The sequence below is a fragment of the Rhineura floridana genome, chromosome 1 (assembly GCF_030035675.1).
Source record: "Rhineura floridana isolate rRhiFlo1 chromosome 1, rRhiFlo1.hap2, whole genome shotgun sequence".
In the NCBI taxonomy this organism is placed as follows: Eukaryota; Metazoa; Chordata; class Lepidosauria; order Squamata; family Rhineuridae; genus Rhineura; species Rhineura floridana.
In genome coordinates this window covers 50,981,403-51,193,522 of record NC_084480.1, presented here as the reverse complement: position 1 = coordinate 51,193,522, position 212,120 = coordinate 50,981,403, and the positions used below count along the sequence as shown (strand labels likewise).

The window sequence follows — 212,120 nt, the reverse complement described above, 5'->3', positions numbered from 1 at the left end:
AATACCGAGAGATGGCAGGGAGAAAGAGAGATAGAAATAAACAGCAATGTTTATGAGAAGGCAAGCTTTCTTTTGCATGCATGAGTTATTAGAAAATGGTGCTCTGCAGTGCAGACAAAGGAAGCAGTAATTTATTTCAGTGGCACTCAGCCCCTTCAAACACAGTAGCACCTTAGATTGTCTTACTAACTGATTTACTTGGAATCAATCACCACAGTGCAAGAATTACACCACATTAAGGCTGTGAGCACACTAGTCACCTACAGGAGGGGGAACAGGTTGATCTGCCGATCTCTTTGCAAAATCTCTTTGAAGCTATTTTAAAAAAACACAAACTAATCCCACCAGGTTTTACAGTAAAAGGGGGCATGGTTTGACTAGCATCATGTGCACCCCATTTTCAAAAAAGAATGTGGAGATACATTGGAACCAGCACTACAGTAAGTATGTTTCTACCCTAAGTCAGATAGAATGTTTAGTTGTGGAGATTCTGCAGGCTGAAGGAAAGCACATCTGGGATTACTCTGAACAATTCAGGAAATTGCTTGCTTAATTCAGCAGCTGGGGCAACTCCCTTTAGTAAACCCTGCTGTAATTTGCAGATCTCCAGGCTTTCTCTGGTCCTGCTGTCCTGGTGGTTACAAGCACCACTCTTGTTTGCTCAGCTGATTACTAATGTATAAGCCTACTCATCCATATACAAAGGGTATGCCTGTCTAATCTTGACCCTTAGGAAAAGCCCAGGTTGGCAAGTCACCTTGAGGACATGATGCTTCTTTATATACAATAATTGATTTTGCTAACTTGGCAATCCTATTCAGCAGGCTAGAATGCAGAATAGGAGACAAGAGTCTACTTATTTATACAATTTATATACCACTTAATCACAATTGTCTCTAAGCAGTGTACATCAAGCTCAACAAATACAGTAAAGATAAAATCAGTTAAAAACTAACTATAAAATCAGAAATGTCTTAAAATGCCTGCTGGAATTTTAAAAAGTCTTCAGTAGGCAGTGGAGGTTCAACAGGTAGGGGGGCCCATCTGATATCAGCTAGAACAGAGTTCCACAAAATTGGAATATTGGATCCATGGCTCCTGGCAGATCCAAGCCATGAGGGACCACTAACAGTGACCCCTGAAGGCTGCAGTTATTGGGCATGGAATGAGCGGTTTCTAAGATATCTTAGAACCAAGTCATTAAGCCCCTTGGAAATCAATACAATAACCTTGAACTTGACTCAGTAGCCCATGGGCAGCCAGCACAGGCTTTTAAGCACTGGAGTTATGTGCTAGTGATAGTCTGTCTCCATTAACAAGGGCAGAAAGTAATCAACGGAGAGTCTAAGTGGATGCTGAATACATGAAATCATCTTCACAAACACAACAGACCTGGATGACAAGAGAAGAGGAAACAGGCAATCACATGAAGTATCCTTAAGTAGAGGGATGTTTCTCAAGCTAGGTTGAGGCCCTTTTTTTTCTACAGGCACAGATTTTTGTAGCTATCCTATTGCCTACTGGTGAACATGCACACAAGTAACTTTCAAGTCTTTGCTGCAGTAACCTCTAATCTAACTCGCATATTTCAAGACTGATTCAGATATTTCAACAAGCAAGGAAGGCAGAAGATGGAACTGTAATAAGTAATGCAGGGACTCTAGGATATCACATATGGGCAAGACGTGTCAACTTTGCCAAACATGTCAGCTTTACATACACAGAGATTTTCCCATGAGGACACATTCCAACAAGTGATTTTGCAAGTGGCAAAAGATGTGCGGTGAGGCTGATTAGGCATGAACAAAATATCATAACCATGCCTACTGTGTGGCAGTGAGGGCGGCAAAGAAGGCCCACTTCTCTGCCACCATTGTATCCTCAAGCAGCTGTCGCAAATACCCCCTTCTTAGGGAAGGTGATTGAGAGAGTTGTAGCACAGCAACTGCAAGTACTCTTGGATGAAACAGATTATCTTGACCCATTCCAGTCTGGGTTCAGGCCTGGTTGTGGGACTGAATTGGCCTTAGTCGCCCTGATGGATTACCTTTTTTGGGAGAAGGACAGGAGGAGTGCGACCCTGTTATTCTTACTTGATCTCTTGGTGGCTTTTGATACCATTGACCATGGTATCCTGGGCCAACTTGGTGAGATGGGTATCAGAGGTACTGTTTTATAGTGGTTCTGATCCTAACTCCAGGGTTATTTTCAGATAATAGCATTGGGTGATTGTATTTCGGCGTCCTGACAGTTTATTTATTTATTGTACTTACATACCACCCCATAATCGAAGCTCTCTGGGAAGTTTACAGTAACTACAGTGCTGTGGGATGCCACAGGGTACCATCTTGTCCACCATGCTGTTTGACATCTATATGAAGCCCATGGGAGTTGTCATCAGGAGATTTGGGGCATGGTGTCAGCAGTACGCTGATGATACCCAGCTCTATTTCTTTATAACATCTGAATCAGGAGAGGCCATGCGAGCCCTGGACCGGTGCCTGGACTCCGTGGTAGGCTGGTTGAGGGCCAACAAACTGACTCCCAATCCTAGCAAGATGAAGACACTGTGGGTTGGTGGTTCCTGAGTTGCCTGCTTTGGATGGGGTTGTACTCCCTCTGAAAGAACAGGTCTGTAGTCTGGGGGTGCTCCTTTGTTGTTAGAGACCCAAGTGACCTTCGTGGCTAGGAGTGCTTTTCACCGGTTTCGGATGAATCATAAAATAGTAGAGTTGGAAGGGGCCTACAAGGCCATCGAGTCCAACCCCCTGCTCATTACAGGAATCCAAATCAAAGCATTCCCGACAGATGGCTGTCCAGCTGCCTCTTGAATGCCTCCAGTGTCAGAGAGCCTACTACCTCTCTAGCTAATTGGTTCCATTGTCGTATGGCTCTAACAGTTAGGAAGTTTTTCCTGATGTCCAGTCGAAATCTGGCTTCCTGCAACTTGAGCCCATTATTCCGTGTCCTGCACTCTGGGATGATCGAGAAGAGATCCCGGCCCTCCTCTATGTGACAACCTTTCATGCACTTGAAGAGTGCTATCATATCTCCCCTAAGTCTTCTCTTCTCCAGGCTAAACATGCCCAGTTCTTTCAGTCTCTTCTCATAGGGCTTGGTTTCCAGTCCCCTGATCATCTTTGTTGCCCTCCTCTGAACCCATTCCAGTTTGTCTACATCCTTCTTGAAGTGCGGAGACCAGAACTGGATGCAGTATTCAAGATGAGGCCTAACAAGTGCTGAATAGAGGGGAACTAGTACTTCATGCGATTTGGAAACTATACTTCTGTTAATGCAGCCTAATATAGCATTTGCCTTTTTTGCAGCCACATCACACTGTTGGCTCATATTCAGCTTGTGATCAACGACAATTCCAAGATCCTTCTCACATGTCATACTGCTGAGCCAAGTATCCCCCATCTTATAACTGTGCATTTGGTTTCTTTTTCCTAAGTGTGGAACTTTGCATTTATCCCTGTTGAATTTCCTTCTGTTGTTTTCAGCCCAAAGCTCCAGCCTATCAAGGTCCCTTTGAATTTTCTTTCTGTCTATCCCCTCCCAACTTTGTATCATCTGCAAACGTGATAAGCATGCTTTGTACCTCCTCATCCAAGTCGTTAATAAAAATTTAAAGAGCACTGGGCCCAGGACTGAGCCCTGTGGTACCCCACTCGTTACTTCCACCCAGTTTGAGAAGGAACCATTGATAAGCACTCTTTGAGTATGATTCTGGAGCCAACTGTGGATCCATCTGATAGTTGTTTCATCCATCCAGCCCACATTTAGCTAGCTTGCTGATCAGAATATCATGGGGCACTTTGTCAAAAGCTTTGCTGAAGTCGAGATATATTATGTCCACAGCATTTCCACAGTCTGCAAGGGAGGTTACCCGATGGTAAGATAGCTGTGGCCATTTCTGGACAGGGATAGCCTGACCACTGTTGTCCATGCACTGGTAACCTCCAGATTGGATTACTGTAATGTGCTCTATGTGGGGCTACCCTTGAGGTTGGTCTGGATGCTGCAGCTGGTGCAAAATGTGGCAGCCAGTCTGCTCACTTGAGCAGGTTATTGGCAACATGTCACACTGCTACAGAAAGAATGGCACTGACTACTTATTAGCTACCAAGCTAAGTTCAAGGTTCTACTTTTGGTTTATAAAGCCCTATACAGCTTGGGACCAGGATACCGGAAAGACCATCTTATCCCTTATATACCCAGTTGATCACTGTACTCTGCAGATGGGGGCCTCCTGCAGATACCATCTTCTCAGGAGGTCCGTTCCACACAACATAGGAAACGGACCTTTAGCGTAGTGGCACCTACCCTTTGGAATTTCCTCCCCTTAAATATTAGACAGGCACCATCTGTGTTATCTTTTCAGCACCTACTGAAAACCTTCCTCTTTCAACAAGCCTTTTAAGTAGTGACCTTATCCCAGTCTGCATCTGCGTTGGAATTGCTTTTTAATATATTTGTAAACCTTTTTAAATTGTTTTTAAAGCTTTTTTAAAAATATTTTTAAAGATGTTTTGTTTTAATAGGTTTTTAATAGTTGTGTTTTAACATATTTTGAAGTCTGTTTTTATGATGTTTTAAAGTGTTTTTAGTGCTTTTATTTGCCTCCCTGGGCCCTACTGAGAGACAGGGTGGAATATAAATCAAATAAATAAATTCGCACCCCAATCAGCATTCTGAGATAGTTACCCTCCTACGAGAGGACTGCATCATATATCCTCTCTTCCCTTCAGTATTCAGGAAGGTGTCAGCTGAGATCCCCATGTTCTAATCTAGCCTGTGAATTGTAATGGCTGGGCGAGTGGTCCAAACCAGAATATGATGGCCAGATTTTTCTTGACAAAAAGCTTAATTAGTATTATTTAATTATTTCCTGTATTTTCATCCCACTGTCCAGACAAATGTCTCTCAAAGCAGCTCACATCAATTAAAAGAGAGAGAATCCATGCTATCTTCAGGCTTACAAATTAAGAAGGTAAAGACACACAAGGTGGGGGGAGCTGCCTTCAACAACCTTCTGACTGGTAGGTGCACCTTTCTTCACACCATCTTCACACCTGTTGGAGAGAACGTCAGCACCTGTTTAACTTCTGCCTGCCATGCAGCTGTTAAAGAACCTCTGGGAGGGGGGAAAGATGGCAGCAATTTTGTACATATGGACGCGGGAGTGAGCTCCACTGAATTCCGTGAGGCTTGCTTTTGAGTAAAAGTAGGCGTTGTCTGCATGTCACAAACCAGACTCGATGTGTCTGTAGTAGACTCTGTCTCTGCCTCCTGCCTCGGGGAGGGAGAGCGCGCGCTCCTCCCGCCTCCGGGGGCTCCCTGCCTTCTGGGACGGTAGCAAGCCCACCTTGCTTGCAGTTGGCAGGTTCCGCGCCCGCGCAGGCAGACAACAAGCAGGGAAGCAACAGAGCGCCCTTCCCGGGAGGGAAACCAGCGCAGAGGTAGCGCGTCCTTGGAGCCCGAGCTCAGCGCGTGGGTGGCTAACCCGAGAGGCGGGAGAAGCAGCCTTAGTGCTGCTGATAGTCGCCTTCTCAACTGAGAAGGGACGCTGCCTGCTTGCCTGCCTGACAACTAACCGGAGAGACGTTTCTTCTCCCTCACACCCCGTGGTTCACAAGCAGCAGCAGCAGCAGCCGCCACTGCGGGTCTACAGTTGAATTCCTGCGCAGGGAGTTCCGCGCTGGAAAAGGCAGCTCTCCGCCAGGCGTCCCTCAGCTGCTGGCTCCTCAAGCAGGTAAAGGGGGCGCAGGAGGATTTCGAGCGTGGTTGGTGGGCGAGCCCTGGGATGCCGAGCCGCTTTTTTCCCTACCCAACGGTAGAACAACTATTTGTTATTCCACGCGGCGGTGCCTTGGCGTGGTGTCGCCTCTAGGCTTTTGCTAGTGCGGCAGGCGACTCCTTCGGCGGCGTTTGCTCTGCCAGAACTAAACAGCGACGTTGCCCTGGGCGAAAATTTCCCGCCACCAGCCCGCCAGTTTGAAACCACTCCGATGCGGGAGAGGCTTGCCCGAGGCGCCCTTCGACTCACTTCACCACGAGGCAGCTCAGCTCTCCACGATAGTGACCCCTTTCTTGAGGGCGTGCAAAAGGGGCAGGCGAGAGAGAGTATCGAGTGTAACCCGCCATATCTTTGCATGTAAACTGGGGCTGCTAGCCTATGGGCTCACTTATTTAAAAGCAAGTCCCATTGAATTCAGTGGAGCTGACTCCCGAGGAGGCATATGAACTGGAATAGGATCGCTGATTTGCAAAAAGTATGTAGTCCAACACCGTTTCTTTATTAGCGGTATTCGGATGCCCAGTTCCGTTTTTGCAATCATGCACTTAAGAAGTATTGAAAATCATAATTTGGCGACTGTGGTCACACTGACATATAGAAGAACGTATAAATTGTAGGATTAACCCAATTAAGCTAACAGTTAAATTTAACTAAATTGAATTTACCTTTTGCTCCTTTTGGGATGCAGTGGTGAAATGGAGGCAATGTTGTGTGGCACTGCCCAAGGTTGACTCTTTTGACTGGTTGAGTAAAGCTAATTGGGTGGAGTGCAGAATTGTTTCTCTGAGAAAGGGAAACACTAAAAACCAATTTAAAGTGGTTGAGGATTTTTGAATCTAACAGACTAACCTAAGATTTTACTTTTGTGGTTGCCCTGAGCACACAGCATGATAGTGATCTATATTTGTTGAGAAGTAAGCCCCAGGAAGGCTGCAATATTATGCACACTCACCTGGGAGTAAACCCCACTTAAAATAGGAGGGTTTACTTCCAAGTGTTTATGCACAGGATTGGGCTGCATGTTTGATGGGATTTACTCCCTAGTATATGTACCTTGGAGCACACTGGAGACAGTTTCTATTAACCTAGGTTTTGCAGAAATAAATCTTACTGGTGTCAATTTGACTTACTTGCAGATGTGTGTGCATAGCATTAAAGCCTCAGAAAGGAGTAAGGATGCATCCTGCACACCAGTCTACCACCTCACTGAAGTAAATAGACCAGGCACTTGCACACTTTCACTGATGTTTTCCAGATTAAAAACAGCATTTGGCAAAACAACAACACAAGGGACAGTGTGCTAATCAGCGACTTCTTCCAGTGCTTTTGTATTTAAGTGAATCCTGTTTCTCCCTAATTCCAGACCCCCATGCATGTTCCAAAGTGCAGTTGCTGTTCCTGCACTTGTGCTCATCCTTATTCATTTCAATACAAGAGGCAGCTTCACTCATAGAAATAAGTTAATGTGTTAAGGTTGCTTGCTACATTGAAGTTAATGAGGAAGCCCTGACCTATAGAAAAGCTCCATATTCATATTACAGCTCGCTCCAGTTGCTGTAGGATAGCTATGCATTCCTCATGATGCATGAGAATGGATTTTACTTCCATGAAGTACTATTTTTGCCCTTCTGTTTTAAATTTTACATTAAAATATAGAATTCCACAGTTCTAAGTCCTTGCTGTGAATGCTTCTAATTAAGCACCTTTTACTTCTTCTTTGATAATTCCTATCCTGGAGACTTTAAACGTGCATGAAGTTGGATTTTGCAACTACAAAGATTGACAAAAAGGAGAAACTCTGCAGTCCTCCTAAACTTGCAGGGGTTGACAAGGATATAGGAGAAGAAAGGGGCTTGGATTACCAAGGGCACAGTAGCCCTGGTTACACTAAGCTGTTAACAGTGTTCTCTTGTCAGGATGTTTGTTCATCCATTTTTATCCTTTTTAATCAAGAAATCTTGTCCCTTTTCAAGCAGATATTTTTTCAGTATAACATTGTACCTGCATAGATACCGTGCCTTGCAAAAGTAATCAGACCCCTGACCAATGCTCTCATATTACTGAATTACAAATGCTACATTGTAATTTCATTGTGTATGATATTTTATTTTGAAACACTGAAACGCAAAATCAATTATTGTAAGATGACATTGGTTTTATGTTGGGAGATGTTTGTAAGAAACAAAAAATTGAAACATGTTGCTTGGATAAGTATTCAACCCCCACACATTAATATTTGGTAGAGCCACCTTTCACTGCAATAATAGCTTTAAGTCATTTGGGGTAGGTATGTACCAACTTTGCACAATGTGTTGGAGGGATTTTGGCCAGTTCTTCTTGGCAGATTCACGCCAGGTCTTTCGGGTTGGTTGGACGTCGCTTGTGGACCTCAATTTTCAAAGAGCACCACAGATTGTCAATGGGATTGAGATCAGGACTTTGGGCCACTGGAGGACTCCTAAGCTTTAGTTTTTTAGTGGATTGAAGCAGGTTCTCTTGCAGTATTTCCCTGTATTTTGTTCCATCCACATTCTTCCTTCGATTTTAAAAAGATGCCCAGTCTCTGCTGATGAGAAGCATGCCCACAGCATGATGCTGCCACCACCATACTTCACTGTAGGAATGGTATATCTTGAGGCATGGGCAGTGTTAGGTTTGCGCCACACATAGTGCTTTGAGTTTTGGCCAAAAAGCTCTATTTGGTCTCATCTGACCTCAAAACCTTTTCCCACATTGCAGCTGGGGCACTGTCATGCTTCCTAGTAAACTGCAGACATGCTTTCAGATGGTACTTTTTGAGTAACGGCTTCTTTCTTGCCACCCTCCCATACAGGCCAGTGTTATGCAGAGCTCTTGATATGGTTGACTGGTGCATCATTACTCCACTCCCAGCCACTGAACTCTGTGGCTCCTTCAAAGTGATTGTTGGCCTCTCTCACAAGTCTTATTGATCCAACTATGCTCACTGGGATATCCAAACACTTGGATATTATTTTGTACCCTTTTCCTAATCTATGCATTTGTATTACATTATCTCTCCCTTCTGTAGAATGCTCTTTGGTCTTCATTTTCCTTCAGATCCACAGCCTAACCAACGATCCTTCAACGGTGGGATTTTATCCTGACAATGTGAAAGCAACTTTAATGGTTCACAGTTGCAGGCCAATGGTAAGGTAAATGTGTCCTCGATAGGGCAGTTTCTTTCCTCTGTGTAAACTGGGAGCTTCCACAGCACCGGGGTTGAATACTTATGCAAACAACATATTTCAGTTTTTTATGTTTCTTACAAACATTTCCCAACATAAAACCAATGTCGCCTTACAATAATTGTTTTTGAGTTTCAGTGTTTCAAAATAAAATATCATACAGAATTAAATTAAAATGTACTGTTTGTATTTCAGTAATATGAGAGCATTGGTCAGGGGTCTGATTATTTTTGCAAGGCACTGTATTTGCAGAACAAATAGTGTAAGCCAAATGCATAGTATTAGAACTTTCAGATTACAGCTCAGAAATCATTCTCTTCAACATTGGGATGCAGAGCTTTAAATGCTGTTGGACTCCAGCTACTGTCAGCACCAGCCAGCATGACCAGTGGTCAGCAATAATGGAAGTTTTAGCGCAACAATATCTAGAAGGCCACAGTTTCCCCATCCCTGCTCTAGCTGCCTTATAGCCAGCTATAGCTGTGGTTTTCCTTGGCTGGGGGTAAATGCCAGGAAAAAGCTGTTGCCTTTATGCCTTATCTTCCTAGAACCATCTGTCTGATAGAAACAGGATGGTAGACTAGATGAACTCTCGGTCTGATCCAGAAAGATACTGATTTATTATTTGTAGCTTCTATGCACCTCATCTTGCTACGATCTTTGCCTACACTCCATTCTGCTTAGTGAAAGCAATACTCTTGTTCCATAATAATCCAGCGGCAACGGATGTGTGGCAGAACCAAATTCAGAAGATGAAGCCACAGCTACATTTTTCTTTGTAGCTGTGGATCTATTAAGGACACAGAAGGTCTTGCCAGAATGGAAGCTGGAAACTCTAAATCAGTGGTGGGGGATCCTCTGGCCTGCAGGCCAAATTAGGTATAGTACAGGCCCCAATTTGGCCTGTGAGGATGTTCTCCACAAACCACAGCAACCTGCCCCACACCTGATGTTATATGTGATATCAAATGTGGAGCAGATATGGACACAGCTACAAAGGAACAATCAGGAGCTTAAACAATCAAGAGATTATTCTTTGCAAGCAGAACACCCTGTCAGTGGCAATCAGCTGATGAGCACTGACAGAGAGCCCCCTGAAGCTAGGAATGTGCCTTCAAATGGCTTGCTGTAATCACCAGTCAGCTGCTCAGCAGTTACAGGATGCCACTTTGAAGTCCATTTGCAGAGATCAGTGTGGATTCAAACTGCTTTATACAGAGAATTTTTCCTTTGCAAACATAGAGGAAAAATACTCTGTTGCAGGAAATAGTTACAGTATGTACCTTTGAAGGCATGCTCCCAGTGCAAATCAGCTGATTGGTACTGATAGCATGCCTTCAAAGGAGTTTGCTGATTTTGATGGGGAATAATATTTTTGATGAAAGTTACACACAATATATATGGGGTGGGCGGGCTTTGGCCATCCAGATGTTATAAAACTACAGCTCCCATCATTCCTGGCCATTGGCCATGCTTGATGGCGTTGATGGGAAATGTAATTCAGCAACATCTGAAGGGTCCACCCCTGATACACAGACATGCAGTTTTTTTTAATACCCAGAATCTGTTTCTGTAAGGATATTCCTATTTATGTGGTATCAGAATGCCAAAGTGAAAAGGAGAAAAGAAGCCAGATGATTATATTACTAGGTGCTGTGGTAAAAACCTGTTAACATATCTTGTAGGAATAAACACCTGGAGACCTCTGAGCCAAATCTGCTCTACTGTCCCCATGAGGGATGACATCTGGTTTCTAGTTACCAACCGAGAGGTGTGTGGTGGTGGTGGTATATCTGTCACAGTAGAACCTGCTGTCCATCACCCCCATTCCCTACTGAAGTGGTCCTCCAGCAAGCAAGTTGCAGACTGGAAACATACTGGAAACCTTGCATACTCTCTATGCTCTTTTATTCTTCCATGCCTCCTTAAATGTTAGTTTTGAGAAAATTCATGAGACTTGTGGAAACAATTATCAGATAAGAAAGCAAACTCTGAGTATGCCTAAGACCAAAGTGGAAACATAATATGTTAAGCTTAATATCATGTTCAGTAAAGTGGATGAAGTTCTCTCTGGCTTTGTAAAATAATGATGATAAAGAACTTCATGGATTCCAGTGTGTTGAAATGTAAAGTTATTACCATAGTAGTGGTGTGATTGCTGAGAGGATCTTTAAGGAAAAATATGGGCACTCCCAAACCATTTCCCATTTCGTAAGTAGTTCTCTGACAAACAATGCTAATGTGTGTGTTCTTATTTATTTATTTATTTATTTTGGGAGTTGCAGTAGAAAGCGTCAAGCAGGGAAAGGGTTAAGCAACCTCCTCCCATTTCTCCACTCTGAATAACCCCATCCCAAAGCTGCTTTTTCATGTACATGAACTGCATAGTTCAGCCTTCAGTATTAGGTCAAAATGAGGAATACAAGGCAATATGGTGTTCACCTAAAGACACTGTTATGTGCAAACTGATGTATATGTCTATCTATTGAAAATATAGAAGGTGCTGTTTAATAGAGGTTTCCATTTTTCATCTTCCTCTTAGTAAATGAAATATATGTTAAATTCTTAATTATCTTTTCCTGTTTAATTTCTCTCCAAAATTAGGCAACATTTCCAACAGCTGTAATCTTTAGCTCAAAATCAGAGAAGATGGAAGAAGTCATAGAGCTTTCACCTGATGGAAACTCTCTGATAAAAGCTGTCTATCACAGCAGACTTCGCCTCACAAGACTGTTGTTGGAAGGCGGGGCCTATATTAATGAAAGCAATGACTGTGGTGAAACCCCTTTAATGGTTGCTTGTAAGACAAAACATGTGGACCATCAGAGTGTTAGCAAAGTGAAAATGGTGAAATACCTTCTGGAGAATAAGGCAGACCCAAACATACAGGATAAAACTGGGAAGACTGCCTTGATGCATGCATGCTTGCAGAAGGCTGGCCCTGAAGTGGTTTCTTTACTGCTTAAAAGTGGAGCAGACATAAGTCTGCAAGACCATTCTGGTAATTCAGTTCTTGTTTACTCAGTGAATTCAGATGATAAGGAAACCCTCAAAATTCTTCTAGATGCTTGCAAAGCAAAAGGGAAAGAAGTCATAATTATTACAAAAGACAGATCTCCATCAGGAAGACAACGAACAAAGCAGTACTTAAATGTGCCCCCGCCTGACACTGATGAATCTCAGTCTGCAAGTTCTTGCACTTCTCCATCAGATGTGGAAATTAAAACATCTCCCTCTCCACATTCAAATTCAAAGGAGACAGAAAAGGGTCTCTTTAACTTTAAAGAGCCTAATCCTGGAAGAAAGGAAGATGCCCCTGAACCACATTCTCCTTCAAGAAAATCCAGCTTGACACACACAGGACCTCAAACGCAGCACTTATATTCTGAACCTTGGATGAAGCCCTCCTCTTCACTTTTTGATCAGAATCAAATCTCCCCTTTACAAGAAGAGCTTCAGGATATAACTCCAGAGGAAGAATTGTGTCTTAAAATCAATAGCCTAGCCCTATCCAAGAGATTTATCACTAGGCACCACAGCATTGATATAAAGGACACTCTTAATTTCTTGAAAAACTTTGAGCAAACTGCCTCAAGAAAAATGTCATGTGATGAAATAAATTCTCATTCATTCTTTGGTGAGACAAACAACAATCGGAATGAAGCTCCTACAGATCAGAGTGAAATTTCTGCAGAACAGAATCCAGATTCAGCCCAAATGACCTTTGTTTCTACACTGAAAAGCATTGTCCAAAGGAGAAACTTGGGAGCAAATCACTACAGTTCTGATTCGCAGTTAACAACTAGCTTAGGCCCTCTCACAGAAGACAGCAAATATTTTCTAGGGAAGAAAAAGCTTCTCTCCCCATCGCCATCATTGTCATCAAGTTCCAGAGAACTGATAGAAAGCATGCCTCCCAATTTCTTGAGTAGGAGAAATCATGCCATTTTAGAGAGGCGAGGTTCAGATCATACTGCCCTGGCTAGACCTGGTTTTCTTCCCCCTTTAAATGTGAACCCTCATCCCCCAGTCCCCGATATCTGTAAGATTAATACAATGGTTTCTTGTGGACAAAAAACCCTAATCCCAACAGCACCCATTTACCCTAAGGACTTCAAAAGTAAGACACTCTTGACAAGGAGACAATCATTACAAACTGAGCAGATCAAACAGCTGGTGAATTTTTAGGTATTACTGGGAAACAATTGCATACAACATGTACAATCTAACAATTACTATTTTGAAATGTGAGAGTTGACTGCACAAGGATCTTAGTAACAATAGTACAGCAGTATCTTTTTTCCAATTCTTTATTGAGCATTGGCCTTGAGAGTCACCCGGGAAAAAAAAGTTCTGGTTAGTTGCAGATGAAGTATGCTGCAAAATATGACTATCTTCATCATAGAGTCTGTAATAAAAATGAGAAAATATGCATATGATTCTTCATTGTCTGCACAGAGAATACAAACCAGATTTTTCTGATGACAGTTCAGTACTAGGCCCAGGTTGCAATCCAATACAGACTTACCTGGGAGTAAGTCCCAATGAACCCAAGGAGCTTACTTCTGAGTAGACATGTATCGGATTGCAGCCCCAATCTCTTATAACAAGTTTACTGGTGTCTTATGTCCAGTGTGTTATTATTTTTGAACAGTTATTACAGAACTAAATTCTATAGTGTGCAATAGAGAATTGGACTATACAGTGGGAACAACCAGGTACATAGTGGCAATGTGTTTAAGCCCATTGGTTTCAGTAGGCTCAGTCATGCCTAATTCTGTGCTTGTTTATGGCTAGTGTCTTCGGTGTAACTTTTCTTTAAGGGTTACAAGCATCTAAAGAGAGGTGAATGAACTGAGGAAAAAATTATATAGCTTTAGCAACAACTGGGGGGAAAGGCAGGGGACTTAGGAACAATAGAAAATACAACATTTTATTAAAGAGTTGTAATTACATCCAGCTGATAACAGATGGAAGAGCTGGCTTAAAATCCAACAGACCTTTTCAATGTCACAAAATGAATGTTCTCCTACTTAGTTTTTTGGAAGCTTTTGATATTTGTCTATTTTGAATATTTATTTAATACATTTAAAAAACACAACCATGGAAGTGATGAAAATAGACCAGGGCCATTTTGCTGCATTAAACAGGTTTCAAGTTTTTTTGCTTTTGTTTTTTAATGTTGTAAGCTCTTTCTTTTCCTCTGGACACATTCTTGAATAGATAAAGATCTGATGGCTTGTGGGGATCTTTTATTTTAAATACTTCAACATAGTCTTATGGTAAAAAATCACCATGAGGGGAAAAGAGGGGAGGAAGAAAGCTCTAGGTGCATAAAACAATTTATTAGGCTCAATGTGTTTCAATTAAAATGTTTGTTGGGGCACTGTAATCAGAAACAGTGTTCTCAAAGTGTTTTTGAGAACACAGAGAATTTTTGTTTTACAGTATCCCAACACAGATTGTAATCAAAGCATATTGTGCTTGTTACACTTATCATTTTGGGCACTTACAGGTCTCCCCTCCTCTTGGTCCTGTATTTGTTCATTCCTTCAACTTCTCCCTTAAAGCCTCACAATGAAACATACAGGCATTGGGGGCGGAAGAGAGAAAAGAAACAAGGGCATGAGACAGAGAGGAAAATAAGCCCCCCCCCCCGCTACTGTCCTCTACCTGCTCTGAATTAGCTAGTTGTTTTTCAACAATGACACCTATTTGTATGGAGGTAATTTTCATGTGACTTTGCTACAACTGTATGTGTGTAAAAATGGCATAATTGGGTGTTATCATGGAGTGCCTGACTTAGAATTTCTGTGAAGTGTATGGTGGAAGGGACTATGCACTCTGGGATTATGAAAAGGCAGCTGCCACCAAAATGTCAGCTAGGGTAGAGACAGGCCAGAAGGTAAGAGGAAAAAAGGTGAGTGAGCATCTGTATTGCTAGGATTGTGAGAGAGATTCCTCCCATGATCCATGAACTGGGGGAGAGAGGGGTAGAAATTGCTAGCCAAAATTGCTAGTAGTTATTATAATTAAAGTGAGATATATGTATAATAAACTCACTTTTTTCTTCTCTCCATTTTGACTGCAGTTACCCATGCCCCACTCCAGTTCTAGTTGTGTGTAGCGTCTGGTGCCTCTAAATGGGAATGTTGTTCTGTCACCCCCTTGGGTTTGCCCGGGGGAGTAGAGATGTTGTTTTATAATGAGGTCAGATAAGCAATAAAGTTTGACACCAGCTGTGCTAAGTAATGTGGCTTTATGCAGCAAATAGAATTTTCTTCAGTATTACAGATGAGATCCTTCATTGCATAAGATACTTTACCAATCTCAGCTATGAAGGAAGCCTCCTTCCCCATATTACAGGGAAGGGAGCTTTCTGTGAGTCAGTTCAGCAGGCCTCCTTAGCCTCCACATAGTCTGTACCATTGATGGTTGATGTCTACTGTCTCTGTGTTTTGTCTGTGTGCCTGTCTCTCTCTATAGGCAGAGAAATGACTGTAATCCACATCCGGTACTGTAAATGGCCACTAGGTGGCACTGCCACATCAAAGAATACAAGGATTACCAAATTGTGATCCATTGATCACCAAGAAACTTCATTCAGGTGGTCTGCAACATGTCCACATTTAAATGTTCATATTGATTTTTAATTGTATTTTTATTGTATCACAATTTGAATTCTGTGGAATGCAAATTGTAATACAATGAAATACAATGTACGAAATAAAAAATCAATAAAATTATAATTAAAATAATGTAGCATGTAACACAATGCATTACAATTGCTATAACAAGAAGAAAAATAAGTGGTCTGTTAAGACCATCAGCAATTTTCAAGTCTGTGGGGTGAAAAGGTTGGAAACCACTGCTTTAGTTGTTTGCTACATATTCTTATGATCTCATCCTGTGTAGACATAACATAGCTGACAAGGCATCTGCTATTGTATACTGTTCCTCAGCTGATCTACTTCAAAGGAGGCACAGACAGATGATTCATCTCCTGCTACTCTCGCACCTAATGATCTAATAGGGAAGTAATGTTTTATCTCCTCTGAGAGAGGTCACAGCCTGTTCTAAGCCAACTCACACCTCTACACAGAAATAACAAGTCTCTGCTTACAATCAGATTCAGGCCCCATCCAGGCTCAGATAGGGCATTTAAAGGGAGAACTGCTGGATTTCACTTACGCTCCAGATAACAATTCTTTGACAATACAGATGTGCATTAAAAGACAAACCCAGCCACTTCAGTGAGACCAGGATAAGCATTATGACAGGAACGGAGATGTTCTTGCAAAAACACATTTGCATCTGCATTGTCTACGCATGCTGAAGGTTGCATCTTCATGTAGCATAGACCTTGCGGGATTGGGACAGATGCTTATTATGTTTGTTCCACATCTTTTAAGCCCTACAGATATTTGATATGAAAAACAGCTTTGTTGTTTACTTGTGTTTTAATGGAGTGGGAAAGAGTGCTGATGTTGTAAATGTCACCATTAACGTTTTGTACTGGAACAGTTCCTGTGAAGAAACATCAGGTTTCTGTACTTGCTAATAACTCACATTATGTTGTTCCTTAAAAATGTTTTGAGACATTAATCTTTCTATTTCAGATCTAATCCTAACAGTTAAAAACACACAAATGTTCTTGACTGAAGGTCTTGAGCTATTAACAAACTTCAGTCCTATGTGGCTAGTAATACTTTGGTTGACTTGCTTATACAAAGATAGTAGACTAGAGCAATAATAAAGAAGACAGCTATTTTATAATGGTTAATAGGCACTTATACAACCTTTTTACATTACTCTTCACAACCAAATTTCTCCTCAGAATCCAGGTTCTCATTTAACCTCTTCTTTAGTTACTGTTTCCTCCAGCTCCAGTATTGGGGGAAAGAATACCTAAAAGATCACCTCATCCTCTACATACCCAACCAATCACTGTGTTCTGCAGGAGATGGTGTCCTGCAGATACCATTTAGGTCTATTCTGCACAATATCGGAATTGGGTCTTTAGTATGGTGGCACCTACGGTTAATTAATCTTCAGGAGAGGTTCAGACATGTCTCTTTTCTCATAACTGCACTTTTATAAAGAATAATGTGATCTGTGGAGGGAGGCCCTAAATGTGTCCCTACCCCCTGTTCACCATAGAATCCATAGCAAAAAAAAAATCCCCAGTTTTATTGAACAAAAGTAGAGTATACAGAAACTTACCCTTCACAGCCAAGGAGTTTGAAGGGTCAGCAGAGTTTCATCTGTTACTTCACAGGCAAAGATCTATGGTCCTCATAACTTCTTGAGACAAAAAGGTACTGAACTTCACTGTGAGTGCTGCAGCTATGTGCCCAGCTCTTGGTGTTTCTCAAACACCTCAGCCCCACGTTTCTCCTCAAGGAGAATTAGCCAGACTGCACCAGGCTCTCCAGGTCACCACTCAGGGATAACCAAGCCTGGGAGTGAGGCCCCTTTAGGTCAAGGAAACTAGTTGGTGGGCGGTGCTCCTATATTTCCAGCAAATAGAGGGAAACCCAGCACCTCACAGGTTGGTAGCAGTTCCCTTTCACCAGGTATCTCTTAATATGGACCCTCAGGCCACTTCCTTCTGTAGATTTGCTCCTTAACGTGTGGCATCCTGCCACTGAGACTTTGCCATTGCCATTTGTGAAGGTTCCTCACACACATGCCATTCACCATTAAATATAGCTGATTTTTCTATTTATGGTTTTGTCTATTAAAATGAATGTGCTAATTCTTATATGATTGACTGTCAGCAGAGTGTAGAATAACAGAGGCTTTAAAATACCAGATAGTGTTGCTGAGTTAAATTTATAAATGATAGGACCTCATTTTAGTCATTTTTGTAGTGAGTTTTATAATTTTTTTATTATTGGAACATGTATCTGATATTGTATAAATATATCTGATACATCTGATACTGAAAATATATCTGATATAATATTTTGAGCAGTGTCCCACTTATTGTACTAATGAATGACACGGGTGTAGTCCAGGGTCCTGGGGGTCTTAGACCTCTTATTTTGGGGGGAGCCAGGTCCCAGCAGGGTTCCTATGTCTCCAGTGTCCTAGAAGCCAATCAGCATGAAAGAGTGTGTTAGCCACTGAGAAGAGTCCCAATGAGTGTTAATGGTAAGCAAGCTTTTATTTATTCCTATTTCAAAAAGCCAAGACACAGAGAAAGAGAATTCTGTAACTGCAGAAGAAGAGACAGTGAATCCTGATGATAGCATACCATCTACATCATCAAGCAGTTTGGTAGTAGCAGGAGATAAATGTGTAGAGGCTGAATTCAGTAATTCAAGGAATATCTCTTGACAGTGGGAAAGGGCAGATGGTGACAGTGACAGAGAAACAGAAACCAGTATTCAAGCCTGGCCAGATTATTCTATAATTTTAGAAGGTTGTATAATCTTAGAAGGGGATGTGGCTGTGAGGGCTCATGGTTGTGATTATCATGAAGGGCTCTGAACTTCTGAATTTGCCACTACACTACTGCTGGCAATGACCTTTGGCTAAGCAAAAAAGATCTGAAGTTAGACCATCAAATAATCTACTGGTACCACCCAAGTGGGAGACAGTAAGAATTCTGTAAACTTCTTAAGAATTTGTGCGGTAAATTTCAGAAGGAAGTAGCAGATATTTTGTACATCCAGTCAGATACAGTATTGCAAATTCTAAATAGAGCCTTTACTGCACTAATTAAAATGTTAATTGTTTTTTAAAAAAAATTTAAAAAAATATTCTATTTGTAACTACTGTTTTCTGCTTTGCTACTCTGGGTTCATTTGGGAGAAAGGGAGGGATAGAAATTTAATTTTAATAATATCAACAACACAATATGTCCTCAGCAATGATAAAAGCAGCATGTGTGGTGGGGTGGAGCTGCATAGCTGCCCTCCTGATACCAGCATTGCTGATGCTTACGTGGATGAGGTGTGATGGTGGCAAGGTCACAATGGTCTGGCTGCACCAGTGGGAGTGCCAGATTGCTAGCGCAACTGCATGACCCAAAGCATAATAAGAGCTGAGTTTAGCTAAGATGTCTAGTTACTGTTTGCACTTTATTAAGTAATAGGCTTGATTTCCTAACACTGCTTACTGTGTATTCCTTATTTCAAAACAGCTCTATAGCAGGTATCACATTCAATTTTTAAAACAGAATCAAGTATATGAAAATAGTTGAGTCCAGACATATTATGAAATGACAAAGGTAAGTCATAAGCTTTAAAGAATATTCTTTGGAAACTCTACTGATATTGGAAAACGATGCCCGCATCCATTAATTTCGGATAGCCTGACTGTTCTTTGATCCATTCATCTTTGCTCATTGACATATGTGCCTACAAAGAATCCATTCCCATTACATACTCTGCATGGCAGTCACAGATTTGAGTCAATCTGTCTTGACTTCCAGCTGTGGGTGCCCTGTGCTGAGCCAGTCCTGTGAATGCTCATTCAGAACTCCATATAGTTCAACTGTTTCCATGCTGCTGCTTGAGAAGCTACTCACAGCATAGGAGCGTGCATAAAACAACAACCCAAATCTCATTGATTTCTGCATGTGCCGTCAGTTTTCACAAGAGCACTCTTCTGCATAGCACCCATGGTTTGAAAGTAAGTTATAGATGAAAGCAATCGCTACTATGAGCAGAGAGAATAATGAGAATGGTATGAAAAAGCTGATGTAATTTCTGAAGTTTAGTAAAAAAATTTCTAAAGGGTTGTGCCACCAAACTTGGTATCCCAGCCAAATAAAAACATTTTGTCTTGAAGGAAAACTCAAGGCTGGCTCTCAATCCTTCTTAAAAATTAGCAACTTAATGTTTACATTCAACTGGTACGCACAATAGTAATTCAAAACTATTTGGAATGAATGTGGTCATTGAGAAGTACTGTATATTTTATTTATTTATATTTCTACACACACACACATATATATGGTAAGCATCACAAAAGGGAGAACTTCAGCGACCCATGGGGGGGGAAGGGGGCAGCTTTGGTGCCAGTAGGTGGGGTTGGAAAGTGAAGTTATTTACTTGAAATCATTTTCTGCTGCACCTACTTGGTTTGAGAGAATACAAAGCCCAGAGTACAAAATTTCAGAGAAACAGGATTCTGGGAGAACAATTCATTGTTCAAGAAGTCAACCTTCGAGGTGGGGGGGGGGAGAGAGAGAATGGTACCTAACAAAATTTGACAGTGTAATTATATTTTTCACAACTGTGGTAGATCTCTCCAGAAAATATTTTTGTTTGGAAGGTAATTTTATAGCTAGTGCAGTTATTCTTAAACAATCACTGCATTTTTATTTTGTTTTTCTCACTAATGTAATATCTACCTAATGTAAATAAATGTTTTCATGTCATACCTGTTGTCTTCCCTGAGGGTTGCTTCCATGTTAAGTCCTCAGTATGCACAGTTAGGTTGATATGGCAGCCCTACCCCAGACATCCACGTTTAGTGGACTGTTGCAAAGCTGAGTCTCTGTCCCATTACCTGTGAACAACTGTAGGACATGGATTCATTTTATAATGCTCTGCTAAATGTATGCACATCAGAGAGAAACCCTCTCTCCCCTTCATGCATAGGCCATGTATATGGAGTATATGAACAGCCTTTTGATTTCTTTATAATGTAGAATATTTATATAACTATCTCTGAAATTACTTCCTTGCACAGACTGAAAAGCTGCTCATGCTCTGATTTATTAGTATGTAATCTATTTTATAAATTCAAAGTTGTGTACAGTATCTTTTAAATTATTTGATGTTGTCATGAGATAAATCTGTAATGCCACATGTATGTGCTTCCCCTTTCAGTATAATAAATGTCCATGACATAGTGATGCAGAACCATATATTTTACTTTAAGTGGATTCAGTCTCCCCAAAGCTATAGGCCAGGATCAGAAAATCTATTTGAATACTTCCATGTAGAGATGCTTTGGACTTGCATTTTTTCCAATAAACTGCAGGAGAGGTGCAAAAGTGCTTTGTGAAAAAGTACCTTTATGCAGCCTTAGCACGTGCAGCAACAACTACACATTGCTTTGTTTACCTTTGCCTCTCTTTTCTCTGTTTCCTCAAATTTTAATTTGTAAGCTCCTTGGCTCAGGGACCTGTTCACTTGTACGTTGCAAAGTATCATGCACACTGAAGGGGCTGTATAAACTAATTAATATGATATAATGGGGGCTTGCCCTTCAACAGAAACAAACAAAATTTCACTGGGCCTTGGACTTACCAAAATAGTTCTTGGGATTCAGGCAACTCTGTCTGTGGAGATCCATTGGTTTACACCAATGTAGGTTTAAAAAACCTGATTGAAGCAAGAGCTGTTTTTAAGCTGGAGGTTTAAATTGCTTTTGAATCTGTCTTTGAGCTATTAATGGCTGATGGTTAATGTGAAAGAGAAAGTGAATGAAAAGAATTTGTAATTCAAATTAGTATTCTATCCTGCGTAGGTTTTACATTTGCATACAGAGTCATACATTGCCTTAAAAATCCCAGACATAATGTAGAAATAAATGCATTTTCAAACAGCCATATTTAAGAGAAAATCTTCTGCTTAGTTTTTTTACTATATCCAGTCTGTTCCCTGCATGCTATACAAACAGATGCAAATACAGGCAGCTCGGTGTAATCTAAGGGTTTGACATTTCAGGTTATAAGAAAGAGGATTAATGGAATAATGAGTTTTCAAATATCAAAAACAGGGAAACCTATTTCCCATTTCAAACATTTCTTTGCCTGGCCTGCCAATTTCTCTAGTACAGCTTGGCCTTTTGCTGATCTTGATACTTTGGATTTCTTTCTGGATTTTAAAAGCACTTTTCCATAAAGATAAAGCTTTCTGTCACACTCTTCCTCTCTAAATTCTAGCTGATGCTCTGGATTACAACTTTTTATGAGACTATATTCAGAGACACAGGTTACATTTTAGTTTATAGTTAGAGGGTTGCAGCAAAAACAATTTTCAGCTTTGCAAATATAAAAATTGCCTAGTTTCTCCTTATTCTTGTTTTTCACCTACCAAAGACCTTCTGTGTTTTGCCTACAGGTGTAAAGAGACCTAAGCAACAGCTGGGCATTTTATTTATTTAAAACATTTATAAACTGGTTAATATTTTAAACATCATCCCTAAGATTGGGGTGAGGGAGCTATCAACCATTGTATGTTAATTCCCAGCAAACTTTGGAACAACTTGAAACTTTCATAGCACCTAATTTGACTGCTTACATCCTCCCACATTCAGGGCTGTCCCAAGGGGGTAGGGGCCCATGACAAATCATGGACTGCTGCCCTGGGCTCCTGCTGGGAGGAAAGCCAAGATATAAATAAATAAATCACACTGTGTGGGGAGGGGACCCCATTGCCTCCCCACCACCACCACCACCTCTGCCTTCCCTCCTCTGTATGACAATAGTGGTGGCAATGGCCCTCTTCCTCCCCCTAGCATTTCTTTTGTTTCTCCCCTTTTTTTCCTCCCTGGCTTACATTTTTCTTTTGTTGCTGGTTTAGTAGCAGCACCTCTTCCATTCCTGTCTTGCTCTAGCAAGGGAGGAGGTGGAGAACTTTGCAGGGCTGGGTAGAAGGCAGCAGGGTGAGTTGGGCAGCAAGACAGAGGGGCAAACTCTTCTTTGAGGTGCTGGGATGGTTGCCCCTTGGATCAGCCCCTAACTGCCCTGCCCATATTCCATCTTGAGACTGTGACTAGATGGAGACTCCATGGCTCCACCATCAACCAGTTTTCCACACCCTACTTTGTCTACCATAGCCTGAAAAGGAGTTCTGGATATTTTGAAAGCTGACATGCTATTTTGTGACATCTTGGTTGGTCTAATAACAGTACTGACAAAATATGAATTTTGAACGTTTACTGTGGTACCTTAAATTTTCATGAATTAACAACCACCCCATCAAATGAAACTGATCACATGGACTCTAATCCATAAAAGCCTATGCCACATAATACATGTATTAGTCTTTAAAGTGCCACCTAACTCTATTATTTTACTTACTAAAAGTCTTATGTATTATTATTTATTATTTATTTTATTCAGCTTATGTAGGAATCTTTGCTCACATGTGTTAGCTTTCCAAATAAAAACCAAACTATCCGAATCAAACTCCCCCAAGTTATTTTGCTTGAACTGTTCATAAAGGTATTGCATTGAGAAAATTTGTCTGTTTACAGAAATAAGTAGCTGTCTTTTAACAATATAAGAAAAAAATATGTATGCGACATGCTGGTAATTTCAAAAACAGTTTTATTATGGTGGAGGAAAGAGATTATGCAACATCAAATCATTTTAGAACCATTACTGTTTCCTTTATGTATTCTCTAATACACACAAACACTGGTAATATGAAACAGATAACATGCATCCAAAAGGCTAACATTCTTCAGTTTCCAAACACAACAGCACAGTGTTGTATGGCAGTTCTAAAAGATAACATACAGGTTTTATGAAAGGGACATAAATAAATGTACTCTTAACAAAAGACTGTGATTACAAATGATGAGTAATGAAGAATAAGTTTAATGTCCAGGTAAGGAAAAATGACATTTTGCTTCAGTAAATGTATCAAAAAAAGCTTGGGACCTTAATGTTGAAGGCTAAAAGGAAATACAGGATTAAGAATTATGCACGAAATGGCATTTGCTTTCAATGAAGCATTAATTTAAAGCAGAATCAAACTAAAACTGGTTAGCGTTGATGCTGGTTAAAGTAGAGACTTAGGGCGCATTCCAAATGCTGTTTACGCCAGGCTGAGTGCAGTTGGATATGGTGGATCTCCAGCTGAACTGGCTGGGTCCTGGCTATGTCAGCATAAATCCCTCATCCTGGCTCCGCCAAAGATCCCCTGAAGAAGCCCAGGCTGGGATAAGGAGACCTGGTGGAAGCCTGTGAAAGGCCCGAAAAAGGGGTGTTCTGGGAGGAGGGGCCGAAGGGGAGATTACTCTACATCGTGGTCCCATTTGGCTCCCTCCCATGGCCCTCCGTCCTGGCAGCTGGGAAAAGGAGGGGCAGGAGGAAACATGTATTTTGTTTCCTTCTGCTTTGCCCTGCCTCCCCTCCTAGAGGCTCCTGAAGGTGTTTTGGATGTGGCATCCCCTTCTGCCAGCTCCATTCCCACCAGCCTCCAACAGGACGGACTGTTGTGCCCATGTTGCTGTTTTTACAATGGAGCTATGATTTTATTTTGTTTCCTTTTATATAACTACACTGTATCTTGCATCTTGTACAGTATTGTAAGCCCGCCTGTGCTCCAATCTGGACGAAGGGCAGGGTATAAAAACTCTGAAATAAATACCTAACTTCTTTGTGTTATCTTGCTGATTATTTTTATATATACCACTTGATTGTATATACCACTTTATTGTAAATAGAACCTCTAAGTAGTTTTCAAAAAAAAAATACTATAATGTTTATGAATTGTTACAAGTATGCAGGAGACTGAGCATGCCAGCTCTAAACTTGAATGTGGATGGACTTTATTGCATTGACCCTGTCAGGGTAATTTTAAAAATGTTTACCAACTCAGATTAAAAAGTGTGGTTTTTTTCTGAGTTAGAACTTCTGTTTTTGCTTTTACCTTTTCCTTTTGGGTAGACTACTGCCCAATCACAATTACATTAAAATCTTGGATACCTGAATAGTCTGAGCGGCAGCAATCACTTCACTACCAGAGAAAACCAAAATAAAAGGCTTCAAAATGAACCAAGAAATTCCTTCTCTAGACAGTGGGTATGTCGCTCTGGCCTTCTCTTTAGGTCTGCTTTCTTAAATGCCTGTCATTGCTGTAACTTCATTCATTGGCTAAAAACACTGAAGCAGGCTAATTTCACACAAGATAAATGAGCAAAATAGTGCCTGCATATTTTGTCTTGTATCTCAGTTTCTACAAGGAATAGAGATTTGCTTATTTAAAATGAAAGCTGGGAATCTGAGGATTATACCTCAACTGGGAGCAGGGAACTGCCCCTTTGTAGACAGCCATCAGTGCAAACAATGGCCAGCAAAGTAAAGAAGAAAAAAATATTTTTAAGAACAAAAGATGCAGTAAAAGACCGGAAAATAACTTCCCACATGTGCTTTACAATCCCACATGTGCTTTACAAGTTGAAAGACAAGCTACCTTGTTTATTGTGGTATGAGCTTTCACAGGCAAGGTGTGTACTGACAACCACCTCAGGTGATTTCATGCATCTGATGAAACAGGCCTGTAATATAGTAGCTCTTCCTGATCCATCTCTTTTTATATACTTATTTAACAAAATTTACATACTGCTTCAAGACCTCTACGTGATTTACACTAGACAGTCTAAAATATTTAAAAAACAAACAAACAAACATTAAAAACAAATTACATGAGAACTTTTAAAATATAAAATAATATCAGTAATTTTAAACACTTATACTAAAATCATGTATAAAAATTACATGCCTGGGTAGGCTTGCTGGAACAAAAAAGTTTTTAGCAGGTGCCAAAGACCATACAGTAAAGACACCTACTGCACCTACTAATGTGAATGGGCAGGGGATTCCAATGAGTAGGTATTGCCACAATAAATGATTGATTTCTTGCAAGTGTCTAATGAACATTATGCGGCACTTGTAAATACACACTAGGTAAGTATTACACAATCAAGAATACCTGCCGTAGGTCCTTCCGGTGTGTTTCTATAGCTGAGGGACTAAGGCCAACATGGCTATACCACAGAACTCCACTTTAAGCAAGGGATCAGGTATAGACCCTGAATGTTAACTAGGGCATGGACATAAAAATAGCAATGAGTGGACTTCTAGTATATGACGCTGTATGTGCCCATGGGATAGCAGCACTAGTGTGTCTAGAATATTAACTTTCTTATATAGATTAAGCCAAGTATGGGGACCTGTGGCTCTCCAAATGTTTTATTGGACTCCAATTCCCATCAACCCTAGCCAGCATAGCCAAGGGTCAGGGGTGATGGAAGCTGGAGTCAAAAAACATCTGGAGTGTCACAGGCCCTCCACCACTGCATTAGCAGAAGAATTCCAAGAGCTCCCAACCTGCAGAAGCAGATGTGGGGAAGGGGAGCTGCCAAGGGAAGGAGAACACAGAAAAGTCCTGTTTCATGAACATCAACTCTGTTCAGTTCATAGAAGGAAAAGGTGGCATTCAAGCTACTGTGTTTTCCACAGGCCATTATATGATGTTAAAAAGCATAATTAACAGTAGTGTTTTCTTTAAGCCACAATTTGCATTCCTATGGCCTTTCTGAATTCAGACTTTTGTGGTTCTAAGATATCGTAAAAAACTCTAGTTTTATCAAAACTGTCTCTGATGAAGAGTAGGTCTTCTACAGAATATTCATCATGTTTTCCTGTCCAAATGGTCAGAGTGTAACTGGAATAAATCAAAAAAACTTATTTGTTTCATTTTACAAAAGTCTACACACAGCTTAAACAAAATTAATATTAAAATTTAATATTGGCACAATCCATTATTCAAATGTTCACATGGTAAAAGTGGCTCCACTAACTAAAAACTGATCTGTGGTAAGTAATTTAATGTAATCTACTTTTTTCCAGAAGAGTAACCATGGTAGTGTCTTGCAGGAAAAACAACAGACAGTCTTGTGGCACCTTAAAGACTAACACATTTAGTATGGCAAAAGCTTTTGTGGACTTCAGTCCACTTCATGAGATGCATGAAGTATTATCCGGAGTCATATTATTTTATGATAGTTACATTATCTGTGGTGAGAACTCACACTCAATACATACAACATGAGAAGTCTGTTTAGGACAATGGCTGGATTCAGATTATCTTTTCTTGTTTCATATATCGTGGTTCACGGTTAACGAAACCAGGAATGAGCATCAGGGTCAAGCATTCCTCCCTCCCTGTGCACCTCCCTCCCCTAGCACACTAACTACAGAGCATAATTTTTGGCTTGCATTAAGCCAGAGTTCCCTTTTACATCCAAACCAGGGGACCCTAAATGTCAGAATAATAAACCAGAGATTATAAGAATATAGGAAGTTGCCTTACATGGTCAGACCACTGTTCCATCTATCTCAGTACTGTCAACACTTGTGCACACAAGCTAATTTATTTTGTTTGATTATTAGCATCATTAATAGCAACGTAGGAAGCTGCTCATATAGAATAACAACATTGGTCTATGTAGCTCAGTATTGTCTACACTCACCATCTAGCAGTGACTCCAGGGTTTCAAATAGGGGTAATTCTCAGCCCTAACAGGAGATCCTGGGCACTGAATCTGGGATCTTCTGCATGCACAGCAGATACTCTGCCACTGAGCTATGGCCCTTCCCCATAGCACTTAAATGCTGAACTGTACACTTAATACATTGATTTTAATATGCAAGAGTTGTTAACCATCTTTAATGCTAAATATTTTGTGTGTAGAGACTTTCCATTCAGTTCCATGAGGAAGAAATGCTCAGTGTACACAATGGACAATGAGCATACAAAGCATTTCCTCATCACAAAATTAGGAAGCCACTGTGCATTTGGAACAAGAGGCCCTAAACCCTGATACATGAAAATAAGCAAGATATTACATTGTTGCTGCATTCTGTACACTAGTGGATAATGTAGCAGCCCCTCTGAAAGAACACTAACATGATTATTGCAAAACCTTTTTAGTATGATTTGTGTATGTGCATGTCACCTAGAGACAATCTTTAATAGATGTCTCATAAAGCGAAATAAAATAAAATAAAATGATTTAGTGTTATTTCACAGAAATGAAAATTGTTTTAAATAACTGAAAGGCTACTTTACTAACATAAATACCTAATTAGTGTTACTTATACCTGTTTGATTGCTGTAATAACCACAGAAGTTCAGATATTGACTGGCGCACCAAAGCAGCCCTAACAGGGAATGTTATTGGCTGCATAAGATCTCTACATATGGCTGCCATCTCTTGCACCATCTCTAAGCTATAGCCTACAAAAAGAATAAAAACAGTATGGTATTCAAGAACTCATTCTACGATTTCAGTGAAGTATAGATTTTTAAATGTTACGATCACAAAATATTAACTTGTCAAAAAAAAATTTTTTCCTGGAACTAGGCACCAAGGGAAGAGACAATGAGCACCGAGCCATGAAAATGAATCAAAAATCTTTGACCCATCAAACTCACATTTCTGTTAGCTTCAAAGCATACACAAAGTTTTTCTCTGCAGTTTGGACACCTAAAACAACTTTTCTTTTAATCAGCTGGGAAAACAAATTTCATAACGTGCTATACGTGCAGTCCCGACGAAGAGAAAAAGTTCTGGTTCATGGCTTACGGTGAGCAGGCAGCATGTTTGTGCATGCTGTCCAACTGATCCCACTTAACTGCTCCTCAGCAGAAACAAGCGTGGGATTTAATTAATTAATTAATTAATTAGTATACTTATGTACCATTTTTTAGGTTGCTCGCCTCACAAAGTGGTATACAATCTATAATTTAAAAAAAACAAATATAACAATAACAAACATGGTTAAACAATAAACCTGATGAGATTAGATTAGGTTAGATTAGACAGATAGATAAGGATCTACCCTATTCTTCTGACTGTAAACTGTTTTAACTGATTTTAATATTGTGTTTTTACATTGTTGTAACCTGTCCTGGGAGCTTACAGTGAAGAATGGGTAAGAAATCTTACAGAATAAACAACAACAACAATAAACTTGCTCTAGACAACAGCCCCCATTATCTGGCATTCCAACTTTAATTCCAAAAACCATTCTAAAAAAAATGTTATTTGTTTCTCCTTAACAAACTGCAATCAACAAGCCAAGAACAAACTTTGGCTTCAAAATAATGGTTTGTTCAGGAGACAGAAACCACAATCCCAAGTACAGGTATAATGAGATGCCAATGCTTCAGGGCTTGTGCTCCTACTCGTTCCAGGGAGGAGCGAAGCAGGAGCAATTAGGCAGCATGCACAAGCTTGTTCACAGTAAGCCATTAACCACATGGTTTCTTGTTATGTGTGAACTGGATGGTGCTTTTCAAGATAAATATTCAAGATCAGTTCACAACCATTTCAGTGTAGGTAAGGGGGAAAAGACAATGAAATACATTTTTGTGAGGTAACCCACTGTATGAATCTCTCATTTGCCTCAGGCAGGTGTCAGAACAATAGCTCAGTCTAGACCAGCCTTTCCCAACCTTTGGGTCCCCAGATATTGCTGGACTACCATTCCCATCAGCCCCAGCCAACATGGCCAATGTTCAGGAATTATGGGAACAGTCCAGCAACATCTGGGAACTCAAAGGCTGGGAAAGGCTGATCTAGACCAAGCAGGGAAATGGTGAATCTTGATGGTTGTCTGAGACACAATGAAACATTCATAGAATGGGCCACCCTATCTGCCAAAACTAGGGGCTTCATCTTAAGAAGTCAATTCTAAGTTCCTTTCATTTCAGTTACGGGGGCAGCTCTGTATGTTCATTCTTTTGTACACACAAAGCAGCTTTCTTCATCTAAATTAATAAGGAGACAGCATCAGACTAAATACAAGGAAACACCAATTAAATTTAAAAAGGAAACTATGTGAATTATAACAGCCAGACATAATTTCCTAGAATGCATATATTATTAGGTTTCAACAAGCCTTTTAAGTAGAGACCTTACTCCAGTCTGCATCTGTGTTGGGCCTATTTTTAAAGATGTTTTTAGTGTTTTATTGCCTGTTTGCCACCCTAGGCTCCTTCTGAGAGGAAGGGTGGGATATAAATTAATTTTAATATTAATAAATAATAATAATGGTAATGATAATAATAATAAGCAAATTGCATGGTACTGTATCTTGCACAGTACTAAGTGGACGAATTTGAGTAAAGCATTGTCAGTGGCAGCATTCAAATATTTATTGATCATTCTTACCTTTATTACATTTAAGATTAATCCACCCAGTTGTCCATCCCAACGACAAGGTTACATCTGGAAAAAATGATGTCACAGTGTCTAGAAACCCCTTTGCATTTACTATACAGTTAGTTCCATTTGGTCCAGGAAGAATGTCTGCATTAATCCATACAGGCTGCCTCAGCTTTATGTCTCCAAGAATCTTCACTGAATGATTAATAGCTGCTAGGCTGTAAGGACAGAACAACAGTATTTAAGTAATCCATAGGAATTACATGGGCTCCTGCTGGGAGGAAGGGCAGGATATAAATAAATAAATAAACAAACAAACAAATAAATAGGAAAACATGTAAAAACATGTAAAATACATTTTACGTTACCTATCCATACATGCAAGGATTGATCCAGATAACAGTACCTTCTAAAGATCCTTACACCATGAATTTCCAGCTCAGCAAATTAACCGTGATAATGCAGACTGTAAAGTAATACATACTTAAGTATCCCAAAAATGTTAAATAAAATGCCATTAAATATAATAGGAAATGCAATCAGACATTAAACAGCAACTAATCCTGAGGCTGCAGATCAAAGTGTGATAGGGCAGCTAGCTACTACAGAAAAAAAAAGCAATATTATGGGAAAAATAAAAATTTACCCTAACCAAAATATTTGCTTGTGCTGTATGTATCCTATCCTTAAAACCTGGAGATAGTAACTAATTAATACTTTGGTGTTGACTATTTCTAATAACACAAATTTTATTTCCCTGCTCATTAGGATAATGTATCATAATTTTCAATACTGTTACAATACTATGAATACAGGACTGTAGAATAGTACTTAAAGTACAATTCTATGCATGTTTACTGGGAAGTAAGCCCCACTAAACTCAGTGGAGCTTACTCTCTAGTAAGTATGTGTGCATTTAGGATCTTACATATATTAAAATGTGAAATCTATATACACTTTTCCCAAATACCTTTTAAAATCAAGCTTGATGCCCTTGCTAGTGTTTTTAATTTCATTCAGCCATTCCTTTAGTGTATTATCACTACTTGTTTCAGGTGGGTGAGCCATGATGGGTTCACCACTTCCCTCTCGTTCACAGAGAAAGACATCTGCCTCTATCATATGAGCTGTACCTGTTCATTTACAAAAACAAGAAGAGAAAAAGAAAAACAGCAGTGTTATATTTTTAAAATTATATGGATAAATGTTATTGTCATCTATCATTTACGTATCATATAACAGCCAGTTTAATCCCCTGGAAGAAGATCACTAGATGCAGACCTTGGAAACAGAGATTCATATCTCTGCTCACATAACTCTTCAGGGAGGTATGGGGAGATTACTGCAAATTAATGCTCTCTTCTAAAAATAGGACTATTGCATTTACTTAGATAAACTTGTCAGCTTTAAATTTAATATATATACATACATGTATATATAAATACATGTATGTATGCATATCCTAATCACAGTATTTGAGCAGGGTTGTTTACTGGAATGGAAATATCTAAATTAAAACTTTAAGGTTTATAATATTTGCTTTTAAAAGCATCAAACAGTTAATTTGTGAGTGGGCAGTAAACTGAAAGGAACACTAATTGCATTATTCTTTTTGTTTAGCCTTTCACAGAAGCTATTTAATTTGTCATCTGTTTGTGCTTCTTAAGGCAAACAATTTAGCAATCCTAAGCAATCAGAAGTAAGGTAAGTAGGATGGCAACCTTAGCTGCTATAAGGTGCTACATATATTCCTGTTCATGCAGGAGATGGCTGCATATGAGGAGTATCTCCCTTGCATAGTATGTATGCATACCCTGCATATGAGGACTGTTTACCCTGGATAGGACCTCTGCCTCATTTTGGGCAGTTCCTCTCTTCCTCAGCAGTCTACAACATTCCCATCCAATATTGTTCAGAATGGGTCTCTGGCCCTCTGGAGAGGCTTTTTGGGGGCACAGGGAACTGCAGGGGGAGATGGAATAGGAAAATGTATTTCCACAAATTTCCTCCTGTCCACTTATCTAATTCTGTTCATAGTCCTTGTTTGTGAGAGGCCTGTGAGAATACATAACAGATTCATCATTGGACTATTCTGCTTTCTAGTGAAGTCAAATTTTGTCTTATTTTAAAAGAGAGCACCTGACTGAATGAATAGAAAAAATATATTAATCTAAAGACAAGGAAAATGCTGGTTGTTAATATTTTACTAGTGAATTCATAATCCTAGGGGTATCATCACCAGGTTTCAGAGGGCCCCAAGCAATGTGCCCCTATGGGCACCCCATGTCTGTCTGCCGCCCACAATTAACAGGCAGTGTTGGGAGATGATGCCTAGCAAAAGAGAAGGAGGCACCATTAGGCACGTAGGCCTCTTTGAAATCAATGTGAAAACTTAGTCATAACTAATTTAAGTGTCCCATGATTTCACTGGGAACTTAATGCAACTAACTTAGTCTGGATCTAACCCAATGTAAACATTAATAACTTATGTGCAGTGCAATCCTTATCCAATATATGTCTACTTAGAAGTAAATCCCATTGTGCTCTGTGAGTTTATTCTCAGATAATTAGGAATAGGATTGTAGTCTTTACCTCCAACACTGTTTGTCAAGATCCTGGCCACTATGGTGTCCTACATTAGATACATGTAGCTAGCTCCTTAGTCAAACTCTATGAAATAATTGTGTAAGTATGTACTTTGCACTTTTTCCCCACTGGCCAAGACTCTTTGTTATGTACCACATCAGCATCTCTTCACTCTTTGTTCCTATCTCTAATGCTTAGAACCTGTAACCTAGGGGTGGGAAACCTGTGGCCCTCCAGGTATCGGACAATCTTCCATCAGCCTCAGTCAACATGGCCAATGGAACAATGAGATCTGTTGTTTAACAACATCTGGAGTGACACAGGTTTTCCACCCCTGCTGCTGCCTATTGAGACTGGGGATTCAAATATCATTTCCCCCCAACTCCGGGCTCTTCTCCACAGTTTAGGACAGATTCGGATTAGGATATAACTATGCTTGAAGAAGCATGGCATGGTGTTGCCTGCTTTTCATTTGGGAAAATGCTTAAAGGGTGAGTTATATAATAAATTGTAGCTGCAATAGAATGCCTTTGGGAAATGTTGCATAAAGCACATGGTACACATATTTTTCATATTTTGTCTCTAAGCATAAGGGCTAGAAATGCATTTTTTGAAGTGGCATAGCTGCCAGGCAACTGAGTAGGTCTATGATTTGATGATTACAAAAAAAAAAATTCTAACTAACCATATAAAATGCTTCCATGTTATATTGTGAAACTAAAATTAAAACTTTTATCATACTCTCTGTTAACAGTTAGTCCATTTTCAAATATATTTTCCAGCAGATACTTACTCTGTATTGCCTCTGTCATTTGTAACTTATTATTTGCTCTATGATACCAGATGATTTCAGCTCCATCTCTTGTTTTAATCTGCTTAGCATTCAGAAAATAATCCAATATATTTTCACTCCAAGACCCTATGTTGAAAACATTAGAGTGAATAAATACTGATGCAAGAGAGCTTGCGATATTATTAAACCATTTCTCTACGTTCATTAAACCATTTTTCTACATGTGAGAGACTAGGAGATACTAATGTCATAATATAAAATAGAAGGAATATCTAGCAATAATGTAGGAATAAAAGATGCTGTTATTGGCAATATAGTACATACAATTTCCAAGTGGAATTTCTGTGGGGGAAAGGCTACAGCTCAGTGATTACTCTGCCTGGAGCCTCTTACTCATATTTTGGACTACTTATAATTCTAGTATTCTAAAACAAACACCTTCATTTTGGAAAAAGATGCTGAATGATAAAAAAAATCTAATCCACTAAGTGACAGGCTTTGCTTTTAGAGGAAGACCTGGGAACTAATCAATGAAGATTCAATGCATTAAGAATTTCCTTTCTGGAACAAAATTGCTCTTCAGCCATACATGCTCTTCAGTTTTATATAATCAAAAAGTCACAACAGTATAACCAACGCAGTCCTCAGAACAAGCCACTAACTTAAGAGATGGCAACAGGTTCATTTCTGAAGATACTTCATTCCTTTCTTTGTGTGTGTTTCAATTAACCATCCAACATTAGGTCTTGCATGTAAGACTGAGGTAACTGCTTCTATGATTAGAAAAATAGCATGTTCTGATTTATTGCCCCCGAATAATCCGAACAGCTCCTTCAGCATTCGAGAGAGTCCCCACTACAGAAGCTTCACCAACACCATCCATACTCAGGTGACCTATTCATGAAGGATAAAAGCATAAAGAAATGTTTCCACCAGTACACCTGCTTTGCTCATCATTCTAGCAGAAGTGTCTCAGAAGCAGCCAGGCACGTGCATGGAAAAAGGAAAGCAAGCGCAATGCATTCTGCCTTGGGGGGGGAGGGTAATCTTTAAAATCATTTTGGAGTCTGTTTCAGTTTTTTCAAATCTGTTGCCCTCTAAATGTTGTTGGACTACTGATCCCACCATCCTTTACCATTGGCTATGTTTGCTGAAGTTAATGGGAATTGGTGTTCAAAACTTCAGAAGGGCAACAAGCTGGGGAAGGCTACTCTGGTGGCTCCATGTCAGTGAGGCAGTGGAATTCACTCCAGAATTTAGTCTGAACTTTCAAGGAGCTGTCATTGAAAGCTTGGGCTAAAACCTGAAGCAGATTCCACTGCCTCACTGGTATGGAGCCACCAGTCGGCACTATGTATTCATTCCTACCAGTGTTTATCCTCCTCTAGCATGCACACCTTAACATGATGAGGGGGTTTGAGAGTGACGAAGAAGCTAAGAGCAATGCCATCAGGAGTCTAGACCAAGAGGCTAGACTCCTAGCAGGGGCACCCAAGGCGGAATGGTCAAAGCTGAGACATCAGACTAAGATGCATCCAGACTCAAAGGAAAGCAATGGTAAACCACCTCTGAATACTACAAAAACCCTATGAACAGAGTGTCAAAAATGCAACACGAGATAGTGCTGGAAGATGAGACCCCCAGGTCAGATGGCACTCAGAGAGCTACTGGGGAAGAACAAAGGACAAGTATGAGTAGCGCTGTGACTAATGACACCACTGGGTCAAAGCCAAAACAAAGCCCAAAGGCTGATGTGCACAGATGCGAAAGAAGAGTCTGGAGTTGTACAGCATACACAATAGGAACATGGAATGTGAGAAGCATGAACCAGGAAAGTTAGAAATTGTCAAGCAAGAAATGGAACGCATCAACATTACAATACTTTGCGTGCGTGAATTAAAATGGACGGGAATGGGACATTTTCAATCAGGCAACTACAAAATATTTGATGCAGGAAATAAGAAATTAAGAAGAAATGGAGTTGCTTTAATAGTGAGTAGTGACATAGCAAAAGTAATTAGGAGCTATAACACAAGGTCTGAGCAAGTGATATCAGAGATTTAATGGGAAACCTATTAACATAACCATCATCCAAGTCTATGCTCCAATGGCAAACGCAGACGAAGAGGAATTGGAAAGATTTTACACAGAAGTACAGGAAGAAATTGATCACACACCAAAACAAGATGTGCTGATAATCATGGGGGACTGGAATGCAAATGTAGGGAACAGAGAAGAACTAGGAGTTGTGGGAAAATGGGGCTTAGGAGACAGAAATGAAGCAGGAGAAAGACTTATTGAATTCTGTGAAGCCAACAATTTGTTTCTTGCAAACACATTTGTTGAGCAACCAAAAAGACGACTATCCACATGGACATCACCAAATGGTCAATATAGGAATCAAATTGATTATATAATTGGTAGCAAAAGCTGGAGAAGTTCCATACTTTCAGCGAAAACAAGACCAGGAGCAGACGGTGGTACAGATCATGAACTGGTAATATCAAAAATCAGAGTAAAGCTAAAGAAGAAGAACAAAGCAATCATAACGCCAAAATACAACTTAAATAACATCCTAGAAGAATATAAAGATCAAATAAGGAACAGATTTGAGGCTTTAAACTTAGTTGACAGAGAACCCGAAGAACTATGGATTGGTTAAAAGAGGGAAGGAAAGCAAAAGCAAAATGAGATAGAAACACAGTCAGAACCTTAAATGCAACTATACAGCGACTAGTACGTAGGGACAAAGAGAACTATTACAATAGTTATTGTATAGAAATAAAAGAGGACAACAAAAAGAGTAGAACAAGAGCCCTGTTCCAAAAGATTAGAGAAATGAAAGGGAAATTTAAACCAAGAGTAGGGATGTTGAATAATCAACAGGGGAGCACACTGACTGACCGAGATAAAATAAAAGGAAGATGGAAGCAATACACTGAAGAACTCTATAAAAGGCAGCAAGGATGACAGATTCATTCATGGAGGAACCGTATGATAAAGAACCAGAAATTATAGAATGTGAGGTGAAAGCTGCTCTTAAAATACTAGAAGAAATAAATCAGTAACAGATGGCATACCAGTAGAGTTGCTATAAGCTACTGAGGCTGAATCTGTCCAAATTTTGACAAAAATTTGTCAACAAATATGGAAAACAAAACAATGGCTCACTGGAAGCCAAACTGGAAATGTTCAATATACATCCCAATTCCAAAGAAAGGGGATCCCAGGGAACTATTGCCTTAACATCCCATGCAAGTAAAGTAATGCTCAAGTTTCTACAACAAAGGCTTTTACCATATATGGAGTGAGAAATGCCAGATATCCAAGCTGGATTTTAAAAGGAGAGAGGTACCAGAGATCATATTGCAAACTTACGTTGGATAATGGAACGGAGCAAGGAATTTTAGAAAGAAATCCCCCTGTGCTTTATAGATTACAGCAAAGGCTTTGACTGCGCAGATCATGAAAAATTATGGAATGCTTTAAAAGAAATGGGGGTGCCACAGCATCTGATTGTCCTGATGCGCAACCTATACCCTGGACAAGAGCCTACCATAAGGACAGAATATGGAGAAACCGATTGGTTCCCAATTGGAAAGGATGTGAGACAGGGGTGTATTTTATCACCTTATTTGTTTAGTCTATACGCAGAACATATACAGAAAGCGGGATTGGACCAAGATGAAGGAGGTGTGAAAACTGGAGGGAGACATACCAATAATTTAAGATATGCAGAAGATGCCATACTACTAGCAGAAACCAGAAATGATGTGAAACGAACACTGATGAAAGTTAAAGAGGAAAGCACAAAAGCAGGACTACAGCTGAACGTCAAGAAGACTAAAGTAATGACAACAGAAGATTTATGTAACTTTAAAGTTGACAATGAAGACATTGAACTTGTCAAGGATTATCAATACCTTAGCATAGTCATTAACCAAAATGAGACAATAGTCAAGAAATCAGAAGAAGGCTAGGACTGGGAAGGGCAGCTATGAGAGAACTAGAAAAGGTCCTCAAATGCAAAGATGTATCACTGAACACTAAAGTCAGGATCATTCAGACCATGGCATTCCTGATCTCTATGTATGGATGTGAAAGTTGGACAGTGAAAAAAGCTGGTAAGAGAAAAACCAACTCCTTTGAAACGTTTTGGAGCTTTGAGCATACCACGGACTGCAAAAAAGACAAATAATTGGGTGTTAGAACAAATTAAACCAAAATTATAACTAGAAGCTAAAATGATGAAACTGAGGCTATCATACTTTACATACATAATGAGACGACATGCTTCACTAGAAAAGACAATAATGCTAGGAAAAACAGAAGGTAGTAGAAAAAGAGGAAGAACAAACGAGATGGATTGATTCCATATAGAAGCCACAGACCTGAACTTACAAGATCTGAACAGGTTGGTTTATTACAGATACTATTGGGAGATCCCTGATTCATACGGTGGCCATAAATTGTGGTCGACTTGAAGGCATGTAACAACATCGTTTATATTTCAAAATCAGTGGGGAACAGTTTCCTTCTCCCAACAGCCTTTAATATATATATATATATATATATATATATATATATATATATATATTGTTATTAACAAAGCAGAGGTTTATATTGTATTACCAAAACGTTTCGCCTTCCGCCTTGATCAGCTGCTAACATACAAATGCTGTCACCGAGGTGGCAATATTATATATATATATATATATATACACACACACACACACACACACACACACACACACCCCTAGCACAGGCACAAGGCGTAACCAATAGAATCTCCTTTTTTAAAAAAAAACTAGAATCCCAAGATACATCAACTGGAACCAAGAGCAAAGGATATAGAGGCTTACAAGTAAAGAATTCTGAGCCCATGAATTTGTTTTAAGCACATGAACTGAACTGAGCACACAGTCGTTCCGCACAAAAAACCCACTCCTAGTTAACTTGCAAACCTCCGGCCCCCCCCTCAGTGCTACAATGGGGGAGAGTGGAACCGAGAGTTTGTTGCATTGTTAAACAACTAGGAGTCAGAGAGCGCCCGCCGGTCAACTGAGCAAGTCCAACTACGCCGGCTGCACCCCCAGGGGGCCCCAGGACGGTCCAATGGAGGACTTGGGTCTCTCCCTCTTTGCTCCAGCCACGCTCCGCGAAGGGCGGAGCTCAGTCCTTACCTGGCTCGACCCCTTCCATGTCCAGCAGAACGGCAAAATTGCTCAAGATGTTCCAGGCCTCGAGTGCCCTGGTAGCCTTGGATTTGAGTAGGCGCCTAATCTGCTGCACAGCAGCAACAACATATCCTTCCGCCGAGCGGCCAGGAGAGAGAGCCCTGCCGAGAAGACGACGCTGAAGCTGGTTCCTGGTTCCTAGTTCCCAGTTCCTTATTTGCTTGAAAGGTCAAAACACTAAAAAGAAGAAAAGTTGACAGCTACAGCAACTTTAAGACAAAATTAATGTGTCTGGACCCCAAAATATATGTTGGGGTACCCCATATGATATATCGCTGTGTTTGGGGGACTCTCCCCGTCAAGAATAACAATACAATTATTCAATCAAATCATCAGGCTTCTGAAATTGTCATAAATGCATAATGATGTCATAAAATCATAACAAAATAAGTAACTGAGTGTGCCCACCCCAAAATCTGCTCTAGGCCAGGACAAATCATACACCTGAGGAAAGGGGAGGGTGTCCTCTACAAGATGCCAGTGTGTCCCACCTGGCCCAGAGCATCTGCTGGGTGTATGTCATGGATAAAGGCATCTATGCATAATCAAAATGGACAAAAAAATGCAGAAAAAATATGTAATGGGGTGCTTACCCCACAATCTGCTTTGGGCCAGGACAAATCATGCACCCCAGGAAAAGAGAGGGTGTACTCTATGAGATGCCAGTGCTTCCCACCTGGCCCAGAGCTTCTGCTGGGCAGAGGGCACAAATAATGGCATCTATCTACGCACAACCAAAACAGACCAAAATATGCAGAAAAAAAATAACTGGGGTGCCCACTCCAAAATCTGCACTGGGTCAGGACAATTCATACATCCCAGGAAGGGGGAGTGTCCTCTACAAGATGCCAGTACTTCCCCCCTGGCCCATAGTTTCTGCTCGGTGCAGGGTACTCATAAGGGCATCTATGCAGAACTAAAATAATGAAGAGTAGAGAAAATATGTAATTTGGGGTCACCACTCCAAAATCTGCTGTGGGCCATTAAACATCATTCACCTGAGAAAAGGGGAGAGTGTCCTCAATGAGATGCCACTCCATGCTACCTGGCATGGATTTTCTGGTGGAAACATTAAATGGATATATGCATCTATGCACAAGAAGCAATGTAGAACGTATATAAGGAACTGCAGGTTCCCACCCCAAGACTTGATTTGGGAACTACAAGTCATACATCCATGCATGCAGGAGAGAGTTCCCACCCAGTTCAGAGCTTCTTTGTATGTATGGTACTGACAAGGGCATATATGTATTAGAAAAATAGCGAATCTGTAGAGGAAAGCAAAAAAGAAACTGGGGTGCCCATCTTAAAAGATGATTTAGGGCACCACAAATAATATTCCATGCATCTGGAAGAGTGTGTTCTATGATATGCCATCCATGCATGCTTTAGAGTGTCATCTATGAAATTACATCTTCTTCAGTAAGTGTTTCTTGACCCTGCCACGAGTTCTTCTGTCACCAACATCAATGGCTAAAAATAATAATAATAAAGCTACAAAAGGGTAACAGGGAAGACCAATACAGAAATAAAACATTAAAAAATTCCACATAGGTCATAAGCACTGGCCGCAAGCACTGGCGTATCGTAGGGGACACCCTATCATTTTCTGGGGTGTTTTGTCTTGGCCCAGATAAGATTTTGCAGTGAACACCCCCAGATACTTTTTTCCCCTTCCCTTTTTGTATTTTTTGGTTGTGCATAGATGCCCTTATGCATGCCCTGCACCCAACAGACTCTCTGGGCCAGGTGGGATACAGTAGCATCTTATAGAAGACATCCTCCCCTTTCTTGGGGTGTATGATTTGTCCTGGCCCAGAGCACATTTTGGGGTGGGGACCTTCAGTTACTTCTTTTGTCTATACATTTTGGTCTATTTTGGTTGTTCATAGATGTGCTTATCCATGCCCTGCACCCAGCAGAAGCTCTGGGCCAGGCAGAAAGCAGTGGAATCTTATAGAAGATACCCTCCACTTTCCTGGGGTGTATGATTTATCCTGGCCCAGAACATATTATGGGGTGGGTACCCCCAGTTACTTGTTTATGCATGATTTTATCTATTTTGCTTGTGCATAGATGCACTTATTTATGCCCTGCACCCAGCAGAAGCTCTGGGCCAGGAAGCACTGGCATCTCATGGAGGACACCCTCCCCTTCATGAGGTGTGTGATTTGTCCTGGTCCAGAGCAGATTTTGTGGTGCACAGCCCAGGTTATTTTGTTACACATTTTGTCTATTTTGATTGTGCATAGATGCCATTATTTGTGCCCTGTGCCCAGCAGAAGCTCAGGACCAAGCAGGATGCACTGACATCTCAGAGAACACCCTCCCCTTTCCTGGGGTGTATGATTTGTCCTGGCCCACAACAAATTGTGGGGTGGGCTCCTCGTTACTTATTTTTCTGCATCTTTTTGTCTATTTTGGTTCTGCATAGATGCCCTCATCCGTGCCCTGCGCCCAGAAGCAGCTCTGGGCCAGGTGGGATGCACTGGCATCTTGTAGGACACCTTCCCCTTTCCTGGGGTGTATTTGTCCTGGCCCAGAACAGATTGTGGGGTGGGCACCCCCAGTTACCTACATTTTTTTCTCCATGCTTTTTTCCATTTTGGTTTTATGTACATGCTCTTAGCATGCCCTGCACCCAATAGAAGCTCTGGGCCAGACAGGAGGCAGTGGCATCTTGTAGAGGACACCCTCCCCTTTCCTTGGGTGTATTTGTCCTGGTTCAGAGCAGACTTTGGGGTGGGCACCCTCAGTTATTTGTTTATGATTTTATGACATCATTATGCATTTATGACCATTTCAGAAGCCTGATGATTTTGATTGAATAACTGTATTGTTATTCTTGACGGGGAGAGTCCTCTGATCACAGCAATATATCATATGGGGTATCCCAACATATATTTTGGGGTTCAGAGACATGTTAACTTCGTCTTGAAGTTGCTGTAGCTTTCAACTTTTCTTTTTTAGTGCTTTGAACTTTCAAGCAAATAAGGAACTGGGAACTTGGAACCAAGTTCAGCATCATGCCGAGGAGAGTGTGTTATGCCCCATAAGTGGCCAGCACATATTAGCTGGTGCAACAAAATAGCCTTCTACAGAAAGAGAAAAGTAGTTTGGAGCTGTGACCTGTTGCTGACAGAATCTCAGCTTTGTCCTGGAAAAAACCACCCAGCTCAGCCATGAAGCTCAAGGCAGAGGTCTGTGAGTCTGGCTGTTAGTACACTGACAGATGGTTCTTACTGAGCGTGCCCACTGCTATAATAGACTTCAATGTTAAATTTCTTAAATTAATTAAAAATCAGCCATGCATTTTTTAAAAACTTTTAAACTGCAGAAGAGGGTCAGAGTATGGAGCAAGGTCACTAACAGGATTACAGGTACTCTGTGAACATGGCTGGTTTTTAATTAATTTCAACAAATCATAATTATGAGACCACTGACAGAAAAAAAGTCCAATAAGGTCTAGATTTTTTCCCTCTTGTTCTACTGTTTGAACTCTCAATTCACTCTGACTGTTTTGTGTATTGCCATGAAAACTTAGAGGGTTGTTAAGCAAGCATTTCTGAGTTCAGGACTATTAAGTTTTTTTAAGGTTTATTTTGAAATGAGCTTATGGGAAGCAGCAGAATGGCATAGGGGGTATTTTCAATTTAACATTGCAGAATGCAAAAAATCCATTCTGGCTATAGTATATGGCCACTCTTGCGGCTGTATAATAAGCAAACACTGGCTGTTTGCACTGCCATTTCCACTGAAATTCTCCAGCATCCTTAGTAACAATAGCTACCCCTAAAGCTTCAGGACTAGAGATACACATAGTTCTCCAATTATAAATACTGTACTGTTTGAAGCCATATTTTGAATCTTAACAGTATTGAATATCCCATTCAGTTTAAATGAGATACTAGAGAGCTGAACTTTTTATGTGAAGCATCAGCAGCGACCGTGAGGGGAAACATGATTTGAGTTGCATCACATACTCCCTGGACCTAAGTTCAAACGATGGCATCTCTAATGAAAAAAATGTAGGTAACAGGGCTGGAAAAGATATTGGAGAGTGAGCAAGAGATAGTTCAATAGTTAGGAAAACACCTCTCAATCCCTACACGTATCACTGAAAGGAGTGTAGTGAGAACAAAGGTTTAAACAGATAATGAACCGTATCGGCCAGCCAAGCCCAATAGAAAACGCTGTGAGAAATATTTGAAAACGGAAAAGGCAACATCGAGTTGACTAGTGCACTCTCAGCCAAGCAGAAGAAGGTGTAGGGAAAACAATACGTGGGGAGGTAAGCAAGAGTACAGCCAGGAATAGACAAGGACCTTAAAGCATAACTAAAGGATCTGCAACTGATGTGGGCTATGACTACAAATGAAGGTATATCACAGCAAGAAGAGACAAATTTGGCAAAGAATTAAAAAAATTACTGGAAAGAGATTTCAAGGAAAAAAACCATCTAGTGGCTGGTTACAGTAGTCAAAGAGGATATGGACAGACACGCCAGCAGGAAATGTTTAAAGAAAGAGGCAGCACGCTACTCCAGGGATTCCCAAACTGTGGTCCGCGATCTTCATTGAGGTGGTCTGCAGCATGTTTGTAAAGAACAGTTACAATTTGAATTTTATGGAATTCAAACTGTAATACAGTAAAAAATAAAAGCAGTAATAAAAATGCAATTTAAAAAATCATGCAGCATAGCACAGCACATTATAATTTCTACAACATGCAGAAAAATCATTAAGTGATCTGGCAAGACCTTCTGTAATTTTCAAATGGTCTGTGGGGAATAAAGTATGTAAACCACTGGATTAGACGATTGCTTAAACTTAAAAAGAAGGAAAATTACACCATCAGCCAGCAATGATACCAACGGGAAATGGGAAAAGATTCTTTCCAGTACTATGGCAGTAAGGATAGCCTATATGCTACCGACCATTAATTACTAAGTAATAATACTCTAGTGATTTGTAAACGGATCATGTTTAACATTAAAGTTAAATCTATGTCACAACACTTCTATTTTCCTTTGTTAAAGCCAATACCATGCAAATTATAATATCATTAAATATACCTGTTTATTACACAATTTAATTTGAATTAGCATGATTTTTTGTTTAAATCCTACTAATTTTTAAAGTTTTTTTGCCCCTTTGTGTGGATGGATACTATAACAAGTAGCAGTACTTAATTGTACTGAAGTGTTACAACATGCATTTTAAAATCACTTCTGTGTTTTATTCTGGAAAGACTGTATAGATAAATCTTAATGACTAGAGATACCTTCAGTTTCCTTCTCAGTTGATAGTTCATTCTATAGTTGCAATGCAAGTATGATTTTGCCAAGTTCCCAAAAACTACTTTGTGCAAATCCAAGGACTTGGCATTCTCAGTGGTATTTTTTACTTGTTTTTTTTTCAGTCCCCACAATATGAGAAACACAAACACAAAACTGGTTAGGCACAGAGAACTAGTTGTGACATTCAAGGGAACCCAGCCTTTATTTACTTACTGTGCGTACAAGAACACTGAAAATCAGGTTTCTTATAGCAGATTTAGCAAGTTGTATATTTAGTATATGGCCTTTAACACTATGAAATAAGCCCACCCACAATTTTAGTGGCCAGAATGTACCATAGTCAATTAGCTTGATGTGTTCACTTTTTTTTAAAGAAAAGCAAATGTCTTCATGATTACTTTTGGGGAACTTTAAAATGGATTGAGAACCAATAAAATGTAACTTAAATAACTAACTGAAACAAAGGCACCTTTAAGAGTCTATCAAGGCTTCTTAAATGTTATTCTGTCATTTGTTAAGCACTTGTCAGCTTCATTTATAAAGATTTTAATAATGTTTGTACATTTTATAAAGCCTAATAATATTTATAATATTGTTCTAGAACAAGCGTCTATACTGCTGCTTGTTATCTATAAACTGTAAGGATCAATTTCCAAGAGAACATAAAGCTATTATGACAAAATGGGTTAAATTGCTTTTACACAATATAATGCTGTACAAGCCATTGTTACATATCATGGGTCAATATTTGAAACACTCAGCATTCTTTGCTGCAGCTGTCTTCCGCTGTTCACCGATATCCAAACCTAGATATAATGTTATGATGAACGTCACTGTAAATTTTAGCTGGTCCACAGAATTTTAATTCTTAATACAAAGGAGTTCAATGATAATGGTTCAATGGCCAGCAGTTTCTCAAAGTCTCTTAAAATCCTGTGCCACCATAACATAAGATGGCCAATGTTGCAGTTATAATCTGTATTTTGATACAACAAATACACCCCAGTACATGTCAAAAAGGCATCTAGATATAATTAAAATGTGATAAATTCAGTCTAGTATTTTAATCAAACATAAGACACACAGGCACACACAATTTACTTCTGTGCATAACAAACAAGAACATTATGCAGGCATTATCAAACCTTGTTTAGGGTTCTCAGGTAGCAGTGTCAATCATCCTCATACATCAATGCTCATTTCCTGGAAATATCCTGGTATAAAAATAAGTACTGTATAAAGAGTCTCCAGTATGTTACAGCAAATTATTCATGAAAATTCACACTTAATACATTGTTCTCCCTGGAAATAAACAGGGATACCAAGAGGTCTCAAAAATCAGAGAATGAAACACAGACAGGCTTCATTGCCTGATTTGTTGCTACGGGATGACTACTTTAAGGGTCATCTAGCTTCTTACTCATTCTTTGAAAATCCAAGAAACTGTACATCTGAGCACAGAAGGAAAAAGATTAGATATTAAATATAAAGAGTATTCATCTTTATGTTCAATAAATCCATTATAAACATATAACAAAGTCAGCCATTCAAAAATGTCAGGAGCTGTCAAATTTTTGCAAAAGTGCATCATTATACACTTCAAAAAACATACCAATTATAAAAAAAAACCCAGAGTTTTATAAAATTATCACAGCTGGAAGAACCATGCCCCATTTCTCTCATGCAGGTAATATTGATTTGTACAATATTAGTTCCAGACATGTTCAGTACTCTAGTAATTAACAGTTTTTCATACTCGAACCCCAATTGTTAAACTGTTCTGTTCCACTTATGCTTATATCTTTAAAAACAAAACTAGTTAAGAATAGCTCAATCAGACTTGCATCTAACTGCAACCACCACCTAAAACATTTGAAAAAGACAAATGGGTATCCCTCAGTATTTTACACACACACTAGTTTTAATCCTTCCTCATCCTTATAGTGGGCTGTATTAAGTGTAAACTTTCAGAACATTAGAAAACCATTACATTTTTAAACTTAGCTTTCATGTTCAGATCAAGGAGGAACATGTTCATGTTTTTAAAAGGTAAAATGCTCTTAAAGATGTGTTATCAAATCATTGGCTTTTTAAAAAATAAAACCTGAATATTTCATCCATAGTGTATTGGTATTGGTCAGTGCTAGCAATTCAGTCCACTACAACATAACATGCCAGTTATAGTAAGAGAGATTCGGTAATGAAAAATATTAATTCCATTTCCAATGGTAGATTTGTAGCATTTGATGTCCCACCATGAATCACTGGAATCAAAGCACTATCCAGATCGTTTAGGTAATGCTGGGGAAGAAGTTTGCCTCCAGATCCTGCCTGGTATTCCACCTAAAATGGAAGAGAAAATGTGTTCAATTTACATGTATATCCTATTCTAAAATCTTTAGACACTTTACAATTATAATTTGGCATTAAAAAAAATAAGAACGAAGGTCTCAACCTGTCCCAAATTCCACCAAGTTCCACAAAATGCCCTTTGATGGAACTATTTACCCACAGAACAGATGTAGCTGTGATTGAGTTTGTACTTTCCCACAGCAACCCAATAGATCAGGACAGACTCTCTTCCCCCTCACTGACTGTTCTTACTGAGAGGAGCCCAAATTGCTGGTCCTCTGATGGATAGAATGAAATGATCTCCAATGCAGTTTGCACTGATGCCCACTAACCCCTCTTTACTACCCCCTTTGTCATAATGCAATAAGGTTGGCTACCTTTCCCCCCCTTGAAAAATAGGTTGGAAGACTGATGGTCTGTTCTTTTTATTTTATTTATTTATTTATTTATTTTATTTAATTTATATACCGCCCTAAGCCAAAAAGGCTCTCTGGGCGGTGTACATAAAAGATAAAACAAGCAAGATATATAGATACAGTAAATATAACAGAATCAAAAATCAAAACAACAAGCAACAAAAACCAAGCAACATCAAAATATAACAATAATAAGATACTATTTAAAATACACTATAAAAACAATTATTAAAATACATTTTAAAATGCCTGGGAGAATAAAAAGGTTTTCACCTGGCGCCGAAAAGATAGCAGCGTCGGCGCCAGGCGTACCTCATCGGGGAGACTATTCCACAATTCGGGGGCCACCACCGAGAAGGCCCTGGTTCTGGTCACTACCCTCTGAGCTTCTCGATGGGATGGGACTCGGAGGAGGGCCTTAGATGTCGAGCGCAGTGTACGGGTAGGTTCGTATTGGGAGAGTCGTTCCACCAGGTATTGCGGTCCCATGCCGTGTAGGGCTTTATAGGTCAAAACCAGCACTTTGAATTTAGCCCGGAAACAAATAGGAAGCCAGTGCAGACGGGCCAGAACAGGTGTTATATGAGCGGACCTTCTGGTCCACGTCAGTAGTCTGGCCGCTGCATTCTGGACTAGCTGTAGTTTCCGAACTATCTTCAAGGGCAGCCCAACGTAGAGCGCATTGCAGTAGTCCAACCTAGAAGTTACCAGAGCGTGAACAACTGAGGCGAGGTCATCACTGTCCAGATAGGGACATAGCTGGGCTACCAGTCGAAGGTGGTAAAAAGCGTTCCGTGCCACCGAGGCCACCTGGGCCTCGAGAGACAAGGAAGGATCGAAAAGAACTCCCAAGCTACGAACCTGTTCCTTCAAGGGGAGTGTGACCCCATCAAGAACAGGATGAACATCCTCCATCTGGGCAGTGAAGGCACTCACCAACAGCGTCTCGGTCTTGTCTGGATTGAGCTTCAGTTTGTTAGCCCCCATCCAGTCCATTATCGCGGTCAGGCAACGGTTTAGCACGTTAACAGCCTCACCTGAAGAGGATGAAAAGGAGAAATAGAGTTGCGTGTCATCAGCATACTGATGACAACGCACCCCAAAACTCCTGATGACTGCACCCAGCGGCTGCATGTAGATGTTGAAAAGCATGGGGGACAGTACCGATCCCTGCGGGACTCCACAATGGAGAGTCCAGGGTGTCGAGCAGTGTTCCCCAAGCACTACCTTCTGGTGACGACCCACCAAGTAGGAGTGGAGCCACTGCCAAGCAGTACCCCCGACTCCCAACTCCGTGAGTCTCCCCAGAAGGATACCATGGTCCATGGTATCAAAAGCAGCTGAGAGATCAAGGAGAATCAACAGAGTCACACTCCCCCTGTCCCTCTCCCGACAAAGGTCGTCATACAGACCAAGGCTGTTTCGGTGCCAAAACCGGGCCTAAAACCGGATTGAAATGGATCAAGATAATCAGTGTCATCCAAGAGCCCCTGGAGCTGGCCGGCAACCACCCGTTCCAGAACCTTGCCCAGGAACGGAACATTCGCCACAGGTCTATAGTTGTTCAAGTTATCTGGGTCCAAGGAGGGTTTCTTCAGGAGCGGTCTCACCACCGCCTCTTTTAGGCAGTCAGGGACCACTCCCTCTCTTAAAGAGGCATTTATTACCTCCTTGGCCCAGCCAGCGGTTCCGGTCCTGCCAGCTTTCACCAGCCAAGAGGGGCAAGGATCTAGAACAGACGTGGTCGCCCACACCAGTCCAAGGATCTTGTCAACATCCTCGAGCTGCACCGACTGAAACTCATCCAATAAATGAGGACAAGACCGTGTTCTGGATGCTTCATTAGGACCAACTGCTATAATATTGGAGTCTAAGTCCCGACGACTTCCACTTTTCCACTTCCTCTTTCAGCCCTGCACTTTTCAAGATTCAGATTGGCCGTTGAACAGAAAGCAGAGTGACCAAGAAGGAAGGAGGGAAAGAAAGGGGAGTGAGCTGGGAGAGAAGATGGGGCATCACAGGAGTCCAAGGGGAGGAGGAGATAAGCAACCAGAAGGGGTGGTGTTCACAGCACACTCTCAAAAGCCTAGAATCCCAAAGGGCTGGCGATCCCTGTCGTAGCTATTTGTGATATATGACAGAATGCTAGCTGGAAAGAAGAGGATGTAAGCTCCCTGTAGGTAAAAGTACCTAGATCAGTGACCTAGATCAGGCTTTTTCACCCACTAATGGAAGTTCATCATCTCTATGATGAGTTGGCAAGTGCTGTAGCAGAGCAAGAATCACAAGTGCTGTTGTACAGCAATAGATTGTGTTTTAAATCTCATCCAGATCAATGTTGGTTAGATAACTGATATGAATTGATATGAACACATTTTTATACCACTTTTCCAAAGCAGTGAAACAAGATACACAATCTCCAAACGTTTATATTAACCTCACATATATGAATATATAGGTGCATATTTTTAAAAGTTACCCTATCATTATCCATGGAGACTCTCAGGCCTATCTTGTTCATTCCATTACTTTTCAGAGTCTTGAGATGTTGGCGAAGGGCAGTACAAGAAGCCAATGCAATTTCTTTAGCAAATTGATGAGCATGACTGTATGACTCACTGGCCTTTAAGAGATAGAACACCTGAAATGTAATTAAAGAACAGTTAGCTGTAAGTAGACTTCTCCCCCTAAAATCAAGACAACTACTGTAGCAGCATAACATTTCTAAAGCAATGTTCAATGTTAGGCTTGTTGGATCAATGGTATTCACTAGAATTTGCCAAGGAACAAGATAGATGCAGGAAATATTTAAAAACACACTTACAAGTATGATTAAGTACACAACCATTAGAGAAGAAAAGGGTATTCAAAACGCAGGTTAACACTCTGAAAGATGCAGAGACAATGGTCTTTCCCAACTGTTCGTTGGCTACAACCCAGTAGTGTGAGTGAAAGCTAAGTCCTAGAAACAGGACATTTTCTGTGATAGCAGACCCATCAAAATTAATTAACCCAAGTTAGTCATGACCATTAATTTCAATGGGTAGGACCTAGTTGGATGCAACCCATTGCACTTTCCACCAACCCCCTAATTCCTAGACCATGCCTACCATTCCCTAACACAGATATTAATGTTATTAGCACAGATTACCCAACAGCGTAGCATGCACAGCCAGTCCAAGCAATTTGCTACTAAAATCAGGAAGTATTTAGCGGAAAGGGTATATATAAAAGAATTCAAAGCCTGAACTTTAAGTCTGTTACTTTAAGTGACTCTTATCCTATGAAGTAGGATGGAGATGGAGTTCCTGGAGTTGCCCAATTTCCTTCTTTAATATCCCAGATCCCACCTCTGCTCACATCTTAAGTGCTCATCATTTAGAATAAAAAAGTTTTAAAAAAGAGTAAATGTATAAATTATCCCATCATATAATAAAAGCTGTTGGAAGGATTGTCTGTTCTTTCTTTCAAATAGTATTGTCATTTATTGATTTACCACAATAAAGAAGAACATTATAAGTAACAGCTGCTCTTTCTTTATCAGCACCATGTATTCTATCATGGCACTGTTGTAGAACCTGCCTGGGTATCCACTCTCACATGAGAGCAGAGATTGCTCCAAAACAACCTCCAAATGCTCAGAGATGCAAGCCTGGGGATCTCTTGCCTATGTTCTTACAGAGCTATGTGAAAAGGAAAATATACTGCCTATTTTCAGTGAAAATACTAGTAGCTGAAATGTTTTTCAACTTCTAGATCTCACAGTCAAGTAATGCCTGGTGCTTTCCTGAGCAACTATAGAGTACATATGAAGCTCATGTATTAGTAGGCAAATTGACCACTATTGCAATAAAGTGTATTCTGTATAGAATATGAACTGTAAATTAATTGGACTAAACACAAAGAAGACAATGTTTCATAAATATATTAAGAGCTTGAGACAGTTATGGGAATTGGGGAATGAAGAATTGAGAAATCTTGTATCTCCTTCACACAAAGTTGCCTTTTCAATGTTTCAAAAGCATCATTTAATTTTACAGAAAATACAACATTTACTTACTTCTGTACACTTTACAAGTTTATTGTCCATTTCAAAATATTCTTCTTGAACTATTTTTTCACTCTGAACTCCTTCCATTGATTTCCCATCTATTGGGCTTGTAACTCTATGAAGCAAGGTTAATATTACATTAATTGCGCTAATCAGGCTCTACTGGTTTCCTCTCTTGCACGCTGTCCAAAATGTTTATTTGGGCCAACTTCTTCTAATAGAGATTGAGTTGGTATGTCACATTATACAGAATTTTATATACTACTGTCCATCACACTGGATTTGAGATCAGATGGGCCAAAAATCTGATGAAAGACCAGTCATTGATGAAAGAAGCAGTCACTTAGGTGCCACAAAAATCGTGCAAGAGCAAAGAGAAATGTTGATCTTTTTTCATTGAACAGCTGAATGTCATACCACAAGCTTGTTTTGAAAGCCCTTCAGTTTTAAAAATAGTTTACCATGCAGCATGGAGTAGGAAAGGCTACTTCCAAGAAAAAACACACAATACACACCTCAGTTTGGGGGGCCTAAGAATTGGGGCCAGTAGCAGATGTAAGGGAAATTCAGCAGATGGCTACAATTGAGAGTGGTCTTTTATGATAGCACCCTGGATGTGGAATGCCCTTCCCCAGAGAGGACTGCCTTGATCCTACTTTGTATTACTTTTGTTGACAGGCAAAGGCGTCTTTTTAAAAGTTCTTTCAGACTTGTAAAATTTTTATGTAGGTCACAAAGAGAACTTTTGTTATGGGACAACACAGAAATGTAGTTAATAGTAAACTAGTGAAAAACCTAAATACTGAATACACCTTGTTCAAACTGAGCTCCAGGACAGCTCCTCTCATATGCAACTTGTGACCGGTTACGTGTGCATGATCTATGGCTGTTGCAGGGGTACTATGTCACCATCCAGATTTCCTACACAATGATTTTGCTAAACATTGTTGCACTGTGTAGCTTAAAGCCATTCTATGTATTTCTCCTTTACATCCTTATGTATGTTTACATCTGCATAAAAAACCAGAATAGATAGCAAAAATAAATATCCATATCAAAATTCAGAAAATATTTTAAAATGCTGATAGTGCTGCTCTGAGTTACTGACCAATCTACACATCTTTAGATTAATTAAAAAAATAAGAACAAGCTCAAAATATAAGTTGGCAAAAATTCTGTAAATATGATGACTATGCAAATAGTCTTCAAGATTACACCTTTTACCAAAAAACTGATGACATTTTGCAGAAAATGTTTGACACACATTTAGACTTTTATAAAAAAAGAAAGCATACCTCACATTTGTTTTTTCTTCATTTTCTACCCAACAAATATCTACATATTCTCTCAGATCTCCGGAATCCACTTTGCCACATGTAATTCTAAAGTCCTTTTTCTGCCTTAAAGCTAGACGTAAACCATCCATAGTCTCTGGAGTTATTTGAACCATTATTCCATCTATAAAGAAAAACAGTTACCTTAACAAACACAAAACTAAGTTATAGATATTTTATTACGATAGTGAGGGCTCAATCCTATATTTGAGATCCATCAGCTGCAGGGTATAGAATTCAGCAGAAGCCCCACTTTGATGGCAGAACACCAGATGCACTGCCACAATGACTTATACACCGCCCAATGATTTATACACTGGCAGAACATGCACCAGCAGAGCTGTTCTGCTGGCGAAGACACCCCTGTGGAAAAACTGAAGACAGAGCAAGAGTTGCAAGTGGCACAGGAGACAAGCACACTTCAGCTGCATCCTTATACCACTACAAGGAGACTGGATGGTCACCACTAGGCTTCTGGCATTGGCAGGGGGATAGATAGATGACCTTTGGAATGCCTAGCAACTCCAAGATTCTAATCTGCTGTCATACCCTCACTGCATCCCTGAACCAGCATGACACCTGACACAAATAATTTCCCCCTCCTTCATTGACTTCAAAGGGAGGGGGAAATGCAAAAGTTAGCTACTCCTGTGTGTTCAACTACCTTGCCAAAGTCACCTTGACAGAGAGTAGGGTATGGCGTAGGTCAACATACCATCACCAGTATATAAACCGTACACAGAGAGACCAACATCCAGATGATAGGGTGTGCAGCATCACACTCTCTGGCTCTTTGTCATGCACACTAAACTCACAAAGAGCAACTTTAGTGAGATATACTATGGAGCAAGGGCACTTTTGAAAAAACGGCTTGGTCCACAACACTCATGGGAACCTGAGCACATTGCTAATACCTATCTGTTCTAAGGGCTTCCTCTCCTTCACCTCTAACATGACTGAACAGACACATTATGGGACATGATTGGGAGGGGCAGGCAGGTAAGGAGTGACAGATGCTCTCCCTTCACCCTGATGCTCAAATTATTGTCCCTTGCTTTCCAACCCTGTGCCTTATGTGGAGATCCACTGGGGACTGCTACTATCAGTGCACCAACAACTGTTCTTGTTATGCGCCCTGGTCTCTCCCTTTGGCTGCTTGGCAAAAAGAGCCTTCTCCTCCCTGGATGAGTTTTGAACACTTGTCCAGGAAGCTCAGGTGCCCAGCCCAGAGAGTAATGTGCATGTTGTATGGTGTGGGAACTCCTTCGTATGTTGCTCTCCACAACAGTGGTTGTGAGGAGTGTATTCAGATTTCTACTGTTAAGGATGCTTTGAATCTTGATGTTAAGAAGGTTGCTGCTGGCTGTCCCACTGGGGCTGATGGTGTGGGGATGCTTTGGCATAGTCTTTCATATTGTGTGTGTGGTAAGGGCATGAGCCCAATATCATGACTTCATTGGCCCTCTGTGTATGGGTGGCATGTGGGCATCATCACTGTCACAATCCCCTTGCTCTGTAAGGATGCAAGTAAGCCCTCAAAAGCAAGGGAAGAAAAAGGAGCAGACATGTATTGGACTATGCTGTTAGCTATTTAACAAATTCAGAACCATAAATCTATGTCATGTCTGGGCTGAATCCACCAAGCAAAGCTCTTGCACGAATTTCCATTTATTTCAGTGGTACTTGTGCAGATGAACAACTTAAAAGATTATACCCTAAACTAACCTCTACTGAAGAATATTTCAAAAATAAAGTGGAGAAAAAGGATTCATCACTTTAAACTATCATGACTATAATACCATAAAGTAGGCATGAAATGCCACAACACAGCTAAAATATAAGAAACTGGTAAGACGTATTCAAAAAGTGTACATACAATCATCTGAATAAGCGACGAGGGGGTAAACACAGAAAAGGAGTACTTAACACTATGAGTACATATCCTTAATCTTCAGACAAGCAGGTATTTATTCATATCAATGTTACTAGCATTTCAACTAACTCTTTAGTGCTAGAGAGATGATTATCCATACCTTCAACAATACTAGATTTAGCAAGGAATCCGGAAGATGTTTTTAGGGCTCCATTGAACACAACAAAGCTTGCACCTGTAACTGAGTAAACATCATATACTTCAATTGCTTATACAAACTTAACATGTTTTAAACATGATTTCAGGAGGTATGTACATTCTGTGGTGTTCTAAAAATGCACACAACTTCTGTAGTTATTAAAAAAGCATACTAGGCTTGGAACATTCAAACACTAAGTAGGAAAGTGCCACTTATTGGCACCATCTTCCATGATAATCTACACTGGGGGGGGACCTAAAGTTGTTGCATTTCCACTCCCATCAGTCACAGACAGCATGACCAAATTCCAGGGACTGTGGAAGTTGCAGTCCAGCAATATCTGGAGACTCATGTGTCCCCCATTCCTCATCGGGACATTTTCTAGTGTAAAATAAGAAAGGGCATTTTTTAAGATGGTGGATATAAATAAATGGTCCCACATCCCAAACTAAAAAAATGTGACCATACGTTATAACGAACAAATACTGTATAAGACACCTACTTTTTCTAGGGTGTCCAGTAGCACTATTTGCTTGTGTCTGATAGGCTCCATCATCATTTTGTACACAAACTAAATGAGAATCTGCTTCAGGACTAAAACTGGCTCCAATGCTGATGACATGTTCATTAGAAGTATTCATGACTTTCATCACCTGCAATTATAGAAGTGTCACTAAATTTTTTTTATAAAATTGTTGCTGCTTCTTTTAACTCTACATGCATAAATCTGCAATTCTATACACACAATGGATCTTATTTCTTAGTAAATATGCACAGGATCAGGCTGGAAGACAGATTCTAAAATGTTACTCACCTGTACTTAATCCCTCCAATTCTGCATCTCTCTCAAATCAAGCTTTTTCTCAGCACACTACAGCTCCTTCAGAAGATCAACGCTGTCACTTGAATACCTTGTATAGTGTCCTACACACAAGCCCTCTTTCCCACAAGAGCATATTGTAGGCTCATAAAACCTGGAGAGATATTTCTTAGGACCCAGTGTATATTACCTATTAGGATTTTCTCCAATATCATAGGGCCTAGAAACTTTTCCTCCTCCCAAACAAAAACTCATATTTTCACATATTAAGATTTTAACTTTGCAAGACAAAACATTATATGCTTGATATATTTATTACATTTTTATCCTGCCCTTTCTCTAAGAAGCTATAGCAAGATATGATTCTTCCCCACAACTACCCTGTGAGGTAGTTAGATTTAATTATGACCTCAAGGTCACTCAGTAACCTTCACTGCTGTGTGGAGATTTGAACATGGGCCTGTTCACTCAAAATCCAACATGACAGCATACTGGTACTAATACAGTCTATATACAAAGAGCCAATCTTCTGCACTTATGTTTTGCATGCGAAGACAAAAAAAAGATCAATACAAGGGCTATGAACAATTAAAGGAAGAAAGTTTCTAACATAGCCTCTGCTGATGTAACCCTTCACCACTGGAATGTAGGATTTTCTGCTCCTCTCATTTCAAAACCAAAATCCCCCACAGTTGTTTAAGTATGTCTGCATCAATGCACCAACACCAACTAGTATGTACAGTTACCTAAACAACTGTGTAACAAGTGCAAATACTAGACTATGTCTGCATCCTAGTTAGTATTAACCTAGGTAGATCACTAGCATCACTGCTGTGAGAAAATTAACCATGTTTACAGCTGGTAGCAAGAGCACAGGGGAATTTGCACAAGTGGTTAAGGGGTGGGGAAAACAACATGATGCAGCAGATCACTCCTTTACCCCATAATAATTCTATGATTATTATAGTTGTTAAATGTTATGATTACAGTCACTTGTTTCTTATAATCATAACTCTTATTTTCCTCACTAAAGCCTTCTTTATTATCACTTCCTGGACTTATTTTAATACTGAGGGGGGGTTAATTCTAGTTGAGGAGCCTGTTTTTCATCCCTTTCATCCCTCAAGGATTACATCTACACCAGACCTCGCTACAAATTGTACTTACCTCATTGTATCTCCTTAGAGGTATTTTAATGCAGCTTCTACCCACTTCCATGTGAATAAATAAGTTATCAATTGTATGCAATGTATACTGATAATTCCTAAGATCCTGCAGTGCAATAAAAATTGATTAATCAGATGTCTCATTACTATTCTCTGTAGTATAAAAAGGAATCACTCAAAATCCAACACCAAGTTATCTGTAGGAAACTTCAGACATTACTCAAAGAATATATGAAAATTAAGCTATTATCTTATTTGAACCACATATTACAAAATATCAACCATCCACAAAGTAATTTGAACCAATTTAAGAAAACTAAGAAAGGTACTATCTTCTAATTATGGTCAAAGAAAGAAGATTTATTTTAAATCTTTGGATTTATTTCGTGGAGTTGAACTAAATCTTGAATTTAAATTGTTTAAGCCCCTGAACACACCAACTTCCTTAGTGTACCATTAGTGTTAACAATTTAGTTGTTAACTAAGAGAGCAATTCAACACGGAAGAGGCTGGTGGGAGTGGAGCTGGTGGAAGGGAAGGTGGCCGAAGGGGCCACCATATCCTACCTCCATTCAGGAGTCCTGAGGAGGGGAGCATGCTGGCTGTGCTATGCTGGCAAAGCTTGGTGGGAGGAAAAGAAATGTATGTTTTCTTCTGGCATAGAGTGGGAAAGCAGAGAGGCACCACAAATGCACCCCAAACAACGAGAGGGGAACCCTCAAAGTGCTGAGCCAGCAACCAGCCAAAATGAAAATAATAATTGTTTGTTGCAGACCAACACATTTTGGGTAATGAAAGACTCTTTATCAAGGGCAATCTGTGAAAATACATATGAACAATAGTAAAATCAATTATAAAATGTGCTTAAGAATATAAACTACAATACAACGCTTATAAGCTTGTCTGTTAAGAATAAGCAATGCCATAAGCTGCTAGAGGCTGACTCAAACAAAATCAATAAGGAAAAGAGACAACTGAAGTGAAACATAATACAAAATAAAACTTCACAGAATTGTACATACACCTCAAATTGGGAAATTTCTTACAGAGCTTCTCTGATTTGAAAAAGCCTGAACTTGGAAAAAGAACAGAGAAGAATATAAAGGTGAATGTCTTACGTACATCACACACTGTTATCTAGTCAATTAAACAAAATTTATAGGAGTAGCTGGCTCTTATAGGACAGAAGAGAAGCATAAAAACTTCACATGTTCCTGAAAATAAACATGCACCCAAGATTTAACAAGAATTATTGTTTGAATTCTTAAAAACAGCTAACTCTTAGAGGGAGGAAAATAAACAATAACCAAACAAGTGGATGTAACCAAACACTGACGACAGAAGAGTTAAAAATTCCTAAAGGTGTATGATGGTAATCTCAATAGAAATTAATGTTACATGAAAGTTAAGGAGGTTGCCATGGGTGGCCCCTGAGGTTGCGAATCTTTACATGGATGATTCTGAACATATATATACATATATACATACAGCTCTAAGAATCCGTATGTTTCACAGATTCTGGTGTGGGGGCGCTACATTGACGATATCTTTTTGATTTGGAGAGTCAGAAGCTTTACTAAATCATTTTTTCACATGGATCAATTCCTGTAACAGTCATATACAATTTTTGATTCAATCTGATAGAACATCCATTAACTTTTTAGATGTTGTCGTTTTTAAACATAATTGCCTGGGCACATGTCTATATAAAAAACCTACTGACAGGAATTCCTATCTCAGATTCGACAGTCATCACCCATGGTACGTTAGACACAATCTACCATACGGCCAATTTCTATGGATCAAATGCAACTGCACCTCAGCTACAGATTTTCATCATGAGGCGTCCATTTTGTCCACACAATTGTGTAAAAGAGGTTATCCCCCAGCAGTGCTGGATAAGGCAAGAGAAGGGCTGCCAAGAAAAATAGAGCAGATTTACTGATCCCCAAATCTCGGTCTGTGGGGGATAGATTGGTGTGTTGCTTACTATATGACCAAGTTAATAGCAACGTGAGCAAGAGCATTAGGAAATATTGGCACTTGTTGATCTGAGGGAGGTTTGGATTCTATTAGGCTGATATTTGGACAGAATATATAAAACTGGAAACATAAGAGTGACACTATATGAAACCATACGCTTGTTAAACATTCCTAAAGTAATCTTGTTATTTCCTAGTGTTATCAAATAAATACTTTTATTGGTTTACCAAAAGCCTGATCCTTGGCTGGGGATATACAGACCAGAAGGGAGGGCAGGGTAATTACCAAGGCTGAAGGGAAACTGTATCTAATGGTGGCAGCGGTGAAGGAAGAAAGTGTAACATCGTCAAGTATCCAGAGCAACCCAGGATTGTAGGCTTTATAGACAAAGATACAGGGGGGGTTGTGGACAGCAAGGCCACCCAGACACAAAGTAACAAGCCATAGGGAGACTAAGGTGAAGTCTCTAGCAGTATTGTTTACAGGGAGTGGCTGGTGCTGCTGCCTAGCAGTGGGATCTTGAGAGATCTGTGCTAGAGCGGAGTGAGAAAAAATAAAAACGATGATCCTGACTGGTGGTGTCCTGAGGTGGTGCCTAGAGAAAGGCGGTAGCCACAAGCAGGTGGGAACCTGACAGGTGGAGCCAAAGGTGGGATTGTCACAAGTGTCCCTGCAAAAAAATTTACATTGGCCAAACCAGGAGACCCCTCAAAAAACTTATTGGAGAGCACCTTAGTAACACTCGCAATAACAGAGTGGGATCTCCACTGGTGATCCATTTTCAGACCCAAAGACATGCTCCCAATGACTTGGTCTTTGGGGCCATAGAATATGTGCAGTGTACTAATTAAAATGTTCTGTTAAAAAGAGGACTTTGTTGGATCCTCCAGTTGAGGAGTGTATCCCCCACAGGTCTCAATGAAGATTTATTAGGAATAACTCCCCTATTGTAGACAATTGTCAGATAGATAACAGTTTGGTGTGCCATTTGTATATATGTGCTTCACTTTTACATGACATTATTCTTTATGAAGACCAGTATCATATATCGTTAAGAACTTGAAAATTCTTCTGCCTTCACTGTGTGGTCACACTTGAGTATGTGGGTTGCTATTGATCCTCCTTCCTTTGTCAGCTGTTTTCAAGAATTCTGTTAGCTTTTTACACTGATAGCAGTGTGTTATTTGCACAAGGTATTTTTCTTCCTTTTTTATTTTTCTTATCCTCTTTCTGCTTTCAGGTTCCTAAAAAAGCCCTGTGAGAATTAAATAAATAAATAAAACTTTGGGGGAGGGGGGTTCTGTTTTAATTCATTTATTATGTTAGTTGTGAAGCTTTCATGTTTTTAATTATAAGATAGACACCAGCTTTATATGCCACCCATATGGATGTTTGCATTTTATGAGTCAGCCTCCTGCAGATTATGGCATTGTTTATTCTTAATAGACAAGCTTATAAATGTTGTATTGTAGTTTATATTCTTAAACACGTTTTATAATTGATTTTAATGTTGTTCATATGTATTTTCACAGACTGTCCTTAATAAAGGGCCTTTTGTTACTCAAAACTCATTGGGCTGCAATAAACAATTATTATTTTCATTTTGGCTGGTTGCTGGCTTGGGGGTTCCCCTCTCCTTGTCTGCAGTTTCTTCTGGCATAGCATCTACTGGGACTTGGAGTTGCAGGACACAGCCAAACTGTATTGGGATCAGGATGCGGTGTTAAGTCACCCTCCATTCAATTCTGCCCCTGAAACGCCTCTTTTTCAAGTCTTGCATCAGCCTCAGCTGTGCCAGCCAAACCTCGGCTGTTCCTGGCTGATGGCAGAGTTCCCCAGTTGTGCTGCAGCTGTGACCAGGTGAGGAATACCTGCTGGCACAACCTGGCTGGCTGACACCTTCTCTCCTCCACCGCAAGGATTCATATCCTGATTCCTCTTGGTCTGGCATAACTACCAAGAGAATTGCACCCTTATCCTACTAATGGTTGTGTTATTTTTTATTAATGCAATTGATACATTATAATGCAATGTTTACACTTTTTACTGTGGTTCCGATCCTACCTGTATCGTCAGAACCAGACAGTAGCATTGGGGGAATGTCTCTTGCCCCCCCGGCCCTTCTGTTATGGGATGCTATAGGACACTATATTATCCCTGATGCCATTTAACATCTATATCAGGTGTGAGAAACCTTTGGCACTCCAGATGTTGCTGAACTATATCTCCTACATGAAACCAAGCATGAAATCCCATTTTCTAGCAGCCTTCACAGGGTACCAGTTCTTGGTTCAACTGATCAACAATGCTATACACTGACATTAGTTTACTGATCCATGGCAAACTTGTCAAAGGAACTAATAGGAATTATTGTTCCAAATAAATACTTTTCAAGTTCCTAAGCTCACTAAGAAATACATATCACATGAACAGCATGGTTATATATGAACTACGAGACATTTCTGCATAAATATTTGAGGCAGAGTTTCTGTATTCAACATGACATTAAATTCATTATTTGAAGCTCAAATGAAGAGTATTATAATAAATAAGAATCTGGACACAGTTTTATAGCAGATCACCCACACAGCTTTAGTTTATATCACATGATTAATTTAGTTTGTCCACTTGATTAATATGGTACATAATTGTCTTTAAATTAAATGAAAGTTTTCCACAGGCAGCCTGCCATCAGATTGGGTAGTACTGCCATCTAGCGTCCGAAGGCAAGAATGCACTAGAGTTAAAACCTGGGGCTCGAGCCCCTCCCACTCCAGTCTTCATTCTTGCCTCCGTCCGAGGCAGATCTGAATTTAGACAGAGCATAGCTAAGTCTTATTTCCATTCTGTTACTCTTCTTATCTTTTTACCTCTTGATTTCTTTGGGGTTCTTCCCTGAGGCTTCACCAGCAGCGGCTGCTGCTTTTACATTTAGCAGGGACTCCGCGGCTGCGATCCTCCCCCCCCTTTTTTCTTTGCCATTTGTTACTCAGCTTTCAGAACTTCCTCCAGCAGCGGCTGCTGCTCTTTCCCATTTAGCGGGGGCTCCGCGGCTGCGGTCCCCCCCTCCCCCTTTTTGCCGTTTATTACTCAGCCTTCTCAGCCTCCTCCAGCAGCGGCTGCTGCTCTCTCGTGTTTGCGGGGGCTCCGCGGCTGTTAGGCTCCAACAGCAGCGGTTGCTGTTTTTTCGTTTAGAGGGGGCTCCGTGGCTGCGGTCTCCCCCCTCCTTATTTCAGTCTATATTTTAGCCTCTACATAGGGAAGCTTGCGGCTGCGGCTCCCTCGTAGACACCCCGCCCTTTCTGAAGCCTCTTGTAGCGCTCCCGTTTTTCCCGCCAACCCCGATATCGCGGCCACCATTGTTATTTATTTCTGTCCTTAGGGAAGCTTGTGGCTGCGGCTCCCTCGGCGGCCGCCGTTGCAATTTCTTCTATTTTTTTACAGAAGCCCCTCAGCCCTGCTGTTCATTCAACCCGGCTTGGGCTCAATTACGCTTACTGATATCGCCCCTCTTGCCTGTTTTTTAGCACCCTCCGGTGGCATATCCTCCCAGCTGACTCCCGGCCATTTTCAAACCCTGCTAGAGTCTTAGTGAGAGGCTCCGTTATCGCGGCCGCCATTTTGTTCGGTTTTTGCCGCCTTTTTTCTTTTCTAATCACTTGGGACTTGTGTGCTCTCCTGTTAACAAACATATACTCACCTATTCAGTATTCCCCTCAGACACAGCAAGTAGCCCTGTTGTGGGACTTGTGTAGTCTCCGGTTATCAAATTTATATTCACTTAATCAGTATTCCCTTCAGATACATCAGGTAGCCCTGTTATACCACACCTTCCTCTTCGTGTGTGTGTATATTTGTAGGTGCACCTCCAGTAGCCCTGTTATACCACACTTGCCCCATTGTGTGTGCGTATATTTGTAGGTACATCTCCAGTAGCCCTGTTATACCACACCTTCCCCAGTGTGTGTGTGTATATTTGTAGGTGCACATCCAATTGACTAGTCTGTGCACCTTGGTGGTACCGCACCTTCCCCATTGAGTGCGTGTATCTAACCTTGGCCACACTGCGATTTTTAAATAAAGCTTACCTCTCTGGCAGTGTCACTAGTGGTCTCGCACCTTCCCCATTGTGTGCGTGTACTTAGCTCAAGGCCAAGTTGGCAGTGTAACTGGCGGTCTCGCACCTTCCCCATTGTGTGCGTGTACTTAGCTTGGCGCCAACCTTACCCGAGTTGTTACCTTTCTCGTACTGGGCGTACTCACTCCTGTCATACTGTTTCTAGTCTGTCCTATACTATTTCTACCTTGGCTCTGTTACCGCTCCTTCCCCATTGTGGGCGTAATTCAGAGATTGTCATGGCGGATTTGAACCCTGAGGTGACAATATTCCCTGAAGCAGGCCGTCCATCCCCACGCCAGCCAGCTAAACATAAACACGCCAAGGCAAAAGCAAAGACTAAACACCTGTCTGGTCACGGAGCGCCCAAGAGAGCATGCTACGTATCATCACTCCCAGAGAAACCTCGCCATGCAGCCGTTCCTGCACTTTTCCAGTCTCCTCCTGAGTCTTCAGAGGAAGAGTTTGAAGGATTCCCCTGTCAAGCTCCTCAAACTCCGCATGGGCAGCCTCAAATTCCTCTTCAGGAACAGGCACTACCTTCTTCCATTCCCCCAGGGATACAGTTGACCCCTGACTTCCTGCAACAACTACGAGAGCGGCTGGGGTGCCTATCCCATCCCCAGCCTACTCTACATTTGTCTTCTCAGCCCGGAACCTCACGACAGCCCAGCTCTGCGAGACAACCCGGTGACAATACTGATGCTCCACTACCCTCTCCTAACCCATATGAGGTGGTCAGGGGTAGATTGGACGTAGAACAATCTCAGTCTGATGACTACATGAACGTTTTTCAGACTGACCTGGATGAATGGAGTGGGGAATCTGACCAGGAGGAAGAGATCTCCTATCGCCTGTTTGACCCGGCGGATTTCTCTCGTCTGTCACGTAGAGTCTTGGACGCTCTTGGCATTCAACCAGAACTTATTCAACCGGTTGTCCCTCCTGTCAAGAGTGCCAGAGTTCTCAAGTCCCCCAGATCAGTGCAGCACTTCATTCCCGTGCCAGACCCCATTAAAAAACTGACCAGAGAAGAATGGGCCCGTCCCCTTCGTCCACGTCGTTCCTCCTCCTTAGCCAACAAGCTCTATACCCTGGACCCAGAATCCATGTCCTTTCTGAACATCCCAGGGGTGGACCAACCTATTTCCAATCTTGTATCCCGTTCTCTCCTTCCAAAGGAAGGCGAATCACTGTTCAAGGACCCCTATGAGAGGAGGCTTGACTTTGTCTTCCGTAAGATCCATGAGGCCTCCGCTCATTCCATCCGGGCCTCTTCTACTGCCTCTATCTTCTCACGGGCTTCCATGATGTGGTTAGAGGATATCCTTGACGAACCCAACCCGGATCCCGCCAAACTAAGGAAAGGTATCCTCAAGATACACAAGGCTGCTGCCTTTGTGGCCGACGCCACATTAGACGCTTCCCATCACGGTGCACGCGCCCTTGCAGCCGAAATTGTAGCTCGTCGTACTCTATGGCTCCAACATTGGGACGCCAACTCGACTGCCAGAACCAACTTATCCTTAGCTCCATACTCGGGAAATATGATCTTCGGCGAGGACGCTCTCAAAGCAGTCCTTGTCGACCCCAAGGACAATCGTAAACCTGCACTAGCTACGGCCAAAAGAGACGACCGCAGACCCGGACGACGGTTTACCCCTTACCGTTCCTTCCAACCCTTTCGGAGAGGACGACCCGGTGGACGAGGACAGGACACCAGGCCTACAAATTTCCGTCCCTTCAAGGCACCCTGGTCCAGACAACGATCACAATACAGGGGCCAATACCAGAGCAGGCAGGCATATGGCAGAGGAAACCGTCAACGCAGGCAGTTCTGACTCCATCCCCATTGGAGGCAGACTCTCCTTCTTCTCCAGCATCTGGCTAAACTAGACAAACATCTCCTGGGTCAGACTTCTCTTCACCCAGGGCTACAATATAGAATTTTGGCGGACACCACCGGACAAATTTTGCATCTCCCCCGTCTCCAGGGCACGCAAAAAGATCATGCAGGACGCACTACGACATCTACTAGAGATAGCCGCTATAGAGCCTGTTCCCCCATCCGAACGGCTACAAGGCGTGTACTCCGTCCTCTTTACGGTTCCCAAGCGAGATTCCTCATGGAGGGCGGTCTTAGACCTCAAGGGCCTCAACTACTTCGTCAAATACCGCCACTTCAAGATGGAATCTCTGGCGTCTATTGTAGAGGCTCTACAACAAGGGGACTTTATCGCATCCATCGACCTGAAGGACGCTTACTTACACATCCCAATTTGCCCGGGTCACAGACGGTTCCTGAGATTTGCACTAGGCCACCTCCATTTTCAATACCGGGCCCTTCCATTTGGCCTCTCCTCGGCCCCCCGAGTCTTCACCAAAGTGATGGCCACCATGCTGGCGTATCTCCGCCTCCAGGGGGTCCATATTTATGCTTATCTCGATGACCTCCTCCTCCGAGCAGGCTCCCGGGACTTGGCCAACAGGCAGATCCAGTTCACCCTAGAGGCACTACACTCTCACGGCTGGCTGATCAATGCCGAAAAGAGTCATCTACAACCAACTCAGCGCCTCCAGCACTTAGAGGCAATACTGGACACATCCCTAGCCATGTCCTTTCTGTCCCCAGACCGTATTGCTTCCATCACAGCCATGGCAAACTTACTTCTACATCGCCCCACAGCAGATGTCATGTTTCTGGCCCAGTTTCTCGGAGCAATGATCTCCACCATCCACATCGTTCCGTGGGCCCGACATCATTCCAGACCTTTACAATGGGCTCTCCTACCCTTTCAAGCGGACATCTCCAAGTCCAACCATCGCGTAATTCCTCTGGGCCAATCTCTGACGCAATCATTCCGCTGGTGGGTATCCACAACTTCCCTTACCAAGGGGACACCGTTCCGGGACCCAACCAGAGTCCTAATCACCACGGATGCTAGTCTGTCCGGCTGGGGAGCCCATTGCAACTCCACCTTTGTCCAAGGCGTGTGGTCAACCCAGGAACTAAGTTACAACATCAACTGGCTGGAGCTCAGGGCTGCTCATCTCGCTCTAAGACACTTCCAGCCACTATTCGCTCTACAACACGTCCTAATTCGCACGGACAATGTTTGCGTGAAATCTCACATCAACAGACAAGGAGGCACAAGGTCCAGGGCTCTACAGGAGGAAGCGACACGACTCTTCGACTGGGCCGAGTCCCACCTCCTGTCATTACGAGCAGAACACCTCAGCGGCACGCTAAACGTTACGGCCGACTGGCTCAGCTGGCAAACGATCCATCCGGGAGAATGGAAACTTCATCCAGCTGTGTTCACCCTCCTTCAGCGGCGGTTCGGCCCCCTCTCACTGGATCTCTTCACCTCCAGCCAAAACTGCCAACTGCCTCGTTACTTCTCAAGGTACCTAGAGACAATGGCGGAAGCAGTGGATGCGCTGACGACACCATGGCCACACGGGCTCCTGTATGCCTTCCCGCCTATATCACTCCTAGGCAGGACATTGACAAAACTCCGACTCGAACGGACACGGATTTTACTCATAGCACCCTACTGGCCTCGCAGACCCTGGTTTTCGGACCTCCTCTCGATGTCAATGGCGGCTCCCTGGACTCTTCCAATCAGGCCGGACCTTCTCTCCCAAGGACATCCGGACCCGAACTGGCTGAGACTGACAGCCTGGCTTTTGAGCGGACACAGTTGATCTCTGCTGGTCTGTCTCAAGGGGTCATAAACACTATTTTAGCATCTCGGCATCCGTCAACTACTCGAATCTATCAGAGTACTTGGCGTACTTTTTCCAGCTGGTGCACTTCTAAAGGTTTTTCAGCACCCCAAGCCACTGTACAGCACATTCTACAGTTCCTACACAGAGGCATGACATTGGGACTCAGACCGAACACCCTGCGTAGACAGGCCTCCACCATCTCCTCAATTCTGTCTGTTTCTTCATCGGCAGCACCCCTAGGCACTCACCCGCTCCTCAAACGCTTCTTAAGAGGAGCTACCCACCTCTCTCCAGCGGTACGTCACCACTTTCCATCCTGGAACCTCTCCAAAGTTTTGCAGGCATTACAGCGACCTCCATTTGAGCCTCTTGCCTCAGTGCCTCTAAGACTGTTGTCTTTTAAAGTCCTTTTCCTCGTGGCTATCACTTCAGCGAGGCAGATTTCGGAGTTACAGGCCGTGTCATCGGCCCGTCATCTCTGCGTATTCCATAAGGACTCTGTAGTCCTGAGGCTGGATCCATCGTTCTGTCCTAAGGTCAACTCAGTCTTCCACAGTAGCCAGGACATTGTACTTCCATCCTTTTGTCCAAAGCCGGTCCATCCCCTCGAAAAGGCCTGGCATTCGCTGGATGTTAGGAGAGCGCTCAAAGTTTACCTCTCTCGCACCCAGGATATTAGACAGACAGACGCATTATTTGTATCCTTTCATCCGAGATCTTTGGGAAAAAAGGTGTCCAAATCCACTTTGTCCTGTTGGCTTCGAGCCTGTATTTCTATTGCATATCAGTCACTTAATTTGCCAGTGCCGTCTAACATCACGGCCCATTCGACCAGGTCTGCTGCCACTACGGCGGCTTTCCTAACTAATGCTCCTCTTACAGACATATGCAGAGCGGCGGTATGGGCTACCCCTAACTCCTTTGTGAAGCATTATAAGATTGATCGCTATGCTTCAGCTGACGCCTCTTTCGGGAGACGTGTCCTGCAACACGTTATTTCTGATTTGTAACTTCCTAGGAATCCCTCCCTATTAGGGGGCTACGTTGGTACATCCCAATCTGATGGCAGGCTACCTGTGGAAAATGGTCCCTTGGACCCACCTGAAGGGTGATTTTCACAGGTACGCCTGCCATCACATCACTCCCTTGTGGGGGATTTCTGGGGAAATTCGTTCAGTATTTCGTATATAGTTCAATCTATGTGCTTCGTGCTCTGTCTGATTTTCTTTAGTTAAAACCTGTTCTTATGTTGCAAGTTCTATGATATTTGCTATGTATATTTTCTTTGCTGCTGGGGCTTTTGCCCTTTGGTTACTTTCAGATTACCACTTCGGACTCGTCATCATGAAGACTGGAGTGGGAGGGGCTCGAGCCCCAGGTTTTAACTCTAGTGCATTCTTGCCTTCGGACGCTAGATGGCAGTACTACCCAATCTGATGGCAGGCGTACCTGTGAAAATCACCCTTCAGGTGGGTCCAAGGGACCATTCTCACACAAAGAAACAGATATCTACTGGAGATACTTCCTGAGCCTAACTTCAATTTTCTCTTAGTCACCTTACTGATACTGAAAGAATCACCTGAAAGAGGAATTTGGTTCTCTGAAGGTACATTCCCTCTGGCCACTATGTAAATCTACTCAATTCAGCTTTTTACTGAGTTTTTTTATTTATTAAACTGCCAAAAAATAATCTCCAGCTTAGTTAATATAAAAATTTGCCCTTGTTTATTTTACTGCTGCTTTTTGTCACAAGAAACCTCTTTTGCTTAAAGGATGAAGACAGATCTAGAGAAGCAGATCTAGAAAAGCAGATCTAGAGAACACTGGAGGCATTCAAGAGGCAGCTGGACAGCCATCTGTCGGGAATGCTTTGATTTGGATTCCTGCATTAAGCGGGGGGTTGGACTCGATGGCCTTATAGGCCCCTTCCAACTCTACTATTCTATGATTCTAAGTGCTGGATTTTACATTTTCAGAAATGGGAAATCCATCGTGTCTTCCTTCATCCCAGCATCCTAGGCGTATCCTGAAACCTGTATAGCCTAACAGTCTAGGTGTACTTAATCTGTTAAGTCTGCTATCTCCTCCTACACTCTGTTTTAAGACCAAGACAAATGAAGACTTTATGGCTTTAACAGCAGCAGCTCTGCCAACCCCACTGCTTTACTTAATATCCAGCCTGATGAAGAGTTATGGAAAATTTGAATTGGCTCAGTATTTTGCAATATATTCATTGGTCTAATAAAGGTATCGCCCTAGCAAGGATTTAGAAATCATACTGATAGTAAGGCAATATCAAAGTGTTTAATACAGAGATCTTGATTTCTTTTCTGATGTTGCCATTGTAGTATCAGCAATTGGGCAAGAATGAAATCCAAGCAAAGCACATACTTACAACAAGTAAATTCATGACGGTGTGTCCTATCTCTCCAAACAGAGGCTTTCTATGTCTGATACTTGTCAAAGGAGTTGGGTACACTAGCAAAAGAAAAAGAAAAAAAACAGGCAAAGCAGGCTAATTTCTTAGTAACCAATCACTTTAGAAGTTGAAACATTATGATTTTTCGAACTAGTATACCGACTGGGATACAAAGCACTGCAATAGTTATCCAACACACTAATGGTGGCTTTCTGTGTTTTGTTCTCAAACAGCAGCCTCCAATACCATACAGCGAACTACTTTGAAAACAAGGGTACTTTCAAAACAAGTTTGGAATATAACATGGAGGTGTGCTATCTGGGAAAGTTTGCAACATGGATGAAGATGGGCGCAGATCTTCTTGATTGGGAAATCAGCAGAAGTCCCACATTGCATATATGAACAAGATAAGTATACTATTTAAAAACAAATAAATAATTTGTATATGAAGTCTACAGCTACAACTTCCAATTGTACAGGAGGTCCAGTAGCCTCTATAGAAGATCTTAGGCTGAATTAGCCAAAGAAATATCCAAAGAGAAAGTAAAGACCATAAGAGAGGGCAGCAGATGCAGGTTACTTGCTCCTATTATCACCAAACTAGACCAAATGTCACCAGAAGAAGGCAAGCAGCAATTCATAAGCAATGAAGGCCATGTATGCTCTTTTAATGAAGATGGAAGCACATTCTAAATTCAGAAATGCATTGTGGATTTGAATGTTGTCTATATCTGCAGTACACTTTGGAATTATCACTCTCCAGTACTATAGACTTGTCTTACACACAAGTTTTCATAACACATTTTCAGTGAAAGGAATAGCTTGACTTAAAAAGCATTTCACCCAAAGAGAAAATATTTCACAGAAGTTTTCTTTAGTGTTTCCCAACATTTCTAATTTTTTTTCCAATGGAAAAAAGTCCTTGTTTTTTCCTTTTCCCCCCTGGGCCTTTACATCTCTACTCACAGAATCATGAAATGTGCTGCTGAAAACACCCATTGCAAGATAAAAGAAACTGAAATTTGTGACCAAACTGAGAAGAAAGGCAAGAGACTTCATATCAATATACAATGAATCAGATTAACACAGATCTGACTGTTTGAAATAATTTGTGATTAAAACTCACCCCCATATTCTGCTCCTAATCTCAACATTAAACGAATTGGAAACACCTTTGCCCATGGTACCTCCTGTTTCTGAATAAGAATGCCACATAGAAAAGAATTTTTTGGTAATATGAGATCATCCAGTTTCTGAAATGTTGGTGTAACAAACAGGAATCCACCAATCTCTTTGCTTCCAAGAAAGCCTTCAGTGAACGTAAAGTTTTCCAAATTTCCTATGAATTTTCCTGGTTAAAAGAATACATCTTGTCAATATCATAATTAAAAACACACTCCTGATACATACAGCTGTGGACATAAACCTAACCTCTATAGCAAAATAAGATATCAATTTGCTATTATAAGAATCATATGCTGGATCCAGAGGAGCATTATTGTAGTTGGACTGCGCAATGACTTTCCTGCTCTCCTCTCACCTATAGCACCTATGACCCCCCACACACACACAAACACCACTCTTGAGAGTTGGGGGACCATTCAAAAAAGTGGGCAGTAGATGCCATGGAAAGGGAGAATTAATGGAAATAGAGAGGGGAGAAGAGAATTCCCTTAAAATGAGATCAGTAATTAACTAATTAACTGCTTAGAAGTTTTCTACAATCAAGTGGTACATAAATTTTGTTAAATAAAGTAAGAGTGGATATACTTCCCTGAAACAATGCTTGCCTATCATTACTGAGCAACCCAGCAAAGAGTGTTGGGTCAGTTCTAGACACAGGATGACAATTAGGCCCATCAATGCCCCTCACAATCTCAATGTATCCCCTGATGACTGAATGCCCCAGTAGCCAGTTTCAGGTCAAGTAAATTAATCTCAAAAAGGATTCTGTCTAACTAGATAGTTTGAAAACTGCTGCTCTTGTCCCTTCTTTCTCTGATAACACTGCAATACAAACTTCATTATGCATCTGACATTTTTGCACATTTGGGGATAGAAGTTCCTATCACAGTGAAGATAATGTTCAGCTCCTCCTATATCTACAGTCAATTAAATGCAATTGTTGTTTCTTTGAATTTATTTATTTATATACCACTTATATTTAAATAAAACTCTAAGCAGTGTACAAGTCCAAACATCTTAAAGCAACAACTACAAAAAACAATAAAATACAGTTAACTGAACAAAACATCTTCTTTAGTATCTACGTAATATAAACATGGCATATGTAAGTACAAGAAATACAAGGAAAAAACCATAATATACATAATAGACTAAATAGAATATTCCTATGTTTCAAGGAAAAACAAACATGTTAAAACACTACGCTCATAATCAAAGACCCTCCTCTGAGTTCCTACTTATAGGGAAGCTCGGGGGGTGGCAACGTGGAAAAAGGCTTTTTCTGTGGTGGCCCCCGAACTGTAGAACGATCTCCCAGAGGAGATACGCCTGGCGCCAACGTTACTATCTTTCCGGCACCAGGTTAAAACTTTTCTCTTCACCCAGGCTTTTTAACATGTTTGTATGTGCTGATATTGTTTTAATTTTTTAACATTTTAAACTTTTAATGTTACACTTTTAATGTTTAAACTTTTAATGTTACACGTTTATTGTATTTTTTATGTTTCTTGTCTTGTGAACCGCCCAGAGAGCTTCGGCTATGGGGCGGTCTATAAGTTTAATGAAATAAATAAATAAATAAATAAATAAAACAAGCTTATTTTAAAACATAATATATTAAACAAATCAGATTTCTTAATCACAGTATAATAAAAAACACAACAATTAAAACAGCCGGCCCCCATTATATCAGAATTTTGTCTTACTACTGTTGGGAAAAAAAAATCAATTTACTCAAACACACCCTTACAAAATCAGCACATTCATATTTAAACATATCAAACCAACACACTCACACTTACCTCAAATCACACTCTATAAGCACTCACATAATTCAACCACACATCCTAAAAACAGCATACTCACATGTACATCCATGACAACGACTCATATCTACATACAGCCAAATAATGCACACACATATTCTAAGTACAACATTCATACCAAACTCTCATACCAAACATTCTCATACCGAATATTCCCCCTTGTCTCTCACTCAAGGAGGCAGAAACTATGCCCACCAGGCTCTCACCCTGGGGGTATAGAAATGGCTTTTTCCAACATAGTAGACATATTAGACCCATCATCAACCAGGGTCAAAATTCTAATTGAAAAATGCATTGTAACAGGTAGAGATAAAACTGCTCATGGAATGGGGAAGCTGAACAGGTACATCCAATGACTTCCAGATTTTAATGGCTGGATGTCCGTGTAGGATCAATAGTAACATGTAGCATTTAAATGGTACTTCCAATTATTCAAACATCTCACATGCCTTATCTTGTTCTATTAATGTTAATTAAGATTTATGCTGAAACGGAAGTATTTCATGAAGTTTTACATGCACTGCTTTAGAAGACAGCAAAGCTTCATACCTTTCACAGCATCCTTATATACGTTAATAAATAATTTGAAGATTTCTTCAGGAACATCATCTTCATTTGGCAAACAAGGTAGTATTACTATAATTTCTGCTTGCCCCAAGCCATGCAGTCCATTGGTTGAGAAGTACCAGCATCTTTCTGAACAATCTTAATGACAAAATATTAAGCAATAGGACTATACTTTTCTTGTTAAGTGCAGAATGTTCAAAAATGTAAATATACTTTTGCACAGCAACTAAAACATAAGCCTTAGGAAGTCTGGGTTATACTCATTGTTAGGGTAGGCTATAATTAATTATAACTAAAAACATTTGCTTTTGACAACATTTGACATTCTGTACTCCTAAGAATCTTACTTTTCCATTCAGCTTAATGGAGAGTTTGAAAGGGATGTAATCCTACATCAGCCAATATTTGTTTAATTCAAGATATCACCTTACTTATTTTTTATTCCTACCAATAATGCCCAGGACACTTCAGAATTACACAAAGGATAACCCCTGTGCAAGTGTTATTCATTTCAGGACAATAAAATATGCCCAAAGTCCACGTCCAATTGAAAACAGAATGAAGTTTACTCATAAATAGGTATTATAAGCTTAAAAGGCAAGGGTAAAGTGGGGAAAACCTTCAAGTAAAACTAAAGATTTAAACCTAAAGATTGATTTATATTTCATAGTAGCAAACACAGGACAAAATGTTTACATGATGTTTTCTTTGTATACTACTACTTACAAGATAACATCTGGACATTCACAAGAAGATTTGCATTGAGGATGAACGTTAGTGGATTAGGTTCTTCAAGTAGCAAGGTGACTTGCTTATGAGAAGGATGTTCTTCCACTAAGGATTCTAAAGAAAATTATTAGAGCAACAGAAAATATTATTTGCACACAATACTAAGGCAAGCCATGACTTAGTGAAAACAGACAAACATGCAGATTTCCAGAGACACTGCAGGATCTTTGGTTCTTCCCAGTCAATCTGCTGCTGCACTGTGATAAGCCATGGTTCAATTTAGCCTGGACTTGCCATTTTGCTCTCTCTAGATAAACAACAAGCTGCAAACCAAGATCTGTCCTATGTCTACAGCTTGTAGTTTGTCTGAAGAGTGCTAAACCAGAAGTCAAGTTTCTAATGACATGCTAAGCCAAACCATGGCTTAGCGCAGCAGCAGAACAATTGGAGAGGAGCAAAGTAGCTACAATCTCCAATCCAGGAGCCTGCACTTTGCTCGGGCTTGTTAATCTATGGTCTGGCTTAGTGTTATGTGCCAAAAAGGACAATATTATGCCTTTACATATTAATTACAATATTATACACTTACATAAGTGTTACACTTAATGAGAAGACATGATTCACTAGAAAAGACATAAGAACATAAGAAGAGCCTGCTGGATCAGGCCAGTGGCCCATCTAGTCCAGCATCCTGTTCTCACAGCGGCCAACCAGGTGCCTGGGGGAAGCCCGCAAGCAGGACCCGAGTGCAAGAACACTCTCCCCTCCTGAGGCTTCCGGCAACTGGTTTTCAGAAGCATGCTGCCTCTGACTAGGGTGGCAGAGCACAGCCATCATGGCTAGTAGCCATTGATAGCCCTGTCCTCCATGAATTTGTCTAATCTTCCTTTAAAGCCGTCCAAGCTGGTGGCCATTACTGCATCTTGTGGGAGCAAATTCCATAGTTTAACTATGCGCTGAGTAAAGAAGTACTTCCTTTTGTCTGTCCTGAATCTTCCAATATTCAGCTTCTTTGAATGTCCACGAGTTCTAGTATTACGAGAGAGGGAGAAGAACTTTTCTCTATCCACTTTCTCAATGCCATGCATAATTTTATACACTTCTATCATGTCTCCTCTGACCCGCCTTTTCTCTAAACTAAAAAGCCCCAAATGCTGCAACCTTTCCTCGTAAGGGAGTCGCTCCATCCCCTTGATCATTCTGGTTGCCCTCTTCTGAACCTTTTCCAACTCTAGAATATCCTTTTTGAGATGAGGCGACCAGAACTGTACACAGTATTCCAAATGCGGCCGCACCATAGATTTATACAACGGCATGATGATATCGGCTGTTTTATTTTCAATACCTTTCCTAATTATTGCTAGCATGGAATCTGCCCATTTCACAGCTGCCGCACACTGGGTCGACATTTTCATCGTGCTGTCCACTACAACCCCGAGGTCTCTCTCCTGGTCGGTCACCGCCAGTTCAGACCCCATGAGCGTATATGTGAAATTCAGATTTTTTGCTCCAATATGCATAATTTTACACTTGTTTATATTGAATTGCATTTGCCATTTTTCCGCCCATTCACTCAGTTTGGAGAGGTCTTTTTGGAGCTCTTCGCAATCCCTTTTTGTTTTAACAACCCTGAACAATTTAGTGTCGTCAGCAAACTTGGCCACCTCACTGCTCACTCCTAATTCTAGGTCATTAATGAACAAGTTGAAAAGTACAGGTCCCAATACCGATCCTTGAGGGACTCCACTTTCTACAGCCCTCCATTGGGAGAACTGTCCGTTGATTCCTACTCTCTGCTTTCTGCTTCTTAACCAATTCCTTATCCACAAGAGGACCTCTCCTCTTATTCCATGACTGCTAAGCTTCCTCAGAAGCCTTTGGTGAGGTACCTTGTCAAACGCTTTTTGAAAGTCTAAGTACACTATGTCCACTGGATCACCTCTATCTATATGCTTGTTGACACTCTCAAAGAATTCTAATAGGTTACTGAGACAGGACTTTCCCTTGCAGACTCTGGCTCTGCTTCAGCAAGGCTTGTTCTTCTATGTGCTTAGTTAATCTAGCTTTAATAATAATTTCTACCAGTTTTCCAGGGACAGAAGTTAAGCTAACTGGCCTGTAATTTCCGGGATCCCCTCTGGATCCCTTTTTGAAGATTGGCGTTACATTTGCCACTTTCCAGTCCTCAGGCACGGAGGAGGACCCGAGGGACAAGTTACATATTTTAGTTAGCAGATCAGCAATTTCACCTTTGAGTTCTTTGAGAACTCTCGGGTGGATGCCATCTGGGCCCGGTGATTTGTCAGTTTTTATATTGTCCATTAAGCCTAGAACTTCCTCTCTCGTTACCACTATTTGTCTTAGTTCCTCAGAATCCCTTCCTGCAAATGTTAGTTCAGGTTCAGGGATCTGCCCTATATCTTCCACTGTGAAGACAGATGCAAAGAATTCATTTAGCTTCTCTGCAATCTCCTGATCGTTCTTTAGTACACCTTTGACTCCCTTATCATCCAAGGGTCCAATTGTCTCCCTAGATGGTCTCCTGCTTTGAATGTATTTATAGAATTTTTTGTTGTTGGTTTTTATGTTCTTAGCAATGTGCTCCTCAAATTCTTTTTTAGCATCCCTTATTGTCTTCTTGCATTTCTTTTGCCAGAGTTTGTGTTCTTTTTTATTTTCTTCATTCGGACAAGACTTCCATTTTTTGAAGGAAGACTTTTTGCCTCTAAGAGCTTCCTTGACTTTGCTCGTTAACCATGCTGGCATCTTCTTGGCCCTGGTGGTACCTTTTCTGATCTGCGGTATGCACTCCAGTTGAGCTTCTAATATAGTGTTTTTAAACAACTTCCAAGCATTTTCGAGTGATGTGACCCTCTGGACTTTGTTTTTCAGCTTTCTTTTTACCAATCCCCTCATTTTTGTGAAGTTTCCTCTTTTGAAGTCAAATGTGACCGTGTTGGATTTTCTTGGCAATTGGCCAGTTACATGTATGTTTAATTTAATAGCACTGTGGTCACTGCTCCCAATCGGTTCAACAACACTTACATCTCGCACCAGGGAATATGCTGGGAAATATGGGAATAATGCTGGGAAAAACAGAAGAGAGTAGAAAAAAAGGAAGGCCAAACAAGAGATGGATTGATTCCATAAAGGAAGCCACAGACCTGAACTTACAAGATCTGAACAGGGTGGTTTATGACAGATGCTATTGGAGGTCACTAATTCATAGGGTCGTAATCGACTTGAAAGCACATAACAACCACATTTTAATTGATTATATTAATATAGTACGATTCCCAATATCATTATATGCTTCTGAACTGTAAAATCTATGTAATTTAACACATTATATGGAGAGACATTCCCATTTGTTTTTAAGATACTTTGTTTTTAATATGTTTTTGGTGCTTTATCATTTGTTTGTCACCCCAGGCTCTCTTTGGAAGGAAGGGCAGGATATAAATTTAATAACAATTTTTAGAAAAAAATACACATTCCTAAAAACAAAAAAAAACCCTATCTTGACAGAAAAAACTTACCTTCTCCTTTTTCTCCTCTTGCAAGCAAAAGAGGGGGCAATCCATTATCCTCAGGAATAAGGCTGATCTCCTTGCTAACACAGTTTTCAATACCACACAGCATCGTGTAATCTAACGGACTAACAAGGACATCATCAGTTGCATTAGTTGTGACTGGAACAGGATGCTTTGCTGATTCAGTACTAGTAGGGAATTCAGCTATAGCAGTAATCAGACAGTCAGAATTATATGACAACTCAGTGGGCAACATGTCTTCTTCTGGAACAAAAGAAGCAGGAGAACACAAGATCTCAGTTCGTCCAGCAACATGCATTTCATCCTTTGGTTTGATATCACTTGCACAGACAGTGTCATTTGCTGGACTTTCAACCTATGGGGAAAAGTTCTTCGATTAGATCCGACAGTCAAGCAGGTTCAACACTGTGAAACCTATATAAGCATTTCAAATAGAAAAACAAGAACAGGCAGCTTCCAGTACTGTTTATAGGCATATGGCAATGAATGAGTTATTTTTCTCCAAATGCAACAACAACAATATACCAGCTATCTTGCCTGGAAGGGGTTCTTCAATGCACTTCGTTTTTAACAATCCTTTCCCCTACAGCATGATGAAGTGCAGTAGTTCCCCACAGACCACTTGAGAATTGCTGATGGTCTTGTCAGACCACTTAATGATTTTTCTGCGTGTTTTAGCAATTATAATGGACTTTGCTATTTTTAATGGTATTTGACTGCTTCTTTTATTTCCTATATTGTATTTATTGTATTATAATTTGCATTCCATAGAATTCAAACTGTAATAAAATAAAATGCAATATAAGAAATAAAAGTACAATTAAAAATCAATATGAATATTTAATATGGACATGCCACAGGCCACCAGAAAAAAGCTTGGGGACAACTGGTGGTCCACGGACCAGAGTTTGAGAACCTCTATTGTAGTGGGTAGTGTTTTAGATTTGGATCAGGGAAATTCTGGTTCAAATCCCTACTCAGCCATGAAGCTCACTAAGAAGGCTTCAAAGGGTTGTCGCAAGAATAAAAAAGGTAGGAGGAATACCACCCTCAAATTCTTGGGGTAAGGGAGGGATACATTTATTTATTTAAAAGTTGTTCTAAACAACTTAATATTTAAAAGTTTCTAAGCAGTACATAAAAATACTATATAAACACAATAAAACAGTATCCTGAAACAGAGAAACAACATAAGCACAAGTAAAACAGTATTATAAACCAGAAATTCAGTAATAACAGGGTCCAATCTTATGGGTGAGGGGATAGGTCTTTAAAACTGATGGGTGATGCTACATGTATGGCAGAGGGAAGGGCATTCCATCATGTAGGGGCAACAGTGGAAAATACCTCTTTTAGGGTCACTGCCTTGTGATATTTTGTAGGGCATGGTGTTATGAGTAAAATTTTCCCAGATGATCTAAATGATCTTACAGATTTATTCAGGGGCAGGTGGTCTTCAAGATAACCTGGTCCCGAGTTATTCGGGGCATTATCTGTTTATTAACAAGACTGTGAACATAGCCGATTGGCAGCCAGAGCAGTTCCCTTAGCACAGATGTATTATCCATGACCTCCATTTATACGGGCAGCACAACCCTCTATCCTCCAATCTATGTAAGTGCCGCATAACCACACCCAAGTAGATCAGATGTACTCTGTACAATGCTAAATTTAATGCAAACAAGAGTTAAAGAGTCAAGGCAAAAACTGGGGAACAGAAAGAGTGAAGGAGAGTAATCACTGCCGTGATTTCTCTGGTTTTTTGTCCCAAGATCAATGCAAGGGGCAACACTTTGTGCCAACACTGGTTTTTATCATATAATGGGGTTTCAAGAAATTCATGGTCAAATATTGATGTGTGTTATATTTAAATAGATATATACAGGTCAGATACAAACATGTAAACAGAATGTGGTTTGGAGTTATCATGTATATACATTGCAGGATGAATGCAACTGTCATGTTTCAAGGTATTTATGTTAGTTGTTTATGTTTACAGTTCCTGAAGGAGTCGTCTTTGTATTCTGAAATACACTGAGGTACATTAAAGATTTCTTTTACCAGTGAGCACTGGAGTTTCCCCTTCTGCCTGATTTTATAATGAATGTCCTGGTATAGTTTTCCTGTCAGCTATGAACTAGCAGGCTGTAGGGTGGTATGCAGGCTCTAGCAATGGATTTAGACAAGATCTGAGCAATGCATTTATTCAATTAAAAACTAACAAAGGAACATAATACAGTATCAACTACTTTTTATTTTCAAGAACATATAGTTACAATTTCTAGAAAGTTGGGGCTTACAGGATTTGGTTCCTGTGGAGATCTTCTGACTCCAGATGACAATTTGGTTGTGTCTGCAACTTCCCCATTGGGCAAAATACCATCTGCAAACCAAACTCTTTTCTGTTCTTTAGGGCACGGCCCTAGAGAATAGAATAAATCAGTAAGTATTCATTATTTAATTTTTCTAACACAAAATCACAATATTTCCAAAAGTGGCCCCCATCAGGGTTCTCCCCCACCCTCAACAGTGGTCCATTTATACTTCTTTTGATAGTTCACAGCTCTAAAGAATAAAAAGATAACGAATAGTCTTTTATATCTCAATACAAATATATCAAGACCCAAGATTGCTGCAATTAGTAAATTTAACTACCGATAAGCACAACCTATACGCTATTTAAAGATGTACATGGGTGTGAAAATAAAAGGGCTTGCTCTCTTCATTTTTTCCAGCTTAAATCACAAGGCAAAATTTGAAGACTTTTTCTTAAAGATGTGTGATAATCCAACAAGGGGCTTTTTGACATTTTTACCTCAATACAAAATATCTCCCTTCTGCAAATTCACTATTTATAGGTTAAAACACAATATGGATAAACAGAAGTAGTTGTGTCACTCGTTATCTGCAATGTCAACCATGCCACCACTCAATAAATACTTATAACATGTATAACCACATCACTGACATCACTCCAAACTGCAAGTAAGAAATCCTATTCTCCACACTCTGCCCCTTGACCCCAAACATATCATGGTTTGAATGCTGAGAAAATAAAATACTCACCAAACCAAAGACACTTCCTCAATGTTCAGTGTCAGTATCTCACATAACAAGTTAACATCATCTCCAAGTTTGTCATACTATACTGTCATTGTCTAGAGACACCCTAAGAGTAAATTTAGTTATTTAGCTTACCATCACCATTTGGCTGCTTAAAAACAGAGTAAGGTATACTAGTTGTCTGGGCTTCCTGCAAAGGTGAAACAGTCGAATATTCAGAGATACCAGAATTAGGCACAAGACCAGTAGGACTCATCATCCTTTCAAATGCCTGTGCTAAAAAATAAAAGTGTTTAACTGTCATAACTGTAGGATATATCTCCTAGCCTCCCACCCCACCCCACCCCCTCCCACCCCCACACGGGACTTATTGAACAGTTCTCAACGCGAGTTTAGGATCACATCCAGTTTCACATTAACAAAGACCACAACATTTAATGGAAATGCAGCCAGTAGCCCTAAGCAGATATTACCTCACCACACACAGGATTTTATCTGTATCGCACTACACTGCTTGATGCTCATATCTTGGACTTAAATATTTACATAGGAACCTACATGTGCACAGCCCAACATGTTAAGCTGCACAGATCATGCCAATAAGACCTGATTTTGTGGCATATAGATCACATGAATAAGGCCCATGCAGACTGCGCAATACACTAGCAACCTGCTACAGAAAGCAAAGTCATAGCAAAGTCAAAGGCAGCAAAATATCAGGCAGGTGTAGCACAATCATGAATCTAGAGCTTGAGGTTGGGTGGGAAACTCTGCATAGAATTATCCTCTCTCTGACAATGAGAAGCCACGCAAACAGAAGAGGGAACGAGTATCACCATCTGGTCCTTCTTGGGAAATGGCCTAGGGTATCTGATTGGCCAACAAACCAGACAGATATGTTGCCTCTTGTGTTACGAGAGACCTTATCAGCAACATAGTAATCACTCTTAAAAATCATGTCTTAAAAATGTTATGTTTCTAAGTATAGTGTATGGAAGCAGATCCTGTTAACTCTACCCTAGAAGTGTTCAGATCTATTACAAATGTTTCAGACCATGATTTATAATAGAAATATTGTTTATGTTGAGAAGACCGTGGCAACTTTCAGATATTATTCTGGTCACCTTTTCTGTTTCGTCTAAGTCTTTCAAACCATTTTTTACCTTTATTAATGGATTCATAGCAGCTTATACAGACTCTTGCTTCTTTATCCAGATACTGAAGTTTGCATTTCCGATTGCAACAGGAAGCACAAAAAACCTAGATTAGAACAGCAGCTAAATTAATATCTACAGTATCTAGTACAGAGTTAAAACTATATATTACTAATTAGACAAGACACAAACAGGTGGAAGAATTAAAACTATATGGAAAACCTTAATTTGCAGTACTTTCCCAAGTACATTTCTGCAACAAAGTTCACAAGAAATTGTGCAGCATAACACTGACATCTAGCGGAGAGATGTAAAAACAATAAACAAACCTTACATTTGTGTAGAATCTATTTACATCCAACTCACAATTACTGTTAATAAAAAAAAATTGGGAGAGGCGGGTGAAAAACATAGGAGTAAGAAACAAAAACTAAAGCTTAAATTATCATTTAAATGGGGGAGAGTAGAACTGGGCATGGAGAGTGCAAAGGCATGTGAGAGCAATTCTGACATGCATGCTGACCCCAGTGTGAACTGCCTTACTCTGATCTCTGAACCATTCTGAATCACTGTAGCTCACCAAAGCAGAGTGGTAGACTATGACCAAGTTACCTGGGCTCAACTCCCAACTCAGCCATAAAGTGAGCCAGCCATTATTTCCATTTAACCACGGAGGTCTTGCTGTAAAGACATAGTGGAATAGCTCGATATTTGCCAACCTGAGCACCCCCCGGGGGGAGGGAGGAGAAGGGAAGTAGCGCACAATTTTTTTTAAAAGCCAGGCTTATTTTGATCCAGAACTTGCCTGGATTCAACTTCTAAATATCTTCTGAAAACTAATGAACAGCCTTGAGCAAGTTCAGAGTGCATAATAATTACCACAAAACCTTCATACATCTGTAGTTTCAGTAGAAGATAGGATATCTAAATCTGAGGAAGTCTACCAATAGATCTGGACAACATTCATTCTGAAAGCTCTGCTCCATTTTTATCCAACTTGCCTTTTGAGAAATCCTCCTTTTAACACAGCCCAATTTTTACTATTACTTGCCTGCCTTTTCAAAAGGCAGGCTCAGAATAAATGGGGATTAATAAAAACTAATTATCCTCTCATGGGAGGTAGAGGGTTTCTGGTAGCGAGTGATTTGATCATTAGGAACATAGCTGGGTCTGTGATGGGCATGCAGACCCCAGCGTAAATTGCCTGCCTGTTACAAAGTTTATGATGCCACCTGCTATCTAGATAGCCTGGTATATTGTGCTAGGAAGGAGTCGGTGGTCATGGTGCATACTGGCACCAAGAACATGGGGAAATGTAGTCAGAAGGTCCTGGAAGCAAAATGTAGGTTTCTAGGTAGGATGTTGAAAGCCAAAACGTTCAAGGTACTTTTCACTGAAATGCTATCAGTTCAACATGCAGGGCCAGCTAGACAGGCACAACTGTGTAGTCTCAATATATGGATGAGATAGCAGTATTAGGAGAGGTGGATGGATTTGTTAGGCACTGGGGGAACATTCTGGGACAAGCAGAACCTAGATGGACTCCACTTGAACCAGGATGGAACCAGACTGCTGGTACTTAAAAAAGGTGGCACAGCAGCTCTTAAACTGATTATGGGGCAAAGGTGATAGGAACTTTGGAGGGTCTGGTTTGGAACATTCTCCCGATGAAGATGAAAGAAATTATGATCATTTAAATGGGGGAGGTTAGAACTAGGCATGGAGAGTGCAGGGGCATGTGAGAGCAATACTGAAGGGCCAAAGCACCATGGACACTGTGGGCATAACAGAAACCTGACGGAATGGAAAGAACCAGTGGGAAACTTATGTATGGATACAAACTCTATAGGAAGATATGGAAGGGCATACTGGAGATGGTGTCACACTGTATGTCAAAGAGGACAAGAAGCTAGAAATCCTAGAAGGGACAGACTCCTCCACACAATCATTGTGGGTAGCAGTCCCAGACCACTGGTGGGCCACTGTGAGAACAGAGTGCTAAATTAGACGGTCCTCTGACTTGATCCAGCAGTGCTCTTCTTGTTTACTTACCAGTCTATGGTCTCCCTTCCCACTTAGTTTTTCCATATATGACAGGCCAGGCTGTACTTAGAAAAGGTAGCCTTTTCTCTCTCGAACACAGGCTGAATGTTCAAGATTCTATGGGGTGGCAGGTATCTAGACATTTGCATTCTGCTTTCATAGTCATTTTCCTCTTTTATTTGCAACTTGAAGACTGTATGCAAAGCTTTATAATTATCTAGAATAAAGATTAAGTCATCCTTTCCTTGAAGACCCTCTGTGGCGCAGAGTGGTAAGCGGCGGTAACACAGCTGAAGCTCTGCTCACGGCCAGAGTTCGATTCCAACGGAAGGAGGTAAAAGGGGTCGAGGTCCACTCAGCCTTCCATCCATCCATACCCGGCATATGCTGGGGGGGGGGTAAAGAAAGGCTGGGGAAGGAACTGGCAATCCCACCCCATATATACGGTCTGCCTAGTAAACGTCGCAAGATGTCACCCTAAGAGTCGGAAACGACTCGCACTACAAGTGCGGGGACACCTTTACCTTTTTTCCCTTCTAGAATCAACAAACTTTGGTCAATTACCAGGACCTGAAGCCTGTTCCATTGCATTTTCAGTTAGTAAAACTTCAGATTGATAACACTTGATTTTGCTTATTTACACCCTGACTAAAACCAATATCTTTTGTGGGGGAGATAGGTTGTTAATAAAACAAAGTTTACCTTAAAAATTGGGAGGGGTAATCCTCCTTCCCGACTACTATGATGGGAAGACATACGGACTAGCAAATACATTAAAAATTGGTTTATATTACTTACTTTCCCACAAGCACGGCAGTGGTGTCTTCTTTTTGTAAATGTGAACTTGGCTTGACAATTCATGCAGATTGGTGCTTCTGAATCAGGAACCCAGGATGGCTGCTTGTCCCCTGGGGCTACAGCTTGCTCCACTACTTTAGCAGGTTCTGATATCACAGGCAAGACACTATCTTTGCCTTCCAAGCAGCTTTGTGTATCAGCATTATTATTTCTGAAACTTGAATCAGAACAGATTTTAGCATCCGAGAGAGAGGTCTTTGGGGTTGTGGAGTTTATCACTTGGGATTCACTCTCAACTGTATTTGGACTACTAAGCTCAGAACAAATTTTGGACTTTGATGGAACGTTCAGAAACTGTTTTGGCCTTGCACCTCCACTATGCAGCATCTGCTGGCTGCTTGTAAAGTCGGAAATTTCACTTGCAGTTTCACTTATGAGATCTGAAATTCCTTGTTGAACCTGTAGTGTTCCTTTTTCCACTAGAATCCCCAATCTAGGTTCAGAAGTGGTAACTATAAAATTGTTATCAAGAGAAGCTTCAGTCTTCTTAAATTCCATTTCTGCTTGTGAACTATCACTTCTGAAGTTCAGTTTGTTAGTATCTATTAAGTTGTCATGAATCACATCAGATTCCAACAGTCCATCACCAGTATCTTCTTCCAGAGGCCTTGAATGGTTCACTTCAGAACAATGCTCAGTTAAGAAGGCATCAAGTTCAGCATCACTTACTAGCATATCACTTCCAATAATGTCTTCTTCTATAGCTAGGTCAACTGAAGCTCTATCACCAATGTCAGTAGGCTGAACATCACTGCATGTTTCATTATTTGCAACCAAAGAAGAATGAGAAGTAGTAGCAGAATCTTGGTATTGGAAAAGTTCACATTTACTTGTAATGTTGTCAAAACCCACCTTCTCACTATCTGTAAATAAAGGTTTTCCTAGCCCACACTGGCTGGTATTGTTTAGATTTCCATCTTGTTCAGAAGCTTCTATTATTTCAAACAATTCCTCTTGAAGGCCATTGTTATGCTTTTCTGTGTGCACAGTTATATCACTAATGACATCTGCTGCTTCACTTTGAGCATTTTTTCCATTTGAGGCATCAGAAGAAACTAGTGACCCACATATAGAAACAGCAAGTGGAAGACAGGACAATGAAGTCTGTACATCTTCAGAGACCTCTGGTGTTGAAACTATACTTAAAGTTGCATTGGTATTCTGTTCTGGACTACAGACATTTTCCTCAGTGCTGGGTGTTTTATCTAATTCCAGCATATTATCAGTTTGAAGTGAGGAGACACATAAACTCTCTTCTTTAGGCAATATTAAGCTGGCATTATTCAACCTATACGTCTTTGGCAAGATAGAGGCTTCATATTCAGTCTTGTCTTCTTTTGAAATAGCTTGCCTGCCACTTTCTCCATGTATCATTTCACCTTTTGCACTATTTTCATCTACTAATAACTCACAAGGCAGTTTTTCATACATTTGCTCATCTTTGGAACTGTGTACAGCTAAAGTTACTTGGGTTATTAAAGCAGGTATCCTATCAAGCCCTATAATTTGTTCTATCTGGTTGAATACTTCATTGTTATTCAACGTTTCTGTCTTTTCTTGATCCCCACCAGAGTCTCCTATGTTTACTTCTGAAAAGCTGTCTGTCTTTAGTGCCAGCTGACTCTGTTTTTCTGCTGCATTATATTCCTTATTATACAGTGTTGTATCTTCATCAATTTGCTGCTGTGTGCCAGAATGAGCACTATAATCAACAGATGAATTACAAGCAGTGGCTGATACCAATGCTAAATCAAAACCAATAAGAGAATTTGTACTGCACTGGAAGTCACCTGGCTGCAACTTTTGAATGCACTCTGAATTACTTTTTACATGGCTCAAATTACCTGTGTCACTGATAAGATCACAGACAGGAATACTACATCGCCCAGAGCAAAAAGACTGATTTTTATCTGAAGAACCACCATCCACCATAGACAGAAGATCTAACCCAGTGACATTTTTCTCATTCTGTTCAGAGTTCAGTGGTTCAAAGTTTGCTACATTTGTAGTCTGAGTAGACAATGAGAGGTCAGTTGATGTAGTACAACTACTAATATTTTCTTGCACATCTGGTTCCAATAATTTAGGCTGCTCGTAATCTAATTCTGAAGAAAGTAAGTGTGATTTGGAATCAGGAGGATTTACAATTTTGTTATTTTCAAGTTCATCTAAAATAAAAATAAAATTGGTTAGAACTTCATTATGCTACCAATCACACACACTCACTCTGATGTTTTCAATAACAAACATTAAATAAAAGGCTAATTTTTGCCCACATTGTTTCCGCTTTTCCTTTGTCTCCCTCTGCCTCCCCATTGTCTATTTTAGATTGTAACCTCCTTGGGAGCAGAAACATGGCAATGTGGTGTATGCAGCTCTGTAAAGCACCATGTACATTAATGTGTACAATACATTATAATCCACTTTTAAGCATGCTGATCTCACACACTAATGGAAGCACAAAGAATAAACTAACCTGCATTCTGCTCAAATTCATCAAGTAGCTTGTCCAAATCTGAGACTGCTGCTTTAAAATAACTCTCCATTCTAAGGCTGGATCTGCAAAGAGTTTTCTCCTCTTGCACCTATGCAGAATACACTGAATTAAGCAGGGGCAGGTACATCATGATCTACTGGTAGATCTTCAGCAATTTGAAATAGAGCATAAGAAGTTTCTGACTCCCAATTCTTTAAAATAGCAACAGTAAAAAAGGGGTTGTTTGTTTTTAGTTTTTGTATTACATAGGTTCTGTTCAATGTAGTTTACTTGATTTTTGTTCTTACTGTCCATATTCATTTACTGTCCATTATAAGGTTTAACCCCATTTTATGTATTGTTTAACAAATGTAGTTATAACATTCATTGGCATGAAAGCCATTATATATATACGCACACACGTTGATTATACAATACAGTTCATTTAAGTCTATTACCCTTGACTTTGTTTCATGTTGTTTTATTGGTTAAAGACAATTTTCCATATTTTAGTTTTTGTCCTCCCCAGCCTGAAGAACCTTACCAGGAGGTTCCCTGCAATAATTCTTAAGGGTTGAGCGCACTCACATAGGTGCAAGGAATCCTTCAAATAACCTAGTTCCAAGCCATTTAGTACCTTAAAGTGACAGGAGGGGACATTTATTTGGCTCCATAGGCCGGATCTTTATCAAGATTGTCCTCGCAGGCCAAATTTGCCAGGTAGGCTGTCTCGCCCACCTGTCAAAATCACTTGTGCAGGGTTCCCAAGTGCCCAATAACCAGCTGCCTGATGAATACTTGGGAACTGCAGCACAAAGGGTGTTGCTTAGCCCTATGCTCAGCACTTTGGGGAAACACCAAGCATAGAGTGTGCAAGTGCTTTTTTCTCCCCTCCCCCAGGGTGGTGGCTGAAAGAAGCTTGCATTTTACAGACTCTCTTTGGCTTCATGAACCTGTTCACAGATGGAAACAGGCGCATGCAGCCAAAGCAACAGGATTTACCCCCGCTTGTCAGCTGAGTGCTGGGAAAATACACCCCCAGTCAATGAAGTGCCCTCCCACCCATCACAAGTGACATTATATGATTGACAGGCGGATGCAATTTAGGGAAAATGACCTCGTGGGTCAAATTGGACTCCCTGGTGGGCTACAACTAGCCTGTGGTCTGGTGGTTACCCACCCCTGCCTTGAAGGTAACAACCAGCATTTTAAATTTGGGCCTGGAAGCACACTTGTGGCCAGTGCAGCTGGCAAAGGATCAATATTATATACTCAGATTGCTTGACTCCCAAAAGCAACTGCGCAGCTACAATCTGACCACTTGAAGCTTCTGAACAGTATTCAAGGGTAGACCAACATACAGCACATTACAGTAGTCTAGCCTGGATGTAATCTGAATAATGAATGACCACAATACAAGTAAAACTGGGCAGCTAGAATGGATAAAATGAAAGTCCAATCTAAAATTAAAGTTAATTAGCTTTTCAGGTATTCTTTAAAACGCACATATTTATGCACACAGGTCTTCAGACATATTAAAATAAATATGTTAATGTTTTCCCCTTTACAATCTAAATAACAGGAAACTAGCATATGCTATTCAGTTGTCATATCTTAGAATATTTACAAGTATTCCACTAAAAAGAATTTCCAAGTAAAGCTTTGAATTGATTTGAATTTAACATTTAAAGCACACTAAGAATGCTCCATCAAGCGTTTCAGTTCAACAATTTTGGCTATTGGAAAAACTTTTAAATGTATTTATTTAGCATCAACATTGACAAATATAAAATAGCATAAATATGAAATGCTATAGTTCAGGGTCCCATACTTGAAGTTACAAAGTATCTGCAACTTACTTGAATTATTCTTGGGGGACAAAAATAGTCTTGGCTTGGCAGACACTGTCACCAGGGCGTGTCTATGAAGCTGGTCAGTAAAAAGTGATAGCTGATGTCACAAGATCCTCCCTACCACCCCCATCAAATATAGAAGGTCCTTCCCTTTTCACTAATAGAATGATATCATAGCACCATCTGGGGACAAATTACCTCAATAAACACTTTTTATATTGGACTTAAACTGAGATAGTTTCAAGAAAGGGAAATTACAGTTTAAAGCCCCTCATCATAATTAGTCTGTATCTCCAACCCAGAAAAGTCTGATAAGATAGCTAAATAAGACATGAACAGTAATAAAATACAGGTTGTATAAACAAATTGTGCACAAACACTGTCAATTTCACTCAAAAATCATGTGACAAACCATGACTTGCAAACCAAAGTACTTGGTGAACACTTTAAAATTGTTCCTAAGAAAGCTAACCTTAAAGTGACCTAGGATAAAACTGTCAGGTACACAGCACATAAAGATGATTAGAATTCTAAATATTTCTATCTTGTTTGTTTTTAATCTCAAATAAACTGTTCTTGAAGTCTTCTTCAGGTCAAGACCAGGGGGGAAATGTATCAAATTAATGGCAGCTTGTATGAACTTCACTGAAAAAAGTCGTATCATTTTTGTATTGGACAAAGCGTTCCTAACTCCTAGGTGCAGAGACAGAACCCAGGTGGCTTATTTGCATGTGCGTAAGGAGGGACCCTGCATACAGAAAAGCACAGATTTTGGTGCAATAAGCCCACCCTCGCTATGGTGTCGTCATATCAGCTTCACTTCTCACATGATTATCTTTCTTCACATGTAGGAGGAAAAAAAGAAAACAGGCATCATCACAGCAAAGAGCAGTGCGCTCACTGGTATTTTAACCTTGCGCCAGATCGCGCTGCACAACCTTTCAAATCACAGACCTCCGGTGCCCGATTGTTTACTACAAAGATCAACGGCTTGGCTGCAAACAATAAAAACAGGCGCGGACAAAACTTCTGAAGATTTATAATGCACTGGATTATTCCAGCCAAGACCGGGGGAAGCGGTCGGAGGCCGGGAGAGAGAATGTTTAGATTTCCAATCCCTCACCCCTCCCCCCGGCGCCAGATGGAGCTTAGGAAGCTGGAGCCTAAAATTCTTGAGGAAGAACAAAGCTTCTTCAAGAGATTAAAGGGGGGGGAGGGAAACCAACTCGCTCGTCCCGGGAAGTATAGGACACCCCGGGGTGCTTATCCTTCCTTGATAGGCAGCAGAGCAACCAACCCCTTTCTGTCCACCGTTTCAGCAGCCGCCCAACCTTTTCTCCTCAAAGTGACAGATTCACATTTGCCCCAGGGCGACCCCTGGGAATGAGGAAATGGGAGGGGAGGGATCAGAGGATGGGGAGAACACTGACTCTCGGAGCGGAGGATTCTGGAAGAAGAAGCAGGAGCCTCTCTGTCTTGCTCGCTTGCACCGGAATCCAAATTGTGGCTTCTTTTCTCTTTCTGTCTCTTTACCATAGAATATCAGAGGCAGAGAGGAAGGGCGTACAGCAATTATACATCTACCCCCCCCCATATTCGAGGGGTAAAAATTAGGCACAGGACCTTCCTTTAAGGCCAACAACTAGAGCAGCCACGCCCCCTACCTACCCACCCCACAGCAGGAAGCAAGACATATTCGGCAACAGTACCTCACCGCCCCCCCGGTTAGCTCACCTCATGAGCGCCGGCTCCGGCTCCAACTAGCTGAACCCGAACGAAAACGGTCGCAGCACTTTCGTGCAGACTTTTGTCTTTTTCAAGAAGGGGGGTGAGGGGTCGTCTCTTTCTTCTTCTTCAGGTCTCCATACGCATGCGCACAGTGGCTCTCTCTCTTTCTCCGCCTTCTCTCAAACCCAAAGGAGACTTCTGCTTCCAATCTCCGCGATGGACCCATGTGCGCTTGCGCAGTTACTATGCTGTTTTGTTCCACTTCCACCTCCTATTCGGACGTACGGTTAATTCAGAGGGTTGGGTGATTCCCAAGAAGGTTGCGTAAAAACTTCGAATTGCATTTTGGTTTTCTGATTACGGTAGCCACTTGCATCTTCTCTTTTTTTAGCGATACGTGTCACCAATTTTTTTTTAACAAAACAGTATAGGACGCTGGTTTGCATGAAATTTGAATATGCTAACTTATATGTATAGATGCACATTTAGAAAGCACTACTATAATTTAATTAGCAGTACAGTACATCTCACCATAGTGGAGGAAGGCTGTGACTAGGTGACTCGTCAGCGTGCTCACCCTGGAGCTAACAGCGGAGGGGCAACTTACTTTCCTTTCTTAAGATTCTCGATCTTTAAAACTGACTTGGGTATCCCGCAATCAAACAACAAGCTATAACAACAACAGGAGATATAAGAAGGTGTGGCTTGTTTTTGGATTTTGTTTCTTTTGTTCTTGCTGCTTTGGAAGGTTCTATGAATGCTCGAAATATACGAAGCTATTTAAGGAGGAAAGTGCCTCTGAGCATGTGCAGAGTATACTTAGTTCCCCATTGAAAAGCCACCGGTACCCATGCAAATCAGAGTACAGCTTTTAGGACAAAGTACATGACACCTTATTGGTAGCTGAGCTACATACACAAATATTTTATTTCATAAATTTATTAGCTGTCATTCAAAATACAATATTTTCCCATGCTGTCTTGCAGCATTTAGAGCAACATAATAACAGGCTTAATAACAGCAGTGAAAATATTTCATATCAACATTTCACAGCCAACCCTACCTGTACAAGACTGGTGTCTTGGGCAAGAGCTTCTGTGGCAGACCCAAAATGGTGGTAATCCACTGAAGTGCGTTTAGCATCTATAGATTTTGCTATATGATGAAGACACACCTTTTTACCCTGGCCTTTGACAATTAAGGTACTTTGGTTTTTGGGATCCACCTCTTTTCTAGATTTATACTGTTCTTAAGATTGGTAGTGCACCCCCAGGCACTCACAAATGTGCCCCTCAGGCACCCCACTCACAGCCCCCCTTGCAATTCCATCCAGTGCCTTTAGGCATTGGTGCACACCAGCTGCCATGGGCCCGCTAACGCTCCTCGCCAGTTCCTGTGCTGCGTTGGTGCTAGGAGTGGAAAGATCTGTCTGTTTTGGTTCTCTCCGTTTCCCATTTTTCCATTTTTCTCTACATTTCTGCAGCAATCTGCAATTTTTTTATAAAAAATCCTCATGGAAATTCTCCAGCGTTTTAGTGAGAATTTCTCCAAATAAACATATTTTTGTGTTTTGACAAAGGCCCACCTTTTTGCAAGCAATTCCTCATCATACCATGCCTTTTTGCATGTTGTTTTCACTCATGTATTCATTTTTATGCACACTTTCCCCTAATATATGCATTTTTGTAAATATTGTTTAGTTGGTGAACTGCATCCCAAAATTCTAATAAATGCGGATTTTGAAGGATGGCCATGTTTCAGTTCTCATGTTGTTTCAGAAATTGCAAATTTGATAAATTCTGCTTGAAATGCAAACTGAATCGAAATTCTCACCCATCCCTAGTTGGTGCCGACACTTCCCACTGCTGCCCTGCATCACCATTGCACAGCTCCGTGCAGCTCATAGGCCATCTCCCCACCTAGGACATTTACCTGTGCCTGGCCTAGGCTGCTACTGCTGCCACCATGGCCACTTGCCCCCCTCGCCACTTGCCTGCTCGCTCCACACCCACCCACTTGCTTTGCTTACCCTCCCACCCCATAGCCACCCACTTGCCTCGCTCACCTCATACCTGGCTGCCCCACATGCCCAGTCACCCGCCCCCCCCACCAGCCATCCTTGCTTCCCTCATGCACTCCCCTCACTTGCCATCCTGCCTCCACACCCTGCCCCCATGTAACCCAGCATAACAGCTTAGGAAAATGACAGACAGACAGACAGACAGACAGACAGACAGACAGACAGACAGACAGACAGACAGACAGACAGATAGATAGATAGATAGATAGATAGATAGATAGATAGATAGATAGATAGATAGATAGATAGATAGATAGATAGATAGATAGATAGATAGATAGATAGATAGATAAAAAACATGTTAGGAATATAGGGGCTGCCTTGTACTGAGTTAGACCATTGGTCAGTATTGTCTATTCTGACTGCTCAACAGAGGTGCTTTAAAGAAATGCTGGCTGTCATATTCTATGTTGCCTTTCAAAACACCTGCAGAATCCTGGCATCCCCACACCCCTAACTCCAAAGGTTTTACTGTTGTGTATTATTTTATTGTGAGCAACCCTGAGTGCCCTACTGTAGGGTAGAAGGGCAGGATATAAATATTTAAAATAAATAAATAATCTACTAAACTCACCCAGTTTAGGAATCTCTCAAGTGTCTCTGACCTGCCTCTTCAAAACTTTCAAATTTGTGGAGAGTAAGGCTATCAATGGCCATTAGTTATGATGGTTAGGTTTTACTTCCACTGTTGGAGGCAGTGTGTCTCTATAATACCAAGTGCTAAGAATCACAAGTGAGGAGAATGGTTGTCGCACTCATGTCCTGCTTGTGGGCTTCCCATGGGCATCTGGTTGGCCACTGTGAGGATGCTGGACTAGATGGGCTTTTGGCCTGATACAGCAGGTTCTTCTAATGTTTGGTGCTGCAAAACATGGGACTCATTTCTAATTAAATAAGTTGTATTAGGCACAAACCCCAGCAAATGTTACATCTTCAGTATACCAAAATATTACATAATATTTAGGCAAATTCTCATCTAGCAGGTGTAATTCATTAAAGTTCAGCTTTGTTTGCAGTTCTAAGTCTGAAACTTTAACAAAAGCGTTGAAATGAGGCATGCCTAATTGCTAAACCACTGATCCCCAATAGCTGATTTCCTTTACAGATCTTAAACATTCAGACGTGTTATCATCTAATAATTAGACAGAATTGTGTCAAAGCTTGTGAACATATTTACATGCTTTTAATGATTTTGGTAAAATATCACCAGAATGAGGAAACCTACTGTTTGCACCCTACACTCGCGTGTAACAGAGAACTTAATTTTATTTTTAAGATACACACTGCAGTACTTCAAGGTCAGTGCTGCCAGCAGACATTTACCTTGATGTTTTGAATTTGACATAGAACCTTACACCTTCAGTTTAAGTTACAAATTTATTGATCTATATATGGATCAGGGCTTAATTTGAGAAGATGCTCAGCGCTGGGAATTGTTTTAAGTATCAGGCTTTACCTTGTACACATTTGGGGAATATCTGATATGTATTTAATTGTGCTAGTATTATGCATCTATGCAACATTGTCTTAGTTTTGTGGAGTTTTAGATATCTTAATTATTGTTGTAAATGATGGTATTTTTGTTTTTGGAGGAAGAACAATATACACATAGGGTTGGATCCAACTAATTTATACTCAGAGTAGACTCATTGAAATTAATAAATCTAAGTTAGTAATTAACTTCACTGGATCTAATCTGAGTAGGACTAGTATTGTATACAACCTAATAAATATGTTAGTCATTTCGATTTTTATAACTGGGTCTTCTCTAAGTAGGAATAACATTGGAGACAACCCTTAATAAACAAATAACTAGTAATAGAGAAAAGTACCTGTGAACTTACACTTCACTGAACAACTCTTTTCCACCAAAAAAACCCCCGAGGGGATGACATGATATTGGTACAGCTCAGAGTGCATCCTCCAATCAGATGTGAAATTCTCTCTCTCTCTCTCTCTCTCTCTCTCTCTCTCTCTCTCTCTCTCTCTCTCTCTCTCTCTCTCTTTCTTTCTTTCTTTCAAGCTGACATGGATGTAATTTTTTGGTTTAGGTACAGGTTTGTTGAAATGGCTTTAGAAAGACCATCTTTCTCAAAAACCACAAGAGCAGGGAATAAAATTGTTATTTTTAGAATTGCTTAAAATGGTAACGTTCTTGCCCCTTCATAATTTGAAGCAGTTCTAAGAATGACACATATTAACATATTCCAGAAGTGTAGCCGTGTAAGGCTTTTGTGGAAAAGAATAACAAAGTGTCTTAAAGTCTAGCAAATGTATTATAGCATAAGGTTTTGTGGACCACAGTCCACTTTGGTTTGGCTGAAAACTTGCCAGGACAGAAAAAGTTCATTTGAAAATAAACAAGAGGAATTACTTTCTGACTCTGTTTGCTTATAGTAGCCACCTTTGCTTGTAGTGCTGCCACTGCTATAGCTATGGTTAGACAAGTTTCAGCAGCAGACTAAGGAGGAAGTGTGGGATATAAATTAAATAAATAATAATAAATTATTTTCACCATATTTCTACATTAACTGTGGGTATTGGCTATAATAATCTGTATAAGAAATAAAGTCCTGCCATATTGCTAAGAATTGATCTTGTGTGGTTTGTCCATTAGGTGCCCTCAGCGTGTGTGATATTTTCTACAGCAGGTCTAGTTGCCAGAGCTTCTTCGACTTCTTAGACCATATTATGATTTGTTTGTTGGACAGCTATATGGTAATGACTATTCAACCTACATTTGTCAATTTGCTTGCAGGGTGTTTACAAATCTTCCCTTTGGTATACTCCACGGTTGCGAACTCTGAGGCGGGAGGTGAAATGGCTAGAGCACCGGTGGCAGAAATCTCGCTCTGATGATGATCACCAGTCAGAGCGGCTGCGGCAGCCTACCATGTGGCGATAAGGGGCTGCCTGTATTGTGTCCTCAGAGTGCTGTCCCAGGAGGCTGTTCCAAGTGGTCTGAAGCCTGGTCAGTCCAGTTGCTTCGGAACCGATGGGACATTCTAAGACCTCCTGTGATGAGTTTGCAAAGCACCTTGCAGATAAAATCGATCTTCTAAAGAGTGCAATTCCGCACACTATGGATACAGTGAGTGAGCCAGAGTCAGCCAGTGATTCTCCGGTGGTGTGGGATCGATTCCAGCTTCTTCCTTCTGATGAAGTGGACAAGGTGCTTTCAACCTTAAGGCCAACCACCTGCTTACTTGACCCTTGCCCATCGTGGCTCATTATGAGTTGCAAGGACAGACTGGGCAAGGGGATCAAGGCGGTGGTAAATGCGTCCTTGGAAGAGGGCATAATGCCATCAGCCCTCAAGGAGGCAATAATAAAACCAATTTTAAATAAGCCCTCCTTGGATCTCCAGGATTTGAACAACTTTCGCTCAATCTCAAACCTACCATTCTTGGGCAAGGCGGTTGAGCGGGTGGTGGCGAAGCAGTTGCAAGCGCATTTGGAGGAAGCGGATTATCTGGATCCATTTCAGTTGGGCTTCAGGCCTGGACATGGGACTGAAACAGCCTTGGTCGCCTTGGTGGATGATATGAGGAGAGCATGCACCTTCCTCGCAGAGCTTGGAAAAGTTACTTTTTTAAACTACAACTCCCATCAGCCCCAGCCAGCATGGCCACTGGATTGGGCTGATGGGAGTTGTAGTTCAAAAAAGTAACATTTCCAAGCTCTGCTTCCTTGTCCTGGATCTCTCAGCAGCTTTTGATACCATTGACCATGGTATTCTTCTGGATCGCCTGGAGAGGTTAGGCATAGGGGGCACTGTACTGCAGTGGTTCCATTCCTTCCTCTCTGGTAGGCACCAAAGAGTAGCATTGGGGGATGAGGTTTCGGACCCTTGGCCTCTCACTTGTGGGGTGCCACAGGGCTCCATCCTCTCCCCGATGCTATTTAACATCTATATAAAGCCGCTGGCACACAGCTCTATCTCTCATTCAAATCTTCACCAAGGTTGGCTGTAGAAACCCTATCCAAGTGCCTGGAGTCGGTGAGTGGCTGGATGGGAAGGAATAAGCTGAAGCTGAACCCTGACAAAACCGAAGTACTGTTTGTGGGAGACAAGGGAAGGTTAGGGGATTTGGACCTGGTGCTCAATGGGGTACAATTGCCTGAGAGACCCGGTCTGCAGCTTGGGGGTCATTCTTGACTCCCAACTGTCCATGGAAGCTCAGGTTTCAGCTGTGAACCAGGCAGCACTGTATCAACCCCATCTGATACAGAGGCTGTGCCCCTACATTCCCAATCATCTGCTCCCATCCAGGGCCGGTTCTAAAGGGTGGCCAGGTTGGGAACTGGCCCAAGGGCCCCAGAGCTACAGGAGCCCCTGAGGGGCCCTCCGCTCCCCTTCTGCGATCCACGCGCCCCCATGCCCCCACTTACCTGTCAGCCAGCTTTTTAGCATTACCCTTAATGAAGATGGCGGCCGCAGCTTCCCTAAGGTACTGAAGCCGCTGCTGCCATCTTAGTTGATGGCAGAGATGTGCGCACGTAGCACGCATGTGTGCCATCAACAAAGATGGCGGCGGAGGCTTCATTCCCCTTAGGGAAACTGCAGCCGCCATCTTCATTAAGGGCAATGGTAAAGACTAGACAGGTAGGGGGGCTGTGTGGGGGTGCACGGGAGGGCACGCACGTGCACACACCCACCCACCCACTGGGGGGCCAGGGCAAGCTGATGCCCAAGGGCCGCCGCGTGCCTGGAGCTGGACCTGCTCCCGTTGGTGGTACATGCCCTGGTCTCCTCTCGCCTAGACTACTGTAATGCATTCTATGTGGGGCTACCCTTGAAAACAGTCCGGAAGCTGCAACTGGTACAGAACGCGGCAGCACGCCTGATTAAAGGCAGCCGCCAGTGCGATCACATCACTCCAGTGCTAAAAGAGTTGCACTGGTTTCCAGTTGCTTGCTGGGCCCAATTCAAGGTGTTGGTTTTGACCTTTAAATCCCTACACGGTTTCGGCCCAGTCTATCTGAAGGAGCACCTCCAGCATCATCAGCTATGCCACCCAACAAGATCAGCCTCAAAAGACCTTCTCTCCATCCCATCAGTCAAAACAGCCAGACTAGTGAGGACTAGGGAAAGGGCTTTTTAAATTGTGGCCCCCACTCTGCGGAACTCCCTCCCAAATGATCTCCGCCATGCCCCTTCTATGATGAGCTTCTGCTGGACCTTGAAGACCTGGCTCTTCAGGCAGGCTTTTGGGGTGGGCTAGATTTTATTATAATTGTTTTCAGATTTTTAATGTCTAATGTATTTGTATGTCTATTTTATACATCACCCAGAGTGGTTGGATAACCAGCCAGATGGGTGACTAATAAATTCAATAAATAATAATAATAAATAATTTAATTGTTCATTCATCCCACACCTTGCAATGCATTTCCTTGTCACTTTCCAAACTGCGAAAAGTTCAGTTTTTTTTAGATTTGTTGCACTAGAACAACAGAGCACTTTAATCCACTTTAATCACACAAACTTAAAGTTCCAGTATTTATTTTTATTTAATTATATTTTATTTATACCCTGCCCTTCCTTCCAGCAGGAGCCCTGTATGTACGTCCTGCAAAATACTCATAATCTGGCGACACTCTGTGCCACTCCAGACTTGTATGGTTGAATGATCCTCCTTAGGAAAAAAAAGTCCCTATATTCAGAAACGTAGGCAGAAGGCCCACAGCCTGAAGTGATATGATTGAGGAACAGGTTGCTCCTCTTTGTGAAAAAATGGTCCTTTGTTACATCACAGCATTCAGCAGATGGGACCTGAATGGGAGAGTGCCACGGTTTGCTTTTCAATATACTGCAGAGAACATATGCACTGCAGCCACCTGCTTTTCTTGAGACATCCTCTGCTAAGAATTTTCACACTCACCAGCCTTGAGAAGGGTATTATTCTGGTCTTTTTGTACTCTCTCCTTGTGCATGTAAATGTGGAGCAAAGAAAACAGGACATTTTGTTTAGTTTACAGTAGATGGCTGCTACTGAAGAGCCTTCCCATGGTTTATTTTGTCACACTTACAGTGACAAATTGAAACTGATCCTCAGGTGTAAACTCTACAGATGCTCTTGTTACATCTAAATATGCTGCTAGTCCAGATTAATATGCCAGCAAGACCACATTTTTTTTAGATTCCAAGGACACAAATTCAGAGATGACTTCTTTGCATGTATGTATACAAGAGACCATGTATTAGCTTTTACAGTGAAAATTAGCTTGAAAAATCTAATTAGTACAACAATAAAAAACTGTAAGTTTATCCAGTTGGAAGTGTTAAATGTGTTTCCTAAAACAACCTCAGTTAGATAATCAATGTACCCAATACTTGCTCCACCACAATTTATTCACCTTTAAAGCCCTTAAATTAAGGTCAGTCTAATAAAGTCTCTATCATTCAAAAATGTCACTTTCCCCTGGCCCTGCATACCTTATCTTGCCCCAATAGAGTGTATGTCAGACAGACACAAGAGTTTCCATAGCTGGAGTCACCAGATTTTTCCCTCTTCCCTCAGGTGGCCCTAGTCTGGTGTTACTCTGGAATGCTACTGGTGCTTAGCTCACCCCACTCAGACTCTCTGCAACTAGGAGCCTTTATCTCCAAAAAGCCACCCATTTAATTGATTGGCTGACTCATAATTGCACCTGCTGCTTTTCCTGAACATCATACAAATGGTAATAGAGTTACCTTACCATATGGGTTTGGTCGTTTATACAGTATCAGTGGCTCTAAAGGGTAAAGTCACAGTTGTACACAGTGTCCCATGCATTGGTAACCTCTAAATTGGATTATTGCAATGTGCTATATATGGGGATGTCCTTAAGATCAGTTCAGAAGCTGCAGGTGGTGCAAAATATGGCAGCTAGACCAGCCCACTCACTGAGGTTAGAGTGATTATCATCATTACTATTATTTAAATTTATTACCTGCCCTTCACCCTGAGGTCTCAGGGTGGGTTACAACAGTTTAAAACCCATCATTAAAAACAATTAAAATCAACTTAAATCACAGAATCACAAAAAATAGGATGGATCCTAAAACTATACATCTTAGGTGTCCAAGGCCAGGATAAAGAGATGCATCTTCAGTATTTGCTGAAAACTCTATAGCGAAGGTGTGTCTCAGGGGCTGCCACAGAGAATGCCCTCTCCCAGGAACCCCCTCCCCAAGCTTCTGAGGGTGGTAGAACTACCAAGAAGACCCCCTCTGCTGATCTCAACACCCAAGAGGGTCTGTAGGGCAGGTGGCAAAGCATACAGCAGCAGGCCTGATCTTACCAGGAATGTATCCAGGTGTACTGAATGCAGTAGTGGATAAGGGCCAGTAAACTGAGTTTGCATCCTGGGAAGATAAAGGCATTGTGGATAGGTGTTCCTATGTTCAGAAGATAGGCCAGTTGCTTGTTCTGGACAGGGTTATGCTTCCTCTGAAGGAGCAGGCACGTAGCTTGACAGTACTCCTGGGCACATCTTTGTCATTAGAGGCCCAAATGACCTCTCTGGCTACGCGTGCCTTTCACTAGCTTTGGCTGGTATGCCAGGTAGGGCTATATCTAGATCAGGATAGCCTGGCCACTGTAGTCCATGCATTGGTGATCTCAAGACTGAATTACTGCAGTGTGCTGTATGTGGGGCTGCCCTTGCGCTTGATATCCAGCTAGTGCAGAATGCAGCAGCTAGACTGCTGATGAGGGCAATGGGTAGATGGCTGACAGCATGTGACACCTCTGCTAAAACATCTGCACTAGCTGCCCATATGGTTCAAGGTCTTTGTGTTAATATACAAAGCCCTAAACAATTTTGGTCCAGGATACCTTAAGGACCATCTGAGCCCTTATACCCCAGCTCAATCACTCAGATCATTTGAAGGAACACTGTTGTCTCCCACATATCAGAAGCCAGGCATATAGTGCCACCACTCCCCTGCTGTGGAATACTCTTCCAGCAGACATTTGGCTGGCAGTCTCCCTTTTGACTTTCAAGGATCTCTTTTTTTATATGACAGACCTATTCAGTGGTTTAAATGTTTAAGATGAGCCAATAATTTTCTTGAGCATTCTGTATTTATGTATTATTTATTAAATTATACCCCGCCCTTCCTCCCAGCAGGAGCCCATTATTGTTTTAATTGTATTTTAAATTTTGTTGTATACCACCCTGATATTTTGTATGAGGGACGGTTTATAAATATTTTTATAAATAAAAATTAATTAATTATAACATTTCAGCATCAGTTTTCAAACATTACAGTTGAAAAATCCTGCTCTTATAACTGGGTCATATCAAAGGATTTATTAAGACAGCACAATTTAAATGCTTTTTTTAAAAAAAGTAGAGAATAAGTGAATTAAACCAACTATGATTTTTTTTAAAATAAACCCTTAATTCTATAATGACTGTGACCCAAAACCCCACAATTACTCTATCCCCAAGACAGCTGTAGATGTGTTCTTGAATAGCAGCCCCACAGGTTATATGGCAAACATCTGGACTATGCCCAAGGTAGCTTTCAGGATAAGAGTGGTACAAATGTAAACCCTCATCCACAGATAAGGCTGACAGGGAGAATTCAATGCCCAAGAAGAAAGGGGCTTGGGGATGGAGTGTGCAGTCATGCAGCTCATTTCCAATCAAAAGATAGGCCATGTTAATCTGCATCAAATCTTATCTCATTATATTGGATACATATAGCAGTTCTTTTTTAATTTGTTATTTGAAGGACGTCTAGATAAAGCAATCAGAGATCATAATCCAGAGCCTGAAATAACCACCAGTTCACACTGTGATCCTACAAAATATTTACAGGCCCCAACAATTTAAAAGAGTCCACTTAGAGGTAATGAATATATGATTAGAGTACAAGTCTCATTATATAAATTTGTAGGGCATATTAATGCTGTTAAAATAGTGCAAGAACTGGAAATTGTGTGGATAAATATTTTTAATCTCTCTGCAGCTGAAGATGAATTACTGCATGTTAAGAACCATCTGTCAAAGAAGCTTGACTGTAATGGGGAACACTTAGTATGACACATTGTTAAGTTATAAATGCTATTACTTAATTCTTAAAATAGCAGGGAATCTATTAACTATGGTCAACATAGAAAAAGCTAATATAGGATTGTATCCGACTAAGTCATACATCAGAATAGACCCAAGGAAATTAATGGACTAAAGGTCTACTAATTTCAATGGGTCTACAGAAGTATGACTTAACTGCATACAACCCATTAACTCTTATCCCGGAGCAATTATTCCCACAGCATAAAAGCTTTTTCATTTGATTGCAAAATAGGGCTTTAAAAATGCATCTGCCCCGAACTCTCTCACAAAATAAAGTACACAGGGATTACAAGCAAACCATTTACAAATATCTAAGTATATAAAATACTTATGTAAATGGTGAAATATGCCTAAAATAATTTTAATGAAAAGATTTCCTGAATTATGATAATAGAATGATAGTCCAATCCAGGGGTTCCACTGGCACACAAAAACTCCCACATGCTGACTGCAGTGGAGAAGCCCATCACACAAGAACTCCATGCATTCAGTGAAATACGTGAAGCTTAAATGTTAAGGAAATGCTAAGGAGGTGTGTTGCCTCTGTCATTTTTTCCTCCAGGCTCTACATTCTATTCTTTCCTTTAGACCGATCAGTATTTTCAGTTTCTATCAACTGTGTTTTCTATTTTATGCACATAATTTTCTTCAGATGTAGGGGAACATGAAATTTTAGATGTACAGTTCAGCATTCTGCTGGGAGATGTGTTGGAAACAGAGCAGGAGCAATCTTGAACACTACATGTTTGGCAAAGTGAACATATAGGAATAGCCAACTTTTGGGGTTCTGAATCATTTCTGTACTGATTGCTCCTAACAGCAAGCTCTTCTTCTGAAAATTCATTTTCTTTATTGTGCTGCAAACTATCTTCTCTTTCTTCCAATGCACGAGCAAGCATATAACTTACTTTCCTCTGATGAGCCAAAGCTTCCTCCTTATCATTTAACTGTATAAAATTAAGAAACAAAAAATAAGCAATGTGTAGACATTTTTGTTCAGAGATAAAGAAACACCATTAGTAAGTTCTTTGTGACTCCATATAAAAGCTACCAACCAAGTCTGTTAGCATCCTAATGATTTCCTGTGGATTATCCAATTCTTCTGCTTTCTTGCTGTCCATGCCAGAAGAAAGCATGCCCATCAACTTTTGCCCCAAGCTTTTTCTATTCCCTTGAAATGTGAAAACACCTAAGGGGGAAAGGGATATACACATTTAAGCCCTGGTCTTTGGGACTTTCTAAACAGCCACCAAAGTAACACAATTTAAATATTCAAATAAAATTAAGCATAAAACAAACATACCACGAGAAAATTAAGGCTGTTACTGTAGCTTATGGCAAATGAAAATACAAATCTGTACAATCTGTAATATATAAGTACATTTGATTTTGGTGATAATTGCTACATTTAATATCCAGAATTATAACAGAACCGAATCAGAACAGAAAAAAATTAAGTAAAACTGTAGAACCTTTTGCTTTATTTTTTCTGTTCTGATTTGGTAATCAAAAGAGTGGTGCGCTAATGATGAAGACCAAAATGTTCTGATCTTCAGAGAAAATGTTTTGAATCCTAATTTTAAAATACTTATTTATACTCTATTATTATGCCCCAGTATCCTGTCTTTGCAATAGCCAGCATCAGAAAGGCAAAAATAAAGGAATGGGAAGAGAAGAAATGTATACAGGACCTTGAAAAGCTACTGTAAACTGGGAGTTAATTACATAAACTAAAAAAACTGATATTACTATTATTTTAACAACTCACTTACTGGTGAATTAATCCTCCCCCATCATTCCAAATGCTCATTTTGTAAGCAGATTGCAATCATAGCCTTACACATTTATCTTATTGACGGATGCCACATGCAAATTATACTTGTGTATGAAAAATGCTTCCTACTCTGCTCTTAGCTTTATTTTAGTGGACGTAATCCAGCATATAGTTTTTTCCCCCATTTTGGAGAGAAATTCCATAATTTTTCACAGTACTCTCCCTGTACAGACCTGTTTAAGTTAGATTCAGAAGGTTTCCAATAACATATCTTCAACTTTGGCTATGATGTTTGAACAAGACCATTGCGTTTTGAAATGATGTATAAAAGTTCTATCCATGTTGTTGTTATCTGTGATGGCTCATCGGCATGTTACTCCTCATGACATGTGCAATAAACAAGCAATTAACATGCATGAACCTGCCTTAAGTGCTGTTGGTAGGGACCATGTCACTACTCTGTTTGCATGCAGCACAATAAGCACAGATAAATTTTTAGTAGTAGTAGTAGTAGTGCTACTATAAAATTCAGGTCATCAAGGGTATGATGTCAAACAACTGGTTTCATTCAAAACAATCCTGTAAATCTGGGTTATTTCCAACACCACTGAGAATCACGTAGCATGGAAAAAATTACCATCCTCTTTTATGCTTTTCCAGTTTAATAGTTTAGTTTCTTTTCTGCGGATCTTATTCATCTGTGCAAGTCTCAGAGCCTGGTCCTTCCTCCGCATCAGCTGCTGTTCAAATGCAATTCTGAAGGCATCTGCCATTATATATGCTTCTTCTTTACTCTTCTTCAGAAGTTCAAACTGTGTTGTTTTTAAATTAAGAGAAGGTTTAATTAGTGTTAAAATAAAGAGAGAGAGGGAGAGGATGAAATCTACATTCTGGTTTGGTTTTGTTTTTAGAAGTTCAGTTACAGTAAATTGATACAGCTTCTCCATCTCAGGCAGAGATACACACACACGCAGTCACCAGGTGACCAGAAAATTTAATTCTAACAACCAGCAGGGAATAGTATATTTTGCCACAAGAGTGACAACTTTTAAAAAAAGCTACTGGCAACACAGGGAGACAAATTCTTTGTTTACAATGGAATTGGTCTTGCACTAGGACACAGAATCAATAGTAAGGGGTAACAAGAGTGGCTACAAACATAAATTCACTAATAGGCAAAAACCCCTCGCAGTTTAAGAACGTACCTATAGCCAACAGATATTTCTATCAAACTTTAAAAAGCAGGGAAATTGGGCAGCTATAGTGAATGCATCAGGGGAGCAGGAGATCCGACTTCCTCTCTGAGATATTGTACTGCCCTACAAATTTGGCAAAATGCAAACACCATTCGGGTTGTTATTTCACAGTCGAATCCACTTTCTGTGTAGCTTGGAAGAATTTGGTAACATGTGCCTCTGAGCATATGGTGAGTGGTGGCAACACCTGCAATCAGCTCAAATAACAGAAATATGAGGAAGAGGAGGGGAAAAGGGAAGGAGCGGATTGGAGGGGATGAAGGGGGAGGGCAGGTTTGATCATTTGCATGCTTATAGAGTTCAATGGTATTTACTCCCGTGCAATCATGCTTAAGATAGGTAAAACTGGGGAGGGGGAAGGAGAGGAGGGGATTGGAAGGGAATGGGGATGGGTTTTGTTTTGAAATGAGCTTATGGGAAGCATCAGAATGGCATGGGGGGCTATTTCCAATTTAACATTGCGGAATGTGAAAAATCCATGCTGGCTATAGTATACAGCCACTCTTGTGGCTGTATAATGTCAGCTACCACCCCTTCCTGGGCAGTAGGCACAGAAAGGGAAAGAGAGAGAGACTTTTTCCCTCCGCAGAACAGTAACCAAGAAAGCAGAGACTCACTGACTACTAGAAACAGTGATAGCCTGTCAAACCCAGACAAAGTGTTTGGATCCTTACCCCAAGTCTGCCCTCGGTTGCTGAAGTAATTAATTATCTTAGTAAACTAGTTGTATGAATGGATTTCAGCATTTACGCTAAAGAGAAGATGCACAAAAAAGAGGGAGATTTGTCCACAAGATAATGGTAACTAAATTACATGGGCTTGGGTCCAGAGGAGCTTCTTCCATCAGAGCAAGAGCCCTGGGATCCATCCAAGCCTATGTTTTCATAGGCTACCCTTGTCTAAAATGTAAAAGTTTAAAATATACATGGGCTTATTATTTATCTTCTTCTACTAATAGAAGTTTTAGATATCAGTCAGCATAAAAAAGGAAAATGAATTGATATATCAGCTGCCAAACCATTGTTTTATAAAACTTGCAACATTTTAAAATGTTTTATTATATGGCAGGTGCTTTCCACAAATTTTCATTAAAAAAGGCACAACAATGCTGCTTTCTATCCAAGCATAAATACCTCTTGTTTTAGCTGAAGCTGTTGTTTTCGGGTTGCCACTGACATCTTTGCACAGGAGCATGGCTCCCCCTCAGGACCATTGCAAGTGCAGGCTCCAAGTACTGCCAGCTTCAAATTCAAATGTGCACCATTACTATTTTTCAATACATAGAATCAGAGTGGACTGATACATCTTCACACAAGTTATGTCACTGGCTTGGATCCAGAGCAGCTTTTCGGAAATGCTGGAAGGGACTGCCATCCATAGAAGCTCCCACTCATGGAAGATGGAAGTGATTTTCCCCAGTTCCCCCTTCTCCCTCATGAGCCATCTCCTACTCTGTTCCAGAGTGTCCTCCAAGTCTTGGGGCAGATTGTCAGGGAGTGCACGGGGAATCAGGGAAAAAATTATGTCCATGCTACCCCCAACAACATTCCATTACTTCTCCAATCCATCTCACAGTAAGTAAATCTCCCTAAAAGTGCCTGCAGAACCTTTTCTCCAACTAGAACTTGAGGGAAATGGAAACAAGAGCATTTCATTTTATTTATTTATTTGAATTTAACCATATAGTCCTACGGTGACCATATAGTCGTAGGTGAAGTACATACATAAAATAATACAGACCAAAAATATAACAGAATAAATAATTAAAACTACAGTTAAAACTAAAATTAAACAATAGTACAGCTGTGTCAGAATTTTTGTTTAAGACGTTGCTTTAACCTCTCCCAAAGGCCTGGGCAAAAAGGTGCATCTTCACCTGCTGACAAAAAGCATATAGTGGTGCAAGATGCACCTTGGAGCAGAGGGCATTCCACAGGCAGGGGCCACCACAGAGAAGGCCCTCCTACATCCCACTGGCCCCAAACCTCACTGGGCAGTGGTATTGTGAGTAAGCTCCCCAACTTGTCGATCTCAATAGCTTAATCCAGGAGGATGCATTCCTTCAGATATTTAGAACCAATGCAGTTCAGAGCTTCATATGTCAACATAAGCACCTCTAATTAGATTTGGAAGCAAACTGGCAACCAGTGAAGATCCTTTAGGACTAGTGTAATAGTTGCCCAGCCAATGGTGCCCACAGCACCTGGCAGCTGCATTCTGTACCATCTTCAAGGGCAGCTCCATGTACAGCACATTACACCTCAACACCACCATAAGAAATTGATTAATTGTTCTTATTTTCCATATAAAGCCTTTAGCCAAATCACTAGGTCTAAATACTTTATTGTTTAGTCATAGCAACCTATCTACATCACTACATAAGTTCCATATAGTTTCCTTCTAATCAGTTAAGGATGGAGATAGAAGGTTTTTGTTACTTTTTCATGCCTACTCATCCCTAATCTTCCAGAGTTATAATTAAGATTAGAATTTTTCAGGCTGATTTTGTTGCTGCTGTACAAGTTCACTAAAAGAATGGTTTCCGCCAGAAATGGTAGATTTTTAATTTATTAATATATTAATTAATGACCCCCTTCAAATATTTTTCTTCAGACTTGATTTTGATATTGCTGCCTAATGCCCTTATGTATTTGAATCCCAAGAAATTCTTGAAACTTAGATTGGTAGCTCTCAACTCCTCAGTGGTGGCAACAGACTAGGAACTTGCTATATAACTCCAAAGCTTCAGTGCACTATTATTTATATACCATCTTTTGGCCAAAGCACTTAAACTTAGCTGTTAAAAAAAAGATGTAAAAAGAGTTTCTTAAAATTAATTATAAAAGTGTATCCATTCTCTCTCAGCCAATACGTATATGGCCACCACTCACTGGATAGATTGTGACTATGAAGCTTGTGCCACAATACATCAGTGAGTCTTTAAAAGACTGTGCAGGTTTTTTAACACTTGCTTTTAATATAACTGTTCTATTAAAGTATCAGCAAAAGACCCAAATAAGGCAATGTTAAAATACGTACTTCAAGTCCAGTAATCTCTGTAAGACCAGTCTTACTAAGAGACATGTTTTCCTGAACAATCTTCTGCTGCTTTACATCAAGCATTGCAAGAATCTCCAAGTGCTGTTGTTCCAAAACTATAAAATTCAATATGGGGGTAGGGGAATAGTTTGTGAAACTTCAAATCAGACTCTCTTGCTTCAAATCCTCAGTGATGTAATTTTCAAATTTAAATGGGTTTGATTCCTCATGTACTGGGTTGTGTGCTTAATTACTGAGCTCAAATTTGCCTATAAATTACAATCTCTGCCTTGGACACTTTTCTATTCTCAGATTTTGTGGAACTGGTTGTGAATACACATTAAGGAGAAAAGGGCACTTTACATATGGTCCACAGCACTATTCTTCTTTATCATGGACTGAACTCTGTCATTTGAAAAAGGTTCAGGATAAGCTATTCCTGAAATTAAGAGTCAATGAGTGTTGCAAGAGGCAATATTTGAAACCCATACACTACACCACTTGACCACTACACCATCACTGGCTTTCGGAGTGTCAGACTAGGACTGGGGGGACTCAGATTCAAATCCTTTCTCAGCTACGAAACTCAGTAGCTGATTTTCAGCCAGACACTGTCTGTCAGTCTAAGCTACCTAACAGAGGTGTTTAAAGACAAAGTGTGTGTGTGAGGAGGGGAGGGGAACCATGTATGCTGCCATCAATTTCTTGGAGGAAAGGCAAGATAGAAATGTAATAAATAAATGATGCCCCCCCAGAACCCTCCCCTGTGTGTACACTTAGGGCCTAAATCACAATCCCACTTCCTAACCAGTCTTGTTATGCTTTACTGGGAATGGGAGCTGTGACCTTCCAGCACTCTGATAAATACGTGAACAAGCACAACCTGTCTGCATTATCACATTTACCTAACAATATTTTATTTCAGATATGATTAAAGTATCATTATCGTTTGTTTGTTTCTTATTACATTTCTTACCCATCCTTCTCCTAAACGTCACATGGTGGGTTACAACAATTTAAAATACCTCTTTAAAAACAATTTAAAACAACTTACAATAAAATAATAGGGTAGATCCTAAAAATAAAGAACTTAGGTGTCAAAGGCCAGGGTAAAGAGCTTCGTCTTCAGCATTCGCTGAAAACTGTACGGTGAAGTTGCCAGACGCACCTCTGTGGGGAGGGAGTTCCACAACTTAGGGGCTGCCACAGAGAATGCCCTCTCTGGGTCTACCCACCCCCTGAACTTCTGAGGGTGGCAGAGGGCCCCCATTATCAGTCAACACCCAAGAGGGTCTGTAGGGAAAGAGGCGGTCTTTCAGATATTTGGGGCCTAAGTCACTGAGAGCTTTAAACCCTAATGTGAGCGCCTCAAATGGGGCCTGGAAAAAAACTGGCAATCAGTGCTGCTATTTTAAAACAGGGGTTATGCTATTAAACATTGTCATCTTCAAGAGCAGCCCACACACAGCATATTGCAATAGTCCAGTCTGGAAATTTTCAGAGCATGGAATACAGTGGCCAAATCATCTCTTTCCAAAAGGGGTTGTAGCTGGTGAACCAGTCAGAGCTGAAAATCGGCACTCCTAGCCACCAAGGCCACTTGAGCCTTCAGTGACAATATTGAAAGGAGAGTACTCAGAGCTACAGATCTGCTCCTTCCAGGGGAGTGCAGCCCCATCCAAAACAGACTCCGAGACTCAAGAACACATAATACCTCTGGCTTTTCAGGATTCAACTTCACAGCTAGAGGCTTTTTATGAGTACAGAGTGATGTTAATCTTGTTGCTAACTGTGTCAGTGAAACATACAAAATTCTATATCCCACTGTGTTTAATGGGGCTTACTCCCAGGTATGAATGCACCCAATTTCAACCTTAGGCTTGTTAACACTATATGAAGTTCAAATTCTATCAGTCTGAAATCACATTTTAAGACTTAAGAAAGTATGCCTTCTACTCCATTTCATTATATTCAAAATAGCATGGCCTCCTTACCTACTAAGCAATGGCACATGTGGTATATCTGGACCTCTGTTCTGATTAAGAATTTGAGCCAAAAATAACCAATATATTTTGCTATCTAGTAGTGCAATCCTAACCGTATTTATTCAGAAGCAAGCCCTAATGAATTGAATGGGGCTTACTCCAGGTAAATGGGGTTAGGATTGCAGCCCAAATTATTTGGGGAACTTTACAGTGCTAAGTTTTGACAACTTACATTTCTGAAAGTGTATATGTTTAAACTTACTGTTGGAGTACCTTGATTATTTTTTGTGAGTTACAATGCAATGACTTTTGGCTACAAACAATAAAAATCTGACTAATATATTTTGCGTCATAAACTGAACATAGTACACTTCCCAAAAAGTATTAGTGTTTGCTCTTTTGCATATAAGTAATACTTTTTTTAAAAAAAGATAAAGATCTGAAAAAGTAGAGCTTACTTACATTCATTTTCAGACTTCAGTGTTTTAACATGATCAGTTTTCAATTTTAGTGTTTCTTTAAGTGCAGCATTTTCACAATATATTCTGTTGACAACAGCAACAAGTGACATGTGTTGAATACCTTAAGGATATGCCTTCAATATAATGTAAAACTGAGGCATTACTTCAGAAAATATATATACCTGTCATATTTTTCTGCCCAAGACTCCTCTATATTTTTAAATTTCTCCTGATTAATTTTGATTTCCCACTGCAGAACATTTATTTCCTATAAACAGTAAAATGTTAATATTAGAAGATAGCAGGACAATATTTCACATTCTAAACATTGTACTTTTAGTGTAGTAAGCTGGATCTAATTCCCTCCTTTGCATCCCATGACTACATTGCTCAGATTTATTCTCCAGGATCATATAATCTTGTTTTAGCTTGGCAAGAAGTAGGTAGTGCACAACTAGCAGTATTCAGAATGTTTTTACTGCAACCAATCAACTGGTCAAAAAGGCAAGGTGCAAGACAGCTTGCATGTTCTGCTGGCCAGTAATAATGCTCAAACACCTCTGACTGTGCACTCACTGCTCCTCTGACCACTTTTCCTGAGGCAATCTAGTACTGCAGTCCAAGACACCTACCTAAATTACCAACAAATGAAAAGTTATACTATTCAATTAAGTTTGTCTAAAAAGTTTGAGTTAGTAACTTCAAATAACTACTGATGGAAGGCAAAATGTCTAAGCAGAAAACTATCTTTGTTTCTATCGAAGTATTCTTTCTATTCACACATTCACACAATCAGTCTACTGCATTAATTTGGAAATCAACTTGCTAGTTTTCCCTACTGTGGAGAAAAAATTGAAAACCTGTGGACACAGTGTCCATTACCAGCTCGAACCAGAGAAGAACATAAAGTCTGTGCTCTGAAATCTCCCAAGTTGTTAGAATTGGGTAAAGAAAGCAACATGGGAAATTAGTATCCACCCTTAAGAAACCAAAGTATTAAGAATCAGACACTGATTTTATCAGCTCTTAGGGAAGCTGACACAAACACACAAGGTTATCAAAAATACATGTTGAGGGTCCTAAAATGTTTTTGTTAACTAAGGACTAAACAAAGAAATTGCAAGTGGAAATTAAGTATAAATGGGCATAGTTAGATAATGAATGAGCTGTTGATTAATAGATGGAATTTGCTTTATTGTCCTGTATATGCAAGCATTCTCCAAAGAAAAAGCTCTTAACACTTATTCTCTGGCTTAGGGAATTACCCCCATCTATGTTTTCTCATAAGTCTTCTAGCAAGCTAATATATCTGTTGTATGTAAATAAAAGACAAATCAACAAAAATGTGCAGCACAACCTTATGCATGTTTGCTCAGCAGTAAATTACAGTGTTCAGTGGTTCTTACTGAATAGTAAGTGTATTGAGGATTGCAGCCTTAGGCATGCTTAAGTCCATTGAAATCAATGGCTATAAAAATGCCTAATTTTACTGGATTGTGGTTTAGGGCTGGAATCCCATGCAGCACACCCCAATTTTTTTCTCCCTCTTGACAGAAATAATAAGGTATATTCTTACCTTTTCTAAAGCTCTCTTCTGTTGCTCTGTTTTCTCAAATACTGCTTTAGTATGACTAGTGGCTTTATCCAGCACCGCCTGAGAAATATATTAAACAAAAGTTGAAATATTATGTCTCACAGATCATATAAAAATTAAAACATATGTTTGATTAAGGAAGGTGCTACATTATATACTTTATGCAAATTTAGTTATGAGATAAAAAAAATTAAAAAATTACCATGCTCTGCAGAATTTTTAATGCTTGCTCTTTGGCTTCAAGTTGTCTTTGACAGGCTTCCATTTCAACTTTTAAAAATTCTATTTCCTAGGGATAAAGCAATTCAAGTTAAGTAAATAAAAACATTGGGCAGCATACAAAGAGCCCCTTACATGAGTGAAAGGTACTTCTGCCTGTGCAAGAGGAGGGATCTCCAATTTTCCCAGTTTCTCCATCAAGCTACAGCTCCCTTCCGATACTATATCCCAAACTGTTCGGGAGGGTTCCTGAACCTCAGCAGGGGCTCTTGGGTGAACAGTGACAAAGATGTATAGCAGAAAGGAAGGGGCAGAAAGAACATACGAAGAGCCTGCTGGATCAGGCCAGTGGCCCATCTAATCCAGCACCCTGTTCTCACAGTGGCTGACCAGATTCCCAAAGGAAGCTTGCAGGACCCAAGTGCAAGGGCACTTGTATCATGTCACCTCTTATTCACCTTTTCTATAAACTAAAAAGCTCCAGATGCTGTAATCTTTCCTCATATGGGAGTCGCTCCGCCCTTTGATCATTTTGGTTGCCCTTTTCTGAACATTTCCCAACTCTTTTGAGGTGAGGTGGCCAGAATTGTACACAGGATTCCAAATGCAGCCACACCATAGTTTTATATAATGGCACTGGATATCAGCAGATTTATTTTCAATACCTTTCCTAATGATCCCTAGCATGGAATCTGCCTTTCTTCACAGCTGCCGCACACTGGGTCGACATCTTTATCTTTTTTTTTTAACATTAATTTTTATTCAAATTTTCAAAAACAAAACAAAACAAAAACAAAAAGAAAAAGAACAAATTAATAACTAATACAATAAAAACTATTGACTTCCGATTTATCGTAGATCAGCTATAAGTCTATAATATATAACAAACCTGTCTCTTAATAGATTATAAAATCACCTTCCTCCAGTGGTTATCTTAATTGGTATCACATTAACATCATATCATTTTATTCTTTCCACAAAAAGTCAAAGTGAAGCTTCCAAACCTTGAGATATATATCCATCAATTTTTCTCCAAATAGGCATGTCAATTGATCCATCTCTTCAAGTCTACTAAGTCCAGTAATTTCAATAGTTCTTCCATTATCCGTGTTGGTTCCATCTTCCATCTTCCATCTTTGCACACCCAATAATCTTGCTGTCATAGTCATATAATAAGAGTCTGATAGGAATTTCCTTCATCACAAATATTTCCTTGCCATCAATTCTGAACATATCACTGAAATATTGTTGCAAAGCCACATCTCTGTTCCTCTTTTTTACAGAATGCACTAGCACATCTCTTGAAAGTTTTTCCATTGTCACAAATCTGGAATTAATTCTGTAAACTTTCTCCATTTCAAATTCCATCAAATCCTTCCAGTCCTGGAATTTTTTCGAACCGATGATATCTTTATCTCCAATCTCTTCACCAATTCCTTCAGGGACAGAGCTGGGTTCCAAACAGTAATATTTGTCTCCAGGATCCATCACAGCCATAAAATCCAAATCTTTTTCCAAGTCCATATTTGATAAATCTATTCCAATCTCCAGGGCTTGAACCTTCCCTTTAATTTTTCTTTCATCTCCTTTTATTTGTCTAATTATATCTTTGGTCCCATCTTCCTCCTTTCTCGTAGAATCCTCTATTTCTATCAGCTCCTGTCTCATTCTGCCAAATTCAATTTTCATTTCTTGTCTGCTCTGTCTCATCTCTTGTTTCATTAGCTTAATCTCATTCATTATTTTCTGAAACATATTTCCAATATAGCCACTATTCCCAAGCAAAGAACAGTTTATTTCTTTTTCCAGTCACAAAGGAGTTAATCTTCCAAACCTGATGACATCAGTCCTCTAGACAGCACAAACTGCCTTATCTCTTATGTGTCCAAAAATGCAAAACAAATTTAGTTCACAGCATCCAAATAATTAGTGGCATAAAGAATCAGCAGATTCGTTAAAAAGAAGTAGACCAGAAAAAATAGTCCCAGACATATAATATTCAAATATCAAATAAATCAAATTATCTCTCTTCAAATCAGATGCCCCTCATCCATTTGTATCTTTATAATGCTCAATTCTATATCAGCTTTTTGCAATAAAAACAAAGATAGGGTTTTTTTTATTTTCTTCCTCCTAGTCCCGAGTGTAAAAGAGAAAGTTATAACTCACCCAGGAATTCTTGTTGCTGATTCTTTTGACAAATCTCTTTTGGTGTAACGATTTAAGCTAGATAATAATAGACAGTGGGATGCTTGCCTGTTAGCACGTTTTTCTTTGAAGAAAAAAAAAGTCTCGCTTAATCAGTTAGAGCTTGCATGTAATCCCCTGGCTCCGTCCGACGCTTGCTGGCAAGACCTTCGTTCATAGACGTTCCTAATGAATTCCAGCCCCCAACAAACACCACGGAACTTCTGTGGGTAATCTCTAAGTTTCTCCCTTGCCTGGGAGAAAAATTTCCCAGTCAAAAAACTCTTCTCACTGGTTTTAAAACTGAAAAAGCTTCCTCTGAGACGAGAGCTCGTCTAGAGGCAAGCACAGGCGGAGCGATCCTCCTGGGAAGTCCGGTCGACATCTTTATCAAACTATCCACTGTGACAGCAAGGTCTCATTCCCGGTCAGTCACTACCAGTTCAGACCCCATGAGTGTATATGTGAAATTAAGATTTTTTGCTCCAATATGAATAACTTCACACTTGTTTACATTGAATTGTATTTGCCACTTTACCGCCCATTCACTCAGTTTGGAGTAGTCCTTTTGCAATCCCTTTTTGTTTTAACAACCTTGAACAATTTAGTATCATCAGCAAACTTGGCCACCTCACTGCCAACCCCTAACTCTAGATGATTTATGAACAAGTTAAAAAGCACAGGTCCCAATACCAATCCTTGGCAGACTCCAATTTTTACATCCCTCCATTGGGAGAACTGTCCATTTATTCCTACTCTCTGCTTCCTGCTACTTAACCAACACCTGATCCACAAGAGGACCTCGCTTTTTATTCTATAACTGCTAAGCTTACTCAGAATGGTCAAAGTACAGTCAATGTGTACAGTTAGCTTAGCTCATAGCTCACCTGGTCCATCGGAGGGGCTACTGTCTGATGTGCAGCCAAGAAGAGTAGCTCCAAGCCTCATCTGAGGGGCTAACGAGCTTACCTGGTCCTTATCAAAGGGGCTAATGAGCTGGCATTGTCAGGGAATGGTCTGATGTGCTGCCAGGAGAGTAGCTCTAAGAGGTCAAGATGATCTGCTTGTTAGTAGTCCTAATTAGTTCAATGCCTTCTCACTCTGAACTTATGCAAATAAGAATCAATCAAGTGCTATGATGCTTCAGATCAAATGCTGTGATGCTTCAAAGATAGTAGCCATGAGTTGTTATCATTGTAGGTATTTGCAAATAGAATCGCTTTTGATGCCTGTCTTGATATAGGACAATTAATCATGTATTATGCTAAGAAGCAATGGTTTGATGTAAGATAGCAATTAATCATTTATCCATCATCATTGTGCCTTGCCAATAAGTTTGCTATATAAGTCACTGCTGATGCCCAGTGAGGCGTTCAGACTGCTCAATGCTGTGTGCAAGACCTTGCAGTCTGTTCTACTTATTGGGTACATGTGTACACTAAAGTTACTCAATAAATCTCCTTGTAAGCAAACCTAGAATCTGTCTTATCATTTCCTTGGTATCTCTCAAACCTGAAAGCCTGCGGCCGGGGCAATACAATTCTTATTGACACTTGCAAAGAACTCTGCTAGGTTAGTGAGGCAGAACTTACCCTTGCAGAAACCATGCTGGCTCTGCTTCAGCAAGGCTTGCTCTTCTGGATAACATGCCCGGTTATTTTATCTTTAACAATACTTTCTGCCGGGACAGACATTAGTCTAACCAGCCCGCAATTTCTGGAATCCCCCCTGGAACTCTTTTTAAAGATTGGTGTTACATTGGGCACTTTCTAGTCCTCAGGTATGGAGGTGGATCTGAGGATAAGTTATATATTTTTGTTAGAATATCAGCAATTTCACATTTGAGTTCTTTGAGAACTCTTGGGTGGATGCCATCCAGACCTAGAAATTTGTTACTTTATATTTTGTTTATTAAGCCTAGAACTTAATCTCTCGTCATCACTATTTGCTCCAGTTCCTCAGACTCCCTTCCTGGAAAAGTTATTTCAGGCACAGGGATCTGCCCTATATTCTCCACTGTGAAGACAGATGCAATGAATTCATTTAGCAATCTCTTTATCGTGCTTTAGCACACCTTTGACTCCCTTGACATCCAAGGGTCCAACCACATGCCTAGAGGGTCTCCTGCTTTGAATGTATTTAAAGAATTTTTGTTGTTGGCTTTTATGTTTTTAGCAATGTGCTCCTCAAATTCTTTTCTAGCATCCCTTATTGTTTTCTTGCATTTCTTTTACCAGAGTTTGTGTCCCTTTTTATTCTAATCATTTGTACAAGACTTCTATTTTTTAAAGGAAATCTTCTTGCCTCTAATAGCTTCTTTCAGTCTGTTCATTAACCACACTGGCATCCTATTGCTCCTGGTGGTACCTTTCCTGTTCTATGGTATGAACTTTACTTGAGCTTCTAATATTGTGTTATTAAACAACTCCCAAGTGTTTTGGAGTGATTTGACCCTCTTGACTCTCCGTTACATTGTACAAACAGTCTTTGTAGACTGCCAAGTATGCAGAATCAGGAGCTCTTCCACCCTCTCTCAGGAAAGATTCCAAATGAAGTTTTATCAAGACAGGCACTTACCTCTTCAGCTTCTTGAAGGTGCTGCCTTAATTCTTCATTTGATGCCTCAGAGTTAGACTCTGTGTGAATTCATAATAGAAAAAGTGTCCTGATTTAAAACTAATAAGATAACACCCTTATTTAAATTCTAAGTGCTTATTTAAATGTTAAAAGAAAACTTAAAACTAACACAGTGGTTGCTTCACAAAACTATGATTATTTCCCCTCCCTCTGCAATTTTATTTAAATGTAAATGTACTGCCTTCAAGTCAATTCCGACGTATGGAGACCCTATGAATAGGGTTTTCACGAGGCTGAGAGGCACTGACTGGCCCAAGGTCACCCAGTGAGCTTCATGGCTATGTGGGGATTTGAACCCTGGTCTCCCAGGTTGTAGTCGAACACCTTAACCACTACACCATACTGTAGAAAGTATTTAATGCACTCCTTATTAATATCATTTTCAACAAATAGTGACTGATAGTTGGAAAGAGGAAAAAAATCATATTAGGCCTCTCCCAATGATGGAAGAAAATCAAGATGCAAAAGACAGAACAAAATGTAAAGTGAAAGCAACACCAGTTTATTAATGGCTAGCCACATGATTTTTTGTCTCCATGGCAGATACGGGTGCTGGGAACTATTTCAAGAAATATATAAAGAAAACAAAAACTTGGACACATGCACTCTCATGGATGGAGATTCCATGAAAAAAAAAAGTAAAGTGGCAGGTGGAACACTCACCAAATGGCACAGTAAAGAAGTGGTATAGCATAGAGCACTTGGCCTCTTTTTGAAAAGGGAACAGTAAGAACAAATTTCAAAATAACTGACTGCAACACTTGCATAATCATAGTCCACACAGAACTCTAGTTTGCAGTGAAAGCAATAGTTATCTCGAAGAAGGAAACAATACTTTCCCAGCAACATCCAATTATTGTGAGAGTATTTGAAAAATGTGATATCCCACAAAATGGAAACACTGGTTTCGGAAAAGGTGTTTTGATCTTGCAAAAGAGTCTCTATATTTCCTGACCAATAATCCAGTTATCTGGAAAGACCCAACAACTTTCACTCACATTGAAATCCAAGTAACACTTTTGTACACTGTGGCTTTAGAGATCTATGAGACTACATTAATCTCCTGCATGGTTGGAGATTGTGAGCTAGGCCACGCTATTCAAAGTCTAGCACTCTAATGGCTGAGTGAACAAAGAAATGCTTAGTATACTGACTGATGCACCAGTCCCCCGTGTACAACTTTTAAAGCCATAAATACTGCCTCCTGTGAATTTGTGTGCAAATGTGTGCATTTGTCTGTATTGACTAATGCAAGGTCTAATATTTGAAAGCCAATTATTATAGCCTCAGTTTAAGCCAGCATGCTTTCCCCCCCCCCAAGATATACACAACTGGATCAACACTATCCACAAGGCATATATCTTGCATTTGTTATTTTTGCTTTGAACCCTGACATGTGAAACGTTCAGTGTAACTGAAACTTGCAACCAACATTTTAGTTGGTTTAGTAACTGTATCATCTGCTGCTCTGTATTTGTTGTTCTGTGGGACTGACATTGCTACAAAGACTCCTGATCCTGGAGAGGTTTATGAATGAAGTCTCTTGATAGCAACACTTCCCCATTGTATGAATGCAAAATACGAAATGGTCCAAACTTTTACATCAAACTAAAACCTTACCAGAGCTATTTTGTCGACTGCAGCTACGAAACCCATTAATTCCATTTTTTTTGACCAACTTGTCATTCAAGCAGTTACACCTTGAGCAACGACAGATTGCTGCATCGTAGTCTTCTCCTTTGTTCGACAACATAAACAGACTGAAGCTTTTTCTCGCTGACCCTCTTCTAGGCATACCTGGGTGCACACTGAAGCTTTCTGGTTCATACATATCACTATGTCGTCTGAGTCCATTTCCCAGATCTCCATATGCCATGTCATCATCTTCACCTTCCAAGGTCTCCCTCCGTTTGTTCTGCAATGAGACTGCTTCACTCATTGGCAACACAATAGCTTCTTATTTCAAGTGGAATGTACTTTTTTAAAACACAAACACTTCAGGTAAAGTTGTGCTGGAAAATAAATTTATAAAAATTTAGAGTTAGAATAAAACTAAAAACGCCTCAATTCTGCAGCAATTCATATTTTCATATTAATAAGATTTTCCTGAATAACCCATGCTTCTTGTCCACAAAATAATGTAAATATGTGAAGCATTTTCCTGCAAATTAGCCACTTCTTTTGTTTCCACTGAATACAAAATGGAAAGTTATTGCAAAATAAGATTCCAACAACTTGAAAGCATATCAGTATAATCTTGTTCCTTGCTGGCTGAAACACAAACACACCCAGCCACTTTGTTTACTTTAAAATGTAGTAAAAAGAAAGCATTGTTTAACTTATAATTCAACAATTGCAGAAATCACATCAGGATCCATGTGGAATCTAGTTTGTGTATGAGTCATACATATTACCCTATGTTATTGCTTTCCTAGTTCTCTTTAATAGAATCCAGTAACTTATGATGTCCTCACAAAGGAACTCTGAATACTTATGGATGGTTGCTTAGCAAATAACATTATGAGGAAACATTTATTTCTCTTCATTCAAAATTTATTCTTATGCTGTTTTTACACATGGACATTTGAACTTTACTAAATCATTTAGGATTTATTGATTTTTAAGGAGAATGGAATTTCTGTTTACTTAACCTTTAGAGACTATGTTAGGTAGCAACAGGAAGAGCTTGTCTTCCCCACATCTATGTGAATATTGCTATATGAACCAAGTCATGAGTAACATTGTGTATGCATCTATGCTCTAGTTATTGCCCAAATCTCTGTGCTTCAAGTCATGATATCCTATGCAGCTTTAGACACACCTAACTGTATAGAATTGGGCTGCTATGGAAAGAGACTGGTTGGTTAGCAAGCAGTTACACATATATCAACAAAAAAGCTTTACCCACTGCTCATTTCTCATTAGAATAACATTCTGTTAGTTTTATATTTGCAACAACAAGCATTTTATATTTGTAATTTGCACAAGGATCAAAATCTTTGTATTTATTTACATATGTAGTTGGTAGGGGGATGGCTGTAGCTCAGCAGTAGAGCACCTACTGGACATGCAGAAAATCCCCCAGGTTCCATCTGCTGCATTTCCAGATACGGCTGGGAGAGATCCTTGTCTGAAATCCTGCAGTACTTCTGCTAGTCAGTGCAGACATTATTGAGCTAGATGGACCAACAGTCCGAATCATAATGCAACTTCCTATGTTCTAACATTTCATGGTGGATCCAAGATTGCAGAACATCCCATATTGCTGCATAATTAAGCAAGGATTTTATATTTATATCATACACCGTTATACAATTCTTCATATTTATTTACATTAGTACCTGGCAAAAACCTGCCCTAACATTTCATGGTGGGTCCAAGATTGTAAAACATCCCTCATTGCTGGGTAATTGTATAATGGATACCCTTGCAGACATTATTTTAGGGCTTCAAAGAATAAATGTTTGCAAGCCCTTCATAATTTCACAAACACCAAGGAATTTATCACCTACATATAGTAACACCTCAAGCAGGGTTCTCTCCAGTTTTTTAAAAGCTGCATGCCCAACAAAAAATTCAACAAGGGCAGCTTTGTTCATCACTGCCATCTCCATACTGGTCAAACCCACAGCCAGTTTAATGTCTCCCTATACCACTAACATTAAAGGAACAGGAACTCTGCCAATGTTAAATAAATAAAGCTCCCCCCTACACTTTGAAGGAAGTGTTAATGTTGTAATTGTAATTTGGAATTTCATTATGTATTATTTTATCACTGAAGTTATGCTGTACTGCTTAGAAGCCCATTTTGGCATACAAGCGGTACATAAATCAACTAACTATAACAATAACAGCAGCATGACCAATCCCAAAGCACATCAGAGAGGGTACTTGAGTATGTAGCGCTTCCCAAAACTTGAATCTTTCCTATAGCCGCTGCCTAAAAGCAGAAAGAAAACACTTTCACGAGCGCCCCAGACGGGCCTCCCTGACTTCCTTCAACTCCGCATTTACAGTTCGGTTAGCTCAGAATCCAGACTCCGTAGAACTCGGTCCCTTTTCGTCGCCCTTCCTAAGCGTCCCCCTCCCAAGGAGCCCGGCCCTCCAGAGCGCCCCATGTCCGCTCACAAGCCAAGCCCACCACAGAAGAGATAACTTCCACCTGCCTGGCGCGACTACCACCGCTTCTTCCTTTCCCTATGCAGCTCTCGTTTGCTTAGCTTAGCTGTCCTTCCCGGTCCGTCGCTTTCTCCCTCCGTCCCTCCCTCCGGGGCAGGGCTTCACCTTGCTGCCAGTGTGCCTACCCCAAGTCCGCCTTTCCCGCAGCGAGAGGAAGAACCTGCTCTCTGAGTCAGCCTTCCCTCCGGGAGAGACTAGACTAGAGTCACACAAGGTACACAAGGCCGGCCAGCTATTTCGTTTCCCCTGCTAGTCCTGGCCTTGCTGCGTTTACAGTATAGCATTTACAGCTTGCTACCTAAGTGTTTACCTATTATTACATTTCTATCCAATCTTTCTTCTAAGGAGGTGGTTCTCCGCCTCCGCTTTTTATCCTCACAACAATCCTGTGAGGTGGGTTACGCTGAGAGACAGTGACAAGAGAGCTCAAGATCACCCAGTGAGTTTCATGGCTGATTAGGGACTTAAACCTGGTCTCCCAGATCTTAGTCCAACACTCTAAACGCTGATGCTGTTACAAATCTGTTAGGTGCCACAAGCCTCTTTCTTGTTGCTATTGATGCAAGTGCACAGGAAGAAATAAGAAGCTGCCTTGTAGCAAGTGAGATCATTTAGTCCATTGACTACTGTCAGGCAATGGCTTCAGGGTTGCAGTCAAGAGTCTTTCCCAGATCTGTTTACTTACCTGGACCTCAAGATCTTCAGAGGCTCTTCTCCAGCTGACTTTGCTGAACAGGGGAGGGGGCCTTTTCACTGGTGGTACCCTTGTGGAATGCCCCCTCCCCCAAATCTTGTTTGGTGCCTACGCTCTAGTCCAGAGGTAGCCAATATGATGCCCTGCAGTTTTTTGGATTACAGCTCCCATCGTCCTTCACAGGCAATGCTGGCTGAGGCTGATGGAAGACACCACGCTGGCTACCCTTGCTCCAGTATTTTTGCCATTACGTGATAAACATTTAAATCTTAAAACCTTTATAGATGTGCTATTTTTGGAGTTTTAAGATCTGTTAAATTTTTAGTGGTGCTTTTATGCATTTAAAAGTTATGCTGTTGATTTTGTATGTAATCAGTTTTACTGTTGTTTTATCATAGAACCTTTGCAATCATTCAGCACATAAATATAATTTTAAAAACCTCAGTGAGACTTACTTCTGAGTAAACATACACAAGAACCAGTGGCATGTAATGGTTAGTGTTGGACTAGAACCCAGTGTTCTATGGTTCACATCCACACTCAGGCAGGAAGCTCACTGGAAGACCTTGAACCACTCTAACCTACCTCACAGGGTTGTTTTAATAATAAAATGGAGAGGGGAAGAATTAGGTATGTCACCTTGAGTTCTTTGGAGGAAAGGTGGGACGTACATATAACAACAACAATGAATATAAGATTGCATTGCACATTGGCTGTGTCTTGAACAGTGAGACTTCCGACTAAACATGTAAAAGGCACATACAGTGCAATTCCATGCAAATTAATGCAGGATTTTATGTGGGACACTATCTAAATTCAGGCAATTAATGCAAATATGACATTACATGAAGCTATCTTACACCATCAGAGCACTGGTCCATCTAGATCAGTTTTGGCAACAGCTCTTCATGGTTTTAAAGAGAGATCTCTCTCATTCCCACCACTCCAGATCCTTATTTGAGATTAAACCTCTGGCCTTAAACATACAAAGTATGTGCTCTACCACTGCATGAACTGTCTTCCACATCCAGGTGTACCTTCTGCATGTCAAAATCCTCTTTTCTGCTATAGGCTTAACTTTAACAAATAGTTGATAGAATCATAGAGTTGGAAGGGATCCTATAAGGCCATCTAGTTCAATGCAGGAATCCAAATTGAAGCATACCCAATATTGTTATTATTACATTTATTATGGGCCTTCAGCAGCAAATCCCAGGGTGAGATACAAATTTAGCTGCACTACTAGTCTGATGTTAAATATAGGTCTTAATTGTTCATAAATATAAACAAGATTTACGGAATGCAGCAAGGGCTACTACAAAGCTTGATAAGCAACATTATATTATATTATATTAAAAAGTACATCACATTAAAAACAAATAGTTTACAATGTATCGTAGAAGGCACTTCAATAGTCCTCAGTTTCATCATTTTAGCTTCTAGTGACAGTTCTGGTTTAAACACCCAATTATTTGTCTTTTTTGCAGTCCATGTTATGTGTAAAGCTCTCCTCCAACACCACATTTCAAATGAGTTTATTTTTCTCTTATCTGCTTTTTTCACTGTCCAACTTTCACATCCATACATAGAGATTGGGAATACCATGGTCTGAGTGATCCTGACTTTAGTGTTCAGTGATACATCTTTGCATTTGAGTACCTTTTCTAGTTCTGTCATAGCTGGCCTCCCCAGTCCTAGCCTTCTTCTGATTTCTTGACTATTGTCTCAATTTTGGTTAATGACTGTGCCAAAGTATTGATAATCCTTGAGAAGTTCAGTGCCCTCATTGTCAACATTATAGTTACATAACTCTTCTGTTGTCATTGCTTTAGTCTTTTTGACATTCAGCTGTAGAACTGCTTTTGTGCTTTCCTCTTTAACTTTCATCAACATTCGTTTCAAATCATTACTGGTTTCTGCTAGTAGTATGGTATCGCCTGCATATCTTAAATTATTGATATTGATATGGTAAAATCAAGCGCCTCAAGAGCATGATTCCATTCGCCGTGGATACAGGTAGTGGGCCAGGGTCGGCCAGTTGCATTCCAGTCCAGTGGGATCGGTTTCAGCCTCTTCCCTCTGAAGAAGTGGACAAGGTGCTCCGTACTGTGAAGCCAACCACCTGTCTGTTTGATCCTTGCACTTCGTGGCTCATTATGAGTTGCAAAGAGAGACTGAGCAAAGGGATCAAGGCAGTGGTAAATGCATCCTTGACAGAGGGTGCAATGCCATCAGCCCTCAAGGAGGCGGTGATAAAGCCCATCTTAAAAAAACCCTCCTTGGATCCCCAAGAGCTGAATAACTTCTGCCCAGTTTCAAATCTACCATTCTTGGGCAAGGTGATTGAGCGAGTGGTGGCCAAACAGTTACAGACACACTTGGAGGAAACGGATTATTTAGATCCATTCCAATCTGGTTTTAGGACTGGGCATGGAACTGAAACAGCCTTGGTCGCTCTGGTGGATGATATGAGGAGGGCGTTGGATAGGGGAGAATATACCTTCCTCGTCCTCCTAGATCTCTCAGCGGCTTTCGATATCGTTGACCACGGTATCCTTTTGGATCGCCTAGAGGGATTGGGAATAGGGGGCACTGTTTTACAGTGGTTCCATTCCTATCTGTCAGATAGGCACCAACGGGTAGCTTTGGGATATGAGGTTTCAGACCCTTGGCCTCTTGATTGTGGGGTGCCACAGGGCTCTATCCTCTCTCCCATGCTGTTTAACATCTATGTGAAACCGCTGGGGGCCATCATCAGGAGTTTTGGGCTGAAGTGTCACCAATATGCGGATGACACTCAGCTCTATCTCTCATTTAAGTCCTCACCAGAGTTGGCTGTGGATACCATGTCCAAGTGCCTGGAATCCATAAGTGGATGGATGGGAGAGAACAGGCTGAAGCTGAATCCCGACAAGACCGAGGTGTTGCTTGTGGGAGACAGAGGAAGGTTGGGTATTACGGACCTGATGCTTAATGGGGTGAGATTACCCCTGAAGGACCAGGTCCACAGCCTCGGGGTCATTTTTGACTCCAGGCTGTCCATGGAGGCTCAGGTCTCGGTGGTGAGTCGGACAGCTTGGTATCAATTACATCTGATACGGAGGCTGCGACCTTACCTTCCTGTTCATCTGCTCCCACAGGTGATACATGCCCTGGTCTCCTCTCGCTTAGACTACTGTAATGCGCTCTACATGGGGTTACCCCTGAAAACGGTCCGGAAGTTACAGCTGGTACAGAATGCGGCGGCGCACTTGATTAAGCACAGCCGTCGCCGTGATCATATCACGCCAGTGTTAATAGATCTCCACTGGTTACCAGTTGTCTACCGGGCCCAATTCAAGGTGTTGGTGTTGACCTTTAAAATCCTATACGGTTTCGGCCCAGTTTATCTGAAGGAGCGCCTCCAGAATCACCAATTATGCCGCCTGACAAGATCAGCCTCTCAAGACCTTCTCTCGGTCCCACCGGTTAGAACAGCTAGGCTGGTGCGGACCAGAGAGAGGGCATTTTCGATTGTGGCCCCCACCCTCTGGAATTCCCTTCCACTGGATCTCCGACATGCTCCCTCCCTGATGGGTTTTCGCCAAGCCTTAAAAACCTGGCTATTCAGGCGGGCCTATGGGATTGGGGAGGATTAATTTTTTATGAGGTTTTAACTGGAAATTGGTTTTAAATTGATTTGATTGTGTTTTGCTTGTATATTATATTGTATATCATGTACTGCTTTTTATTATTGTAAGTCGCCTAGAGTGTCCAGTAATCTGGACAGATAGGTGACCAACAAATAAAATTTATTATTATTATCCCTCCAATTTTCACATCTCCTTCATCTTGGTCCAATCCCACTTTCCATATGATGTGTTCTGCATATAGATTAAACAAATAGGGTGATAAAACATGCCAGTCTCATATCCCTTCCGATTGGGAACCAATCAGTTTCTCCATATTCTGTCCTTACAGTAGCCTCTTGTCCAGAGTATAGGTTGCATATCAGGGCAATCAAATGTGTGGCACCCCCATTTCTTTTAAAGCATTCCATAGTTTTTCATGATCTACACAGTCAAAGACTTTGCTGTAATCTATAAAGCACAGGGTAATTTCCTTCTGAAATTCATTGATCCATTCCATTATCCAACGTAAGTTTGCAATATGATCTCTGGTGCCTCTTCCCTTTCTAAATTCCGCTTGGACATCTGGCATTTCTCGCTCCATATATGGTAAGAGCCTTTGTTGTAGAATCTTGAGCATTACTTTACTTGCATGGGATATTAAGGCAATAGTTTGATAATTACTGCATTCCCTGGGATCTCCTTTCTGTGGAATTGGAATGTATATTGAATGCTTCCAGTCTGTGGGCCATTGCTGAGTTTTCCATATTTATTGACAAATTTTTGTCAAACTTTGGACAGGTTCAGTCTCAGTAGCTTGTAGCAACTGTATTGGTATGCCATCTGTTCCTGGTGATTTATTTCTTCCAAGTATTTTAAGAGCAGTTTTCACCTCACATTCTAAAATTTCTGGTTCTTCATCATACGGTTCCTCCATTAATGAATCTGTCATCCTTGCATCTCTTTTATAGAGTTATTCAGTGTATTGCTTCCATCTTCCTTTTATTTCATATCAGTCAGTCAGTGTGTTCCCCGTTGATTATTTAACATCCCTACCCTTAGTTTAAATTTCCCTTTAATTTCTCTAATCTTTTGGAATAGGGCTCTTGTTCTACCTTTTTTGTTGTCCTCTTCTATTTCTATACAATAACTATTGTAATAGTTCTTTGTCCCTACGTTCTAGTTGCTGTATTGTTGCATTTAGGGTTGTGACCGTGTTTCTATCTCCTTTTGCATTTGCTTTCCTTCTCTCTTTAACCATTTAAAGAGTTTCTTCAGACATCCATTGAAGTCTTTCTCTCTTTTTAACTAGAGGTATTATCTTTTTCCTCCTTTAGGATCCACACCTTAATGTGGTGAGGGGGTTTGAGAGTGCTGAAGAAGCTGAGAGCAATGCCGTCAGGAGTCTAGACCAAGAGGCTAGATTCCTAGCAGGGACACCCAAGGCGGAATGGTCAAAGCTGAGACATCAGACTAAGATGCATCCAAACTCAGAGGAAGGCAATGGTAAACCACCTTTGAATACCCCTTACCACGAAAACCCTATGAACAGAGTATCCAAAATATGCTCTTGGAGGTCACTGATTCATAGGGTTGCCATAAGTCGTAATCAACTTGAAGGCACATGACAACAAATTGTCTTTTTGCATTCTTCCCTGATAATGTCTCTGAGTTCATTCCATAGTTCTTCTGGTTCTCTGTCAACTAAGTTTAAAGCTTCAAATCTGTTCCTTATGTGATCTTTATATTCTTCTGGGGTGTTAATTACATTGTATTTTGGCATTATGATTGCTCTGTTATTCTTTAGCTTTACTCTGATTTTTGATATGACCAGTTCATTATCTGTACCACAGTCTGCTCCTGGTCTTGTTTTCGCAGAAAGTATGGAACTTCTCCATCTTCTGCTACCATTTATATAATCAATTTATTATTTGATTTATATCCCGCCCAACAGAATTTGATTCCTATATTGACCATTTGGTGATGTCCACGTGGGCAGTGGTCTTTTCGGTTGCTCAACAAATTAGCTTCACAGAATTTAGTAAGTCTTTCTCCTGCTTCATTTCTGTCTCCTAAGCCCCATTTCCCCACAATTCCTAGTTCTTCTGTTCCCTACTTTTGCATTCCAGTCCTGTACCAGTACTATTAAAAAACTCCTCTTTGAAGAACCTACAAAATAACAGCCTCATTTCCACATAAATCAACATTATCTTAAAGTAGTTCAGCTGGAAAAATGTTATGTTCCCATATATTTTCATATAGGATGACTTACAAAAAACTCTTAATGCTGTTTGCAAAAATTAAGTTTCCTTTTTAAAAGCCTTAAAAAAAGAATAATGTTTAAGAGGTTTGGAACAAATGCTCCACAGATATGGCAATACCCAACGGTGTCAGCCTTTTGTGCCACTGCTCCTTCCTTTCCCTGCCGCCCATGCCCCCCAACTCTGCTCTGGAGAATTCTCCCGAGAAGATTTTGCTAGCATGCAGAGGGAGGAGAGGAAGAGAAAGTCCTGTCATGTCTGTTGGCATGACACTGGATATCAGTCAGAAGAAGTATCAGTGGTTGTACCATACATACTGGATGACTGTGTAAGGTAGAAGTTTATTTTTCGTGTACTGGGAGGCTCCTTTTTAAGAACATTTTAAAATCTTTATTCTAAATTTCAGGAAGGAATAAAGTCAATGCTTTATGTCTGCTGGAAAATTACCCCAAAAACATTAGGGCATGATAAAAGAAAAATGCATTTCCTATTACAATAATAATCAATAGACAAACAAGTTACAACTTTTACAATTGACACTGTATTCAAGGACCAGGCCCCTGCAACCAAATATTCTAGATAAAAAGAAAATACATCAATCAGCATATTTACAATCAAGCTTATTAATTGCTTTATACATGACCAATTTCCCACCCATCTTTCACTTGGTACTGCATACTCTGCACATGCATTGTGATATTCAGCAGATAAAACATATGCCTGTTTTTGTTGCACGTTATGGGAAACTGCTATCAAACCAGGTTTCCTGTTATGTGAAACTGTCCTGTCCTGTTCATTATATTATTTATTTATTATTAAATTTATTAGTCGCCCATCTGGCTGGTTGTCCAGCCACTCTGGGCGACGTACAAAATAAAACGTACAAATACATTAAACCTTAAAAATCTGAAGCAATAATAGTAAAACCTAGCCCACCCCAAAAGCCTGCCTAAAGAGCCAGGTTTTCAAGGCTCGGTGGAAACTCATCATAGAAAGGGCATGGCGGAGATCATTTGGGAGGGAGTTCCACAGGGTGGGGGCCACAGTTGAAAAAGCCCTCTTCCTAGTCCTCACCAGTCTGGCTGTTTTAACTGGTGGAATGGAGAAAAGGTCTTTTGAGGCTGATCTTGTTGTGACAGTCATATGAATCAGCAATAAGATGACCTGTGTAAGTACACCAACCTAACTGATTCAAGTTGCACTGTGCATAGCCAATATATTAGCACTCACAACAAGAGAGCTATATTCCAGTAGCACTGCAAATAATTTCAGAGGAAGCTTAGATTCAAAAGTATGATAACATTTACTATGATATTTTTCTTAATGTTATTTGCTATTTAATTTCATTTTTGTACAATGTATTACTTTATTGATGTATTGCCTTGTTGATGTATTTTTATATGTGTGTTTACTTTTTCTGTAAGCCGCCTTGAGTGCTGTTTGGCCAAAAGGCGGGGTATAAATAAACATTAACATAACATTTGAGTGAGATCAGGGCAGGAGGGTAGAAAGACGTGGTACAATTAATGGAGTCAGGCAACTTTTGAATCATAGAATAACAGCACTTACTGCTAAAATCCTGCAAAGTGCCACCAACATTCAGTACTGGAGGGAAGTATTCACCAGACTTTGGTGAATGCTCCCTCAACTGAGCAAAAACTGCTTTCAAAATATTTCAGCCACAATACAAACTTGGCTGGAGGAAATCTTCCTTATTTAGAAAAGAAAAAAAAGATGCAAATCTGTTGTCAGATTGCATGTCAATAATCACCTGGAATATTATCACAAAGTCCCATGGTCCCACTTTTTTTTTAAATGGTTCATAGAACAGTTCAGAGCATTACTAAAAGAAGTTATACAGTGACTGAGATGCTGGCAGCCAAAAGAGTCAATGCACTTATGTTTATTATTCACCTTTTCAAATATACCTTCAAAGTCAGTATTAGATACCCAATTAGAATTTCAGGTTTTTTATAGTGTCTTAATCTATAATTTATGTCCACTTTCTGCAGTGAGTCCAGCTGGGTAACATAAATCTGATGAACCGCAATAGTCTTTGGTTTTATTTTCCCAGAAAAGTAACTGTTACTGTTTCCTCAGTGACTAAAACAGCAAGTGTAGCTTACTATACAAGAATCAGTCAGTCAATGCTATTGAAAAAGTTATTTTTATGACTGACTGGTCTTTTAATGTTATGTATTCAAATGTTAGTTGTTGTCTTTCATCCACTGTTCAATCCACTGTATAATCTGATCTAAATTCTGCTCCATGTCTTCTGGAGTGTTGCTGGGCAGCTGATGAACAATTTCTTCCTTATAGGATGACATGGCTTCTTCATAAATAGTTTGAAAAATTTCACACTGAATGTTGTCTTGAAGCTTTTTTCCTTTGTATCCCCTAAGCAAAAATAAAGAAGAGACAAAAACACTTGAGATAATTTGGAAGTATATGCTAGGCTAAAAACAAAACCCTAGACTCTATACCAAAAAGATTTTTTTTCTTAAGCTGAATCTGGTACTACACTTAGGGCTCATCCAGATGACTGCAAAATATGTGACACACCCACTATGTGTGTTCATTATTTTTCGGTCGTCCAAATGACATCTCGCACCGTTACACATTTTCGTGGGTTAAATCCGCTCCTTGCAATACCGGCAAAAATGCAATTTGCTGTTTAAAATTGGGAATCATCCGCTGTGTCTTCAGGAGTTAGGATGCAATACCGCGGACTTTACAGCTGATGGGCGGTTCTTGGGCGTTTCCCCTTGCCCCTTCCCCTCATTCCAGCCAATCACGTATCTGCACTTTTGCGCATGTGTGAGAATAAGCCTGGGAAAACTGAACCAATCATTGCAATGGTGGGGTGTTGGGCGGGGGGGTCTGCAACTACTGCGCAGATGCATTTTATTTTTTGCCAGCCTGCAAACTGGGCGGCCGCTCTGGGTGAGATCTGCAATGCACAGCAAGTGAGAAAGGGGTGGTGGTCGGTTTCAGCCTGCCTCCGAAAGCTTTGTCAATTTCATTCTACTTGCTGGGGTTTTTGCTTCAAATCAGAAAAGCATACATTTGTTTAAGTGTAATATTGCAAACACAAACAAGAAAAGGGCTGCTGGTTGGTTTCACACCTGCTCCAGAAAGCTTTGTCAATTTCATTCTCCATGGGAAGGAAAGGGAGGAGGGTGTGTGTGACACCTTTCTTGCTTTTTTGGAGAAACAAGTGCAATTGCCAGCGTGTGTATCTCCTTAAATATCAATAAAGGCAGAAAAGCATACATTCATTTAAGCATAATACCGCAAATACGAACAAGGCAGGTGTGAAACCGACCAGCAGCCTTTCCTTCCGAGGCGAGAACTCCTTTACAGCCATATTGTGGTTCGTTGCAAAGGGGGAGAGGAGCATACGTAATTTTTTTGCTGACCAATTGGTTGATGGGGGAGGTTTTAGAGGCAGAGCTTGAAAAAAGCGAAAAGAATGTAGGGGTCTTACCGCTGCGGGTGCGGGTGCAAAAAAGCGTTTTTTTAATTGGGAAAGAGCGTACTAATAGGCAAAGTGAGGACTATCAGATGACAAACCGAATATGGAAACTGTGGATTATCCCACTCCATTTGGATAAGCCCTTATTTTGTGGAACTGATTTACCTGCTTTCCAATCTGTTATACAAGATTGAGTTTTCAGTTCGAAGCACAAACACTATATTAAACCAACGCTCAGGAAAGAAGTCACAGCTGTGATAATCAACTATTACACCACCATGACTCATCTTATCTTCCAGTTCATCAATTACCTAAAAAGGAATTCAGACAAAGGAATCTTAAAAACGGATTCTTGGCAACAAAAATAAAATCAACAACTGTGCTACATTTTTCATGTACGCTCACCCTGTCTTCATCTAAAACTGGGCATTCATATTCCTCATCAAAGCCTTCATATAGTTGCCCTATACAATGAGGAAGAAATGGAAATAATATAAAAGAATAATTGCATTGGTTTGATATCAACACCTTGTTTAGATGGCTCCCTTTCAAAAACCTTAATGCAGCCCATTTTTATCAGAAATGTCCCATTAAATCCAATAGGGCTTCCTCAACCAAAACAAAGGGTAGAACGCATCTTAGACATAACATGAAGTTAGAAGTATTCATGAAACTCCAAAGCAGTTATTATAAACAAGCATGGCTAATAACAGAACTTTCTTCTTTTTAAAATAATAACCATAAATGTAAACTATACTTACTTACCTGTCTATCTCTTAAATACAAAAAATCACATTAACTTTAAAATGTTAGGTTTTGTAAAACAAAAACTCACCTTCTTTGGCCAAATCACCCACATTAATGTAAGTAAAATCTATTCTTGCAGCAATCTCATTGCCTAGGGTAGTTTTCCCAACACCAGGCGTACCTACAAAGAGACATATAACAAAACATTAACGAACAGTAGTAACTTACAATATATAATGAACTTCTTGACAAAGTTGATAGATAGGGCCAAACGACATGCCTAGTTCATGCCTAGGAGTTGTCAGCTGAAGATTACCATTTAAAAATCCTTAAAAGGTATAACTGCTTTAACTCTCATGGCCCTGTATGCATGAATCTATATGAGACAACAACTGCTACCTTGGCTTGATCTATATATACAGGTAGCAAAAATATTGTATAATGGGCTGCACCTCTTCCTACTGCCAATGTGTGTCATATTTTGAATGCTCATCCACATTACAAAAACCTCTAGAAATAGGAAATCAGCACATAGGGCAAGGGTACAGTTTCCACCTACAGGGTGTATAAAACAAATATGGATCAGCATTCAAAACTCCAATTCTTCAAATGGTACAATCCATTCTATGACTTGTTTCGTTGCATGCATACACTAGGCCTCATGTCTGAAGTACAAATAGAAGGATGAAAGTGACATTAATTGGGACATGCAATCATGTGAAGCAAATGAAGCTACCTTGTACCGAGTCTACCTAGCGCGCTGCTTTCTAGGATTTCAGTCAGGAGTCTTTCCCAGCCTATTTTACTAGATACCTTCAACCGAAGATACCAGAAATTGGATCTGGGACATATGTTTGTAAAACACTGCTGTCTCAAATGAATTAAAGCCCTTCTCAAAGCCTCTTATGTACTTATTTACATCCTTATCGGAATCTCTCGCTTTATCCCTGCTCTGAAAATATTCACTCCCTCTTTTTTTCTCTGAAATACAAACGCGACCTTTTACTGTTACCCGTGAACAAAATGTTGGGTCTCTTCATGTTCTCTTAACCTCCTGTTCAAGTGCCTTGAAAGTTGTCACAAAGACATGTGCGAGTTCTTCGCGAGGACCTTTACCGTGCCTGCTCAAGTCGGCGCGTACTAATAACGTCACTACTTTGCTGCTTTCTTCCGCCCGCGTCCTGGTACATAGTTAGGTGGACGCTGGTGAGGTGAGAATCACGTAGAGCTTAATTTTAACAAAAGTTACTCTGTCAGATTTTGTCGATCGGTGAGGGCCGGGTGTAGAAGGTGATTGGTTAGCATTTCGTCATCAGCTAAGCGCCAACGTCTATGGGAGGCCCCCCAGCCTGAATGGAGGTGGCGTAAGTCTCAGTGGGGAGGGAAGGTAACCTCCCGCTGGAATACAGGGCTGTGACAGGTCTCTAATGACGGAGAAGTGTGAGTAGTAGCCTGGCTGGGCTGAAGTGGGTAGGAGGTGTCAGCGCATCACATTCGGACACAGCCGTGCTATAAGTCGCTCTTGCAGAGTTTCCTCTTTACCACACAAGCATAACTTACGAGCAGTACAATCCTAAGCATGTTTGTTCAGAAGTAAGTCCCATTTGGCTCAGTCGGTATATCTTCCTTCAAAGGGTACTATGAATTTATTTATGTATAATATATAATAGCGAATAATAACTAATAACCGCTCATGCAGGATTGCAGCCAAAGTCTCCTTTCATCTTGTGAATTCGCCCAACCCCACCTTCCGTATAGGGTTCGACACTAACCGTTAGCGCATCCGGCATTCTTGCAGTTCCTACTTCATAGAGCGAGGGAAATAGAATGCTAAAAGGACTAGCACTTTCGCCAATGGCATAAAGAACCTCCTTCCTTCACTCCCACCTTCCCTTTTGTCCTGTTACGGGTATTTATTTTTAAAGACATCAAATGGCACTGTGCTTATATTTTTGGCCACTCGGTAAACCTGCGTATGCTCTTTATATTGTGCAATCTATGGGGATGGTATGACAACTTCTGAAGTTTCTATTTTTGTACAACACTTGTAACATTTTTCTCTTACTATTTCCCTTAATAATCATTTCTCCCTTCTCAGAGAGACTGCCTATAACTCTAGCATAGAGCAATATATACCTATTACATTTGTAACTGAATACAGGTAAATTCTGAAGTTTTTCCTCACTGCATAGATGAAACTTATAGTTGCCTGTATTCACTGTGGCCTTAATTAGGAGTATGAACATGTAAGATTATGGCTGTGATTAGCTACTGAAATCTACTTCTCACTGATTACTAGTGTTACTCTGTTTAAAGATGATTTCGAGAATAAGTTTTATAATTATGCTGCCAATGCGTTTCTGTGTTTTTATCCACAGCCATGAGTTCATAGTTGGTCAGAACAGTCCAAATCCACTTTGCAGCAGTCTGGGTGGGTGGAACTGGATTGATTGGAAGAATCCTCCTGCCCAACCTTTACTGACCACTTCCTACAGAGTTATACCAGTATGACTTCCCTCTTCAGTCCACTGGGTGGGTGGGAGTGCCGCCAGTAGGATCCATGCCAGTGTGGCAACCAACAAAAAGTCCCAAAATAGGGCATTCCAAGAATAGGGAGGTGCTAAGCCAGCCTGGGATGTAGCAACAGTCCTGCTGCTCCATTAAGCTCAGATAAGCAGCAACCATGGTTAGGATTGCACCCTTACTTAGACAAACAGCATGTTTGGGGACAAATAGCAGCTGAAGTATATTTGTTTTTTGCAAGAAACTGGTGTGGGGTCCGTTTTTCTTCAAAATAATGTAGACAGTTTAAGAATGAATAACACAATGTGTAGTTTGACCCTCAATAACACTTAGGAGTTCATATACAGTACAACATGAAGCTTGGTTAACCTAGCCATTAAATTTGCTTAGCAGTTGCACCTAAACAGCACTTAGACATGAGGGGTTTTTTAATCTTTGTGAAAAATTACATATGCAGGCACCATTAAGATGAATTCTCTTAAAGCACCATTATGCCAACAGCATGCACTCTTTCTAGCCTTAACGAGCCACTAGGTACTGCTAGAAGGGAAAATACTAGAGTTGTGCATATAGCCACCACAGGGCTGTTTTGTTAGAGGGCAGCACTAAGAAAGTCACAGGTGTCGAAAAAATGAAATGGACTGCCCTCAAGTCGATTCCAACTTATGGGCGACCCTACGAATAGGGTTTTCATGGTAAGTGGTATTCAGAGGGGGTTTACCATTGCCTTCCTCTGAGGCTGAGAGGAAGTGACTGGCCCAAGGTCACCCAGTGAGCTTCATGGCTGTGTGAGGATTCAAACCCTGGTCTCCCAGGTCATAGTCCGACACCTTAACCATTACACCACACTGGCTCTCTGTCACAGGTGTTAACACTCTCTTTTTATGGCCATGCAGAGCAGACTTGTTAAGGCTAGAGGAGAGAGAATATGAGCCGTTGCACTTCAGAGAAGGGAAAAGACAAGTAGAGCAAAGAATGAACAGCTACCCCCTCAGTAATTATTTGCAAGGCTGCTCTACTTGGATCTAAATGTTTTAAAATTCTAATTACGCAGAGTTTGTTCATATAAATGTGTTCTACTTTTTTAGGTCATTTAAATTAAGCAGCTACCAGTCACATGCTTCGGATGGAAATTACAAAGGTTGATGATGTCAAAAAAATATTCAAAAAGAAAGATAGCTCCAGCTAAAGTGGGTGATTACAAGTTTAAAATATTAAAATACTTTGGACTGTATTATTATTCCATGTGCAGTTTTTACACCCATGCAGAGGATTGTTCCCTTTATTATATCTCTCGAGACCAGTTTGGAAATCGCACTTAAATGTTCCAGATGATTACTGGAAATAAATATTGATGATCATAGCATGGTTAAATTCTAAACAAATACCTAAAACTGAAAGTGGTATTGAATGAATTTATTCTAAACACTTATAACTGGATGTATTTATACTGTTAAGTACATGCATGCAATACATATTATTTTGATAGTTTAATGTTGATTCTAAACTCCTTTGTATTAAAGTTTCTGCATTTTCAGTTTGATAAAAGTAATGTAAAAGTTAAAAGGGACAATTCAATTCGTATGGGGGTAGCAGGGGTACTATTAACAACTAGGGCTACTCCACTGTAAAATACTAGTTGGATTAAGAATTAACAATTACTACCCTGCAGTAACCTTTGTATACTTACATTTTGTCAGGTGACCGATTGGGTAGAGCCATCTTTTAGTGATTTCTGTAAGGATACAAATCTATCATCTGACATTCATCATAAGAAGCCACCAACAGATACCAACCACTGTCAGAAGAGAAAAGGGCATTTATCTCTGATAGAAAGTTGCAAAAGTGGAAGAAAAAAAAGAAAGCCACCTTCTATAGATGAGCAAAATAAACTTTCCAAACAAAATCACAGCCAAAATGAACCTTGGGTGGATAAATACAAACCCAAATCTCAGGTAAAGTTTTGTTTAGAATTCTGTTAAACCCAATAACAAATAGCTATCTCCAAAAGTAAAAGCAGTGGAACAGTTCCACAGATACTCAGATAATGGAACATAGATAATAGAAAAGTGTGAGGTATATATTCTGATTCTAAGTGCATTTGAAAATTTGTTCATATGATTTTTTTAAAAATTGCATTGCGAGTTTTTTTGGAATTAACTTGCACTAGCCATCATTTTGCACTTATTGACCACTTCCAGATGATCATATCTCAGTTTAATAAACTGAGATATGAGCAAGCCTTCTGTTCATGCATGAAGCCCCTTTATTCTTCCCTTCTCACGAGCATGCAAACAAAACAGTCAGTCTTCCATTAACTGTAGTTTCAAGTTTTGTCTGAACTGGGAAACTGCTTAACAGCTTTGGAACAAGGGGGTTTGAAGTTGGCTTAATATTCTGGTTTATTCTGAATCTGTTAAGCATAGTTTCCCAGCTTGGATGAAACAGGAAATTATAGTTCATGAAAGATTTTCTGATTATTTTGTTCTTGATCTGAAGGGGCTACACATGCAGCCAAAAGCCTCATTTGTATCTCAGCTTACTAAATCGAAATATGATTGTCCAAACTTGTCAATTAAATTAAATCCAATTATTCTCATCGGTTTTCATAACTTTACTTGCAATATAATGGTTTCAGCAACTCAGATTTACAGTGGGATACAAAGGACTCGCTTATTATATTTTCATTCTTAAATATGTGTGCACATGTACACATAGTAATTTCTAGAAATATTCAGGACATGTTGGATGTCTTCTGAATGCCTGGAAAATTAATCCAGATTGAGTCCCTTTGCTGCTGGTATAAGGCAATAATGTAGTCATTGTATACAAGGTCATTGAGATAAAGATCTTGTTGCAGCTTTCAGGCTGCATATGCCCCTTATTGTAGCTTGTTTAGTAGAGTGTAGCTGGACTCTACTGTGTGTGATGTAAACTACACCTAGTGGCTTGGAGATGGACACCAGATAATTGAATCCCTGATGATCTGGAGTCCAGTCTAAAATGGATCCAAGTGCCAGCCTACTTACAGAAAATACATGAAAATATTATTATAATTATTTATTTATTTATACCCCGCCTTATGGCCAAAAGGCCCTCAAGGCAGCTTACAAGAAAAACACAGATACAGGAATACATCCATAAAACAATACAATTTACAAAATTAAATAACAAATAATATTATTTAAAAACAGTGATTACAAAACTTCCAATGAAAATACAATGTGGTGTAGGCTCCTGGAATGGCAGAAACATTTCAGGCTACCCCCAACAAAGCTGTGGGTTGGTTCTCTCTCTTTCCTTCTATACTTGCAAGTCTGACACCTTCAATTGAACTTCTAATCAGCTTCTCTGATGGCAAAATACGAGTAAGCTTTCCCCAGCACTACTCGGGCCTGCAGAAGCAGGGTGGGTCATGGCCTGGATGTCGTTCCCCATCTCGCCGCCGTAGTTGTAAATGATGGCGGCGGCCCCCCGCTTGGTGGCCGCGTTAATCTTCTTGGAGAAGGTGCAGCTGCTGCCTCGCTGGATGAGGATGAGCCACGGCATACTGGGATGGTGGCGGCAGCCATGATGATGAAGTTGGTGAGGGGGTTGCAGGTGTTGATGGCCTCGAGCCCCTCCGGCAGCACCAGCACGCTGGCCTCCCGCTGCAGGGGCGGGTCATGCCCATAGACGCCATTCTCGCCAGCACTCCAGCTGCTCTGGTTGCTGCCGGGCATCCTGTTCCAACTGAAGGCGGTAGCGGCTCCATGGTCTTTTCGGCGGTGCCAGCTCCCGCAGCTTGAGTCCGGGTGCCTGCCAGCAGCATGTCAAGGGAGCTGGTGAGGATGAAGCTGCGGCTGGGGGAAGAGGCTTTGTTCTTCCAGTTGTCGTTGGACTAACTCCAATAATCCCGATTTTTATTTTGCTTACCGTTATATGTAATTTGTTACAGGCACCAAGAGCATATGTTGAAACAATATGTCATTTGTAGGATTTAATGTTACAATCTGCTATAAAAATATTTAACTTATATGTTTTCAATTCTTTTCCTACTAGAATGAGCTTGCTATACACAAGAAGAAAATTGAAGAAGTTGAAGCATGGTTAAAAGCACACACATTTCAAAGACAGTCCAAACAGGTAGCATTTATTTATCTAGTAATTTTACCTCCCTCCTAGTAATTTTACCTTCCTTCAATAATATTTTGAAGGCTTTGAATAACTTAGGGTGCAATCCAACTGATTGGAGGCTGGCTGAGTGAGCCAATGGAAGGGCCCCCACATCCAACCTCCATTCAGGAGCTGCTGGAAAGGGAGGATCTGGATGCACCAGCAGGGCTCAGTGGAAGGAAACAAAATGCATATTCCGCCACCCCTTTTCCCAACAAATTGGCCGCTGAGACAGAAGACCGCAGGACTGAGCCAAATGGGCTCAGGATGTGGTGTAAGTTCTCCTCCCCTTTGTTCCATCTCTGACACCCAGACCAGAACATCCCTTTTTTAGGACTTCTGCTGGCTCCACTCACTCTGTTCTCAGCTGAGCCAGCTGGACCCTGGATGCTCCTGGCTGGGGGTGGAGTTCCTTGGCTGCACCGGGGGGGGGGACCTTCTGCCAGCAGAGCCTGGCAGCACTGACACCCTTCCTCCTCCACAGCTCTGCCACATCCTGAAGCCCCTCAGCTTGGTGTAACTACCAGGATGATTGTGCCCTTAAACTCCTACTTGTTAAGGTGTAACGGATTTTACTTTGATAACTAGTTCTTCACCAGAAATGAGGTGAAGAGATAATAAAATCCTGCATGATAATTTAATTTTACAGCAGTATTTGTTAAAGTACTCAGTGCAGTGATCTGTTTGTGAGATTTAGTGCAGTAATTGTGTAGAAATTCATAGAACAAAATTAATTTCTTTGGAAAATAACACTATTCACTTGAAAATAAAGTGAATATAAACTGCTCCTGGACTGACATTAGGAAAATGCACCATTTGGTGGCTTTTTGCTTTTTCTGAACTGCTGGATGTGTATGTCAGTATTTGTGTTTTTTTTATTTGGGGATAGGAAGCTGCCTTATGCCTAGTCAGATCATTGGTATACCTAGCTCAGTATTGTCTTATCGGCAGGGGCTCTCCAGAGTTTCAGGCAGGGGCCTGCTGTGTGCAAAGCAAATGCTCTCCCACTGAGCTATGGCTCCTTTTGGGGGGAGCGAATTACAAAGGGTTGTATTCAGCTAAGGCCTACACAGAGTAGAACCATTGAAATTAATGAATCTAAGTTAGTCATGTCTAGTAACTTCAATGGTTCTACTCTTAGTAGGACTAGTATTTATTTATTTGTTTATTTGTTTGTTTGTTTGTTGTATTTATATACCGCCCCATAGCCGAAGCTCTCTGGGTGGTTTACAGTAACTAAAAACATTAAAACAAATATACAAATTTAAAACACATCTTTTAAAAACAATTTAAAACACAATTTAAAAATTTAAAACAATTTTAAAACACATGCTAAAATGACTGGGAGAAGAGGAAAGTCTTGACCTGGCACCGAAAATATAAGAGTGTTGGCGCCAGGCAACCTCATCAGGCAAATCATTCCATAATTTGGGAGCCACCACTGAGAAGGCCCTCTCCCTTGTTGCCAGACTCCAGCTTCCCTCCGAGTAGGCACCCGCAGGAGGGCCTTTGATGTGGAGCATAGTGTACGGGTGGGTTCGTATCGGGAGAGGCGTTCCATCAGGTATTGTGGTCCCAAGCCATGTAAGGCTTTATAGGTTAAAACCAGCACCTTGAATCGAGCTCGGAAACATACAGGCAGCCCATGCAAGTGGGCCAGAATCGGTTTTATATGTTCTGGTCCCTGTTACCAATCTGGCCACTGCATTTTGCACAAGCTGCAGTTTCCGAACCATCTTTAGAGGCAGCCCCACGTAGAGTGCATTGCAGTAATCTAACTTGGAGGTTACTAGAGCATGGACAACTGAAGTGAGGTTCTCCCTGTCCAAATAGGGGCGCAGCTGGGCCACCAACTGAAGTTGATAGAAGGCACTTCATGCCACCGAGGCTACCTGAGCCTCAAGTGACAGAGATGGTTCTAGGAGAACCCCCAAGCTACGAACCTGCTCCTTCAGGGGAAGTGCAACCCCATCCAGGACAGGTTGCACATCCACCATCTGGTCAGAAGAACCACCCACTAGCAGCATCTCAGTCTTGTCTGGATTGAGCCTCAGTTTATTAGCCCTCATCCAGTCCATTGTCGCAGCCAGGCACTGGTTCATTGACAGCCTCACCTGAAGAAGATGAAAAGGAGAAATAGAGCTGCGTGTCATTAGCATACTGATGGCAACGCACTCCAAAGATCTGGATGACTGCACCCAGCGGTTTCATGTAGATGTTGAACAGCATGGGGGACAGAGCTGACTCCTGTGGAACCCCATACTGGAGAGTCCAGGGTGCCGAGCAATGTTCCCCAAGCACCACCTTCTGGAGCCGACCCGCCAAGTAGGAGCGGAACCACCGCCATGCAGTCCCTACCACTCCCTACTCAGCCAGTCTTCCCAGAAGGATACCATGGTTGATGGTATCGAAAGGTGCTGGGAGATCAAGAAGAATCAACAGAGTCACACTCCCCCTGTCTCTCTCCCGACAAAGGTCATTGTACAGGGCGACCAAGGCTGTTTCCATGCCAAAACCAGGCCTGAAACCCTACTGAAATGGATCTAGATAATCGGTCTCATCCAAGAGTGTCTGGAGCTGGCCCGCAACCACTTGTTCAAGGACCTTACCCAGGAATGTATTGAAAACCACACAAAATTCTGCATGCACATAATTTTTTTCCATATTATGTTGCTGCATTATGACTGGAGCAATGCTATTCTAGTATGTCAGCAGAAGGTTGGATTAAAAGATGTCATTCTGCATTAGGAAGGTGACATCTGCAGTTTTATACTTTGAGCTAGAGCATTGCATAAGAAAAGTGAAACAAAATCCACATATATGCTTCCTGTTGGACAAGAATTTGCAGAACAGCATTACTAGCAAGTTCCCTCCCACTCAGTTTTTTTGCGGGGGAGACAGATGCAACCCACGTTTTGTTTTTTCCATCCTAATTCAAATAAAAACTTACAGTAATAATGGAATTTGTGAAGTATTTTGTTTTGGTAGAATTTTACAGCTGCTTCATTTTCTAATTCTTTCCAAAAGATTTGATTATCTAATGAACAATTCTACCTGTGTTTAACTGTAGCGAAACACTGAGTTGTTGGGATTGCTATTAAATAATAATACCCAGAGGTCTTGTAATTATAATTGCTGGTCTTGGACCGTAATAAAGATTTTACTTACTGCTATTAAATAACAGAAGCTTTGTTAACAGAAAGTATGAAAATAGGATTGGGGAAATTAACTCTTTCTATCTAAAGTCTATTACATTTTTATCCTGTTCTTTCCTTCAAATATGGCAAGCTTGTTTATGATACAATGTCTTGTTGTAGGGAGGCTCTATTGTATTATTAACTGGTCCTCCAGGATGTGGAAAGTCTGCAACTGTGGAAATATTAGCCAAGGATCTTGGCATTCAAGTGCAAGAATGGATAAATCCTATATTATTAGACTTCAAGAAAGATGATGTCAAAGATGCTTTGAGCCATGGTAAACATTTATTTGAAGGCTTTGAGTCAAGTAGTTAGAATATATTTGGTAGGTTTGTGTAGTTATAATATCACAATCTGAAGCTCATCAAATGGTACAAAGCTTCATAGGAATTAATGACCCTCACTTCTACTTAATAGCTTGCTATTTGGATGTGCTAAATGGGTTGCAAATGCTTATAGGGACTCCACCACCAGACCCCCCTTTTCATCCCATGGTTTCAAAACTTTTAAAGTTTCAGAAGTGGTATGTTGTGCAGTAAAGGGAGGGGGCAGTGGGGCTGCTATTTTTCAGTAAACTGGTTCTTAAGCTTGAAATACAAGCCTTTTTTACTGGATTTTGACAACTGAAGGAAAGCTGAATGGGACTTCTGTGTTAAGTCAGATCTAATCTTTCAAAGAAGTTGCAAGTTGTACTCTATAATGGTCACTTCTTGCCTACTGATTGAAAAAATACAGAGTGTGAAGCTCATGTCCGGAATGTCTTCCTTCAAAGATGAGCCGTATTTGTGCAGCCCATCCAATTTCTATAATCTACATATTTGGTGGGTTTTAGTCTGTGCTGTTTGAGAGCAGACAGCAAATTTATTTTTATTTATTTATTTTATTTAATTTATATACCGCCCTAAGCCAGAAAGGCTCTCTGGGCGGTGTACATAAAAGATAAAACAAGCAAGATATATAAATACAAATAGCATGATTTGCTCTAAAGCCCCAATATTAAAGGAGGTGGGTCCTAGGATACTGAATCCTCATGTTTGTATTATATTTATTTATAAGGCTGAAAATTAACTCTCCTGTTTAGAGTCCAATTTTCAGATACTTCCTTATCAGACACAGACAGCTCTTTTTCAAGAGTTTCTATTGAGAGCAAATAAATATGCCAGGCTTCAGATGGTTGGAGAATCCATGGAAACTGACCAAAGGCTTATTCTTGTGGAAGTAAGTAGAACATATAATAATAATAATAAAATAATAATAAAATTTTATTTGTTAGTCGCCTATCTGTCCGACTTAACGGACACTCTAGGCGACTTACAGGAATACATTAAAATACACTGTGCAATCAAAAACAAAATAATCAATTATTCTAAAACATCAATTTATACATCATAAAACTAATCCCTCCCGAGAATCCCATAGACCTGCCTGAATAGCCAGGTCTTTAAGGCTCGGCGAAAACCAGTCAGGGAGGAGGCATGTCGGAGATCAAAAGGGAGAGAATTCCAGAGGGTGGGGGCCACAACCGAGAATGCCCTCTCTCTGGTCCGCACCAGCCTAGCTGTTTTGGCTGGTGGGACTGAGAGGAGGTCCTGTGTGGCTGATCTTGTCAGGCGGCATAATTGGTGATGCTGGAGGCATTCCTTCAGATAAACTGGGTCGGAACCGTATAGGGTTTTAAAGGTCAGCACCAACACCTTGAATTGGGCCCGGTAGACAACTGGTAACCAGTGTAGATCTACTAACACCGGGGTAATATGATCCCAGCAGCGGCTATGCTTAATCAAGCGTGCCGCCGCATTTTGTACCAGCTGCAATTTCCGGACCGTTTTCAAGGGTAACCCCACGTAGAGCGCATTACAGTAGTCTAAGCGAGAGGAAACCAGGGCATGTATCACTCGTGGGAGCAGGTGCACAGGAAGGTAGGGTCGCAGCCTCTGTATCAGATGTAATTGATACCAAGCTGCCTGGCTCACTGCTGAAATCTGAGCCTCCATGGACTGCTGGGAGTCAAGAATGACCCCGAGGCTGCGGACCTGGTCCTTCAGGGGCAATCTTACCCCATTAAGCACCAAGTCTATATCTCCCAACCTTCTCCTGTCACCCACGAGCAACACCTCGGTCTTATCAGGGTTTAGCCTCAGCCTGTTCTCGCCCATCCATCCACTTACGGACTCCAGAACAAGTTGAATACATAAGTCAAGCATGTTTGCTAACTAATTCAAGTTAAATTCTTCTGTGTTTCCTTAATTTTTAAAATCTGTTTTTTAAATGATACTGTTTTATCTAAACCACATTTTCACATATTTGCATATTATATATAAATCTTATAAATATTATTTATAAATATTTATATACATCTTATAAATAAATATTATAAATAAATATTTATATAAATGTTATAAATATTTATATAAATATTATAAATAAATATTTATACAAATATTTATATACATATTATAAATAAATATTATTTATAAATATTTATATAAATATTATAAATAAATAAGATGGTGGAAGTCACCATAAATAAGTCTGAGGATTGATTCACAGGATGATTATTTGAAAAATAGCCTACAGTGAGCCCAGTAGGAACACAGAAATCCCTGAGTTTATCTAAAGTAGCCCTTTGGATCCAAAATTGTTTTATGGTATTATAAATGTAAATTAAAATAACTACATGACTGTACTTGTACTGTACTTGTATTGTAAGTGCTACACGAGTGCTAAAATAACAGTATTGTGAAGAGTTAATATTAGTTAAAGAGGTTATTGACAGTATTGTTTATGACTGAAGACTTATTAGGAAATTTTCTTGACCACCTCTTTGTTATACATTTTCCCAGTTTGAGCCTTATTGGTCCAATGATAATGAAAAACTTAGAGTAACAATATTGTTTTCTCAATAGGATATGCCAAACCATTTTTACCATGACCCTAGCAGTTTACATGAAATTTTGAGGTGAGTATAAAGCTTTGATCAACAACTGATTTTGCAAAATGGCCACTTTGAGAAATGGGGTAAGGAATAGGACACGGCTTCTATCCCTACCCCAGAATGGTCTGCTATAACATTTCATAAACACAAATGGCATCCTCAACATCATCCTTTTTCCTCTGATTTTTTTTTGGGCGGGAGGGAGTGTAGAAGCACCTTGGGGTGGGGTGGGCAGTCTGGAGCCAGAGGCTACCAGTTGGTAATTGATTGTATAAACCCTACTGATTGGTGGCCAGAATTAACACTGACCTTTAACTTCACTTTCTCTTCTCATTTTGCATTGTAGGAGGTTTGTGCGGACAGGCAGATGCCCTCTTTTGTTTATAATATCAGATTGCTTCAGTGGAGCCAGCAACCAAAGGTCTCTATTTCCAAAGGAGATTCATGAAGAGCTATGTATAGCTAATATTAGGTAAAGAGATCATTAACTACCTTGGTCATGTGTGAGAATTTATTATGAAACTTATCTTGACCATCTTTCTCATTCATTTTTTCAGTTTTAACCCTGTGGCTCCAACAATAATGATGAAAGTTCTGAATCGAATAACTGCAGCAGAGATCAATATGGTAGGTCACATTAAAGCAGCATAGCAATGTGGTCATATTGTAAGAGTTAGTGGGAAGTATAAATTCAGGGAGAGAGCTGTTTATTCTGATCCTTCAAAAAAAATAGCTGAAACTTTTAAAAAGTGGGTTTGGTTTGAGAGATAGTGGCTGAGCGGTTGGACTTGCAAATCCCTGCTTAGTCACAAAGACTACCAAGTAGCTGCTCTAATGTCACCGTCTTTCAGACTTCCCTAACGCACGATTGTTGTAAGAATAAAGTAGGGGGAAACCATATGCCGTGCTCATTTGAGGAAGGGCTGGTTAAAAATAAAAAAATAAAGACTCCGATCTAGAAATGTGTGGATAAAAGAGCTTCCACATATATAGCTGTTGTAATTTATTTCGCCATCAGAGTTGCTGTTGTGTTCAGTAGCGGATGTGCATGGGCTTATGCTAGGTAAATAGGTGACTTACAAATGTAAATAATAATATGCAGCATTGTTGAGTATGAAAGCCTTTGTGAATGTGTTCTGTGTGAACTTGGACCAATGGTACACTGATGGAGAGAGCAGAGAGATGAAAACTAGAGGAAGTTAATTTCTTAGGCCACTTGCATTTATGCCTAAGGTTAATAAAATCATATGAAACTTATAGCCAATGTAGTTGTAAATGTTGACTTACAAACTAGCAGCAGTCTTAAACCAGTTGAACCAACTAAAGACTTCACAGACACTTTTGCTTTTCTTTGCAGAGTGGAGAAAAAAATGGTTTCCCTGACAAAGCCTCATTAGAATTGATTTGCAAAGGATGTTCGGGTGATATTAGGAGTGCCATAAATAGCCTTCAGTTTTCTTCTTTAAAAGGCAAGTATTGAACTTCTTCAGCTTATAGAAGTCTGTGTTTCTGAATATCATTTTTATTTTAACATTGTTGAGGTAGCCTTGCAGAAATTCTTAATTAGTGTGAGTCTGGAATTAAATGTCTTTGTTGTTAAATGGAGCTTATGCACTGTATTGTGCTGACCCAAAGATGAGCAGGTGCAGCACAGTGCTGCATGCCCACTGCAGCTCTCAGAGAGCACTCTTTCCGCTTGTTAATCAGATCCTCAATATTGTCGTGGTGAACAATGCTGGTCCGCACTTCGACTCTTCAACAGGACATCAGGGTTGTCAGAAAGGATAATACTAAAAAAAATTAACATTAATTAAAATTAATTTTGAACTTTTTAAATTGCAAGATCTTTATTCCATCAAAACTAGCTTACTAGCAGGCAACTAACAACTATAAAATCCAGTATAAAATACTGCAAATACATAACAAAGCATCGATCTTGTGAACAGGGTATCTAGATTTATTTTTAAAACTCTAAGCAAAAGAAGGAAAATAATACACAGATATTCAGGCTTGAGTCAGTTATTCTCTGCATATATTCATATTTAATATTATTCTAAATATTCACTAACTTCTAAGTAGTTTGCATTTTTGGCCTGAAGATTAATATGTATTTCCCCATATTATTGAAATGCAATAAATAAGTAATTAAAGAGTTCATGTTCTTTGTAGATGGATCATCTTTGACTTAATAAGCATGCCATTTTTTTCTGTTCTATCAAGAATTCTGGAGCTTATGTTTTACATTCTACTGCTTTGCTCTTTTGTTGCTTTTTAATTACCAGAATACTCATCAGAGAACAATTTGTGGTCACAGAAAAAGGGGAATTCCACATTAAAATGTGACACATTGTCTAAAGTAAAGAAGAAAAAGAAATCTGGTAACCCTTTAGAAAACCAGGAGCTACAACCTATTGGTGGCAAAGATGCTTCCATCTTTCTCTTCCATGCTTTGGGAAAAATACTTTACTGCAAAAGTAAGAAAACCTTAACCTTTTATTCTTAATTCTTGTGTTTGAGGAAGAAATTCTTATATTATTGACCAATTTCTACACTTGCCTGCAGCTGATTCATTTACTTCTTTGACTATTTTAAGACAATATAAAGAATAAAATAGCTACTGTTTTTCCTACCTAGAACTGTCACTTTAGCATGTTAAATGTGGATTGAATACAGAGGGCATCACACAATTACCAGAAGCAGGGCCCTGTCCCATATATCTATGCATTGACATGAACTCATATTTATTTATTTATATCTCACCCTTCCTCCCAAAAGGAGCCCAGGGTGGCAAACAAAAACACTAAAAGCAGTCTAAAACATCTTAAAAACAAAAGGCTGTAAAACATATTAAAACGAAGCATCTTAATTTAAGAAAACAACACAACTTTTAAAACATCTTAAAAAGCAATTCCAACACAGAACAGACTGGGATAAGGCCTCTACTTAAAAGCCTTGTTGAGAGGAAGGTGTTCAGAAGACACCGAAAAGATAATAGAGATGGTGCCTATCTAGTATTTAAGGGGGGGAGATTCCAAAGTGTCGGTGCTGCAACACTAAAGGTCCTCTTAGCAGCAAACAAGCCTACACGTGAGCAGCTGCTCATGTGCAGACTTCCACACAATCAAGACTTGCCTGCCATCAGGAGCTGTGATCACATGGAAGTCTACATGGGATGCAAGCCATGTGAACCAATACTAGCCAAGTCTGAGTTGTAAACAATTTGCTTGTCTCTGGTCAATTACCTGTCCCCATATTCCAAGAATCCATGCTTTATTGTTCAATACACACTTATATGTAGCTGTAGTATTTATCAATTCTTTTTATAGGAGAACCAGCAACAGAATTGGACTTTTTTCAGTTACCTCTTCATTTATCTGAATATGAACGAAATGCCTTGCTCATTCAACCTGAGGTAAAGATATTTAGTATTTGTTATTAATTTAGTGAAAGTGTATTGCTCATTATCCTATGCAAGTGCTGGATGTTATTAGGGTTTGGTATATACTGCAGTGGGGTGCAGAAATAGTCCGGTAAGACTGTTGGTTGAAAGAATAATAAAACTTAAGGTTTTTTTACCCCAGGGAAATAAAGTCATTCTCACTACAGATATACACTACAGATATTGTAGAACCATGAGGCGTGCACTCACAAACACTGCCTCTGACTAGTAAGGAAGAGGGGGGAAGGAAGGAAAGCCTGATTTAAAAACATACAACAAAGAGTTACTAAAGAAAGAATCAGTGAGGGAAGAATAGGTTGCCTTTCTGTCCATCACCTCCCACTGGTTCAGATAAAATAGTGATATACTTAATATATTGTAATGTTAATATATTTTCCTCTGATGCGTAACATTAATTCTGTGTATTCTCCTTTATTAGGATGTCGTAGAAAAATCACACATGCCTGGGGACTTGTTTAATTTATACCTTCATCAAAACTATGTAGATTTTTTCTCCGATATAGATGATCTTGTGAGAGCCAGTGAATATTTAAGTATTGCTGACTTCTTTTGCAGTAACTGGGATGTAAGTTTTTAAAATGATGATAAATTAAAGTATAAAAACATAGAATGATGAAAGCTTTAAAGTAAATGTCAGAGGGGGTAAACAAACATTTGAACCAAAGTGAATAGATAGGTTCAGCATTCCCCAGTGGGTGTGCTGAATGTGTAGCTCTATATTTTATATATTATCAGTTCCATGTATGCCAATGTGTATTACATCACTTTAACGTTCATGTTCTGCCTCACCAAACCAATTGGTCCGAAGAAAAAGCATCCCTTGAGCCATTCTAGAGCTAATCTATCTATGGTCTGATTCCATGTTCATTTTTGGCATGCTAAAAGCTGTCAATGTGACAGATAATTCTTATGGATGACATCCAGTAGGACTTCCTCTCCTCATCCCTGCAAGGTCCCATGCACCTGCAAAATCTACTCGGGAGGGTTGGAGGGCCCTCTGGAGTCAATCTTAAAGTTGTGAGGGGCTACAGGAAGGAGGAAACCTGTTGCACAAGTGAAGGCCTATTACACCATCAGATGGACATTGGATGTCATTCTGAGTTTGCTCCCATGTGTTTACATTAGGCCAGAGCTTGAAGCAACAGATTACATGACAGGGAATGGTAAATTCCAGCTGTCACAAGAGGGGGTGGGTATTCCATATGAAACTGATGAGTTAAAATCATCTAATGATTTTACTAAATCCAGAAGAATATGGTGATTTTAAATATTTATCTCAAAGAAATGTTCAGTTGCAAATAGATCAAAACTTGATAGTTCAACAAATATCAACACTCTTGTAGCAAACTTGCATCCTTTCATCTTGATCTTGTTTTTAAATTTCATATGCAGTGCTACATATCTAATTTTATCATCTCCTATAGGCACGAGCTACACTCCGGGAATATAGTGCATCTGTGGCCACTAGAGGAGTAATGCACTCAAACAGAGCCAGAGCCTCTGCTCAAAGTAAAGGAATGGGCTTTCGACCCCTTCATAAACCTCAGTGGTTCCTAATTAATAAAAAGGTAATTATTTTTAGAAAACATTATTTGTCTTCAGGTATGATTTACATTCATTGTAAATAATAATCTAAATTAGAAGCCAGTAAATAAAAAGTCAAATAATTGGGTGTTAGAACAAATTAAACCAGAAGCTGAATGTTGGAAGATTCAGGACAGACAAAAGGAAGTACTTCTTTACTCAGCGCATAGTTAAACTATGGAATTTGCTCCCACAAGATGCAGTAATGGCCACCAGCTTGGACGGCTTTAAAAGAAGATTAGACAAATTCATGGAGGACAGGGCTATCAATGGCTACTAGCCATGATGGCTGTGCTCTGCCACCCTAGTCAGAGGCAGCATGCTTCTGAAAACCAGTTGCCGGAAGCCTCAGGAGGGGAGAGTGTTCTTGCACTCGGGTCCTGCTTGCGGGCTTCCCCCAGGCACCTGGTTGGCCACTGTGAGAACAGGATGCTGGACTAGATGGGCCACTGGCCTGATCCAGCAGGCTCTTCTTATGTTCTTATGTTCTTAACTATCACCAGAAGCTAAAATAATGAAACTGAGGTTATCATACTTTGGACACATAATGAGAAGACATGATTCACTAGAAAAGACAATAATGCTGGGGAAAACAGAAGGGAGTAGAAAAAGAGGAAGATTAAACAAGAGTTGGATTGATTCCATAAAGGAAGCCACAGACCTGAATTTACAGATTCTGAACAGGGTGGTTTATAACAAATGCTGTTGGAGGTCACTGATTCATAGGGTCGCCATAAGTCATAATCAACTTGAAGGCACATAACACACACAATGCTATAATATTGCGTTAGCTCACGTTTGTAATAAATATGTTCATTACAAGATTAGAGAGTTATTAGTAAGATTTAGATTTCCATTAAAGGATTGTATTGTCCCATCTAGCCAAGGAAAATATTCTAGATGAGTCATCCCTACAGTGTAATCTAGGACCAGTTTGACTGCACAAACACCGCAATATTTATAGACTACCATGAAATACATTCTAACATTCTCTCACATGGCAAGGAATCACGAAATGTACCTCTTGGATTGTATGGTGTTAACAGCATTAGAGAAATTGGATTTAGACCAACATTGGAGCCATCCATTTATGTGATATCCAGAAAATTAAAGTAGGAACATTAAATTGGAAAGAAATAAATTCAAGATTTAAACTCTTGAAACTGTCTAGGGACATATCACAGCACATCTCAGTAGATATTTTATAGAGCAATTCAACAAGATGGTGTTGCAAGCTTGTTTTAATGTCAATTTTCTAAGGCATGGAAGGTCTGGCAAAATAAACCCTAATTTATTTAATTATATAATAGCAGAGAAACAGAAGAGAGATTCTGTGGTTTAACTGTGGATAATACTTTTTATTATTAGACTTGTTTATTTCTTATTATAGTATCAAGAAAACTGCATTGTTGCAAAATCCCTCTTTTCAAGTTTCTGCTTACCACCACTGTGCCTTCAGACCCAGCTATTACCTTATCTTGCCATGCTGACAAATCCAATGAGAAACCAAGGTATTTTTTAAAGATTGTTTACAGAAAATGTATTGGAAGTTGTTAGCCAAAATCTAATCATATCCAGGCAGTTAAAACACTACACACTGAAATTAGTACTAGTTATTTACTCTTAAATTTGGTTTTAACACAGAGTGTGAGATTTCGATTAAGCTCTGAAATACCAGTTCTCTAATACTTGGTGTCAGCATACCTGCTCCTCATGCTTTGCACTGTAGCTGCGAAGATGTCATGATGTCATGTTTTATTTTCATTGTGCTGCCTATAGCTTGTTGGCATGCTCTGGCCAAAGAGGTTATAGAGATACTCATTTTTAGGAGTGAGGGGAATTGCTAACATTGTAAAAACATCCCAATCCTGCTACAACAGCATGCCAGCTGTTGTAGTAGAGCTTTAGAACAGAGAAGCACTTGCTCTGGAAAATATATAGTACTACACTGTAAATCTCTATATATTCAGAAGTAAGTGCCACTGATTTCAATGGCACATACTCCCAGATTGTGTGTTTGCAGATTTGCAGCCTAAAACAAATCCCTTTTAAAAACAAGTTTACAATGTAATTGCGACTGTTTCATAAGTGACTTGAAGAAGCAATATATAGCAAGCAATATATAGCATGTTGTGAGTAACTATGTTACTCAGGAAAGCTAATCAGCAATGCCTTTGGGTTTTTTAACTGTAACCGCTGTGGTGTACTAATTACAGCAGGAGTGGGGAATCTGTGTCCCTCCAGATGTCGTTGGACTAAAATTCCCATCAACCCCACCCAGCATGGCCAATGGTCAGGTTCCCTATTCCTGAAATAAAGCTTGGCTTTAACATCCTCACTCAGCCCCAAAGCTTACTACATGACCTTAAATAAACCACTTATCTCCGTAAGCTTGCCTCGCCTTTCAGAGCTCCTTGGGACAAAAGGCAGCACATAACTATAATAAATCGCTCTAACCAAAAATGTTATCATTTAAACAGGTGATAATGAAGCAAGGGAGGTTGCCAGTGAAAGGAAGACTTTTCTGCCCCTTTTCCATGTGCATGCCCACTTCCTTACAGGGGTGAGGGTTGAACAGAGAATGATGTTTGGATGCTGACCATAGTAACAAAATCTATGCAACTATACAACTTAAGTATCAATAATTCCTTAGACTACAATCCTATAACAACTTTCCTAGGAGTAAGCCCAGTTTACTTCTTAGGAGGCATTGTACTGTAAATCCTATTTTATAACTTTGCAAGAAAAAAATAGAAGTACTGAATTGTTAGAGGAAGTTATACAACTAATATTATGAATGAATGAAACTTTATTGTTTAAAGCTGTAGGCCACCACAGTATAAATACAACAGTCATTTTGACATATTCAACAGACGAATATACAAAAGAAAACAGAAAAATAATACTCCCCTTCAGCATAAATTGTATTATGAAGAATGATGGTCCTAGACACTGTGTAAAAAAAGTTAATGCTTTTATGATTTATGGTCACTAACATAGTTGTTGCACTATTATTATTATTTTTAAAAGCATACATGTGTAACATTCTCAAGCACAGGCAAAATTAGGAAGAGGGAAAGCACTGCAAAACATAGTCCTAATTTAAAATAGGTATAAGCATGTATTCTGGATACACAAATTCAAGTTCAAACACCACGTTAAGGAATAATTCATGTATGTACTTTCTCAGCTCAGATTACTTTCATTCAGGATGTTGGAAGGCTTCCTTTGAAGAAAGACTTTGGAAGGTAAACCCCTGCTACAATTCTGTTGCAAAACTGCATCTGTTTGATCTACATATCAGTATATACTTTCACAGAGCACTTCGATACAGCATTGTTCCACTTTCTATCTTACAAGACATTTATATCCTACCTTCATGGAACCCAAGGCCTGTGGTTGCCAGGCAGTCTCCCATCCACACCCTGACCAGACCAAGACTTACTTGGTGGCCTCGTGTCCATATCATATCTTGGGCTAAATCAGGAGGGGAGGGGAATATTCTACATACATAAGGAATCACAAAGGAAGCATAAAATCTCATTTTAGATTTTCATTTACATTTATACACTGACAAATTTGGCCTATAAGACTGAAGACGGCTATCAACAGCATTTAAATGCAAATATAAAATATTGTATTATGTCGAAGTACAATTCAGCATAAAATATTTTAATTCTTCATTTAGTCTCCTATCATAGGGTTTGTCAAAGTTTGACATTGTGTCTGTCCTTGTGCCCCCAATTTTCCACCTAGAGATGTCAGAAGTGTCTAGCTCTACACTGTGTTGTAAATGTTTTTTCTCTCCTTGCTACTCAACTCAAACTGGGTCTACAACTGGGGATTTTCAGTCACTCTCCTCTTTTTCAGTAGTTCTGATGGGGTCTTAGTCTGTGGTGAAAGTAGACAGGAGCAAACTGGTACAGCAAATAATATAATCCACTTTCAGCATCCACATTTTGGAAATCTGAGCTATGACTTTGTTGAGGCATATTAAAAATTAGGCATACAAAGTTTTCTTCTCATAGTGATCTATATTCACATAGAAAGGACCTACCTGCTGCCCACTTAGAAAATGCAGCTTTATTCGCTTTTCAGAAGTCAATAAGATAAAAGGGGAGAGACATTAGTGCTCATTTGGAATTCCGTTTTATTTCTTCAACATTCTGTCCTAATGATCATTCTTCCCTCTGAGTAAAATACGTAACTTTTCTCTAGTTTCTGGAGCCCTAGTAACATGAGTTGTTTGAGCAATGCAGTGCAATAACCAATAGGATGCTAAATTTTCACTGTTCTGCACCATAGGAGCTGTCCTATGGTGTTCCACAGGGTTCCACCTTGTTCCCATGCTATTAACATCTATATGAAGCTGCTGGGAGCTGTCATCAGGACATTTGGAGTGAGGTGTCATCAGTATGCAGATGACACCTAACTCTATGTCTCTGTTCCGTTTGAATCGGGAGAGGCAGTTGAGGTGCTAGACTTGATGTTTGGAGGCAGTGATGGGCCGGATGTGGGCCAGTAAATTTAGGTTTAATCCTGAAAAGACAGAGGTGTTGTATCCAAAGTCCTTATGTCCGGGAGGTGGGGAGATGGCCTGTTCTGGATGGGGTTGCATTCCCCTTGAAGGAGCAGGTCTGCAGCTTTGGGGTACTTCTGGATTCAACATTGTCACTGGAATCTCAGGTGACCCCAGTGGCTAGGAGTGTCTTTTTCCAGCTCCAGCTGGTTTGCCAGCTTCAGCCTCTTTTGGACAGAGATGAATTGGCTACAGTATTCCATGCTCTGTTAATTTCCAGAATTGATCATTGCAATGTGCTCTACGTGGGGCTGCCCTTGAAGATGACTTGGAAACTTCAACTGGGTCTGGGCCCAATTCAGGGTGCTCACTCTAGTGTTTAAAGCCCTAAATGTCGTAGGTCCCAAATATCTGAAAGACCACCTCCTTCCCTGCAGACCTTCTTGGGTGTTGAGATCAGCAGAGGGGGCCTTATGCTGGTTCTACCACCCTTGGAAGCTGAGGGATGGTGGCCCAGGAGAGGGCATTCTCTGTGGTGGCCCCTAAGTTGTGGAACTCCCTCCCCATCAAGGTATGCCTGGCAATTTCATTGTACAGTTTTAGGCGAATGCTGAAGACAGCTCTGTATCCTGGCCTTTGTATATTTGTAGAGCCTACCCTATTTTGTGATTTTAGGTTGTTTTTAGTTGTTTTTAATGCTGTATTTTAAAATTGTTCTAACCTTTGGGTGAAGGGCAGGTTAATAACAATAATGATAATAATAGTGGTAAGAGTAATAATTAGAACAAGAAATTGAAATACCTGAATTGCACGACTGTTCCTCTCCTCAATTTTGTGTGTGAGAGATGACATAATGCTTCTGACCTTTTATTACTGTTTCACAGATTGAAGCTTGAAACTCTTACTGATAAAGACTCAGCAATACAAGTCCTGGACAGCGATGATGAAGGGGATTTGACTGAGATACAATCCGCGGATGTGCTTATCCAAGTGGAGAAAACCAAAATCAGTGGGAAGAATGAAGCAGATGAATGCCCTCTTCCTTCCAGTCAGTCTAGTGGAAATGAACTGCCAGCCAGTCAACCTCAGCCTATTGCAGCACAAGCAATCATGGAGGAAAATGAGCTAAATATAGAGGAATATGATAGCGACTGAAATTTGTAAAATAGCAACCCCAAAGCAGTGATAGTGCTTAACATCATAATTTTAGTTGTAATATTTTAAATGAATTCTTACCCAACTGTACTGCGAATGCTACTGAAAACCTTACCTTGTTTCTTCAGGTTATTATTACCTTGTCATGAGTTCACACAACTTCTTTTCCAGAGTAACAAATACTATAGACAATATTTGGGTGCTGGGTCTCCCCAATTCTACTTGACTACACTGCAAAGCTTCAACTACATACACCTTAGTTCAAGATTTTGTCCCCTGTCCAAAATGTGGTATGGACGTCAATAATACGAGAAGAATTTATTCAGATTTTTTTGGCCTCTTTTTAATGGTACAGGTATTTGGAGAAAATGTCAGTGGTTTCTGTAGCATTTCATATATGTAATCCTCCTCGACAGTCATAGAAAAATTGTATAAAGAGTTTATGTGCTGGTTTGTGTACTATTTAAGTTATAAATAAAACTCTGAATGCCTTACTTGTTAATAAAGTAGTAATCTGTGATTTTAGATGTTTATAAAACAAAGGCCTGTATGGTGTATTTTGGATAAATTAGTCTTTTGCTCACATATTTCAAGTACGTATAAAAAGTGCAGCTGGCATGAAATATCATAAGGCATCTCCCCACCCTCACCACAGGGCGTTTTTTTCTTTACCCACATATATCATTTAAAAGAAAAGAACTTTTTGTTTTGTTTCTATTACGTTTAGTCTCCTGCAAAGTCAGTCAATCGATCAATCCATTAAGGGGTTTAAGATTATTTAGTTGAGTAGCCACGTGCCTTCAACCTCGCCAAGAAAAGAGGGGGGGGATGCCAAAGACTGGGGGAGAGCCGGAACTCTGGCGGAGAGTCGTCTCCCAGAAACGGAAGCAACCAACCTTTCCGTCGGCGGGGGCGGCATAACAGGAGTGTCGTTCTATCTGGAGCGGCCGAGGTAAGCAGGTAGTCTGCGCCTTGTTTGGGAGGACTGAATGCGTGACTCGTGGGAGGGGACGTTTGCCTGCGACCGAGCCGCTGAGGAAAAGAAACCTCGCCGGGAAAGACAGACGGAAGAGGGACTCTCGCCATTCCCGGGATATTTTTGCCTGTCGCTTCCCGTGAAGCGAGCTTCCAAGTTGCTCCCGGGGCGGGAAAGCGTCGTCTTGAAAAGCAGAGTGGGTGAAGTTGGGCTGCGTGAGAAAGAAAAGCGCCTTTTGGTTCCACTCGGTGCTTGTGGGAGGACAGCGGGCGAAAGGTGTGGTGGTGAATGTGGCGGCAGGGCAGGATCTGCGGTGTTGGTTGTGGCTCGTAAAGAAGCAAACGTCTGGGATTTCCCAGCGCTTTCCTCCTGAATCTGCTTACTTAGAAATAAGTCCCATTGAAATCGGAGAGAATTGCTCCCAGGTAAGTGTGTGTAGGATTGCAGCCCTAGAAGCACAGTTGCAAGAAATGTCTGTGAGAAACGTCGGGCATAATTTTCCTTGACGGTACGCAGCAAAGTGTCTACCAAAGCTGGGCCTTTTGGTGTTTGTAGAATACAAGGGAAAGGGGTGGGGGGATGGTGTAACTAGCTATCTGGCAATTGTTCACTTGGTTGCCTTAACACGACTAGCCCTTACGTGCGTGATTGCTGTTTTCTATGCGTATATTACTTATGATCTTCTGTATAAAGATGGAACTACCAGTACAGTTAAAGTTGTGAACCTTTCTGTAAGATATGTTCTCTCCTCTGAAAGCCTTAACTTTTAATCCTGCATTCTAGCATTCTTTGCTTAGTCAAAGGTCCTCTCTTGTTATTGATTCACATGTTCAGGAGTTAAGCCTTGGTAAATCCAATCTTAAATCGAAAGCAATCAAAACTGATTGAGTTTGGGGTGTTTAATGGAATGAGAATGTGTAGGAATAAATATTATCTGTTTCTTTAAAATATTTTTAAAGGGGTTTTTTTCAGACTCAAGGCAGGAATTCAGTTTGTTTTTCCTTCTGTCAAGTACATGTGAAGCATTTTTGTTCTGCTATTTTTCAAAGAACAAACCAGGAAAGGAATAGCAATCTTTCAACTTACATTTTATTTTGATTTCTGAAACAGGGGAAAGGCCCACAAATGTCTTCAAGGAATGCATCATCAGAGCGCCGACCAGGGCAGCATGGTCGATCAGTCCATTATGATGAAGTGAATGTTGATTCCCTTTCTCAAGAGGATGCTGAAAGGGATTTTCAAGATGCTGGACAGATAGTTAATACAGATCCCTTACCACCACCACCTCTTCCACTGCAACCACCCTTTGGCCCTGAATTTTATCCCAGTGACAGTGAGGAACAAGCTGGAGTCTCTGATCTTAAGCCAGTGAGAAAATTCATTCCAGACTCATGGAAAAACTTCTTCAAAGGGAAAAGAGATGACCCTGAATGGATTAAGCCAGTAACTACAATTTCTGGTGGAGTTGAATGTTCTCCACCATCATCTCCAACACTTACTCCAGTGAGGCCAAACAATACTTCAGCTCCAAGCTCTTATCAGGATCCTTATGGAGGATCAGGGGGAACCTACAATTCACGCAAAGAAGTTGAAGCTATGCTTCCATCAGATCCCTATGGGTCCTTGGGAAGGCATACTCAAACAGTTCAAACTTACAGTGAGAAAGTAGAAGCCTTTAATCTGAGATACTCTTATATGAAATCTTGGGCAGGGCTGCTCAGGATACTGGGAGTTGTTGAACTGCTGTTGGGTGCAGCTGTGTTTGCCTGTGTCACAGCTTATATTCACAAGGACAATGAATGGTACAACAGGTATGGCTACTTGCAGCCATACGGTTATGGGGCAAGCAGCATGTATGGTGGTTATTCTTACAATGGGCCTAAAACCCCCTTTGTTCTTGTTGTAGCAGCACTTGTTTGGATAGTGACTATTATACTTCTAGCACTTGGCATGTCCATGTATTACAGGACTATTCTTCTAGATTCCCACTGGTGGCCTTTAACTGAATTTGGAATCAATGTTGCTTTGTTTATTTTGTATATGTCAGCTGCTATAGTCTATGTAAATGATGCTAACAAAGGAGGACTTTGCTACTACTCAGTGTTTAATACGCCAATGAATGCATCATTTTGCCGTATAGAAGGGGGACAAACAGCTGGAATTATCTTCTTGTTTGTAACAATGATAATATATCTTATTGGTGCAATAGTTTGCTTAAAACTATGGAGGCATGAAAGTGCACGGAAATATAGAGAATTTATGGAACAAGAGGTAAGTTCTGGAGAACTCACAGTTATTTCTGTCGAAGAGTTAGTTTTGTAAATTCTTTATTGTCATTCATTCACTGGCCCAGTTCAGACATACAAATCTCAATTTATTAAGCCAAGATGTCCTCAGACCACTGCTTGTGTCTTCCATGCCACCCCATCCTTCCTTGGTTCTGCAACCAATTCATCACTTTCTGGGTTAAATACCCAAAGTTTCCCATTATAACCAGGAAACTTGGTTACCAAGATTGGAACAAACTTAGATTTCAAATCACAATTTAAAGTTGGTTTAAGACCCCAGTTTGTTCTAATCTTGATAACCGTAGGACATAATAAGAAACCATGGTTCATTAATCCAGGAAGAGTTGAATTATGACATGCCAAAAAAGGAGGGGCAGACACAGGCATGTGCAGAATTTAATTTAATAAACTATGTACAGTATGTATGAACCAGCCCGCTATGTTTCCTTACATGTTGTGTCTCCTCACTGTTGCAAGTGCTTCTTTAACAGTCACATCACTAAAATAAGGACCTGATCTAAGGCCTTTGGAGTTGAATAGGTTATCTTAATAGTGTATGCAGCTTTTTGCATATAGCTCTGAAGTGAAAAAATATATGCAAGCATGATTTTTTCTTCAGTTAGAAAGTTTCCTCTTAACACAGTTGAAACTCAAATTATTTATACTATTTTGAGGTTCCATATATGTGACCACATAATACCAGAAACTTAGCCTTCAGATATGGTCTTCGTACAATGCAAGTACAAACTGCTTGTATAGATGAACAACCAATGAGCCATCATATGAGCCACCTTTTAGTACGTCCCAGCTTAACTTCTTTCTTTTAGTAGTTACCTAAGTTGTAAGATCCTCTTACAACAGGCAACAACTTGACTGTGCTGACTTGCTACATGAAAATTCAGGGCCTGTTTTAACCCATTAGAATTTCTGTGTAGGAAATGTTTAATGTTTGTAATGGCACTTATTTTAAATGTTGATGTTACTAACCCATAGTTACATGAACAAAAATCTGGTGAACTTTCTTTAATAGACTTTAGTAAGATCCAGATTCTTTCACATTAGGCCAAAATGAAAATGGTTCAGTAAAGCCAGACAATGTACAAAATGGTTTTATCAGATATTTTTATAACACCCTGTGTTTAGCAAGTGGGAGAGATCCATCCTGTGCTCTAGTTGCATGAGAATTTTGGAGGTTTCTATTACAAAATACCATGGGTATATGATTGTGCTAGAATTATTGTACCCGTTGTGGTCAAGCTGCCTTTGGGGTGCCTTACGGATGAATCCTTTTACATGTGTCCCTTCTCCCAGTTTTGTCTCAGATGAGCTTTCTGCAACATTGTTTTGGCAGATGCCAACAATTGTAAGTTGCTGTTCCAGCAGCACAGACTTGCATTGCTGTATCAGCATGACATCTGGATCAGTTTGATAAGATGCAAGCTGTATACTATATTGGTCAGCAGATGTGGCTTGCTATCTGAAATACTCCTAAATAGTATAGATACTTACATAATGCTGCAGTAATGGAACAACAAATGTGTAGTTTCTCTAATATGTGTAATAAAAATGCTACACTTCTTTAAAAATGAAAGCTGATATTTCCAGGTTTCTGAAGGATGTTTAATTCTCCTTACAGTACAAAACTGTATGCTTGTATTAGATGATTGCAAAATAGCATACACACATTTCTCATTTATGAATACTAATAATGAATTTATTATTGCCTTGTTTAAAAATACTGCATTTTGAGGCTTTTACTTGCACGCTTAATGTTGATATTTTTTCTTTTTATTAGATGAAGACTCAATCTTTTGCACCAAAAAGGATGGTAAGAACAACATTATTTTTAAAACTATATTGAAATATTGAGTACTTGCAGGGCCTGGGCTACCTTAGTTTACAAAAAAAAGGGAGAAGATGGAAAAAAGCCAGATACAGGCTCTTTTGGATGAAACTGATTTTCTAGATCCATTTCAATAGAGATTCAGACCCTGTTTTGGCACAGAAATTGCCTTGGTTGCCTTGTATGATGACCTTTGTCAGAAGTAAGACGGGGAGTGTGTCCCTATTAATCCTTCATCTCTCAGCGGCTTTTGATACCATCAACCATGGAGCGGCTGCCTGCGTTGGGGGTGGATTGCACTGCTCTGTGGTGGTTCAACTGCTACTTGGATGGTCACTCTAAGAGGGTGATGCTTGGGGGGGTTATTGTTCAGCTCCGTGGAACCTCCAGCATGGGGTTCCACAGGGTTCAATTTTGTCTCCCATGCTATTTAACATCCACACGAAACCACTGAAGGGGGTCATCCAGAGATTTGGAGTAAGTTGTCAGCAATATGCTAACAACATACAACTCTATCTCTCCTTTACATCTCTAGGTGTGGCAGTAGATTTGCTAGACCGATGTCTCAGTAATGGACTGGATGAGAGACAATAAACTGAAGCTGAATGCAAACAAGACTGAGGCGTTGTTAGTGGGTGCTTCCTTAGCCTGGATGGAGGGGTTGTGGCCTGCTCTTCATGGGGTTACACTTCCTCTGAAGGAGCAGGTACATAGCTTGGGAGTACTTCTGTACCCACTACTGTTGCTTAAGATTCAGGTAGCCTCAGTATCAAGGAGTGACTTTTAACAGCTTCAGCTGGTGGCCCAGGTATGACCCTATCTGGATAGGGATAGCCTAAGTCTGGTAACCTCTAAGTTAGATTACTGCAATGCATTATATGTGGGGCTGCCTTTGAAGATAGTTTGGAAGCTGTAGCTGGTGCAGAATTCAGCAGCCAGACTGCTCACCGGGATAAGACGGTTTGAGCATATAACACCAATTCTGGTGCAACTGCACTGGCTACCAATTAGTTTCCGGTCTCAATTCAAAGTGTTAGTTTTGTCCTATAAAGCCTTATATGGCTGCAGGCCCCAATACCTCAAGGACTGCTTTTCCCTGTGTGTATTAACCAAGCCCCTGCACTCGGCATCAGAGGCCCTTCTTCCAGTGCCCCCTCTGAAGGAGGTGTGGGGAATGGCACCACGAGAATGGGCCTTTTCGGCGGTCCTGTTTGTGGAATGCTCTCCCCAGAGAGGTATGCCTGGTGCCAGAATTATCCATCTTTAGGCACCAGGCAAAAACATTTCTCTCAGACATTTGATTCTTAACTTTGGAAGGCTTTTTGAGGGCTTCTGTTGTGTAGTCTTCCTAAGAAGAGTTGCTCCACTACCTTATGTGCTGTTTTTGTTTTTAACTTTGTATATATTTTTAATCTTTTACTTAATTTTTTTATTTTAATATTTTATTAACTGTAAGTTGCTTTGAGTGCCATATGTGTGTAGAAAAGCAACTAACATATTTAATAAACAAAAATAAAGTTAGAATTTTAAGGTTGCTTCTGTAGGTACTGACAACTGAGGCCAACGGAGAGGCATCTACATACTATCGTAACTCTCCCCCATCAGGGTGGGTGATAGGAGCATACTCTTATTTCTCCATGCTAAATTAGTATTGTTTAAAGTGAATCCACTGACTATTACTGATTGTTATATCCATTTTACATAGTATGAAGATGAAGAAAACAGTCCCAAAGTAGCAACCAACTCAAAGAAATTGAAGTCTGTGGAACTGGAACCTGAACTACTCAATGGCCATATACCTGCAGGACATATTCCTAAGCCTATAGTGATGCCAGACTACTTAGCGTAAGTGTCTCTACAGCCTTCCTTTTAAAGCTCTCCCTCGGAGTGATAAATCCCAGTGACCATATTCAGATGATAGTGTCTTGATTTAATGTAATTAATGAGTTGAGATCTGAGCCTTTTGCTCTTCCTTTCACAGCATTAGTAAACAAACCAGTAAGTCTTCAGTTAATCATAATTTCCCATTTCATCCAAACCAGGGAATTATGGCTACTTGTTTCGGAACAAGCCAAGCCACTATGGTTGAAGTTGGTGTAACAACCTTGCTTGTTCTGAAGCTAGTAACCATAGTTTTCCAGTTTGAATGGAACTACGATTAGAGACTTTTTGGTTTAATCATGGCTTGAATGAAGGGGCTTCATGCATGGTAAAAAAAGGTTTGTCCCTGTATTTTCTTACAACTGACTTTTTACCAGCTAACTGTATTTCTTTCTTCAAGCTATATCAGTGCAATGATGTCTTTCATTGCAGTAGTTCCATTAGTTGGCCAGTGAATTTGGTTCTTACTTATGGTAGTTAATTTTGAATGAATAGTTTTAGCAGGCAAATTCAATATAATTTATCAAGTTCTGTTTTGTATTTCCAATTTCTAGAGGTTTTTCTGTATAAGCTATAAAGCATCTCAAATTATATCATGCCAAGGAGACTTCCTATGTGGATTTTTTCTTAATAAAAAATCATTCTCTTTAATTACCTGATAGCAAGTATGTGCTAAAAAACAAACATAATACAGGAATACCCCGCTATACGGACCTTCACTTTACGGACACTCACGAGTACAGACATATTTACAGTAGCACCATTCCTGTTTACGTACGCTGGCTTCGCAAAAACGGACACTTAATGGCATGACGCCACCGACCGATCAGTTTCCAACTACAAACCTTTTCTTAAAATAAGGCCCACTGTGTTTATTTTAGTTATAAATGCGTTATTTACATCAGTTATGCCCGTATATGACGATTGCAGTGCAGTATATGCATCGATAAGTGAAAAAAAGGTAGTGCTTCACTTTAAGTACATTTTCAGTTTACGTACTTGCTCTGGACCCATTGTGTATGTTAATGCGTGGTATTCCTGTATTGAAATATTACCAAGCATCATTTAGCCAAAACCTTTATTCTAAGGCAGAGTCCTGTATGTATTCGGTTACTATCCAGGTTATAACCAATGAAATTGCTGGGAAAACAGTCCAGGTGATTTGACTAAATAAGCCAAGTTGTGCTCTACAGATGGTGGAAAAATAATCTTAAGATTTGTGTTTTACAACTTGAGTAGCAATTTTTCATGTAGTAATACACTTTTTGATTCACTAGAAAAGACAATACTGCTGGGGAAAACAGAAGGGAGTAGAAAAAGAGGAAGACCAAACAAGAGATGCACCTGAACTAACAAGATTGGTTAATAACAGATGCTGATTCATAGGGTCGCCATAAGTCGTAATCAATTTGAAGGCATATAACAACAACAAAATACACTTTTACAAGTTATTTTTGAAAATCCATAACGCATACATTTGTAACTTACTCAGACAGTTGATACTGGAGCATTGATTATAATTTCTTACAGAAAATACCCAGCAATTCGGACAAATGAGGAAAGAGACCGCTATAAAGCTGTGTTTAATGATCAGTTTTCTGAATATAAAGAGCTCTCTGCTGAGGTTCAGGCAGTCTTAAAGAAGTTTGATGAGCTAGATGCGCTGATGAGGAAACTACCGCAACATCCTGGAAACACTCTTGTAAGTACCTAATTTAGAATGAATTTAAAACATGTATTTATAAGCAGTTTTGGTTAGAGACACATGGGAGCCTAGACAATGGGGGCATCACTATTCTTTACATTTTGGAAGCCAGAGACATGCTTGTTGCTGCAGACTATTGTTGCTTAGGGGAGTGGCAGAAAACGGCTTGGTAGTTTACTAGCATTTGCCTAGCACTGAAATAGTTAAAGCTAGTATTCACCACATGTTCCGTTTTCTTTTTCCCTTATCTTCAAAAATAAATGTTGAAGGGAAATAGCAACATTTGGGATTGGTATGGCCTGGTTGTAATAGGACTCTGCTGCTGTTCAGTCCCTGCGAGCTTCAGCCTAGCAACCAGATGGCCTCTCTGGGATGATACTCCAAACTTGTACTACTATCGCATTAAAAAATGTTAGAACAGAAGGAAATTAATAAGGAAAAGAATCATTGTAGAACTTGCCATACACATGAGTTTTTGAAAATGCTAGACTTTCTTTTCTTATAGGAACATGACAGAATTGCAAATGTTTTGCAACAGTATAGAAAGAAGAAGACGGTGAGTTACATTATGTATTTACTGCTTGTTAATGTGTATGATGTTTTACAGAGCAGTAACAAAAAGATTCCTGCCTTCAGTTCATTACAGTCTAAACTTTAACACAAGGAAAGCAAAGGGCAGAGATAGGGAATAAAAATGAAGGAGAGGTTAAACAGGAAGAACATGTGCCCATTTGTGTTTTTATTATGTATGATTTTACTGTGAGCCACCCTGAATGCCCTATTTTAGGGTAGAAGGGCAGGATACTACTACTAATAGTTACACATGCCTCAGCTTAGCTTGGGTAGGGGATGAGGACTTTTAATCAAAGTCTTCACAGAAAAGGTGGGTTTTGAGAGGGGATTTGAAGGATAGGAGTTGGAAAGAGAGGTGATGTTACACCATTGTTCTAGCAGGAAGTTCTAGTGATAAAGGTTGCAAGGGAGAAGTGGTGGATTTCCATTCAAATACTAGTTTTTATTCATAATGTCATAAGTAAATAGAAGAATACAGATGCAGTCCAGAAGTATAGAGCATATTGAGTCCCTAGACATATCAGTTATGTCTGACCGTGTTGTGAATATGCAGCGAATAGTATCTGTCTCCAATGTATTATACAGTTTAGAGGTAAGCAACCAATTTACATTCCACAGAAATCATGTGAGGTTCATATGGGGAAAAATCCACAATTGTTCTGCGTCCATTCACTTTTTTCTTTTGTAATCAATATTACTCAGTGTCATCTGGAGTTGGAACCTAATGTCACACTGCAGTCCACAGATTTTGATGGCGTTCTAGTTATGAAAAAGAAGTGTTAATTTGCATTTGGTTCCATTTTTATAGCACTACAGGAGATATGTTTTGACCTTTTTAAAGGATATTTTTTTGCATGTGTGTTTTTCCCATGAGTGCAATTTTAAGTTAAAGCATTACAGTAGGGCCCCGCTTGTTGGCATTCCGCTAATACGGCAGTGCCAGCGGGGCGATCAGCTGTAGTGCGGGGAGCTTGCGTGCTACAGCTGGAGCTCCCCGTGCTCCAGCTGATTGCGTGCTCCAGCTGATCAGCTGGAGTATGTGATCAGCTGCAGCGTGGGGAGCTTGCACGCTCCAGCTGATTGCATGCTCCAGCTGACAGGGATCAGCTGTAGTGTGGGGAGCTCCCCGCGCTCCAGCTGATCAGCTGTAGTGCAGGGAGCTCGCAGGCTCCAGCTGATTGCTGTCAGCTGGAGCCTGGCAGCTGGAGCTCCCCGCGCTCCAGCTGATTGTGCAATTAGCTGGAGTGCGGGAAGCTCCTGCGCTACAGCTGAGTAGGGCCCCACTTTCCAGCGGTTTTCGCTTTTCAGTTGGGGCCTGGAACGGAACCTGCCGTATGAGTGGGACCCTACTGTATACCACTGTTATGTGCACAATCTTTAAAGTGTGTAACAAATAATCCATAGCTAAATGGTGAAAATAAATCATATAGCTATAACTATTTATAAGACAAATATGTATTTCTAGGGCAAGGGCCTACCTAGATTTTACTTTTCATTGTGGTATTGAAAATTATTTAAATAACAGTTTCATGTATTTATTTGGATTTATGACTTACCCAATCCCCAGTGTTCAGTTTGGATGACAAAATGCCAAAGAAACCCAGGAAAACAAAATAACACATCATCAAATCTGTTGGAATTACCCTTTGTGACTAGGCCCACCCAATTCTAAAGTGCTCCACAATAATATTTAATCACTATTTCTTTTCTTTTTATTTCAGGATCCCACATTTCTTGAGAAAAAAGAACGTTGTGAATACTTAAAGAACAAACTTTCTCACATAAAACAAAGAATACAAGAATATGACAAAGTTATGAATTGGAATGCTTAGGGTGACTCCAACTTTATCTGCAAGGTTTTTGTTCAGTGCTTTTTATATTTATTTATTGCCATTACTGTATAAACATTCTGCTGTGAAATGAATTCTCAAATCCTTGTTAGCTACTATTTAAATCTTGTACATTTTTGAAAAACTTTTACATACTAAGCTGGCTTGTGTATAATGCTAAACCATTGTGAGAAACCTTTGGTCCTCTAGATGTTGCTAAACTACAACTTCCATCAGCCCCAGCCAGCATAGTCAGTGGTCAGGACTGATAGGAGTTGTAGTCCAGTAACATCTGGAGAGGCCAAAGGTTCAACATCCCTGTTTACTGCTACATGCACGAGCTGGAACAAGCTCAAAGCTTTGGGACTGTGTGCTCATCTCCTTGTCTCATGCAGCTGTGATAAATACTTCACTAGGACATTGAGTTTCGAGATAATCATAGAATAGTAGAGTTGTAAAGGATATATGAAGCCATTGAGTCCAACCCCCTATTCAGTACAGGAATACAGCTTAAAGCATACCTGACAGGTGGCTGTCCAGCTGTCTCTTGAATGCTCCCAGTGTTGGAGAGCCCACTACCTCCCTAGGCAATTGGTTCCATTGTTGTACTGCTCTAACAGGACATTTTTCCTGATGTTCAGCTGAAACCTGGTTTCCTGTAACTTGAGCCCATTATTCCATGTCCTGCACTCTAGTATGATGAAGCAGAGATCCTAGCCCTCTATATGACAACCTTTCAAGTACTTAAAGAGTGTTATCATATCTCCCCTCAGTCTTCTCTTCTCAAGGCTAAACATGCCCAGTTTTTTCAGTCTCTCCTCATGGGGCTTTGTTTCCAGTCCCCTGATCATCCTTGTTGCTTTCCTCTGAACCTGTTCTAGTTTGTCTGCATCTTTCTTAAAGTGTGGTGTCCAGAACTGGACACAGTAGTCAAGATGAGGCCTAACCAGTGTCAAATAAAGGGGAACCAATATTCAAACGATTTGGAAACTTTGCTTCTGTTAATGCAGCCTAACATAGCATTTGCCTTTTGCAGTCACATCACACCGTTGGTTGACATTCAGCTTATGATCAACAACAATCCCAAGATCCTTCTCGCGTATAGTATTGCTGAGTCAAGTATCCCACATCTTATAACTATGCATTTGGTTTCTTTTTCCCAGGTGTAGAACTTTGAAATTTAACAGGAATAAGTGCATTCCGTTGTTTTCAGACCGATGTTCCAGCCTGTCAAGATCACTTTGAGTTTTGTTTCTGTCCTCAGGGTATTAGTAATCTTGGCATGTCCTTCAGAACCAGAAGACTGTAGTTTAAAATGAACTCAGACCAGTTTCAAAACAAGTCAATTTCAAACCATTTAGAAGCTGGCTTTTTTAACCAGGATTTTAAAGCACAATTTCTGATTTGTATTAGCAGCAAGCCAGGATTAATTGAAACTGAAAGTAAATGCTAGCAAATTCCCAAGGCTTTTCTTGGGCTTCTTCTTGTTTGTACCCTTATTGCTAAATCATGGTTTAGCATTATGTTTGAACCAGGGCACTATCTTGAACATAATTTAAGGTTTTTTAGCTGTTTTCACTTCATTTATGTAATTTTATGATCCTGATATTTGATCATATATAGACACAATCTAATTTGTTTGTTCTTTTGCTGCTGGAGTTTTTTAAAAATTCTATTCTTTTGAATATTGATTTCTTGTAAATGTGAATGTGCTGTGTCTCCAAGTATGATTATCATAATTGGGTTCATGTAATAGCTCTTCCATTTCAGTCTGGTGTCAGGCCTGGTTACGGGACAGAAACAGCTTTGGTCGCCTTGGTGGATGACCTTCGCAGAGAGCTGGACAGGGGGAGTGTGTCCCTGTTAGTTCTACTGGACCTCTCAGTGGCTTTTGATACCGTTGACCATGGTATCCTTCTGGACCGCCTTGCTAGGATGGGACTTGGGGGCACCGTGTTACGATGGCTCCATTCCTTTCTGGAGGGACGAACTCAGAAGGTGGTGCTGGGGGACTCCTGTTCGACTCCTTGGCCGTTGACCTATGGGGTCCCTCAAGGTTGTTTTGTCCCCCATTTATTTAACATCTATCTGAAACCACTGGGAGAGGTTGTCCGGGGGTTTGGGGTTCGGTGCCATCAGTATGCGGATGACACCCAACTCTGTTTCTCCTTTCCACCTAAAGCCAAGGAAGCTGTCCTGGTCCTGAACCAGTGCCTGGCATCAGTGATGGACTGGATGAGGACGAACAAATTGAAACGAAATCCAGACAAGACAGAGGTGCTCCTGGTCAGTTGAAGGGCAGATCAGGGAATAGGGATTCAGCCTGTGTTGGATGGGGTTACACTCCCCCTGAAGACACAGGTTCGGACATTGGGTGTGCTCCTGGACTCAGCTCTGAACTTGGAGGCCCAGGTCTCGGCCGTGACCAGGAGTGCCTTTGCCCAGTTAAGACTAGTGCGCCAGCTGAGCCCGTTCCTGGAAATGCCTGATTTGACTATGGTGATGCATGCCTTAGTTACATCCTGTTTAGACTACTGTAACATGCTCTACGTGGGGCTGCCTTTGAAGACTGTTCGGAAACTTAAACTGGTACAAAGAGCTGCAGCCAGAGTATTAACAGGGGCTGGTAACAGGGACCATACAACTCCCTTGTTACAACAGCTCCACTGGCTGCCAGTTTGTTTCTGGTCACAATTCAGAGTGCTGGTTTTGACCTTTAAAGCCCTATATGGCCCAGGTCCAGGCTATTTGTCAGACCGTATCTCCCTATACGAGCCTGCCCGGGCCCTGAGATCTTCAGGAGAGGCCCTTTTCTCAGTCCCAACACCCTCACAAGTGCGGTTGGTGGGGATGCAAGATAGGGCCTTCTTGGTGGCTGCTCCCAAGTTCTGGAACTCGCTTCCTAGGGAGGCACGAATGGCCCCCTCCTTGCCATCCTTCCGTTGGCAAGTAAAGACTTTTTTATTCCGACAGGCTTTTGGGATAGAATGTGTTTAGGATTGGGCTTTACAAGGCTTGGTTTATTGTTTTATATTATTATTTGTATTATTTTAAATTGTTTTTAGATTTTTAAGTGCCTTTTACGGTTTTAAGGTTGTGCATAGTTTAATTGTATTTTAATTGTATGTTTTTCTATGTTTTTAACTACATGTAGTTCTATTTGTAAGCCGCCCTGAATTCCAGTTTGGAAAAAGGGCGGGGTAAAAATAAAGTTTCAATTCAAGTTTCAATAAAAGTATCAGCCCAGGCACTCCTCCAGAGATACACACAAATGTTGATGCACTCCCTGCTTGCTGGTGCATGTACTTGATAGTCATATCATGGGTGTTTGTGGGGTGGGGGCAACCAGGGCATTCCCCTTCCCCCAGAGTTCTAAATATAATGGTGGGTGGAGTGGGTTGCCAGTCACCTGTAGTAACAATTCATTGACCTTGCTCCCCTTCCCCCAAAATATTTTTGCGTACACTCTTGATAACTATCCATGCCTAACTGCCAAACACATTATCAGCATATTATGTTGGTACGGTTGATTGCCTCTTTGAAAAAATGGAGAGTCAGTTCTTACCACCACCCAAACCAGGTGAGCAATGCTATATGGTTTCCAGTGAAGTGTTAGAAACTCTGTGTTCAGCACCAAGTGCTAAATAAAGAGATTTCCACTCTTTGGAACCTCATGCTGAGTACTAATTTGCATGAAGGGATTTGGGAATGGAAACATGCTGTGGCCCATACATCTCCTTGCCTTGTTTCAAGCTTGAGTAAGTGCCCCTCCTTGCCCAGCTTTTTTTGTTATTGTTCTGACCCCTGTATCAGTTTCACAAACCAGTAAATATTTTTTTTCCTATATAAAAGTTCTATTTTTTAAATATCTTGTTCATCAACTTTCTGTAACTCTGCATATTCAGATTAATATCTGAATACTTGAAAAAATTCAGGCAGGCAGTCAAGGTCCTAGGTCTTGTACCTACCAACTTCTACCTAGCAGTGAAATGATCAAGGTGTATTAGTGAAGGTGTTGACAGATCAAGCTACATCTAATTGTGCTACATCCTTCAAAAATGTCTGAATGATGCAAATGTAATGTTTAAATTTAGAAAATACTGTTCCTCTCTTGCTTGGCATCATTTGTTAGGGACAACTCTCAAGTTCTCTCAGTCTAGCAAAGAAACAGATTTTATGGTAATGACTGCACTTCTGGATCTGATTCAGAATATATAAAAGGAGGAAGCTGAAGAAAGGGATCAGTATATTGCCTAAAAACCAAAGGTGTTAAAGTAAATAATGTTATTTGAAAAAGCACTCCAATTTCACGTCATGCCTAACATGTTTTGAGTGTAGCATAATCTTTGTCAGACAGTAGCCACTTCGTGTTCCTTATGTTTTGAAATGAAGTGACTACTGTCTGATGAAAAGTAGGTTTATAATCAGATGAGCTAGGTGTGACATGAAATTGGAGTAACACTGCCAATAAAGCTATTTTTATTAGCACCTTTGAGGTTCATTTCTTGTTTTTGTTGTTGTTTTAATTGGTGCTGACTTCCTTTTCCTGCTGACATATATCATCACCGAATGTTTACCACTGAACTGCTGACAGCACTAATAATCTCAGGTGGGAAAGGGGGTTAATTTAAATCTTTTATTGTCTACTGAGTTACTTACTGTCCACTGTTAACAGCAGATCCATGTGCTGCAGAATGTTTCAGTGCATGGACTGCTGTTTCTGGAGAAGGGTGACTATTTTTAAACAGAAACTACCTGTTCCCACCAGAACAGGAGGGAGGAATCCTATTTGTGAACTGTATGTGTCTGTCCACATTGCGCCTTATGATAAACATTAGCATTTATACTCTATCTTGTCCTGATCTTTAAAGAAACTTTCTAGCTTTTTACAATCAACTTTTTATCTTTTGTACTGATTTTAAAAAATATTTTTCTAATAAAGTGAGATGCACTGGAACAGTTACTTTTTCTTTGTTAAAAAATGACCTTGTTAAATCATACGCGCCTTTATTCTGAAATGATTTTACATTTCATAAAATGAGTCTGTAAAGAAACAAATGATAATACATATTTCAGAGCTTGTGTTGGTGTTAGCAAATCTTTTGATAGAGACCATTTTTTTAAATTGAAGCTTTTATTGTTCACTTTTCAATTTTTTAAAATAGATCACAGCCTCCAGCATTTAGAGCCATGGTGTCACTTGTATCACATTATACTTATTTTGGCATATTATGCTTACTTTATAGAATTGAAGGTATCAAAAATAAAGAAATAATAAATAATAAATAAAATAAAATTTTATTTGTTAGTCGCCCATCTGTCTGACTTAACAGACACTCTGGGCGACTTACACAATATAAAATACAATTTAAAACATATTCATACAACAGTCACCATATTAAACAACAATACATCTAAACCACCCGTTAGTAATACAACATAGTAGCCTAACCCACCCCAGAAATCCCGTAGGCCTGCCTGAATAACAAGGTCTTTAAGGCTCGACGAAAAGCCAGCAGGGAGGAGGCATGTCGAAGGTCAAAAGGAAGCAAGTTCCAGAGGGTGGGGGCCATGACCGAGAAGGCCCTCTCTCTGGTCCGCACCAGCCTAGCTGTTTTCACCGGTGGGACCGAGAGAAGGTCTTGTGAGGCCGATCTTGTTTGGTGGCATATTTGGTGATACTGGAGGCGTTCCTTCAGATAAACTGGGCCAAAACCATTTAGGGTTTTAAAGGTTAATACCAACACCTTGAATTGGGCCCGGTATACAACTGGCAACCAGTGTAGCTCCATCAACACTGGGGTGACATGATCCCGGCGACGGCTTTGCTTTATTAAGCGTGCTGCCGCATTCTGTACCAGCTGCAATTTCCGGACCGTCTTCAAGGGTAACCCCACATAGAGCACATTACAGTAGTCTAATCGAGAGGAATTCACTCATGGAAGCAGATGTATAGGAAGGTAGGGTCGCAGCCTCTGTACCAGATGAAGTTGGTACCAGGCTGCCCGACTTACTGCAGATACCTGGGGCTCAATGGACAGTTGAGAGTCCAAAATGACCCCCAGGCTGCGGACCTGGTCCTTTAGGGGCAATCTCACCCCATTAAACACCAGGTCAAAGTTTCCCAACCTTCCCTTATCCCCCACCAATAACACCTCGGTCTTGTCGGGGTTCAGCCTCAGCCTGTTCTCTCCCATCCATCCACTTACGGACTCCAGGCAATTGGACAAGGTTTCCACAGCCAACTCTGGTGAGGATTTAAACGAGAGATAGAGCTGCGTGTCATCCGCATACTGGTGACACTGCAGCCCAAAACTCCTGATGATAGCTCCCAGCGGTTTCATATAAATGTTGAATAGCATGGGGGCGAGGATAGAGCCCTGTGGCACACCACAATTAAGGGGCCAAGGGTCTGAAACCTCATCCCCCAACGCTACTCGTTGATATCTGTTGGAGAGATAGGAACGGAACCACCGTAAAACAGTGCCTCCCATTCCCAATCCCTCCAAGCGATTTAACAGGATACCGTGGTCAACGGTATCGAAAGCCGCTGAGAGATCCAGGAGGACGAGGAAAGTATGTTCTCCCCTATCCAACGCCCTCCTCATATCATCCACCAGAGTGACCAAGGCTGTTTCAGTTCCGTGTCCAGTCCTGAAGCCCGATTGGAATGGATCTAAATAATCTGCTTCCTCCAAGTGTGTCTGTAACTGTTCAGCCACCACACGCTCAATCACCTTGCCCAAGAATGGTAAATTGGAGACTGGGCGAAAGTTGTTTAAATCTTGGGGGTCCTTTAGGGGCAATTTAGGGGAAAGTATGTTCTCCCCTATCCAACGCCCTCCTCATATCATCCACCAGAGCGACCAAGGCTGTTTCAGTTCCGTGTCCAGTCCTGAAGCCCGATTGGAAAGGATCTAAATAATCTGCTTCCTCCAAGTGTGTCTGTAACTGTTTAGCCACCACACGCTCAATCACCTTGCCCAAGAATGGTAAATTGGAGACTGGGCGAAAGTTGTTTAAATCTTGGGGGTCCAAGGAGGGCTTTTTCAAAATAGGTCTTATCACTCCCTCCTTGAGGGCTAATGGCATTGCACCCTCCTCCAAGGATGCATTTGCCATTGCCCTGATCCCTTTGCCTAGTCTCTCTTTACAGCTTACAATGAGCCATGAAGGGCAAGGATCAAGCAAGCAAGTGGTTGGTTTCACAGTAGAGAGCACCTTGTCCACGTCATCAGAGAGAAGAAGCTGAAACCGATCCCAGCAGACCAGATTGCAACTGGCCGCCTCTGGACCACTACTTGTAACCACGACGTACGGAATCTTGCCCTTTAGGCGCTCGACTTTATTGGCAAAGTGTTTTACAAATGTGTCACAGGAGGCTTTTGAATGTTCCATAGGTTCCTGCGCAACTGGACTGACCAGGCTTCGGACCACTTGGAACAACCTCCTGGGACAGCACTCTGCCGACGCAATAGAGGCAGCAAAAAAATGCCTCTTTGCTGCCTTTGTTGCCCGCTGGTAGGCCGCTATTGCCGCTCTAACCAGTGTTCGATCGCCTTCAGCGCGCGACTTCCGCCATCGGCGTTCTAGTCGTCTCACCTCCTGTCTCAGACCGCGTAACCGTGGTGTGTACCAGGGTGCAGTCTGAGTTCTGTTCAGGGGAAGAGGACGTTTCGGTGCCACCCGGTCTATTGCCCTAGTGATCTCCTCATTCCACTCCATCACCAGGGTTTCGACTGGGTGTCCTTCAGTAAGCTCCAAATCACCCAGCGCATTCAGGAATCCTTTGGGCTCCATCAGGCATCTGGGGCGGACCATCCTAGTAGGTCCTTGTCCCCTGCGGAGGGTATGCGGCAGTGAGAGATCCATATTCACCAGGTAGTGATCTGACCATGACACAGGACTAGAAAAAACATTCCCCATTTTCAGATCACTTCCCTTCTCTCCCGAGACAAACACAAGGTCAATAGTATGGCCGGCTACATGGGTGGGACCTATATTACTTAGGTGCAGTTCCCATGAAGTCATGGTCTCAATGAAATCCCGAGGGGCTCCAGTGAGAGCGGCCTCAGCATGCACGTTGAAATCCCCCAAAACCAATAGATTTGGGGTAAACAACCGCACAGCCGAGACCACCTCAAGCACCTCGGTCAGGGAGTCTGCTGTGCAGCGGGGTGGGCGGTACACAAGCAGAATTCCTAATTGTCACGTTGTGTGAACAATTGTCATGTTGTGTGCTAAATATAACAGTTAAAAATTTCTATTATTTTTTGACAATTAAGTATGCATATAATTAATTCCTGCAGTGATATGCCAGTAAGATTGGATATGATTTCTGGTAAATAATTACAGCAAAATTCATTAGTCTGAAATTTTATTTATTTATATCCCACCCTTCCTCCCAGCAGGAGCCTAGGGTGGTGAATGAAATAAGTAGTTGCAAATAGAGACTGTCAAATTGGGTGAGGGGTAGTGTCCATCTCTTCTTCCAGTTTCTCTAGCCAGCTACGTTGGTGGCTCATAAAGATTTCTACCTATAGCCCTTTCCCAGTGGTTTTTTTTTGGACATAAGTCAACAAAAATAATTAAAATTTGATGTAAATAATTTTCTAAGCCAGCAGTATTGGACTGAGTCTCCTCTGGTGTTTTTGTTTGTTTGTTGTTTTGACCCATTGTGGTGGGCCCAGTGTCCTACTTCACTCTTCCCATCTAGCATTGAGAGCAACAAACCACGATCTCTTGCTTAGCCTTGCATCCAAAGTGGAGCTTATGGCTTGTTTTGCTGAAACCACAAATGGAGTAAGCTAAGAACAAACCTTTGTTTAACACTATAGTTTGTTTGGATAGTAACAAACCACAATTCCCAGTTTGATTGTAATGTGTAGCAAGGGATTGTAGTTTATTGTTAAAGATGTGAAGGCCTGAGGGGAAAAAAACCAGAAAAATGTGGGGGGAAATGGTTTTATTTATTTATTCATTTAGTAAATTTATATCCCACCCTTCTACCCAGAAGGAGCTCAGGGCGGCAAACAAAATGCTAAAAACACTCTAAAACATCTTAAAAACAACTTTAAAATCTATTAAAACAAAACATCTTTATAAACATATTAAAACAATGCTTTTAAAAGCATTAAAAAAAAGCTTTTTGCACAAAATTGGGAGGAAATCATGAAAAAAAACCCAGTATTTTATTTATAAGATTTCTTACCCACCCTTCACTACAAGATCCCAGGGTGGTTGTGGCAATAGAATATGCAATTATAACAACAGATTAAACCATTACAATTATAAAACAATTCCACGTCGAACAGAATAGTATATAGATTCAGAAAAGGAGACGGGTCCCACAAAACATGTTCCTTAGCTAAAAAATAAGGCTCCCAGAGTGACTCTCAACAATAAGACGGACGGACCCCTCCCTCAGGCTTACAATCTGAGACATGACACAAAAGGAAAGGAATTGAGAGGGAAGAGGGGGGAAAGAAAACTTGGGACACTAGTTCTTAGTTACAGAGTTTCTTACAGGGGTGAAACAAGCTCCTTGCAGCTGCTCCTTCTGTGGGTAATAGATGGGGCCAGTTAGTCTCCCCTTTGCCATGATGTTCTTCCTGGAGGGTGGAGGGAGCAGCTTCCCAATAGCCGTTGATCTCCTGACTGATGGCAGAGGCCAGAGTGTCTTGCCCTTCACAAATACATAAAGTATGAAAAACATTTTCAGCAAGAATTGACACATTCAGAAATGATAACCTCTTTCTGAGACACGTGAATTAGTCTTAATTGCCTTGTGTAACTCAGCAACCTCAGTTCATTTTGGAGGAATAAATAAATCACAATGTAGACTTGTTCAGGTTCAGCAATACACTATGACCTCTTTTGAAAAGTGAACATTAACTTTGCCAGTTTTATGAAGAATAGAAAACAGCTTGCATGTGTGCTATACATTTTTAAATCCATTTTAGAATTGTTGCAGCTGAACTGAAGTGTTAACATTGTCTGCTTTATTCCATTATCTAGAAACAGGTTTAACAATGCACCTTCAGAGCCACAGCAGTATCAAATTGTTTCACAGTAAATGCTTGCATGGAAAGATGGCAAATTCTGGAAATATAATCATGAAAGTAAAGGGACCACATGGTGACTATGCCCTGTACTGATGATATCTTTAAGAGTGAGAACTAGAAAAGCTTCTCAAATGCAAAGATGTGTCACTGAACACTAAAGTCAGGATCAGACCATGGTATTCCCGATCTCTATGTATGGATGTGAAAGTTGAACAGTGAAAAAAGCAGATAAGAGAAAAATCAACTCATTTGAAATGTGGTGTTGGAGGAGAGTGTTGCACGTACCATGGACTGCAAAAAAAGATAAATAATTGGGTGTTAGAACAAATTAAACCAGAACTATCACTAGAAGCTAAAATGATGAAATGGAGGTTATCATACTTCGGACACATAATGAGAAGACAGGATTCACTAGAAAAGACAATAACGCTGGGAAAAACAGAAAGGAGTAGAAAAAGAGGAAGACCAAATGAGATGGATTGATTCCATAAAGGAAGCCACAGACCTGAACTTACAAGATTTGAACAGGGTGGTTCATAACAGATGCTATTGGAGGTCGCTGATTCATAGGGTCACCATAAGTTGTGATTGATGAAGGCATATAACAACAAATTAAGAAAGTAATTTATAATATCTGGTAGATTCTACAATGTAATTATAGTTTTTGGACATCTAGAAAAGGCTTCTTGAACATTTAAAATCAGTAGTTTTTCTGTCTGCAATAGAATAGTTATAGCTAAACAGAGCGTAAAAGATGCCCATTATTTTGAAAGTAATGTGTTGCATAAAATGTATGGAAAGAAGAACTAAAGATTTCTGGAAAAAATGGCTCAGGCTTGTTCTTTTTTACTTTGGCAGTAAATAAAGAGCAAGTTAAACACTTACGGCAGAATTAGCATAGTGTGTAATCTTATATTTTGAAAAACAAGAATACTTGTGGTCTAATGTTCTCAGTCATGAAGATGAAACAGTACCTACAGATAATAGTCAGGTTCTATAGGTATCTGAAACTACCTTTGTACTCCCATGGGAGAATTGGACTAGTGTTGAAGAGAAGCAGCTGCCCTGCATGCCACATGGTAAAGTGCTTTTGAACCTGATAAAAACAGTTTGTGATATGGAATGGCAGGTTCTGCTTAGTCAAAGAGAAAACAGTAAAAAATTCCATGGAGCATGTGAAACCATTTGTTGTTATATGCCTTTAGTTTCTGGATTCTGGCCAATATTTTTATTAACTAGAATTGTTCTTTGAGAGCTTTTTTTTGGGGGGGGGGAATATTAGTCTGTTAGCTGATGATGCACTCTTATTTTAATATGTAAGTTGCCTTGGAGGAATTTGTATTCAGAAAGGTGATATATACAGGGCCAGATTTACATACAAGCTAAACAAGCTACAGCTTAGGGCCTCACATTACGAGCAGCCTTGTGTTAGAAAGAAAAAAAAGGTTTACAACATTGCCACTGGGAAACCATAAACATCATACAAAATGAAGATAATTTTTGGTACATACTGAATATCGTTGTGGCTCGCTTGCCGACAACAGTAAACAGTATAGAAGTTGTACACATGCAGCCTTTTGGATTCTTGCAGAAAACAGCCCACGTGTTGGTGGTGGCGTTGACTGTGCTAACCCTGTAAGTAATGCACATACTTGTTGAAGAGGGAAGGGCCTCACTCATATTATAGCTTAGGGCCACAACAAGTTTAAATCCAGCCCTGGGTATATAAATGCTTTTAAATATTGGTATATAAATGCTTTTAAATATTTGGGCAATGGCTTCATGATGTTAATTGTGTATTGTGCAAGGAAGTATTTAATGTGTTACCTTTTATTAGTATGACATAAGCAGTATCTGTTTATCAGATTGAACCTATGCTCTGCTGATTTGAAAGGAAAGAAGCTACAGGTATTTAGAACTGCTTGTATTCTAACAAACTCTGCTAAATTAAGCATGACTGTACATTCTTAATTCCACTCCATGTTACATGTACTTGAGGTTTTTATCCTGGGGGCATATTTAACATCTGTCGGAACTTAATCTCTGTGTTAACTCGCTTTTCAAAGTAATTATTTCAAAGAAGGGCACTTGGGAAAATATATGATTCAAAGCATTATGCAAGAAAGAGAAAAGGAAAGCCGAAGGAAAAGATACTTAAATAGAATGATGCAACTCTCATCATAGCTAATTTATCCACGCATAATCAGGATTTGTCATCCTCTTTTAATTTCTTGTTTTTGAGGATATGAATTATTGGATGAATGACAGAGTCCCTTAATTGCAAAATGTGCACAAGTATGTATGTATTTGTGTATGAAGTGTGCTCATTCCTAATAATATCTAGGAAATTCGTTAAACTCTGTTTTAGCACGTGCTCAGGGTAGAACAAAAGACAAAGAATTCCAAGTAGAGCTATGTTTTATTCAATATATCTCTACCAAACTCTTCCATTGAGAAGACAGCATGCTGGTACAGTTTTAGTCAAAAGTAGATGAATGTGTTGATTTCCCATTCTGTAAGAGAAAATAACTAAATAACCCATCATCCAAGTAAATTAATTTATCTTGCTATAATATCAGTCAGAGTATTTCTCAAGTTGAACATATACAATTATCTAAACTGTAGAATCATATTCGGCTGCATTTAGTTATAACACCAAACCATGGTTTAGGGCTATGTGAATTACACATGCTTCCTCCTGAACTCATGTGCCCCCTCTCTCCTCTTTTCAACCTTGCGGGGTTTTGTTGTTGTTGTTTTGCTTTTAATTAACTATGGCTTCTAAACTTGGAACTGTGGATAGCTTAAACACAAGTCAACTCCACACCATCGCTTGTTGAAACTAATCTGGTTTTTGGCATTTGCAGTGTGGGATTAAGTCCTGGGACAGCCTTTCCCAACTAGTGGGCCACCAGATGTTGTTGGACCACAATTCCCATCTTTCCTGACCATTGGCAATGCTGGCTGAGGCTGATGGGAGTTGTGGTTGAACAACACCTGGTGGCCCACTAGTTGGGAAAGGCTGGGAGCTCCCTCTCTTTTAGCCTCTGACTAGAAAAATTAGGAGGAAACTCTCTTTTTCCAGTGTTTCCAATGGAAAATTTGAAGGAATGCAGGGGGGGGGGGAAATCTCATAAATATATTTGTTAAATGAATGAATTTTTTTTAAGTGAAGATTTTACTCACTCAAAATATGCAGTTTAAAGATTTTTATATGAAAAAAATCTTCAGCATTAGAGAATTAGAATTCCTATATATATTGTATACTTAATGCACCAATTCAAGATGCATTTCTGCACTTAAATGTGAACGGCAGCTTGCTGCCTTCTGGTGACCTTTGAGATACTAGAAGCAAGATCTCTAAGCCTATTTTAGAGATACTAGAAGCAAGGATCCTGCATCTGATGTTCTTTTGACCTGGCTGCTCCCTTGAGGTTGACTTTTTCTCTCTTCAGAACAACTAACATCCTTTGCTCATCTAGCTGGGAATAACTACTAAACAGAATGGGTCTTGCTTCTGAGTATGCTTGCAGAGGAGTGCTCTGTAATTTTCATAAGTGTGCAAAATGATATGATTTTATATGCTAATTAAGTTATACAGGAGAGGGGTTGGGGGAAATCAACACAAGGCAGCAGCAGAAACTAGTGTCTTCATTTCATGCATAATCTGCAGTTCCACCCTAGTGGCACTGATGAGTAGACGTTAGTGAGCAACAGGCACCACACCAGAGACAGCTTTGGGAATGGGTCCTTTTAAAGATGAAATAAATTTGTAAAGTGTGTTTTAAAAGGCAAGTTAGGACAAGAAGCTAGAGTGAAGAAACGCTTAAAGAAGATGTGTGACTAACTTGTTCATCACACATTTGGCATAACATTCCAAGCAGCAATGATTGGCACCCTAGCAGTGAGATGTATGGGTTCCAGATATGCCTATCTGGCTCATATCTCAACACAGGGAGAGTCACCATTGCAGATCTTGTACTGGAACTGCACAAGTCAGTTTCCCATTTCTAAACCAACTGCAGAACAGAGCTTGTGACTGTCATTTTAAAAGGTGTTTTTAAATTTGTATATTTGTTTTTAATGTTTTTAATTGTTGTAAACCACCCAGAGAGCTTCGGCTATGGGGCGGTATACAAATGTAATAAATAATAATCATAAATATACATATGCATTTTAAAACAGCAAAATAAGTTTAGGTTTCATATGAGAGTAAGAGCTGCATCCAGCACTGCACGAGAGGGCATTCTGTCTGTGCAACAGGACTTCCTCTCCTCATGCACCTTCAAACTCTGCTTTGGAGAATCTCCCAACTCTCTGGAGCAGATTTTGAGATTATGAGGAGGCTGCACAGGAGTTCCAGTGTGCAAGCAAGTGGAATGGCAGTGTTTGATACACCCATAGTATTGTATATATTTAAATTTCCCCCAAAATACCCTTTCCCCAAAACCAGGAAAAAAAATATTTCCCATAGCTTTTCTGGAAATTTTACATCTCCATCTCTGACAAGAGTTGTTGTTTTTTCTGAACATGTTGCCCCTTTCTACCTGGTGGGGCTCTGACTCCCATTTCAGTGAACCCCTAGTGCCTGCTGGTATTAACATGTGCCTCTGGCTACTCTTGCTGTATGTCCTCCTTTTGGTTGCTTGGCAAAAAATCTTCCCTTCAATGGGTGAATTTTAAAGTCTTGTCAAAGGAGGCTGGGGCGGAAGAGAATTGTAGTCTAAAATATTGGGATGGCTCTACAGTCTTGACTATATAAGGCAGCTCCTTATATTCCTCTGTACATCTTCCAACTGCCTCTGAATCTCATTGTGTCTATATTTCTCTGATTCTCATGACTTCACCAGAAATTTGACATTCTAAACATTTTAGCATGTTGGGTTTGAGGCTGTATGGCAAGCCCACACCCACCACTAGTATTTGAGTGTATCTCAATGTGAAAAATAACAGTTTTTTAAAAAGGTGTTTGACAACACGTACTGAAGTGGCTGACTCCTTTGGATTTCTTTTCACCTTTGGAACTTCAGGGATATAAAAACCTCTCAAACTCTAAAGTTCTCTAAATGCATAACATCCTGTCTGAAGCTGAGATAGGAACACTTTAAATAACTGATAACTTATCTCATGGAATCACTGGATAACAATTATATACAACCATTTTCTCTCCCTATACTTTGACTCATTTAATCACACTCCCAGTTAGAATTCTCTTTTGTCAGGTTCATTTTACGGAAGGTCCATATAGAGCCATTAACAAAGACACTGGTTTGACCACTTCAGCAGTTCCTTCAACTACAGACTCTCATCTTACAGATATAAAACCACAGGCTTGGAGAGAACTCAAAAGATATCATACATATCAGCCCCCCAATCCTGTAACGGTACATAGATGGCAAACAGAAGTTCTAGGCTTTTCTCAAATGATGGTGTTTATCTAGCAATGGGTAAAAGGGATTCAACGGAAAGCAACGATAATCTCATTCTCTATTCTTGTGCATGGCTGGTGCCAGGTGGAACCAAAAAAGATTCCTGTGTTGAGTATGTGGTTGGGCTAGATGACCTCTAAGGTCGCTCTTAACTCTCAAAATTTAAGTCTGTATATCTTCAGAGACACTGCTTTATATTGTAGGGCTGAGTATAGGTGGTGATGGAGGGGTGGTGGTGGTTGAGGGCTAAGGCTGTAATCCTAACTCCATCTATCTAGAAATAAACATAATTAAACTCAGCAGGATTTACCTCTGAGGAGACATGGTTAGGATTACAGCCTAAATCCTGGCTCAGATATGAGCTCAGCCTGCTTTCCTTTAAGATCAATTTTAAAATGTTGGTTGTTTAAATGTAATTTTGCGGAAAAGAGACAATTCAGAAATGAAAAGTGTACGGACGATTATTAAACACTTGCGTGAGGGAAAGAGTACCTCTTCCCCCAGTGCGCATAGGTACGTGGTTGACTCCAAAGAAGAACACCTGGTTTCAAATGCAGCATGAAGATGCAGCAATCTTAATGAAGTTGACCATATCTGAGTCTGTGGTAAATGCCTTGAGGCATATGCCTGTCTGTTTTTTGTGGCTGAAACGGTGAGGCAAGAGCAGAGCGGAACTCTTTACCTCGAAACAGAGCCTTGTCGCTTTAAAAGCGCGCGCTCTCGCCTTGGAAGAATTGCAGGAACAACCTGTTTGTTGCCGCCGGGCGAGTTTCAGGTGAATAAGTCGCTCACGCACAAACACTGCATTCTTTTGCCATTTTGAGTAGTGCAAGGCCCCGCCCACAACTTGGGTTGGGTTGGGAAGGAGTGGGAGGGAGCTTTGCCAATGGAACTGCGCCGCGCGCGCCTCCCGCCGCGCGCCTTCCGAACAAGGCAGCAGCTCGCTCCGAGCAAGCTTGGCGGGTTTTGAGGGGGAGAGGGTTGGAAGGTCGCCTCTTTCTCCCCGCCCTTTCCCCAGGTATGCCGATAGTGCGCATGCCCCGCGCTGGCTTGGGTGCGGTGGGTGTCCGCCCTCTCGCTCTGTCTGCGGGGAGGTGGAGCTGGAGAAACAGGTGTAATTCTTGAGGAGGGAGACACAACAGGTTAGAGCTCATCGGAGGAGCGGAGGTACGTTTTCGTCTGCGGGGAGCTGGTTTTGGGAGTCTAAAAAAAAGTATAAAATGTCGATAAATGTCCCGCGCAGGTGGATATTAAGGGAGGGAGGAAGACCATCATAGTGCTTTTGCTCAGGCTAGCAGTGATTTTAGGCGGGATCTCTACTATCCCCACACTAGTTGCGTTATTCTGTGTAGTATTTCGGTTTAAGCCGCTTCAGTCCTGTTGCCTGATTTGAGATTACTGTCAGCCCGAATCGCTCTTGATGGAACGAGTTTGTTCAAACTTCTCTGTTACCTAAAGTTGGGTGTGAGTGAGCCCTGTAGGGTATGTATGCATTGTGGTGAGTGGGAAAGAAAGGAAGAAGGGAGCCATGCTTTTCTAGTTTTCCCCTTCCCCTTGAACTTGAAAGAATAACGCTTATCCTAGGTGATTTACTTCATATGACTGAGATGTAATGTTTTGTTACATTTGTCTCTTAACAGTTTTTCTGCAAATGCTCTTTGAGTCATCTTGATGTATTAATTTATTGATCTCAAACATTATACTGTTGGTGTACTGAAAAGGGTTAAGTCCATCTTTCAATACAATAGTTCTGATTTGCTTTGCTTACAGATAGATCCAGTTTAAATGGATTATTTTAATCAAGTAGGTGCTTAAGTCTTTCTGATTCTTAGGAATTCTCCTTTGTCTTTTCTTTTTTCTGTCATTTAGAAAGTAGCTTTCCTTTGAGCTGTGTTCTCTGAAAGTGGTTTATAACCCAGTGTGGTTACGAGAAACTCCTGGTTATTACAATCAGAGGATACTAAATCATCAAGAGTCTGATAGATAATTGGAACTGTTAGTATCAAATTTTTCTACACTTAATTGTAAAATCATGATATCTCTGGCCGCTAGCCTTTCTGGGGTTGAACCGTGTGACTTCTTTTTCACATGTACATCCTCAAACACCTCTTTTACAAGACTTCAGTAACCCCACTTACCTGGGAGTAAATCCCATTGAATTCACTGGGATTTGCCTCTGAGTAGACATGGTCAGGATTATTGTTCGTCTGTTGTAATTAATACAAAACAAGTTGTCTCCTGGATTCTTATTCACAATTCTTATTCACAATAGATTAAAATCCCCACTTCACGCCCTGTGGTGTTGTAGTTCTCTGCTCCAGTTCAATTTTAGCTCAGCAGTGAAAGCATCATTTTCGTGGGATGCTTTGAGGGCATGAAGGATTTCCTTGAGTGGTGTCAGTTACTTTTCTGTTCTTTCATTTCCTAAGGCTGCGATTCTCTGCACACCTATTTTGGAGTAAGCCCCTGTGGACCCAGTGGGTCTTGCTTCCAAATAAATATGTGTAAGGTTGTGTTGCAAGTTTTTCATATTAAAGGACATAATTTAAAGGGCTTTCACCACAAACTGCTTCATGTTAAGGGCTATGGGTTCTATTTGCTGAGTAGAGGGCTAAGACGCTCTAGTGAGCTGGAGGACTTCTGTAAGTGCGTCATGGAGCACTGCATGTTGTGAACAATGCACTTAGAAGGTTGGGGAAGTTTGATGTCTTGGGTAAGGGTGGATTCTGATCAGTTGACACAGTCTCCTCAAAAGTTTGGAAATTAGTTTCACAAACATAAGCATGTCGCAGAATTAAATAATAACATATGTAAGTACAGGCGAGTAGAATGGATTGAAACTGTAAGCATTATCTGTGGTATGATCAGATTAAAGGCTTCCCCCCCCTAATTTTGTGCGTTATCCTTCTTGCAAGGATATGATAAAACTGTTTTAGCTAAAAGAATGAATATACTTTAAAAGGGGTTTTCTCACTCTTACCTGTTGGTTTTCCAGTAAACGTCTGAATTACAAAATGGCAATTTAGTTCAGAATGTAGACTGCAGTTAGTTGGAATACTATAGTTGTATGTATCTATCACTTTTTCAAGTTACATAAACCCAGTAGTTGCCAGAACACACAACAGGTAGACCTGCTGCCATTACTTCATATTTTTATTTATTTGGCATGGTTAAACCAAATGTGATTTTGTATGGGCTGTACTTCCAATGACCTGGAATAGGTTTATGGTGGTTCAGAAGTCATTTCCATTTAGCTCAGTGGAGCCTTTCCCCTAGTGTATTGTTCTTCAGCTTTGGGTTCCCGCATGACATTGGACTACGTCCCATCATCCTCAGACAGCATGGTCAATGGTCAAGGAGGATGGGAGCTATAGTCCATTAACATCTGGGGACCCAAGGTTGAAGAACACTGCCTGCCCTAGCATGGTTAGCATTGTAACTTAAACCATGAAATATGGGAATCATCTTAGTATAGGTATATATTATAGCCATTATATTTTCATGTTTGCAAATGTATATTCTTGAAAAAAATGAGGGAGGGGCTTGGAGACAGTTATGAGATGGTGATTTAAAGGGAAACCTTTATATTAACAAAAATAGATGCTGTGCATTGGTCTGTCTGGCACTATTTATAGAACACAAGTGAAAGATTTGTCTACACCAGCCTCTCCTAACTTTTGGGGCCCCAGATGTTGCTAAACAACAACAGCCGCAGCCAGTATGGCCAATGGTCAGGAATGATAGGAGTTGTAGTCCAGCAACATCTGGAGACCCAAAGGCTGGTCTACACAAAGGCCATGGTGATCATATGTGCAACACTAACCAAGATGTGCGGTTTGTTTTTAAACCACAATATTGCACACAGCTTGGGAGTGCTGACAGCTTGAGTGCTTTCATTTTGCTGCTGCTCTTCTTCTAGCCAGGAGCAACAAACCACGGGGCTGGGTTTAGCATGACATCATTGTGTGTTTGGAGAGAAGCAAGCCACCAATGCAGGTTCAGACAACAGGCTAAGCCAAGGCTTGTAGTTGGTTGCAGAAAAGGGTAGCAAAATGGAAGTGCCCAAGCTGTATGCACCAGCCTGCAAATCAACACACCTGGCTTAGCATGACATGTGAACGTGGCCGTTGAACATGTATATAGATCTGCCATCTCCACTAAAATGAACAAAGTTGTTGCTGTGCGGGAGAAAGATTCATCCTTGTATCAGGGCTTCTGGTGATGTATCTTTAAAAATCTGGATTGCAGTATATTGGACAAATCTATTTTCATTACATCAAATAAATTTAATTATGATAATTTAATTATGGTAATGGAATGATGAATAAGAAAGCTTATTATGAAAATTGGTTGTGTGTCTTGTGTGCATCCTTAAGCTGCAATCCTTTTCATACATATTTAGGAGTAAGGCCCATTGAATCAAGTGACACTTACTTCCAAATAGACATACTCAGGATTGCACATAAATCTAGGTAGAACATAAAAATAGTCAATCCTATATCATAGATGTAAGACATGGGTCACCAGTGTGGCACCTGCAGATTCATATGTGCCAGCAGAGTCCTTCCCTGATGCCCACAGGGTCCTCTCCCCCTGCTGAAATTAGGCTTGAAAGGAGTATTCTGTTGTAGCCAATAGACTTGGTTGTGGTATATGTTTGGGGGGTTGTGCATGACAAGTTTCGCCAGGTTGCAAACGTGCCTGCAGGTCTAAAAAGGTTGGTGACCCCTGATAGAAAATGAGTAATTCAGTCTCTGCTGTCCACATCTACTTGGCTAAAAAGAGTTTGCAATGTTGTGTCCTGATATGCCCTGGGCTTCTACTGGGAAGAAGAGCAGGATATTAATATATATGTAAATAATGTTAATCTAGAATGTTACCATTTCACATTGGTATATAACTATTGACAATTTGCTTTTGGTTGACCTAATATACTACAGTTAGCTTATTAGTATTCTTTCTTTTCCTTTTATAGATTTGAAAATCTTAGTTAATCACTCCAGAGTTTCCACTATGTCATCCAGACCATTTGAAAGTCCTCCGCCTTATCGACCTGATGAATTGTAAATATCTATTTTTCTTTCCTTTTTGCTAGTTCATATGATTGCAGATAAGTAGTGTATACGGTTAAAGATAAGAATTCTGGCAGCTCCCAGCATTAATTGTATAAACTGTAGGTGGAGTTATATTAACATGATGGATATTTCATGACAAAACAATGCATATTTTGAAAATGAAATTATATAATGATCATATCCATAAAGCAGGTATCTTTTTACATCTGAAAGCACAACGTACTTGCTCTGTATGCGTGGGGGGCAGAGATTCCATGAGATTCAAGGGCATAAGGGGGTAGACCATCCTGCCCCTGCTGTAGATTGTACTGCCTTACAATATATAGAGCATTGTTAAAACTACTTTATATATGGTACCATGTTAAATCCACTGTGCATATGGAGAGATTTCAAAATGGTTGTGACAATATAATGGCAGGAGACAAGGGTAGCTACCTGATAGGAAACCAAATTTGCTTAGCAAGCAGTCTTGTGGATTTCATAGCAAACGAAGGTGTTAGTGAATCTGAGTCCATAGCCAAATATTTACACCTTGATCGTAAACAGAAGTAAGTTTTGTAGCTGGCTGGCTTTAGAAACACCACCACACTCTAGCTACAGAATCCATCTTCCCCTTTCACAACAAATTGTCTTATAACATCCCTCTGCTTAAAATATGGTTTATAGTTTTAAAAAACATGGAGGCGGCTGGAAAGAAAACATAATCTCTGATGTGCTCACCTCTGTAGCTCCAGTACCTTGGAATTGTGAAGTTAGATAGAAATAAATCCTGTTTTTAAATCGGTTAAAACTTATTCCCACATAATGTGCTTAGGATCAAGTTGTCATTGTTTAATAGAGTGGCAGAACTGTTAATCTTTGCTTTTCCTGTGTATTGTGACTAGTGGAGGTTAACAGCCTAGTCATTACATTATAACACCTGCACTTTTGCATGATAAAAGTGTGTATGTTTTTGGGCAGGAGCTATTTACTGAGCATACAAATATTTAATAATATAAAAATAATTGCCCTCTGTTTCCAGTCTTGCGAGCTGAGATTTTGACTTGAGGTGCATCGGCCTGTTGACAGGAGTGTCACACTGAAAATGACTGGCAAAAGTACTGTTTAACAGAGGTACCTTTTGGCAAAGATGGCTGGCGCTATGGCGGATGGATGCTCCCCCTGTACAATTATGATAGCTGTGTCAGCCTTCCCTAACCCGGAGAAGGTTGACTGTTGGCTGTGTCTGATGGGGTTCCAAAACATCTGGAGGGCACAAGGTTGGGCAAAGGTGATCTATGAAGTTGCTGTGTAGGTTCTAGGTTTTCTTGCCCATGAGGGAGTGACCAAGGGAGATGATCTTGAAGGATACTCTGAATCCCATGAAACTGGTTCCATATTAGTGAGCAACATGAGGCTGGAAAATGTACACGATGGTCCACTGCTGCTAGAGAGTTTGGTGATGCACTGCTTAAGGCAGAGCAATGATGACACTAAACAAGTTAACCATTGTCTATCCTGTGATGACATTCCTATGGACAGCGGGGCCACCAATCCATTGTCCACGAGTGCCCCCAGTAGGTAGCCCAGAATCTGAGCTTTCATTTTTGTAAAAAACAAAGCAAATCTCTAGCCCTCCTACAAAGAAAGTTATGAAGCAAATGTGCAGGTATCCTTCTAATGTACAATTTATGTGAAATGAGCCAGCCTGTCTGTGTTTTTAGCCAATGAGTGAAGCCAGAGTTGTGACTGAAAAGTGAGTTGTTTGGACACCAGGCAATAGGGATCAATGGGGTCCTATACAGCTGCTGTTTGCCCTCTCTTTTAATGCACTTTTTATGCTTTTAAGAGGTGGGCAAGGTGGCTGAAATGAGCCTTAGGTCCACTTTGTCACAAAATACAAAACACATGCCATGTCAATTATAAAATTATCTTCTTGTGTTTTAGAGGTTGCTCTCCCTTTTAAAATACATGGAAGTACGAGAGTTCTGTTCATGTATTTAAAAAGGAATAGTATTGTTTTCCATTTTGTTTTAGGGGAGGAATATCTCTCTTGTATGTATGCACACACTCACAAACATATATACACACATGTATATAAACACGCATATACACAATAGTGCTTTCTTGTGCACGTAAATACATTTACTACATGATATTACATCATATTTAATAAATCCAGCTAACCTAAGAGGTTTTCATGCATCCTCACCTGTGATAATAAAGGTGGACACTTTTTCTTTCCCTTTCCCTCAACCACATTTGCGGTCTTGTGACGGGCAGATAAGGGCCACTTTTCATATTTCGCTTTTTGTTGGCAGGTAATCAGATGTAAAGTTGGAGGTCAACAAATCCATGCATGCCATGGTGAGGGCTCACTTCCCCTCTGCGAGCACCTGTTCATTGAACTGTGTGCTCTTGCCACCTCCTCTCTCTCCCCAGCACCGGTCAGCGCTGAACAAACAATCTTCTCACTTATTACTTATTTATTAAATTATTAAACTTATTAAATCCTGAAGGACCCTAGGGTGACAAAACACAACAATAACATAATACAACTAAAACTTCTAAAAACAGTTAAAACTTTTGTTAAAACAAGCAAACTTCCCAGCACTAAATAGTACTTGGTACAGGTGCTGCTGCTTCCCTCCAGCCCACACCAATAATAGTGAGATGGTGAGTGTCTACAGATATGTTCTGTGGAATACACAGCGGTGGCAGCTCAAGTACCAAATACTTCTTAAAGTTAAGAAGTGTGCTGGAGAAGGAAGAAGAAACTTGATGCTAAGGCAGAAGTGGGGAACAATATTGACAGATGGGTTGTCTTGCCCATCTGTCATAATCCCTTGCACAAGAGGCATTGCCAGCCCTATGCTTTGAAAGCATCTCTCCACTTTTCCTTTTCACCCCTGATGTTGGAGGTAGAAAGGGGAAGTGCAGGGATCCTTGCTGTGTTCTTTCTGTTAATCCCCGAAATGTGCCACTTGGGAAGCAGCACTGGAAGGGAGAAGTGGTGTTCCCTCCTTGAGCAAGGCATGCTCCTACTAGCCATCAGCTGTGGCAGTTTGTAGTACACCTTACTTCAGCAAAGGAATAGAGAGCTCACTTTACATTCCCAGTTGTGCCTTTTAAAGCCCTGCCCTTACATGCCCCACACCTGATACCATGTTACGACATCAGATGTAGGATAGGGAGGCAGGCTTGGCTTCCCTAAAATGCCTTCACAGTTAAGGCCTAGGAGGCCTGATGAGCTACATCTGACACACAGGCCAGAGGTTCCCCACTCCTGTTCTAAAAGGTGGCTGAAATGAAAGCTTAGAGTTGGGTGGATGGAGGGGAGCAGAAGGTGCAGTTGGGAGCCCATTACCCAACTCTAATCTCAGAAGGAGGGCAGGGGATCAACTGAATGGCATTGTGCCTCATGGAAGTACTTCATCTCATCCTGCTCCCTTTTCAACACTTAGGAAGGGCTCAGTGTACAAGGAGGCACCATTGCTGTTTACACACAGCCCTCAGCTCCAGTCATTTCTGGTAAGCCAGGCTGCTGCAGCAGCTTATGGCTGCATACAACTTAGTAAGGTTTTGGGAAGTGGATCAGATTCTCCCCCCCCCCCCAAGGTCCTTCTAAACTTGCAGCTGGAATAGGAGATGGATACCAACCTTGGGCAGGTTCTTGCTTCCTACAATTGAGTAATTTGGATTGCCTACCAAGGCCAGCTGAATATTGTGAAATGCTGTACAGACTACATACATATCATATTGTGTATTTCAAACATGGCAGATTATGTATGTATATTATTTAAAAGGTTAGTGATTTGATTGTTTTTTAAAGGGATCAAGGGGAATTACCTTGACATTTCTTACTTATCCTCTAGAAAAGGTTAAAAGTTGTTTGTAACAGGCTTTTTTTTGTCTTCATAGCAAACCTTCGCATTATGCTCCAAGCAATAATACATATGGTGGTGAATTCCATTCTCAGCCAATGTTCTCTCAGCCTGCATATTCCTACTATCCAGAAGATGAAGTTCAACACTTCTACAAATGGTCCTCCCCTCCAGGAATAATCAAGATCATGTCAGTTCTCATAATAGTGATGTGCATTGGCATTTTTGCTTGTGTTGCATCCACATTGTCTTGGGACATGGAGGCATATGGCGGTACTCTGGGAGGTGGTCTGGGATACCCTTCCTATGGAGGAACAGGTTTTGGAGGCAGCTATGGTTACGGCTATGGTAGCTTTGGAAGTGCTTATGGCTATGGAGGTGCCTATGGCCTTGGAGGAAATTATATTGACCCACGAGCAGCAAAAGGCTTCATACTGGCAATGGCAGCTTTTTGCTTTATTGCTGGATTGGTGGTTTTTGTAACGAACGTTACCAAGACTGGTATGTCCAGGACAAGGAGGTATTACCTCCTTCTAATCATAGGAAGTGCTATCTTTCTCTTCTTTGTGTTCATTGCGACCATAGTATATGTACTGGCAGTAAACCCAATGGCACAAGCTTCTGGATCGATGTTTTACAATCAGATTAATGTGTTGTGCAGCCCATATTACTCAGCTACAAACACTGGAATCCTCTGGAATCAGTACTTATATCACTACTGTGTGGTGGAACCTCAGGAGGTATGTAAATGCATTGTATAATTCCAAATGCAAAATACTAGTTTTATTTGAACCTTGAATCAAAGGGTCTGTTAAATAACCACACTGTAACTAGTTCTGTAACCAATAACTAGTTTTGATTAGCTTATACTAGTCAGTGGATATTTGGTTGCCCTTCAGCAGCTTTTGCAACAATGTGATTGCTCTGTTTTTACTGTGGAGAAAATGGGAGAGGTGGATTACTCTAGATTACTGTTCTTCAACCTTGGGCCCTCAGCTGTTGTTGGAGTACAACTTCCCTCATCCTTGTCCAATAGCTAAGCTGGTTGGGGTTGATGGGAGTTGTAGTCTTACAACATCTGGGGACCCAAATTTGAAGAACACTGCTCTAGATAATCTAAATCAGCCTTTCTCAATCTTTGGGTCCCCGGATGTTGCTGGACTATAGTTCCCATAATTCCTCATCATTGGCCATGCTGGGTGGGGCTGATGGGAGTTATATTCCAGCAATATCTGGAGACCCAAAGGTTGGGAAAGGCTGATCTAAATGATGAATTTGAAGCTCAGACTTAAAATGAGTGGGTCATGTATAATTCAGGGTTCCGACATGATGGCTTGACTGCATTTATTTACTGGAGTCAAATTGCTAAATCTTCAGTTCAAATCTGCTAGGAAGCAGCTGGAGCCAACAAACCCTGCTAATCATTTTAGCTGTTCTTTTTGTGGGTTTATCTGTGTTAGTACTTTATCAAATAATGTGTGTAAGCTGTCTTGGGCCATTATGTTCATGGACAACAACCCAGCTCTGTAGACAGGTTGAATGGTCTTGGGCAAGTTTGAATTCTCCATTTATTTATTTTTGAAAAAGAACATGAATGGTTCACCTGCTAGGATTTTTGCAAGATTGAGAGAGGATTTATAAAAATCTTTTGGGAAAAGGTATGGTAAGGGCCATTGGCCCACCATACTGTTTGCTCCTTGTTTCTTCAAACAAGAAACCTGTTCCTGAGTACACAAAAATAGCATATTTTAAAAAAACACTACTTGCACATACAAATTGTGGCAGTAAAACACATGCAAGTGAGGATATATACTTCTGAGCCAATGAAATTGCGTTAGGACACTTTATTTTTAAGCACAGAGTTTGCCTAATTGAACTAAGGATTTTAAAAACACTGCTAGTTATTAGAAACGTATCTCTGTAAGTCAGCCTTTAACATTATTCTTTTCTTACCCTTGCTAAAGCCTGAGTTTCTGGAAATAGAGGTTATCAGTTTTGAGGACTTACCTAACTTATCTAAATAGGTATTAAAAATTTCTACCTGCATTGAGATCCTGATTAATTTATAATGCAATTTACAGACCAAGCACTATCAAAATCAATATTTGCAACAATCTTGTGAGTCATACCACTATTTTAACAATTCTTCTAACTACAGTTAATTAACCATGGCTAAAAGAGTAAGTTGTGTAAGACCACTGTGGCTAAAGTAAATGTTTGAACACTGATCTCCCAAACCCTTCAGTGATTCCACCCCATTGTTCACTTTAGTTTGAAAAGGATAGGCCTTCTATTTTAAGAACTTTTTTGTTCTGATGTTTTGTTGCATTTTAAAATTCATCAGTACATTTATCTGTTCCTTTTCCTAGGCTATTGCCATTGTATTGGGCTTCCTTCTTGTTGCAGCTTTTGCCATAATAATATTTTTTGCGGTAAAGACCCGAAGTAAAATGAATCGCTACGGTAAAGTGAATATCCTGTGGGACAATATAAAAGCTTATGAAGAGGCTCCCAATGTAGAAGAGTGGGTAAGTTAACTTTTCTAATACTTGTTTGTGAAATCTTTGTCTTAAATTGTGTGTGTATAAAAAATTATACATGCAATATATATGCATTAGTGTATATATCTTCAGCATTGTAATAAGAATCATTATGCTTTGTGATTATGTGCAGTTTTGTTTTTGTTTTTTAACCCACTTCCAAAAGCAATCTTTGTTGAGGTAGCAAGGCTTTGGGATCATTCATGATGTGAGGCCAAGATGGACAATGCTTCTTGCTGTCCTGATTGCACAGTGCTTATGCTGGATAGGTTTTCTGAGCTGCATTGCAATATGTAACAATGCAGTTTGCATTTGCAATGAACAACAAACAAGATGAATTGTTCACCACGAACATAGTATGTTCTGGGCGGAGGGAAATACCTTAAACTATATACAGCGTAGTCAGGTGATTGACCCTTGGATTATGTTAATGCTACTGCTGTTTATGAAGTCAAAGTGCTCTTTAAAAATTCTTATTTATATTCCAATCTAACAATGCCACCCTGGGCTCCTACTGGGAGGAAGGGCGGGACATAAATGTAATAAACAAATAAATAATAACTTTAGTTAATTTGTGGGGTAATAGGACTGCATGTGAGATATGTAGACATTATAAATGAGGATTTAGAAAGCCTACACTGTACTTCTAAAGCTGGAGGTGCTTAATTAACTAGATAAGCTGGTAACTCAATTTAACGCTTGCTTATTTTGTGTGTACAGTATTTACTGTGCACTTTGCTTTTCATGGCTTGCATGTGACATTGGTTTGCTTGGACCTTTATCCAGTGGGTTAGTGTAAAGACACTGACTACTTCATATGGTGCCTTACATTATATGAAGCAAATGTTTCGGCGAGACAGTTTCGGGGCGTGTTCTTTACTAGCTAATGAACTTGTTTACTCATGTTTCACTCTGGTAGGGAAAGAACAAGTAAAAAAAACCCTCAGCCTAATAACAAATCCTGGTGAATAACTCTGTAGTACCTGTTGCCTTTGGTATCTATCAATGGTCAGCTATCTCAAGTACAAAATTATAGCTAATGTCTGACATCTGAGCTGGTTGTATATGAAGAAATGCATTTAAAACTTAGGATAAAACCTCTGCTATTCTAATACCAGGAGGAGTTCTGAGGCTTATTATACAGCCATGAGAATGGCTGTATAGTGTAACCAGCATGGATTTTTCATATTCCGCAATGTTAAATTGAAAATACCCCCCATGACATACTGCTGCTTCTCATAAGCTCATTTCAAAATAAAACCTTACAAAACTTACAGTTTTGAACTCAGAAATGCTTGATTAACAACCCTCTAAATTTTCGTGGCGATACACAAAACAGAGAGAATCAAGAGTTCAAAGTGTAAAAAGAGAAAAAAATTCAGACTCCTGTTGGAGTTTTTTCTGTCAGTGTTCTCATAATTTGTTGCAATTAATTAAAAATCAGCCATCACAGAGTACCTGTAATCCTATTACTGACCTTGTCCCATACTCTGACCTTCATCTCCTGCCAGTGGCAAGGAATGAAGAGACTTAAGCAACATCTGAAGGACCATAGGTTAGCCATCCCTGAAAATTATCAAAGTCTGGCTTATGATTGCATGCAAACATGGCCACAGTTACTTTTCTTGAGTAGTATGTTAAATGATTTCTCCAATGCTCAGTGTATCCAAGTTGTAAAACCAGGTTAGGTGGGCTGTTTCAGCTTTTAGATCATACCTAAAAGCACAGTTCAGATGGTGAGATGAGAGCCTTGCTATGGGCGGTATAAAAATTGAATAAAATAAAATAAATAAATAAATAAATAAATAGAAACAGTTGTTGTGTTCATTCAAGGGGGGGACCTTTTAAAAAATAGAGTAAGGAGTCTTAATCTCCCTTCATACTATTGTAGTACAATATATTAACTTGGCCCTAGAATCAGATAGTTGAGTAGGTCTCTGAAATACATAAGCATGCCACACACATGTGTAAAGGAGGCTACAATCTTACTTTTAATTTTGTATATTATTATTATTTATTTATTTATTTATTAAATTTATATCCTGCCTTATGGCCAAAAGGCCCTCAAGGCGGCTTACAAAAACATGAATACAACACATCATAAAGCATAAATACAATAATGCAATTCTCAAAATTAAATAACAAATAACATTATTAAAAGAAAAGAAAAAACATTTAAATGTGTCACAATAAGAGAACCAAACACTTTATAAAAAGGCCTAGATAAAAATCTTCAATTTCCCAGCAAATAAGTAGCATTTTTATTTTTAACATATAAATATACACAGTATATAAGTAGCCAAACAATAATAATAAACAACAAACTAATGAGAACATCTCAATATACAATTAAACAATCCCCACACACTTCACAACAGTGTTTAACAAAAATATGCTATAGTCCAAATAACAGCAAAAATGAATCTCCAAAATTAAATCTTGACCCCCAAAACAACTAAAAAACAACTAACCCCAGTAGTCTATAGACATCCTGAGCAGCAGGTTCACGCACACATGCCCATATGCCCATTCTGACCTAGTTTTGGCAGGAGGTTTAAACTTGATGCGTAAGGGAATAGAAAAAGCAAGGTACTATGCAGCCTAGGTTCTTGCCCAACATTCTTTAATGTAGATTGTACCATCTACAGTGACTCCGCCAATACTGGGCCAGTTTCTGTAATGACAAACTATGGGTTTTTCATTGCATGCTGAAGCCTCAGGCTGATATGCTCCCTTTCATGTTTCCTCTTGCATGATTTGGTTAAGTAGTTACATTGGATTGCAGCTAGCCATATTTTGCTGTGGCATATTTAACAGCAAGCTATGGGTGGTATTCAATGCTAATTCTATCCGAGTGGATCCATTAAAGTCAATAGACATGACTAACTGATGTTCAGTAATTTTAAGTAGGTCTACTCTGAGCAGAACTTTGTTGAATCTAACCCTATGTTTACCACAACACAGGAAGTATGTTTAAGTAAGCAGACTGTGTGAGGGAGAGGAGGGAGTGCATAAATGCAGGCTTCATTCCTATATTGCCAAACTGTGGTTTGGCTTATGTATGAATTGACTAATTGAAATAAGCAGAAACACTTCCGCAGTTACTGATTCAGTATATCAGTATCTTAACACAACCCTTATGCATGTCCTTAGGGTCATCTCACACAGTAAATAAAGACACACTTGGGTTTGCAACTGAGCATATACTCGATAGGTAGCTGCAGCCAATAATGGTTCCCTCATGAGTATGTCTACCATATGATGCATATATTTGCATTCCAACTTCACATTTTAGGTGTGCCTTTTAAAATGTAATGTGAACCACCAGACTCTGGTCTCTGCATGTTTTGCTTCACTGTTTAAAAGCAGAGGTAAAAAATGTTAGGCAAAGCAGGAGGATGTGTGGTACAGCTGTTACAGCTTTTGGAAACAGTTCTGTTTACCATGATATGTGTGCTTTCATTTCTTGTATGCCACAGGCAGCAGCACCACAAGAGTGCTGTTTCTAGCAAACATGCAAATTTTGTAGGCATTTATATGCTATCACTTAAGGTAGATTTAGGCAATTGAAAATTTTCAAGTCTACACTATAGGGAAAATCTACTGGTTCTCATGTAATGCTGATTCCTTACACACTTGGCCAACAAACCAGCTAAACTAAGTATGTGAGTTCCTTTGACCTTAAGGTCAACAGGATGAAATATACACCAATCCAGTTCTCTGTTTTTAAATGATTAGTAGAATTACTCCCCTTTTTGTAAAAAAAAATTAGGAGTGTTTTAATAAACTTACTACCTTTTGTTTGTGGCGTGTGGTTGAAGGGGAATACCATGACTGGGAGTACTCTTGGATTTCAGCTTATCAACTAGGGTCTCATGTGGCTACTGTGGCTAGTAGTGTTTATGTCCAGCTTAGGTTGGTTTGCCACCTGCAGCCATTCATGGACCAGGATAGCCTGGCCTCAATTGTCCATCCCCTGATAACCACCCATCTGGACCATAGTAATGCACTTTACATAGGGCTGCCCTTAAGACAGTCCAGAGGTTGCAGCTAGTGCAGAATCAGTTTGCTAGGTTGGTAACTTGGGCCCAACAATGGGACAGTTTGTCACTGGTCCTGAAGAGCTACACTGGCTGCCTGTGAGCTACTGGTTCAATTTAATGTGTTTTTACTAGCATACAAAGCCCTTAATGGCTTGGTACCCAAGTACATAAACGAGCACCTCCCCCAATATCAACTGTGTTGGTCCAACAATCTATAGGGGAGACCATGTTGGTGGTTCTGCTGCTGGGTGCTGCCCAGTTTTAACTGTTTTTAGAAGTTTTAAATGTGTTCTTATTTTATTTTTAATTTTTGTGTTTGCTGACATGGGCTCCTTTGGGAGGAAGGGTGGGGTATAAATTTGAATAAACATAAGGGAAAACTGTTTTCCTAAGTACATCAGCAAATAGTGTAGCCAGGTAACTTGCTGTTAATGCCGAAAATACATTAAGAGCTTCACCACTGACTCTCCATTTTGAGGACTACACAAGTGCATCCTGGCTGCTGGCTTTCATCTCAGCCCAGGGAGATCCTGAAGTGCTTTCTGAAATTGATAATAGACTGAGTTCCAAATTTTAATACTGACTAGACAAGCAATCTTGATCAGGAGGTCTGCTAATCCAATAATTCAGATGACACATAGGCATGGAGTACTAAGGCTACAGTACTGAAGATCAGATGGAATTTGTGAATAAAGCAGCTTTTTTTGAAGATAGTTACACCAACCTCTTGGATGGTGCACTCACTGATGCACACCAGGTTACAAAATGTATTGTGCTGAGGTTATGACCACAGTGCTTTCTAAATGGTTATCCATAGTGGCAGGTTACTGAGTGGCCTAACAGGAAAAGTGCTACCACCAGGAAAAGTGTTAGACCATCGTTAAAACCGCAATCAGTTGCCAAAAGAAAGATTCATGCAACTTTCAAGCTGTTACAAATGGGCTCACCAGCTGAGAAATCTCTAAAACTCACTAGGGAAACCACCAGCCTATGGGGCAAATGCAGCCGCTGGTGGGGGCTCATCTGACTCACAGTATCCGATTCTTGTTCCACCCCCTCCCTAAAGTAATGAGACTTGAAAAAAAGGAGAGGTTGCAGCTGAGGTGAGAAGTTTAAACTTTTTGCTTCCCTGGCTGGGACACACACACCCTGCTACAAGTAAGCTTGAAAGAAGGCTTTTATTGGGTACAATAGAAGGTTTCCAAACAACTGAAGCCTAATGGTGGTGTGGGGGAGGGCTTGTGGTCTATGTTTTTAAACTTGCTTAAGCTTTTAAATAACCAGTTGTGTTGTGATCACGGAATTATTGCTAGGCTGCTGAGTTTGTTTTTATTTTAGTGTGATAATTTAGACCAATTTTTAAATGAGTCTTAATGTTACTGTGTGTGCTCTGTATCACATGCCATTCTGTGGCAGAGAAGGTGACTCAATGCCTGTTCTCCTTGATGAGGCAAGAAGGGAGTTCCCAAATTGGGGATCTCTCAATGTTCTTGGTGTGAAAGAGTGGGAATTCTAGGCTTCATCACATCAAAACGCACTCAAGAGTTGCTACAGTATGGCTGACTGTGTCCTTCAGGTGTAGCATTTCTCTTGACTGTGGTCCTGTGTGTGAAGAAGGGCTTTGATAATGACTTCCAGAAAGCCATATAATCTCAGATCTTTTCACCGGGTCAGATTGAAAAGAGATGCTCACCATGCACCCCACAACAAATGAACAAAAACATCAAAGTGACAGCTGAATTATAGGGACTCTTACTATCAACGTGCACATTTGGGGCAGGTTTAATCTGATGCAATATAATGCCAGTTGAAACACTGCTTAAATCCCATCTAGAGTGTAATTGTTTATTATACCCACTGCAGGCAGAGAGAGTTGATCGGCAACCTGTTCTTTAGTGATGTATTATGGGTTGAGCCATCTTCTGTGGAACTTAATGCTTTCTATAATTACCAAGGGGGATAATCTTTTTTTCTGACAGCACTTTGTGCCATTTTAGAATCTGAAATACAACCAATTAAAAGCTGAAGAATGTGTTCTGCTCTGGAATGATAGTATATTGCTCAGTGTTATGCATTTATCTTAACACATCTATATTTTTCCAGGTGAAGACTGTAAATGCGGAGCCAGTAGCACCTACACAAGTAGCTGACTATCCAGATCGAGTTGCCAGCTCTATGGGTTACTCGGTTTCTGATGCTCCTGCACATCAGATCCATAATGAGAATAGCTACAGAGCTACTCCGTAAGTATAATAATCCTGTTTTTCTTATTGAGTGCACATAATACAACAGAAGGACAGCACAGGTTAAGCAATTTGAAGCAGGATGTGATAACAATTTCTCCCTCCCTTTTGGAATATTAACCCTGCCCCTTACCTCACCAAGCCTTAATGTTGCTGCTGACATAACTATTACCTGCAGTTAGGTCAAAGTGGAGTTCCTGTTTAACCCAGGGACTGAATCAAAGCTGTATTAACTTGGGTGAATGCTTATGCTGGCAGCTATGTTAACTGTGCTTGGGACTGGGGTGGTTGAAGGTTAATGCTCCAGTAGAGGAGGGAATCATTGCTGTTTTGTTTTGTTTTAATGTAATGCAATGATTTTTATAGCTATTGCATGTTTTAGATGGTGGTTGTAAGCATTTCTTACGTAAATCTGCCCAGTACTCCAGATTGGACAGGATATTTGTTGCTTTGCTATGTGTCTTCAAATCAATTACAACTTATGGCGACCCTATGAATCAGTGACCTCCAAGAGCATCTGTCATGAACCACCCTGTTCAGATCTTGTAAGTTCAGGTCAGGATATAAAAACATCTAATTAATTAATTAAAAATATATAACACCTGCATCTACCCAGTCCAGAGAGTTAGAATAATAGGGTGGTGGTGTTTGTGCAAAGTGCACCATTGATCCTAATCTCATACATATTTATCTTCGTAAAATGTTGGTGCAGGATCTATTTGTTACATTATTATTTATCAGATGTGCTTAGGCCTGTTTTTTGTTTTCAGTATTTATACCAAGGTAAAAGCAAAGTATGACTACAATACTTTCTAAGATATGCAGACCTAATGATAAAAGTGCAAAATGTTATAAAATGTAGAACATGCACATTCACTCTCACACACACTGACAGACCAAATACAGACACTGCTTTTAAAAGTGCCATTTCAGGGTTACATTGCTGTTTACTTTTCATGTAGTGTGTGTGCCATTATTTAATAATCAGTATTTGGATAAGGATAGCCAATCAGCATTTTGATAACCTAGGAAGTGAACATACACTTGAACGGCAGTCCTATGCATATTAACTCAGAAGTAGGTCGCATAAAGTCAAAACCTAGGATTTTTAGTAATTGTCTTAAGAGATTTAACTCTAGGAATTTTAAAAGAATGAGCGATAATATTCTTCCCTCATGTATCATGTATAAATTGGACTGTCTTTTTCTGTTTTAACTTGAGTTCTTGCTAATTTACTCCCAAGTTCTTGGGTGTGTGAGAATTCTTGAAAGAGCTTTTAAACAAAAGCCAAGATCATCTTAGAGGCGTAGGGGGAATGTTATGCATAGTGATCTGGAAGAGTCATGTTACTCTCTGGGCATGTATTTGAGGTAGCTTTTCTTGTAGTGATATCTGGCTCCATTGTTTAGAAAGCTGGCTTGCCTTCCATTATTTCCTGTGTCCATTTGTTCATCAGGTATTCCTTAGATGATGTGTTGCTGGTTTGTTATCAGTCTGCCCCTTGTCTCACTTTTCAATTGTCTGGGTTCAAGAGGAAGGGATGATCTGAAAATATGTGGACCTTCCATTGCTTGCCTTTGTACTTTGAGGACTGTTTTTTGTCTCAAAGACAGGCATAGCTAAGCCTGTTAATTATTATGTTTATAAATAAAATTCTATAAAATAGCGCTGTAATTAATGGGTGTCAAAAGTTGAAGGCCATATTTTGAGAGGTGTGGCAACATCTTGCTTATGAATTCAATTTTCAAAAAGAGTAAGTTGGGCATTTCCCACAAGTGAAGATTTTGTAATGTTCTGAGACTCCACGCTGAATGAAATACAGGTTAACTGGACTGTGCATTCAGTGGTGGTGGGGGAACATTTGCTCCAGTAGCAGCATTCAGAAGTGATATATTCCAATTTAAAACATACTTGTCAAAGACCCTCGGTCATCTGGATTATATTTCAGAAAAAAATTGACCGGAGCCCTTCTTTCTACCATGTCATGATGAGTGTCTTTTAACACCATTCAAATTGCTGTTCTAGCTTGGAGTTGGGGAGGAGGGAAGGATCATCCTTGCGCTGTGCTTCAGAGAGTGTAGTGCAATGATGGGGGAAGATTTGTACCTCTGTCACCACCACCAAACTAGAAAGGAAACCTGTAGTGATGAAACACTTGCCACAGCACGGTTGGCAAGCAAGCTAGAGAGCAAGGTTTAGGCCAGCTATTTTGACTGTGTGTGGCTGAGGTGATCAAGCCACTTCAGCTGACCAGTGCAAAAACTTCACCCCAGTTCCAAAAATTGAAGATTGTCCCTGACCTCCCACAGAGGGACAGCACAAGGTCGGTGACTACAGCAGTATCCCTATGCAAACTAATTGGGAATAAGCCTCACTGAACGCAGTGAGACTGACTTTTGAATATACATAGGCAAAGGGTTAGGGTCCTGAAGACCACACCATTTTGGCTTGACTGCCAAGGCCAGCCAAAATGTGCACACTTCTATGTCACTCTTGTTTTGTCACTCGAGGATTAAGTTAAAGTTACTGAGAGGAAGAGCAGGATATAAATCAAATAAATAAATAAACAAATGATCTCCAATAGTGGTTGAACTTGATTCCTTGTCGTGTTTGCAGGCAGTGGATGTGAGTTTACATGTTATTTCTAACAACTGAAGTGGGCATTGCAAACCTTAAATGGCTATAGCTGTATTTGGGGTTGTTTCAGGGATATTTGTAATAAAACTTAGTTTTAATTATGCAAGCCACCTTGAGAATTCACAAGTCCCTGGCCTGGGGGGCTTAAAATCTTAACAAATGACACAAGACGGAACACAGAAGAGGAAGGAAACTGAGACCAGAGAGATATCTCGTTGCTTCACTTGCATATACTGAGGTTTGGTTAAAGCAGGATCTGAGGACTGGGGGTCGTGCTGAAGGCAGCAATAATTAATATAATTTAGTTATTCTGTTCAGGTTGTTTCTAAACTATAGGGTGTCAGATTTTTGAAGTCAACTTTTATCTGTAAATGGCAGGGGAATAAAATGTTGAACTTGATTCCTTGTCTTCTTTTCTTGAAGAACTTGCAGGAGACCAAGCAGCTGGAAATTTGACTACTCTGATAGCATATTTAAAAAACAAGAACAGTCAGCCAAATGCTTCCAAAACGTTTTCATTAAAGTCAGGGTGTTGGGTCACTTCCATTCTGTTGTATTGGAATTATTATCCGCACCTTCCCGGGTGGATGTGAGCTGAGTAGACAGTGACAGCTTGCGTGTTGGGTTTGGACCTAACAATTCCATAGTTAACCAAGGGCTGAAGAGTAGCTGTCTGGTAACACTGCCTCTTTCCAGATCTGGTGGGGAGATTTAAAAAAAAGAAAGCTGCTTCCTCACTGATCTTTATTTTTCACCCCCTCACACATGCACCAGGCTATCTACTTGTTGGCTTATGGCCATGCTCGTGACTCTCGAGATGGCATACCAGCTATGGGAAGTCTGTGCTTTAGTCTGTTTTTTTGTTCCTGCCCGTGACGTACCCCCTGAGTATGACCAGGGGCCAGTGCCAGGCATCCCTGCCATTAATCAAGGGAAACTTTGGCCGCCATCTTGGTTGATGGCAGACTTGCGCCTGCAGTGTGACAGGCCCCGACATGCTTGGCACTGCCCTGGCAACCAGCATTTACGTCAAGAGGTAGGCAGAGCATGTTGCAGGAGGCCATCGTGGGTCTGCACAGAAGTGGGGGGGTGCCTCGGAACTCCCTCCCGCGATCCACCTCGCAGATTGCGGAAGGTACCACAATCAACCCACCCTAAGGAGGGGCCCTTCAGGGGGGCCCTGCGACCCAGGGGCCCTTGGCCAAGGCCCAACCTGGCTGCCCTCTGGTGCCAGCCCTGAGTATGACGACCGCCTGGAAATCTTGGCTACTGTGTCTTGCCTTGACTACTGTGTCTAGCTCCACTTCCCAAGATGGGCCTGTCAGAATGGGTGCCACTTGACGTCTCTCGGGAGGGAGGCAACCCCCCCAACACCAGTTAAAATTGATGTTGACTGGTGCTTTTGTTGATTGTATTGATGCTTTACCTGTCTTGTCTTTGTATTATTGCTATTTTATTATATTATATTTGTATTATTATTGTTAACTGCCCTGAGCACCATTTGATGGAAAGGCAGAATACAAATTCTATTAATAAATAAATAAATAATGAATAGCTTGGAATCCATTGCCTGAGTGAGAACTGCTGTTCCAGAATGCTAGGGGTGACTCTAATTATCGCCTCTGGACAAAGTTATCAGCTTATGTTTCAAAGCAGAAAGCATCTGGCCTGGCTTTGTTATTGAAAATTCTCTTGAATTACCTGCTGTGTCAGTCCATTTGACTTTGTAGATAGGTTCTTATACATTAATGAATTTTTGTGTAATAGAAAAAATATCCTTTACATTGGGCAACGCATCCTTCAAGAAAAGGAGCCAAGTATGGACAAACCAACAGACTTGTTATTTTGCTTGTTTTAATAGTTGTTCCACATATTGATGCTTTGGCATGAAATTGAAAGAGAATTGTTCTTCACTTGTAACAGGATACCTGAAGTTACTGTTCCCATACCAAAGGACCTAAAGCAATCTCAATATGCCAATGCTAGCAGTTACAATGGGTCAGCTAAAGAGCCAACACAAAAAAGAAGAGCAGGAAGAGGGAAGAGAGCAAACACTGACCACTATGATGCAGATTATACCACTGGAGGGGAGTCTTGTGATGAACTGGAGGAGGACTGGGACAGGTATGAACAATTCCATAAAACCTGGGCATTGGTACAGCACTAATGGGCAGCCTGGTGTACTACACCTGTGCAGAGAATCCCACTTCTAACTCTGTTGATGTAGGTTGCCATGAGAATTTAACAGGTTGTGTATGCTACAGAGAAAGAAATGACATTGGGATCCAATCTCCTACCAACATTCTCTAGATTTTCATTGACATAAACAAAGGTTGGAGATGAGCCACCTACTAGTTAGCAAAAAGCTAGCATTTTGGCAGGGAAAATATAACTGCAGTACCTTTCCTGCTACTGTTAGAAGCACCACTGGCTCTCTGTTTGAATATAAGTCTTTTATGTAGATATATTTGCAATAAAATAAGCTTATTGATTGAGATTGGGGGTGGAAAATCTGTTGAAGTAGGTTCTGTGTTACTTGCCTATTAAGGTGTCAACCACGTGTGTTAGGGCAGAGCAATAAATTGAAGGGAGGTACAGGCAAATGTCATATTTGTGAGTGTAGTCTCTGAAAACCATATGCAGAAGCTGGTTTATCCTGAGGTGCTGCTTTTATGCATACATGAAAGGTCTCTGTTTTTAAAATCTGGTAACTCAAATGGATGTAGAATGTAGAAATGGTTCATCCTGTGTTTCAGTGATGTGATTCAATTGCTTAAAAATTCTTAAAGAAGTAAAATGATAAATGATTAGGGTAAATATACTGTGCACTAATCACAAATCTAATATAAAGCTATGCTTTGTCCTGTAACATAGTTAAATAGTGAAATTCGCAATCTGTCTCTTAAGATATCTTTTTGTAAGCCAAACCTGTAGTATCCAATTTTCAAAATAGAAGAAGTACAGATAAAATGCACTTCAGCTACCCTTTATGTAAACTGAGTGAGAAACTGTTATGTGTAACTATAGCAACTTCTGCAGTCAGCCAAGATACTGAAGTATGAAGGAAAACTTGCATTGTTTATTAAGTAAACAGTGGCCATTCCATGCTTAAGCCCAATTAACTTGTGAAGAGCATAGTATATGAAATGCATTTCATGTATGTGTGATTGTTTTTTGGATAACCATATCCAGAGAAGATGGAACCATAGTAGAAATCATTTGTAGAAACTGAAGCCTTGCTATAGGAAAATCTGAAGTGGTCTACACTTTATAATTTGACAGAATTGTTACTCGATATAAAAACTGCAACAACATGAATACCCATAAGCATGTTGCTAAGCTGTCTGTCAAGTTCTCTTTTATCCATAGATCTAAAAAATCTCTCACACAGTAAGGTTTCAAAACTTGTGACTGTAAAAAATAAAAGTGCTTAGTAGAATATTTGTGTGGTCCACTTGGTCAAATCAGGTTATGTGGAATATCAACATTCATTTAAAAATGTACCATGTTACTGTGTATTAAAAAATTACATTCTGAGACAAGTGTTCAAATATTCTGCTGAAACTGTTGGCACAAAATACCTTTGAATTGAGAATTATCATTTGGAGATTTAAAAAGGTAGTTGCATTTTTCAGTATATTTAATATGCTCATTGTACTGTTAAGTGCAACAGAATTTTTGCTATTTAAAGGTGTTGAATCACACCTCTTTATTTATTGTCACATCTCTTGATCGTTGCTCGAGACTCCTATAGGTATGTGACAGTTCTAGTGGAAGGGAACATGGATCTGAATTCTACGTTTTTATGCTTTGACCAAAGAGCAAAACTGAAATATTAATTTAACTCACAAATGAGTTGCATATACTTTCCTAAACCAAATAGTTGTGTTAATCTATCTACAATTGATTGGCCCCCTCCCTTTATGCAAAAATAACATTTGAAACCACTTTTCACCCAGAGAATATCCACCTGTATCATCAGATCAGCAAAGGCAAACATACAAGCGAGATTTTGATGTAGGTTTACAAGAATACAAGCGGTTGCAAGCAGAGCTTGATGAAATCAGCAAAGAACTTTCTCGTCTTGATAAAGAATTAGATGACTACATTGAAGACAGTGAGGAATATAAGGTAATTCTATTCATTGAAACATTATACAACAGGAGAAGCAATATGAGAGTACATACAAGGAAAAGGACCCCTTAATATCACCTGGATGTGTGGCCATGTTTACGCCCTACACTTACAGATATGTCAACTGTGTGAACACTTCCAGGCTCATCCAGTAAATAGGTCTTTTAACTTCTGTAAACCAGAAATTGCTGTAAAACGTTTTTCAGCTTTACCCCATTGGTTTACTTATTAATTTCTTACAAATCTAAAAATTTGGCAGATGTGAAGCAATCCTACCACATTTAGATCCATCTGGCAGTAGCAGAATTGTTTCACATATGCTGGTTAGAATCCTATCCTCCATCCTCCAGCCAACCAACTTTGCAGGAATTCTCATCATGCGCTACCAGCATTAGAGAACATGCTTCTCACACAGAAGGTCTCAGATTCCCTCTCTGATATCTCCATTTAAAAGGTTCTTAAGCAGTAGGGCAGGGAAGGAGCTCTGCCTTAGACCTGGGAGACCAGGATTCAATTCCCCACACAGCCATGAAGCTCACTGCATGACCTTGGGCCAGTCACTGCCTCTCAGCCTCAGAGGAAGGCAATTGTAAACCACCTCTGAACATCGCTTACCATGAAAACCCTATTCATAGGGTCGCCATAAGTCAGAATCAACTTGAAGGCAGTACATACCATTTTTTCAATAGAGCAAAAAATATTGGGCAAGATGAACCCAAGTGTGACTTGGTAAAGCATTTTCATGTTTTCTTTATTTCATTTTTTAAATGTTGCTTAGATATTGAGCACTGTGCAAGTGCAAGATTAATTGCAGCAGGAAGGAGGAATATTACGATCAGTACGTTTTCTCCAAAATCATTAAAAAAAGACTATTGAGGGGAAAAAATAAGGACTGTAGTACTTGCTGCCATTCCAAACTAACAGCTGGAAAAAAGCATCTAAACTGATCATAATTAATGGAGTGTTTGTTAAAAACATTTCCTAATCATAGGTTTCCCTTAGGCTTGGTAGTTGCAAGCGATTCTCCCTTTCTGAAGAATGGAATGAAAATACAAATATATAATTTTCTCTAATGTGGAAAGCAGTCCTTTATACTAATTGGACTCATTTCCTCTATATCTGCAGGTATTTAACATTCTCGATAAATGAGCTTTCTAACCTGCCTTCAGCCAACAAGAATCCAAGTGTTGGAGTTAAATACTTTCCATGTTGCTATGTTGGTGACCTCTGAGGAAGTTTCTTGTGCCTGCCCTCTAAACCTTTGCCACTTCATTTTTCTTTCTGAATAGTCTGAGTCATGAAGTGATGTTCCATTTAAAATTTTCAGCTTTCCAGTGTGTACACTGATAGTGTAGTGCACGTGTGGGAAACCTGTGGCCATCCAGACATTGCTAAACTACAATTCCTGTCATCCTTGGCCATTGACCATGCTTGCTGGGGTTGATGGGTGTTGTAGTTCAGCAACATCTGGAGGACCAAAAGTTCCTCACACATGGTGTAGTGGGGTCTTTTTTCCTCATCTTTCCTGCTCCTTGTTACTCTGTACCTTTTCTCTTCCCTTTAGCAATGCTTATAGATAAGACACACTGGCTCTTGTTATCATTCAGACTAGACTCCAACTGTGGTCATTTCCAGTTCAATCTAGACTCCAGCTGTGGTCCCTCAATAACATTATTGCTGTTTCTCTCTCAGCTGTCTTCCTGCAAATCTTTTTCTTTTGCCCTTCATGCCTGCAAATGAGACAATCAACATATAAAGCTTCTTCATGCTGAGTTAGATCATGGATCTATCTGTTCCAATGCTGTCTTCAATTGGCAGTGGTTCTTGAGGGTCATAGGAAAACAGGAAGCTGCCTTATATCAAGTTAGACCATTTGTGCATCTAGCTCAGTACTGTCTATGTATCCAAATTAAATTACTGAGGGTCTTGGCAGACCACTTCATGATTTTTCTGCCTGCTGCAGCAATTGTAATGTGCTGTGCTAGATGCTGTGTTATTTTATTTGTATTTTATTGTTTTATTTCTTATATATTGTATTTTATTGCATAACAGTCTGAATTCTGTAGAATTCAAAGTATGCAATAAAATACAAAGGAAATCAAAGAAGCAATAAAATACAATTAAAAATCAGCAAGATTATTTAATGCAATAAATGTGCCTTCTCCCATTTTCAACTACAAATCTAAAGGCATGCTGTGGACCACCTCAGTGACGCTCATGAACTGCTGATAGTCCATGGACCACAGTTTGGGAATCTCAGGTGTATACAGAAAACTCTCCATGTTTTCAGACAGGAATTTTTCCCAGCCCTACTTGGAGATGCTGGAGATTGAACCTGGGATTTTCTGCATGCAAAGCCCCTGTGTTATACCACTGAACTTTGTCTCTCCTTTACCCACTCCCAAATAGTCTATAGTCTCTAATCCACATTTGGGGCATAATTGGAGCAGAGAGGGCTCCCTTTAATTCCGCTTGCAGGCTTCCCATAGGCATCTGGTTGGCTGCTGTGAGAAAAGGATGCTGGCCTAGTGGACCTTTGACCTGATCAGGCAAGACTCTTCTTATGTTCTTGCAGCTGTTCTTGTCAATAAAAATGTATGAAGTCAATAAATATGTTTGTAATATTCATTATGTAGCCTATATTCATTCTATTTTAGGTTTTGGTTAATGTGTGTGATGTAATTTGAGTCACTTTTCCTTGTAGGCTGCTGCTGAAGAATATAACAGGCTGAAGGACATAAAAGCAGTAAGTAGTTCAATTGTTGACTTAAGCATTCTAATGTTGAAGAAAAAACTTTCCAGACCGATAGATTGTGCTCCAAAGAACAGAGTTTATTGATCAATAACAAACAAATGCCAAAATCAGAAATCAATTTCCACACTAAGTTTATGCAAAGATCTCTCCTACTGTAGTGTGCTATGTAACCCACTTTGAAAGAAGCATGGGTTGATTCTTCAATTTTTGCATATTTTCAGTGTCTGCTTTCATGACGTGTCATCATTGTAGTCCCTTGTTCAAAAACACTACAGTTACTGCATTATTCCCCAATTGTTGATCTTTATTCTTCACCCAGTCAAATTCAGCTCATTGCATGCATGTGCAATATGATGGGGCTAAAAGTGCCTCAGACACATTGAGGCAATCCTTTACCTTTGACTTAATTTGGTAGTTAGTTCTGGTTGAAGTTAGCCTGACCAGTCATCCATGCTCTGTTATCTCTGTCTAGGAGGGATTGCAATTGGCACACTAGCCTTAGCTGGTGAAGGGGCTTCATGCCACCAATGCCACTCCAGCCTTCAGTGACAAAGATAGATCTATGGGATTCTGTAACTGAATCTACAGGTGAGAGGTTAGGCAGGCTGCAGTGAGCAAGATGAACCCAAATTTTCCTCTGAGAGGATGAATCTTACCTCAGAGTTTGGCAGAAGCCTGAGATTTCTTTTGGCTCTACACTGGCCAGGTGCAAGTGCAGAGCTATAGCAAGCCTCTGCCTTCCATCTCCAGCTCTTGAGAGGTGGGGGTCACATGGGCTTGCTTCTGACCTGATCCAAGCTTGGTCCACTTGTAAGGCTGCAGAGGCAAACTGAGCTGGACAGGAGGAGACTGAAGTGTGTACCTTACCTCTGTATCTAGTAAGTGCCCCAAGTGCCTGGCAAATCCAGAGCTAAAGCAAACTTAGACTTGGAGAGCAATGGTGTTGTGGAATCTTCTTGGGTGTGCTTGCCACAGCAATTCTCACTGCTAAAGAGGCATGCTGCTTTTCAAACTGTTCTCTTTGAAATGTTCTGTCCTGTCTCTTTGAAAATAGAAGCACAGCTATTACTCCATTGGTGATGACCTACGATGCATGTTTCTTATGTTAGAATAGGGTATCCTTTTATGGTTATTTTGCATATTCACTGTTTTAAGGACTTTGTAAACCATTAAGAGTTTCAGAATAGGTTCATTTATCTTTTTGGACTGGCATCGCTTTGACCATATTAATAGTCATATTAATCTATTGGACAATATTGACCAACTAAGACAATATTAGTCATATTACTCTAGCCTTCTTAACATTGAAGATGAATTTTTTCACTTGCATATTAATATTACTTTGTATTCTGTGTTTTAGTCAGCAGACTATAAGAACCGAAAAGCACACTGCAAGGTGCTCAAGAGTAAACTTTCACACATCAAGAGAATGGTCAGTGATTATGATAGTCGGAAATCATAACAAGAAGAAAATCAGTCTGCTTGCTTAAATGTTAATTTTCATAAATATGGGATGTGATTGTGTTGGACCACAGACAATGACAAGGAGAAAGAACCTTTGTTCATTTTACTTCACCATTATAACATTTGTGCCATGTTTACTACGAAGTATGAAATTGGGCACTCAGTATATGGGGTCTGTTACAGTTTCACTGAGTCAATGGATTTTGTCATTCATTATGTAAGGTTTGCCTTTTTAATATGTAGTGGGCATGTTCCTGTCCTTTTTGTCTGTGATGACTCATGCTCCACTTCCCTCAGTGTGTCGCATCTTATTTTTAAAAGCAGTTAATAAATACTATGTACCTTCTGCCCCCAAAATAATTCAGTTCTTTTTTAAAGATTTATTGCTATGTTGCATCTTTCCAAATACCATTCATAATGTGGGCTGGGTGCTTTATCTGAAAGGTACATTTATTCATTCTCATGTTTTCAAAACATAGCAACCAATTTTCTTCTAATTAAACCACTTGTGTCAGAATAATAGGAATCATGTTTTCAGATGCAGCCAATGGTGATACTATACTGAATGATCAACAATGACAATGTGAAACTAAATGTAAATATATCCTTTTTTAAAATACCAGTTTGTATTTTAGATAGTCTTTTTATTGTACAAATGTACCTTTAAGTAACAATGTTTGACTTGAATGTCTTATATGGATTGAATTTGAGTTGTATCTGAGTGTGTAGAAATGAACAACTACACTTAGCTTGATTCTTCTTAGTTGCCAAAGTCTTGACCACTCTATAGTAAAACAGATTTGCCATGGCCAAAGAAGAATGAAAACCAAAGTGGAGATTAATATTTTTAGAAAAACATGAATGCTCCTTTTTAAATGTTATGATGATTAACAAAAGCACACAGACTCGTATGAAAGCCCAGTGAAAGTCCAGAAGTTGGGTGTATTTACTGAGATCCAGTGCTGTCTTAGGCTGATCCTTAGCACACTCAGCTCAAGTTCCAGTACTAATGCAGTAGTCATCAGTTCTCTTAGGCTGCATGTTACCCCTTTTTCCCAAAGTGAAAGAACTCTTCAAGCTGGCTTTTTCTATCAAGCCATCGTTTATGTTAAGTGACTGGTTAGCCACCCAGATGGGCGACTAAGAAGTTCAATAAATATATAAATAAATAAAATTAACCACAGCTTGTCAGTTCAGACAACATGACAAGCTGTGATTAAGCGAAACTGGAAACAGTAGCTTCCCAACTCTACCTCACAGCTGTGCTGGGTGATGTTGGGGGAAGCAAGTGAACCAAAGTCTGGCTGTGTAAGTTCTCATTACGCTAAACTACATAATAGGCAACTATGGTGCCATGAGATTAGACAACAATCAATATTGGCATATTAAGGCTAAAGTTTAAAAATCTGATTTCATTAAGCATCATACACAATTTCAATTATTTTGATATATCAATACATATAGTAGGCCAACCAAAATGTCATAAAATCGTTTTCTTTTTTGTGACGCGGGTTGGCTTAATAAAGGTATTGCTCTAATACGGATTTTGAATGTTTTTAATGGGCACACATGGCTACCTTTACTTTGATATAATTATTTTAACTCAGTTTTAAATAGTTGTATTGTCATGAACAGTGCAATTCTAAGCATGTCTACTAATGGAATACACATGGTCTCTAATCTGAATACATTCCATGATCTTAACTAAAAGCAAAGGTGTTTTTGGTTAGAAAAAGCCACAGTTGCAGTCAACCAATCTGACTCTGGCTGTGTTGTAGTTGTGCAGCCCTGTGGATTCAAGCAAGGCTTTTGGTGTATAGCAGTTGAAAATGTCTGGCAGAAAGCACCCCAAAATACATACAAGATTCTCTAGATAATGGACAATGCTTGTAAAGATTTTAAGAGACTCAAAGAAAAATCAGCTTCCTTGAGTTTGGCAAAAGAATGGAAGTTGTGCTTTTAACGTGTCTTAGCTGGAACATAATAACTGTACATAAAGGCTGATTTTATTTTATTTTTATAATATGGCATCAATAAAATTATTACAACTCTTGTGTATGCTTAAATTTGAGTGAGAATTAGAATTAAGGTGGATGAGCTCGGATAGTCCATTGTAAAGACTTGAGGAGGTCATAAATTAAGTGGTATATATAACTCCAGAGAAGAAGCTGTGTGAACTTGTTGTACCAAAAGTAAAAGAGCCTTGTTGCACTTTAAGATAGATTGCTTATAGTGTAAGCTTTCAGGAAGTAGAGTATTTCATTGGATGCACCTGATGAAGTGGGCTGTAATCCACAAAAGCTTACACTACAATAAATCTGTTAGTTTTAAGTTATCACTGGAGACTACATATATAGTAACAACAAAGTATCCCATTGCTATTGCATTACAACCCTAATCTCATCTACTCTGGCATGGATTTGTGCAAAGAGCCACTGTACTTCACCTCTGTCTGGCAACTGGTGCACACTATTGACACAAGGGATAGTCTCACATGTGGTTGTTATTTACTGTTGGGGACAAGTCCATATATAACATTTAGCATGACATCACATACCCATGGGGGTAGCTAAGAATTGTAGTTAAAAATCTTATAATAAGCACACATGGTATGTTGACTGTAAGAACTGGG

At 40.3% G+C, this 212,120-nt stretch overlaps 7 protein-coding genes and 1 long non-coding RNA gene across 28 annotated transcripts; 4 read left to right on the top strand and 4 right to left on the bottom strand.

Moving 5' to 3' along the window:
• Positions 1–5,027: 5,027 nt before the first annotated feature.
• Positions 5,028–15,409, top strand: ANKRD34B (ankyrin repeat domain 34B). 6 transcript variants are annotated; one of them, XM_061621632.1, is made up of 4 exons: positions 5,185–5,755; positions 8,850–8,968; positions 10,692–10,777; positions 11,611–15,409. In XM_061621632.1, the coding sequence occupies exons 3-4, from the start codon at positions 10,739–10,741 to the stop codon at positions 13,192–13,194; spliced, it is 1,623 nt and encodes a 540-aa protein (XP_061477616.1). In that variant the 5' UTR covers positions 5,185–5,755; positions 8,850–8,968; positions 10,692–10,738; the 3' UTR covers positions 13,195–15,409. The 6 variants fall into 6 exon arrangements, with proteins under 6 accessions (XP_061477610.1, XP_061477616.1, XP_061477634.1 ...); XM_061621636.1 differs by lacking the exon at positions 5,185–5,755 and adding an exon at positions 5,772–6,275; XM_061621626.1 differs by lacking the exons at positions 5,185–5,755; positions 10,692–10,777 and adding an exon at positions 5,028–5,042 and having other exon boundaries at positions 11,611–15,408.
• A 7,876-nt stretch (positions 15,410–23,285) lies between these two features.
• LOC133381953 (protein FAM151B-like) lies at positions 23,286–89,592 on the bottom strand. 7 transcript variants are annotated; one of them, XM_061621579.1, is made up of 23 exons: positions 89,357–89,592; positions 85,770–85,878; positions 83,234–85,461; positions 80,402–80,498; positions 79,374–79,514; positions 78,476–78,597; positions 76,161–76,530; positions 72,619–72,735; positions 71,875–72,030; positions 69,441–69,665; positions 68,291–68,373; positions 56,065–56,169; positions 54,580–54,730; positions 54,039–54,119; positions 51,967–52,129; positions 50,681–50,786; positions 49,100–49,261; positions 46,108–46,195; positions 33,317–33,442; positions 30,908–31,070; positions 29,944–30,155; positions 27,869–28,004; positions 23,286–26,429 (listed from the first exon to the last, which is right to left on the bottom strand). In XM_061621579.1, exons 2-23 carry the CDS (start codon positions 85,837–85,839, stop codon positions 26,270–26,272), a joined length of 5,262 nt encoding a protein of 1,753 aa, XP_061477563.1. In that variant the 5' UTR covers positions 85,840–85,878; positions 89,357–89,592; the 3' UTR covers positions 23,286–26,269. The 7 variants fall into 7 exon arrangements, with proteins under 7 accessions (XP_061477563.1, XP_061477567.1, XP_061477582.1 ...); XM_061621583.1 differs by lacking the exon at positions 89,357–89,592 and adding an exon at positions 89,053–89,212; XM_061621598.1 differs by lacking the exon at positions 89,357–89,592 and having other exon boundaries at positions 83,234–83,450; positions 85,770–85,854.
• A 10,124-nt stretch (positions 89,593–99,716) lies between these two features.
• CCDC125 (coiled-coil domain containing 125) lies at positions 99,717–120,037 on the bottom strand. Of its 8 annotated transcripts, none has more exons than XM_061621557.1 (12): positions 119,959–120,037; positions 117,275–117,666; positions 115,595–115,653; positions 110,814–110,900; positions 110,594–110,671; positions 109,200–109,285; positions 109,019–109,101; positions 106,572–106,687; positions 104,666–104,773; positions 102,914–103,088; positions 101,558–101,691; positions 99,717–101,449 (listed from the first exon to the last, which is right to left on the bottom strand). In XM_061621557.1, exons 2-12 carry the CDS (start codon positions 117,591–117,593, stop codon positions 101,105–101,107), a joined length of 1,590 nt encoding a protein of 529 aa, XP_061477541.1. In that variant the 5' UTR covers positions 117,594–117,666; positions 119,959–120,037; the 3' UTR covers positions 99,717–101,104. The 8 variants fall into 8 exon arrangements, with proteins under 8 accessions (XP_061477541.1, XP_061477534.1, XP_061477506.1 ...); XM_061621550.1 differs by lacking the exon at positions 119,959–120,037 and adding an exon at positions 119,796–119,931; XM_061621522.1 differs by lacking the exon at positions 119,959–120,037 and adding an exon at positions 119,817–119,931.
• Positions 120,038–128,283: 8,246 nt separating this feature from the next.
• On the bottom strand, positions 128,284–131,977 carry AK6 (adenylate kinase 6). Its single transcript, XM_061621493.1, has 5 exons — positions 131,631–131,977; positions 130,707–130,799; positions 130,277–130,335; positions 130,037–130,182; positions 128,284–128,793 (listed from the first exon to the last, which is right to left on the bottom strand). Exons 1-5 carry the CDS (start codon positions 131,656–131,658, stop codon positions 128,604–128,606), a joined length of 516 nt encoding a protein of 171 aa, XP_061477477.1. The 5' UTR covers positions 131,659–131,977; the 3' UTR covers positions 128,284–128,603.
• Positions 131,978–134,252: 2,275 nt separating this feature from the next.
• RAD17 (RAD17 checkpoint clamp loader component) lies at positions 134,253–154,649 on the top strand. Its single transcript, XM_061621460.1, is given in 17 exon segments — positions 134,253–134,294; positions 134,296–134,331; positions 134,842–135,096; positions 137,183–137,266; positions 140,614–140,770; positions 141,575–141,711; positions 143,400–143,452; positions 143,775–143,900; positions 143,986–144,055; positions 144,786–144,897; positions 145,711–145,902; positions 146,755–146,840; positions 147,307–147,453; positions 148,313–148,456; positions 149,863–149,983; positions 151,663–151,720; positions 153,876–154,649. Coding segments are annotated over 17 exon segments (2,085 nt in total). The 5' UTR covers positions 134,253–134,258; the 3' UTR covers positions 154,147–154,649.
• Positions 154,650–155,016: 367 nt separating this feature from the next.
• Positions 155,017–170,198, top strand: MARVELD2 (MARVEL domain containing 2). Of its 2 annotated transcripts, none has more exons than XM_061621481.1 (7): positions 155,017–155,098; positions 156,233–157,393; positions 159,206–159,238; positions 160,959–161,098; positions 162,665–162,836; positions 163,345–163,395; positions 165,134–170,198. In XM_061621481.1, the coding sequence occupies exons 2-7, from the start codon at positions 156,248–156,250 to the stop codon at positions 165,242–165,244; spliced, it is 1,653 nt and encodes a 550-aa protein (XP_061477465.1). In that variant the 5' UTR covers positions 155,017–155,098; positions 156,233–156,247; the 3' UTR covers positions 165,245–170,198. The 2 variants fall into 2 exon arrangements, with proteins under 2 accessions (XP_061477465.1, XP_061477457.1); XM_061621473.1 differs by having other exon boundaries at positions 155,092–155,547.
• A 4,215-nt stretch (positions 170,199–174,413) lies between these two features.
• Positions 174,414–181,735, bottom strand: LOC133381888 (uncharacterized). The gene is made up of 2 exons (XR_009761744.1): positions 181,417–181,735; positions 174,414–174,926 (listed from the first exon to the last, which is right to left on the bottom strand). It is a non-coding gene; the product is annotated as an uncharacterized LOC133381888 (long non-coding RNA).
• OCLN (occludin) lies at positions 181,631–211,542 on the top strand. Of its 2 annotated transcripts, none has more exons than XM_061621443.1 (9): positions 181,631–181,901; positions 185,710–185,797; positions 189,710–190,412; positions 192,042–192,200; positions 198,359–198,498; positions 203,059–203,259; positions 205,095–205,266; positions 207,974–208,015; positions 209,385–211,542. In XM_061621443.1, exons 2-9 carry the CDS (start codon positions 185,748–185,750, stop codon positions 209,484–209,486), a joined length of 1,569 nt encoding a protein of 522 aa, XP_061477427.1. In that variant the 5' UTR covers positions 181,631–181,901; positions 185,710–185,747; the 3' UTR covers positions 209,487–211,542. The 2 variants fall into 2 exon arrangements, with proteins under 2 accessions (XP_061477427.1, XP_061477431.1); XM_061621447.1 differs by lacking the exon at positions 181,631–181,901 and adding an exon at positions 186,831–186,922.
• The last annotated feature ends 578 nt before the right edge of the window (positions 211,543–212,120 follow it).

What these genes read in the sequence shown, in the direction of transcription:
- MARVELD2 (XM_061621481.1), top strand. Translation starts at nt 156,248, where the DNA reads ATGTCTTCAAGGAATGCATCATCAGAGCGCCGACCAGGGCAGCATGGT. An exon ending in GAGAATTTATGGAACAAGAG is followed by an intron (nt 157,394 to 159,205) that starts GTAAGTTCTGGA and finishes TCTTTTTATTAG; the next exon opens with ATGAAGACTCAATCTTTTGC. An exon ending in AGTATAGAAAGAAGAAGACG is followed by an intron (nt 163,396 to 165,133) that starts GTGAGTTACATT and finishes TTTTTATTTCAG; the next exon opens with GATCCCACATTTCTTGAGAA.
- AK6 (XM_061621493.1), bottom strand. Translation starts at nt 131,658, where the DNA reads ATGAAGAGACCCAACATTTTGTTCACGG. An exon ending in GGGTGATTTGGCCAAAGAAG is followed by an intron (nt 130,336 to 130,706) that starts GTGAGTTTTTGT and finishes CTCATTGTATAG; the next exon opens with GGCAACTATATGAAGGCTTT. An exon ending in CAGTTTTAGATGAAGACAGG is followed by an intron (nt 130,183 to 130,276) that starts GTGAGCGTACAT and finishes ATTCCTTTTTAG; the next exon opens with GTAATTGATGAACTGGAAGA.
- LOC133381953 (XM_061621579.1), bottom strand. Translation starts at nt 85,839, where the DNA reads ATGGAGAGTTATTTTAAAGCAGCAGTCTCAGATTTGGACAAGCTACTT. An exon ending in AAGAGGAGAAAAAGGAGAAG is followed by an intron (nt 72,736 to 76,160) that starts GTAAGTTTTTTC and finishes AATTTTCTTTAG; the next exon opens with AATCCTTAGTGGAAGAACAT. An exon ending in TAAATCTAGTATTGTTGAAG is followed by an intron (nt 52,130 to 54,038) that starts GTATGGATAATC and finishes TTTTCTTTATAG; the next exon opens with ATGGAATAATGGTTCAAATA.
- OCLN (XM_061621443.1), top strand. Translation starts at nt 185,748, where the DNA reads ATGTCATCCAGACCATTTGAAAGTCCTCCGCCTTATCGACCTGATGAA. An exon ending in CCTTATCGACCTGATGAATT is followed by an intron (nt 185,798 to 189,709) that starts GTAAATATCTAT and finishes TTGTCTTCATAG; the next exon opens with CAAACCTTCGCATTATGCTC. An exon ending in CTCCCAATGTAGAAGAGTGG is followed by an intron (nt 192,201 to 198,358) that starts GTAAGTTAACTT and finishes ATATTTTTCCAG; the next exon opens with GTGAAGACTGTAAATGCGGA.
- ANKRD34B (XM_061621632.1), top strand. Translation starts at nt 10,739, where the DNA reads ATGAGGGATGACATCTGGTTTCTAGTTACCAACCGAGAG. An exon ending in TTCTAGTTACCAACCGAGAG is followed by an intron (nt 10,778 to 11,610) that starts GTGTGTGGTGGT and finishes CTCCAAAATTAG; the next exon opens with GCAACATTTCCAACAGCTGT.
- CCDC125 (XM_061621557.1), bottom strand. Translation starts at nt 117,593, where the DNA reads ATGAGTGAAGCAGTCTCATTGCAGAACAAACGGAGGGAGACCTTGGAA. An exon ending in AGAAGAGAGCTTTAGAAAAG is followed by an intron (nt 109,286 to 110,593) that starts GTAAGAATATAC and finishes TACTGTTTATAG; the next exon opens with GAAATAAATGTTCTGCAGTG. An exon ending in ACTGAAGTCTGAAAATGAAT is followed by an intron (nt 106,688 to 109,018) that starts GTAAGTAAGCTC and finishes TGAATTTTATAG; the next exon opens with TTTTGGAACAACAGCACTTG.